Source organism: Taudactylus pleione, unplaced genomic scaffold, assembly GCF_031769625.1.
Source record: "Taudactylus pleione unplaced genomic scaffold, aTauple2 ptg000139l, whole genome shotgun sequence".
NCBI classification, from domain to species: domain Eukaryota; kingdom Metazoa; phylum Chordata; class Amphibia; order Anura; family Myobatrachidae; genus Taudactylus; species Taudactylus pleione.
Window position 1 is genome coordinate 3,688,817 of NW_028284541.1, and position 276,855 is coordinate 3,965,671.

Consider the following 276,855-nt stretch of genomic DNA (forward strand, 5'->3'; position numbering starts at 1 on the left):
TATTGGTAAGGTACCAGATGGATATTGTGCTAAGATAATACAACCAGAAACTTGCATGTACCAGATGGAAGAACCTGAGATAGGATTATTTGCAAGGGAAATGTGTTAAATGATAATGATGCATACTATTCCTTATGTTTTCCCCGATTATGTTTATTTTATATGTGGAAGAAAAGCGTATAAGTGGCTCTCCCCGAGTTCCGAAGGTTTGTGTTACCTGGGAAGAGTAGTCCCAGAGGTTATGACCCTCACACATGTTGAAATGCTTTGGAATTCATAAAAACACACCATCACCATATCTTCACACGCAGTATGAACACAGAGGCAAAAGAAATATGATACCTGGTGACGTGCATAAAGCCACTCAGTTAATTAGTGAGACAACTGGCTTTCAAGTTTTAGTAGCACTGGATCCCACCAGAATCGCTCAGGGTACATAAAATTTTAGATATATCCAGGATCTTGCTAAATTGATAGATAATATCACCGAGATGTATGATGACACCTTCAGGTATACAGGTAGGGAATTGTAAGCGTACAAGAAAGAACTGGTGCAACACAGGCTAGTGTTAAATTATTTAACCGCTGTCACTGGAGGGTACTGCGTAACTTTGGCCACCCAAATTGAAGTGAAGTGTTGCACCTATGTCACCAATGATACCAGCGACCCCAAGGAGGTAATAGACCGGAAGATGGATGAAATTCTGCAGCTAAAATGGGAATTTTGAAAGAACCATAATGCTTCAGTGGCTGAAGTAGATGAGAAGGTAGAGCAATGGGTTTCATGGTTGAACCCAGTGAAATGGTTCTCAGGCCTAGGGGAATGTGTCCAGGAAATGATCACAAGCATAGGTAAACTCATGATCCTTATACTGGTTGTCATCATAGTAATTGGCATATGTGTCCGGTGTGTTCCTACTGTGTTGAAGTGTGGAAAATGTAAAGATAAGGTAAACCGGAAGAACAAAATTATGATGGCTGTCAGTAATGGGAATATGAATACTGAGGTAAATGTAGAACTGCATTACAACCCTGAACTAGGAAATACCATCATATAATGTATTATATTTAGACATGCACAAAATGTATTATTAAAATGTTATTTTAAAAACACCTCACGTAATGTAAGTCCCTATTCCCCCTCAAGACTTCCTTTATGGGATTGATGCATCCCCACATCACTCCCATGATCTTCCAAGATCCACGGTATGCGTATAATGGTAGTTTTATGTCCCCTCCCAGAGACACATTATTGATGGATTAAGAACCACCTTGTGCCATCCCATAATAACATTAAATAATATATCAAAATGTAAGCCTAAATTAATTTTAAAACCAGAATGTGATAGCATGTGTTTGCTATCAAAGGGTGGACTGTCAAAGCTGGATAATTGGCTGAGACAAGATCAGTTTAAAATTAGATTGAAACGACGCCATCTTGCGGATGGCCACAAGACACCATCTGGAAAATGAGATCTGCACGTCGCCATTTTGCGAATGGCAACAAGACGCCATTTTGCGAATGGCCGCCCAGCACCATTTTAGCTAACCTCACACTTAAGTACATACGGCGATGCTATTATTAGCATTGTGCGATCGCATATCTCAAACACATTTCAGACGCACATTAGCGAATGCATAAAACCCCAGATACGAACGCTGTTTATTAGCATCATGCGTACATATCTGCCCCAAGTTAAAAGTCCCACTACATAAATCTAACTAGCATCTTTCCCCAAACCCCTCATACTTACACACTGCACTTACATAAAAGGTTCCCTAGTTCCAAAGTGTAATATTCAAGGTTGTGAACTAAAGACTATTTGGTATCTAAGGTTTAGTACATGATAAGCAAACCGTGTTTGGTGTTGTACTGATCTACTCTTTCTCAAAAGCTTTCCGGTATCATCGGTGAGAAGATCGCAACATGCATTCTCAACTTATGGACTGTAGAGAGTTAAAACACTAAGATGTACTTTGTAAAGTTAACAACTTAGATTTGCATGCGGCGGGAAAAAGGAGACAAGAGGCTATCGGAGGCTGGTCTGTGTCCATTTGAATCGACGTGTTAAATGTCCTGTAACAGAAACACAGTGATGGAGAACCAATGGGATCACTACAAACCTCCCTATTGTATTGTTTATTTCTGTAAGGGTATATATATATGTGTGTTCTGACCCCAATCTGGAGTCTTCTTGCTGATGCTGTTGATGGAGGTTTCTTGTTGATGCCGGTAACTGGTCCCAGAGCGCGTGCGTATGTATAACTGTACCTTGGGTCTGTATAATTTCTTTGTGCTAAATTGTATTTAGATCACAGCGTGTAACTATCTGTACTTTTTCCTGAATAATAACCTTTGTGCGTTGGAAACACAGTTCAAAGTCTGAAGACATTTATTTACTGTATGACTGCATACGCAAATAGCGACAAGTCTAGAAGGTATAGGCAGGCTTTAGAAGGTATAGGCAGGTTTTAGAAGGTGTAGGCAGGAGCATATAGAGGTTTAAACTCAGTATCCTTAGTAGGCAAGAATAATACATGCATTTCACAAGGACACAAACAATGAAATCATTGTGTCTGTTGTCATCTTTATATGACACATTTACTTTGTTCTGAAATCTAACATTTGGAACTCCTCTCCCCCTCAAAATTCCACCATAGGTCAGTGCATCTGAACAGCAACCTTCCCCGACAGCTAGGAGGAGGTACACATTATTGTTTTTATTTTACAAAGGGCAAGTGTGTGAGGCACTGGGAAGAGGGTATTAAGGTGAGGAGGAGCGGAAAGGCTAAAGCTTTGTCTAGTGTGCCGAGACAATTGCACCTTTGCCTACTTGTCCATACTTGCCGAATTGTGTAATCTGTTTCACCGGGAGATGCTCAGAGTGCAGACACAGCTGGCCACTTTGTGGGACGGGTTCCTAGGTCATTAGGCCCCGTTTTTGCGTCATTTAGCCCCACCTACTGCATACGGTGCCACGATTCACAGCATTTATGCCAAGATTCCTGGCAATTATCTCCCCATCCTGCCCACTTTACTCGAAAATTCGGGAGACTCCCGCAGCTTTCGGGAGAGTTGGAAAGTATGTACTTAACTAACATCTTTGTGATACATGTATTGCAGCAATACCTTCTCTAGTATTACCATCCTAGGATGGTGACAACAGAAGTGAATGAATGAAAAAAATGCTATGGGACAGGTTTATCACAATCCTCATCTCAGAAGCGGATGGGATGTGATAATATTGCCCAAATTCGCAATGCGATATTTGAATACATCGCAAGGATGTCTGAAATATTGCATGCAGGGACAGAGCTTACAAGAAAGCTCTATCCCTACGAATCCTCTCCTTGCACTTCTCAGGGATTTTTTTTTACGTAGAAAACTTCAAAATCATCCATAGGAAGGGATGCAAGAATTGAGCAGGTTCCTCATGCATAAAATGTACACCTTAGCTATACAGCGTCAGGATCACCGGAGCTATTACTCATCACTATTCAGTGTCTGGATACCCAGTTACCTATCCTTAGCTATACAGCGTCAGGATCACTGGAGCTGTTACCCATCACTATTCAGAGTCTGGATACCCAGTTACCTATCCTTAGCTATACAGTGTCAGGATCACCGGAGTTGTTACCCATCACTATTCAGAGTCTGGATACCCAGTTACTTATCATTCGCTATACAGAGTCAGAATCACCGGAGCTGTTACCCATCACAATTGAGTGTCTGGATACCCAGTTACCTATCCTGTGCTATACAGCATCAGGATCACCGGAGCTGTTACCCATCACTATTCAGAGTCTGGATACCCAGTTACCTATCCTTCGCTATACAGCATCAGGGCCATCGCTATTCAGCGTTTGGATACCAAGTTACCTATCCTTAGCTATACAGTGTCAGGATCACCGGAGCTGATACCCATCGCTATTCAGCATCTGGAAACCAAGTTACCTATCATTAGCTATACAGCGTCAGGATCACCGGAGCTATTACCCATCACTATTCATGGTCTGGATACCAAGTTACCTATCCTTAGGTATACAGCATCAGGATCACCGGAGCTGTTACCCATCACTATTCAGAGTCTGGAGACCCAGTTACCTATCCTTAGCTATACAGCGTCAGGATCACCGGAGCTATTACCCATCACTATTCATAGTCTGGATACCAAGTTACCTATCCTTAGGTATACAGCATCAGGATCACCGGAGCTGTTACCCATCACTATTCAGAGTCTGGAGACCCAGTTACCTATCCTTAGCTATACAGCGTCAGGATCACCGGAGCTGTTACTAATCGCTATTCAGAGTCTGGATACCCAGTTACCTATCCGTAGCTATACAGCGTCAGGATCACCGGAGTTGTTACCCATCACTATTCAGAGTCTGGATACCCAGTTACCTATCCGTAGCTATACAGCGTCAGGATCACCGGAGCTGTTACCCATCGCTATTCAGTGTCTGGATTCCCAGTACAGCTACTAGTGACATAAACAGTATCTGGATCTTCGGAGTTGTCCGCATTGCTAATCAGCGTCTGCTTCTTTATTGCTGATACTCCTACTCTCAAGTTAGTCCTCCAGTACATTCCTAGTTCTGTTCCCTGTCTTCTTGCTTCTCTCAGATACCTACTCTTGGGGCCGTGACCTGTTCACTTGGTGCAGCAAAACCCATATCCCGCTTGGAGGGGTGACTGGTGAATAGCATCAAGTGGATTAGACTCCGCGCCTCAGAGTAGGTCTTGTCAACATCTGAGAGTAGCCTATGAGGAAGACCTATATATTGCTTCATCGTCTATTACCATCAGCTCACCCTAGTCCCCGGCCAACAAACCCACAGCCGAGGACAATCAACTCCAGGGCCTGACAGTACCACACAATGGTAAAAAATATACATCACATGTAACTTTGACAAGGGAGATGGGCCGTTACAGGGACGTACATAGTTGAGCCCCTGCGATTGCATACGCTGGCAGAGGTCTAGACCGGAAGTTTAGCAGTTTGTGCGGTAGGGTCAGGTCAGCCACAACTGTGCGAATGGTTCCAATGTTACTCGATGTTACCGATGTTTTTGCTGACTTGTAGATGTCATGGGAAGTGGGCGGCTTTGTACAGTGATGGGCGTCTTGGCATAGAGCTGCGGTTGCCTTGTGTTTGCATTCATTAGCATATTTTCGCAAGCGAGCGGGTGTGTGCGAATGCAGGCTGGCTTGCGTTCCATGCTGAATCAGACCCAAACCACCACTAAAACCTGTGAAACCCTGGCAGCTACAGCTGAGTCTGAAACACATGGTAGTCAGGGTGTTTATATAGATTGGGTAGAAGTGATACATGTGGATATTTTTCACCATTATTTGGAATCCTAAGTGTTTACATCATTATTACGTTTTGTTAAATGCTAATTACAGTTTTAAATATTACTTATAATACAGTTAATACGAGAAATAAATTTGTATTTATTGTAGCCCCAAAAAGGTATACATTACATATACATACATATTTATTTATTTTTTGGCAGGAACTTCTGTAAAACCCAGTTACAATTTTATGACTTTGTATCTTTTCAAAACATTATGTGACATCACCAGGAAGCTGCCTGGTTCTAACAGCTAGTAGTGTATAAATTCTGCCTACATAGACTTAACAATATGAGAGAGTTAACACAGAATGAATTTTGGAGAGTAAGGGGCAGGCAAGACGTTCCTAGTCTCTGTTACCCAGTATAAACAAACCTAAATGGGATTACAACGCTTTACCCCGTATTCAATTTGAAAGTACGTGAAAACGGGACCCGATGAAACTTGAACAGGCGGAAAGTCCTGTCAGAATTGGGGAAATCAGCCTGACACCCCCCAAAAGATGCTCTGACATGGGGGTTCACTATGGTACCCCCCGATTTGGCTTGCTGAAGGTATTTGGTGTTTTTAAACGGGCTCAATAGCTGCTAAATATCATTTTTCTATACGTGGTGCAGAATAGTATTCAGGAGTATTTTTTCCAGAAAATAACTTATCCTAGCAAATTTGGGTACTTGAAAATGGGGGTCAGCATATTTAAAAGTTGCTAAAGTGAAGTTTAAAAAATCGTGAAAAATCCAATCTGCGCAAGCACCTGCAGTGTAAAAATACACCTGGGGCATACTTGGGGATCCCCCCCAGAGTCAAGTTCGCTAGTTTTTAACTTTGTACCCCAATTTTATTTATTTTTTTCCCCCTTTTTCAAAGTCATTTTTTGGGGTGTCCTTAAGTGTTTTTTTAAAAATTTTTTTACACAATTTACCTCTGGGTGACTGCCTGAAGGCAGCAGGGGGGTTCCCGCAATGTTGCACCCCAAAACCCCAATTCTGCACTTTTTTTGCCTGCCATTCATAGGCGAAAATTTACCGCCTAGTACATTGCATTGACTTTCCGCCTAGGCGGAAAGTCTTTCAAATTGAATACGGGGTAAAAGCAAAACAGGCAAAATTTATGTCATTGGCGAAAAAGTATTGCGGATCCGGACTTTTCGCCTCAAATCGAACACGGGTCTTAGATGTGCTGCTCTAGAAGTCATAATAAAACCCCAAGAGAAGCCTGTTCAATTCATGTCTACTTCTTAGATATTGCCTCTGGGACGACAGAGAGGGGAGGTCCTAGTGGCAAGTGCGATGGATGCAATTTGCATCATGGAGGCCCCACTGCCCCCACTGCTGTTGGTGCCATCACACAGTGATGCCAAGGTCACAATGACACGATTCACTGCAAATGCATCATCGATCCCCATCCTACAATCTATACTGGGGAAGTGGCAGGATCCAGAAGGTTGGCTTACTTCCTTGGGACTACAAAAGAACTCCCTGGGAGTACAGGGGCGGAGTAACCACATAGCCACGCCCCTAGCACCCGAGCCCATGGAAGTTTCAGCGGCTCTGTCAGGGTAGCATCCTTACTCCCATCCCTGTAATACATTATCCTGAAGATGTTCTTAGAATCTTTTGTTATTGGTAGATAACCTGCAACAAAGCAACAAGTAAGGTCATATACATAGAAATGATCAGCAAGCAAATAAAACACACAAAACCTTGGCAAGAATCCAGTTTTATTCCCATTTGCACTGAAATATTGAGGTCAGGAAACCAGTAGATAGATACAAGTGAGTATGTTATCTGTGCCATAAATAGTTTTCACGGTCAAGAATATCACGTAGATGTTTCATGTTTTGGACACGGGGCCTGATTCACTACGGTACGCAATATAGCGTACGCACGCAGTTCAAATGCGATAGTATGCTAATCCATAGCGATCGCAATGAAAACTCAGCACTACATAAGGACGCCCACTTCACCTAAACGCACATCCGTAATGGTTAGCAAGACTGCGAAAACATTGTTACAATCAAGTACCATCGGGCCCATACTCAAAGTTAAGGCAGGTCAGACCTCGCTCAGGAATTGCTAACTTCAGCGCACGCTATGAGGCCTGTCTGCGTAGGGTACCGCAGTGGATAATTTATGCACGCCCATGCAACGGCGTTCAAACACCCTGGCACGCCTGCGTTTTGCCGACCACCCCCCCCATCACCACCCGCAAACGGCGCTTCCTGTCAATCACTCTGCGATGGGTCTGCGTCATCACTGCCATCGCAGTGGGCGGTTCGCGCACTGCGATGCATATGCATGTGCAGTGCGCAACAATCACCCGATTGCGTGCGTATTACCATCTGCGTTCCTTGCTGAATCAGACCCACTGTTGTGACGTGTTTTAGCAGAGTTTTACAAGCAAACAAAAAAACAGGACTTTATACATTTACTGACATTTTATTTATGCATTCAGTGTCAAGTACATAATAAGTGCAAATATTCAGTCCATAAGTTCGCTAGGAACTACATAGAATGGATTACAAACCGTAATAAACCGAGAGAGCTGGACCTGTCTACCGTACATGTAAATCTGTTTTCCCCGATCCCTTACAACAGGAGTACTGCAATTTTAAGTCATACAAAAATGGAGAGAAGTACTGCACACCGATTTCACCTGTGCTGGAAAACACAAAACATTAGTCTACAGTTCTACGTATATATATATATATATTTATATCATTGAAATAACTCCAACCAGCGGGCCCAGAGACATTGAAGCAAGTCTGTATTATTGCATCAGTGCCCTAAGCATAAAGCCCTAACCGCACGTCACATTAAGTTATAGAAGCGCTGTCAAGAATAGCAGAAATAAACACTAAAAAAATTCATAATAAATTAAGAAAATAAAAGAAAATAAAAGATATTTTACTTCGGCTTCCAACATCATGCACTTTTAAGCAACACAAAAAAGAAACACATCTAGTACACTTTTTGTATCTCTTCACTATACTTGAGTGCTTGACATGGCTGATTGCGAGTATTCTAATAGCATTGGAAGCTGCTTCAGAAGAGCGCTGCTCCTTATTTTTTTGTTAGATGTTTTGAGGAACACGGCATGTTGAAAAGAGAATGGTGCAATAAATCTGTAAGTAAAGTGTAGCAACACAGCTGTTTCCACGTTAGACTCCACAATTTACCAAGAACGGACTGGACTCGACGTTTTAATTATTCCTTCAGTTTTGCACCAGGGATTTTAGCTTGGATCCTAAAAAAAAAGTAAAAACAAAAAAAAATGATACAGTTTAGTAACACATTGCAAATCACCATTACACATAGCTGGAGTAACAGTAACGTGGTCTATTTTCCAAAATAAATAGGACGTAGGTTGTTTCAGTCATTTGGATCAGCATGCTTAAAATTTATTATGATATTTTAATTTTAACCCTTTCTCCCTGGGAAATCATACTGGACATGAGTTTAAAGGGATATGGCACCTCTAGTAGTATTGTGCTGGCATTTGGGGCACATTCACATGGTTTTACATTTGTCTGGTCAATGCGTTCACAGACTCATAATAGTAAGCAGTTGGCCACGGGCGTATCTATAATGGGTTCAGGGTGTGCGGTGCAAACGGGTCCCACACCACACACCCTAAACCCATACAGTCTTATAATTATCTGTCCGCAGTGTTGCTCTGGCAGTGGCGGATCCAGAGGTGGGGATGCAACACAGTCAAAAATTCAAATAGGGAAGCTACACCAACTGCCACCCAAATTGCTGCCAAACATCACCGGCCGGGACACATTGGCAGTTGGTGGGGCTCCCCTATTTGAATTATGGACTGCGCTGCAGCCTCACCTCTGGAGCCGCCACTGATATTAAGTGATCCCACAACATACCATTAATATAGCACGTTTTTACTGCATCCAACCAACACATCTCCTAAATCTATGACACAGGGATGGCCATTAACGGGTCTACCAGCGATGGTCTCCATCGATGGTGTCATCGGTGGTTTACATCGATGGCAGGAAAACAATAGTCAGAAAACCATTGATGGTTTACACCATCGATGGCCATCAGTGCAGCAATTCCAAATCTGTGTGGAGGTGGGACTCGGCAAGCTGCGGGCCAATCAGTGAAGGGGGCAGGGCTATATGGGTCACACTGAGGTCAGAGCTAAGCTCCGTGATCCTGGTGAAAAAACATCACAGCGTGCTCTGCAATCGATGGTAGAGAACCATTGGATCCTGGTGGCAAACCAATGATGGTTGTTAACCATTGACAGTTGATGGCCATCCCTACTATGTAATGGAGAACACAGCCTAAGGGCACTAGGTCACAGTTTAATATGCAGTGTACAGGTAAATGTAATGACTATTACATCGTAACAACTCACTTTGCCACAATTGTGTTCATGTTTGTCCGCACAAGTCCCAAATACTGGTCAATTTGTGCCTAGAAATGTAAAATTGTTCAGTAAATATTTATTCAGATACTTTAAGTTTAATACGATTAGACATTTTTGTACTCTCAATAATTCTTACCTGATACTTGTCATATACGGCTGGGAGAGAAAACATCGACACCACAGCTACAAACCAAAGAGAGAAAAAATTCTGATAAGAATACAATTAAATATAAATGTAGGAATAAAATCACTGTCCCAGATAAGCATGTTGCAAAAGGAACAAAGGCCGATGTCTATCTGAGGTTGAACACTATACACTGGGTTAGTATTGTGTGTGTTCAGGATCTTTGGCGTACTGTACACGTGGGTGTTGTATAATGGAAATATAGCTGTTTCAAATCTGTCAAAGATCAGATATATTGCCAGGGGTGTAACCCAAAGTCAATGGACACCACAGCAGGCAATACTCGGCTGTAAATGTCTATCCTGTCCAGAGAACCTGCAATACTCTTCTGTGGAAGTGCAAGGTCGATGCATGGACAGTGAGCCCTATCTGGGCTTTCAGTCATTGCTCCCCATAGTCACCGCTCCCTATAGTCATTGCTCCCCATAGTCAACGCTCCCTATAGTCATCCCATAGTCACCCGTCTGGGCTTTCATTTTGCATCCCATAGTCATCGCTTCCCATAGTCACCGCTACCCATGTTCACAGCTCCCTATGGTCACCACTCCCCATAGTCACCGCTCTCAATAGTCATCACTCCCCATCGTCATAGCTCCCCATAGTCATCGCTTCCAATGGTCATCGCTTCCAATAGTCACCACTTTCTACAGTCATCGCTCCCCATAGGCACCGCTCCCCATAGTCACCGCTCCCCATAGTCACCGCTTTCTTCAGTCACTGCTCCCCATAGTCATCGCTCCCCATAGGCACCGCTCCCCATAGGCACCGCTCCCAATAGTCACCGCTCCCCAAGTCACCGCTTTCTTCAGTCACTGCTCCCCACAGTCACCACTTTCTACAGTCATCGCTCCCCATAGTCACCGCTCCCCATAGGCACCGCTCTCCACGGTCACCGCTCCCCAATGACTGTAGTTGTGAATCACCAATTACCTAGGATCTTGGGGGAGGGGTAATCACACCTGCTGCAATACCTCTCGGGGCCAACAGACAAAGCAGAATCTTACTATTCTTCTTTGCAATTACAGGTGTGTTTGTGTGCATACAATATCATGCATGGTAAAACCTTGGGAACAACCCTGATAGACTCACTATTATTATAACTCAATATACTTGTGTATAAATTTAGTAGATACTATTTGATCAAATGAGAAAGGCAACAAGGCAATAGGGCATGCTGGGACATGTAGTTATACAACTGTTGGGTGGCTACAGTTTACATAAAATGGACTTACAGATGTGTCCTTATACATCTTTGCTGCAGTCACGCTAAAAACTCCCTCTCAGCGCGCCAGGTCCCGTGAAACTCTGCTAGCATTGGGCGTCTTTTTTGCTGAAAATGCTTTGCAATGCGATGTGCCTAGGACGCACCAGAAGACTGTGCTGGTTAATGTGTGTGACTGAGTTTCTGAATCTGTATACGAAGTGCTACAATGTAGTTACCACAGCTTTTTTCATTCTAAGGGGTCAATCCCATTCCATGCGAAGGTTACAAGTTGCCACTGCAACGGCGGTAAAATGCCGGCAATCGGCACCGTACCTCGCACTCTTTGCAGCCTGCTCCAAGCCCGAATTTGCTTAATTTTACTCCGAACCCTATGGGGCTGCGAGCTATTTTTTGGCGAATCCAGGCTGCCGCCAAGTGTGGCCGTTGTCGTGATGAGTACATCGTGTATATTTGGATTGACCCCATAGTTCCATTGTGGTTCATATACAGACTCAGCTGCACACAGATATACAAATGTCACATATCAAATTAATCAGCACAGTCTGCCGGTGCATCCTAGCTGCATTACATTGCGGCTATTCAGGAAAAAAAAGACGTCCAACGCTAGCAGAGTAGCACAGGACCAGGTGGCTCACTCACGCCAGACAAGTTGCGCTACGTGGCGTATTGAGGCTAGGTGTATGAGGACACATCTGTATGTAACTGGAACAAGTAATGAGAAAATTAGGCAAGCCTGATATAAAGGCAAAGTTTCCAGCTTTTATAGCTATTTGTTTTCTAAACACAATATTCCAAAATCATACATAGATTTTCTTGTAAATAATCCTTTGGCGACTAAACAATAATATATTATGTAGATACATGGATCCATAGTCTAGAGAAAGCAATATTTTATTGTAATGTAACATATGTATGTAGTATGCTAGTGCATTGTCCTTTCTTACCCATGATGAGAAGCGTTAGACCATTAAACAAAGCTCCGACATACGTCAGCAGCCACATTAGTACAGCAAACTACAAAGAGACAAGAAGCAAACAAATCACTTTGGTGGTTTCAGCAGCGTCAGATCTAGGTGTTGTTCTGTAGAAGAGATGGCGCTTGTTATGCCCTGCTACATATTCCTGTAAGCAGATTTAATCACAATGGCAATGAATCAGAGGTGGACGCTATTGCAGCTGTATCTTTTTACGCTGTTGCAATTGCATTTTTATTAGAGATGTGCAGGCTCGGATTAGTTCAGATTTTCCCGCCAAATTCAGATTTTCTTCCCGCAAAAAATCGGGTCTCAGACAGAGGCAAAATGTCATCTTTTGTCCAGGAAAGATGATGTTTGTCCATGAAAGATGACGTTTGCCTATTTCTGAGACCCGATTTTTGGCGGGAAAAATCTGAATGTGGAGGAAAAATCCGAACTAATCCGAGCCGGCACATCTCTAGTTTTTATGCTAATGGATTTCCTACTGAGATGCCCACCAGCTGTGACGGTAATCCGCCGCTGTGCGTATTAAAACGCACCATTGGAGATTGCACCAGTCCTATGGCAGGTGCAATTTCTCCATCTGAACGTGACTGCTATGGTCAGTGCAACTGCCTTTTTGGAAGCAATCGCTGGTCCCGACACACCCGAGTCCGGCTAGCCACTCCCGTTACCTCCAAGATATGCCAACTGAAATTGCATAGATCTGCGTACAGTTTCGGGCACATCTTTGTGCAATAACCATTGTCCTTGTCTGACCAGGGCCTTGGGCCAGTCAAGAAGGCACAACCAAGGCCTCAATATTGGGTGTCTATGTATCATGGCGACTTCTCCTTGAGAGCCCACCATGCATGCAGAGGAGTTGCAGCTGGCCACTGAGGGGGTAGGACTGGGAGATCCATGTTATTAAGCCTAATGCTGTAAGTCACGGGTCTATGATGAGGGCGCAGGGCCAAAATTTAATGATATTCATTTAATTGCGTCAAATTGGTTCCGTCCCCTCCCACAGATTTGCAATTTCTAGCATTACACACCCCATCCTGCCCACTTCACTAGGACGTGGGCGGGACGCAGATGGGCCACCCACTCTTTTGGGGGACTACCCTAAAAATCGCGAGTCTCCCGGACGTTGCGGGAGAGAAGGTAAGTAGCTTTTTGGCCTGTGGGAGAAAACCAGAACAGGAGCAATCTGTCATAGGCAGGGAGAGGACTCAAAGTCCACACAGATAGGACCTGTCCCCAGCAACCACTGTGCCACAATGCCAGCCTTGTGACAAAAACATTTACAGGTTCTTCATTTGCTAGGTTGTTTGTTTTTGTAATAATTTTTTTTTAAATTTACATTTTAATCCAATTTTATGCAATCTTTCTATTTGATATTGTTTGAATTTAAACCAGCACTAGTAAATTATATGCAATCTCCCTTAGATCCTAAAATGATAAAATACCTTGTTTCAAAGAAGAGAATCTCCTCTATCAAGTGCATGGCTGCCAGCTATCAGCAGGGGCGCCGAGAGGGAGGGCGGGTACGAAATACCCGGGCCCGGGCTTGCTGAAGGGGTCCGGCACCGCCATCCTCCCTCCCCCTCCCTCACAGTAGCCTAGCGCACGCTGCTGTGTGCTGGGCTGCAGTGGGAGACTGCTCGCGGCGGCTGAGCACAAGCTGCAGCAGTCTCCTGTGCCTGTGGGGGGGAGCGATCACACTGATCGCGCCCCTCCTGGCTTTGCGCTGGGCTGAGGGGCTCACAGCGCCCAGCATTTTTCCCTGTAAAGGGGCATGGCCACGCCTCCCGTGATTAGGCCACCTCCCCTTCCCCAGGCCTGGCAGGGCTCTCAGCACCCCTGGCTATCACATAGAGTCCCAGGGACACTCCCAGATATTATACATTTCTCCCAAGTCCCTGAAAATATTTTTTCAGTCTTGATCAACTAAACCAGAGGTTCCCAAACTCGGTCTTCAAGGCACCCTAACAGTCCAGGTTTTAAGAATATCCATGCTTGACCACAGGTGACTTATTTAGTACCTCAGTCAATTTGATTTAACCACATGTGCTCAACCATGGATGTCTCTAAAACCTGAACTGTTGGGGAGCCCTGAGGATCGTGTTTGGGAACCTCTGAACTAACCTATAAAATTCCTTTTTACTACATATTAGATGTAATGCCTAATTGTATTGGACTCTAGCTTTATAAGGTAATTTTTAATATTGAAGAGTATTTCAAATGCAAATAATTATGTTTTAATCAAATATAGAAAATTATGGGGACTGCAGTGCCCTGAGAGTCTGCAGAGATTGCATCTCGCATGACATGCTTAGATACACCAGTGTATGAGGAGGGTATGCCATAGTTTATACATACTTTTGAATCTGGAATACTGGAAGGGGCGTATTGCTATTTGCTAGTGATTAGCTGCAGAAACCCATACTCTATACTTGTTTCCAATTGTTATTTGGATCCTGCTTAACTGCATTGGAATTGTTTGCAATGGAGCGCGTGGAGGATGATTCCACAAGTGCTCTAACAGTTTCCAAAGAAGCATGAAACTTCATCAGTGCCCACTTCAACCAATATTAAAGATCAACTTAATTAGTGAGAGGTGTTTTGTTAACATTAACTATTTCATTTGTTCATTGAACCCAGATCATTGCATTAGGAAAAGTATGGAAAAATATTAGTGCACTTTGCACCGAGTGGATTGGCTCATGTTGGGGCTGAGAGATCTTTACTTGATTTTGTATTATACCAGATCTACATGAATCATCTGTACCTTCAGTGAGTCCACCAGGTCCTGTACTAGGAACAGCCTCCTCAGCTCCCGGACTATGCTGTTTGTGTACACCTGAAGGCAATCTGTGTACTTCTGGATTTGTTCTTGAGAAAGGGAGATTTCCATATCCAAATAGCTCCTGCAATGTAACAAGTACAGTTTATTATATGAACTTTTGCTAGAGATCATCTTTTCTGAACAAGTAACAATAGTTATCGGTCACTGAAATCCACTTACCTTATTCAGCTCCCCTTGCACGAAACACACCTAAACATACCAAGCCTAGACTTTGCATTACTACATTAGAGGTGGGGTCCCAACATTAACTTGATTTATTCTGCCATTTACAATTTGGAGCATAGATTTCTCCATTCATCTTCAGTGAGTTACTAGTGTGGCGGGAATGATCAGACCCATCACATCTTATACAACGGACACATAACGTATCAGTCATGGAAATAGATGCAGTATGGAACGTTGGTTTAGCCAGGCCATGGTGTACCGTAGTGGGAATATATTTTGGGTGACCTAAGGGATGACTACTTCCACAATTCTGCTGACACGTTCCTGCACCATTTTAAACTTTAGGAATTATCAATATGAACTTGGCTGAAATAAATATCCACGGTTAAGATTGATAGTTAGAAAAAAGCAGGAACATTCCTAAATTAGGCATCGGTTAGTGGTACCTACATTTATGTGTATATATATTCTAAACTTCAAAATAAAATGACATTTTGTTCCAGTAGTGCTATCAGGTTAGTTACGAATTGTCGGCGGTCAGCAGCCCGACTATAGCATCACGACAGGGTCACAATCCCAACAGAAGGATGTAACTATACTCTCCTTACCCTCCCTCCCCGCAGCCTAAACCTATCCCTCCCCCAAGTGCAGGGGCGTCTTTTGAGAGGAGGGGGCCCGTGTGCATCCCCCGTCACGGGCCCCCCCCCTCACTCCGGCGGCCGGCAGCCGACTGACGCAGCTGGCTGGCCACCGCAGAATCAATAGACTCTGGGCACTAGAGTGTGCCCGGTATCTATTGCGCATGCGCAGATCACCGGTAAATGGCGTGGCTCCATTTTCCTGGCGATATCCTCACAGCATATGTGCAAAACGCCGGAAAAAATGGCGGCGACGGCAATTTTCCGGCGTTTGAGCAGTGCTGGGAGACCCGATGCGGGACCTCAGAGAGGTAAGTTTTACATAACCCGGGTGCCCATATGCACCGCACACCCTGCACCCATAATAGATACGCCCCTGCCCAAATGCCTAACCCTCCCCCTAATCTCATTACTTAAGGTCGGGATTCTGATTGGTGTCGGGATTCCGGCACCGGCATTCTGAGTGCCCACATCCTGCCAGCTGGGATAATAACTACATCCCGTGCTGCCTCCTGCAATAGCAGTACAGTAGGTGGGGTATTTTCATGTTTAGACAGAAGACTAGTAAGTAGTTACCGACTAATGCTGGGTACACACTGACAGATACATTGGCCGATCAATTGATCAGCCAATATATCTGCTGCCCGTCGGCCAGTGTGTACCCGCGATATGTCGGTGAACGTCAGTGTTCGCTGACATATTGCATTGGCTGTGCTGCACAGCCAATGGACAGATATGACTGCAGACATATCTGTCCATCGGAAGGTGTGTATGGGTGGTCTGCAGACCCTCCCCCGCCCGCTGGGACACGCCCACGACATGCCCCCTGGCCGCCGGGACCCGCAGCCAGACACAGATGATGGCCGTTCAGTGTGTATGAACGGCCATCATCTGCAGAAATATCTTAAGTTAAAACAAATAAATAAAAAGCTGCTAAAACTACTTCCATCTACTAAATATATAGATTGGTTAAACTACACTGGATGCAAATGCAATTAAACTTCTGACTGATTTTAGAAATGGAATAAAAATAGAATATATCACAAGGCTTAGGGGTATATTTACTGAAGCATCTAAAACAGACAAGTGGTGATGAGCAACCAATCAGATTCTAGCTATCATTTCTCGATTGCATTCTAGAAGATGATACACATAATCTGATTGGTTGCTATGGCCAACATCACCACTTGTCTGTTTTAGAAGCTTCAGTAAATCTACCCCATAATATCTGACACTTTATAACACTGATGTCAAACATGATGTTAGAACTGTATGAGACAGGAAATATTGTAGTGCTACAAAGGTAACGATAGTATTAGTCACAGGGGATTAATACTAATGTATCATGTAACAATTCATTGCATTACATTGTTGCATCAGTTACAAAACAACACTAATAAAATAATGAATGTAGAAATATAACAATTGCGTCATAACAATATTTAAATTAATATAGGGACAATTTATTATAACAACAATTTTTTTTCCAAAATGTTAGGTTTCGCTTTGTAACTAATATAACAATTTCATTGACTGAGCCTAATGGAGCATACACACGGTCAGATTTGTCAGACTTGTCAGATTTGTCAGATGAACGATTAAACGATTTGAACGATTTTACCAAAGTTTTGAACGATTTGAATGATTGAACGATTTTTGACTGCATTAAAATGAATGGAATCGTCCAAGTCTGACTGCAAACACATCAGATGTCAGAAATCGTTATCTGACCATCGGGAACGCGCATCATTGATCGTCCATCGTTCAGGCATGTCAGATATGAACGATTTTCCTTCAGATATGAGGGCCATTGTCTGCATTTTCTGCCCCTCCTGATTGATATCATAATGGCCCTAATCAGATGTAGCTCTAAATAAAAAAATAGAATAAAACAAATGTAAATGATTTAAATAAAAAGTGCTGAAATTCCCTCAAGAAACACAGAATGTAGCCAGAATAGATCAAACAAAAAATGCAACTGTATATCCAATAATAAACTCTTAAAACATGTTACAATGATTAAGATTAGTAAAATAATAAAAAAAAAATTATGCCAACACTGATTAGAGTATTAGTAAAAAGAGATGAATGATTAAATAATTAAAAATGAGCATTAACTTTTACCATTCCCAATTTAGCCACACATATGGAGGCCGAATTGGATACTGGTTCAATTATGTTAAATCTGGCTATTCGCCATTCGACTTAGGAGAATGGATCACAAGGGGCATCTGATGGTGCCGTTGGCAGACACACACAGAAGACGCAGGGCTGGATGTAAGCATCCGCGATGTGGTACATACCGCCTCTCATTGGGTACATACTGCGGTATGTACTTAGAACATCGCAAAGGACAGCTCTCACAATAAGAGCTGTCCTTTGCGATGCCTTCAGATAAAGTGACTGTCGGGTTTAAAACCCAGGAGTCTCTCTGGCGTCCTTCTGTGCATGCAGGGGGAGTGTTCCGATTAGAAACATATAGGCTTCTATTGGGTAACGCCACCTGAAGATGGAGTTACCCACCGGGACGAAGCACCAGAATGCACCGCATTCCGATGCTTAGTACATATGGGGCCCAAACACAACAGACAATCAGATCAATCTGCTGATACAGATGTATCCTACTACATTTTTGCTGATCGCACTACAAACATGCGCACGCATCATGTCGCGCGATTACCAGCAGCAGCATACGCTATGCTACGGCGTGCACTGCAATCGCACCATGCATTCCTATGGTGGCGCGGGGGTGAATGCAGTGCGCATATCCACTCGTGGGCACACGCCTCACGCCATGCATGGCGCTATTTGCTGTGCACGCAGCAAAGATGTAGCAGGACACATCAGTATGTGAGTGGTCATTATGTATCGCGCAGAGCAAGTCCAGGAACACCCATAATTGTGTGTCCTAACTCCTCAAGGAAGGATAAAACAAGGTCTATGCTTGCCAGCCTGTCTGCTTGGGAGAAGAAAACCTACTATTGAAAGTCCGAAAAAACTTCAGCGTGATGTCGTGACATGAAAAATAATATATCAAAGGTTTTCTGCATCTGCCTGAACCAAAAGACAAAACAAAACAAATTCAGGTGTGGTCCCGCACTGATATATTTATGCTTATAGGTCAACCTCAAATCCAGAGAATATGCAGTATAATACCTGCTCTTTACCTCTTCACTCCATCAGGGTGTTCTAATATTTTAAATATATCTTCTTGCAGATTAATTTGGTGGAGGTGCTACCTAACAATCTTGTCATTATTTATTTTGCAGAAAAAGAGAAAAAGGACAAGATTTTACTGTGGTGCACTACAGGGTCAATTATTATTATTATCCTTTATTTATATGGCGCCACAAGGGTTCCGCAGCGCCTTACATAGTACATAAACATAGTGCACAAACATAGTACATAGACATAGTACATAGACAGTTGAGCAGAACAAGAAAACAGTGTCATACAGTTTAAGACAATGCAATACAAGTACATGGTATATAAACACTGCTGCAACAGAAGCAGGATGGCAAAAGTCACGGGTTAGGTGCTTTTGAGTATAGAGCAGATAATATAAGTAAAGAAAGGATAAGCACAAGAGGAAAGAGGACCCTGCTCGTGAGAGCTTCCATTCTAGAGGGGATGGGCAAACAGACAGGGGTGACACGGATGGGGTAGACAGTGAGCATGGGACAGAGGGTTAGGATGACAGATGGGTGGATTCCTATTTTACAGTATGTGTGGAAGTCATTTGAATTAAGATTTATGCCACTGACATTCTACTTTAAGAGGCAGTTTTTGTAGGCGTCTGTGGAAAGCCATGGCTGTTATCAGTTTACGTGAAGTCTGACGGGTAGCTGAAGCCACTTCATGAAGGGCTATTTAGAGAGTTTGGTTAACGTATAAACCAGCAGTCTCAGGTAAATGTAGAAATTGGTAAAAGTAGTTATTGTAAAGAGATGTTCAGATGTAAAATAATAAGTTGTGATCAAGTGTGAATTCTATAAGGCACATTTATAGATTTGGAGGGTGATGGGAGACATGTGAGGTTTGCAGGATATTTATTCCATAGTATTTCCGCTGTCCGTGTGTGGGGCCTGGATTTGGTGATATGTCACCAGATAATAAAAGCAGAAGAATGGAGAAGTAGATATAATTGTAGGTGTGTAAAAATTTTTTATAGTGACACAATGAGGCTGTAATAGTAAATTTTTGATGAAAAGAAATCTCATTAGTTTTTAGAGGAGGTGAGTGACTCAATAGGGCGGCAGTGTGCCCAGAGAGGGGAGATGCAGGGAGAGTTAGGGATGTTATATCCTTAGAGAAAATACAAAGGAGGGAGTTGAAAAAAAGAAATGTGTAGTACATGGTGAGTTTTAGGTTTGTTTTTTTAGACAAATTTTAAAGTAATCGGTATCCTAATCTGAAATTACCTTAGATGTTGGTCAATGTTTGTTCAACTGTTTGATTAACTGTTATGTAATCACACTTTGTGCATTTAACACTTGGTGTTTTTAACCCCAGCTGCCCCTAGACTGAATATAAGGAGTGGTATCCCTTGATTAAGACAGGCTACAACTGACTCAATTGGCTTGCTGATCAAAGGAGATAACTTGCTCTGAGTTGTAGCAAAAACCAGGCCAGATATATACCTTAAACTATGCTTCACTGACCAATACAGACTATACAAGAAGAGAAACTATGCAAGAGATACAGTCACATACATTTGAATCCACACACGATTGCAAGCATGAGGTTCTATGCAGAATATCGGCGCAATAAGCAAGATGAGACAGTCACATACAATCAATGTATAATATGTCATTCTCTGTAAAAGCAATAAAATCACTTCTTTATTATTATTATTTTTTTAAATATTTTGTCCAAAACGTAAGGCGAAATATTTGGATAATATCAAGATATAGTTAATATAGAAATAGATGTGTACAGATATATTGAAAATGTGATTAAAAATTCCTTCTGTTGTCGGTCATAACACGTGATTTATTTACGTGTATTTAAGTGATGATTTGATTAAAAGTATACTTGAACGGTTTTCACAGATATCCTCTGATTTATTTACAATTTCTTAATGAGATATTATTTTTTGTGACTGTTTCACTAAATCAGCTCTTTGGATATAGGAGAAATAGCCTCTTAAGGCACACATCCACTAGCAGACATGAAAACGACCGCACGATTACGACATTGTAACTGTGCAATCGTTTGTCAGTCTGTGATGAGCCTGCACTGACCGAGCAGTCATTCAGTGCAGGCACATCAATCGTCTGCAAACATGCTGAACCTGACGTTATCGTCAGGTTGTACAACATATTTGCACGATGATAGATGTCTAAAGGACCAGCGGCAGTGCGCATCGCTGGTCGTTTTAGACATTTTTTAAAACAATCTGCAAACGATTTTCAAACGATTATTGAGTATTGAACGATAACGATATCGTTCAATCTGTCAATTTATATATAGTCACAAAGTGGAAACATTGGGCCTGATTCAGAGCCGGACGCTCTGACCAGAGCGCACGCTCTGAATCAGGGCCCTCCTCCATTAAAATGGAGCGTCCTCCTGGACGCTCATATAGCTGTGGGTCACCACCCACAGCATATACGGGCATCCAAAAAGATGGTCGCGATAGTCTTGACCATCGCGACCATCGGACTTGCGAGGGAAACCCTGCGGTCGGGTTTCCCAGCCACAAGCCCTTATGTGATTTTGGCTCTATCAGAGCCAAAATCACTCCCACTGACATCACTAATGATGTCAGTGGGGCCGGCTTCAGATGGTAGGCGTTCCCATGGGAACGCCTCCGTCTGGCAGGCACGCCCACCAAAGGGGGCGTGCTGTCAATCAACATCAACAGCACGCCCCCTTTGGTGCGAGACCCCGAGCGATGGAAAGCCCGTCGCTCGCCGGGTCTCGCGCATGCACACGACGGAGCTCCCTGCCGCTCGCGAGTGGGTCTGAATGACCCCCATTGTTGCAGCTTAGAGTTTTAGCATCGGAGGCTATTTCTCCTATATCCGGAGAGCTGATTTAGTGAAACATAGTCACAAAACAAAATATCCCATTAAGAAATTGTAAATATATCAGAAGATATCTGTGAATATCATTCATGTATAATTTGAACCAAAGCATCACTGAAATACACATACAAATAGACATTGATACAAATGTAAATAAAAATATAGTCACAAGGTGGAAACATTGTTGCAGATAAGTTATAGTGTAAAGGCACACATCCACTAGACGATTAAATTGAGCGATTGAAATAATTGTTTGAAAATCGTTTGCCGATTGTTTAAAAAAAATGTCCAAAACGACCAGCGATGCGCGTTCCTGTTGGTCGCTTAGACATCTATCATCGGACAAATATGTTGTACAACCTGACGATAACGTCAGGTTGAGCATATTTGCAGACGATTGATGTGCCTGCACTGAATGACTGCTCGGTCAGTGCAGGCTCATCACAGACTGACAAACGACTGTCCGGTTACAATGTAGTAATCGCGCGGTCGTTTTCATGTCTGCTAGTGGATGTGTGCCATAAGAGGCTATTTCTCCTATATCAGAAGAGCTGATTTAGTGAAACATAGTCACAGAAAAATAATATCTCATTAAAAAATTGTAACTATATCAGAGGATATCTGTGAATACCGTTCATGCATAATTTTAATCAAATCATGACTCAAATACACATAAATAAATCACGTGTTATGACCGACAACAGAAGGAGTCTTTAATCACATTTTCAATATATCTGTACACATCTACTTCTATATTAACTATATCTTGAGTTTTACCTTACGTTTTGGACAATATATTTTAAATAATAATAATAAAGAAGTGATTTTATTGTTTTTCCAGAGAATGACATGTTATACATTGATGGACCCTGTAGTGCGCCACAGTAAAATCATATCCTTTTTCTCTTTTTCTGATCCAAAAGACGACTACATTTTATGGTTTTGTGAGCGCCTTTAGGCTGCTCAACTTCTATAGGGACTGACTTGCCCGTATAAAACAAATAATGAAGTAAATATTTCCAACAGTACTTTCCAAATCATGTAACCGGACACAAATCAGACCTGACATATAGTAGTGAGGAGCCGCTTACTTGAATGGATGTCCCTCATCGGTTTTCTGTACAGCCTGCAAAACTGACTTGTAGATTCTGAAGCTGATTGTGGCTGAGAGAGCAGCAAGTGCTAGGTAGGCGATAACACTGACCACGCTGAACTGCGTCAGAGAGAAGAGCATCAGCAGGACACTTCCAAACACAATCGCGGACTGCTTCACATCGCGCCAGTATAATAAGTCAACAGCTGTAAAGGAAACACAAGGAGTTAATACTGTATTGGTCATGAAAAAATGTCCAATATTAGAAGTTACACTGCGTGGCCAAAAGTATGTAGGCACCATTGTAATGTGGCCTCACCCATTGCTAACAAGTGCATACAATCAGGCATAGCTGCCATGCAATCTCCATAGTCAAACACTAGCCATAGAATGGGTTGTACTGATATGGCCTCAGGTCAGTTCAAATGCTTTCTGCCCTGCTAGAGTGTACCCGGTCAATTGAAAGTGATGTTAATCTAAAGCAGAGACATCTAGAATCAGAAGGCAAGACACATTCAGGACGGGACTACTGATTGCTGAAGCAAGTAGCGCATCAAATTAATTTGAAACACAACTGAGTTCCAAAGTGCTGTAGGAATGTTAGCACAAGAACTGTTTGTTGGGATCGGATTTCCATGGCCGAGCAGCCGTACACAAGCCTCAGATCACCATGTGCCATGCCATATGACTGAAGTGATGTAAAGCACACCACCATTGCACTCTGGAGCAGTGGAAACATCTAGTCTAGAGTGACGAACCACCCTTTACCATCTGGATGTCTGACAGACAAATCTGGATTTTGCAGATGCCAGAAGAACGCTCCTTATCCAAATGCATAAAGCTAACTGTAGAGTTTGGTGGAGGAGTAATAATGGTCTGGGACTGTTTTTCACAGTTTGACCTTGGCCCCTCAGATTCAGTGAAGGGAGATCTTAATGCTACAGCATACAATGGCATTCTGGAGAATGGTGTGCTCCCAACTTTGTGGCAACAGCTGTGGTGGCTCTTTCCTGTGTCAGCATGACAATGTCCATGTGTACAAAGCGTCATCCATAAAAAATGGCTGGTGTGGAAGAGCTGACTGGCCTGCACAGAGCCCTAACATCTCGCCCATCTAACACCTTTGGGATGAATTGGAAAGCTGACTGCGGGCCAGGCACTGTCGTAAACATCTGTGCCTGACCTCACCAATGCTCTTGTGGCTGGATGGATGCCGATCTCCGCAGCCAGGATCCAAAATGTAGTGGAAAGTCTTCCCAGGCTAGTGTAGGCTGTTATTGCAGCAACTAACTCATATTAACACCCATGTTCATGAAATGAGATGCTCAGCAACCATATACACTGTATACAGGTGTGATGTTTGGGTATCCACATACTGTGCTAATACATCCCCCTCAGGCTTTATACTAACAAATTGCAGCTATCATACTATATATATATATATATATATATATATATATATATATAGTATTTTGGGTGCAAATTTTCTGAAAAAGAAAATGTTTCAATTACCGTATCTCTATTTTAAATAATTCGTACAGTCCGGTGGAATCAGTATGAACTACCGCCGGACCTAAGCCCGGCGGATAAAATACTGAAGCTCGAAGGCCAGCAAATGAAGATCCCGACAGAGGTAAAACCCCTAACCCTCCCCTCTCCCCCCCCCCAACCCTCCCTTAGGGGTGCCTAACCTAACCTCCCCCCTAGTGCCTAATCCTAACCTCCCCCAGGGATGCCTACACCTAACCCCTCTCCCCGCATCCTAAACTCCCCCCTGGAGGTGCCTGACGCTAATCCCCCCTTCCCCTAGCCTGACTCTAATCCTCAGGGGGGATGCCTAACCCTAAGATCCCACGGGAGTCCCTAAACCTAACTCTCCCCCCATGCGGCTATCACCTCCGAACGCACGTCTTACCTATGTTCGGTATGCTGGGCGTCGGGATTTCGGCGTGGGGCTAATGATAGGTGTCGGTGTTTAGACGTCTATCATTAGTCCTATGCCAGGATTTCACTGTCGGGAAGCCGGCGGTCGGCATTTTGACCACCAGCTTCCTAACTACATCCCAGTCCAGTAATTTGTATATCATTTACTTGTACTACTGCACGATTCAACGCCAGTATAGGTACTGGCTGCATAACAAAGAGGAATTATTTTGTTTTTTTTTAAGATCACCTGTAGCCATACACTATGTAAGCGCTGTTGCTGGGTTACACCCTGAGTCTATTGTATTACAGACACAGAACATAATCTCCGGAGGCGTTTTTTGGAGCAATTCTACATTGGCACCAACTAGATGTCAATTCTATCTGACTGTAGTTATGCCACGTCCGGTGGCAGTATAAAATATGATTGCCAATTTACTATTATATGAAGTTGTTACTTCATAGTATGTAGTAAATTCACATATCCATATGTCAAACACTACAGAAATAAAGATTTTATTGTTCCTAAATTATTTACAAATCTAGAAACAAAAATAATCACATTGTATGTTTGAAGGTGGCAGAATTTAATGATATGTGTTGTTATACCAGTTTTTTTATACTTGTGAACAATGCATCTATCAGACATATGAGTGCTGTTGTTTTACTAAGAAAGATATCTGCTAGACATAAATGATTTAAATATCTTCTGTAGGATACATAATCATACTACCATATATTTTATGCCATCCCTCTTGGAGACCCCTAGAGAGGACGTCCAATTGAAGCTTTTCATCTCACATAGCACCTGCTTCATTGGATAAGTGGGAGGAAACCAAGAGGCTGGTCCACTCGCCGAAAATCATGAGGCTCCTGGACATACCAGAAGAGAAGGAAAGTGTGCACATAATACCTCTTTTTCATTAAAAACCCGGGTCCAACCTGAGTTTTCAGACATGGTTCCAACTCAGGTCAGACACAGGTTAGACACCGTTTACACAGCACCATCAATCTGGGTTATTCTCAGGTCAGCCCCGTTCACACCGAACCTGTGTCTGCCCTGCTAAACTTGTGAGGTCATAAAAAGTGGGAGGTGACTGCTCCACAGCCACCAATCAGCTCATTTTAGGCATGACCCAGGTTGGATAACCCGGGTTGCGCCGTTTACACTGCACCATTACCCAGGTCCATTCTGGGTCCGACCCTGGCAGTTATCTGGGTTGGACTGCCGGGTCACTTGACCCAGGTTATTTTTCAGGGATCTGTTTACACTGAGCTGCGACCCAGGCAGACCCAGCAATAACCTAGGTTTTTGCTCTGGGGTAAAAGGGGTATTATTCGCACTATATGACTGATTCAGATGTGAACGCTAAATCGATTCTCGAGCAATCCGCTGATGTTTGCAGATTTACGCATGCACTGCACTGTGAAAATCTGGACATCGCTCTCAGTGCCCCTAAAGCCACATCCGTTTTCTCCGCATGCAGAAGCAAATGGCTGCTTCCTTGGATGCAGAATCACTGGCCCTGGCAGCGTGATTTCAGCAGACATCCCAAGTAACCTGAGCGTTACTCAGATGTCTAATGTTCATACCCGACGCTGCATCCCAGGATGCAGCGGCGGCTCACAGAAGCTGGCAGCTTTTTACTTAAAGCGTCTTCTGTGGCTTTTGCGTAATTTCACACCGGCGCTACGTACAAATATACAGCAACTGTGCTTTTAGCGCCCACCACTGAATTAGGCCTTATACTGTCTAATTAGTTCTACTGTGTACATATGTTTATGTTGCTTTAGTACATTTCAATGCTCATTTACTACAATCTCATTTAAGTGCAACATTTGCTCTGAATCACAGCAACTATTCAGTAATTATCTTTTATATCTATATTATCTTTTATTTGTCTAATATAAGTTTGGCAATGGAAGATAATGTCTAACTTCTTGCTGTGGTTTAGGGAAAATGTAGCAGCTAGATTTGATGTTACCAAATAAGCCCCTCTGTGTTCCGGGACATTTGTTTTACTGGAAACCGAAGGTCTGACGGGTTCCTTTGGGTTACAGCACACTCACAATGTATTGGCAAAAAACAACCATTGTACTGGAGGTGACAAATAAATCTGACATGTGCTTCACGTGTTCCTTGTTCCCCCTACACGTGAGGCACTGTGATACATTTTTAATACAGGCAATTTACACTTGTCAGAGAGAGAACTGTTTTCCTGCAGGGAGGAAATATAATTTTTTTATACGTGGGTGTTAGTACCATAGATTAGGTCCTTACTCATGCAGAGATCATGCCCCTGGCATTTAGTTTTATTATATACTACTCTATATGTAATTTTAACCCATTATATAATGGGAATGATTTGAACTCATACTATAACTGTAGTCATTTATATCATTATTCTTAATAATTTTTGTCAATATAGTTTTTGGTAAATGCTCCCCCCTGTGCTTTGTTTTAACCACAAACAATTTATTTATCTATCAATGGGAATGTATATAGACTTATATTATATCTATCAATGGGAATGTATATAGACTTAGCGTTCCCGCTAGGCTGTTTTAGCGGGGCGCGGCGCCCTGCCCTCCTTCTGGAGGGCAAAAAGCACCCTGCCCTCCAGAAGGAGGGCAAAAAGCGCCCTGCCCTCACAGCCTGCGGGTGCCGTCTTCACCCGCGGGACGCAGTGTCCCGCGGGTGGAGAAATGTGCGGTGACACGGTCACCGCCGGAGAATAGACGCCGGGCGCATGCGCCCGGTATCTATTCTCACTTTCTGCAGCGCTTGGGGGCTGCCTGGCGTGTCCGTAAGTGCCGGGCACACTCCCATGTGTGACGAAAAGGGGACGCGTCTTATAGACATGCCCCCTTTTCATGGCCACGCTGCCTTTTCGGACAAAGTTGCGCCGGAGCTAGAGTGAACACTGTAGACTGTAATGCTGGGTACACACTGAACAGATAAATCTGTAGATGATGGTCGATCATATACACTGAACAACCATCATCTTCCAGGCAGTCGTGAGTCCCGCCCCCCCCTCCCTGCGGCTACTGCTGCATGCTTAGGGGTGGTCAGCTGATCGCCCGTACACACTTGCCGATGGACAGATATGTTTGCAGATATATCTGCCATCGGCTGTGCAGCACAGCCAAAGCGATATTCCCGTGAACGATATCGTTCACAGACATATCGCTGGTACACACTGGCCGACGGGCACCCGATATATTGGCCGATCAATTGCTCGGCCAATATATCTGCCAGTTTGTACCAAGCTTAAGCTTGCGAGCAGGACCCTCGTATCTCTCTGTCTATCTTATTACTGTGCTTGTCCACAACTGTAAACAGAATATGCTGAGGATATATAAATACGTGGTAATAGTAATATAATATAAACTAGACGTATTATATATTAATTCTCTGTGAGCTTATTTAGGGAGTTGTGTCTGTTTCCTCACTATTTTCGATTCTGTGAACTCTGGGCCTGATTCAGACCCGCTCGCGAGCGCTGACCGCTCACAAGCGGGTCGATGGTGCCCTAGTGCGCATGCGCATGACAATGTGAGCTCCGTCGTGCGCATGCACGAGACCTGCATAGCGACGGCCAAGCAGTCGTTATGGGTCTCGCACCAAAGCGGGCGTGCTGTCGATGGTGGGCGTGCCGGGGGCGTAGTGATGTCAGTGGGAGTCCTTTTGGCTCTGATAGAGCCAAAAGCACTCCTGGGCTTGCGGCAGCGAGACCCTACCGCAGGGTCTCGTCGCAAGCCCGATGGTCGCGATGGTCTTGACCATCGTGACCATCTTTTTGTCTGCTCGCATATGCTGTTGGTGGTCACCTACAGCTATGCGTGCGGCCAGGAGGCCGTTCCAATTTTAGGTAGGAGGGCCCTGATTCAGAGCGAGCGCTCTTGTCAGAGCGTCCAACACCGCATAGGGTCATACCCCACCTCCAATGAGGACGTATACGCTGTCTGTCACACGCTCATAGACATGAGCCACACTTGCCTACTCTCCCAGGGAATATCTGGAAGTTTTCCCAGAGTCCCGGGAGAGTCAACGAACCTTCCGGGTCCTGCTGAGACTCACCCACTGCTGCGTTCTTACCTGCGTGCGACGATGCATACCTGCGTAAATATCGGTACCGTCGATGCACATCGGCGGCCATCTTGCCTTTGCGGCAGGTCTGACCAGCCGCAGACTCGGGAGCTCTCCTCTCACACAGAGGGTTTTCATGCCGTGCATGCACTTGCAGTGGCTAATTTATGCACGCCCATGTAATGGTGTTTAAATGGACAGGCACGCCTGCGTTTTTTTGACCACTCCCTGTGACCACCCCCAAACGATGACAGCCTGTCACTCACTTTGCAATGGATTCCTCTGTACATCCGTAGAGTGGCTTATATGCATTTGCAATGGCAAACAATCGATAGATCTGCGTGAAAATAGCATCAACGTCGATCCTTGAACCAGGCCCTAAGGCCATACTATTGATTTTAAGTATTTGTACGAGTTTAATACATTTATGCAAGGTCTCGTTACCTAACTGGACCATGCTTGTACAAAAAAAACATAGTCCTATCTGAGAGATTGTAAAGATGCAGCCGCAAATAGAAATCTCTCCTTGTGTTGAATTTGCAAAACACATTTTTCACCCCTATTGAATGCAATATAGAATAGCATCCACTAATCACTATCTTTGTAAATGTAGGGGTTTTTTTTAGGCTACAAGTTTAGTACTATAAGCTATGACAAATGAAACACTAATTGTTTTTCACATAAAATTTCAGTAACCATTTTTGACCGCTCAGTAGGTTTAAGGAGGTACTGCTTGCGTCATGAGGGGTTACCTAAATGTAAAATGCACAATATATCATTAAGGTGTTAAAGACATTATTAATGTGTGAGCGTTTAAAATTGAGTGTTTTACAAGGTTTATACTAAATGATCAATTACTGTATATTGTCTTGCATATGCTTTCCATGTCCTGCTATCCCAGCATGCTGAGTGCACATATATCACATATACCAAGTCCGGCCAAGACGTCGATTGTGCTCTACCGGTAGCTTGCGGAGCTCCAGTCTGTAGATTGAGACCAACTTGTTGCAGCAACTGGGAACACTGGTCTCTGAAGTGATCAGAGACTAAAGAAGTCTCTGATCACTTCAGACGCCAGCGTTCCCAGAGATGCAGCGTGCGGATGATGTCATGTCACCCGCGTCATGAGGAGCCTGCGCGCCTGCTGGATCTAGTTAGATCCAGTCAGTGGCAGTCTAAGCGGGAGTGAAAGGGCGAGCGCTGACGGCCGCAGCGTGGAGCGGTGGCCAGCATGAAGAGAGGTAAGTACTGCACAGGGGAGTGGGGCCTGTTCTACACTGGCAGTGGGCACCAGTACTGGGGGCACTGCATAAGGGGAACTACTGGGGGCACTGCATTTGGGGCACTACTGTGGGTACTGCATAAGGGGCACTACAGGGGGTACTGCATAAGGGGCACTACTGGGGGCACTGCATAAGGGGCTCTAATACAGGGGGACACTGCATAATGGGCACAACTACAGGGGCATTGCATAAGGTGCTCTAATACAGGGGGCATTGCATAATGGGCACTAATACAGGGGACATTGCATAAGGGGCTCTAATACAGGGGGTATTGAATAATGGGCACAACTACAGGGGGCGTTACATCAGGGGCACAACTACAGGGGGAACTGCATAATGGGCAAAACTACAGGGGGCATTGCATAAGGGGCACAACTACAAAAGCATTGCATAAGGGGCTCTACTACTGGGGGCATTGCATAAGGGGCACTACTACTGCGGGCATTGAATAAGGGGCACTACTACAGGGGGCATTGCATAAGGGGCACTACTACTGGGGGCATTGCATAAGGGGCACTACTACTGCGGGCATTGAATAAGGGGCACTACTACAGTGGGCATTACATAAGTTTGCACTACTACAGTGGTCATTGTATAAGGGGCACTACTGTGCGCATTGTATATAAGGGGCACTACTGTGTCGTAACGTGAATAAGGGAGACTACTACGTGGTGTAATGTGAATAAGATTGTGCTGCTGTGTGGAGTAATTGGGAATACTATGTGTGATTTTGGCAGGACAGACCCCACGTCCCTTGCTGCGAGGTCACACCCCCATTTTTGCATACCACGCCCCCTATTTCGGGCTCAGTAGATCACAAAAGCTTTTAGTTTTAAAAATTGATCGAGTCCAAAAGTCTGGCCACCCCTGACATATGCAGTATTCAATAGCGTCAGGATTTATATCACCAACATTCTACAGAGAAACTCCACCCTCAAGGACCTATGCATGCCCTTATACTGATTTTGTACTTGCGCGTCTTCACACTTGAAGCAGCAAAACTTCGGGGGGGAAAGGTGAGCAATCACAGACAGACCAGTATTGTTTTGCAGTTACTATTATTGCCCTTTTAAATCCCAACATCAGAATCTCCGCTTAGTAAATATACACTCAAGGATTATTTCTAGACTGTTTCTGGCTACAGCATATCCGACAATTTTGAAAGTAATCAGGACATAGCTGGGGCATGGCCACATAATAATGATTGCAAAGCCAAATCACAATGGAAGACTGGCCACACCCAAGGGGGCCTGTCTAGCGCTTTTGAAGAATGGGCTCGATTTATGAAATATCACCATCCAGTACAAGGGAAGCCATTGTGATCATATCAAGCGCTTATTTTGGGTATGCCCATTATTATTTCATTACTTCCATTTAGGGGAGTAGTATTATTAGGATTTATTACCACTGGGGTCCATTGCCACTAGGGGCGGGGTGATAATTTTATAATGGGGACCTGTGGACCCGGGGGGATGGGGGAAGGTGCAAAACACATATCAGATATCTGGCCAGAGCCTGACCACATGTGCCGAAAATGGCCGCCGCGGCACTGAAGGGCTTAACCCTCGTGCCACGGTGCCATTTAAAGGGACAATGTAGGCGCTGGGCACCGTGTACTGTAGATTTATGGGTGATCTTGTATTTAAAGCGATGTGCGCAGCTTTAAAATTTGGGAGACATGTTTGAATGTACAGGCTATTCACTTATAGAAATGTAAAAGGTATTGATATTTGGAGACAAACTGCTCTTTAGACATAGGGATTGATATGGTAATTGCCCTAAGCCTGGTAGTTGAGGGTTGGTGTTGACTGAACAAGACTTTTCTTTGAAATGCAGGCTAGGGAGCCTCCTGTGTGCCTCTGTGTAAACTATTCAGCAGCTTTGGGGAAAAATAATTTGGTTGTTTTTAAGAGTTTCCTTATTGTAGAACTTCCTAAGAATTGAAGGTGTTAAGACTGGGAAATCCAAACTAATTTGATGCATAGATACTCGTATTTAGAAGGATGAATGTAATTTATCATTTCCTGTGAAATGTTATATCTACATTTTAAGAGACCGTTATACTGTATGCTAAATCAATTTGTGTTTTAGGAAGCAACTGGTTTTGGGTGGTAAATATTAGAATGGAGGAAATTGGTTCACTACTTTGAAATGAAGACATATTTATTTAGAATTTGTGAGATAGTTTTATTGGTTCAGTAACACAGGGCGGATTTACCACCTGTGGTATTGTAAGAATGGGACTTAAAAGAAGGCCTGCGAGCATGGTTTATATATATCTTTTTGAACATCAAGGACTGTACTGCTGTTTAACATCTGTATGCTGACCCCCTTAAAGTTGATGGGAAGAGTCTTTTTCAAGACTATTTGAGCAATAAACTTCTTGCCTTTACAATGTCTAAATCTGAATCCTGCGATAACAGAATTGCGCCAAACGCTATTCCGTTCTCCGGCTGTTCTGGATTGAGCCCAGTGTCTCCAAGCTCAAGCCCTCTGCCAGCTACCGTGCAGAGCCTGAACCATTGCGATGGATCAGTGGGTATCAGTCGACACCAACCAGGAGGTGTGGCCGCAACTGGTTGACTCATACAAGTAGGAGCGTGGGTGTACGTAAGCGTTTCCAAACGCAGATGGTAGAAATTTGGTGGTGACAGCAACGTTACACGCCCACTGCGCAGTGGGCAGAGTCAGTAACAGGCGATTACTGACGGTAAGCGGGAATCCCTGATACCCCAAGATCCAGTGGGGATCAAGCCTAAACAGTGATCGGGTGGAGAAATTAGGTAATCTGCTCACAAGATATATTTGTTTTTAAATACAATATTTAAATATATTATTAAAAATACTTTGTAAACTATATTAAATAATTAAAAAAAGAAAATTTCTAAGTGTTTTTTTTTTTTTTAAGAAAAAGCATCAATTAAGTGGTTAAAGCAGATAAATGTGTTCTGTTGACAACTGTCCAGGCTTTCAAGGCTTAGCCGGGGGTGTCAGAGAATGTGCTGTTGTGTTTTAGGGGTGCCATGCTGTTACACTAATGCTCCCGTGTTATTTTATCATGAATTATCGATGAAGAGTTGCAGGCAAAGAGCTCTGCTCACTAATGTCATGTACAAGCTGTGCGATATAGCCAGGTCCCAGCTATGATGTTCCTTATAATGGTGATTAAAAAAGTGATTACAAACAGTGGTTGGACAAGGTGTTTGGCAACAAAGGAGAATTTGCCCATCCATACTTGCCAGCGCTGCAGGAATGTCTGGGAGACTACCAAATTTCGGAGAGTCCTCCTGGATGAGAAGGTCACCCTCGCGGATCTCGGTTCTGCGGATGGGGCCTTAAAGTTGCATAATGCATCATCATGGCCCCAACCCTGCAGTGTGATGCTGAAAATTGCTGCGCTCGCCCCTTGGAGATCCCCTTTGGAGTTCCGTAACTTAGGCAGATATGATTTTGACCAAATGCTCCACAATAACTTGCTCATCCTCCCCTGAGACCAAAGGATCTTTTTAACAATATGCAGCGACTGTAAAGATTATTTGGCACTTATTGCAGCAATAGAAAATTTTGTTGGGGCACCTGAGCGCTGCTGGACCCTGGCGACACTTACTGACTAAATGTACTGCTTCGCCAGGAAAGTGTGAAGCCAATTGCACATGTGTTGTGGATTGGAAGCCAGGACTTAAGGTGCCTACACACTTAGCAATATTTTACACAATTTGACCGATTCCGACCCATCACGAGGACAAATCGTGTAAAATATGCCCAAATCATGAGTGCCCACTCACGATCACGATGCCAATGCGCGTCCCCTCAGGTCGTACATCGCATCTTCAGATCTGCCGTGCTGTAGGGCAGATCTGAAGGTACTGGAATAGTAGGAGGCACGATAGATCGTTTGTCACATTGGACAGTTTTTAACACCAAATCGTGCCCACGACTGCCGGGGAGCTGCTGGGGAGAGTTCAAGAGGAAATCAGACACAATGTCGGATCGTGAGCACATCGCCAAGTGTGTAGGTAACAATAGACTTCCAATGCCACATTTAAGTAAAAAAATAAAGATAAAGGGACTTTATAAAATTGGGAGAAGTTCTATCCGTGGCTTATTTCCCTATGAAAAATACAGTTATACCCCCAATAATGTTACCTGTAAAACAAGACTACACAGTACTCACAGAAGACCATCTCTATTTGTCCAGTCCAATTCAACACATGAGAGTAAAAGGACTCTATTTTGAGTTATTGAACTGATGTTGTATGAATTGAGCCGTACTGTGAAACACAGCGACTGGTTATTGATACACTAGCCCAGCGATGGCCAACCCGCGGCTCTTAAGCCACATGAGGCTCTTCTGAGCTTCTAATGCGGCTGGCGGCTCGGCACATACCCAAAGAAGCCTCTGATCGCTTCAGAGGCCAGCGTTCCCAGCAATGCAGTGCGCGGGTGATGTTATGACGACACCCGCGATGTGAGGAGCCCGCGCGTCTGCTGGATCCAGTTAGATTCAACCGGCGGCAGAAGAAGCAGCAGCGACGGTGCGGCGAGACTCGGGAGCCCTGACGTTGTGGAGCAGTGCCAGCACAAAGGTAAGTTTCTTCATAGAGGGGAGCTAGTGCTGGGGGCACGACTACAGGGGGCATTGCAGGAGGGGAACTGCTACAGGGGGCATTGCTTAATGGGCACAGCTACTGGGGACAGTGCAGAAGGGGCACAACTATTGGGGGTGATGCTTAATGGGCACAGCTACAGGGGGCATTGCAGAAGGGGCAACTATTGGGGGGCATTGCATAATGGGCATAGTACAGGGGACATTGCACAAGGGCTATAACTACTGGGGGCATTGATTAATGGGCACAACTACAGGGGGCATTGCAGAAGGGGCACAACTACAGAGGGCATTGCATAATGGGCACAGCTACAGGGGTCATTGCATAAGGGACACAACTACTGGGGGCATTGCATATGGGACACAACTACAGGGGACAGCATAATGGGCACTGGCATTCTCAAAGTATTTTATGTGGTTCTGGATTTCAATATGAATTTTATGTGAACGTGGCTATTTCAATGTTTTCTATATTGCTCTGGCTTTTTTTTTTCACTTCAACAGTAAAAAATGTATATTGGGAAGATTGTAAAATGTTTATTTTTAATGTCCTGGGCTCGTCCCCAGCGTGACTAAAAATGGGGGTGAGACACAAGGTCATGCTCCTGCAAATGTCATACCAAAGACGTGTGCACTGCATGCTATCGGCTCTTTTTGATTGACTATATATATTTTTGGCCTCTTTGCCTCCGACTGGTTGGCCACCCCTGCACTAGCCTGTCTGGCTCCTAGATCCTGGAAAACTAGTCATGTTGGTGGAAACGTGGTCACCGATTACATTTGTTATTGTGTTTGTAATTTATTAATTAGCAATTATTGTTATTATTGAATTAATTTTATTTTTGGAGAAATACACTTCTGACCAGGGGGTTCTACCACATGTAACAGGATGGCACAACCAGGATACAGATGTGTTTCCCCAAGTCATACACTGTGCTTCAAACATTCCGAACAGCCCCTCTCGCATACACTGTGCTTCAAACATTCCGAACAGCCCCTCTCGCATACACTGTGCTTCAAACATTCCGAACAGACCCTCTCGCATACACTGTGCTTCAAACATTCCGAACAGCCCCTCTCGCATAAACTGTGCTTCAGACGCTCCCAACAGTCCCTCTCGCATAAACTGTGCTTCAGACGCTCCCAACAGACCCTCTCGCATACACTGTGCTTCAAACACTCCGAACAGCCCCTCTCGCATACATTGTGCTTCAGACGCTCCCAACAGCCCCTCTCGCATACACTGTGCTTCAGACGCTCCCAACAGCCCCTCTCGCATACACTGTGCTTCAGACGCTCCCAACAGCCCCTCTCGCATACACTGTGCTTCAAACATTCCGAACAGCCCCTCTCGCATACACTGTGCTTCAGACGCTCCCAACAGCCCCTCTCGCATACACTGTGCTTCAAACACTCCGAACAGCCCCTCTCGCATACATTGTGCTTCAGACGCTCCCAACAGCCCCTCTCGCATACACTGTGCTTCAGACGCTCCCAACAGCCCCTCTCGCATACACTGTGCTTCAGACGCTCCCAACAGCCCCTCTCGCATACACTGTGCTTCAAACATTCCGAACAGCCCCTCTCGCATACACTGTGCTTCAGACGCTCCCAACAGCCCCTCTCGCATACACTGTGCTTCAGACGCTCCCAACAGCCCCTCTCGCATACACTGTGCTTCAGACGCTCCCAACAGCCCCTCTCGCATACACTGTGCTTCAAACATTCCGAACAGCCCCTCTCGCATACACTGTGCTTCAAACATTCCGAACAGACCCTCTCGCATAAACTGTGCTTCAGACGCTCCCAACAGTCCCTTTCGGCACAAGGTCCCGGGCAACTCGTCCGTGCCAAGCTTCTTTTTGCTCAAAATTATCATATAATTCACACAAATAAAACAACTGGAAGCGACAAAACGACTTTACTAGACTGCTCTAATCAATGTGATGTGCAACAATTGTACCTCTGTGTGCAAAGTGTTATGATGCAGCAGCCGTGGCTTTTTCTCACGCCAAGTTCCGTTAATCTACAACTTTATATGTGTTTAAAACGAATCCCTGTGCCATTAAAGTCGCAGCCCGGCAGCCGTAGTACACTGTGAGTGGTGATTTGCCGCCTATCTGGGCAGCTCAGTATGGCATTTTGAAACTGTATGAGGACAGACCTGTAGGGTGTTACATGGTAAAATGCTGATAAGTCTAATCAGTGGCCTAATTTGTAATCTGCGGTGGCTGTAATCCACTTTCCCTTGAATAAAAACCTTGTATAATTAATGTGCAAAGTCTACAAGAGAAATGTAATTACAGAATTAAATGAAGTATAATAATACAGTGGCTATAAAAAGAGCTCTCCCCTTTGGCACTTTTCGCAATTTACTGGTTTTGTTTGTTTGCTATGGATTAATTTTTCATGACCAATTATTTTGTGTTTATTAACGGTTAGAATTGTTGAATAAATCCATTTTGACTCCCTGATGTAAGAAAATAAAATGTAAAAAATACCAAAGGGAATGAAAACATTCTATCACCACTGTATGTAATAAATAAATCCCATTTTAATCCCCTCCAGTACAGTAAATTTAGCGTAAAATGGGCTCAATCCAATTAATTCACCCCTGGGTGCGAGGGGGGCGAGTTGCCAATGCAATGGTGTGTAAACGCCGGCATCGGTATTCGCCACCAGAATCGTGGATGTTTGTACACAGCCCTATGGGATGGCAAACAAAAATCCACAAATCTGGCGGTACCGTAAGTGTGGCATATACCCACACCCAAGAGTAAGCCGCGAGTAATTGGATTGAGCCCCTATATTAATTATTTAAAGCGTAGGTGCAATACAAATAAACAATATAATAATATTATCATCAACGCAGAATAGGGGATTGGAAACAGGAGGGCCGCTGACCCCTTTTATTTGCTTACCACTCCGTATTAGTGGTAAGGAATTATGCACCTGCAAACCCTCAGCATTTCCCACTGAGCATGTCTATGCATAGAGGGTCATACAGAAATAAGTAACTAATTACCTCATATACCAGAAATCCACTTTCATTGCAACAGTCATTTGTTTTCTTAATTAGGGGTAAATTTACTAAAATGAGAGTCTTTAGAAGTGGAGATGTTGCCCATAGCAATTAGCAACCAATCAGATTCCAGCTATTATCTTCTAGAAGGTGCTAGTTAGGTTGCTATGGGCAACATCTCTACTTCTAAAAACGGTCACCTTAGCAGTGGCATAACTAGAGTATTTGGAGCCCAGGGCAAGATGATAAATTAGCACGCCCCCCCTCCCCCATTTGTGCGGCGAAAGCACGTGCACCGAAAAGCGGGTGTGGTCACATGCCACAAGGGGCGCGGCCCGGGGGCTTGTAAACTGGACACTCCCTTCCCTTTTTCTCGTCACTCTGGGAACATTCCTTTCCATTCCATATGCACCTTAATGCCCCCAGTAGTAGTGCCCCTCTTGCAATGCCCACTGTAGTAGTGCCCCTTATGCAATGTCCCCAGTAGCAGTGCCCCATGTATTAGTGCCACCAGTAGTGCACCCTCATACAGTGTCCCCAGTAGTGCCCTTTATACAGTGCCACCAGTAGTGCCCTTATGCAGTGCTCCTTATACAGTCCCCCCTATGCAGTACCCCCAGTAGTGGTCCCCCTTATGCAGGCCCCAGTAGTGCCCCTTATACAGTACCCCCAGTAGTGGTCCCTCTTGAACAGGCCCACAGTAGTGCCCCTTATACAGTGCCCCCAGTAGTGCACACTTATACAGTATCCCCCCTATGCAGTGCCCCTTATACAGTCCCCCTATGCAGTGCCCCCAGTACTGGTTCCCCTTATGCAGGCCCCCAGTAGTGCCCCTTCTACAGTACCCCCCAGTATGCAGCACCCCCTGGAGTGATCCCTCTTATGCAGGCCCCCAGTAGTGATCCCCTTATACAGTGCCCCCAGTAGTGATACCATGCTCCGTATACACTGTCCCTGGCCAGTAGTGCCCTTTACATAACACACACATACAGACATACATATATACATACACAAACACCTGAATCCCCGCTCCTGCCGCACCTGCCGCTGTCCGCTCCTCCGCCCTCCCACTCAGTCCCACTCGATACTATGGGAGAGATGTAATGACGTCTCTCCTATCACCCACTGCAGGAGCCGGAAGGTGGAGTTCATAAGTGAGCTCTAGCCCGGCTCCGGCAGTGGGCACAGCAGCCAAAGAGAGTCTATCTGACTCTCATTGGCTGCTGAAACACACACACCGCCACCGGGTAGTACTACCCAGCACCGGCGGCAATGTGTGTGTTACTGTGTAGTGCAGACGGCAATCACTGCGATCCGCACTACATTGACTAACTTTACCGGACCTGGACCGTGGTCGGCAGGGCCTCCCACGGCGCCCAGGGCACGAGCCCCGGGCCACCTGCCCTGGATACGTCACTGCACCTTAGTAAATTTACCCCTTAGAGTTTCTAATAATCCATAAATCTAATGTCCTCTAACAACTAATGCATCTGCCTTGTACATAAACAGCTACTGAAAATCTATTATTACATGTCAGAAAAAATAAAGATCTGTTAAAAAAAAAAAAAAACTCCTACTTGTCCCAATTTAGGCTGAACAGTCCCACTCTCTTTTCCGCTGTAAGTATAACCTTCGCAATGGTTAAACTATTTAATGGTTGCGTAACGTTGCAATGGCTTTGCATCGCTGGATTTGATGTCATAAGCCCGGTAACCATTCGATGACGGGCTTCCGATGTCCATCCCCACCCTGTCATGAATCTCTGTGCCTATAGCACGCTTGCACAAAATGGACTCGCTGCTGGGGGCGTGGCCACGCCGTGCGTTCCCGTCTCTCAGTATCCCGGCCGAGGCGGATCTGTTCGGACAGGGTTTCAGTCCAGACCGGCCCATCAGCCCTACTGGCATGTGCCAGAAGTTCCAGATGGCCAGTCCAGCCCTGCCCAGCATCATGTTATCCACATTGGAGATGACAACCTCAAACGACGCCTTAAGCTGCACTTAGAAGGGACCAAGGCACAGGGATTCCACCACTCCAACAGCTCCTGGCTCAGAGACCTTGTGATATCTTTTTGGAACTGTGTCTAATATATGGAACACTGACCCTATTTCGCACTAATGTGAACCTCCAAGAGGCTCCGCAATACCTGTAAGATTCTATATTAGTGCAGTGATCCGCTTGCAAATGATTAATTATAGGTTTTAATAGATATAAAAAAAATCCCATATTTTTGTTTTTATTGCTTACTAGTTAGTAGCCTGTCAAAATGATGGGACATTGTTGCGCCCGCGAAAACTTCCATTTGAGTGTTGAAAGGTGTCACTTTTCGGTCATTTCTGCTCGGCAGCTCAGGGGACTGCGAGTCGAAATGTTAGCGCCGGAGGCTGTGCGCGCCCAAACAACAAATTGAATTGCTCCCTCGGGCGCCATCTCATGGCCGCCGGCACGCAACATACTTGAATAGCTCCAATAGAGGTGAGGATAAGAGTCAGCCTTATTTATAATTATAATAATAATAATTGGAGAATTATATATTAATAAAAGAGTGAAATCCGCCTTCAAATTACCGTAATTAAAGCTATAACTAAAATATTAGTACATTCGTAAACAAGAAATAATTATTGGTCACATTAATAATACATAATCAATCATGAGGGATAAGAATATCAGGGTGTAGTAGGTATTGTCCGGCGGTTCAAATCCCGACAGCGGCAGCCCGGCAAGGGTGAAAATCCCGATCGTCCCTAAGGTAAGTATCGCTAACCTAATTCCCCCCCTAACCCTCCCTTAGGGGTGCCTAACCCTAACCTCCCCACAAGTGTCTAACCCTAAAGCCCCCTCTAAGTGCCTAAACCTAACCCCACCTTCCCCGCAGCCTAAACCTAAGTCCCCCGGGGGGGGGTGCCTAACCCTAACCTCCCCCCGGGGGTGCCTAACCCTAACCCTCCCTTCCCCTAGCCTAACCCTAACCTCCCGGGGGGGTTTCCTGACCCTAAGTCCCCAACGGGAGCCCTAAACCTAACCCTCCCCCCCCCTCGCGGCTGTTGGCGCCCGCCATCACTTCGATCGGGATGCCGGGTGTCGGTCTTTTGGCGTCTGGTTAATGACAGGCCTCTAGATTTAGACACCTGTCATTAGTACCACGCCGGGATTAGAACGTCTGGCAGCCGGCGGTTGGGATTTAAGACCGTTGGCTTCCAAACTACATCCAGAATATCACAGTTTTACTATATAAAGTCTATGTAAAGGGCAACATGACTTTGCCAAATGAATCAATTGCCAGTACTGTGATCAGTGGTAGTAACCATACTTACCTACTTTTGAAAAAGTATTTCAGGGAGATTGTGAAAGCAACACTTATGAGTGCGATGGTAAAGTGGGCGTGTACGGCTACATCTGAGAGACATGTTATAAAACTGACTTACTTTCAAATATAAATGAGCCCCAAAGTGATCTACTTGTTGATAAAAAAACACACTGATACTTTTCAAAAATACATGTAGCCATAGGGATCATTGTGCCTTATTACCAATGCAGGGAAATTATACTAATGATCCCATTTGAATGTATATATCTCTTGTTTTTTTTTAATAACAGCTACATAATGGGGGTAAGGTGCAATCAGGAAGATTGCTGGACTCTTCAGGGAATCAGGGAGATTGATACTACTTCAGGGAGTCTCCCTGACAATCAGGGAGAGTTGGCAATTATGGTGGTAATCCCGGCTTGTGGTAAGATTTGGCAGGTATTGTCACAGTGCTTGTACCCCGATGGTGATAAGAGAGGAAAATTAATCAAAGATGCTTTATTATTGAAATTATTATTCTAATAAAATACAACAAAAATGCATATTTTCAATTGTAATCACCTTTAAAGATTTTCCTTGCTTTTAAAATATTTTACATTTATATTTAAATATATATATTTTTGTTTTCACATCAAGTGGAAATGAAAGACCAAATCTCTGAGCCAGTATAGCTGAGGACTGGTCATTGGGTGTGTGACTAATGATCACCACGGGGAAGGCATGGCCACTGTCCTGACATCACCCTTTTCCAGCTTGCAGGGTGCTTGGAAAGTCACCCTGCTACATAGAATAACACAGGGCGAGTCCTTAGGACATGCTCTGCACCCATGTTCCTGCTCCTGGTGCTTGTTCTGTGACGTCAGAACGTCAGGCGTGCCGGCCCAGTGTGCATTTCCGCCATGCTACTATGGCACTCATAATTGGGTAACGCCCAGCTCCCTCAGCAACAATGTATTGATAAATTACAGCAATATGTGTTTTTCTATCCATAAGCGTTGAAAGAGAGTCAACCTCTTCGTAGGACATATACTGTATTCTGAAGTTACTGTTAAGACACTATAACATTAATACACTCATATAGGGCTCCCATTTATTCCAGGTTTTTCAGGGCAGTCCTGATTTTTTGCCATGAGAATCTATACTATAAAAAATCATATACACCTGGGGAGTGATATCACAATTAGGAGTCAGCAACACCATAACCAGGAAGAACTTTTTCATCTGAATTATGAAGTCGTGTAGCTGGATTTATATTGTAGTAAAGGATTAGCTCTCTATCCGGGCCACGTGTCTCCACCTCTGTAATTCCTAGGTTCCTATTTTGCCACTAATTAATGATAAAACATACGCCTCTCACCCGCAAGTTTCCTATAATACTTATATGTTAGTTACACACACACAAAAAAAACCAAAACATTTATTTTCATGACAGTCTCCCTATATAAAGATTGAAGGAAGCTCACAGCTATAACCTGTTACTGAAACCTGAAGAGGCCATTTTGTCAATGGGTGTGGCTTGTCATTAATAGGGGGTCCGTTAGGATTAGGAAATAATATTCGCACACAGTCTCTAGCACAGGACCACATGTACACATTTACGGAAACAAACACCAACACAGTATTTCAAAAAAACTAAAAAAAAAACCCAAAACATAAAAAATTTCACTGTAGTGCTACAGAAAGCGTGATGAAAACTACCTGCAAAAATATATTATTATTGTATATATGATATCATATGATCTTTCTTTTTCCCAAGACGAAAGGCTGCAGAAACCATTGTCAGGCATAGAAAAATATGATTGGATCATAGGAAGCAACAAAAACCAAAAAATATATACATCTGAAAATTATGAAAATCTGCAAAATAATGAAAAAAATGATCCTCAAATTACCCTCAGACAGCCCCCACCCCTGGTCTAATGTAAAACACGTAGGGCCTGCAAGCCCTCTTCTTCCATGGGTTAGGCCTTAGCAGCAGGTAAAGGGTGAAATTGCTTTATCACTACAGGACTGGGAACAGATTGGGTTTAGTAACCATGGCTACCAGGACTTCATGTCACCATACTATACAGGGCAGGAATAAAAACATAGATGTATTTATTTCATTATGATAGAAACTGTTCTTCTCAACTACGCAAAAGGAGATTTATGTTTAAATATATAATTTACTGTGATTTTCATATATGGTATGAGTCAATTTTTCATTAGCTGATTTAGAGAGAGGAATATATATATATATATATATATATATATATATATAAATAATCGGCACATATATAATATTCAGTGTCGCATAATATACAATTTGCAGATTCTGGGAATGAATCAGACATTCATCTCCAAGCACAGCAGAGCCAGGCACTGATTTTCTAGTACAACAAAGGATGCAGGCAGGACATGATGCTGAAAAATATGGCTGAACAGCAGACAGAAGACAAGCTACACAAGCCACACCCAGACCTAATAATAAGAATCATTTCATTCAATTAAATCCTCAGTTTCTCCAAAAATGAACACAGACTCTCACCACACCACACCATACACAGACATTATAGAAAATGACTGTAAATCGGCGTGCTGACATATAACACTACTGAGTCCAAATGACACGGTCACTCTGCGTTACCCTCATTTTATCCAACATCATGGTTACTGGTCCAGTCTGAGATGGGTATTTTCTTTGTGCAGCTAGCAAATAGAGATATTAGAATGGGCGTGTCCCCCTAGAAGGGAGTCCCTTAAATATAAGCCCTGGGCATTTTGTCTACTAATAAATCCTGCCAGAGCATAGTGTAGTATTTACTAGTCTGCTGTTACAATAAATTCCTATACAATAATACGGATTACACAGAATATGAGACAGATGCATGTGCCAAATCTCTTTACAATCTAAGCGTACGGAGCAACAGTATTTGCTATAAAGGTGACATGGAAAAGGTATCAATACTATGCCAGAACACAGGAAATAATGTGTGCACATTATAAAATATAACTGATAACAAATAATAAATAAACAAATCAGGAATGAAACAGCTCACAGGTGAACAGAACAAAATGGTTGTATTTCTGGCTCTGTCATTCCCTGTACCATGCATGACTGACGGTTCTGTGAATGTTACCCTGGCATTTCCAGTTGCTCCAGAAACATTCCATCCTGGTGGAGTCGGCGCTGGCCTGCATCGTGGTGGGGCTGGGGAGTCACTCGTGCTGTCTTCGGAGGCACAGTATTGTCGCTACAGCATTCCAAAGCATGAATAGGTGAAGGTATCAGAGCTGCTTACATGCACTAGCTAGACTGATGCTCTAAGCAGAACCGAGAGTAGGGGGAGGGCAGACTGTAGACGCTGCAGTCCTCACTGCAGCAAATCAGCATGGTGATGTGATGATGTGCCTCGGGGATGGAGCATTAGAAAAGGGATGCACAGTTGCCTTTGAACTGAAAATCATTTGCTTGGGAGCTTTACGGTATATAACAGCCATGATAGAGAGAGAGCTTGTACAGCACAAATGTACCAGCGTTCCATAGGTTTATATGAATAATGCAGACATGATGTTTAGATGTACCAATTCCATGTCAGATGTTACAGCTCTATTTTATTTCATTTCCTGCCTTTTTCAGTATATTAGTGATGTGATAACGTCTCCTCCTCAGTATATAGTATATATCTCATACATCTCATCTTTGTCTTTTGTTTTATGTCTTTTTATGTAATTTGTGTTAGGATCCACTGCGTACTACGCCAGCACCTTATACAGAACATACAATAAACATAATAATAATAATAATAATAATAATAAAACATCTCTCTATCTAGAAGTACCATATAGTGTACAATGCTTGTAATTCAAGGGTCTATTTACTAAGCCTTGGAGGGAGATAAAGTACCAACCAACCAGCTCCTGTCATTTTTCAAACACAGCCTGTGACTTGTTAGGAGAGAATTGGCTGGTACTTTATCTCTGGGCCTGATTCAGAGCCGAACGCTCTGACCAGAGCGCTCGCTCTGAATCAGGGCCCTCCTACCTGTTCTTGGAGCGGCCTCTTGGACGCTCGCATAGCTGTGGGTTACCACCCACAGCTATAGCGAGCGTCCATGATGATGGTCGCGATGGTCAAGACCATCGCGACCATCGGGCTTGCGACGAGACCCTGCGGTAGGGTCTCGCTGCCGCAAGCCCTGGAGTGATTTTGGCTCTATCAGAGCCAAAATCACTCCCACTGACATCACTAGTGATGTCAGTGGGGCCTGACCCAGACGGTAGGCGCTCCCATGGGAACGCCTCCGTCTGGCAGCCACGTCCCCAGCACGCCCACCAAAGGGGGCGTGCTGTCACTCACCATCGACAGCACGCCCCCTTTGGTGCGAGACCCCGAGCGACGGATTCCCCGTCGCTCACCGGATCTCGCGCATGTGCACGATGGAGCTCCCTCCGTCGTGCTCATGCGCATTAGGGCACCATCGACCCACTTGCGAGCGTCCTGCGCTCGCGAGCGGGTCTGAATTAGGCCCTCTGTTCACTATATCTCAATTCAAGGCTTAGTAAATAGACCCCATAATTAATTAGTGGCTTTTTGGGTAATAACCATTAGACTACAGTTTTTAACTACAAAAGATTTTGCTGAGACACATAGGCTATTAGGAGAATAATATATACAGTATATATATATATATATATAAATCTGCACTGGGGCGTTTCAAGAGAGGAGGGGTCTCCGTCACAGGCCCCGTCACAGGCAGTCTCCGCCACAGGCCCCCTCCTCTCAGTCCGGCGGCTGGCAGCACACTGAGCGCAGCACCGCACTGATAGACTCTGGGCTCTAGAGTGTGCCCAGACTCTATAGCGCATGCGCAGGTCACCAAGAAAATGGCCACGGTGGTAATTTTCCCTGTACTGCGCATGCACAAACTGACGGGCACATTGCCGCAGCGGCCATTTTACAGGTGTTTTTACAGTGCTGACTCCGGCGCTGACATGGGACTTCGGAGAGGGAAGTATAATATGGGTGCGAGGTGTGCGGTGCTGGGCACCCATTATAAATATGCCCCTGTATATGCGCACACACACGTGTTTTAACAATACCTATTTTAAGTAAACTTAAATGTAGACATCTCAAACTGTAATTTAAGTTTATAATCTCTGCAATCAAAAGTGTTTGGAAATTGGGCTAATATATTGCTTAAAGTTGAAATTTATGCCCAGATAAATATATGAGTTTTAATTTACTGTATATGTCAATAGTAATTTACATAATTGTTATAACAGAATATCTAAAAACTGACAAATGCCACCGCAAGAAGAAAAAATGGTAAAGGTGAGCCCGAATCAGAAAACACACTTTAATCGTGTAGGTGGGGGGTGGGGGAGTTGTCCAAAACTATAACACTTGAATCAAAGTGAAACCGAGAAAGGAACAAAGCAAGAAATCAGAACAAAAGGTCTGAATGGCCATGTGAGGAACGATGGGTGGAGAAGGGTCTAGTGAAGGGCTCCAAACCTGAAGGAATCAGGAGACTTGGAGTTGAGGTGAGCCGTCAGCCTGTCCATAGCAGCCAAGTTTTTATATAAAACTGTGGAGAGAAAAGGGGGGTAAGCTGGATTCTTCTAGTGGAATGCAACAAGAGATCTTTTGGCATTAAGGATTTGAATCGCCAGTTTGTCCTCATACTTGTAGTCAAAGGGAGGACCCAAGAGGAAGGACCATGGGTTTGCGATTATGGGGGAATTCAAAACGGCATGCAACATGTCCACAATAAAATGCTAAAATGCTCAAATGCTGTATAAAGGCACCTCGATTCCTGCAGCCTCTCCAACAAAGGGAAGAGGTAGAACAATAGATTCTATGAAGTCTAGTGGGAACCGTATATCAACGGTAATACATTTTATTGGAATTCTCCTTGAATAACAGATATGGAAGACCGAGCAATAAGCTCCCAAATTGTGGCATCTTCCTCTGGAGTAGCACCCAAATCCTCTTCGCACTAGGGTATGGAGGGCTCTGTAGAGAAGGGAAGGGAGTTGTAAAGGTGGAAAATCATACCGGATTGTAAAGGTATACGGTAACAGAGGCACTCACCGGACAGAGAGAGGTAACAAAATGGTGCAATTGGAGATAATGAAATACATTAACTCCAGGAAAGGAGAATTTTACCTGCAGAACAACATATTATAAGTGAAACTGGAGATCCCTGAAGACCCAGAGAGTAGAGCAGGAAAAGGACTAGTCCAGAGGAAAATCAGGGTAACCGCAAAGCGGAGTAAGAGGAGAATGGTTACAGGTCAATTTGTAATGCCTGGTGTAGAGGTCCCAAATGTGACACGTAAAGCTAAAAACTGGGTGAGTAGACAGACAAGAGGCCAGAGACTAGGAGAGATACCTAGAAGGGAGGGCAAGGAAGCCACTGCACATGTCAACATTTCCAGATCTATCCAATGTGGGAGACTACCAGAAACTAACCATTTGACAGCCTGGCTAAGGTGGGATGCTAAATAATACAGCCTAACATCTGGGAAACCATGACCACTATTTGTCATGGCCCTAAGGGCAGACAGTGATCATGACAAACTGTTTTTATCTAAACTGTCCAAAGTCAGCAACATCAGCAGCAGCAAAGTGTAGGATCACATAGGCAGAATAGTAATCATGTCCAAAGCAGAGGTCAACGCAGAAGAAAGTCAGGAGTCACAGGAAATTGAGAACTGCCACAAAGTTGTGCACAAGATAACTTGACAGCGTAACTGGGCATTACAGTGCCCTGTGCCGGCCACGACCCCCGAGCGCATGATGTCATGCCAAGGCTGCCTGCGCCAGGAAGAACAGCAGTGCCCGAAACATCCTCAGGATGCTTCGGGGGTGCTGTATAGGCTGTGGGGTCCAGGGCATTGCAGCAGCGATTCTGGCACCAGGGTGCCGTTCCAGGCACCTTGCTAACCAGATGCAGAGGCCATGGTGCCGACTACATGGCCCTGCGGCATAGCTCGCACACACCTAGCTACGGCCATGTGACTACTGCTCTGGTGCCACTATGGGGTCTATTTGGTAAAAAGTTTGATAATACTTTGAAATATACTGCGGCATATCTTCAAACCTTTATCAAGCTATTTGAAATTATATTTCATTCCAGACAGACCTTGCGCTAAAAGTCTGTCCCGAAGAAGTGCCAGGAAATGCTTCTCACATTACCGAAGCAAGAGATATCTCCAGCGCATGTGCATCAGACAGCCAAGACAAGAGGGGACCCGATGCAGCTGCTGCAGCATTCCCACCTGGCGTAGCACAGGTAGGGAGAGGGCCGGACTGGCCATCGGGCACTTCTGGCATTTGCTAGAAGGGCCGATGGTCTCAGGGCTGGTTCGAGGAGGACGGAAGTACCCTCGCCCTCCACCCCACGCTGCCGGATACATGATATGCGGTCAGGGGAAGGGAAGGGGTGGTGGCAGTGGGCCGGGAAGAGAGGGTGCGTGCCAGGTCCCCGTGACTCACGGCACGCCCCCCTCGAAGCTAAACCACGCCGCCTTTGTGAGAAGATGATTTTCACCTCTCCATAAATAGCATAACTGATCTATGGGGGCTGCATCAGTAAGAAATAATTCTTCATTCCCATAAATAAGGAGAAGAGAAACATTTATTTTCTCCATTTAAATGCTGGAGAAAAGGCATTTTTAGGTTTACTAAATAGAGCGCTGAGTCTGGTCCGGGACATTTATCTTTATTTCTTATACCTAAAGTATCTTCTAGGGTCTCATGCCCTCCAAGCCACAGCTAGGGCACTTTGAGCATGGATGAGGCTCTTTAATCAATTAGGCCCCATGCGGGAAAATTACCCAGCAATGTTGCTCTCTGGTCCCCATGTGGTGAACCTGGGTGCAGTAGCTCACACTACCACCAGTCCCACCTCTAACATTGGTGCCTGCATAGAGCTGCGGCAGAGGATCCCAGAGCCACCTTCACTCAGCACTAGGCAGCCTCAAAGTCCAGTGCCGAGACCTGTCATATTCACACTGGACCACCAAAGATGTGGTATCCACCGGAACACCAGCGATCCAGACCTGGAATAGGAAGCAGGCGCAGTCTCCTAGATAGACGGTGGCACTCTGTTACGTAGCGGCCAGTAATTGACACAAAAGTCCAGCAGTCTGATGCAACTAACCCAGTTACTTTTAAAGGGCAATAAAAAAAATCACATCACAAAACCAACCAAATAAATCCTAGCCTGTCTGACTAACACACAGTCCCTCTATATTTGTGAAGGAATTAGTATAGAGTCTCTTGAATTGTATCATCACACCAAGCCCATCGCTGTACAATGCAGTGTTACCAAGCCTTTGGGACTTCACCGAGAAGCACTTGAGAGCTCCATCAAAATGTAGGATTGCTGACTTCTTCAACAAAAGGGCTTCTAGCCTCTTGCCCCTCTCTATAGTGACTGCACACATAACACAGTTCTTTCTTCAGTCACACACTGCAGTTACTCTCTCAGCTTCTTGCTGAGCCTCTTCTCAGGAGACTCCTACAGTATCACTTACAGGACACATACTCCACTCATTCTGGTCTGTTTAACTGCTCTTCCATTATGCCTAATGCTCCGATTAGGTGATGGTGAGTTGCAGAGAATACCAACAGCACGGTTGAGAGTTTGTTTGGAAGGGAGATGATGGAGGAAGTAGAAATTGTATCACGTGTCAGCAAATGGAGGAAATTAAAGGTGAGGTGCAGATAGGATGTAGGGACGAGGGGTCTAGGAACAATGAAAGGTTCTTGAAAGTGCTGGGCTTTGAGAAGGAGGGATAAGTTGTACATTCTTGTGACGTCATGATTAGGTGGTGCCTGCCACTTGCGCCACTGTCGGATTTTGCCGTAGTTCATTTCACAATAGTGTGTGTGCGCACATGGTGTACAGGATTGTTGTATTGGCATTTTGTATTTAATTTGTGGCTCAATATAAGAATTTAGCAAACAGAAATGTAAAAAAAACATTTTCAAGGAGACCCATTTTTAATTTGCGCTGGGCGCCATCAGCCTTAGCTGTGCTGCTGTATTCCGGACCGCATAGCATTACTCCCAATACTAAGGCCGGATTGCCGCTGCTTATAATCCCAGCCCTGTGCCCTCTATTTATTATTGGTTACACTGTACTATACTGTCTACTTTCATTGAAACATTTATATTCTGAAATCATTGTGTTATATCTCAATAGTGCTCTGTGTGATTAATCTTGTTTGCTGGTTTTAATTAGGGATGTGCGCCGTCCCCCACGTTTTGGATCTGTATCTCCTTGTGTTTTGGATCTGGATTTGGTTTTGCCAAAACCGCCCCTTGTGTGTTTTGAATCTGTATTGTTTTTAAAAAAAATATATAAAATCTGCTAAAATCACAATTTTTTTTTTGTTCCTACAGTATTATTAACCTCAATAACATTAATTTCCACTCGTTTCAAGTCCATTTTGACCACCTCACAGCTCACAATATTGTTTTAATCCGGTTTAGGCCCAAAATTTGCACCAAGCTAGCTGGCTGACTAAGCTATGTGGCAGTTCAACGTCCAACATGGCACATAAGGAAACATATGTTTTCATTAATGAAGAGGCCTGAGGGAGTTGGATTATGTATGTAGTTGAAGGCAGGGACAGGAAGGGTTGATTGGTAGTAAATTTAATTACATTTTTTGATTCTGAAGTAAATTTATGAGGAGGCGAGGCATTTACAAAAAATATATTACTCATTCACATCAGTCCTTGCCCCAGAAGAATCCTTGAGCGCTATGCCTGCTGCTGCTGCGAGTGTATTTTCATCCCATAAGGGGACCAGGAAGACTACCAAGTTAAAAAAATAATTGACTGTTGACCAATCCTTTGCAAAGATTCCACTTCACTAGAAAAGCAATTCCCAAACTGTACAGGGACATTAAAAAAAACTTAATTAGTGGCCTCCAAAATGCCATTGTACCCACTGTCCACTTAACCACAGATATGTGGACAAGCTGAACAGAGCAAATGCAAGATTTAAGGTCTAAGTCTTATGTTGTGTCTTTCTTGAGAATCCTTGAGTGCTATGCCTGTTGCTGCTGCTGGGAGTGGATTGTCATCCCACAAGGGAGGAAGACGTTGTGCCTTTTTTTCCCAATGGACACAGATCTGAAGAGATGCAGAGAGTTGTTGGCAAGCAAATTGTCGGCTCAAGTGGCACATGATGCAGCGGTGGCTTCTCCTTCAGTTTCTCCAGCAAGTGCATCTGCCGAGAAAAAACTAAACTTTCCCCAAAAATCCCACTGATGATGCAGATGAGTCAACACAATCAAGTTTTTTTGTCTTGTGCCCAGGCATGACAATGGGCTTTTCCTTATCATGGGCAACAACTGTTTCATACACTGGTGCCTACTTTACACAAACAACATCCTCATCATCAACATCCTCATCATCAACATCCTTATTAACGTCAGCTACACAATTATTCTGCTCATCCTGGTGCACTTCCACAGAAGAATCCTTGATTTCTATGTCAGCATGTTCACTTGTGCTTACATCATCATTAGAGGCAGAACCACCAGCCATAAATAAAGGCCAATGCCTTAGCCTTTCCTTGCCACTTCATATAGTGAAACTGGCATATTGACAATTTTATGTCTTTATGCAGCTAACTTTCCATTTGATGTTTTCTTCTTTACCACTGTAAAAGATTGGTTCTTGATTTTAGATGCCCTGACTTAAGCCCTGTATGCCTTTAGGCATTGGCTATAGTAGATAATGTAGATGGACTAGTACCGGCATGACTGGTGGCACTGGCAGCAGCTCCAGCACTAGTGTGGTTCCTGCTCCCCTCTCTAGTAACAACTAATCATTCTCCATATCAACAAACACGAATGAAATGGGGTACAGCACACGCGTAAATTTGTACAAATTTTTAATATTACACTGCGGTATCAATGACCTACAGTGTCACAAGATTTTTTATGAATTAGAGAAGAATAACACACTGCGCTGCCACTTACAGTGTCACAAGATTATTTCTGAATAAGAATAACACACTGAGCTACCACTTAGTGTAACAAGATTAATTATTTATGAATAAGAATAACACACAGTGCTACCACTTACAGTGATGTAAATTATGTTTTATATATAACACATGTTATTTAGCACTTTGTTGTGGTCTAAATGAGGAAAGTGAAAAATTTATTAGACTGCACTACCACTTACAGTGTCATAAGATTAATTATTTATGAATAAGAATAACACACTGCGCTACCACTTAGTGTCACAAGATTTTTTATGAATAAGAATAACACACTGCGCTACCACTAATAGTGTCACAATAAGTGGACGATAAACTGCGGCCTGGCTGGCAGTGTCACCAAACAATAATAGTGCAGCTAAGTTGCTAACGCACACACACACACACACACACAAAAAAAGCACTCTTATTTTTTTGGACAGCGGGAAAGAGCACCCCTGAATGAGACAGCAGCCCCTTGATGAACAACACAGACAGCACCCCTTTTTTATAGATAACAAAGCCCCCCTGCCGAGTGCACCTGCAGAGTCACAATTACGTGGATGATAAACTGCTGCAGTATCACCAAACAATAATAGCGCAGCTAAGTTGCTAACACACACACACAAAAAAGTAATTTTATTTATTTTTTACACTGGGGAAGAGCACCCCTAATTGATAGAGCACCCTCCCCTGGAAAACACAGCACCCCTTGATGGACAGGATGAAAACACAGCAGCAGCCACAGTTAATTGACAGGACAAGTGACACAGCAGCTGCAGCACCCACTGAAGGAAGCTCCCCTTTATATACTGCAGCCTAAGCCCCTTTATGGACAACACAGCAGCAGCCTTCAGGCAAAGACCCTGACTGGACACATACACTGAGTGACTGACTACACTTCTGCTAGCTTCTCACTCTACAGCCGGAGTGAAAATGGCGCCAATTGCGGGGACCTTTACATAATCCAAAACCCACGAGAATCCGACAGTGGGAGGATGCATTTTGCCTCATTTTCAGATCCGAGTCAGGCAGGGAAACCCGAGCCTAGCTCGGTTCTCGCCTCGGATCTGGAAGTTCTGGTGGGTCTGGCTCTCAGAGAACCGGACCCGCTCATCTCTAGTTTTAATGGAAGCCATGACAGTGTATTATATACATGTTATATAAGTAGTAATGGAGGTTGGTGTAGGTTCTATTACCTCCACTCCAGTGGCGTAACTAGTGGGAGTCGAGCAAGGCTCGTGCCCTGGGCGCCATCGGACCGGCGACGCAGGGGGTGCCGCTGGCCGTGGTCCTGGGCACTGTTCAGTGTAGTGTGGACCGTACTACATAGTAACAAACACCGCCGCCGGGTAGTACACTCGTACTACCCAGCAGCAGTGTGTTTGTTTTGGCAGCCAGAGTCAGACAGACTCTCATTGACTGCTGTGCCCACTGCCGGAGCCGAGCTGGAGCTCACTTATGAGCTCCATCTTCCAGCTCCCACACTGGGTGATGGGAGAGACGTCATGACATCTCTCGCATAGTGCAGAGCGGGACAGCCCGGGAGGACGGAAAGGTATATTTCCCCTTCTGTATTTGTACCTGGAAGTGACATGGAGTGAGGGCGGAAGTGCGGTTCCCTGCCCACACAGTTCACTAAAAAAAAGAAAATTGTCCCCTCGAAAGCTCGCTTCGCTCGCCACGCTTTGGGCTCGGTGGCTCGCTACAAGATTATATTCCCCCTCTATGCCCACTTGGATGGTAGGGAATGACGTTGGACACTAACTGATGACGTCAGGGTACAGAAACTGAACGGAATCAAGCTGTAACCCAAGGATGACGGAGTAGCGGACGGCGGCGGGCGCATGAGTGGGGATTAAGGTAAGTGTTGTTTGTTGCTTTTTTGAGTGTGTGTCTTTGGCACTGCTGGAGGGAGGAGGGGGGCACTGCATAGGGGGGAATACTACTAGTGGCACTATATAAAGGGCAATGCATAGGGGGGACTACTACTGGGGGCATTATATAAGGGGCACTGCATAGGAGACCACTACTGGGGGCATTATAAAAGGGGCACTGCATAGGGGGGACCACTACTGGAGGCACTGCATAGGGGGGACTAGTACCGGAGTTGGGGCACTATATAAGGGGCACTACATGGGGAACTGCATAGGGGGACCACTACTGGGGGTACTGCATAGTGGGCCTACTACTGGGGGCACTATATAAGGGACACTACTGGGGGGACTGCTACTGGGGGCACTATATAAGGGGCACTACTGGGGGGACTGCTACTGGGAGCACAATATAAGGGCACTACTGGGGGCACTGCATAGGGAGGGCTACTATTGGGGGCACTATATAAGGGGCACTGCACAGGGGTGACCACTACTGGGGGCACTGCATAGGGATGACTACTACTGGGGACCTGTATAAAGGGCACTGCATGGGGGGGGCACTACTGGGGCCACTGTATAAGGGGAACTGCTGGGAGCACTGCATAGGGGAACCACTACTGGGGGCCCCGCATAGGGGGGCCACTACTAGTGGCACTGTATAAGGGGCATTACTGGGTGCACTGCATAAGGGGCACTGTATAATTGTACGTTTCTGGGGGCACTGTATAAGGGGCACTACTGGGAGCACTGCATAAGTGGGACCACTACTGGGGGCACTGTATAGGGATGACTACTAATGGGGTACTGTATAAGGAGCACTGCATAAGGGGGCCCACTACTGGGGGCACTGTATAAGGGGCACTTCTGTGAGCACTGCATAGGGGGAACCATTACTGGGGGCACTGTATAACGGGCACTGCATAGGGAGCACCACTACTGGGGGCACTGTATAGGGAGACCACTAATAGCGGCACTGTATAAGGGGCACTACTGGGGGCACTGTATAAGTGGTACTACTGGGGGCACTGTATAAGGGGCACTACTGGGGAACTGTATATGTACACTACTGGGGGCACTATATAAGGGTGCATTACTGGGGCACTGTGGGAGTACTGCATAGGGGGGACCACTACTGGGGGCACTGCATAGGTAGACCACTACCAGCGGCACTGTATAAGGGACACTACTGGGGGCACTGTATAAGTGGTACTACTGGGTGCACTGTATAAGGGGCACTACTGGGGGACTGTATAAGTGGCACTACTGGGGGCACTATATAAGGGTGCATTACTGGGGCACTGTGGGAGTACTGCATAGGGGGGATCACTCCTGGGGATACAGCATAGGGAGACCACTACTAGCGGCACTGTATAAGGGACACTACTGGGGGCACTGTATAAGTGGTACTACTGGGGGCACTGTATAAGGGGTACTACTGGGGAACTATATAAGTGGCACTACAGGGGGCACTGTATAAGGGTGCATTACTGGGGACACTGTATAAGGGGCACTACTGAGGAACTATATAAGTGGCACTACAAGGGGCACTGTATAAGGGTGCATTACTGGGGGCACTGTATAAGGGTACACTACTGGGGCACTGTATAAGGGGCATTACTGGGGGCACTACTACAGGGGGCACTGCATAAGTGGCACTGCTACTGGGGACATTGCATAAGGGGCACTACAACAGTGGGCATTGCAAGAGGGGCACTACTACTTGGGACATTAAGGTGCATGTGGAATGGAAAGAAATGTTTCCAGAATGCCAAGAAGCAGTGGTGTCATGTTGCCACGCCCCCATTTTCTGGTGGCTACGCTCACTTTTTGGGGCGCGCACCTACTAGGGGGGGCTCAATTCTAACTTGCCCTGGCCTCCAAATACCCTAGTTACGCCACTGCTCCACTCATACTAGGGCCTGATTCAGAGATGGACGCTGTTAGCACTATCAGTCTTTGTACTGCATTGCATAGCTAGAAGGAAAGGGAGGGAATCGTTCAGGAAGCAGGAGTACAGACCAATTGTGTGTTAAGTGTTCAGGAGAGCGGCACAGTAGAGCTACAGGGTGGAACTGCAGAGTAATGAGCATCAGCACTGTCAGTTTGTCTTTCCCTCAGTACTGCTTGAGTTTCTGTCTGTCCTGTCTGTGTTACAGTCCTGTGTATGTGTCCTCCAATCCTGTCAGCGAAGTTGCTTTTATGATGCAGAGTGACAGCACACCACCAAGCATGGGTATGTGTGATTGTAAGTTTATAAGTTTACAGTATTTGTTTTAAGAGCTCAAAAACAGTAAGTAACTTTGAAAATATAAAACCATAGATCTTCACTGCAGTCCAGGTAGGTGCATTGAGCATATGATGGACACAGCAAGGACCTCCGGTGTTATGGTACATGTGTCTTCCTGCATACTTACTATAATGCTGAATTTGCATGAGTCTGATTCTGAGTTAAACACAAGCCCAATAGTGGTCATGTGTCAAGTTCCTTAGCTTACTGCACATGCACCATAGCTGGCATATGCAACTTAGCGCAGCTGCAAGCATTCTGAGTGGACACACCTCAGTCGCTTCTCACTGACGGCTTCATGGGCATTACTTGGTGGCAACTGGGCGACAACAGGGCAATTAAAAAATGCCCCATGTACATTTTGTGGCCATGTAGTTAGAGTTGCAACCTATGTAGAGTGTACGCCATTTGCAGTTGCATCTCCTGCACTAAACATGGGGGAGGTGTCTGGGGGCAGGGCTGTCGCATAGCTGCTTACGGCTCTGAATACGCGCACATATTCATAGAGGGCTTCTGATTGCTGGAGGCATCTGGAATTGTGGCCACATTATGTACGACTCAGAATCTGGGTCACTGTGTGGTGTGGGCAGCTAACTTCACTGCAAGTAAAATGTTATTTTACAGTGTGTGAAAAACATTTTTAAATATACTATTACTTTAAATCTTATTAGCTAAAACTATGCGAATAAGTAACACTTGCAATCAATTTATCTACAAAAACGTGTCTGTTTTAGGCTTATTGCAGCAGTTTTTCTTTGCTTTGTTCGTACAGTAAATGAAGCATTTGGACACCCCCCTCCTGTGAAAATCCTGTGTAAATCCTGCGTTTCCCCCTGAATTAGATCTAATGGAAGCTGTATAAGGATTTATCTTCTGCTAAGTTAAATCAGCTATTCTCAATGGACCACTGCTGCTTGTTCAGGATGAAAATCATCAGTATTCTTTATTGATCCACTACTGACCACTTTTCTTTTAAAATGGAAATGTTACTTTCTCTTTGTGTCTTTGAAAGAACAGCTCATCAGGAAATACATTTAAACATGATCTGTGTGCTTTCTCATTCTCACACTAAACAGAACCTTTCCTGAGTTGTAATCCCGGGTATTTTTATAACACACTTGGACTGTGTGTTAATGTTTTATCAGTTTCACCTGCAAGGATAAACAACAAAAGCCACCAGCAGGTGTATGCAATCTGGAGGACCTGCCTGCTACGCCAAATGTAAGCATGGACACGTATGTTCCATATCTTATTACTGTTCTCAATCCATGTGTTACAGTTCTGCTTGTCTTTGTCTCTAACTCTCTTCCTACTATAATCCATTACACAATGAGAAGAAGAAATAGATATACCACTCAAGTGTGAGGTTGCGCTCTGATATAGGCACGCCTTCCTGTCAGAGTGAGGCAGTGATGAGTATTCCTATCAGAATGAGGCAGTGATGTGTATTCCCATACCTCACAACTTTTCAGTATGAGAAGGAGGGACAGGACACGCCTCCGAAAAGGGGCGTGGCTTCTGAAAAGGGGGGCGGAGCCAATTACCAATCCCTGGTAAATTATGATTGGTGGAGGCTCCAGGGGTGGGGCTGCAGCACAGTCCAAAATTCAAATAGGGGAGTCACACCAACTGCCAGTGAGTCCCAGCCAGTGATGTTTGGCAGCGTGTGAAATGACAGTTGGTGTGGCTCCCCTATTTGAATTTTGAACTGCGCTGCAGCCCCACCTCTTACCAGAGAAGTTCAGGACCAGATCGTTGTGTCCCTCCTGGAGAGGGTCATGTTGGGAGGTATGCTGTATTCCTGTCAGAGTGAGGCAGTGATGTGTATCTGTATTCCTGTCAGAGTGAGGCAGTGATGTGTATTCCTGTCAGAGTGAGGCAGTGATGTGTATTCCTATCAGAGTGAGGCAGTGATGTGTATTCCTATTGTGTATTCCTATCAGAGTGAGGAAGTGATGTGTATTCCTGTCAGAGTGAGGCAGTAATGTGTATCTGTATTCCTGTCAGAGTGAGGCAGTGATGCGTGTTCCTGTCACAGTGAGGCAGTGATGCGTGTTCCTGTCAGAGTGAGGAAGTGATGTGTATTCCTGTCAGAGTGAGGCAGTGATGTGTATTCCTGTCAGAGTGAGGCAGTGATGTGTATCTGTATTCCTGTCAGAGTGAGGCAGTGATGTGTATTCCTATCAGAGTGAGGCACTGATGTGTATTTCTGTCAGAGTGAGGCACTGATGTGTATTCTGTCAGAGTGAGGAAGTGATGTGTATTCCTGTCAGTGAGGCAGTGATGTGTATTCCTGTCAGAGTGAGGCAGTGATGTGTATTCCTGTCAGAGTGAGGCAGTGATGTGTATTCCTGTCAGAGTGAGGCAGTGATGTGTATTCCTGTCAGAGTGAGGCAGTGATGTGTATTCCTGTCAGAGTGAGGCAGTGATGTGTATTCCTATCAGAGTGAGGCAGTGATGTGTATTCCTGTCAGAGTGAGGCAGTGATGTGTATCTGTATTCCTATCAGAGTGAGGCAGTGATGTGTATTCCTATCAGAGTGAGGAAGTGATGTGTATTCCTGTCAGAGTGAGGAAGTGATGTGTATTCCTATCAGAGTGAGGCAGTGATGTGTATTCCTGTCAGAGTGAGGAAGTGATGTGTATCTGTATTCCTATCAGAGTGAGGCAGTGATGTGTATTCCTATCAGAGTGAGGCAGTGATGTGTATTCCTGTCAGAGTGAGGCAGTGATGTGTATCTGTATTCCTGTCAGAGTGAGGCAGTGATGTGTATTCCTGTCAGAGTGAGGCAGTGATGTGTATTCCTATTGTGTATTCCTGTCAGAGTGAGGCAGTGATGTGTATCTGTATTCCTGTCAGAGTGAGGCAGTGATGTGTATTCCTATCAGAGTGGGGCAGTGATGTGTATTCCTGTCAGAGTGAGGCAGTGATGTGTATTCCTGTCAGAGTGAGGCAGTGATGTGTATTCCTATCAGAGTGAGGCAGTGATGTGTATTCCTGTCAGAGTGAGGCAGTGATGTGTATCTGTATTCCTGTCAGAGTGAGGCAGTGATGTGTATTCCTATCAGAGTGAGGAAGTGATGTGTATTCCTGTCAGAGTGAGGCAGTGATGTGTATTCCTGTCAGAGTGAGGCAGTGATGTGTATTCCTGTCAGAGTGAGGCAGTGATGTGTATCTGTATTCCTGTCAGAGTGAGGCAGTGATGTGTATTCCTATCAGAGTGAGGCAGTGATGTGTATTCCTGTCAGAGTGAGGCAGTGATGTGTATCTGTATTCCTGTCAGAGTGAGGCAGTGATGTGTATCTGTATTCCTGTCAGAGTGAGGCAGTGATGTGTATTTCTGTCAGAGTGAGGCACTGATGTGTATTCCTATCAGAGTGAGGCAGTGATGTGTATTCCTGTCAGAGTGAGGAAGTGATGTGTATTCCTGTCAGAGTGAGGCACTGATGTGTATTCTGTCAGAGTGAGGAAGTGATGTGTATTCCTGTCAGAGTGAGGCAGTGATGTGTATCTGTATTCCTATCAGAGTGAGGCAGTGATGTGTATTCCTGTCAGAGTGAGGCAGTGATGTGTATTCCTGTCAGAGTGAGGCAGTGATGTGTATCTGTATTCCTGTCAGAGTGAGGCAGTGATGTGTATCTGTATTCCTGTCAGAGTGAGGCAGTGATGTGTATTTCTGTCAGAGTGAGGCACTGATGTGTATTCCTATCAGAGTGAGGCAGTGATGTGTATTCCTGTCAGAGTGAGGAAGTGATGTGTATTCCTGTCAGAGTGAGGCAGTGATGTGTATTTCTGTCAGAGTGAGGCACTGATGTGTATTCCTATCAGAGTGAGGCAGTGATGTGTATTCCTGTCAGAGTGAGGAAGTGATGTGTATTCCTGTCAGAGTGAGGCACTGATGTGTATTCTGTCAGAGTGAGGAAGTGATGTGTATTCCTGTCAGAGTGAGGCAGTGATGTGTATCTGTATTCCTGTCAGAGTGAGGAAGTGATGTGTATTCCTGTCAGAGTGAGGCAGTGATGTGTATTCCTGTCAGAGTGAGGCAGTGATGTGTATTCCTATCAGAGTGAGGCAGTGATGTGTATTCCTGTCAGAGTGAGGAAGTGATGTGTATCTGTATTCCTATCAGAGTGAGGCAGTGATGTGTATTCCTGTCAGAGTGAGGAAGTGATGTGTATTAATGGAAGAGTGAGTCATCTCCTCTGTCCCTGAAAAAATGTATTGTTTACACTTGTGGAGAGATACAGCTGTCGCTTTGTGTTGAGGTTAAGATTACTAAAAGACCAGGCCTGAGGTGTGTGCGGTCGTTGGGAGATAATGCACGGTCATGTGATCTAGTGTGTTCAGTCATATTGGTGGGATCTGTCTAAATATACCACACTATTTTATAAATACACATAAATGATATAAACCCATACAGCTGATATATATTTATATGTGTTGACATTTTATTCATTTTTGGTTGTTTCATATTTTTTTATGTAGTTATTTACTGCATATTATCTATTATTTTCTTTATTTTTCTACTATATTATTTACCATTAAATATACATGTTTAGCATATTTTCATAAATATATTTTTGTTTTTATATTTTATTATTTATTGATACTTTTTTCTTTTACATTTGTTGTATGCACGCAGCACTGTTTTTTTCCTCCCTTCCACGGCCCCTGGATGTACCCAAGAAAAAGAGTGAGCATCAGGAAAGTTGTTCTGCAGCCTCAGGGGTTTCCTTCTTTAAGAAATTATGGCACTGGACAGCAACCAAACCTGGGACTTGAGCTGTATGTTACAGCAGTGCTGGAACTACACATGGAGCCACAGGTTACGTTTGCAATTTGCTGTGGCATGTTTTAAGTCATTATCGTTGTTCCGACTTGGATCTAGTAGTCTCTTAATGACCAGCTGCTGGCAATGATATGGAAACGGATGAGGTTGTTACCTCAGGCACATATAAGATAGCTTCCTATGAGCACATATTGCCAATTTATTATATAAGTTTCTCTAGACAAGCAGTCTTGTTCCAGTACTCTTCTGAATGATTCTAGTGTATGACATTTTTTGCTTTGGATGACTACCCCTGGCTCTTTTTGGCACTGGAAGGCAATAATTATGGATCTACACCCCTGGTTGTGCCATCTGAGTCTGCCAAATTGGTTTATCCAAGGTTTTACAAAAAGACAATGCCCAGATTAACGGTCTAATAACAAATGTTTTGATCTAATCATGGACTCCAATGTTGCCGAAAGAGGAACTTCAAAGCACTTAAAACAATGCACCTCTCAAACTATTAGCCATTCACTAGGGTACCATAATCTCCCGTCAGCTTCCAATTTATAAACAGCTCAGAAATTCTAAACTCCTCACCGTGACAGCATGAGAGACATCTGTAGCTCTGTGTATGCCTCTGCTAAATAGATAAATCAGCTCTCAATGGGCCGGTAATCCTGACAAAGCAAGTATCTGTTAGCCGGTGATAACCAGCGGCAGATAACGCTACCTATATGCATATCAATGCATGCAAAGAATAAAAGGCATAGCAAAGACTGTAAGTGCCCTTTCTAGCAAACAAGTGACACACTAAACAAATGTATATATGCAGGGTCACCAGATATGTATGGTATCTCCTCTGTCTCCCCACCAGCATAAAGGAGAGGTAGCTGGTAATATTTGATCTCACCTTGTAAGGACGATGTACCATCTTATATGCATTTTATATGCAGTTTCCTTAATTAAGGTGGAGATAAAATCCTTAGAAACTTTGGTCCTTAATTCACACGTGATCATCGGTGAGAGGTCCTACAGGAAATCCTTCTCCCACTCGTGCTCTTGTCCCAACAAAGATGTACAAAGCCAATTATAAAGGACAGAAATCATACATCTTCTACTAGGATTGAAATCACACATGAAATGGGATAACGTTCCAAAACATTTGTACTCTAGGAAAAGAACATATTTATGGATATTTATAGATATTAGACTGATGGATACCAAATCCTGTCTGACAGAAAGTCCAGGGATTTCCGGTTTGCTCCATCAAAAAAATGATAGATTCATTTAGGGTTTTTGATGATTTTCTTCCAAGGGCGACTACATAGAGGAGGGGAACCAGATGGAAAATCAGGAGTATCCCAGTTCAAAGTTAGAGAAGGTGTACTTTAGATAATTTAGATTTCTTAGAGTATTAGTACAAAAATCTAGAAAAATAATAACAATAGAAAAAATAGGATATTGAGTGCAATAACTGGAGAGTTTGGGAGTATGTATAAGATCTTCAGGGCAATAACTGCAGACTTGCCTACCTTTAGGCTGTCCCTTCCGGGAGGGGACAGCCAGGACGCTCTGTACACAGCAGGTGGGCGGAGCAGGGGGGGCGTGGCAGCTCAACACGTCATCGTGGCCCCACCCCCCGCTGTGCAGAGCCCGTAATACAGGCACTGTACTGCGGGGGGCGGGGCTTCGATGACGTGATTTAACGCGAATCGCGTCATCTGATCCCCCGGGCTGCATACTAAGTGGCCGGCAACGGGGAGTGCGGGATGGCTGCGGCTGGTTCCGGGAGACTTGCCTTGCCTTCCGGGTGGTCGGGAGCGGCACCCGATTTTCGGGAGGCTCCCGACCAAATCGGGAGGGTAGGCAAGTATGAATAACTGGAGAGTTTGGGAGTATGTATAAGATCTTCAGGGCAATAACTGAAGATCTTATGAAGAACTCTCCAGTTATTGATCTTCAGTGCAATAACTGGAGAGTTTGGGAGTATGTATAGGATCTTCAGTGCAATAACTGGAGAGTTTGGGAGTATGTATAGGATCTTCAGTGCAATAACTGGAGAGTTTGGGAGTATGTATAAGATCTTCAGGGCAATAACTAGAGAGTTTCAGAGAATGTACAAGCAGTGGCTTAACTAGGGCAGGGCGAGCGGGGTTCGTGCCCTGGGCGCCATTGGACCGGCGGCGCGGGGGGGCGCGGCCGGCCACGGTACCGGCCCGCCCTAGATAGCCAGTGTAGCGCCGACCGCAATGAGTGCGGTCAGCGCTACACATTTGCACAGGACCGGCGCTAGTCTTCCAGCACCGGTCCTATGCTGCACGCCTGAGCCCGTTCCCTCCCCCTGAGCGCTTGCCCAATAGCGCCAGGAGGCGGGCTCAGGCTGTGCATAACACACGCATCGCCGCCAGCGCTGGCGGCGATGCGTGTGTTAAACAGCAGCCAATGAGAGTCAGATAGACTCTCATTGACTGCTGCAGCACCCACTGCAAGAGCCGGACTTCCGTCCGGCGGCTCCTGCAGTGGGTAATGGGACTGACGTCAGTCCCATAATGCTGAGCGCGCCAGCCCGGGCGGATGGAGGGCGGGAGCGGCATCGCAGACAGGAGCAGGAGCAGCGTGGAATCAGGTAAGTATATTTTTATATATGTTTATTTATTTTTAAACCTATCTGCACAACGGGGGAGGGGTTGGCTACTACTGGGGGGACCTTTACTGGGGGAGGTGTGGCTACAACTGGGGGTGCCATTGGGAGGACCTCTACTGGGGTGGGCTACTCTACTGGGTACTACTACTTGGGGGGGGACTACCACTGGGGGCATTCTAAAAGGGGCCTATTACTAGAGGCACTGCACTCGGGGGACCACTACTGGGGGTAATAATAGGAAGGGCCACTACAGGGACCACTGGATAGGGGGGGGGGGTCACCACTGGGAGCCTGCATCAGGGGGACCACTACATGGGAGGGGGGGATACTACTGCTGGGGGCACTATATAAGGGGCTTACTGCTAGGGGCACTGCGGGGACCACTACAGGGGGCACTAGATAGGGGGGATCACTACAGGGTGCCTGCATAAGGGGACCACTACTGGGAAAACTGCATGGGGGGGGGGGGACTACTGCTGGGGGCACTATATAAAAGGGCACTGCATAAGGGGATACCGCTACTGGGCGCACTGCATTGTGGGGACTGCTACTGGGGGCACTGCATAAGGGGGAACACTACGTGGGGCACTGCATTTGGGGGGGCCACTACTGGGGGTACTGAGTAAGGGGAACTAATTGGGGGCTGTATAAGAGGGACCACTACTGGGGATACTGTATAAGGGGCACTACTATGGGCCTGCATGAGAGGGACCACAACTGCATACTGGGGGTACTGTATAAGGGGTACTACTGGGGTTAAGGTGCATATGGATAGGAATGTTCAGTTTGAAAATAAAGGGGTGTGTCATGATGACACGCCCCATTTTAAGTGACTACGCCCATTTTTTTGACGCGCGCACATGGGGGGGGGGCTCCCTTTTCAAATTTGCATCGGGCTCCAAATACCCTAGTTACACCTCTGTGTACAAGATACTCAGTGCAATAACTGGACTGTTTTGGAGTATAATGAGATCTCCAGTGCAATAACTGGACTGTTTTGGAGTATAATGAGATCTCCAGTGCAATAACTGGAGGGTTTGGGAGTATGTACAGAATATTTAGTGCAACAACTGGAGAGTTTGGCAGTATGTACAGGATATTTAGTGCAACAACTGGAGAGTTTGGGAGTATGTACAGGATATTTAGTGCAGTAACTGGAGAGTTTTGGAGAATGTACATGATTCTCAGTGCAATAACTGGAGAGTTTGGGAGTATGTACAGCAGGGCCGGACTGGGACTAAAAATAGGCCCTGGCATTTAAAGAGCACACAGGCCCACCTCGTATCAGCATCTGGCTCCTGGCATAGACACCTCCCCTTACTATTCCTGACCACTCACACTTATTAGTCTATGCTCTTACAAATATAATTAATATTAGAACAACATACAAGTACACATAATTCTCTGTATTAAGATACATACAACAGAGCACATCCTGCAGGGGATTCAAACATGTGCCATATCAAACATTTGGTATTGTGTTGGTTCTGTTATTAAGTTGTGTACACACCTATAGATATATCTGTCCAATCCGTGTAGTGGGACGGAAAAATCTGGTAATGTATGGGAGCAAATAACAATAGAAATTTGCTCCCAGATGCTGGAAAATGGACCAGATTGTCCTTCCCACCAGACAGATTGGACAGATATCTATAGGTGTGTACACAGCCTTAGGTTAAGTTGGCACTTCACTGGTGTAGGTCACACACAAAGAAAGGGGAAGGCATTTTCCCAATTCACCAAGCGCTAGTTTAGCAGTTGTAGAAGATTAGATAGTGTTCACTGTAGGATTTTTTTAGGGCAGGGGTTGCTGAATGCAGAGGACACATCTGTACACACCAAAGCAGAGCCCTAACCACACATTTTGACAAAAGAGCGTTTGAGCTGCCATCCACAGGTGAAGTAGGGAGATGTGTGCCGCTGGCTTGCGCAAAAAAATCTAGGTGTAGTCTCACCGGGAAGGGGCGTAACCACATAATAGTACCCCCAATTCAAATTATGCCACACAGTTCCGCAGCGCCTTTCAATGTACATAAACAAATACAGTAAGTGAACAAGAAACCAGTGACTTACAGTACAATACAGGACAAGAATATGCTGCATTAGCGATCATAACGCTCAAAATGAGCATCAGGGAGTCAGCAATCAAGTGTTACTGTAGATGTCCTTATAAGGAGTAAGGAGTAGAAGAAAAGTATTAGGAGAAGCATATGAGGAACGAGGGCCTTGCTAATGAGAGCTTACATCTAAAGAAATTACACCACATAGTAGTGTCCCTTCATCACATTACACCACACAGAAGTGTCCCTTATTCACATTACGTCACAAAGTAGTGCCCCTCTTTCATGTTACGTCACACAGTAGTGTCCCTTAGTCACATTACACCACACAGTAGTGTCCCTTCACCACGCTACACAGTGGCGTCCCTTATTCACGTTACGTCACACAGTAGTGTCCTTTAGTCACGTTACGTTACAGTAGTGTTCCTTTTTCACGTTACATCACACAGTAGTGTCCCTTTTTCACATTATGTCACACAGTAGTGTCCCTTATTCATATAACATCAGACAGTAGTGTTCCCTAGTCACTTTATACCACACGGTAGTGTCCCTTCATCACACTACACAGTAGTGTCCCTTTTTCACATTATGTCACACAGTAGAGCCCATTCACATTATGCCACCCAGAACCTATTCACGTTATGCCACATTAGTAGTGCCCCTTATACATTATGCTACACAGCAATGCCCCTTATACATTATGACACACAATATTGCCCCTTATAACACATTATGTCACACACACAGTAATACCCTGGCGTCTGCAGTTGGTGTCTGTCAGCAGATCATGAGGTTTCCGAAGATGGCGTCCAGTCAGCTTCCCACTCGCCCCTGCCATGCTTTTCATCCCTGGACCGGCAGCATAATGAAGTCAACGCGGCCGCATGTGACACTCCAGTGACTCCACCCTGTCCTCAGCACGGTGCCGCAGTCAGCTCACAGGAGCTGTCAAAATGCCGTCAGCCAATCCTCCAGGCCTACTCCCAGGCCCAGCCCCCGCCGTGCATCTCATACCCGACCGTGTCATGACCATAGGCAAAACTAGACATTTGGTAATGGATAGTCCCAGTTCCAACCCCTCGCCAGAACTTGTGTTTCTTTAGAAGACTGGCACTTTGTTTCATGGCTATTAGTTAGGCAAAGATTTCTAGCCTAATCACTATTACCAGGTCATACTAATTGACTTCTTGTTGTGGTGAATGGCCAAGGTCAATACAGCCTACTGTTCACTCCAGGGTGAACAGCAGACAGGGCAAAATCTGGGAGAAGGGGCTCTTCTGCTCGCTCCCGAAAGTGGGATGTGGACATTCAGGGAGGGGACGTGCCTTCATTGCACTTACTTGTGACAGCGAAAACATTGCAGCTAATAGGATTCAGCCCTGAGTGTGAGTTTTAGGGAGGGTAAAGGCAGAGAAATTTAGGAAGTACATGGAGGCTGAGGACAGGACACTGAGAGCTGGGATACTGAGGGGGAATTACAGGGAGGCTGAGGGCAGGGTAACTAAGGGGGAAATTACAGGGAGGCTAAGGGCAGGGACACTGAGGATGAGTTACAGGGACACTGAGGGGGAATTTATAGGGAGGCTGAGGGCAGGGACACAGAGTGAGTTACAGAAAGGCTGAGGGCAGGGACACTGAGGGTAAATTACAGGGAGGCTGAAGGCAGGTAGACTGAGGATGAGTTACAAGGATACTGAGGGTGAATTACACGGAGTCTGAGGGCTGGGACACTGAGGGGGAATTACAGGGAGGCTGAGGGCAGGGACACTGAGGGGGAATTATAGGTAGCTGAGGGCAGTGACACTAAGGGGGAATTACAGGGAGGCTGAGGGCAGTAACACTAAGGTTGAGTTACAGGGAGGCTGAGGGCAGGGATACTGAGGGGGAATTACAGAGGAGCTGAGGGCAGGGATATTGAGGGGGAATTATAGGGAAGCTGAGGGCAGTAACACAGTGGCGTCACAAGGGGGGTGCGGAGGGTTCAGGCCGCACTGGGTGACACCAAAGACCACACACTCCCCCGCCGTTACACTTACCGCAGAACCTCAGAGAGGGGGTGGAGCACACCAGTAGCTAGCCACTGCATGGTCCCGGGAAGGGGATCCGCCCGCTGCCCGCCCACTTCCCACCTTCTTCCACGGCTGCTGCACATCCCGGCCGCCGTGAAGGTGCGCGGCGCGTGACGTCATGGCGTCAACCTGCGCCTCCGCTGCTGGATGAGAGGAGCCCGCCTGCCTGCCGCTGCTGGAGAAGAGCCCGCCCGCCTGCCGCTGCTAGAGGAGTGGAGCCCGCTGCTCGCCCACCGCCGCTGCTGCTGCAAGAGAGGAGCCGTCAAGGTAAGGGAAGCCAGAGTGCTGCTGGGGACAGAAGTGAGGGTGGCTGGCTGGGGACAGAAAAGGAAGTGGCTGGCTGGAGACAACAGTGGGCAGTGGAGGTCGCTGGCTGGCGACAGAAGAGAGGGTGGCTGGCTGGGGACAACAGTGGGCAGTGGGGGTGGCTGGCTGGAGACAGAAGTGGGGGTGGCTGGCTGGAGACAGAAGTGGGCAGTGGGGGTGGCTGGCTGGGGACAGAAGTGGGGCTGACTGGCTGGGGACAGAAGTGGGGGTGGCTGGCTGGAGACAGAAGTGGGCAGTGGGGGTGGCTGGCTGGGGACAGAAGTGGGGGTGGTTGGCTGGGGACAATAGTGGGCAGTGGGGATGGCTGGCTGGGGACAGAAGTGGGGCTGACTGGCTGGGGACAGAAGAGGGGGTAGCTTGCTGGGGACAGAGATGGAGGGACAGGCTGTCTGGGATCACAAAAGGAGGTAGGCTGTCTGAAAAAACAGAAGGGGGGACAGTCTGTCTGGAAACACAAAAGGGGGCAGGCTGCCTGAGGTCACAGAAGGGGCTAGCTGGCTGTGGACACAGAAGGGGGGGGCTAGCTATCTGGGTGCACAGAAGGGGGCCTGGCTGTCTGGAGGCACAGAAGGGGGCCTGGCTGTCTGGGGACACAGAAGGAGGCTGGCTGGGGACAAATAAAGGGAAGAACACTGGCTGGGGACACAGAAGGGGGGAGCAGGCTGGCTGGGGACATAAAAGGGGTGGCTGGTTGGCCGGGACGTGTGCTATTTTCTGTGGGGGACTAATGTTATTTATCTCTATGGGAGCATTGTTATTTTTTCTATTGGGGAGCAAAGTGTTTTTTTCCCTATGGGGGGGAATGACTGATGGTGTACCATGGAAATTTTAACAGGTATTGCTGTCCCTAATCCTATGGTTATGTTAATGTCATTTATTCATAAGGTAGTCTTTAAACACGCCTCTTATTGTGAGACCACTTTTACTATATTAAGCTTTTTTGTGGGGGGGGGGCATATTTTATAGGTTCGCACTGGGAGCTCCAGCCCGTTGAAATGGCCCTGCTCTCCGGGCCAGCCTAATGTTCGGTCTGGTCTGGTACTGTTGTGTTATGTGTCTATCATTGTTAGTGCCCACTGTATCTCGCCGATGCGGAGCTTCAGGTCCCGTGAGATGATGTGTCATCATCTCGTGAGTCCCTCTCTCTCTCTGCTCATGCCTGCCGGCATTCTGGGTGGAGCACTGCAGTGTGAGTACTGGACTGCGTGACTGGTAAGGGGGCAGAGAGTGTGGAGCTGCGCACCTTTGTCCTGATTTTTTATTTTTTTTTGGTGGAGAGGGAGGGGGGGTGTCACCATGAGATATAGCACTGGGTGACATAGTGTTCCCCCAGTGCTATAGCCGGAGCTAGAGAGGGCATGCTCGTGCGTGCGCCCGAGAAGGGGGCGTGGTCATTGGAAAAGGGGGCGTGTCTATAAGACGCGTCTCCTTTTCGTCACTCTGGGGGGGCGTGCCCGGCACTTACGGACACGCCAGGCAGCCACCAAGCCCTGCAGACAGGGAGAATAGATGCCGGGCGCATGCGCCCGGCGTCTATTCTCCGGCGGTGACCGGGTCACCGCATGTTTCTCCACCCGCGGGACACTGCGTCCCGCGGGTGAGAACGGCTCCCGCAGGCTGTGAGGGCAGGGCGCTTTTTGCCCTCCTCCTGGAGGGCAGGGTGCTTTTTGTCCTCCAGAAGGAGGGCAGGGCGCCGCGCCCCGCTAAAACAGCCTAGTGGGAACGCTAGTGACACCAACCCTAGTGACGCCTCTGCAGTAACACTAAGGGGGAATTACAGGGAGGCTGAGGGCAGAGAGATTAAGGGGGGATTACAGGGAGGCTAAGGGCAAGGACACTAAGGATATGTTACAGGGATACTGAGGGGGAATTACAGGGAGGCTGAGGGCAGGGACACCGAGGGCTGGGACACAAAGGGGGGATTATAGGGAGGCTGGGGGCAGGAACATTGTGGGGAAATTACAGGGAGGTGAGGGCAGGGATACTGAATGCTGTGAATGCCTAGAGCCATGGCACCTATGAGGTCGGGGCACTGTACTGACAACACACTGGTACCTCCTAACTGTGTTTCAGGTGTGCTGTGATGAGCGCCCCCTCTCACTTACTGCAGAGTTCTAGGAAGTGGCAGCCGGTCCCCAAACTCCCCAAGTTGTGCCGTCGATGACTGTCAGCTGTGGGCTCCAGTACTCCTTGGACCTGATTCAGAGTGGACACACTGCACATACTGAGACTAAGCGCACAGCATGACTTCACTTTGCGCGCGTAACTGGAGGAAAAAAAAAGACAGCCGGCAGGGGACATGCAGCTCAGGACAGGAGGTGGAGCTACTAGTCTCAGTCCTCCCAGTCCTGACCAGAAGGGCCGCGGCGGAGACGAAGGTCTATTCAGTGGCCGCACTGTTACAACATAGAGTTGCCAGCTCACAGGCGCTGTCTGCATAGCGCCCGACCAGATTCACATTGCCGTGAGGCTTGGCCGCGTCATGTCGCTTTATGACGCTCACGTCATGATGTCATTGCGCAATGACGCGGCCGTGCATTAGTGAAACCTGAACATGGCGCCGCCCGGGAGGTTGTGCGCTCCAGTGTAAGCCTGAGCTCCGCCAAACCGGCCCATCCGGCCATCGGCCCTTCTGGCATTTGCCAGAAGTGCCCGATGGCCAGTCCGGCTCTGATGTACAGGATATTTAGTGCAATAACTGGAGAGTTTGGGAGTATGTACAGGATATTTAGTGCAATAACTGGAGAGTTTGGGAGCATGTACATGATCCTCAGTGCAATAACTGGAGAGTTTGGGAGTATATACAGGATATTTGTTGCAATAACTGGAGAGTTTTGGAGAATGTACATGATCTTCAGTGCAATAACTGGAGAGTTTGGGAGTATATACAGGATATGTGTTGCAATAACTGGAGAGTTTTGGAGAATGTACATGATCTTCAGTGCAATAACTGGAGAGTTTGGGACTATGTATAGGATCTTCAGTGCAATAACTGGAGAGTTTTGGAATATACATAAGATCTTCAATGCAATAACTGTATAGTTTGGGAATATATACAGGATAGTCAGTGTAAAAACTGGAGAGTATGGGAGTATATACAGAATCTTCAGGACAATAGCTGGAGAGTTTGGGAGTATGTACAGGATCTTCAGTGGAATAACGGGAGAGATTGGTAGTATATACATGATCTTCAGGACAATAATTGGAGAGTTTGGGAGAATGTACAAGATACTCAGTGCAATAACTGGATAGTTTGGGAGTATGTAGAGGATCTTCAGTGCAATAACTGGATAGTTTGGGAGTATGTAGAGGATTTTCAGTGCAATAACTGGAAAGTTTGAGAGTATGTATAGGGTCTTCAGTGCAATAACTGGATAGTTTGGGAATATATGAACAGGATCTTCACGGCAATAACTGGAGAGTTTTGGAGTATGTATAGGATCTTCATTGTGTTAGGTTGCGGACTAAAATCGTCCATTACTCACCTCAGTGCCGACTTCCCCTGACCTCCTGTGTGGTCAGGCGCCAGGTGCAGCGGCGAGTGATGCGCTGAGGTTTATTCCTGAGGTCTGCTAGGACATCCAAGTGTTGCTCCATGATTTGGTCCCTGCGGTTACCGTCATGGACACAGCCATGACAGTCTACAACACCTGATTAGCCCTTTACCCTATGGTAGCATTGATTGCTGACAGCTGACACCATCCTCCAATGGATCGCTACCTTAGGGTATTTAGCCGGGCTCCGGGCAACAGGAAGTTGCCTGAACAGCTTTGCTACTTCCAGTGATTACTTGCTGTTGCAGCGTTCCAGGGTCAACACTCCTTTCTTCCAGTGTATTATTCCAAGTGTTATTCTAAAGTGTATGTACTCAGTACATCACCTGAGTACTGACTCCTAGTGCCATTCTCCTGTACTAGTCCTGCGTCTAGATCAGCAGTGTGTGTACTCACTACATCACCCGAGGACTGACTCCTAGTGCCATTCTCCTGTACCAGTCCTGCATCTGGATCAGCAGTGTGTGCACTCAGTACGTAACCCGAGTACTGACTCCTTGTGCCATTCTCCTGTACCAGTCCTGCGTCTGGATCAGCAGTGTGTGTACTCAGTACGTCACCCGAGTACTGACTCCTAGTGCCATTCTCCTGTACCAGTCCTGCGCCTGGATCAGCAGTGTGTGTACTCAGTACGTCACCCGAGTACTGACTCCTAGTGCCATTCTCCTGTACCAGTCCTGCGTCTGGATCAGCAGTGGGTGTACTCAGTACATCACCCGAGTACTGACTCCTAGTGCCATTCTCCTGTACTAATCCTGTGTCTGGATCAGCAGTGGGTGAACTCAGTATGTCACCCGAGTACTGACTCCTAGTGCCATTCTCCTGTACTAATCCTGTGTCTGGATCAGCAGTGGGTGTACTCAGTATGTCACCCGAGTACTGACTCCTAGTGCCATTCTCCTGTACCAGTCCTGTGTCTGCATCAACAACGTGTGTACTCAGTATGTCACCCGAGTATTGACTTCTATTATCATTTTCCTGTGCTTTCCCTGGGTTTGTGTTCTGCGCCGTTTCTCACTTGTGCCGGATACCTGACCAAAGAGCCGGGACCTGCCTGCTAGGTGCAGCTTACACCCATATCCCCAATGGAGGGGTCACTGGTGAACACCTCTCAGTAGGTTAGACTCCGCGCCTTTGGTCAGGTCTAGCCAATATCCAATATTCATGGACGAGGAAGTCATATATTCAGGCCCCTTGGTTCCGGATCTTTCCCCAACCTAGCACCCCGACTTCTAAACCACCTGTGGAAGATCTCCTGAGCCTAAACTGGACAGTGCATAATTGGAGTTTGGGAATATATGTACATGATCTTCAGGGCAATAACTGGAGACTTTTGGAGTATATATAGGATCTTCAGTGCAATAACTGGATAATTTGGGAGAATATATAGTATCTTCAGTGCAACTCTTCTAGCGGTGGGCATAAATTTGTTACCAAAAATGAGTATAATACCACTTTCAGATTTAAATTCCAAGAAATTCCCAGGTTATTCCCGGGTCGTCACTCTTCACACTTCTGGCATTCAGTGGGCGCTTGGAGATGATCTCATCTCCAAGCGCCACTGTCCCCGGCCAATCAGTTTGTTTTAGGCATGACCCGGGTCATCAAGAGCCGGGTCGCAGCTTTCACACTGGAGCTGGGTCATCGAACCGAGTTGCAAGTCCCGGGAAAAACCCTGCTAGCTAGCAGACCCGGAACTGCCAACCCGAGTCACACCTTTCAGATTTACGCCAAACCTGGGTTGATCCGCGTTATCGCGCAAAAACTAAGCTTAAGTCTGAAAGGGACATTAGCCACAATGCGATGCGACTAGGATGCACAAGGAGACTTTACTGATTAATATGATATGTGACACTTGTGTATTGTATACGAAGCACAATGGAACTTGGCATGTAAAAAAGCTGCGGTCGCTGCATCGTAGCACTTTGTACATCGTATACAGATTCAGAGACTCAGGTGCACACAGATATACAAGTGCTGCATATCAAATTAATCAGCATAGTCATCTGGTGCAACATATTGTGACTAGAGGTGGGTACACATCTGACAGATACAGTATATCTGCAGATCGAGTGATCTGCAGATATACCTGCAGATGATGGTCGTTCATACACATTGAACGGCCATCATCTGCTTGTGCCCTCGGGTCCCGACGGATTGTGGGCGGGACCCGGCGGCCGATGGGCGTGCCCCGCCCCCCTCCTCGCGGGTGTTGCTGTGTGTGTACGGGCAGTCGGCACCTGCCGATGGACAGATATGTCTGCAGATATATCTATCCATCGGCTCTGCAGCACAGCCAATGCGATATGTTGGTGAACGCCGACATTCACCGACATATCGCGGGTACACACTGGCCGACGTGCAGCAAATACATTGGCCGATCAATTATCAGTGTGTACCCAGCATAAGACGCATTTTCGGGAAAAAAGACGTGATAAAAGATGCCCGGTTCTATTTTTTGTATCAATAGCAACTTCATTCTGCCTTCAGTCTCCCACTTGAAATTTTCACAGTAGCTTAGAATCGTATGGACCTTGACCCGAACCAAAAATTAAATATTTCCTATTTTGCCAACCCGAGATTTTTAGGTGTAAAATTTGTAAATTTTTTAAAAAACTTACAGTAGGACTGAAATCTCAGACTTCAGCATTTTGGTAACAAACTACTAGTACATATGTACCTCTTACAAAAAAAATGAAACCTGATATTTTTTTCCGAGCTGAAATAATGGCACCCTGAAAAGTCATATTTGTGCAAATATTTTTCACCATTAAAGTTAAATAAGGTAAACTATGCATCAAATTTTGCTGAGAACAATGGTTTTTGGCCCTGATTCAGAGCCGGACGCTCTGACCAGAGCGCTCGCTCTGAATCAGGGCCCACCTCCATAAATATGGAGCGTCCTCCTGGACGCTCGTATAGCTGTGGGTCACCACCCACAGCCTATACGAGCGTGCAGGATGATGGTCGCGATGGTCTTGACCATCGCGACCATCGCCAGTGCGACCAGAAGCCTGCGGTTGAGTTTCTCAACTGCAAGGCCAGGAGTGATTTTGGCTCTATCAGAGCCAAAATCACTCCCACTGACATCACTAGTGATGTCAGTGGGGCCGGCTTCCGACGGTAGGCGTTCCCTTGGGAACGCCTCCGTCTGGCTGGCACGCCCCCGGCACACCCACCCTCCATCGTGCGCATGCGCAGTGCCCACCATCGACCCACTTGCGAACGGGCAGCCGCTCGCGAGTGGGTCTGAATCAGGCCCTTTGTCCCAAGGCTCTACCACGTTCCAGTCCTGAGATATTTGCATTTGCGTAAATGCCTAGAAACACGAAAATAGCTGTCTGCCATGATATTAGTGGCTGTGAAATATTTCCATATAGGGGAGATAACTGACAACAAATTATTTTTTTTTAAAAATGGTCAAGCAGCCAAAAAATTCATAATTGGACCACTTCGTATGGATGGACCCTAGACTGTTAGTTCTACCCTACTGATGAGGTGTTGTCGCCATAATAATCTTGCACCACCCACTTCTGCCTCACCATGCTCCCACGCAGTGCGGACCCGGCTGCCCCCTCCCAGAGGGGGCAGCCCAAAGGTCGGCAGTTATGGCGTACATTCTAATTGCGTACATAGAGCACACTTGCTGATTTTATTAATCTTTCCTCCGGTAGAAGCCCAGGGAGCAGAAGGCCGGTGATGTGGACAGGGTTGGACTATTTGCGTCATGACCACCCGCCCCCACATGGCACAATGCAGAGAATAGCAACTCTATGAATGGAGAGGGCTAAAATTACCTGATTATCATAGAATCACATAATATTGGTCCTGCCCCTCCCCTCGGACCCGCAATTTACTGCATTATTCTCGCCATCCTGCCCACTTCGGGCATACAGGAAAACCACCCATTCTTCAGGAGCCCGAGGGACTCCCCAAAAATGTGGAAGTCTCCTAGAGGTTTCAGAGAGAGTAGGTAAGTATGACATAGAGGTTTTAGTTCAGTGTCATAAACGTCCCATAACTCCATTGCAACCTTGTGCTTTAATGATAATGAGCAGTACCACTTCTTTCATTTTTTGTTTTGGATGCAATTTTCCGTCTCTTTATAATTATGGTTACTGTGTAAGTTAGCAGTTATTGAAGAAGAGGGTTTTAAATATAATAAACATTGTGTGACAAAATATCCCTGAAGAATTGAAGCATTAACAGCTACTATACGTATCACCATCCCTGGTGCAATTTCACAAGTGAAAAAAATAAAAAGAGCATAATGGAGCATACACACGGTCAGATTTGTCAGACTTGTCAGATTTGTCAGATGAACGACTGAACGATTGGACGATTTGAACGATTTTACCAAAGTTTTGAACGATTTGAACGATTGAACGATTGAACGATTTTTGACTGCATTAAAATGAATGGAATCGTCCAAGTCTGACTGCAAACCCATCAGATGTCAGATATCGTTATCTGACAAACGGGAACGCGCATCGTTGATCGTCCATCGTTCAGGCATGTCAGATATGAACGATTATCCTTCAGATATGAACGACTGAACGATTTTTAAATCGTTATCGTTCATATCTGAAGGAAAAATCTGATCGTGTGTATGCACCATAATGGAGCGTACACACGGTCAGATTTGTCAGACTTGTCAGATTTGTCAGATGAACGACTGAACGATTAAACGATTTGAACGATTTGACCAAAGTTTTGAACGATTTGAACGATTTGAACGATTGAACGATTTTTGACTGCATTAAAATGAATGGAATCGTCCAAGTCTGACTGCAAACCCATCAGATGTCAGATATCGTTATCTGACAAACGGGAACGCGCATCGTTGATCGTCCATCGTTCAGGCATGTCAGATATGAACGATTTTCCTTCAGATATGAACGACTGAACGATTTTTAAATCGTTATCGTCCATATCTGAAGAAAAAATCTGATCGTGTGTATGCACCGTAAGATCTGGGTCTCCGGCTTCAATCTTCTGCTCCATTCATTGGTTATCATTTGTTTTCTTACAACCTCCATATATTTAGATGATTTCTATGAGGGTCAATTTCTCAATATTAATTACCCAATAACTGAGCAGTACACTCAGCACAGCTCTTAGATAATGTTATGGCAGCACAGACGGTGTAATGGTTAGCATTACTGCCTCACAGCACTGAGGTCGTGGGTTCAATTCCCACCACGGCCCTAACTGTGTGGAGTTTGTATATTCTCCCTGTGCTTGCGTGGGTTTCCTCCGGGTACTCCGGTTTCCTCCCACACTCCAAAAATATACTGGTAGGTTAATTGGCTCCCAACAAAAAAATGAACCCTAGTGTGTATGTGTGTGTGCATGTGATAGGGAATATAGATTGTAAGCTCCACTGGGGCAGGGACTGATGTGAATGGTCAACTATTCTCTGTAAAGCGCTGCGGAATATGTGTGCGCTATATAAATAACTGATAATAAATAAATAAATAAATAAATGTTCATGGAACAGAATGTTGCCAGCTGTATGCAGCATCCTTATGCTATACTGGAATACCAAGCGATACGTGAGCTTCAGTGGTTCGTTCGTAAAACACTTCCTGCTTTATGCTGCAGCCTGGTGGTAGCATCCTGAATCTCATTCTTCCTGCTAACTTGGAAAATAGTGAGCACGCAGATTATATGTATATATTTTTGTTAATTAGACAAAGCTGACTTTTAAATGTACAAACAGGGTAGCTACTGCCTTCTTCAGAGGTTGGGTACGCGATGACGGCACTGATAATTACGGCAGACTAATTCCGACGGTGGAAATCCCGACGCATGCAGGTAAGTATTCTCACCCTAGCCCTAACTCACCTTTCCTGCAGCCTAACCCTAACCTTCCCCTCCCTAAGTCTAATCCTAACTGCCCCCCCTTAGCAGCCTGACGCTAACCCTCCCCTCCTGCAGCCTATCCCTAACCTTCCCCTCCCTAAATCTAATCCTAACTGCCCCCCCCTTAGCAGCCTGACCCTAACCATCCCCTCCTGCAGACTATCCCTAACCGTCCCCTCCCTCAGTCTAATCCTAACTGCCCCTCCCCTCCTTAGCAGCCTGACCCTAACCCTCCCCTCCTGCAGCCTAACCCTTCCTTTAGTGCCTAACCCTAATACTCACCATCGGGATTGCAGCCGTCGGGGTTCTGGAGCCGGAATTCTGACCGCTGTCGGGGTTCTGGAGCCGGGATTCTGACCGCTGTCGGGGTTCTGGAGCCGGGATTCTGACCGCTGTCGGGGTTCTGGAGCCGGCATTGTGTGCCCTGGGTGCTGACTACATCCCCTTCAGAAACTAATTTGCTTCTTTTGCGCATAAATGTAGCTTTTTATCTAATGATACTGGGCCAGATTCAGAGGCGCACGCAGTACCGACGTCGGCGCAGTTGATCAACTTTTTGCTATTGCTTATGCACGTAAAGTCTACCAAACCTGTACTGCGCATGCACGGGGCCAATGTGTGCAATGGCGTACGCATTTGCGCACGGTATGACTTCAGACGGCATCTGCGATCCATGGGTGTTTGAGGGTGGAGGCTGGGAGGTATATGCGTGATATGGGAGTGGCATGGGCGTGTTTCGGCATGCGTCTGCGTTCTATTTCGCAGCACCGCCTCCATAGTGGCCATATTGGGAGAAAGTTACAAGGGAAGCTGTGCGCTATGTTGTGACCTCCTCGATGTGTCGGGGAGGGAGCAGTATGAGATATATAAACACACACACGCAGTTGTACACAGCTATGTAATTAGACTGCCGGGAACACTGCCGGGAACACTGGCAGTGTGATTACTGAGTCAGGGCCGGCGAGTGGGCGGAGTTTCAGCAGGCTGCAGGGGCTGATTGGACGAGAGCCATCTGTCCCTGCAGTTTTCGGCAGAAATAAGGATTTTCCTTGTCTAATGCCATTCTCCGATGGCGCTATATAAGACAAGCTTTTAAGGATTTTTTAAAAAAAAGGATTTTCTTCTACCTGAATAGCATAAAACGTTAATGGCTTTCTCTCTACAATGCGATGATGTAGGAGTCGGGCATTAATGGAAAAGATAATTGCGTCGTTTTCTCCATTAAGCCTTTCCTACATAGCTGGGATACTTAGATCATGCAGAAATGCTAGTTTCTGCATTAAGTAAAATGTTGCTGAATAGAGCCCTTGGCCATTAAATGGTCAGGGAAAATAATGCCATGGATTTAACCCCTGAGCTCCTGAGCCTACTATAGCACCTTTGAGACTGGTCACAACAACAAAGGGCCCAATTCAGGGATTAGCGCTAATGCGATGCGATAATGTTTTCAAAGATCACCCTGAGCATAAAGACGCTCACTGCTGCCTTCTTACCTGCGTGCGACGATGTATACCTGCGTAGATATCGGTAACATCGACCATCTTTCCCTCGCGGCAGGTCTGACCAGCCGTAGACTCGGGAGCTCTCCTCTCACGCAGAGGGCTCTCATGCTGCGTATGCACTTGCAGTGGCTAATTTATGCACGCCCCTGTAACAGCGTTTAAATGGACAGCCACGCCTGTGTTTCTGCAACCACTCCCCCGTCGCCACCCCCAAATGCTGACATCCCGTCACTCTCTGCAATGGCTTTGTATCTGCATACGTGATCGCAGTGCGATCGCTATACTGTCCTGCGTACGTGCAGTACACGCCATCGGCCGATCTGCGTACACTGTACACATCAGAGGCTAATTACTACATGTGACCTATCACATCACATTCCAAGCCTATATGAACCAGCCCAAAGGCCATTTCCCTTGTGTGTGGCTGTAGTCATCGCTGCTGTTTCGTTCAATCCTATGAGCTATTTTTCAGTGCTCTCCTCACTATTAGTAAGGAGCAGCATAAGAGGCTGTTGGACCATGAACACCAGAACCAGAGCCCACGTAGGCTACGTGCCAGACACACCTACAAACCAAGAGTGGCCCTGGACTCCTTCTCAGATCAGGAGGTGGTTCAGCTGTTTAGGTTGAATCGTACCAACCTCCTGAACCTCTATGTGCAGGTGAGAGATGAACTTGAGCCTTTGTCTGTATTTTTAATTTGTACTATCTTGAATGAAATGCATAATGTGTGCAACAATAATATAGCAGCCCAGCAAGGCATGCCATTTTGAAAACTAGATAACCTGCCGCATCAACGGGGGGACTATTGTTTTTGATCTACCCATAGACTTCTATAGAGTAAGGCAATGGTTCACAAATTGTGTGGTGTGGCACTCTGGGGTGCCGCGGGGCACTTGGAGAGGTTCCATAGATTGGTGGTCGAGGACCAAATTAAATTATTTATGGTCAATGTGATAGGTAAAACCAGTGCTGGTGGCTACCAATCATAAAATACATATGGACAAACAGAAGCAAAACCCTGCCCACCACCACCACCACCACAACCTGATGCTGGGTACACAATAGAGGATATGTTGTCCGATCCCGCTGATCAGAGCAACATATCGGGTACATCGTCTAGTGTGTACTCATGAAATCAGCACTCCCGCGGGTCGTTAGTGACATCTTTCAATGTGTACAAAGCTTAAGAAGGGCAGGTAAGTGCAATTTACTTAACTTAAGAATTTTTTTCACATTTTCTCAATAAGAAACTTTTGGTCTACAGGTGCCCTGAAAAAATGCTGATATTCTAGGGCGCCATGAGTCAAGAATGTTTGGGAACCATTGGTGTAGGGTGTTCACCAGAAGCCCAATACCAACAGTAGGCCTACATGAAATATATATGTTGTCCAAGGCTTGGTGACCTGTAATAAAGTCAATTTAAACCAGATGGACAGGATGTAGTTAGGATATGGTTGAGGCACGAGGCTAACATTTTTTTAAAACATTTTTAAATAAACACATTAAATATTATAATGGCTACATAAATTATAAAAAATTATAACGGCTACATAAATTTTAATCACGACTCTGTTATGGGATAAGTACTAGGTTGTCTTTTGTGGTGGCCTGGTCAAAGGCTGTCCCATCCAGAAAAGCTCTGATAGCCCTGGAGAGGTAAAGACAGAGAGCTTCTTGTTTGACTGGAGAGGAGGGCCATCTGCTCCTGGAGCTGAAGATCGCTTTAACTATTTGACCGGATGTGCAGTTTCCTACACATAAATCTCATAATTAAGTGATAAGATAAATGTTGGAGAGATTTTGCGTAGGAGATTTCAGGAAAGAAAAGCATCTAATGTACTATACCTGCCAATATTGGCATCAGGTGCGTTAGAAAGATTATTGGGCTGATTCTGAGTTGGGTAAATCTCTTTGCATGGATGCAAGTCAAACAGAGAGTATTAGCATACAGCGCATGCGCAGAACCCAATTTATGCATTTTTTTTTATAAATCTTCAGAGTCTGACAATCTTTGCCAGATCCTTGTTCCATCTTGTGGGAGTGTCATGGGTGTGTCATGGGCGTGTTATGGGAGTGTTATGGGGGTGTCACGGGAATGTTATGGGCATGTTACGGGGGTGTAATGGGCATGTTATGGGGGTGTCGTGGGCTTGTTATGGGAGTGTCCGGGGCGTGTTATGGGAGTGTCCAGGGCGTGTTGTGGGAGTGTCCTGGGCGTGTTGTGGGAGTGTCCTGGGCGTGTTATGGGAGTGTCCTGGGCGTGTTATGGGTGTGTTGTGGGAGTGTCCTGGGCGTGTTATGGGAGTGTCCTGGGCATGTTATGGGAGTGTCCTGGGCATGTTATGGGAGTGTCCTGGGCATGTTATGGGTGTGTAAACGAGAAATAGAACTATAAAAATATATAGTAAAGGGCGCTGTTAAGTGTTGTTTCTCCAAGCAGCTGCTAAGGGGAAGGAGGTAAGTCAGCCTCCAATAGAACAGAAGGAACAATAGAATAGCAGCGCTAAATAATAGCAATAGCAATAGGACCAATTCAATGAGCACCGTAGGATAATGTCATATATGGGTGGCAAAGTCCAGTGCTAGTATAGATATATTAACCGTCTCAGATCACAACTGTGAGGGTTACTTAATTAGCGATGGTCTTCATAGATGCTTTAGTCCAACGCAAACAGATGAAACCTCATTGAATTGGTCCTATTGCTATTGCTATTTTTAGTGCCTACAGGATTTTTCAAGCTTATGCCTACTTATGCCTTTTACATATTTTATATGTTCTATGTTGATTGTATTCATCCTTTATCTCAGTACTGAGTTTGTATCCTTGTCTAATATTTATTGTGCATTGTATTAAATTTATTTTATTACATTTATTTAGCGCTGCTATTCTATTGTTCCTTATGTTATGAGTGTGTCATTGCCATGTTATGGGAGTGTCCTGGGTGTGTTATTGGAGTGTCATGGGCGTGTCATGTGCGTGTCATGTGCGTGTCATGGGTGTGTAGCTAGAGTTCCGTGCTACAGTACTCTGAATTGTGTGTATGGAGAAGGGATTCCTGTATCAGACAGATGTCTTGCACCTAGCATGGCGCACGCGCTGATACTAATGAGGATGTTAAGGCTGTGGATGGTAGTAAATCAGGTTTCTGTGGCATCATTCCAACATAGCCACACTGCGTACGACTCAGAATGAGCCCCATATATTCCCTCAGCGTGATAATGGCCTATGAGTCAGCGTTGTACGCTATTGCCGTTGCAGCTAGGAATTTGTAAGCAGCTGCTATGTGAAAATATGCAAATGTCACAGCCGCCGGGAGATGTGCCGAGCCGCCCACCTGCAGCTTTGCAAAACCGAATGGCCGCGTCAAATTTGGCACCAATTGATGCAGTGTTGAGTAACCCTATGGTCACGAAGAATAGAATGGTCGTGGGAACTGAGACTCAGGAACCATATTCCTTGTGTAAGGGATCACAGTCGCAGGTAAGCTGCCCCCAAAATGGTCGTGATACGTCTGCGTTCCTTGTCGTCACTCCCTGGTACCTCCCCCAAATGCTCCCTGACTGCTAATCACACTGCGAATAAAGAGTCGCTGCGAGTGACTATGGTAATGGTCCTTGACGCATGCGCATTACGACTTAGACACATGGGTGGTTTAATGATAATCGCTCAACTCCGTAAACATCGGAATATCATACAACTCTGAATCAGGACCTATGGCCGTATTCAATTTGAAGCGAAAAGTCCTTTTCCGCGAAAAAGTATCGTGGGTGACGTCATTTCAACTTTTCGCTGTATTCAATTTCAAAGACTTTTCGCCTAGGCGGAAAATCAATGCAATGTACTAGGCGAAAAAGTTTTGCCTATGAACAGCAGGCGGAAAAAAGTGCAGAATTGGGGGTATGGGGTGCAACGTTGCGGGAACCCCTGTGCAGCCTTAAGACAGTCCCCCAAAGGTAAACTGCATCAAAAAAAGTTTAAAAAACACGTAACACCCCAAAAACGTACTTTCGTTTTGGGGAGAAAAGAAAACAAAGTTGGGGGACAAAGTTAAAAACTAGTGAAATACACTCCAGGGGGGTCCCCAAGTATGCCCCAGGTGTTTTTTTTATTGCAGGGGCTTGCGGCAGGTGGATTTTTTCAGTTTTTTAAAACTTCACTTTAGCAACTTTAAAATATACTAGAACCCATTTTCATGTACCCCAAATTTGCTGGGACTACTTATTTTCATTCTTCACCACTTATGCAAATACACTAAACAGCACCTACTGAGACCATTTAAGTACCCCAAATACCTTCAGCAGGGCAATTTGGGGGTATCCATAGTGATCCCCAATGTTAGTGCTTCTTTTGGGGGGTGTCAGGCTGAGTTTCCCATTTTTGTTTGCCAGGTGCCGTTTTCGTGTCCTTTCTAATTGAATGCGGCGAATAGCGGGAGTGCGCCAGATACTTTTCCGAATGCAAAACACACGATGTAAGTGAAAAGTCCGGCATGCGAAAAAGTATCACGGGTGCGAAACTAATTGAATACGGCCCTATGTGTCATCAATAGGCAAATAGAAAAACACCCGAATGAAGACAGAAGACTGGTAGTGATCAGCGGCGGTTGTGAAGCCGGGGCTACAGCGCAGTCCAAGACTAAAAACAGTGGAGCTACACAAACCACATCCCCAAACGCTGCCCGGCCACCCCAGTATCGCTGGTCGGGAGTCAACGGGAAGCCACCAGGGACTAGCCGGGTGCAGCAACAGATTTATTTATTTATTAACACTTTCTTATATAGGCAAATTCCTTGCCCGCCCCCAGACTGCAGTGCTAACCGGCTTCTATTGGCTACCTAATTATCTGCCCGGCCCCCCAGTGGTGCGGAGTCTGTGCAGTGTGTGGTAGTGACCTTTGGAAGAAGCTTAATTCAATCATCTGTAGTTAGAAAAATACAACTGAATATTTAATTATGCAGCTGTAGCTGGAAATAGATCATGTACTTTATGCATCCCATGTCTTCTCTATTCTAGGACCAAAATCCGATGTAGGTATAATTCTTATGGACTGATGTATATAAATAATCTGTTAAACCAAATTGCAAAGAATCAATAAACCAAAAATGAAATATATATTTTTTATATATAGGAACTACAGGTATCATTCACAGATGTCATCATTTCAGGAACTCAGAATGACATATAGCACTTCTAAACAGAAGAACGTGATTTACTGTCCCTTATGCAAAGCTTGGTACAGTTCTAGTCTGATCATTGAACTATAAAATACAGAATAGAACTATCACATCCTGGGTGGGATGTACTTACACCAAAATGTGGTCAAACCTCAGAAAACTACCCTTTTCGGAGGCCTGCCGCAATCTTCATATGTATCAAGCTCCTATAGGCGCAATGAGTCTGAAGGGATCCTTCTCCAGCCCCCCCCACCCGCGGCTTGCGCATTCGATGGCCAGCAAGTATCACGATATCAGCAGCTAGATGGGGGTTGGCTCTGGGAGACAAATCCAGTCTACCAGGCAGCCGGGAGTGACACCCGATTTTGGGGAGCCTCCCGGCCGTTCCGGGCTGTAGGCGTGTATGATCTGGGATGGTAATAGTAATGGCAGACTTATGAAGTATAATATATTACAGGATGGGAAAGGATGACACATACAAAAGAGGAAGATACAACATGGTACCAACATGGAGGAAGAGTGGATGGGAATAAAGAGACAGATGCAAGGTGATGCGTAGGCTCATTAATATGGTAATAAAGTACAGGGACATGATTCGGAGGTTACATTGGACTAACACTGGCAGCATATAGGAGGAGCCGTGTGATGAGATGTGCAGTAGCAAAGACAAGATATAAAATAGCTGCATTAACAACACATATATACTGCACATCTAGGACCCAAGCTAGTATTCTCAGTGTACAGAAACCCTACCCTGTGACGCCGATTTCTACACAATGATAGAACGCTGTAGGTAAATGAAAGACCGGATTCATTAAACATTGTTCTGCCTCTGCACCTCCTTATTAAATTTGCAGCAATTTAGACTTAATAGACGTAGTTAGCAGAAAACGGAGCTGCATTTATTAGGTAATGCCTTGTTTCAGTGTTTGGCTATCACACACATATCTCTGTGCAGAAACATTAAGACAGAGGGAAGGATTATTTTTAGCATCCATGAACCAGGACAAAGCAAAATTATTGATTTAGAGCAGGAGGAGCCTGCGTCGCCATGGAAACAGAGGAATTTATCCGGCCTGAGGGAGCGTTCCTACTAAGATGACTTTCTTATTAACACTTGCAGACCTCTGCTATACTGTGGCTTACACCGTGCAGCCTTCATCTCTTACATGGTAATACCAAAAGCTAGCTGGCACTAGAGCTCCATTTGCCTGGGTATTTCTCCATACAGTATATAACACAGTGGCATCCTACAATTTAGATTGTTTACAAAATACAGACTCTGATAGCCCTGAAATAAGAGTTGTTGCACGCTATGGCGATATAAGCGCATTAGCCCGATTTTTTTTAAGTACTGCGAATGTGTCAGAGCCGCACTATCCATGCATACCGTACCGAGGCGCAGAAAAAATGTGGATTCAGGGAGGGTGGTTTTTAGTAGCGTTCCTGAAAGGTAACTGGGAGGTGGCTAGGCAGGCGCATATTTTTGTGATTGCGTCATCCAGGCCCCGCCCCCTGCTATACAGCGCAGCGACTAACGGCATTGTGAAGCAGGGAGTGAGGTTATGATGATGCGATTCAGCGCAAATTGTGTCATAGACCGCCAGGACTGCCCACTTCCGCTTGGTAAGTAGGCGGCTGCGGGTGGATAGCGACCGGGCTCCGGGAGACTTGCCCACTCTTCCAGGCGGCTGGGAGCTCCTCATGATTTTTGGGAGCCTCCTGGCGGCTCCGGAAGGGTAGGAAAGTATGATTTGTATCTAAAAGGATGTAAAGAAAGGCTTTCAGAAACTAAGCAGTGGACTAGTCTGTGTTATCCCCCATTGCCATTATAAATATACCAGTATAATCATAAGTGATACAGTCATTTATGCATAATACAGCCTGGTACATGGAGTTTGTAACATGCAACATTGGTCTCACACGGCAGCTGAGATGTACATTGCTATTTATGGGCAGTAGTGACACTGCTTCCGTGATCATATTCATGCAGCACTGCCTAATTACCGAGGTGTGTGTGTGTGAGGGTGTGGAGGGGTACAGGCCATGTGTGCGGGTGGTGGCCCGACTGGGAGACTTACCCACTTTTCCAGGCAGCTAGGAGCACCACCTAATTTTTCGGAAGAGTAGGCAAGTATGGAAGTGGTAGTTATACACATTAAGCAGGATTAAAACATTCACTACACTACAGCAAAGCATTCTTCCTTCTTATAGGGCTAGGCACTAGGGGGAGGGTTAGGGATAAGGGGAAAAATACTCCCCGGAAATGCTGGAGCATCACAGGTCCGTGCCGGAAGTGGCTGTCACATGGCACCTGGAAGACGACGCTGGGGCCGCCGGAGAAGGTAAGTGACCACTGGGCCACCAGTGACTGTTTGTCGACAGTTCATCACGTCGACATATCATCCGTGTAGACATGATGAATGTCAACATGGTGACTGTCGACAGTTCAACTATGTCGTCACGCTGCGGATGCGAATGACTGTCGACATGATAACTGTTGACAAATCATATCACACCCCATATACTGTATACAGCCACATAATTACTGCTGGCAGATATTAAACAGCTTTAGATAAAATTATTGCTCAAAATTCATTCCAAAATATGTATATTTTTTTATTATTTAGGTTGTTGATCTCAATCGTCCCTTGGAATGTTATAAGCAAAACATCCTTACATATACCCAATATAATAAGGGAAAAGTGATATGATGTGTGAATAAAAATACCAGGTAAGCACGATAGCCCGGCAGACAGGGCTAGTCTCACACGCTATGCATGATGTGTTACCCACACAAATAATGACTTCATACCAATTCTGTTTCATGCATTATTGTAGCTAATACTTCGCTGTAATCCTCCCCACACTGCTCCCCATACAGTATGTCCTCTCACAGAGGAATCCCTGTCACAGTAGGGGGCAACCTATTTCATGCTCATTAAGGTAAATATCTCATATGTACATACAAAGCTGATGGTTTAAACATTGTTAACGAGCCCAACTAAGATTAGAAAGAGTGTGATATGTGCATACTTGCCGACATTTCATTTATCCTCCCCGGGAGAAGCAGGTAGGAGGTGTTGGGGGCAGGGCCAGACTGGTAGCATCATAGCCCAGCCCCCTCGCGAATGGCGCGTATTTAAATAAGGGGTGGAGTCAAATGACGCAATTCTAATATAATCACGTCATTAGGCCACACCCCGCAAGAAAATTCTCCTTATTCTGCCCACTTCACTAGGAAGGGGATAGAATGCGGGAGAAGTGCTTACACTTTCGTGGGTGCAGGGGGAAAAATCTGGAGCCTCACGCGAGTTCCGGGAGGGTAGGCATGTATGGATATGTGATATATAGAAAGTTTATCTCAAATTATTTGGAAACTAGTAGAAGGTAAAAGGGAAAATACCATATATAAGTGGGCTTTAAATTTATATGCAATCTATTTATCAGTATGGGGCGGAACTTGCCAACTCTCCCTTATTGTCAGGGAGACCTCCTGAAATAGCAGCAATCTCCCTGTCTCCCTGAAGAGTCCAGCAATTCCCCTGATTGCACCTTACCCCCATTATGTAGCTGTATTAAAAAAAAACAGATATATACATTCAAATGGGATCATTAGTATAATCTCACTGCACTGGGTATAAGGCACAGTGATCCCTATGGCTACATGTATTTTCTGGAAAGTATTAGTGAGTTTTTACAAACAACCAGCAAATCTTACTAACTGCTTTGGAGCTTTTGTACATTTGGATGTAAGTCCATTTTATGACACGCCCCTTATATGTAGCCGTACACGCCCACATTACCACCGCGTTCATAGGTGCTGCTTTCACTGTCTCCCTGAAATGCTTTTGAAAACAAATGAGCAGATTCTGAGCATACTTACCGACTTACAGGACATCCCCCCGCGATTCGGGAGTCCGTGCGAAAGAGGCGGGGTCTAAATTACGGGATTCGTGTCATTTAGCCCCGCCCCCTCCCTGCGGACCCACAAATTTTGCGGAAAACCTCCCCATCCTGCCCACTTCACTAGGAAGTGGGCGGGATGCGGAAGATCTGCTTACTATTCCGGGGGTTCGGGGGGTTATCCGAAAAATCGTGAGTCTCTCGCGAATCCCGGGAGAGTAGACAAGTATGATTCTGAGTTGGGAGCAAAGCAAAAAAAGTAAGTAACTTTGGGGTATATTTACTAAAGTGCAGGGTTTTAGAAGTGGAGATGTTGCTCATAGCAACCAATCAGATTCTACTTAACGTTTATCTAGCACCTTATAGAAGATAATAGCTAGAATCTAATTGGTTGCTATGGGCAACATCTCCACTTCTAAAAACCTGCAATTTAGTAAATATACTCCTATGTATCTGGAAGAAACCCTGCTGTATTGCAAGGGGTGCAAATACAGTTATTGTTTTTCTGCATGCAGGTTAAATACTGGCTGCTTTTACATGTAGCCCATGGATGTAGTCAGGATCCCGACAGTCAGAATGTCAACAGATCCGGACGGTAAGTATAAGGGTTAGGCTGTGGGAGGGGTGGGTTAGGCAGAGGGAGGGGTGGATTAGGGCAGTGTTTCCCAAACTCATTCCTAAGGGAGCACTAACAGTGAAATAATTAGCACCACCTGTGACTCTTTTAAAATGTGTCAGCCAGTAATGAGTAAAGAAGCCAAACCTGCCTCATATTTTCAATCCTGGGATTCAGGATTAAAAAAAATAAATCACTCACTGGCACAGCAGGCAGCAGCACAGGTAACTGGGAGGGGAGGTGTGCTGTGAGGTGAGTGTAGTGGGAGGGGAGGTGTACTGTGAGGTGTGCTGTGAGGTGAGTGTAGTGGTAGGGGAGGTGTGCTGTGAGGTGAGTGTAGTGGTAGGGGAGGTGTGCTGTGAGGTGAGTGTAGTGGTAGGGGAGGTGTGCTGTGAGGTGAGTGTAGTGGTAGGGGAGGTGTGCTGTGAGGTGAGTGTAGTGGTAGGGGAGGTGTGCTGTGAGGTGAGTGTAGTGGTAGGGGAGGTGTGCTGTGAGGTGAGTGTAGTGGGAGGGGAGGTGTGCTATGAGGTTTGGTGTGTTGGGAGGTGTGCAGAGCCGGCCCTAGCCAATTTGGTGCCCTAGGCAAAATTTTGACTGGTGCCCCCTAGCAGATAATCCCACCACCAATCTAAGGCCCCCATTTATCAACGAAGGTTAACCCCATGTTTTCTGGATATGATAAACAGTGGTAATCAAAGATTACCGCTGTTTGTCAAGCATCGTTCTCGCTATCTATTAGATAGCAGCTGGGGCAAGGTGGAGGATGGGAGCAGATAGTGTTGTGGGTAGATGGCAGCTGGTGGGGTAGGGAGGGGGTAAGGGTAGATAGCAGCTGGGCAGTACTGGAGGGGCAAAGAGGTGGTAAGTGGCATGCAGTGCTGAGGGTAGATAGGGTGTGAGGGTAGATAGAAGGGCAGCTTAAAGCAGTAGTAGCAGATGGACCATCCCACCCTCTACAAACACATTATCTACTTGCAGACCTTGCATCATTGAAACAGCGCGGTGGGTAGGCCCATAACCATGGCCATGATTATGCCAAAACCTCTTTTATTATTTGCAAAATTCTATTGCAAAATGTATTATTAATATATAATGAATAATGATGGAGTTGTGCATCTAATTCTTTTTTGTATGTTTGCAACAATAGTCTCCACAGGTAGCACCTCCCATTATATATATTTTCAGGGTGTGCGGTCTAGGGCCCCATTTCCACATATTCTATTTAGTGTGCTCCTATGCACACCTGAAGGTATGAGACGCCTTCAATCTAGGCTAGCACCCCTTCCCACCTGTCCCTTATTGGTTTTAAGCAGGGATCTGGAATTTTGACTGCACTTTAACAAGAGGCACAATCTAGCTAAGTCCTAAAAATTTTATACTGTAGTGCAGCTATGGGTTGATTTTTGGGGCGTGGGTCCCCTGGATTGCTTTGGTTGGGCTGCTTCAGGGCATCGCATTATATACACATTTTTCCTTTCTTGCACTTTAAGCACTTTCATTGTTTGTTTAATATATATGTATTATTTTCACATCTTTATTTTTCATCTCCCTACATGCAGCAGCAGCTGCTCTTATCTATCCTACACCTTTTTACACATCACCTTTCCTTATTGGAGTGATGCCCTGGGGTGGCTCAGCTGGGCTGGTTTGGAGGTGTCCTGCGCTCTGGATTTCAACCCCAGTATGTTAGGGACCTACCCTCAGAGGTTACCTGGGCGTTGTGGGTAGGCCCATAACCATGGCCATGATTATGCCAAAACCTCTTTTATTATTTGCAAAATTCTATTGCAAAATGTATTATTCATATATAATGAATAATGTTGGAGTTGTGCATCTGTAATTCTTTTTTGTATGTTTGCAACAATAGTCTCCACAGGTAGCACCTCCCATTATATATATTTTCAGGGTGTGCGGTCTAGGGCCCCATTTCCACATAATCATTGAAACAGCATAAGAGGAGGAGGAGTTTGCTAATGCTTTACTGCTGTTTTGAAAGTGCTGCCAGGGCTGTCCTCTTACCAGCCGGATCTGCCCTCCCACCGGGTCCCGGGGAAGTCCTCCTGCTGGGCGCCGTCCTCCTGCCGAGGGCCGGACCTGTCCTCCCACCGTGTGCCGGGGAAGTCCTCCTGCTGGGTACCGCCGGTCCTGCCCTTCAGCCGGGCGCCATCCTCCCGCCAAGTGCCAGACCTGCCCTCCCGCTGGGTGCTGGGGATATCCTCCTGCTGGGTGCCACCGGACCTGCCCTTCAGCCGGGCGCTGTCCTCCCGCCGAGTGCCAGACCTGCCCTCCCGCTGGGTGCCGAGGAAGTCCTCCTGCCTAGGTGCCGCCAGACCTGCGCTCCAGCGGGTGCTGGGGCTGTCCTACTGCCGGGTGCCAGAACCACCGTCCTGCTGTGTGCCGAACCTGCCCTCCCGCCGGGTGCTGGGGATGCCTTGCCTGTCCCTGTAGTGCTGGGCGCTGTTACATGATCCAAGACAGACAAGCAGGAGCCAGGGGATTGGCCGCGAACAGAGTGCATCTCCACGGACCCACCACCCATTCTGCAAAAGTGAGCTATTGCACATATTTGATTTGTGATCGCTGAACAGGTGGGGAGTTCAGCGTCATGAAGGGGGGAGCAGCGTCGCGGAGGGGCAACGTCAGATCCTTGGAATGCCCCAAGGCATTCCCAATCACCCTAGGCATTTGCTTAGAATGCCTATGCCTAGGGCCGGCTCTGGAGGTGTGCTGTGAGGTTTGGTGTGGTGGGAGGTGTGCTGTGAAGGGAGGATGTTGCAGGTGGCTCCTGATATTTCAGGTAGTCCCCCACACCTCCAGAAGAGTACGTGGATCTCCCACTTCCTAGTAAAGTGGGCAGGATGGGTAGATTATACTGGGAATTTGCAGGGCGGGGCCAAAATGAAGAGAACCGCCCCTCCTCGCGGACCCACAAATTGCTGCATTTACTGAGATGGAGACGGGGCTTAATGACGTGGATAGCACGATGCCGACCCCAGTAGCTGTCAACAGTAAAGCATCCTGAGACCATTCATGTGTGGGGTTGCGTCTCAGCCAAGGGAGTGGGATCACTCACAATTTTGCCTATGAACACAGCCATGAATAAAGAATGGTACCAAAACATCCTCCAAGAGCAACTTCTCCCAACCATCCAAGAACAGTTTGGTGATGAACAATGCCTTTTCCAGCATGATGGAGCACCTTGCCATAAGGCAAAAGTGATAACTAAGTGGCTCGGGGAACAAAACTCCTCAGACCTTAATCCCAGTGAGAACTTGTGGTCAATCCTCAAGAGGCGGGTGGACAAACAAAAACCCACAAATTCTGACAAACTCTAAGCATTGACTAGGCAAGAATGGGCGGCCATCAGTCAGTATGTGGCCCAGAAGTTGATTGACAGCATGCCAGGGCGAATTGCAGAGGTCTTGAAAAAGAAGGGTCAACACTGCAAATATTGACTTTACATAAACTTAATGTAATAGTCAATAAAAGCCTTTGACCCTTATGAAATGCTGTAATGTTACTTCAGTATACCATAGTAACATCTGACAAAAAGGTCTAAAAACACTGAAGCAGCAAACTTTGTGAAAATCAATACTTGTGTCATTCTCAAAACTTTTGGTCATGGCTGTACACATTTGCACCCTCCCTCCCCACTTTACAACACACAGTAGTGCACCTTATACACAATGCCCACAGTAGTAGTGCCCCTTACACATAATACCCACAGTAGTAGTGCCCCTTACACATAATACCCACAGTAGTAGTGCCCCTTATACATAATACCCACAGTAGTAGTGCCCCTTATACACATAATGCCCACAGTAGTAGTGCCCCATACACATAATACCCACAGTAGTAGTGCCCCTTACACATAATGCCCACAGTAGTAGTGCCCATAACATGTGATGCCCACAATAGTGCCCCTTTTACACATAATGCCCAAAGTAGTAGTGCCCATAACATGTGATGCCCACAATAGTGCCCCTTTTACACATAATGCCCACAGTAGTAGTGAGCCTTATACAATGCCTTTAGTAGTATTGAACCCTATACAATGCCCACAGTAGCAGTGCCCCTTATGCAATGCCCACAGTAGCAGTGCCCCTTATGCAATGCCCACAGTAGTAGTGCCCCTTATGCATTGCCTACAGTAGCAGTGCCCCTTATACAATGCCACAGTAGTAGCAGCCCTTATACAATACCCACAGTAGTAGTGCCCCTTATACATAATGACACATACACACAACATTGTACTTTTCTGATGCCCCGCTCCTGCACCCACCGCCGTCTGACAGCTCCTCGCGTTTGGCACTATTGGAGAGACGTCATGAGCTCCAGCCTCCAGTTGCAGGGAAGGAGCCGTTGGGTGCCCGCTGGTAACAAAATCTCAGCGGGCACCCAGCAAATGGAGAAGGTGGCGGTGGCGCCTATCCAACCTGGCACCTCCCTGATGTGCAGGGCCAGCTTACCGTATCGCGTCGGCCCTGTTACCCAAGTTTCTCCCGGAGAGGAGTTGTTTAAAGTTGGTAGGTATGTGGTAAATTACTATGACATGCATAAAGATGGGTTGAGAAAACCTTGCCTCTCCAAAAGGGATGTAGTCAGCATGTCGACAATCATGATGTCGACACAGATAAATATCAGCATGTTCAAAATGTTGATATTATGAATGTTTACAGTCAGAATATCGACACGTGAAGTTAGGGTTAGGTTTAGGCTCCCATTCAGATAAAATAAGAGTGTTGATATTCACAATGTCCACATATTGAACAGGTCGACATTTTGTCAGTGTCATCGGTGGATGTTGACATTCTAACCATGTCGATATTATGGTGTCCACAAACAAAATGAATGATTACCAAGCTCACTACTACGTATTCTGCATATACATAGTATATTATGCTGAACCATATCTGGCATACATACACAGCCATATATAGGGGCCTATTTAGCATTAAATATTTGTGGGATATTTCGGAGCTTGGTAAATCCGGCAGCACTGCAGCCCCCATAGAAACCTAAAATCAGAGATACCTACTGCAATCCCTCCATAGTGTATCTGGGGATCCTTAATATTTGTGGAACCACTCCCACACTCCCCTGAAAATGGCTGTTTTCAGGGGTATCTGCAAACACTAAGGATTCCCCCGATGTCCCCGGCAGTGCTGCCGGATTTATCCAATGGTTTACGTACAAATCCGATGTTTTGGGATCTGCGAGTGCGTATGACCCAGTCTCCTCATGTGCAGAACAGGTCCGTCTGCTGTCCCCCCCTTAGCTGCAGCATAATTGGCATGCTACGGCATACGGAGGGGCGGAGACCAGGACCATTGTACAAAACAGGAGGATGTCGCCCCCTTTTTGTCGTCGAACGCAGACTTCCTGGGCCCAAATGAACAGTTGCGACGGCCAGTCTGATTACGCTTCGGCTTACTCAGACTGACCGAGGGCTGCGACCAACATGAGTGCTGGTCATCATGGTTACGTTGGTGAACTATTGCTGCATCCTAGGACACAGCACTTGGATCGCAGATGCATGCAGGAGGCGTCTTTTCCCTACAGACATCTCCTGCTGTCTTTGCATTTTATTTCTCCAGTATTGCGCGACTGTACCATACCGTCCACATCAGAATCAGCCCCTGTATGACCTGGTGGCAATTATCTCATATAAAATATATGTAACATGAAAGAAGATCTCTATGAAGAGGACAATATAATGGCCTATATTATTTTATTTAAAAAAATATATACTTTTTTATGTTAATATTGGGACCAAATTAATTAATTATGGACTATGGAGGCATGTGCGTGCTGGGACTTGTAGTGCCAGAAGTGTGCAATATAATCGGTACTACCATCAATATTAATTTTGCAACTGATATCTCACAAAACTAAGTTTTTAGTTTTTATTAACATTTTCCTTTAATGACGAGGTGGAAAATGTGATCATTATAACAGTATTAATAAGTAACAAAAAAAAAAATAATAATTTATTATTTTAACATATTTGTATATAGTATTTTGAATTACCATTGCTATTTCTCGATAAGCAATATACTCAATAAATGTAATATTTATGATTAATGCATCAGCCCCACACCATAGGGTTGGCTGTATTTCCCCTTCGCGCTAGAGACCTGGAAGTGACGTGAGTGAGGGCGGAAGTGCAGTTCCTGCCCATGACAGACAGCTACAGAAGTACTTTGTCCCCACTTACACAAGTTTGTTGTCCCCTTGCGGGCTCGCTGTGCTCACCACGCTTCGGGCACGCTCGCCACATGGTTATATTCCCCCTCTATACCCACTTGGATGGCAGGGAATGACGCTGGACACTGGCTGATGGCGCTGGACACTGGACACTGGCTGGCTGGCCTCTCGGTGAAGGGGATTTAGACATTACCCACACCATACTTGCCTACTCTTACGGGATGGCCGAGAGCCTCCCGAAAATTGGGTGGTGCTCCCGGCACGCTGGAAGATTGGGCAAGTATTTGGTCCGGCCCGCATCCCCTCCCCCCCTCAGGTGTCCGCTCCTGTCACTTCCCCCCCATGTGGACCAGCGTCCGCTTCCCCCTTGTTAGCGGGTGGTCCGGGGGACCCGATGACGTGATTCGCTTCATCATAGCCCCGCCCCCGGGTCCACGATTGCGCAGTCACACCCCAATCCACCACAAAATTAGCGTCATGACCCCCCTGCTATGCTGATCTGGCATAGGATTGTCGGCAAGTATGCAACACAATGACCTTATTATTAATGAAGTGTCATTTAACTAACATATGAAATCTTTATTTTATTTTAAAGTACGTCAATCATCTTACCACTGTACTCCTGTTTTACAGAGATCCAACGCCCGAGTATATTAACCTTCCATGCAAGTCATAACGATTATATACAAGGGTGTTGGATCTCTGTACTTTTTCTGCTTATACCAGTGCATTCAAAGCATTCCTGCAATCTAGTGCACTATTCATGTACTTAATAAGTGCTCCCATACCCTTCCATTATATTGTACTAAGTGCTAATGCTCAAGAACTCTGCAGGCAATGTCGAAATTAAACTGAAGCAAAGCAAACTGAGCACAAAAAGGGTGTCTACAGGTCTATTTACTTGCAAAATGTAAAATAACATCCATATGTACAAAGCCTCAGGACGCCAGCTTTATACACCTGTGACATTTAGTGCAAGTCTAACTCTTGGATTTTTTCTATGCTGTACTTTGCCCTTTCTCACTGGGCGCCGCTGGGCACTTGAGCCACGGGTTGGTAATCCAGGATCAAATCAAATTATTTATGGTCAATGCTATAGGCAAAACTAGTGCTGGTGGGTGCCAATCATAAAATATGTGGACAAACAGAAGCACAGCCCCGTCCACTACCACATACCTGACCAAAGGATGACAGGTAAGTACAAGTTACTCAATTTAATAAATAGTGCTGAAATAAAATAATAACTTTTGGCCTGGGGGTCCTGTGAAAAACAATGCTGATACTCTAGGGTGCCATGATGAAGAGAGTTTGGGAACCGCTGATAAACTATTTGGTGTTTCCACACTGCTTCAGTTTTTATTTCAAGCAAATACAGATGCAGCTGACAGACTGAAGCCAAGTCCACCAGCATGACCCTATTGTACTCCATTTACAAATGACCACCCTGATCTGCCCTTGGAAGTACAAGGGGGTGGGGTGGGGGGCATGTATAGACACAAGTTCTGCGCATATGCAAAGTCTAAATCAGCTTTCACAAGTCATTTTATAACAAGAAGCTTAAGAATGTCTAGGCCCCATAGCAAAGCTGTGATGAGACCCTCTATGTAGCACAATAAAGTCACACCCACCTCAATGTCTGTTCCATCCCCACTCAGATCACATCAGAAGCTAGTATTAATCGCATTAGTGGCAATTGACACATTAGTCTAAAGCTGAGTACACACTTGCCGATGCCAGGTCCGTCGGGGGAGAGGGACGCGTCATGCTGTGGCATGGCATAGATAGTGGCCTCCAATCAGGGGATGTCGTTAGCGCCCCCCGGGACCACACACATCATGGGTACACACTAGACCAGTGTTTCTCAACCACGATCCTCAAGACACACTAACAGTCTAGGTTTTAGTGATATCCATGCTTGAGCACAGATGGTTAAATCAAAATAACTGAGGTACTAATTAAGACACCTGTGCTCAAGTACCTGGACCGTTAGTGTGTATTGAGCACCGTGGCTGGGAACCCCTTGGCTAGAGGATGTGCACAGGATCGGACGACATATCGTCTAGTGTGTACACAGCTTTAAGTTATATATACAGTCATTACATTACTCGAATCCAGAATGCAGCCATATTAGGTTTGTACTTATTCCCTCTAGAACAGGGCCCTCTGTGCTCCTGGACACCATAGCAGTTACAAAGTCAGCGATGGCTACAGTTAGACCCTTGAAAAACATTCATATTATCAGACTTGATTGAAAAAAATAAAGAAGCAGTACTACTGTTTACCACTAGAGGGTGACAGTAGACAAGTAATTATCTTCCTAAAATAATGAATGATCTATCAAATTGTCATAACCGCATTAACACATATTACAGCATTCTATATTAGAAATGAGTCTATTATTAGAGAGGCAAGATATTTCCTCAGTGCTCTTATTAAATATCGATAAATAGATTATTAATTTCATGCAGTGCAAAGTGATGGCTAAAAATAATTAACTTCCCTATACATCTTGTATCAAAATAATCAGAAATGTTTTTAAACATAACTGACCATTGAAGCATGGAACTGGCCCGGGCAGGGCTGACTGTTGGGGGTGCTGCCTCATAATATACTCAGCTAATCTTATTTAATTGAGATGTCACACAAGCACTTCTTCACTATAGCCATACTTTACCTACTGACTCCCAAATCTCGGGTGGTCCTCCCAGATGGCCGGATAAGTAGGCAAGTCTCCCAAAGACCACCATGCTGCCCATTGCCAAGTGAAGTGGGCAGTCCTGAGTGGCTTGATTACGAGATCTGCACTTAATCACATCATCACAGCCCCGCTTCCTGTATACATAGCTGGGAATAGCGGCTTTGTATAGCAGGGCCACAATGATGCACTACTGGAGTAGAATAACTCATGTTATGTTTAGAAGCTGCTCATTTTGAATGTGCCACAATTCATGACTCATCTTGGTGAGCCTGTAACGTACTTTTAATGACTCTATTCGTTTTTTTTCAGGGCAGACACGGGTGCAGTGTGAAAGGGGATGACCCAGGAATAACCCAGGTCCAAAATGCGTTGTGAAAAGGGTCTGAGTAGCTGTGACTCGACTTGAAACAGTGGGCCTGATTCAGACCTGGATGTTAAGCTGCGGACGCACGCTATGGGCGATTGTCGCCCGTTTGCGTATGCATCAAAATACGCAAGCGCGAACCAGTCATTGCCTCCGGGAATAGTGCGCTCGTAGTACACAGACTGGACACTTGAGTGACAGATTGCGCCGTTAGTGGGTGGTAACAGGGGAAGGTGCTTGTGAACGGGGGAGTGGTGCAGCGAACGCAGGCGTGTCTGGGCATCAAAACGGCGTCTTATGGGTGTGCATAATTAGCATGGGAGCGTCATTGTACACATCACTTGGTTGTATTTCAGCCTGCAGTGATCGCAGTGCTTGCGGAGGGGTAGTGCCTGCGTGCAGCTCCGATGGCCCTCGATGGTTCTGATTAATCATACACTTCCTGGAGATGACGTGTGCTAAGAAAAGTGGCGCATTAAGCTCAGCAGCAGTCAGTAGGCCCCCAATAAAGGTAGGTTGCTGGTAGTATTGTATTTGTGATTTGCATTGTATTTATATGTTAGCATAGGTTGCAAAGTAAAGTAAGTCCACTGTACTCAGCGACATCTTTGCTGTGACATCCGAATATGCACGTTCTCCAGCTTGTGTTTACAATGAACCCACAAGCTGCACCCCTAACTTACACATCATAACGCCAAGGCAGTCCTGCGCAGCCTACACAAGCATGCGAAGATCTGTTCACTGTCTTTCCTGCTTCCCCAAGATACCCAAACAGTTTACATGTGTAATTAGATGCCTCTGATTTGTTCCACACAGCTCCTGCTGAGCCTAGGACAAACAGTGCATTGCCTGATAGTTACGCAAACATAATATATCTCATCTAACAGGATCAACACTGTATAATGTGTCTCTAGTAATGAGTCAGGACTGAATTCCTAATTACAGCAGACTCATGCCTGGACCTCCCATCTGTTTGAATCATAGAACAGACATTTCCGTGTGTGGTGAATATTTCTCAGTCTGTAATTGGCGCCCCCTGGCTTTTCAGGTGACAAATGCAGGAACCCTACTCCATTCATCCTGTAAATCTACCCATTAAGATATTGCTGTAGCTGGCGGGACCCATAATGATGTAAACATTGCCGTCCAATCATTATTGTGGTTAGCTGCAGACATGAGATATACATTAAACTGAAAATATGCTTTAGTCAATGCCTGATTTAGAGATGCGCTAATGCAATCGCAACGGAATTCTCTCACGGATCACAGTTGCTAGGCTAATGCCATCCAAAGCACAGCTGCGCATAGGGTCGCCCATTGCTGCCTTCTCATATCTACCCGACGACATGCAACAGCGTAAACATCGGTAACATCGATGCAGGTCGGGCAGCCATGCAGCATACCTGGCAAGCCTGATCAGCTCTAAACTCGCAGAGAGCTCTCATGCTGCGTAGGAGATCGCAATAGCGAATTTATGCATGCCCATGTAACGACGTTTAAACAATCAGACAGACTTGCGTTTGCCTAGCCACCCCCACTACGCTATCTTCACCCAACGCTGACTACCTGTCATTCACTTTGCAAGTGAATCCTCTGTGGGGGCGTGATTGCAAAATATTCGCTGCTCGTGCGCAGTGGCAAACAATCGCTTGATCTGCGTAAAAATCGGCATTGCGTAAATCTCAGAATCAGTCCCTTTGTCACTAAGTTCTATCAAAGGTAACATGAGCTAACATCTCACACACTCAAGGTGTATAATGTATTATGCAGATAGTATTGGGCTTCCTGCTCTCCTGCAAGGACAGCACTTATAGATCTGTGGCATAGTCGCTTTCAGTGTGACAAGGGACACATCTTAGTGACAGTCTGGCACCACACTGAGGCTGGCTGGAGACAAAGAGATGGAAGGTTATGAATCCCCAAACTTGTAAAGAGGTCAGAGAACACAATTATCTGTCATGCTGAATTTGCATTAAATGGATTGTTATGCACATTTATACGGTTGAGTCTCCCATATCCAAAACGCTTGGGACCAGGGGTATTGTGGTTATCGGAATATTCCGTATTATGGAATAATTGCATACCATAATGAGATATATTGGGAATGGAACCCAAATCTACACACAGAATGCATTTATGTGTTATATACACCTTATACACACAGCCTGCAGGTCATTTTATACTATATTTTCAATCATTTTGTGGCTCAAACAAAGCTTGTGTACATACTGTACATGATATTCATTTATATTTCATATACACCTCATACACAGAAAAACACACAAAAACGATAAAGGAGATACACCAATAGGCGCAGAAATCAAGATCTGTACTGTACTTATAATAGAAAGCCAAGATACAAAACGTCTCTTAGATTGGGGGTATATCCTCATATGCGTCTTTCGTTCCTCCTTTGGAATTGTGGACGTCTCTCTCAGGAGCATATATACATTGGAAAAAGAGACATAGATAGCATCAATGTTATGTAATCTTTATGTAAAGTCTTCAGATGAGGTCAGTATCAAACTTAAAGTATTGAGTGCAGTAGGTGAAGCGTACCTTACTCACAAGAGGAACACCCAGGGGCAAACGCAAGATTTCTAGAGGGGTGATTCCAAATGCTTGATTTTAGAGTGAGTGTGGCCTGTCCAAGAAGAGGGCAGAATTAGTACTTATCCAGCTTTAATAAACGTCATACAAAGTGTATTGTGTGTAATAATTCCAGCATACACAGGACCAGTGATCATAGTAAGTCATTAGATGCGCCAGTAGGGCCATCCTGTCTGAGCTGAACTTATTTATTTTAGATGTGGGCACCATTCCAGACTATTGGAGCAAGTCCGGGAGCCTGGAGGAGCAGCAGAAGAACCTAGTACTGCCCTGGACATGCTGTATATGTACATATTGGGCTCTATAGCAGTGCACCTCTAACAGTGCATGTTTTCCAGATCTCCTAGTTGCTGCACAGGTTATTTATTACTGGCTGATACATGTTAAAAGATCCACAGTTGGTGCTAATTATTCCATTTGTGATACTGAGAAGAACATGCAGCACTTGTAACAATCTATTATATTACTATTTCTACTGTGGTCATAGTGTGGGCTGGGGAGGGGGGTTTCCAGGCAGCTGGAACCCCCCCCCCCTGCGTTTGCCTGTGACACCATAGTGAATCCTATAAAGGTTTCTTTTTAGACAGGCAAATCCTTCACCCCACGTGCATACCAAGGTAAATGATGGAAATCATACAAAGGTTTCTTTAAATGATTGCGTACCAAACTCACAATTTTCAATGATTAATCTTTCACATCAAGGTTTCTTTTAGTCCTTTTATTTCTTGTACACCATCACCACTGATATATATATATATAAAATCTCAGGGAAAAAAAGCTTTGATAGTCCACTTTGGATCCAAAAGAGATTTATTCATAGATAATAGAGGATCTCAAAAATATAAAGACTCCAAATATGGCATGACATATAAAAAAAAAAACCACGATTAAAAACAAACAAATGTAGATAAAAAAAATGTAGAGAAAAAATATAGGGTCTGATTCAGACCCGCTCGCAAGCGCATAGCGCTCACAAGCGGGTCGTTGGACGGGCAGTGCGCACGCAGCAAGCGAGAAATCACTCGCTCCGGGGCTCGCAACAAACCGGGGCGGCTGTCGATTTTTGATCGACAGCTCGCCCCTTTTTGTAGGCGGGGAGGGGGGGTGGCTGACCAAACTGAGGCGTTCTCGAAGGAACACCTGCCGTTTGTGGGCGGCCCTACTGACATCACCAGTAATGTCAGTAGTGAACTTCCTGCTCTATTAGAGCAGGAAGTTCACTGGGGCTTGCGGTGGACGAGAACCTACCACAAGGGTCTCGTCGCAAGCCCGATGGTCGCGATTATCGCGAACATCGCCAGGCCGCTCGCACAAGCTGTGGCACCCACAGCTGTGCGAGCGGCCTGGAGGCTGGACCCTCCAAAAAAAAAATGCCCATCAGAGCGAGCGGGTCTGAATCAGGGCCATAGTCGCAAGAGGCAGTAAAAAAATCATTAGCAAGACGTTCACTGAATAGAAATCCGGTTTTGCTAAATCAGAACAGCAAAGATGTCAATCTAAATTGACATACCTCTGGGTCAGAAATATAAATTGCACACTTCCTTGGGGCGACTCACCTCATCTGAAGACTTTACATAAAGATTACATAACATTGATGTTATCTATGTCTCTTTTTCCAATGTATATATACTTCTGAGAGAGACGTCTACAATTCCGAAGGAGGAACAAAAGATCCATATGAGGATATACCCCCAATCTAAGGGACGTTTTGTATCTTGGCTTTCTATTATAAGTACAGTACAGATCTTGATTTCTGCGCCTATTGGTATATCTCCTTTATTGTTTTTTTGTGTTTTCTATGTATATGGATTGGGTGATATCCATTTACATTCAGGAGGTCCCTGGGCTGCGGTGCGCATTCAATTTGAAAACAACCACACCTTTATCTTTATACCTTATACACAGAGCCTGAAGGTCATTTTATACTTTCTTTTTAATAATTTTGTGCCTTAAACAAAGTTTGTGTACGTTGGGCCTTATTCAGCTACTGATGTATTTGCGCAATTCCGTCTGTGCTGATTTGGTAATGACAAGAGATATCACGTCTCCTGCTGCATTACGTATCCCAGCTGCGTTGTCCAACGCAGCATCGGATACTTTGCAGTATATCGCCTGGCTAAGGTGACCCATGAGGTCACGCAGATGAGAGGAAGAAGCCAGGGAATCTCTGTCGGCCGACGGGAAACAGAGGCCATCGCCGCCCCCGCCCCCGCCCCGCCCACAAATGGCAACAGACTGTCAATCACTGACAGTCTGCTGCCAGTCTAGGTGTAGAATCACAGACCCTGCATGTGCAGAACTGGTCTTGCGCCTGCACAGATTCTTGATCATCGGGAATCTGCGTTCAGCGGTGCACTGCTGAATGAGACCCATTGAACCATTATAAAATAAAGAATTCGCTATCTCAGGCGAGCTAAATAAAAAATCCGTATTTCGGAATATTTTTAGATTAGGGAGACTCAACCTGTATATGGAATAATGGGCCCGATTCAGACCCGTTCGCTAAGCTGCGTATGCACGCTATGAGCGATTATCGCATGTTTGCGTATGCGTCAAAGTACGCATGCACGAGTCACTCACAGCGGTCTGGGATTGTGCGCTCGTACAACACAGACTGGACGCTAATTTGAGTGACAGCTCCGTTTGTGGGTGGTAACAGGGGAAGGTGCTTGTCAACGGGGGAGTGGATGTGGGAACGCAGGCGTGTCTGGGCGTCAAACGGTGTTTTAGGGGTGTGCATGATTAACAAAGAAGCGTCATTGTACACGTCACTTAGTTGTATGTTAGACAGCACTGATCGCAGTGCTTGCGGTGGGGTAGGGTCTAACTCAAGCACTGCGTGCAGCTCCGATGGCTCTCGATGTTACCGATTAATTACACACGTCTAGGAGATGACGTGTGCTAAGAAAGGAAGGTGGGCGGCTTTATACTCCAGCGTGCGTTCGCTCTGCTGTCACTCTCTAAGACATAGAGGGCGTCCTTCCACCAGACAGTGCGATCGCGGCATTTGCATAACCAGACACTTTTAGCTGCGTGAGAGCGCATCTTAACGTCCGGGTCTGAATGAGCTCCAATGCACCAACAAAAATTAATTTGAAGAATTTCAGAAGTAATTGAGGAGCTCTGTGACCACTCTCTCCCCCCTACAAGTGTGCCTCTGACCACTTTCTCCCCCTCTTCAAATGTGCCTCTGATCATTCTCTCCCCCCCTACAAGTGTGCCTCTGATCATTCTCTCCCCCCCTACAAGTGTGCCTCTGACCACTCTCTCCCCCTATACAATTGTGCCTCTGACCACTTTCTCCCCCTCTACAAGTGTGCCTCTGACCACGCTCTCCCCCTATACAAGTGTGCCTCTGACCACTCTCTCCCCCTATACAAGTATGCCTCTGACCACTCTCTCCCCCTATACAAGGCTGCCTCTAATCACTCTCCCCCTCTACAAGTGTGCCTCTGACCACTTTCTCCCCCTCTACAAGTGTGCCTCTGACCACGCTCTCCCCCTCTACAAGTGTGCCTCTGACCACTCTCTCCCCACTACAAGTGTTCCTCTTACCACTCTCTCCCCCCCTACAAGTGTGCCTCTGACCAATCTCTCCCCTACAAGTGTACCTCTGACCACTCTCTCCCCCTCTACAAGTGTGCCTCTGACCACTTTCTCCCCCTCTACAAGTGTGCCTCTGACCACGCTCTCCCCCTCTACAAGTGTGCCTCTGACCACTCTCTCCCCCCCTACAAGTGTTCCTCTTACCACTCTCTCCCCCCCTACAAGTGTGCCTCTGACCAATCTCTCCCCTACAAGTGTACCTCTGACCACTCTCTCCCCCTCTACAAGTGTGCCTCTGACCACTTTCTCCCCCTCTACAAGTGTGCCTCTGACCACGCTCTCCCCCTCTACAAGTGTGCCTCTGACCACTCTCTCCCCCCCTACAAGTGTGCCTCTGACCACTCTCTCCCCCCCTACAAGTGTGCCTCTGACCACTCTCTCCCCCTCTACAAGTGTGCTTCTGACCACGCTCTCCCCTCCTATAAGTGTGCCTCTGACCACTCTTTCCCCGTGTGCTCCTCTAAGCCCCCTACCTTTCCCATCTCAGACCATCCCGCCGCTCCTATCATCAACTATGACTTTGACTCCCCACCCCAGGGCTGCAGGCTGCCAATTACAATTAGCGTGGACAAACAGAAGCAGGGCTGTGTTCAGCACCACAAAACTTAACATATGTACTAATTCTTTCTTTAATTTATTTGGACTCTTTCTAATTTATTTTGTAACTAATTTTTTTTCTGTTTTCTGATTGTGTGTATATGTGTCTGATGGAACGTGGAGGTCTGTGGGGATTGAGGCACATGCGTTAGTGTTGTGGTGGGAGCATCACAGCATCTTACTCTGGGTGCCTTGGCTCCATGCTGCAGGTGTGTCTGGTGCCTGTGTCATTTGAACAGTGATTTAATGGAAGGGAAGGGTGTTGAGGGAGAATTAGCATTTTAAAGTGCTATGCATGTCCCATGGGGTATGGCCACACCTTTTGCAATGTTACAGAGAACTCCAAATTACCACAGTCATATCCCCCACCGGAGATGTGTCACAAGTTGATATGTCCAATGTTGAAAACAGGGGCGGAGAGGTAAGGCTGCCCATAGACACAGCATTAATGGACGACAATTTTATTATTTATTATTAGATTATGAGCCTTAATTTGTACATTGCCAGTATTTAAAGGGGCAGGGTGGACCTTTGATGCTTATTTTATTACTGTCCCTGGCAGTAATAAAACAAGGTAATACCTGGAAACAGTCTGTGGGCCAAATGTAATAGGGTGAGAGTTTAGAAATTGTGAGAGTTTAGCAGTAATCTCTCACACTGTGTACTCTCTCACACTGTGTACTCTCTCACACTGTGTACTCTCTCACACTGTGTACTCTCTCACACTGTGTACTCTCTCACACTGTGTAATCTTGGACAATGTAATAGAGTCAGAGAACATACAAACTCACATGTTTTTAGACTCAAAAAACTCTCACAATTTAAACTCTCATCCAGATGTTTCCCATTTTGAAGATAAAACTCGACCAACGTGAGAATTTACTGCTAAACTCTCATATTTCCTATAAGCCGCTTTGGTATGAGGGATTCCCTTGTGCCTACTTCCTGCTAGCATCTTTTATGTACAGTACTCTTATGTGGCCATCTTTGACCCCATTCCCATTGAATAAAGACACAACACACTATAGCTGGCAGCAGAAGATCCAATTTATTTAACACTTCCATAAAGTTGGTGGCCAGGAAAAGCAATTGCCAACATACTATTCAATTTGGTAATTGGGGTGGGTACTCCTACCCACCCCTTCAAAAGTGGGCCCATCCGAGCCCACCCAGTTCCAACGGACTGGGTTCTCCAATCCTATTGACTCGTGAAGCCAAGATTTCCTCAATCGCCACTCCTCCCTCACTAGCGGGGAGAGAGAGCATCTTCCTCTGTCATTTGCTTTTGTTGATCTTGACTCCTCCCACTTCTCCTCCTCCCATACTGGACCTCCTCTTTCTTGTGAGTTATTCCAACCTTGTATGGTCGGGGCCATGTCCCAGCCCCCCCTCTGCTCTAGCATCTGGCACATTTGCCTGCAACAAAGGCTATTCATCTAACTAGCCCCAATTTATATCCCCTATACCACATCGCTTATCTACATCGCGTCCAGAATGCGGACGCTGCTTCCGTAATCTCTCACCCTATTACATTTGGCACCTGTGAGTCTCCCAGTAACTACAAAATACTGACACTGTACCATATCATACGCCATCTGGAGTGGATTATGCACAGTTCGCATATCCCAGTCAGAGAGTTGCCTCTGATAGCTGGGCGGGCACCTGCCAGGCCCACCTGCTGTTTGGCCAGTCCCCAGACTGTGTGTGTCCTACCCGTCCATTCTCTACTCAAGATGTGGTAGCTAGTGGGAAATGTCAGACTGCCAATAGTAAAACAAAGCGTTTGCGTACCTCCCCCTGCCAGTGGCGCTCTTGGGTAGGTGCCTCACATGCCTAATGGGAAATTCACCACTGGTTTGGAGGCATACTTAAGCCCATTTGTTCCTTGCTGTTCTTTACGAATGATATGTCGACAGTCATAATGTCGACATTGACCATGTCAACATCAGATAGACAGTGATTAAATGTCGACATGACTGCTGCTTTGGCTCCAGCGGGGCATCTAGGTCCCAGCGGTCATTTGACTGTGACTTCCAATTCAGACCGCTGATTCTCTGGTAAGGAATTCTCCCCTATTCCTAACCCTAATCCCTAACCCTAAATCTCCCTCTAGTGCCTGATCTCAACCCCCCTGCAGCCTAACCCTAACCCTACTGCAGCCTAACCTCTCCTCACAGCCTAACCCTACCGCATGCAGCCTAATCCTAACCCTACTGCAGCCTAACCTCTCCTCACAGCCTAACCCTACCGCATGCAGCCTAACCCTAACCCTACTGCAGCCTAACCTCTCCTCACAGCCTAACCCTACCGCATGCAGCCTAACCCTAACCCTACTGCAGCCTAACCTCTCCTCACAGCCTAACCCTACCGCATGCAGCCTAACCCTAACCCTACTGCAGCCTAACCTCTCCTCACAGCCTAACCCTATCACATGCAGCCTAACCCTACCGCACACAGCCTAACCCTAACCCTCCACCTGCAGCCTAACTATAAAACTAACCCTCCTGCCCGTAGCCTAACCCTAACCCCCTCAAAGCTTAACCCTCCTGCCCACAGCCTACCCTAACCCATCAGCACGCAGCCTAATGCTAACCTCCCTTCGCATCCTAACCCTAACCTCCCCCCACAGCCTAACCCTCCTGCCCACAGCTTAACCATAACCCTCCTGCCCACAGCCTAACCCTAACCCCCTCAAAGCTTAACCCTCCTGCCCACAGCCTACCCTAACCCACCAGCATGCAGCCTAACCCTACTGCCTGCAGCTAACTCTACTCTCCTGTCCGCAGTCTGAACCTAACACTCTCCCCGCAGCCTAACCCTCCCACCCGCAGTCTAACCTTAACCTCCCCCCGCAGTCTAACCCTAACCCTCCCACCCACAGTCTAAGCCTAACTCTCCCACCCGCAGTCTAACCTTAACCCCCCAGGCGCAGTCTAACCCTAACCATAACCCGCAGTCTAACCCTACCACCCACAGTGTAAAACTAACCTTCCCACCCGCAGTCTAACCCTAACCCTCCCACCCGAAGTCTAACCCTAACCTCCCCCCGCAGTGTAACACTAACCATTCCCGCTGCAGTCTAACCCGAACCTCCCCCGCAGTCTAACCCTAACCTCCCCCCACAGCCTAACCCTAACCTCCCCCACAGCCTAACCCTAACCTCCCCCCACAGCCTAACCCTAACCTCCTCCCACAGCCTAACCCTAACCTCCCCCCACAGCCTAACCCTAACCTACCCCCACAGCCTAACCCTCCCACCCGCAGTCTAACCCTAACCTCCCCCCGCAGTCTAACCCTAACCCTTCCACCTGCAGTCTAACTGACATTCTGACAATGATGACATTTCACATGTCGATATTCTAATGCCATGTATGCACTAGACGATATAATGAACGATTGAACGTTCACGACATAGGCCCTCATTCAGAGCCGTACGCTCTGAGCAGAGCGCACGCTCTGCATGAGGGCCGGGCTCCTTTTTCATGGAGCGTCCTCCTGGACGCTCATATAGCTGTGGGTCACCACCCACAGGCTATACGAGCGTGCATTTTGATGGCCGCGATGGTCGTGACCATCGCGACCATCGGAATTGCGAGCCGGAGCCTGCGGTTGAGGTTTTCAACCGCAAGCTCCGGAGTGATTTTGGCTCTATCAGAGCCAAAATCACTCCCACTGACATCACTAGTGATGTCAGTGGGCCGGCTTCTGACGGGAGGCGTTCCCGTGGGAACGCCCCCGTCAGGGAGGCACGCCCCCGGCACGCCCACCAAAGGGGGCGTGCTGTCAATCAACATTGACAGCACGCCCCCTTTGATCGGACACAACGAGCGAAGGAAAGTCCTTCGCTCGTCGTGTCTGGCGCATGCGCACGACGGAGCTCCCTCCGTCGTGCGCATGCTCAGTGCAGACCATCGACCCACTTGCGAGCGTACAGCCGCTCGCGAGTGGGTCTGAATCAGGCCCATAGTTCATTATATCAACAACCAGCTATGCGCGCTCCCGCTGGTCGTTTGCGACATCGCTCATCGCCCGAACCTGCTGTCCAACCTGACGATATCGTCAGGTTGTGCAGGTTCGGGGATGAGGGAGGGTGCCGGCACTGAACAATATATCGTTCAGTGTGGACTCAATGGGCCTGATTCAGCACGGAACGCACAGATGCAGACGCACGTAATCAGTCGATGGTTTTGCTCTGCGCATGTCTCGCAGTGCGCGTGTGTGAACTGGCCAGTGTGATGGAGTATTCGTACGCATGGAGTCCGCAGCCCCGGGGACAAGTGAGTGACAGGAAGTGCCGTTTGTGGGTGGTGACGGGGGAGTGGTCGGGCAAACACAGGCGTGTCTGTGCGTTTGGGCTGCGTTTCAGGGGCGTACATAATTAAGCCCTTGCGGCGGCAGACGCAGCCTCAGGTCTAGTTGCACACAGGAAGTCTCGCTATGTCTGCGGGAGGGTCAGGTCAACGACTATTGTGCGTATGGGTCCGATGGTTCTCGATGTTACCGATGTTTCTGCTGTCTTGCCAGGTATAGAGGACGCTAGTAAATGGAAGTGGGTGGTATTATGTAGTGCTGGGCATCTGCTTATTCTGCTGCGATTGCCGTGCATATGCACTCATTAGCATATTCTCGTAGCGGCTGGGTGCGTGCGTCTGCATCCGTGCGTTCCTTGCTGAATCAGGCCCAATGTCCACTGCACAATATAATGAACGATTGAACGATATTGTTATCGTTCAATCGTTCATTATATCGTCTAATGGATACGCGGCATTAGAATTTCGACATGTTGCCTGTCAACATTTTAACAATGTGGAAATCATAACTGTCAACATTATGGTGTCGATATTATGACGGTCGACCTTTTGACTCTAGCCTTTCTTTATACACACGCTGTCCTTAGTAAGGGGTATATTTACTAAAGTGAGAGTTTTAGAAGTGGAAATGTTGCCCATAGCAACCAATCAGATTCTACTTAACATTTAACTAGCACCATCTGATTGGTTGCTATGGGCAACATCTCTTCTAATTCAGCTTAAATTTATTCCTGTTAAGTAAAAGACAAGGCACAACATAAATTGCTAAATCGAATGACACATCTAATAATAGTAAACAATATAAAAGCAATCAATATGTGAGGAAAAAAAAAACACTGTTTAATAATTGAAGATGCACAATATAAATCACCAGCTATAAATATCTCCATAGTGGTTTATATGCTTTTCCCTTCAAAGATGAATGAAATGTATGACACAGAAAAACACGCATTGCAGCAAAATATATTAATGATTGTGACATAGAAAACAGTGGAACAATGCACTTTAATGGTTTGGGTCAGCATAAGATGATGCCATAAAGATTTATTAGTCAATTAGCAATACTCAAAAATGCAGCTCATACACACTGCACTGAGAGCAACGGGAAGAGTTACCTTAGAAAGATCAGGCTTTGTAGGAAACTTCCTGCTCCCTAAAACAACCGCAACCTATCAGCCACGCCGCGGTATAAGCGACAGACGCAGCTGCTTTGAGGGGATCGGTGTGATTTACCGCCAGCAGAGGTGAATATCCTGACAGCAGCTAAGGTGAGTACAACTAACCTAACCCCCCCAACCCTCCCTTAGGGGTGCCTAGGCAATGGGGTGAAAGTTAGGGTTAGACATCACTAAGGGAGGGTTAGGGGAGGGAATTAGGTTAGTCTATACTTACCTTAGGGACGATCAGGATTTTCACCCATGTCGGGCAGCCGCTGTCGGGATTCTAACCGCCGGACTCATACCGATTCCGCCTAACCCTAACCCTCCCTTCCCCTAGACTAACCCTAACCCTCCCTTCCCCTAGCCTAACCCTAACCCTCCCGGGGTGGGCTGCCTAACCCTAAGTCTACCCCGGGAGCCCCTAACCTAACCCACCCCCCCACAGCTGTCCGCTCCTGGTGTACCTTCGATCGGGATGCCGGGCGCCGTGCTACCGGCGTAGGTAAAATGACAGGTGTCTCGATTTCAACGCCTGTCATTAGACCCTTGGCGGGATTAGACAGTCGGCATCCTGACTACATACCTCTTTGAGTGCAACTAAGTTTGTGGAGACATGCGCAGTAATGAATACAAAAATATAACTTCTTGCTTTGGAATATCAGCAGCAGAACAGTCTGTAACGCAGTGGAGTAACTACAATGGGCGCAGGGTGTTTAAAACTCCCCTCTCCGGAGACCAGCGTCGGCGGCGCTGCACAAATCACAGAGAAAATGGCGTGGTGGCCACTTCCTTGGCAATCTGCTTATAAGCAGTAGAAAAATCACTGGGAACGGAGACCTGAGCGGTAACCCCTGGCACACAGCCAGAATCTGCTCTCCTGCGCCGGCCGCTGGGGAGGAGGAGGAGGCCCACCCGAAGCCTGAGCACCGGATCCCTCCTCTCCTAATATACCTCTGCTCTGCTGTAACGTGAAGTCCGCGTATGATCAGAAAGGCTTATGAACACACGGAGGGGGTGGAACGTACGCTCGCTTGCCCAGCTTATCTTGTTAGTTCTCACAAAGAGTGAAGCATGCGGGTGTTGCAGTGTCATATGTATTTCAGTAACATCTCCATTTGCTGAATGGGCATAAACTGGGCTGTATCAAAGTGTTCTCACTAAGGCACAATTCAGAGCTAGCCTGTTGCTGGACCTGTGGGATATGCAGGTTTGGATAGAAGCATATTTATGCTGGTTATAGTATAGGGGTGCAAGTGAACCCTGATAATCATGGGGGCCATGAAACCAAGACTATGACACTGCAGAGATGGGCGAGTTATACCCGTACTTTTTTCCATACACGCATAGTAGAAGCATCTGTGGCATAGTTGCGTTCAACTCTGTTGCTGTCCCAAGGAAGCATAAAAATAAGCAGCGTGTGCTATTGCTACACTGAGACTATGCTATGCGTATGTGCTACCTTGCTTACTTCCTGCAGTCAGGTCCCCCTCTACACACTCATGCCTCATGTCATCTGTCCGTCTCCCCTCTCCCCTAGATTGTAAGCTCCTAGGAGCAAGGTCCTCTTCCCCACTGTCTCACAGCCTTCTTCTCTAGCACTTCTATGACAGCCTTCACCTTCAGAGCTGTACTGTGTATGGAGAATTGTGTTGCTAATTGTTACTTGTGCTCTGTTTATATTTAGGTTACTGTATTGTAATGTAATGTTCTGTGTACCCTTTACTGTATGTACAGCGCTGCGGACCACTTGTGGTGCCCTATAAATAAAATGTAATAATAATAATGTGTGGTAGGCTTTAAAGAGGTCGGCTCGGTATGTTGAGAGAACACGGCTCGCAGATTTATCAACAAGTGATATTCTTGTTATCACTCATCATTAATCTTAAATGGTGATCCAGCCAATCAGCTACTAACGGTCATGTGTTTAAAAAATGACAGTTAGGAGCTGATTGGTTGGAGCACCATTTAAGATTAGTAACGAGTGACAACAAGAATATCACTCGTTGATAAATCTGGGCCTTAATATACATATTTCAGTAGAAGACAGCAACATATATTTTTTTTTAGGCATTTTAAGTCCCTAAAGACCCTTCATCTCCCCAAAAAATGGGCCTGATTGCCTCAAAGGTTGGTAATTATATCCTGTATGGCAGATGTGTAATTGATATTTTTTTTCTCAGCTCAAAAAGTTAGTACCCTTTCATTTAAGTATTTTAATTAATAAAAAGGAAGATTAGACTGGCTTCAAATGGAGACTACATCAGGGTAGATTTCCTAAAACTGCCATGACATACTATGAAATGCATAATGATTTAACCCACTTGTGTACAGTAAGAGCCTCATCCAGACCCGCTCGTAAGCGCTGAGCGCTCGCAAGCGGGTCGATTCTGAGGCCCTGCGCATGCGCAGCGGCCACACTGCACGTGCGCAAGCCCCAGAGCGAGAGAGAATTTATCTCGCTCCGGGGCTCACTACAAAAGGGGTGGCTGTTGATGGTGATCGACAGCTCGCACCATTTTGTAGGCGGGGTGGGGGGGTGGCTGGCCAAACAGAGGAGTTCCCGAAGGAACGCCTGCCGTTTGGGGGCGGCCCCACTGACATCACTCGTGATGTCAGTGGTGAGCTTCCGGCTCTATTAGAGCCGAAAGCTCACTGGGGCTTGCGGCAGATGAGACCCTACCAAAAGGGTCTCGTCGCAAGCTCCAATGGTCGCGATGGTCTTGACCATCGCGACCATCAACCTGGCCGCTCGCTAAAGCTGTGGGTGGTCACCCTCATTCAGGGTGACCACCACCGCAGGAAGCGGCCGCCCTCATTCAGAGCGAGCGCTCGCATTTTGCGAGCGGCTCTGAATGAGGTCCTAAGTCTTTACTGGAGTCACATGGTATATTAGAACATGAATTTTTCCATATTATAAAATAAAAAAAAAATAAAAAAAAATCACATAGTGACACCTAACTTTCAATATGAAACGCTGTTTTCTTGTCACGCTAGAAAGCTGCATCATATATCCAATGCTTTAATTTTATGGCAATCTGCACCACAATATATGACTTCCCACGTGCAACTCAAAGCCAGACAAGGATCTCATTTGGCTGACATCAATGTCCACACAGATGGGTAATACCCAAAGGCACCATGGTGGCAGCCGTCACATCAGTCCTAAATACAGATTTGTCCTCATACAATATTGCTGCAGTCACGTCAAACTGCTCTTCTCAGCGCACCAAGACCAGTGCAACTCGGCTTGTGCAGAGTGTCTTTCTCACCCGAAAATGCGTCACAGTCGCAATGTGAAAAAACCGCTTCAGGACACTGCACTGATTAATGTGATATGCGACAAGTGTATATCTGTGTGCCGCTGAGTCTGAGGGGTCAATTTACTAAGCAGTGTTAGGAGACAGAATGAAAAGTGATAAGGTGGCAGCCAATCAGCTCCCAACTGTCATCCCACAGGCTGTGTTTGAAAAATGACAGTTGGGAGCTGATTGGCTGGTACCTTATCACTTTTCACTCTGTCTCCTAACACTGCTTAGTAAATAGACCCTTCAATCTGTATACGAAGTGCTGCCATGCAGGGCCGTGGAATTTTTTCATGCCATGTTCTGTTGTACTTTGTATAATAATACAGATACAGACTCAGTCACACACAGATATACAAGTGAGTGATCAAATTAATCAGTGAAGTCTCCTGAAGCCATTTGCACATCAGATTGTGACCATGGGACCTATTTATCAAATAATATTGTGGGCTATTCAGATTTTCTCGGGGTCTATATGCAAATATTAAGTATCCCCCAGATGTACTATGGAGGGATCGTAGCAGATATCTCCGATACCTGCTGTGGTCCCTATATTTACGACAGGGCTGCTAAACTAACAGATTTACCAAGAATAAGTCCCTATATTTACGACAGGGCTAAGCTGACAGATTTACCAAGCTCCGGAATGCGAAGCATTCAGGAGCTCGGCCCAGACATGCCGACATTCTGGCTGCCCCTTCTGGGAGGGGGCAGCCAGATTGGCAAAATCGGGGGGTAGTGGCCGGCGCTTGTGGGCGGAACTGGGGGCGTGGCCACGCAATCGCGTCATTTTGGCTCTGCCCCCACTACACAATGCCGATAATCCCGGCATTGTGAAGCAGGGGGCTGGGCCAAAGTGATGCGATTTGCCGTGAATCGCGTCACAGGCCCCCCGCTGCCGAGGATGTTCTTGTAATTCCGGGGGGGGAGGAGGGGTCGGCAGCTGCTGGGAGACTTGCCTGCCTTCCCGGGAGGTCGGGAGCGGCACCCGATTTTCGGGAGGCTCCAGACCAAATCGGGATGGTAGGCAAGTATCGCTTGGCCCTGATAGGATAACACTATCTCCAGATGGCGTTACCCTATAGTAGTCTATGGGTTGCTAACTTGCTAAATTATTTCGGAGAGGAAGCCTCTGACTTTCTCTCTCTTTCCGTCACCCCCCTGGTGATGCATGTGAAGGACAGGCACGCGCAATGTGTGCCGGGATCCTAACCAGAAAGAAGTGTTACGCTATCACATTGCTTCCAACTCTTTGCCAGGACGGGCTTATCTCAGAGCCCATCTCCTGGCAAGAACATTTTAGTAAATTTGCGTGAAGATGTTTATCTTCACTTTGCGAATTTACACCAAAAATATGTATCACATCTGCATTAATAATACAGATTGCGATAAATATGCCCCATAGACGCATTGTCGGGCAAAAAAAATGCAACACTACTTTTGCGCCACATGGTGTATTGAGGCTAGGTGTATGAGGACACATCTGTACATATATTTAAAAAAATTATCTTAAAACAGTATAGCATTGTGGTAGAGAAACATAAAGGGCATTACCTTTCTTCTTACTTAGCCATGCCACTGACGCTGGTGCCCCCGTGCTTGGCTTCCCAGAAAGCCTACTTTGGTAAACTGCTGACTCTGTAGCTTTTCTCTGGTGTAGTGCTTCATCTTTCTTAATGAACTCTGCTCGTCCTTCAGCCAGGTAAGAGCTTTTTAAGTAGGCAGCTGACTCTGCCAGGTTCTCCATGTTTAGTTTCCTTTCTGTAGAGCTGCAAGAGTCGAAGTCTGAGGCATCAAAACTTTCCGTTCTGGAACCGTTTTCTTCTTCAATAATGTCCATCATTGGTTTCATCATAGGTGAGTCTTGGTCTCTCTTTGGACTTTCCTCGGAAGCTGAGGAGCCATCGCATGACTCAATTATGAGCTCACTGTCCAGTTCGGCTTCACGCTCCTCCCTCAGTATACTATATTGTATGGATGGGGAGGCGGGGGATGGTGGCGGGCCACTGATGTGACTGAATGTCATGTAAGCAGATTGCATGGCCTCTTCTCCTGCCAGATGGTCTTCTGAAACAAGCTCTATCTCAGAGTCACCAGATTCCGTGCTGGAAGCCTCGTTATCTAGGGAAGACGGGACAGCTGGTAGCACAGGCATGCTTTTATAATCCAGCTTTTCGGAGGAAACACTGTGAGGTTTCTGCTCTTCAGCTGCTTCATAAGGAAAGCCTTTCGTTGCTTCTTTTGCCTTCATGGCGTTGATAAGTTCATCCTCAGATATCAGGAATTTACTTTGTTTCTCTGAGCCAGATGGTTCGGTATATCCATCTGGATAAACAATAACAGAAATAACATGTTGAGAAAAACAACTTCAGAGAGACTCACACTACACAGCATAAAACACTTACATTTCATTACATTATTATTAAAAAAAAAAAAAACTATGTGACGTTCCCCTTGGTGCTCCACTTTTGATGGGAAAAAAATAATTTTTAGATTTTTAGACATTTATTGAAACTTTTTAATGAGAATCCAACAGCCCAAACAAAATCACAATGGTGGCTTAAAAAATCATATATACATTTGTTGAGGGACGTTCCTAATTACATATAACCCCCCAAAGCAGTGTGCACATATCTAAGGGGGTGCAGTCTTATTGTGAATTCAGAATAGCTATACTGTTATGTGGAAAGGTTCTGAATGTTGACATGTATGTTCAAAACGTCAACATTTTGCATGTCTACTTTATGAACATATCAACGTTAGGGTTGGGCTGCGGTTAGGGTTAGAATGTACAATGTCACTAATGGGCTCAGCATGCGGCGGCATTGAAACGAAGCGAATGATGGTGGAGGGTGGTGGTGAGCCATACAATGAGCTCAGTGAGGTTGAATAGTAATGCGTGGTGGTGGGAGGAGGTGGTGAAGGGACTTGGGTGGTCATACACAGAGAGGAAGGGATCGGGAAGTGCAGAGTACTGTGTTTTAAAACTATTGAACTTGACATGATCTCTCTTTATGAAAAACTTCCTGAGCGTCATACGGACGGCCCTGTAATGTGTACAATACAATGTCCACTGCATAGCGGTTTAGCGTAAAATGCAGCTGGGTAGTATACAGTAGCATAGAAATGCCAGGTGGTGGGAAGTTGAGAGCAATGTATTGAGTTCAGTAGACTACCTTTTGAGAAAATTGGTATGGATCTGATAGGGCCGGTGGAAAAATCTGCTTGTGTGCATCAATACATATTAGTGGCAGTAGATTATGCCACAAGGTACTGTACCTGGAGGCCATACAGCTACAAAATATGAAATCTAGCACTATTGCCCGGGAGTTATTGATGCTATATACCCGTCTGGGAATACCAAAAGTGGTCCTGACGGATCAAGGTACCCCTATTGTATCTAAATTAATGAAAGATTTGTGCCGTCTATTAAGGGTAGATAGGATTACCACCTCAGTTTTATCACCTGCAAACAGATGGCCTAGTGGAACGCTTTAACCAAACCCTTAAACAGGTGATAAAGTATCACAAGAAAAGCGAGATTGGGATTTACTCCTGCCCTATTTGATGTTTGCAGTTCGAGAGGTTCCCCAATCCTCCACGGGGTTCAGTCCCTTCGAACTCCTCTATGGGAGCTCTTAGATGGATTTTAGATGAGTTAAAGGAAGGTGGGAACAACAGTCATGCCAAGATCCTAATATCGTTCAGTTTGTGTCCGAATTCTATGGCCGGTGAAGGTAGATCGGGCCACTACTGAACGAACACATGGACAGAGCTCAACAGCGTCAGAAACGCAATCACGACGTTACCACAGTCGGCCTGTCTTTCAAACCAGGAGACAAGGTACTCGAGCTTGTGCCTACTACTGAAAGCAAATTGTATGCTCAATGGTGAGGCTCTTATGAGATCATAGAGGCGGTGGGACCTGTAAACTACAGGGTACGACAGGAGGGTAGAAGAAAGGAGACACAAATTTACCATGTAAATCTATTAAAACCTTGGAAAGAAAGTGCCAGTCAGCCCACTTTAGTGGCAAAGAAAACCCCAGACTGTCAGGTACCTATTGAGGTCTCCCTCAGTCTTAGCCAGAAACAGGAAGTGCTGAGCTTAGTAGCACGAAACCAAGATGTATTCTCTGCTATTCCGGGAAACACCCAAATCATACAGCATGATATTGTTACTCCTACCGGGGTGATAATGAAGCAGAGACCCGATCGCATACCTGAGGCAAATAGTGAACAGAATAACCATATTGTCTTAGTGCCTAAGCCTTCGGGGGCTTTAAGATTCTGTAATGACTTTCGCAAGTTAAAGATAATTTCTCAGTTTGATTCCTACCCTATGCCCCAGGTTGACGAGCTGGTGGAGAATCTAGCAAAAAGCCAGTATCTCACCACTCTTGATTTGACAAAAGGGTATTGGCAGATTCCTTTGACAGAAGCTGTTAAAGCAAAAACAACCTTCTCCTCCCCAGAGGGCTTGTTCCAGTACAGAATGCTGCCTTTTGGTTTGCATGGAGCCCCAGCAACTTTCCAGAGGGCTATGAATAAGTTGCTTCAGCCCTACAGGGAGTATGCAGCTGCATATTTAGACAACATTGTCATCTTTAGCTCTGACTGTGAGTCACATCTTCCAAGGGTAGAAGCAGTGTTACAGTCTTTAAGGGCACATGGGTTTACCGCTAACCCTGAGAAATGTGCCATTGGAATGGTGTAGGCGAAATACTTGGGATATGTAGTAGGCAGGGGCAGGTTAAACCTCAGCCCAGTAAAGTGGAAGCAGTCCTCACATGGCCTAAACCCAAATGTAAATCACAACTCAGAACATTCCTTGGTCTGGTCGGTTACTACCGCAGATTCATATGTGATTTTGCCACTAGGGCGGCTCCACTGACTGAGTGCCTTAAGAAAATACGCAGACCAGATAATATAGTCTAGGCCAACAGAGACTGCTTGGCAGGATTTAAGACGAGCCTTGTGTGTATAGCCTGTTTTGCAAGCTCCTGACTTTAAGAAGCAGTTTGTGTTGCAGACTGATGCCTCTGGGACAGGCTTAGGAGCAGTCCTTTCCAAGGAGATAGATGAGAAGGAGAAACCTATACTCTATCTTAGCCGGAGATTGCTGCCCAGAGAACGCAAGTACTCAACTGTGGAACAGGAGTGCTTGGCAATTAAGTGGGCAGTAGAGTCGCTAAAATATTATCTGTTGGGGCGAGAATTTCGGCTTGCTTACTCCCTTACAGTGGATGCACACAAACAAAGAGGTGAATGCCCGGTTGAGCCGCTGGTTTTTGGCTTTACAGCCATTTAAATTTGAGGTACAGCATCAACCAGGGAAACAGCACCTCAATGCTGATGCCCTTTCCAGAAGGTTTGTGGGTCCCGAACCTCCAAGCAATCGTATGGTAAAGGTAGGGGAGGAAGAGGGGGTGCAAGGCGAGCTCTGGAAAGTGGTAGAGAATTGTGTTTGCGGTTGGATGACGCAAATAGAAGTTGGCGAGGCAGAGAGCTCGTGTGAAAAAGTTTTAACTTCACCAGGGTGGTTGTAGCTAAGGGGGAAGGAGTGTGACAGGGACAGCATACTTTCACATGATGTTGATGTGAAGCAGCATGTTTGGCAAGAGATGGAGCAATAAACTGCATGGTAATGAGATCCAGTCCAGGTTTTCCTGGGACCAGTTGTAAGGTACAAGCAGGGCTAATTAGCAGGACCTGTTATCTGTCTTTAAAGTTGTGTCAGTGCAAATCCACAATGATCCTGATGGTGAATTAATCGCCCAGGTTATAGGCCGAGGGTGACTAGGGTTAGGGATCCTGGACCTGAGGGTCCACTAAAAGAACTGTGTTGCTGTATGGAAGATTCTGTGGGGTTGGGTATGAAATCCTGGCTGTCAGGATGCCGCAGGTCAGAATACCGACAGCGGCATCCTGACAGCCAGAATCCCGACACCCATAAGGAAGGATGGTAACTCTCACCCTAACCCCTACCCTAATCCTCCCTGGTGCCTAACCCTAACCTCCCCCTCTAGTGCCTAAGTCTAACCTCCCCCTCCCCCTAAACCTAACACTCCCTCCTCGGTGCCTAAACCTAACCTCCCCCCAGTGCCTAAACCAAACCTCCCCCTCCCCGCACCCTAATCCTCCCTCCCTGATGTCTAACCCTAACCCTCCTCCTAGTGCCTAACCCTAAACCCGCACCCTAACCTCCCCCTAACACCCCGATACTTACCTTTGGGATGCCGGCGGTCGGCATACTGGTGCCGAGACCCGACCGGCTTCCCGATTGTATACCGTGTACATATATGTGTGTGTGTATATATATATACATGCCAAATACAATATAGTCTTTCACATCAATACCTGGAGTGCCGCAGTCTTATTGGTTTCTGCATCATTATTTTTACTGAAGGCACCCACTGTACCAGTAACCTTATCGTATCTAGTAGCAACGAGTGCCGGTCTTCTTTGCTGTTCTATATATATATATATATATATATATATATATATATATATATATATATATACACTGTGTGTGTATAATATATATATGTGTGTGTGTGTGTGTGTATAATATATATATGTGTGTGTGTTCTATCGATCTTTACATCTCTCTATGGGCCTGATACAGAGATGGACAGTATTGCAGTAGTGTGAATTTATGCTATTGCTGCAACCAATGGGCTTCCTACTTAGACGCCCACTGGCTGCGGCTCTAATCTGCTGATCGGACATCGGCCGCACCTTTGCACATTAGAGCAACCGTATGGCTGCTCAGAATGTCTGACGTTATATGGCCACCGATGTCAGTGGAACTGTGTCTTTCGACGCAGTCTCTGACACCGACTCGCCCACTGATGACAGTCACTGCCTCAGTCACCGCCCAGGAATGCCTATCAGAGTTGCATGGATCGTCATGTAATTCCAATCGGCGTCCACCGGTGGTAACCTTTTTAAATGCATCCACCTCTGAATCAGGCCCTGTCTATTTATCCATCCTACCTGTGTCCCCTTGTGACACCCATGAAACGGACACCCCTAGGACTGTGAGGGGTTAATACCACTTTGGGCAAGGAAGGAGTTAATACATGTCTCCCCAGCACGTGTGAAGCAAGGGGACAGCTGGTGCTGATTGGATGAGCCTGTCCTGTCTCTCAAGCGGTGGGTGTGGTCAGGTGCCCGCGAAGAAGAGGGTGAAATATAGAGGGCGTGCCAGGAGTTGAGGAGAGGTGTGGCGTGCAGCACGAGGACAGCGGGCAGAGACCGCCAAGCTGCAAAGCTCTAGTGGAGTGTGGAGCAGCCGAGCCGGGAGCGTGGACGCCGGGGACACGCGGAAGATAGACCGGGTCAGGTGAGCCACAGCAACGAAGAGCAGCACACCATTAAGGCGTCCAGCGCAGCAGCAAGAGCCGCTCGTGGAGGTACACAGCCACAGTGGCAACACGCAGTACAGGGTAATCATCCCCCCTGCCCCATACCACAGCAGCAGCCATCATAGGGTAACTTCAAAGCACCCTCATTTCAGTTATACTACTTATAAGAGAAGTCGCTGTCCTATTGTGATTTATAACTTTTTCTGCCAACCACAAGATGGCCGCAGGCCAACAGCAACAATTGCTTTGAGTTGCCATGCTGCCAACCACAAGATGGCCACCGATTAACTGCAGTATAGACATACAGCTCCAGCAGTGGAAAAGTTACATAGCCTTGCACCAGAGGTAGCTACAGAAGTGGTGAGTGGAAGATTGATTGCACCACAGGCAGAGCTGCACTGACACTCAGTAGTACTGGACTTTCTCATACCTTGTTGCAAATAGCAGAACCTCAGTGTTACTTTCACTTTCAGTATATAGGAGTTATCTGCTTCACTGACCAAGCTCACCAATATTTACCCTGCATGTTTTCCGGATCACACCAAGACTGTCCTATTTCACAGCACAGTGATTCTTTGATACTTGAAAGCTGGAATACACTACTGAAAGGAGATAATATAGCCCTTCAACCTGGGATAGAACTGCGGGACACTTTACAGTAACAGTTGTTTAGGAATATTGAATAACCTGATTGCCTGAGAATTGAATGTGCTTATAGAGAGAAAAGTGGAATTAACATTCAGTGACTGAATTGCTGTACTGTGTACAGGACTTCCATATACACATTGGCGATTCTTCCCTCCCAGATTTAATATTAACAAATGCTACACTAAGTGGGACTAGTACCATGGTCAACTTAAACTGATCTATAAGAGCTCCACCAGCTGCAGCAGCGAAGACGGGTAGGAATACAGTGTTTTGTGTTTAAGGTCATCTGGACATTGAAACTGTTAGTTTAGTACTGATATCATTGCTGAATTGTTTTCTTGTAGTGTGCAACCGTTTGAGATAAGAATGTATGCTCAATACTGAATTCAACTGTGAATAGTAACGTAAAAGTTGCCTTACATTGTATGGTCATACTGCCGAAGTATTATTACACCAATCCGTATGGTGCCGTGCAAATGCCATTGTTTTTATGTGTAATCTCATTATTGATGTTTTTCCCACTGATGCAATACAAAGGCTGCCTCATTGAATGCGGAGTGTTATTTATGCAAGTGCCCTGCCGACTCTCTAATAAACCTGTGTTCACAAAATAAAAACCACAAGCTGCCTCGTCACCCCTTCATGTGCTTCCATTACTCTCACCTCTCCGTAAGTCGAGTGAAGATTGAACCACAACACACAAGGTAAACTCTTTACTTACCACATAAAGGCAAGGTTACCACAACTGGCGTCACGAACAGGATTAACGGAGTCCAAAGTGAGAAGGTTGGAAGTATAGAAGAGCCATGTCGACCGATCCACCAGCCCAGGCAGTACCGCCTGCTGGCGCAGGAGCACCGATCAACCCCCCTGTGGCACAGATCAATCCTATCACGCTCCCCTATTACTTCGGAGCCCCGTGGCTCCCCACGTATTCTGGTGAGGACCATGGCACAGAAGGAAGCACTCTCACCGAGTTTAAAAGGAAGATGACCTCTTTGTTCCGTTTGTACCCGCTAAGTGATCAGCAGCAGGTCGAGATCCTCATTGGGCAATTGAAGAATTTGGCACTCAGGGAAGTGACGTCCTGGCCCGCCAGAGAAAAACAGAACGTAGAACAAGTCCTTAAACGACTGGCGACCACTTTTGATGCCCGTACCTTATCCACCTTGAAAATAAGGTTATATGCATGTAAACAAAAACCTGGGGAGAGTCTGCGTGACTACGCCCTCACTCTGCAGGAGGCCTTGAGGGCAATCCAGGCTGTCGATCAGGAAGAAGTCAGGAACCCGGATGAGACCTTGGTCACCCAATTGATAGAGGGAGCTAACAGAGAAGGAACACGAGTTCAACTGCGACTACTGCGACTACAACTTCCGACGCATACTTTCTTAGACTTTAAAGAAGCGGCTATCAAAATGTTGGGCACGGTCGAAGAGCATAATACGGAATTCCCAGAATTACCAAGTCAGTCCTACTCGGCAGAAGCTGGCTTACGGAATGCATGTCAGGCACCCAAAGAAACCAACCCCGCCTCCCATGGGCTGCAGCTGCCATCCCCTGACCCAATACAACTGTTGAGGAAACAGATGGAAGAAATGACATTGGGAATGGCAGAGATACGTAGGGAGGTGCATAGCCTAGCTCAATCCCAACCGGCGGATTATGAAGAGCCGCGGTGGCGGCCGAGAAGACAAAGGGCTGATGACTGGTGGGAACCACCTCGGGGACAAGGGAGAAGATCAACAGATCGGTTTGATGCTCAAGGCCGTCCCATCTGCAGGCGGTGCCAGAAGGCAGGTCATGTGGAGAGACACTGCAGGCAAGAGGAGACGTTAAACTGCAACACCCCGAGGGTGGGGGTCAAGCCTCGGGGAGAACAGGAAGAGTAGACCCGAATCCTGAAGAGTGGTGGCCCCGGTATGTCGGGACGTGTCCGACAATCCCAATTGTCATAAATGGCGTGGAAGTTTTGGCCATGTTAGACACAGGATCCCAAATCACCACCATACAGCTACCTGCTTTTCAACGCTATTGGAAGGAGGGGCAGTTGCTGATGCCACCTCCCTCATGGCTGCAACTAATTGCTAGTAACGGACTGGGGATCTCCTGCGTGCGGTACTGGGAGGCTAATATGCAGATCGGAGAAACCCTCCTTCCACTACAGGGATGTCTGATCACTGAGAGCAGTGAAGCTAAAGTAGCACCGGTGATTCTAGGAATGAACGTCTTACAGCAATGTCCGGAGGAGCTATTGGCCACACTAAGGAGTGAATTGTCTCAGTTGGTCACCGGGGAGCGAAGAATCATACAGAAGACTATCAGGGTGCTTCAAGGTCACCAGAGGTTCGCCCATAATGAGGGAGAGATTGGAAAGGTTAGACTAATGGATAGTACGCCCATCAAATTGCAACCCAATTCAGAGACCATCCTCTGGGGCAAGGCACGATGCGGACCAGCTGGCAGAAGCTATGAGGCCTTAATTGAACCCTGTTTAACGTCCGCTCACCAGGAGGCGGTAGTAGCCAGTACCCTAGTCACTGTGAAGAACGGACGAGTCCCAGTGCGGATCTTAAATCCCCATAATTACGCAATCAAGTTGTATCGATGCCAGCCACTGGCCCGATTATTGTGGACCTCATTTCAAGATGTCGTATATCCATCCTTACAAGCTAATCAGTGTCAAGTAACCACGGAGAGTAGTACAGCTGATGAGCAGGAAGATGAATGGTGGGCAGAGATTCAGGTAGGGGATGGCAGTACACCGAGAGACCATAAGGCCGGAATCCTCCAGGTTGTGAAGAATAATGCTGAGACTTTCAGCCATAGCCCTACAGATCTGGGTATCGTGAAGGAGATACACCATCGTATCCTGACAGGGGATGCCCCACCCATAAAGGAGCGGCATCGCCCATTGGCACCAGCGCTATATCAGCCCGTACGGCAACTGTTGGAGGACATGAAGAGCAATGGCATCATCAGAGAGAGTCACAGCCCATGGGCAGCCCCATTGGTGTTAGTTCGCAAAAAGGATGGCCAGCTAAGATTCTGTGTAGACTACAGGAAGCTGAATGCTATCACACATAAGGATGCCTATCCTCTACCCCGAATTGAGGAGTCTCTGACGGCGCTCAAATCTGCCAAATATTTCTCAACCCTACATTTGACCAGCGGCTACTGGCAGGTTCAGATGAAGGAAGAGGACAAGGAGAAGACTGCCTTCGTCACACCAATGGGGCTCTATGAATTCAACCGTATGCCATTTGGCTTATGCAATGCTCCCGCCACCTTCCAACGCGTGATGGAGCATTGTCTAGGCCATAGGAATTTCGATGTGGTTCTCCTATAATTGGATGACATTATCATCTTTTCAAAAACCTACTCTGACCATCTGCAACACTTACGGGAGGTTTTCCAACAGCTGACTAGATTCGGTCTGAAGCTGAAGCCATCCAAGTGCCACCTGCTCAAGCCCCGAGTTCAGTACTTAGGTCACATTGTAAGCCCTGAGGGTGTGACCCCGGACCCCGAAAAGGTGAAAGCGGTATTGGAATGGCCCATCCCGCTGACAGTCAAAGATGTCCGACGGTTCCTTGGATTTGTAGGATATTATCGACGGTTTGTGAAGAACTTTGCCAAAGTCGCCGCCCCTCTATTAGAAGTTCTACGAGGGATCCCTAAGGATAAGTATAACAAACGAATTCCCATAGAGTGGACGACTGAACGACAGACAGCCTTCGACCTGCTGAAGAAAGTCTTGACAGAGGCCCCTGTGCTGGCCTACCCAGATTACAACCACCCGTTCCGGCTGTACACGGATGCCAGCAAGCAAGGGTTGGGAGCTGTACTTGCCCAAGTTCAGGAAAATCAAGAGCGTGTGATCGCTTACGCTAGTCGCAGTCTACGTCCCACCGAACGGAACGACGCCAATTACAGCGCCTACAAACTCGAGTTTCTTGCCTTGGTGTGGGCAGTGACAGAAAAATTCAGAGACTATCGAGCGGCAACACCGTTTGTAGCTTATACGGACTGTAACCCACTGGCTCATCAAGCCACCACCCCTCTAGGAGCTTTGGAACAAAGGGGGTCCTCCAGACTGGCCAACTACCAGTTCAAAGTAGTATACAGAAGTGGGCAAAGTAACGCGAATGCTGATGCACTCTCCCGGCTACAGACGGGCGAAAGTGAATTGGAAGGAATAGACAGGTGGGAGCAGATTGAAACTCCCAACTTCAGTTTGAAAAGAAGAGCACCGGAACAGAATGCTATGGTTCCCATCCCTGCGAGAGTGCAGGAAATTCAGGGCGTGGAGATGGAAGGAGATCGGACTGTCTGGCAGGACGCAAGCCCAACCTTAAAAAGGGTGAAACAGTTGCTGGCCTCTCGTCAGGGGTTGGCCCGAATTCAGAGACAAGCTGCAACCCCGGACCTAATCCAATTGTGGCGGCAAAAGGACCGTTTGATGTTGCGAAGAGGCCTATTGCTACGACAGAGCACAGATCCAAAGACACATCTGTTGATTGAGCAGTTGGTGGTGCCCCCTGTGAAAATCGATCTTATCCTACGGGCCTATCGTGATCACTCTGGCCATTTCGGCTGTCAAAAGACCGAGATGACCCTACGTCGAAGATTTTACTGGGGGAATATGCGTCAGGATGTGGAAGACTGGTGCAAATCTTGCGAAATATGCACAGCACGTAGACCGGCTCCATCAGAAGAGAAAGCACCGCTGCACCCCATTGTTACCCGACAACCACTAGAACTCGTAACTATCGACCATGTGAAGCTAGAACCAAGTAGCAATGGATATCAATATGCTGTAACCATAATTGACCATTACACCAAGTTTGCCGTTGTACTGCCAGTTCGGGATCTCACGGCAAAGACGACAGCAGAAATAGTCTGGCGAGCATTTGTACGGCCCTACGGGTACCCTGCTAGTATTCTGACGGATCAGGGGCCTGCGTTTGAAGCCCTACTCTTCCAAGAACTATGCCAGTTGTACGGGTGTGTGAAATTACGCACTACAGCATACCATCCTCAGTGCAACGGGGCCTGCGAAAGGATGAACCAAACTGTGATAAATTTACTCCGAGCTGTACCCCTTCCACAAAGACGTGAGTGGCCCACTCTGCTAGCAGAACTGATCTTTGTCTACAACAACACTGTGCACAGCTCCACAGGATACACGCCATATTATCTGCTTTTTGGACGATCTGGGAAACTACCCGCTGACGTTCACTTAGGCCTGGCTTCGGATGATGCCACAGATTCTTGCTTCCAAGGGGATTGGGTCGTAGAACACCAGCGTAGATTACAGACTGCTCGAGCTCTTGTGGACCAACGTATGGATGCTATCCGTGATCGACAAAAGGATCGATACGATGCGACCGCACATGCCAGACCATTAACCGTAGGAGATGTCGTGCTAAGGCGAAATAATCGGCGGCACAGCAAATTGGATTCGCAATGGGAGCCTGATCCATATGTAGTTACCGGCATTCCCAACGCTGAAATAGCCGTGTACCAGATTGATAAGGTAGAAGGTGGTCAACCGAAAGTTGTACATCGGGATCAACTCAAATTGTGCCCTAACCCTCACAGAGCTCCAGAATTACTACCTGATTCTCCACCATCACACCCAGCCCGAGATCAGTTGTCGATGCTAAATGACCCATTGAGTCTTGTCCTGAGTATGTATTGGCCTGTCGTGGCCGGTTCCCCGACCCCAGAAATGAGGCAATCGCCTGTGGTTGAGGAAGTCATTGCAGACGTCCCTGAAATTGGTGAAGTGAGACGCTCGACCAGGAGCACCCAAGGAATACTGCCCACGCGTTACAGACAATAGAGAGGTCGGTAGAGGCACCTTTAGTACTGTTTATATTTTCCTGATTGCACTAATCTGTTTGACATTGATATGTTGTATTTATGTGTACATTTGTGCTAGTGTGATAGTTAATGGTTAGGCGTAGTCAGGATCATGATCTATTCATCCTATGTTCATTGATGCCGAGGATTTGTGACTTACAGATGCCAATACTCTGTTATTTGGGAATTATCCTTTGTTCTGTTTCCCTTTATTATTGGACCAAGCGTGAGGACACGCATCATTTCAGTATGGAGGGATGTGACACCCATGAAACGGACACCCCTAGGACTGTGAGGGGTTAATACCACTTTGGGCAAGGAAGGAGTTAATACATGTCTCCCCAGCACGTGTGAAGCAAGGGGACAGCTGGTGCTGATTGGATGAGCCTGTCCTGTCTCTCAAGCGGTGGGTGTGGTCAGGTGCCCGCGAAGAAGAGGGTGAAATATAGAGGGCGTGCCAGGAGCTGAGGAGAGGTGTGGCGTGCAGCACGAGGACAGCGGGCAGAGACCGCCAAGCTGCAAAGCTCTAGTGGAGTGTGGAGCAGCCGAGCCGGGAGCGTGGACGCCGGGGACCCGCGGAAGATAGACCGGGTCAGGTGAGCCACAGCAACGAAGAGCAGCACACCATTAAGGCGTCCAGCGCAGCAGCAAGAGCCGCTCGTGGAGGTACACAGCCACAGTGGCAACACGCAGTACAGGGTAATCATCCCCCCTGCCCCATACCACAGCAGCAGCCATCATAGGGTAACTTCAAAGCACCCTCATTTCAGTTATACTACTTATAAGAGAAGTCGCTGTCCTATTGTGATTTATAACTTTTTCTGCCAACCACAAGATGGCCGCAGGCCAACAGCAACAATTGCTTTGAGTTGCCATGCTGCCAACCACAAGATGGCCACCGATTAACTGCAGTATAGACATACAGCTCCAGCAGTGGAAAAGTTACATAGCCTTGCACCAGAGGTAGCTACAGAAGTGGTGAGTGGAAGATTGATTGCACCACAGGCAGAGCTGCACTGACACTCAGTAGTACTGGACTTTCTCATACCTTGTTGCAAATAGCAGAACCTCAGTGTTACTTTCACTTTCAGTATATAGGAGTTATCTGCTTCACTGACCAAGCTCACCAATATTTACCCTGCATGTTTTCCGGATCACACCAAGACTGTCCTATTTCACAGCACAGTGATTCTTTGATACTTGAAAGCTGGAATACACTACTGAAAGGAGATAATATAGCCCTTCAACCTGGGATAGAACTGCGGGACACTTTACAGTAACAGTTGTTTAGGAATATTGAATAACCTGATTGCCTGAGAATTGAATGTGCTTATAGAGAGAAAAGTGGAATTAACATTCAGTGACTGAATTGCTGTACTGTGTACAGGACTTCCATATACACATTGGCGATTCTTCCCTCCCAGATTTAATACTAACAAATGCTACACTAAGTGGGACTAGTACCATGGTCAACTTAAACTGATCTATAAGAGCTCCACCAGCTGCAGCAGCGAAGACGGGTAGGAATACAGTGTTTTGTGTTTAAGGTCATCTGGACATTGAAACTGTTAGTTTAGTACTGACATCATTGCTGAATTGTTTTCTTGTAGTGTGCAACCGTTTGAGATAAGAATGTATGCTCAATACTGAATTCAACTGTGAATAGTAACGTAAAAGTTGCCTTACATTGTATGGTCATACTGCCGAAGTATTATTACACCAATCCGTATGGTGCCGTGCAAATGCCATTGTTTTTATGTGTAATCTCATTATTGATGTTTTTCCCACTGATGCAATACAAAGGCTGCCTCATTGAATGCGGAGTGTTATTTATGCAAGTGCCCTGCCGACTCTCTAATAAACCTGTGTTCACAAAATAAAAACCACAAGCTGCCTCGTCACCCCTTCATGTGCTTCCATTACTCTCACCTTTCCGTAAGTCGAGTGAAGATTGAACCACAACACACAAGGTAAACTCTTTACTTACCACATAAAGTCAAGGTTACCACACCCTGACAACACTACAGCCTGTCTGCGTGTACCCGCAAATATCGCAGAAAGTGTTTTTTTACATATTCTTTTGGAGGGGGTGTTTTATTATTTGACAATGGTGGAAGTGATTCTAAGACACTTAACTTTTTTTGTTATAATTTTTTCCACTTGGTTTATCTAAAGGTTTGTGATTTCTTATTAATCTCATTATTTTTTTCTGTTTAGCCCTTCTACTCCACAGTAAAGTGTCAGCCCTGCCTGAGCTCACCTTCCAACACCTGCATTACGGCCTTAAGGCACACATTCACTCAAAGACATGACAACGACGCACGATTACAACAGTGTAACCGTGCAGTCGTTTGTCAGTCTGTGCTGTGCCTACACTGACCGAGCAGTCATTAACTCGTTAAAAACATTTTAGTGAGCCATTTGCAAACGATTAATGAACGACTGAATGATAACGATATCGTTATCGTTCAATCACTCAATTTAATCATCTAGTGGATGTGTGCCTTTACAGGTGCGCCACACCAGTCAAACTCCCCAACTGCCACTGTCCCAGGAGCAGGTCAAACGCACGGCCGTGGGTGAAGGGCTGGGCACGTGGAGCCAGAAATTTAAAGCTACAGTAGATCACACATGCATAGTGTGACTGAAAAACGAAACTAGTATTAATTTATTAAAAAAATGTAAAAATAAAAAGATATATTACTATTCTCCATGTGAATTTTTTGTATATTTTTTTTTTAATTCAGAACTGTTTTTTGGAACAATGATTGCTTGGCATGGGGAAGTTTTTCTCATACCATGCGACATACTTGCTGACTTTTGGGCTGCCCCCACCGGGTCAGCACTGTGTGCGGCATGACACGACAGAAGGTGTCCGGTGCTGGAGGTATGGTGATGCGTTCCCATCACGATGATGGCCCTGCCCTCAGCTAAACACTGCTGTGATTACCAAATTGCATCATCGACTGCCTGTACCACCCACTTCAGCCGAGAAGTGGGCGCACGCAGCTGAGGTGGCGGACGGCTCCGGGAAACTTGCCCACTCATCTGGGCGGCCGGGAGCACTACTTCGGTTTTGGGAAACCTCCCGTGAGTAAGCAAGTATGCCATATGCAGCCAGGCAAATATTTTTTCTGGGTGGGGCTACCTTTATAGGAAAGATTCCTGGACTGCACACCCTGAATATATATAATGGGAGGTGCTACCTGTTGAGACTTCTTGCAGGCACAGGAACAGACAAATCACAGGTGCACAACTCCAAATTATTAATTATATATATATATATATAAAAATACATTATGCAATAAAATGTTGCAATCAATAGAGGTTTTTAGCATAATCATGGCCAAGGTTATGGGTCTACCCACCATATCCAGGTAACCTCTATAGGGTAGGTCCCTAACATACTAGGGTTCAAATCCAGAGCGCAGGACTTTTTAGGGGTGTCCTGTGCTCTGGATTTGAACCCTAGTATGTTAGGGACCTACCCTAAAGAGGTTACCTGGATATGGTGGGTAGGCCCATAACCTTGGCCATGATTATGCTAAAGACCTCTATTGATTGCAAAATGTTATTTCATAATGTATTTATATATAATCAGTAATTTGGAGTTGTGCACCTGTGGTTTGTCTGTTCCTGGGGCTACCTTTAGTAAATTTACTCCTAGGGATGATTTGAAGATATCAACATCGTAAAAATTCTTTGTAGTTACAATAACTGCAGGTACTGTTGTAGAGGGTGGTATTTTAAAGGAATAGAAGTATCATGTTTTATTAGGGAGCCAGAAAAAAAACACCAATGTTTTCCCAGAAGTAAATAATTGTCTAGCCATTGTGGAATGGTGGGAAACTTAATTATAATATTAAAGCAAAGCTGTATTATAGATAGAGGATGTCACGCTTACGTTCCCGGGATCCTCAGCCGGAGGGCTCGAAGCCGGGGCCCTGGGGGATGGAGATAGCAGAAGACGGGGGGCCTGTATATATGTCTTCCTCATCCACTAGCACTGGAGGTTGACGAGACCTGACCAAAAGTGCGGAGTCTAACTTATCGGGAGGTGTTTGGTTTTGGGCTTAGCTGCACCCTGCAAGCAGGTTGCGGCCCTTTGGTCAGGTATCCGGTACTAGCGGACACAGGAAGACCTAGAAGAGGTGATGGGAGAGTATATAATAGCTCTGACACTCAGGGAGAGTCACAGTCGCAGGTAGCGAACAAGTGCACTGGGGATGCAGACGCAAATAGAGGTTACAAGTGCACAGAGGATCGGGACGCGGGTAAATGTAGTAAGTGCACTAGGGATCCAGACACAGGGTAAATGTAGTAAATGCACTGGGGATCCAGACACGGGTAAATGTAGTAAATGCACTGGGGATCCAGACACGGGTAAATGTAGTAAGTGCACTGGGGATCCAGACACGGGTAAATGTAATAAGTGTACAGGGGATCCAGACACGGGTAAATGTAGTAAGTGCACTGGGGATCCAAACACGGGTAAATGTAGTAAGTGTACAGGGGATCCAGACACGGCTAAATGTAGTAAGTGTACAGGGGATCCAGACACGGGTAAATGTAATAAGTGTACAGGGGATCCAGACACAGGTAAATGTAATAAGTGTACAGGGGATCCAGACACGGGTAAATGTAGTAAGTGCACTGGGGATCCAGACACAGGTAAATGTAATAAGTGCAATGGGGATCCAGACACGGGTAAATGTAGTAAGTGCACTGGGGATCCAGACACGGGTAAATGTAGTAAGTGCACTAGGGATCTAGACATGGGTAAATGTAGTAAATGCACTGGGGATCCAGACACGGGTAAATGTAGTAAATGCACTGGGGATCCAGACACGGCTAAATGTAGTAAATGCACTGGGGATCCAGACACGGGTAAATGTAGTAAGTGTACAGGGGATCCAGACACGGGTAAATGTAGTAAGTGTACAGGGGAACCAGACACGGGTAAATGTAGTAAGTGCACTGGGGATCCAGACACGGGTAAATGTAGTAAGTGCACTAGGGATCCAGACACGGGTAAATGTAGTAAATGCACTGGGGATCCAGACACGGGTAAATGTAGTAAGTGTACAGGGGATCCAGACACAGGTAAATGTAATAAGTGCAATGGGGATCCAGACACGGGTAAATGTAATAAGTGTACAGGGGATCCAGACACGGGTAAATGTAGTAAGTGCACAGAGGATCTAGACACGGGTAAATGTAGTAAGTGCACTGGGGATCCAGACACGGGTAAATGTAGTAAGTGCACTGGGGATCCAGACACGGGTAAATGTAATAAGTGCACTGGGGATCCAGACACGGGTAAATGTAGTAAGTGCACTCGGGATCCAGACACGGGTAAATGTAGTAAGTGCACTAGGGATCCAGACACGGGTAAATGTAGTAAATGCACTGGGGATCCAGACACGGATAAATGTAGTAAGTGCACTGGGGATCCAGACACGGATAAATGTAATAAGTGTACAGGGGATACAGACACGGGTAAATGTAGTAAGTGCACTGGGGATCCAGACACGGGTAAATGTAGTAAGTGCACTGGGGATCCAGACACGGGTAAATGTAGTAAATGCACTGGGGATCCAGACACGGGTAAATGTAGTAAGTGCACTGGGGATCCAGACACGAGTAAATGGAGTAAATGTACTGGGGATCCAGACACGGGTAAATGTAGTAAGTGCACTAGGGATCCAGACATGGGTAAATGTAGTAAATGCACTGGGGATCCAGACACGGGTAAATGTAGTAAATGCACTGGGGATCCAGACACGGGTAAATGTAGTAAGTGCACTGGGGATCCAGACACGGGTAAATGTAATAAGTGTACAGGGGATCCAGACACGGGTAAATGTAGTAAGTGCACTGGGGATCCAAACACGGGTAAATGTAGTAAGTGTACAGGGGATCCAGACACGGGTAAATGTAATAAGTGTACAGGGGATCCAGACACAGGTAAATGTAATAAGTGCAATGGGGATCCAGACACGGGTAAATGTAGTAAGTGCACTAGGGATCCAGACACGGGTAAATGTAGTAAATGCACTGGGGATCCAGACACGGCTAAATGTAGTAAATGCACTGGGGATCCAGACACGGGTAAATGTAGTAAGTGTACAGGGGATCCAGACACGGGTAAATGTAGTAAGTGTACAGGGGAACCAGACACGGGTAAATGTAGTAAGTGCACTGGGGATCCAGACACGGGTAAATGTAGTAAGTGCACTAGGGATCCAGACACGGGTAAATGTAGTAAATGCACTGGGGATCCAGACACGGGTAAATGTAGTAAGTGTACAGGGGATCCAGACACAGGTAAATGTAATAAGTGCAATGGGGATCCAGAACTCTGGGAAGATCCAAAGGGATTCTGGAAATTAGAGAGCAAGTCTTGGAAGTGGTGACTTCACTAGAACCATCACAGAGACAAGGTGAAGTAATAAAACAAAACAAGAGTATTTGCATACAGCCATCCTGTAATATTAAAATTTGTAAAAAAATATAAAGAGAAAATAAAAATGTCAGTGTAAGAGATATAACACTGCTCACCTGCATCTGTTGAGGGTGGAGTGAGAGACTCAGGACTGTCATCTTCTGGTTCTGAAACCATTACTGTTGGAACCATGTCAGAGCCTGGCTTTAAGCCTACGTCAGATAGATCCTGGCTAGTATCAATAAAGTCACTTTCAAAGGACGATTCTGTCCCAGTAAGGGTAATTTTTACTGGAGATGCTTTAGCATTTCTGGTTCCTGTGTTACTATACAATCCCATGTTGTCACCTGGTTCCTCCATGTATGGTGCGAATGAGAGGTCTTCATATACTTGGTCATTATATGGGTCCTTTTGCCAAGTGTTTGTGGAACCATCAGGCATACGTCCTTTGGGAGAAAACTCGTATGCAAATGGGCCTGCCTTTCCCTCATCGACTTCTTGTTCTGGTGACCGTTGTGGTTTAATATCTGGAGACCTGCGGATGTCAATATACTTGTAGGCTTCCAGTTTATCATCTTCCATGGGGTCTGACAATGTTTTGATCACATCCTTACTTTCTGCAGGTGTCATCTCAATCCCCGAATCAGAGCTAAACAAGCCACGAGACTCAAATATTGGCATGTCTTGTGAATGGTAACCAAAGCACAGTTCCTCATTGTCTAAGCGAGTGCCACCATCCTCCTTCTTCAGAATCCCTGTGAAGTAAGTGGAGTCAGGCTGTGCCATATAGCGCTCATCTGATGTCAGAGAAGTGTAAAAGGCTCCGTCTCCACCGGCTGGTACCTTCTTGGAGTTTGCGTAATCTAAAATCACAACATAAAAAGAAAATAACCTGGTTATTAAAATAACTGCCAGTTGTTCTAAAGTTAACATATACAATATAAAATACAGACTGGCAATAAATACATTGTCTACTGAATTTGGTAATATGGATAAAACAGTCTCCTCTCTTGTAAATTACACTACTCTCAATAAGAGTTTTAGGGGCCTATTTATTAACATTATTTTTACTAAAATAATGTGAAAAAGGGTGTTTTCACACCCTTTTCACATTATTTTAGCATCACCTACAGTTACTAAAGAACAATTGGAGTAGAATTCGTAAAATTCTACTCCAACCCCTAATTATCACTTATTTTTAGTAAGCAGACAGCATTACCCATAATTCTAATGGGAAATGTGATCCGACCAAAGTTACTAAAAATAAATTGTGAAAAAATACAGGGGAAAGCCCTGTGATAATAATGCCACTTGGAGGTGGCGTTATCCAGGGTTTCCCTCGGTTACCGGACTCCTGCTCCGCTCTAAAGTGCAGAGCAAAGCCAGGAGCCGGCCCCAGTGATCAGCTGTGTGGTCTAAACAGACCACACGCTGATTCACTGTAAAAAAAAGTAGAAAAAAAAAAACAAACTTACCTGAGTCCAGGGACCGGAGTTCAGGGCTCTGATGATGTCCTCCTTCCGGTAAGCTGGTCTCCCATGTTGCACTAGGGCCCGGTCGTCACCTGACAGGGCCGCAGTGTAGTACGGGATGTCAGCTGACCGGAGCTACAGAGGACATCACCGGAGGCCCGATAACTGCAGGTAAGTGTAATTAAGGGAGAGGTGGTTGCGGGGGGGTGTCTGCGATCGTGGCGGCGGGGCTTAGCACCAGGGGGCGTAGCAGCGGCGGCTGGTCAGCGCATGCGCGGAGCACTTGTCACGGTATTTTTTTTCGAAAATACCGTGATAAGGTTCCAGAGGGGATTCGCAGGGACAGAACTTTATTGCAAGCTCTGTCCCTGCAAGGGATTTGTAGTAAATCCCTGTGATATTGCTTGAATTCGCATTGCGAATTCAGTCGGTAATATCACACTACAATCTGCATTACAAATGCGGATTGTAGTAAATAGAGCCCTTAATAACAATTATTTCATTTAATCCAAGTTAGTAATATTTAATGTTAGGTAACCATATCAGAGTAGTTGCAAGTTCCAAGCATTTACGTTTATTTTGGCTTAACCACCAAACTCTGCAGTTTGTTTCAGTATAGTCTCCATTTTCATGATTAATACAATAAGCCCTACAAGCTGTATCATCTGCCGAGCCTCAGAACTGACGACCTACACACAGTGGGACTGAGTCTGAGTTGGGCGGTTCTCTGTGCACGGGAACCTGGCCTGTTTCTGCTGGGTCTCTTGTACCTAGCATGGGACTGGTGTACGTGCTAATACTAATAACGATGGTTGAGGCAACTGGTGTGAAATGAATGGGTGGCACGGGTTTTCCGTCTACAGATGCATAAACCCCAGCATTAACCCTAAAGGAATCTCGCATTAGTATTAGGTAGTAAATAAGGCTTCCGTGGTTGCCTGCAGCTACAGCCACTTGCGCGCGTCTCAGAATCAGCCCCAGCATGTCTGCAGCCCTGGACCGCTGAGATGTGCTCATTTATTGTTATGATCAATCCACCATTTTTCTTATAGAAAAATCAAACAAAGAGTGGACACCACTGCACTCTGCATAAAAAGTCTACAACAGAGTGGGCCACAGAGGAACATACATGGTCTACAGTGAGGGAAAGGGTTCCAAAATCCTCTCTCATTCATTGTCTCTAAGTATGCCTATAGGGTACATATTCAGGTTGGATCGCACAGCTACGTTCGCACGCAACCGGTTGATGTTTGTGCCATGCGCATGCATCGCAATGCGAGTGCGCGAACGGGCCGCTGCAATCGGGAAGCGTTCGCAGTGAGCACGCAGTCCAATAGCATAGTGATTGACATGAAGTGACCGTTTAGGGCTGGAGAGGGGGGATGGTCAGAGAAATGCAGGCGTGCCTGTGCGTTTGAACGCTGTTACAGGGGCGTGCATAATTAAGCCACTGCGATTGCATACGCTGGCAGAGGTCTAGATGGCGACAGGAAGTTTAGCAGTTTGTGAGGTAGGGTCAAGTCAAGCACAACTGTGCGAACGGTTCCGATGTTACCGATGTTTTCGCTGACTTGTGGATGCACGTCATGGGAAGAGGGCGGCTTTATACAGTGATGGGCGTCTTGGTATAGTGCTGTGGTTGCCTTGCGATTGCATTCATTAGCATATTTTCGCAGCTGGCGGGTGCGTACAGCCCATAGACCACACCACACTACAGAAGATCTCTGATACTGCTTCCGACCAATGATAGAGAACTCATGGGGAAAATTTACTTTAATCCACATTTGGTAGTCCTGCCATAAAATAGCTCTACAGTATTATGGTGAAGTGTAGCCAACCTTATTAGTGATATCACCTAAGTTCCTTTCTCTAAACTCCCTAGTTCCCTTCTTCTAGGTATGCCACTAGGTGGTTTGGATAAACACTCTGATAAATTATCCATGAAAATTCCCAACATGGAAAGATGCTTGATCGCCAATCACTGTAAGCACCCGGACACTCCCATCCAGCACAAGATTTTCAACAAGATATGGAATTTGTTTAAAACAAAAGACCGTCCTCTCAAAGGGATCTTTCTCAGGGACTTAAACTTACTTTCCTCATTATTTGTAGTGATGTGTACATGCTACACCCTACCAGCTCACTGTACCTGAAATTCGGTGTCTGATACCGCTGAGTATTCTAGCTTTTGAGAATCAGATCTCATTCTACCAGGGGTCCTGGATTTGGCTTTAGTCTTCTAGCGCTCGCCCCTGCACCACCAGTCCAATCCCTATCAACAACATATCTCTACATCCTATATTATCCTTTAGTGCCAGTCTCAACCATAAGTCACTGGAATAAGCTGGGTACATACCTAAAAGATATATCTGCAGATCGATTGATCTGCAGATATATCTGATAATGATGGTTGTTCATACACACTGAACTACCATCATCTATAATCTAGCCGAGGGTCCTGCTGGACGGGGGTCACGGTGCGGCTCCCTCCCCGGTGGTCTCTGCAGCAAGTGTATGAGCGGTCAGCTGACCGCCCGTACACACAGCATGATGAGCAGATATAATTGCCATTGGCTGCTTTGCACAGCTAACGGGATATGTCTCTGAACGACATTGTTCAAAGACATATTGTCTGTACACACTGGTCGACGTGCACAGGACATATTGAACGGCCGATATGTCTGCCAGTGTGTACCCAGCATAACTCATATAAATACATACAAAGCTGTCTTGCTTGTTATTGTATGGTTACTGATTAATAAACTCCCCATCACCAGATGTATGTCCTCCCACTCCCAGTGTAGTGCAAATCAGTAATCATAACAATATTGAAATAACAACACTGAGACTTGCTCAAGGGGAAAGAAAGGTCAGCTTTTAATTATTTTCCTATTTAAAACTATAAATGGCTATTTAAACTAGCAGATACTAAAAAATGCTAACAATGCTAAGTGACTAAGAAGAGGAAAAGACAGATAAAGAATGGTGGCACCGAAAGAACGGCCCCATAATGCAAGATCCACCAACTGCCACTCCATACTTGACCCGTACCAAAATGGGAGGCGGCCAGCCAGCCCATTACCGCGCCCAAGGTATCCACCTCCCGCCCCAATGACACAACATGAGCTCACCTGGAGCGAGGGTACCGCTGACCCCAGTAGGGAAGAATCAGCCTAAGCCATGTATTAGGGGAGGGAGAGCACCTGAAGCTCCATAGACAGATGGCGACTGCAACTGTTCTTTCCCGCCAAACGCCAAAGCTGACACCACTCATAAATCGAAAACACAGGAATGGTGGGCGGGGAACAAACCAAAGGTCTGCTAGAACAATCTCCCTGAAACCCCACCCCCCAGCATCCTTCCTATAGGCTGACCCAACTCACCCTATCCCCTATCACTGCCTAGTAACAAAAACTTAACCCTCTATAGCCCGTAGTCAGACATACTGGCTTGGGTGTTTAATTTCACTTCTTGCATATTCCGTCTTAATGACTTGTGTACCAGCATATACAACTGATATTTTCTCTTTCCCTGCCTACCGCTATTTGACTACATTTGAAAATACAAATAAAGTTTTTATTTTTTTTATTTAAAAACAAGTTTACAGTATTCTCATATTAATCTGGTCAGATACATAAAAAAAATCAGTTATTACATAACAGACCTCAACTGAGATTGTGGGACAGATTCAATTAGCTGTGAGCTCCAGGTGATGCCTAGGGCACATCCAGGTATTATGGTAGGTAAATAAATGCTTATTTTTGCTTGTACCTCTATGGGATGTGAGCAAAAACCTAGCATCACGTGGTATCTCATCACCTACAGACTCCCACAGCTAATTGGATCAGCCCGTGTGTTATAAAGACTACATTTACGTGATAATACCACTTGCCATGTGCTTTCTTACAATTATTGCATGCCCCTTTTCTGGCTCGTGCATATATCCTGATCTACAGTGCCAAAAAGTTGGGAGGTTAGGCTACGATTAGAGCTAGGCTACAGTTAGGGTAGGCCGCAGGTAGGGTTAGCTACTATTGCTACATTTGAACCATTGACATGCATAATATCGACATGTTGAACGTAGTCGACATAGTGAATATTCACATTACAACTGTCTGTCAACATTCAGACCATGTCAACATTCTCGTGTCAACATGGTGAATACGGACATTATGAATGTCAATCTCATATACCACATCCATTAAAAGTTTATTATAAAAGTTTATTATATTTTATAATGTTTGTTATTTTAACTGTTTTTATCATCATCCTTTTTTAGCCTATTCTAAAAAAAAGTTCCTATGGCCACACTGAATAAAATTTCATGTGCTAACTACTGCAAAAATAAAATTTCAACAACTGAGCAGCTGTAAGCACCATCTCCACCTAACTTATCAGTGTCCACTGCAGGACACGGGGTACCACACATTCCCTGCTTAACACTAAATTCGTCTGCACATGCTAAATCTCCTACCACCTGCAATGCAACAAGCAAAAGGACCACTATATTTATAGACAAAAATCAGGGTCTGATTCTGAATCAGAAGCAGCGGCGTATATGTGTGTGCGTATTTTGCAGCAGTCAGCCTGTGACTTTATGCTAATACTAGTATAAGCCTTTCCCTTGGTGTATATCCTTGCTTCTGAAGGTGCAAGAATTGAAACCCCCACTTTGTGTGCACCATTGAAACTTGCACCAGCCCCATGTTAGACATAGTTGCCGACTTTCTGGCTGCTCCTTCCGGGAGGGAGCAGCCAGATCGGCAGGGCAGCGGGGGGCGTGTCTGGATGGGTGCCTGATGTTCGTAGGCATGATGGGGGCGGGGTCACGAGATTGCATCATTTTGGCCCCGCCCCCGCTACACAATGCCGATAATACATGCCAATACGTCACTGGCCGCCCTCGCAGCTGGGGTTAACAGTAAATTGCGGCGGGTGTTGGGGGGGATCGGAGGGAGGCTTGCCTGCCTTTCCGGGGGGCTGGGACCTGCACCCGATTATCGGGAGGCTCCCGGCCAAATCGGGATGGTAGGCAACCCTGATGTTAGGTGCAGAATCTCCACCACAGTATGGCCTCCAGTGTAAGCTATTTAGCGTCTGAGGTCACAACCAGTTGTGCGACCCGCCTCGACACTCCCATCTGTGCGTCTGAATGGCCACCTCCCAGTCACAGGAATGCCCTGTACATTTCCAATACATTTCTGAGACATCTCAATTGCTACTGCAAATCTGCCTACTCTCACCGTGGGATGCATGCGATGTGCGACTTTTTATCTACTTAGATATACAGTGTATGCGCAGTTGAAAAACATTGACCATTTGGGCCAATATCGCCACTGTGTCCTCAGCAAGTAAAGGCTCTGTTTAACTCTGTACCTTAAGATCTTTTTACCAAATGAAGACATCATAGATTGAGTTAAACGTGTTCACACAACATGCTGTAACCAACAGCTTAATCCGTGATTGCTTGGTCTCAAGGAGAAAAGCAATCACTGCCTAATCAGCCAGGATACTGATTAGGGGAGTTAGTGGCCTCTCCTGCTGTTATTGCCCAGCGGGTTTAGTGCATGGCAGTTGTCTATGACGCTGCTTTTCCATGGTCAACCAGAGACTTTGATCCTACCCTGCTTTGTCTTGCAGGTCTGCAGTTTTATCTGTTCCCATTTCCTTATTATATGGCGCTGATTCTGAGCCGTGTTAGGAATGCGGATGGATTGCAAACGGAATGCTGATGTGAATATACTGTACGTACGTCTTAATGAGTAAGCATCGCACTGCTCCATTGTTTTTCTACGTGAAAGCAGCGGTCATCATTATGATTAGCACTTACACTTACCCCATGCTGGGTACAAGGGATACGACTTAAATAAGCTTCCCCTCGGCCTATCCATGACTCAGAAAAGGTGCCCAGTTGACACCCACAAACGCCACTTTCACTGACAGAGAAATGTCAGTGATCCATTCGCTCAAAATCACCTGGAGATACGTAAGGAATCGGATGCATGTGGCCCCTACGGGGGATGTGCAGTTTGCGAAGAAAGAAAAATGAGCAAGCTGTGGCCGTGTTCGGTGTGTGACTCAGATCGAGGCCCTTATATCTCTGTATAGTGAGGTCATATCAATATAAAGATCACCAGATTTTCCATTGTTTTTTTTTATTATTCCTTTACAAACAAAGTGTTCCTCTATGCTCCCTAATCACATGGAAGAGAGCACATACCACGTACATACTATAGCAATGTGCAAGCTGATACCTCAACGTGGCCTCCAAGTCAATTTCAAACTGTGCTATGGTCTTTCCAGGGCCAGCCCACGTTGTACCTCACAGCTCTATCACCATGAGGTATTAGGGAAGCCCTCTGGGAGAAAGCATAGTGCACATATATGCTCATATTTATTACTGGCATACACTTACATCTGAAAAGTTGTGTCGGGGCAATGGCGGCTCCTTTCTGTCTGGCCGGGGGGGTCTGTTATAGTGCGCATGTCCAATCCCTTTCATGCGCACAACTTAGTAAACTGGCTGGCTTCTAGGGACTGCATCGGCTGAAGCCCCTATCAGATTTGTCATGCCCCTTACCCATAAGGCCAAGACACTTTTTCAGACACTTCCCTCTATTTTATCTGCAGTTTTTAATTTAGAAACAGTGGATAAAGCTAATTATTTATCTGATATGTAGCTGCATGACATAAGATAGGTACATACTTGTCCAAACCTCCGGGGATCCAACTCCAGACCAGACTGTTGACACAATCCTACTGGAAACCTGAATGCAGATTCAACACCCAAGATACACCTGTCCAATTTTCAGATGATCTTAGATCTGCATTTACTAGAACTATCTACTAAAAGGATTGTGTCACTGTACATACCCTTCCAATCTTTGGCACACTAGTTGACACTCACAGGCAAAGGCTTAGCTATAGTAGGTGCAGAGAATTGGGCTACTACTGGCTCAGGCCACCTCTAGGGCCCGGCCCTTTCCCTGCACCGAGTTACACTGCCATCTCCTGAGGCCCGGCTTCTCTATTCTCACCAGAGTGCTGCTGAATGGGATCTGGGCCCAGAGCTGATCTAAGCTACAGCCGTCTCTAGCTGCTGCCTGCATGCATTGTGATGTCACAGTGCAGGTCACAGCCCTATATAAAGGATGACCAGCTACTGGCAGCCATTTTGTGGTGACATTTAGTCCCTACATTGATACTCTCTGAGTAGTTCCTGCTTTATATAAGCGACTTTGGATCATGACGACTGATATGGACTTTGGATTACATCTTCCAATAAGGTCCAGAACTGCAACATCTTCAGAAAAAGGATCTGAATAACATCTTCGGGTAAGGACTATTTAACAAATTTTAGCCTGTCACCCTTACCCCTTCAGACACCTCCCTCTATTTTATCTGCAGTTTTTCATTTTGAAACAACGGATAAAGCAAATTATTAATCTGATATGTAGCTGCATGACTTAAGATGAGTACACACTTTCCAATCCTCTGAGGATCCAACTCCATTCCAGACTGCTGACACAATCCTACTGGAGACCTGGACACAGATTCAACACCCAGTATATGCCTAACAGACCTGTCCAATATTTCAACTGATCTAAAGGGGCATACACACTAGACGACAAAAGTGAATGATATTGACGATAACGATATTGTTCATATTGTCCAGTGGGTATGCTCAAAACGATGGACGATGCGCGCTCCCGCGGGTCGTCCACAATGTCTGTTGTCGCCCGAACATGCAAGTCAATCTAACAATAACGTCAGGGACTGCATGTTTGAGGAAGTTCAGGGTGACATCACTGAACGATATCGTTAACGATATCGTTCAGTGTGTATTCTCAATGTCGTTTGCCCAGGAGATAAAGGCCAAACACCAACGATATCGCTCATGGAGCATGTCGTCTAGTGTGTATGCCCCTTTAGAAGGCTAAAAGGATTGTGTCACAGCACACACTCTTCCAATCTGTGGCACACCATCTCCCACGCAGAGACAAAAGCGTAGCTACAGTAGGTGCAGAAAATGGGATTGCTACGGAGACTTGGACACAAATTCAACACCCAATATATGCCTCCACACCTGTCCAACTTGCAGCAGATCTCAAATCTGCATCTGCTAGAACAATCTACTGAAAGTATTATTTTACCGTACACACTCTTCCAATCTTAGGCAGACCAGCTGCCACTCACAGGCAAAGGCTTAGCTATAGTTGTAGAAAAAGGGGCTGCTACGGAGCTCAGGCCGTCTCTGGGGCCCGGCCATCTCCATGCACTGAGTTACACAGCCATCTCCTGAGCCCCAGCTATTCTATTCTCACCAGGGTGCTGCTCCAGGGCTTCTGTAGAGCTAAGCTACAGCCATCTCTAGCTACTGTCTGCATGCCTTGTGATATATATAAATGATGCCCAGCTACTGGCAGCCGTTTTGTGGTTACATTTTATACTCTATGACAGGGCCGTAACTAGGGTGATGCGACATGTGCCACGGCACAGTGTACAAGAGGTGCTGTTCGGCGATGCCTGTCAATTTTCTGTTTATAATCATTCTCACTTGTAGCTTCCTCTCCTTTGATCCTCGGCATCTCCTGCCCACCCCTACCTCCTCTGTGGCTGACTCCCCCTCCATGTGGCCACCTCCCCAAGCACCTTAAGTCACATCCTCCTTTTTGTAACGCATACATTTAAAAATATTGTCATACCCGGGACTCGAACCCGCTGCTGATATTTGCTACATATACACAACAAGCAACATTCTTTCTACACCTTCAGCCGGTGTTCTACAGTGCCGGCTCCGGGCTTGTGCACAGCTGTTCTGATGGACAAATATGGAAAGGACAGAAATTCATTGCAAATTATAATATACAAACAATGAATACTGACATTGTTTTTCGGCAAACGAAGATAAATGTTTAATAGACTTTCTATCTCCAAGTCACCTAAAATATTTAACAAATACCTTCTGCCTCTGACAAAAGAAATCTGTGTCTTATAGGCTGAAGAGTGCGCTCTGCGCTATCTCCTTATTGCTGTAGGGTCTCTGGGCCTCTGTCTCCATAGCAACGGAGGTGCGATGACTTCACACAGCGCTCTCTGACCTAATGAGCTACTACATGTCCTCGCGTCTTCCTCCTATGTCCCCCAATAGGGAAGGATGTGCCCAAGTGTCTCCTTGTGCAGACACAGAAAAGAGGGCCTGATTCAGCAAGGAACGAAAGTGAGAGAACGCACGCACTCGGACGATGTTTTCGCACTGCGCATGCACGACCTAGCCAGTGTGATCGAGTAAGCGTACGCAGACCCTTCCGATATTGATTGACAGGAAGTGATGTTTGTGGGTGGTGACGGGGGGTGGTCGGGCGAACCAATGGCGTGCCTGTGCACTGGGACGCCGTTATAGGGGAGTGAATAATTAAGGCAGTGCGGCGGCATACACAGCCAGACGACTTGATGCACGCAGTAAGTGGCCACAATCCTGCACGACATCAGGTCAACCTCTATTGTGCGTATGCTTCCGATGGTTCTCGATGTTTCCGCTGTCTTGCGGACTACTCAGGCTCTGAGTAAAGGGAAGTGGGCGGCATTGTGTAATGCTGGGCATCTGCATCTTATGCTGCTGTTGCCGTGCGTATGCCTTAATTAGCATATATTTGCAGCGGCCGAGTGCGTTCCATACTGAATCAGGCCCATGGTCTGCTATTAACACTGTGTCCCACCTGCTGGGCACTGCACCCATTCCTCTGTTACCGCTGAGTGTATGTACAGGTGTGTGCTCCAACATCGCAAACTACCTGTGTTATCCCACTCCTGGCTGGACCTGTTACACCCTATGTACCTGCATTGTATACCTGCTGCATAAACCCTGCACTGACTTACATGCTGTGTTCTACCTGGTTAATAAACCAACATCCTGATTAAGCTATTCATCGTGTGGACTGTCCTCCCTCACACACCACTGACACCTATCAACACCACGGGTTCTGCCAATACATTTATCATACAGATCTCAATACAAAACCCTCCTGCAAATAAATAATGCAAATAAAAATCACACACTTCTCAATATCAACCATGCCTATCTATCAGTATTGCAATGACTCCACTTGTTAGCAGAGTTGCCAAGTTGGTTAATTTTCAGTTAAATGAGGCAAGATACTGCTGGGGAGTATTTCAATATGAAACTATGGAGCTCATTCAGAGCCGCTCGCTAGATGCGATCGCTCGCCCCCACCGTATGCAAATTCGGCTAAGTGACGGCATGGCAGGCGCTCGCTCAGAAAGGCATAAGCATGCCCACTTTGTGTTGGCGAGCAATCACTTTGTGTCTATAGACGCCTATTAGTGTATGTAGAGACGCCCACTAACGCACGTCATCTCCAGGAAGTGTATTAAAACACTGGTACATCGAGGACCATCGGAAGGGATCGCAGCGCTTGTGGTTGCCTTACCTTACCGCAAGCACCGCGAGAACTTCTGTGATAAAAATAGGCATGTGACGTGTACTATGACGCTGGCTGTTAATTATGCACGCCTCTGAACCGACGTTGAAACACTCAGGCACGCCTGCGTTCATTCCTCCACTCCCCGATTACTACTGCCCTGCCCCTGTTACCACCCACAAACAGCCTCTCCTGTCACGCATTACACTGGGCTGTCTTTGCTGGGTGAGCGAGCGGATTGCGATCACTCCGTGTAGTTCGTGCATACGAGCGAGCGGCCTCTTGCGAGTGGGTCTGAATTAGGGATGTGCAGGCTCGGTTCTACTCGGTTCCGTTCGTTTTTTTTTACCGAATCTTATTGGCTATCCAAAACTCGTGACAGCTGATACCCAATAAGATTCGGTAAAAAAAACCGAACGGAACCGAGTAGAACCGAGCCTGCACATCCCTAGTCTGAATGAGCTCCTATTCTCGATGAAGCCAAGAGCACGCAAAATAAGGCAGCTTCCCCTATGCTAGTGTTCCAATGGCTATTGCCCTTCCTTGTACAAACTCTACAAAGGAATAACCATAGATACATATCAGATTGTTTGTATTTTGGGCCTTTTAAATATGGTTTAACATTTTAACCTTTATGGGTAGTTTTGAGATATGGGTGCAAAGATCAACAAGATGGCTTTGAGATTCCTGTAGTAATTGTAATAAATTCAACTATTTTATAAAATGAAATGAAGTCTTTTGTATTTAGCATAATTTTACAAAGAATTAGCACAGCATAAACAAATATAGACATTGCTACACATTTGTTTGTTTGTGTCGGTGTGTTTTGTTTTTTTAGGGGGGGGGAGAGAGTTGCTTCTAAATGGTAACTGAAATAGTAAATTAATACCAGCTACTATTTAGAGTCACTCTCAATGGGCCCTTACTATAATAAAAAATAATTATTATTTTCTAGCGGGTATTAGAACTATACATATAAAATTAAGATTGTCGTGAAGTTTGTGCAGACAAAGTCAACACTGGCATTAAAGAGTATGTTTTAACTAGCATGTAACACCAATAAAAGCAAGCAACAAAGAGCACGGAAATAAATCTCTTTATTCCAATGACCCAACATCTACTTCTGCTTGCATCCTCTATTTACCCACCAACCCGGAGGTAGAAGCGTTGGTAAAGCAATGCATGCTAACTCATTGTGGTTGATACACTGTACAGAGGGGGTGATTCAAAATCAGACTTGTATGTGTTCAAGCATGCCAGGCAGTGGTACTGTAATAATGCTCGGTAGGTGCCATGCCACCGCGTTGATATTATAAACCCTGTGAGTCGAAAATGGAACATGATCAGTGGATAGAAGAGCAGGAGCAGCAACCAAGTACTATCGTTGCAGCTGCTGCCAGTCATGATGATACTAGTCCTTCAACATCTACTAAAGCCGGTGCACAAGGGCATAGAGGGTCTAAGGAAGGGCACCTTGTAACAACTCGCTATGCTTTACTTTTAACTGCCCACCCTCCAGTGTGTACAAGAAAAGAGTGTTTAGTACAGCTGGGTACCTTGTGAGCGATTGGCGTAGGAGGAACTACAAATTCCATGAGGAAGACCTTTCCTGCCAATTACGTCAAAGTACAGAGACTTCTGTAATAGTGGATTCCAGCGGGGATGAGTTAATATTGTGTGATGATGATTATGTTAATACTGATGAGGTTGAGGATGATAATGACGTCATCTACCCACTGTAGAGAAGAGATCATTAACAAAACAGCACTGTTAGCTGCCTTAAGCCCATTGGTAGCTTGTTTTGGGGGGGGCCCAAACAAACCAAGCACTTCAGCAACAAAAGTGACATTCCTTATCGCTGAAATGCTTGGTTTGTTAAACTGTGCATGTCCTTTTTAATATACATCATAAGGGAGGGTGGGAAGGCCCAAGGACAATTTGTTGCACCACTTTTCTTTTCTGAAACTGCTGTTAGGCACTGTTTCATAGATGTGATATATTCTTTTTAACTACTGTCTGTTTGTGCCGCTGCTCTGTCGCTCAGTAGACAGTTAGCCCGCTGCAGCCTTTGGACAATATTGGTGAACAATATTGTGAACTGTGAGGTGGTCAAAATTGACTGGAAATGAATGTTATTGAGGTTAATAATACTGTAGGAACAAAAACAGGCCCAAATTACATGATTTTAGCTATTTTTAGCATTTTTTTTAAAACCAATACAGATCCAAAACCAAAACATGTGACGGTGGTTTTGCAAAAACAAAACTAAAACATAGATATTATTACAGATCCAAAACCAAAACACAAGGGTCAATGCACGTCTCTAATGCGCATATTAATAGAGGATTTTGCTACTCCTTCAAAGGGATGTAGTCAAAAGGTTGACAATAACAATGTTGATACCACAATGTAGACAGTTATGATGGCATTGTTTAAATGTAAACAGGCAATGTGTCGGCATTCCCAAAATGTGGACAGGTGAAATATCGACACTGTCAGAATGTTGACATTAGGGTTAGGCTGTGGGTGGGAAGGTTAGGCACTTGGGAGAGGTTAGGGTTAGGCTACAGAGGGGGGGGGGATTAGTAAGCACTAGAGGGAGATTTAGGGTTAGAATTAGGGATAGTGAAGAAATACTTACCGGAACGCCGGAGTACAGGAGGTCTGACCCAGAAGTCAGTTACATAATCCCTGGTTCCTGGATGCTGCCATGGAGCCGCTGATATTTCATCACTGTCTACATGAATTTTGACATGGTCGATATCAACAGTATGGTTATATCAACATTCTCCTGTCGACGTGATGAATATTGACATTATGACTGTCGGCATATCATACCTAAACCCATTTGAATATGTAGGAGTCTATGTACTAGTCCTTGGAGAGAGATAAAGTGGACGGAGTTAAAGTACCAACCAATCAGCTCCTAACTAATTTTTCACACAGCCTGTAAAGAGACAGTTAGGAGATGATAGGTTGGTACTTGATCTCTGTATACTTTATATATACCACCATTACAGTTAAGTTGCCCTAGTGATGGCAATAGGCAGGGCTGGTACTATGGAGCTGTTGTTAGTGCTGGATGGGAAGTAACGGAAAAGTGATGCTGTGTGTAATGTCCTCAAAGCATATGTGTAGCAAGACATATGGGGGCTCCAGAGCAAAAAAAAAATCACAGGCCCACCCCCTATGCCCTAACTGTGCAGAGCAGGGTGGCACATTTGCTGACACAGACCCCGCTGGGTCCACCTCTTCTCACTGATCTGGGAGGCATGACCAGAGGTGCAGCCATGGCACCAGTTAAACATTAGGAGCAGCATTGGATAACGGCCACCCGCACTGCCAACCTGACCCTAAACAAGATGAGTTAAGAAAATCATGATCATAACTAGGTGGGCGCGACTGGTGCTGCTGCACTGACCACAGGGCTTTGTGGAGGGCACCGCCGCTGCTCCACAGCCCCTGCATACGCTCAGGGGGCGGAGACAGCACAGGGCGCTCAGAAGCCCTGTTACGCACTGGTGAAGATTACAGTGTATTTGGGGAGGGACTCAAGAGACATGCTTCTGACTGGCATCCTGGCGGCCAATCAAATTAGTTGCCATGCATCTGTCTTTGCAACATACTTGCCTAGTGTTCCCGCTAGGCTGTTTTAATAGGGCAAAATGTGCCCTGCCCTTTTAGCGGTGCAACCCTAAAACAGCCAGCCCTGAGCCTTTTTCACCCACGGGCTGCAGTGTTACGGTGACCAATCATTGCCGGGTGAATAGAGAGCTTGGGGGAAGCCAAGCACCTCCGTAAGTGCTGGGTACACCCTCAAGTGTGACAAATTGGAGGAGTGTCACAATGACAAGCCCCCTCCCTGGCCAGCCACGCCCCTTCCCCCCTCCCCCCCCCCGCAGTCTATCGGGAACACTACTTGCCAGGAGGCTCCAGAAATTGCTCCCGACCACCCAGTAAAGTAGGCAAGTCTCCCACACCTCCCTCCACCGCCCACACCCGGAGGTGGCACATCCTGCTTTGCAGCATTGCTCACACTTCTATCTCAATAGGGGCCCTTCCAATGAGTGCAATCTCCCAATGCAGACCTCGGACTACAAATGGTGCACCACTGCCCTAGCTGTATAAATATGCTATATTTAAGGCTGCATGCATAATAACAGCTGTGACTCAATGCAGAGAAATGTGCCGACACATATAGGCGCACATGCAAATGGACATCTTTTACATTCAACTCTAAGGGGTACATTTATCAAGCTTGGAGAGAGATAAAGTGTAAAGAGAAAGTGTCAACCAATCAACTCCTAACTGTCATTTTTCAAACACAGCCTGTAAAGTGCCAGTTAGAAGCTGATTGGTTAGTACTTTGGGATCCATTTATTAATTAACGCATATGCAATGCAGATGCTCAATGCATCTGAGCATGACATTACCCATTGCAAGATGTGATCATCCTAGTGCAATGTATCAACCGACACATGCAGGGACACGGGCTCTGAAAGGAGCTCACCCCTCCAATGTTCCCAGAGTGCTGCCGGGGCTACTGCCCCACCCACCATTGCCGAGGTGGGTTACGGGGGAACCCTCTCCCGGCTAATTATGCGAGATGTAGCTCATAGGCTGCAGCGGCTAACGCCATCTTCAGATGGCATTAGCTGCGGGGTCCAACATCCGGGAATCGCTAGGGGGGATGCATCTGCCAGCAGGAATGGAGGGATTGCAGCAGATATTGGAGATAACTGATGTGGTCCCTCTGTCATACATCTGGGGAAAATGTAGTATATGCGGTTAACTCCCAGGTGTTTTCAGGGATTAAGCCGCAAATAAACAATGATAAATGGACCCAAATATCTTTCTCCACTTTATCTCTCTTCACGCTTTGATAAATCTCCTCCTAAATCACCCCCACATTTCTGGTACAAGTTGGACAACCCACACTAATTGGTAGTGCCATCAAGGCAGCTTCTTGGGGCGTTCCACCAGTGCGGTTGAAAAGAAGCGCCACCCCATAGAGGGTGCAGTCCTCCCAACTGTCCCAATTCCACCAGCGGGCCGAAGTCTCAGGAGGTTTGGGACACGCACCAACACAGCTCTGCTTTACTAAGCAGAGAGCTGTGGTGTCGGTGAAGCTGAATGGATGCTACGTGCATGCGCGCGGCGTCCATTCATTGCAGGGAAACTGCTGTGAGCAGCCCAGCTGCTGACTGAGTGCTGGGCTCGCCCCCAGCATTGCGTGAAATGGGAGGCATGCATACGGGCATGCCCCCAAATTACGTACTGTAGGGGACGTGATCTATGGAAATTAGGTCACACCCCTTTTTGAAAACGCTCATCGCTGCGCGCAGGGTGGAGGACGGGCGCTAACCATTACTGGCACAGGGTGCAGCTTCACTACTGTTAATGGTACGTACACACGGTACGATTAAATTGCACGATATGAACGATAACAATATTGATCATAACGTTATTGTTCATATTGTGCATTTTTCGGTGCCTCCAACCCACCAATGACCTGTGATGCGCGGGCACGTATGGACAATAAAGATGTCGCCCATCGACCGTGAATGCAGGCCAACCTGGTCAATATCTACCAGGTTACTATTGGGACCTATCATCGATCATACACCACACCCAGGAGATCGTCCAGCGATATCGTTATCGCTGACTGTCGTCCCGTGTGTATGCACCATAACAACTCTAATAAGAAATAGATTCTGTATTTTAACTACAAATATTCCATAGAAGTTACAGCACGTTCTCAGTTCCTTTTTGTTTGCAATCATAGCGCAGTGAACAGTCAATCATAGCAAAGACTCTTAAAATCAACTGGGTTATCTTGCAGAGATAAATCTTGCACAACTCTGTCCTGACCTGATTACAAGTAAGGAATAATTCATAAGTCAGCTGAGCTTTCAAGTTCCCCACACTTATCTCTACTGTCCAAAATTATTCCCGTCACATCTGTGCAGTAAACTCACTAGCGGTGTATTTAGTTTTGTGTTGCACTCGAAATGAAACCTATAAATCATATTCAAACATACCTCTACGAATATTGACACGGACACAGTACTGGCGGTTTCATTATTTTGTCAAATGTTATTGACAAAACTGGAACAAAGAGATAGTTACTATAGACCTAAAAATCCACCCCTACCAGACTATCATTAGCTGCAACAAGTGAACTACACTAAAAGGCGAAATGAGCGGTACCAATTTAAAGTGCCACCACACTCGTGGTTTAATTGCCCTCAGGATTAAATTCACAGCCTTCAGTCGAACAAAGGCTCCTCTTGTCCTCTGTACTCAAAAATCCCAACACAATGAGACTTGCCAGGAACAACAGTGATAAGTGGCTAGACTCGAGGAATGGAGACAGAACTGCTGGAAATGAATAAAGGGAACTTTAAAAGCGAAATACGTTGAGAAAGCCGTTTTTAATAAAGTTGCTTCTGTCAACAGATGCTACTAGGGAAACTATCATTTTTTAGTAGATGACAGTGTTCAGTTGTTCTTTTCATGGTAACTACAGATATTGGTACTACATAAAGCTGCTATGTTTACAAGTTAGATTTGAATGATGCCAAAAAATAACCAGCCGTTCATATAACTCCATCTTTGTAACCTGACCTGCTATTCTGGAAAGGATAATGTTATATACCAAGCTTTATAATTCAGTTCTATAGGTCATCCCGAATATAGAGGACTATACAATATGCTGTGTTTCTCAAACTTGATCCTCATGGAACTCTAACAGTGATGTTTTTCAAGGTATCCTCTGGAATAACTAGTACCACCTGTAGATCTATTGTGTTATGCTGGAAGACATATTGCTCTATCGATGAGCGATCTATCGCGAGTGCATCTGTGAGTGTGTATACCTGATATGTCTCAGGTCGGACCTGCAGCACAGCCGATCAGATATATCGGTGCTTATGCATGTGTGTACCCACCAACCGCCTGTACACTTGCTGCAGGGAACGCCAACAGTGACATCACAAATGGGCGGGCAAATTTAAATGGCTGCCTCACATATAAGACTATCTACAACTCTTATCGTACTGCTCTGGACACTGCCAAACAAACATATTTCCAATCTCTTATCTCTGCTCAAGCTTCTAATCCAAAGCGACTTTTTAATACATTTAAACTGCTTCTTACCCCTCCATCATCCAAACCACCTGCTACTATCTGTGCACAAGATCTTGCTTCCTATTTTAGGGACAAGATTGATAAGATCCAAAATGAAATAGTAGGCTCTTCCTCAGCTAGTGACCTGCTCAATTCCCTACCTGAACCCTCTGGCACATTCTCCTCATTTGATCTCACAAACGAAGATGAAGTATCTACACTCTTCTCATCCTCCTACTCTATTACCTCTCCTCTAGATCCTATATCCTCACAAATCAGTAAAGCTTTGTCTCCTGTGCTTATGCCAACCCTAACTAAAATCTGTAATCTCTCTCTCTCTACTGGCAACTTTCCATCACTGTTCAAGCACGCAGTGATTACTCCCATTCTGAAAAAACTAAATTCTGACCCTAGTACTCTCAAATTACCGTCCTATCTCCCAGCTCCCATGCCCCTCCAAGCTACTTGAGAGACTTGTCTACACCCGCCTCACACACTTTCTTAACTCACACAACTTATTGGACCCACTTCAATCCGGCTTTCGTTCCCAACACTCCACAGAGACAGCACTGACTAAGGTAGTAAATGATCTTGTCACTGCCAAGGCTAAAGGCCATTACTCACTCCTAATTCTTCTAGATCTCTCTGCTGCTTTTGACACTGTTGACCACTCTCTTCTCATACAAACACTACAATCCATAGGTCTTAAGGGCACAGCTCTTTCTTGGTTTTCTTCCTACCTATCTGATCGCTCTTTTACTGTTCATTTTTCTGATTCTGCCTCCTCTTCGCTACCTCTATCAGTTGGAGTACCGCAAGGCTCTTTATTAGGTCCTCTGCTATTCTCAATCTATACCACCTCTCTTGGCAAACTAATCCGCTCTTTTGGATTTCAGTACCATCTGTATGCGGATGATACTCAAATCTACCTATCCTCTCCAGATTTATCTCCATCTGTATTGGTCCGTGTCACTGAATGTCTTTCTGCCATTTCATCTTGGATGTCATCTCGCCACCTGAAACTTAATATTTCTAAAACAGAATTAATTATATTTCCACCGGCCAATAACAGTTACCAGTACTGATCTCTCTATCACTGTTGATACCTAGACCATCCACCCCGCCCCACAAGCTCGCTGCCTTGGTGTCATCCTTGACTCTGAACTGTCCTTTGTTCCCCACATTCAATCTGTCTCAAAATCATGTTACATACACTTAAAAAACATATTCAAAATTCGACCATATCTCACACAAGACACTGCAAAAACTCTAATCCATGCACTTATTATTTCCCGCATTGACTATTGCAATTGCCTCCTTACTGGTCTTCCCAAAAACAGGCTATCACCATTACAATCCATTATGAATGCAGCTGCAAGGCTTATCTTCCTTGCAAAACGTTCTTCTTCTGCTTCCTCTGTCAGTCCCTCCATTGGTTGCCGGTTTTCTACCGTATTCAATACAAAATACTTTCACTTACACATAAGGCTATTAACCAAACCACACCAACATACATCTCTTCACTCATCTCAAAATATCTCCCAACCCGACCTCTCCGCTCAGCACAAGATCTGTGTCTCTCATCCCCATGCATTACTTGCTCCCATTCACGGTTACAGGACTTTCTTCGCGCTGCACCCACTCTATGGAATGAACTACCTCGCACAATAAGACTTTCATCTAGTCTCCAATCCTTCAAGCGATCCCTGAAAACTCACCTCTTCAGGCAAGCTTATCAAATTCCAGAACCTCCCACATAACCTTCATAGCTTCCATATCTAATTACATCCCCTTTTTACAGTCCACACACAATCTCACACATTGTCTTTCTCTCACATCCTCATGACATTTGGTCGACATTCCTGTGTGACTGGACATGCAGCCAACCAAGAAACTGTGCATTCTGGCTGGACCAAATGCAATATATAGCACCTATCCTTGTGTATCAATGCCTATTTCCCTATAGATTGTAAGCTTGCGAGCAGGGCCTTCCTACCTATATATCTGTCTGTTATGACCCAGTTTTGTTCTATTAATGTTTACAATTGTAAAGCGCAACGGAATATGCTGCGCTATATAAGAAACTGTTAATAAATAATAAATAAGTGTGATGTCAGCCTAGACACATCAAGCAGCCGATTGGTCTAATGACTGACCTGTCAACCTAGTGCATACCCAGCCTTAGTCAATTAACACACCTGCGCTCCAGCTAGATGATCTGGAAAACATGGACTGTTAGGGTTCCATGAGGTCCAGTTTTGAGAAACACTGTTCTAGATTATTTGTGTACATTTATTACAGTATGCTGGACTGTGACATACTGTAAGGCATACTTACCTACTTTATAGATATCCTTTCCGGGAGGAGCCTTGAGAGCTGCCGCTAGAGGGCGGTTCAGGGGGCAGGGCTGGACTGGTGATGCAATTAGGCCCCACCCCTTCCCCGATAAAGTCCGCTTGCCCATAAGTAGGGGGCGGAGCTAAATGACGCAAATCGCGTCATTTAACCGCGTCCACCCCTTGTGGACCCGAAAATTACCCATTAAATCTTCTTATCCTGCCCGCTTCACTAGGACATGGGCAGCATGCGGGAGATCTGCCTACACTTCCGCGGGTGCCCGGGGCTACCAGAAAAATCGGATGCATCCCGCGACTTCCGGGAGTGTAGGCAAGTATGATGTAAGGAGGTATATAACATGCTGGACATTTGGTGCTATATAGTATAATCATGAAACGATTAGCATACCTCATAACTGTCCTTCGTTTCAGACACTGTCCCGTCATTCCACCCGCAGGCCACAGTTTCCTGCAGTGGGAGAAGTTGGGGGGAGCACGGTCATCGCTGCTCAGTGGATTAATAGATGCCGAGCACATATGCACGGCATCTATTCAGTGCCCCGTGGGAAGCCCAGCATCTCTGGGAGTGGTGGGCACATGTCAAGGCCAGGGTTTCTCGGCATGGTGGTCACCGGGTATTACCTGTGAGGTTATTTTGACGAGGGGTCTCTGGCAGCGGTGCTAGTGTTTGGCGAGGGCCACTGGCTGCGCGTGGTTCTGTGCGGGCACATCGGACCTTATTCAGAGTCGGTCGCGAGTGCCGATGCGCTCGTAACCGACTCGATGGTTAGGCCTGCGCACGTGCAGCGGCCGCACTGCGTGTGCGCAAGCCCCGGAGCGACAGAGAAACTCTGACGCTCCAGAGCTCGCTACCAAAGGGCCGGCTGTCAATGTTGATCGACAGCTCGCCCCGTTTGGTAGGTGGGCCGGAGGGGTGGTTTCCAAAACGGAGGCATTCCTTTACGAACGCCTACCGTTTTGTGGGCGGCCGCACTGACATCATCAGTGATGTCAGTGGGGAGCTTCCTGCTCCATCAGAGCAGAAAGCTCCCTGGGGCTTACGAGTGCCCAGACCCAACCTTAGGGTCTGGTCGTAAGCCCCGATGGTCGCGATGGTGATCACCATCGCGACCATCAACCTGGTCGGCCGTTAAGCTGTGGGTTGTAACCCACAGCTTAGTGATCGACAAGGACGCGGCCGTTCAGGATGCAAGCGGCCGCCCTGATTCAGTGCGACCGCTTGCATCTAACGACCGCCTCTGAATGAGGGCCATTGTCACTGAGGCCTGGTGAGGCCTGGTGGTGTTTCCGTTCGGCATGGGCACCGCCATCTTGCCTCAGGTCATGTGATTCAAGCTGTCTAATCCTGGTGGGTCATGTGCTCTTTCCAGCCAGCCACAGTGCGGCACCTGGTATTTAGGAAGGTCCAGAGCCTTCATTCATTGCCAGTGCAATGTGTTTCTCAGCTGCGGCTGAGAGATAGTACCTGTGCCTTACCTGCCTGCTTGGAAGCGCTAATAGCCTGTTACCTTGCCTGCTCCAAACCTGCTGGACTCACCCTGCACCCTCCATTTACCTTTCCCCTGCCTGAGTACCTGAACCTGCTGTTTCCCTGCACCTTGCCTCACACTCTAACTCCCAGCTGGACTTCATTACCTCTGCCTGCACTTCGTTACATCTCACCAAACCTGCATACTGGACATTTCCTGCCTGTCACTATCTGGACATTCTCCCATTTGCTTCACCACAGTTATCAAGTGCACTTTAGTGCTAAACCTGGACTTTTTCTTTTGCCATTCCCATGTCTGCTAAATCACTTATTAAAAACTCTACCTTTTTATATAAATCTGCTTCTGTGTCTGCTCCTGTCACCACCCCGAGTCCACAACAAACCCAGACCTTCACAGTTTGCACTGGCCCCATGGATCCAGCCACAGAACAGGAGTCTGGAGTGGATTTATTTTGCTGTATTGCTGGTCGTTTAGAAAACCTGGAAACTATGCAGCATCAAATGGCTTAGTTTTTACAAGAGAAGTCTAAGCGACAGATTAATCTGAAAACCTCATTAACCACCCCTCGGGTATCAGCAACTACACCTCCTTCTGTGCCTGGTAATACAGGGACCAGGGTATCCCCTCGTTTACACCTACCTATGCCAAGCAAATCTGACAGCAATCCTAAGCTCTGTCGTGGTTTCTTAAATCAGTGTGACATACACTTTACCTTACAGCCTGATAACTTTCCCACTGCTAGAACTAAAGTGGCATACATTGTGTCCTTGCTGACCGGCTCAGCTTTGGATTGGGCCTCCCCACTCTGGGAGCGTTCAGACTCGCTGCTGGACAACTATACAGACTTTGTGTCATCATTCAGGAGGATTTTCAACGAACCTGGACACACTGTGTCAGCATCGTCCAGTATCATGAACCTGAGACAAGGAACCCGTCCTGTCAGCCAATATGCCGTACAGTTTCAAATCTTGGCATCAGAGCTTAAGTGGAATGAGGAGGCCCTCACCTCAGCCTTTTGGCATGGCCTTTCGGACCGGCTAAGAGATTATCTGATCACCCTTGAGCTTCCCACTAATTTAAATGAGTTGATCTCACTCTGCAATAAAATTGACTTACGCTTCAGAGAACGTCAGGCTGAAAAGCACAGAACTGACCGGCAAAAGTCATTCACTCCTCCCTTGCCTAACCGTCCACCCCATCCTCCTATAGATGAGGAGCCTATGCAGGTGAACCAAACCCATCTCTCCAAAGAGGAACGTCAGAGAGAATGCTAAAGAACCTCTGTCTATACTGTGGAGATTCGGGTCACCTGGTGGCGTCCTGCTCCCGTAAATCGGGAAACGCCCGTTCCTTACTGACCCTGGGGACATCAAGTTAGGAGTTATGAGCCCGTCCCCTAATACTAAAGATTTAAAAATTTCCCTAGCTTTGGATCTTAAGCCTAAGCCTGTTTTCGTTTCTGCTCTATTGGATTCTGGAGCAGCCGGAAACTTAATGACTTCTTGTCTAGTTGATAAAACTACAGATTCCTTGTTCATCTCTCCATCACGCAATCTCCATGAACCTCTGTAGATGGACGGCCTCTAGCTAAAGGAGTGGTCACCAAGGAGACTCAACCAGTATTAGTCCGTGTCGGGGCACTCCACTCAGAGTCTTTGAAGTTCTTAGTGATACCTGAGGCCTCCCAAGAAATCATTTTAGGACTACCCTGGTTACGCCAGCATAATCCCAGGATAGACTGGTGTTATATGCAGATTCTTTCATGGGGAACTGACTGTCAGAAATCCTGTCTTCCCAAGATACGACCTGTAAGAAAGACAGTTTAATCAATATCTCCAGCTATTCCCAAGGAGTACCAGATATTCTCTGGCGTTTTTTCCGAACAACAGGCGAATGTCTTACCTCCCCAGAGAGAATGGGATTGTCCAATCGACCTGATGCCTGACAAGATGCCACCTCGTGGTCGCACCTATCCTCTATCCTTGCCTGAGACTCAACCCATGTCTGAATACATCCAGGACAACCTAACGAAAGGATTTATTCGTCCTTCCACCTCTCCTGCTGGAGCTGGCTTCTTTTTCGTTGGCAAAAAGGACGGTGGCCTGAGGCCTTGTATAGACTACAGGGACTTAATGATATAACAGTCAAGAATAGATATCCTCTTCCACTGATCACAGAATTGTTCGACAAAGTTAATGGGTCCATCATATTCTCAAAATTGGATCTGAGAGGGGCTTATAATCTCAACCGTATTCGTGCTGGTGATGAATGGAAGACCGCCTTTAATACTAGAGATGGACATTTTGAGTACCTTGTGATGCCCTTTGGGTTGTGCAATGCACGTGCCGTGTTTCAGGGATTTGTTAATGAAATTTTCCAGGACTTGTTGTATGTCTCGGTTGTAGTTTACCTGGATGATATACTGATTTTTTTCGTCTTCTATAGAGAAACATCATGAACATGTGAAGGAAGTATTATTCCGTCTAAGAAAGAACCACCTTTACTGCAAATTGGAGAAATGTGTCTTTGGAGTACCCAGTGTACCATTCCTTGGTTACGTCATCTCCGGCTCCAGTCTTGAAATGGATCCCAAGAAGGTGCAGGCAATTTTGGATTGGTCCCGACCTCAAACCTTGAAAGCCATCCAGAGATTGCTTGGGTTCGCCAACTACTATAAACGTTTTATGAAAGGATTCTCCTCATTATTGGCTCCCATCACCGCTCTGACCCATAAAGACGCTAATCCTGCACCTATGGTCACCTGAGGCAGAGACTGCCTTCCAGCTTTTAAAACAAACTTTTATTTCTGCTCCAGTCTTACGTCAAGCAGATTTGGACAGCCCTTTTCTATTGGAAGTGGATGCGTCTTCAGAGGCCGTGGGTTCAGTTCTTTCCCAGCATTATGAGGATAATCGAGTTCATCCCTGTGGGTTTTTCTCCAAGAAATTCTCACCTGCCGAAAGAAATTATGCCATAGGTGAACAAGAACTCCTGTCAGTGAAATTGGCATTAAAAGAATGGAGATACCTGCTGGAAGGGGCTAAGTTCCCCTTCACTGTTTCCACAGATCATAGAAACCTCCTATTCCTCAAGAATCTCCAGTGCGTGAGTCCTCGTCTGGCCCGATGGGCAATATTTTTTGCTCGGTTCCAGTTCACCCTGACCTTCCGGTCTGGAGCCCTTAATCAAAAATCTCTGTCCAGATCTCTCCTCTGTGATGACAAAGCGGAGAATCAACAAAATACCCGTCTTGGAGTCAAGAGTATTTACCACCCTACAAGTACAGCCTTCCACTGGGAAGTCCTTTGTGGCCCCAGAGTTAAGGAAGCAGCTCCTCACCTGGGCTCATTCCTCTCACTTTGCAGGTCACTCAGGTACCCGGAAGACCCTGAAATTTCTGAAGAGAGGCTATTGGTGGCCATCCATGAAAGCGGACGTGTCGGAGTTTATTTCTTCATTCTCCTTGTGTGCTCAGCATAAGTCTTCACGTCAGGCTCCGGCTGGTGAGTTGTTGCCGCTACCTATTCCATCACGTCTATGGACGCATCTCTCCATGGACTTCGTCATGGATCTGCCGAATTCTCAAGGGTTCACTACCATCTGGGTCGTAGTAGACCGATTCTCAAAAATGGTCCATTACATACCACTAAAGAAATTACCTTCTGCTCCTGACCTAGCTCATTTGTTTGTACAACATATATTTCGTCTCCATGGTCTTCCTGCCGAGATAGTCTCTGACTGTGGTGTTCAGTTTACAGCAAAATTTTGGAGAGCCTTATGTTCAGTATTGGAAGTAAAGCAAAATTTTTCTACGGCTTATCACCCACAAAGCAGTGGTTTCACGGAGAGGGTTAATCAAAACCTTGAGACCTTCCTGAGGATTTTCATGACATCTTCCCAAGACAATTGGTCTGTATTGCTGCCATGGGCTGAATTTGCGCATAATGCCTCCTACCACTCTTCCACGAACCCAACCCCATTCCAAGTGGTCTACTGTCTTCATCCTCGGGTTCTTCAATTTCAAAACCTGCCAGTCTTTGATGTACCAGCTGTGGAAGACACTGTAAAGAGATTTGCATCAATTTGGACTCAAATTCGTGCTGACCTGGAGAAGGCGTCCTCCCGTTACAAATTTCAAGCTGACAAGAAGCGTAGGATAGTACCACGTATGCAAGTTGGAGACCAAGTCTGGTTGTCCACCCGGAAACCTACGGCTCAGAGACCCACCTATGAAATTTGCTCCACGCTTCATCGGGCCCTTCTCCATTATAGAAATTATTAACCCTGTGGCTTATCGCCTTCAGTTGCCCCCTTACCTGAAAATTCCCAACTCCTTTCATATCTCCCTGCTTAAACCCCTAGTGTTGAACAGGTTCCACAGTGTCCTGCCTGCTTCTCCCCCTGTCCAGACTGAAAGAGGCGTGGAGTTTGAGGTTTCCCAAGTCTTGGACTCTCGTATCCGCAGAGGACATCTGCAGTACCTCTTGGATTGGAGGGGTTACGGTCCAGAGGAGCGTTGTTGGACTGATGCCCGTGATATCCATGCTCCTACACTCATCAAAAGGTTCCACGCTGCTCATCCAGAGAAAACTGGTGAGTGTCCTGAGGCCACCCATAAGGGGGGGGGTACTGTCAAGGCCAGGGTTTCTCGGTATGGTGGTCACTGGGTATTACCTTTTGAGGTCATTGTGGCGAGGGGTCTCTGGCAGCGGTGCTGGTGTTTGGCGAGGGGCATTGGATGCGCGTGGTTCTGGACGGTCACTGAGGCCTGGTGAGGCCTGGTGGTGTTTCCGTTCCGTTTGGCATGGGCGCCGCCATCTTGCCTCAGGTCATGTGATTCAAGCTGTCTAATCCTGGTGGGTCATGTGCTCTTTCCAGCCAGTCACCGCGCAGCACTTGGTATTTAGGAAGTTCCAGAGCCTTCATTCATTGCCAGTGCAACGTGTTTCTCAGTTGCGGCTGAGAGAGAGTACCTGTGCCTTACCTGCCTGCTTGGAAGCGCTACTAGCCTGTTACCTTGCCTGCTCCAAACCTGCTGGACTCACCCTGCACCCTCCATTTACCTTTCCCCTGCCTGACTACCTGAACCTGCTGTTTCCCTGCACCTTGCCTCACACTCTAACTCCCAGCTGGACTTCATTACCTCTGCCTGCACTTCGTTACAGCTCACCAAACCTACATACTGGACATTTCCTGCCTGTCACTATCTGGACATTCTCCCATTTGCTTCACCACAGTTATCAAGTGCACTTTAGTGCTAAACCTGGACTTTTTCTTTTGCCATTCCCATGTCTGCTAAATCACTTATTAAAAACTCCACCTTTTTATATAAATCTGCTTCTGTGTCTGCTCCTGTCACCACCCCGGGTCCACAACAAACCCAGACCTTCACAGCACATGTCCCCAGAGTGATTAAAATGGGGACCACATCCCCTTCCCATGAGACCACACCCTCTTTTTGAGCGCGCACAGAATCTCGATTTACAGATTCAGAATGTATGCTACTAGGGACATCTTGACCCCCAGCATATAACCTGAACGTGCATTCTTTCAGTCATTGCAATGGAAAGTATATGTTCTAATATACTGTAAGAGAGCCAGACTGTGACTCAGCAGCCAGTGCCTGAGCATTCAAACAATCTCAAAATACCCCTTTGCAGTGCAGCAGTGCATGGGACATACCTTACTACAGTACATGTTCTGCAGGACAAAATTGTTCCAGATAACAGGACAATCCTATCAAATCGGGACAATCCTATCAAAAGACAGTCACACCTACAGTAAATCGGGACAGGTGGGAAGACATAGTTGCAAACATTTTTTAATATTTTTTAGGGGCACTCTGCAGCATGTTCACATATTGCATGCGGAACTAGGAGCACTACTGTGGCGGGTCACAGTCCCGCAGCCACCTCCACCGGTCCTCCACGTGGCCAATATGGCGGCTGCAGCACTGAACAAGTTAACCCTTGTGCCACTGTGCCATTTTTTTAATGCATGTGGTTCCGGGTTGTATACCGACCTCTGGGGCAGAAAGCATAACGCCCGGCTCTCCTGCAATCCAAGGCGGCATTGAGCGGCTGCAGCACGGACAATTGTCCTGGACTGCAGGGCTGAGTGGCCACACAGTGGGAGAGTGGCTCCAAGTGCAGCGGGGCAGAAGGTTAACCCCCTTTACACCGAGGGGAGGGGGGGGGCTGTGTTGATCACTTTGCTCCAAACATTCCATCTCTACTATGCTGAAGATCTTGGAGCAGCAAAACGTTGGGGGGCCGGGAGCTTAGCACCCAGCAACACAGAGCAAATTGGCTGCATGCTGGGGGGACAGAGTGAGTCAACTCCCCGTACCCACAGCGCTGAGAGAGAGCAGTAAGGACCGCCCGCAGCTCGGTATGTGCAATGGCTGCAGCGCTCAGGCGGAATGCAGTTAACCCGCAGGGGAGTGTATTTAGAAAGCTGCTGCAGCCAGACATAGCCCCAGGCTGCAGGGCTGAGTACCACATCTGAGCCGAAGACTACAGGTCTCCTCATGTCACTGGAAGTGGCATGAGAAGGAGCAGAGAGAAATGGCCAACACTTGGCCATGGTCAGACAGAGAAACTGCACCTGCCCTAGGACTGGTACAAGTTTCGATGGTGTGACAGATGATGATGTACGAGGACGCACCAATTGGTACTACATCATGCACGGGTGCTAATAGTGGTCGTCTCAGTCATTCAGACATTCGGCCACACAGATGTACACAAGGGAAGGAGTTTGTAGGCAATTTGCCTAAACCTGCAGGACGCTAATAGACACTGCTGCGTGCGCTTTTGCATGTGTCTCAGAATCAGCCCCAGAATGTGTTAGCGCTAGTAATCAACAATGTGCGAGCCAGTGAGGCTGCACACAACAACCTTCGGTCAATCGGACTGCGCCCACACAAGCCACTTTGCACCAGAAGCAACTGAAGGTGTGATTGGACGCCAGTAGTAGTCTGAAAGGCAATCATAACGCCACCCTGAGCTTTATAAATCAATTTAATTCACTTTTCCCATAGTCAACTATGTATGGGGACAGTGTTACGCACTAAAACCTAACAGTAGAGGCAGGAAAAAGGTGTTATCACTGCTTCATACATAGAGCCCTTAGTGGTACATGGACTAAGCTGCCGCTTCCCGGTCTGTTTTGAACTTAGCGCCACTTTCAATTTTGAGGTCAAACCCACTGAGAATCGTCAGCTTGCAAAAGCCAGGCCAGGGATTGAAGATGTATCGCAGAGGATGTGGCTACACATGTCTGCGTTGTCTATATAAAGCTTTGTACACTTTTATCCTATGTTTTGGGAAGTGGAGTACTGTACGAGTCCAGGGGTAACTTCTGGCACTGTGCTGGTAGAAATCCTAAATATTCATACTCATCAAGCTTTAATTTATTCAATATAGCAGCATACTCAGAGTATACATCCATATAATATATAAAATAGTAAGGTCTGTCCCATCTCCAATGTCCATGCGCAGTAGGAGTCAGGGCGCCCCCCAATGGCTCCCACTGCTAGGGAGACGGGAGAGACCCAGCCAGGAAGGAGGATTGGCCACTGGTAACGGGGTGAGTATGGGAGCTAGGGAAAGGGGACTGTGGTATTGAGAGGCGGGAGCAGTGGCGTCACTGGGGTTGGTCTACCCTGAGGACTTCTTGAGCGCATGGCCTCCTGTCATATGACGTTTCGGGGACATCAAGCTGGGGGCTTGCCCAGCGCTCCTGGAGCAGTTCTGCTATTATGGTGTCACCCCCTTAGATGGTGTCACCTGATGCAGTGCGCAACCCCCTACTGGGCGGGAGGCAGGGGGCGGGGCAGAGCAGCATAGAGGGAGGCCGAGTAGCGGTTACAAAGGAGGACATGGTGGGGACGGGGCAGAGCTGGGGGCAGATTGAGGTGACCCGGCATATGCTGGGTCCCTTTATAAGTTTATTATTATTTGGCACTACACCACAGTTGATATTTATTTTATGAAATTGGTACATTGTACTTTTAAAATAAAGAAATTCCTTCTGACCACACCATTATACACCAGGAGTGGGTGGGGAATTTTTCTTTGTTTTAGAACCCTCATTCATTTTTGAACCTCTAGGTCATAATTGATAAACCTTATAATTTGTTAAGAATTATTTAGATTGTGCATTAAACAGCTTATTTTGTCTAATTCTAAGCTTGCTTGTAGCCTTCACAATTATACAGATGTCTAAAGTAAATAGGCTTGGATCGAACAAACATCAGTTACAATAATTTATAGGTGATTGCACTTATTGCGCTATAATTCTTTCCTTATTAAACTTCGCATCAGATATATAAATTCTATCTCATCTTTTTGAACATTAATCTAATAATGACTTTTACACATTAGACCTGTACGCCCCCAAGTGGTAGTTTGATACAACTACACTATGATACACACTGCATACTCTGCAGGTAAATAACCTTCTTAGCAACCTGTATCTTCGATAAGTAATAACAAACGGACAAATGGGGCCTATTTATCAAGCCCCTTTAACCTGGATGGCATTGGCATTTTTGTTCCTATAGAGGCATTCATTGAGGAGAGGGCTCCACCAACCCATCTCCAGTAGCAACTGTCCATTATTGTGACCATTTTATCAAAATGGTGCCAAGCATGTGCCACCTTATGGCCATGAAAGCGCAGTGTCAGAAACTGCAGTGAGGTGATGGCGACGGCACTGTTTGAGCTCATTGATAAATAACAAAGAGAAATCCTTCTTTATTGCAGCAATATGTTGCGATAAGGAATGATAAATAACGGGGCCCCATTGCATGTTTTAACCGCAAAGCTGACAATTTTTTTTCCCCTCAAAACTGCTCAGAAATTGTCATTTTTGTATTTTTTTAATGAAGTTTAAAAATATTTTTTATTATATATTTAAATATTTTATTTTTCTAGAATAACTTCCCACCCCATACTGTGATCCCATTGTTTGCATCTTCTACCTTGTAACCAATGTAATTTAAAACATTTTTGTAATTTCTTTATATTACACCTCCCCACCTCCACTAATGCTAGATTCCTCCCCCTCCAGGGACATATACCCCCTCTCCCCCATATTCAGAGCACAGCGGAGCATGTGTAAGGGGGGAATGATGATTGGTCCCCCCCTGCTGCAGCTGATCTCTGCTGATGCCGCGTCACTTCTGGGGTTGTCCGGGGAGTCAGAGGTGCAGAACCGATCTCCACTGCTAAAGCCGGGGGACAAAGCGGGGAGGTGCGCTAGTATGTGATGCGGCTATGCCAGCTGAAGCTGCGGTCGCCAGGTGAGTGGTTAATAAATAGGCCCCGTGGGAACCTAAAGTGAACTAAATGGGTTTTCTGAAATGTTCTGACATTAACAGGATATACAGTAGTATGTTCCAAGAAAATGAATAAGGCCATTGGTTGCTTTTGTTGGAAATATGTGTGTACATGTTTGCAGGTGTAGCAGATTGCCAATTGCTTAACCAGTGGAGTGATTTTATTGGTATTATATGAGATATAGGGGTCTATTTAGTAAGCATTGTTAGGAGACAGAGTGAAAAGTGATAAGAAAGTGATAAGGTGCCAGCCAATCAGCGCCCAACTGTCAATTTTCAAACACAGCCTGTGAGATGACAGTTGGGAGCTGATTGGCTGGCACCTTATCACTTTCTTATCACTTTTCACTCTGTCTCCTAACAATGCTTAGTAAATAGACCCCTAAGTCATCATTATTGTTATACACTGGCTTGATGGAGTGGAGCTTGAGCGGAGCAGGGTGATATACAACTCGCTAGCCGGTGAGTATCTGTTGTAGTGGTACAGGGATGTTGGAAGGCGTTCTCTGGAGCTAAGTGGGAGACTACCACAGCGACACTCAACACAGTAACAAGATGAAGCCGCGCATGCGTAATAGCTAAGTCTGTCGGCCATCTTGGAACAGGGATTGAAACCTCCCTAGAGGAAGAAAATGGAGTGCTTTTAACTGGGTGTGGTATAAGAGATAGACAGTAAGAAGTTAGACAATGTCTAGATAGACACCAGATGTTAGACAGTCAATAGTTAGACAGGGAAAAAAGTTCGGACAGACAAAAGTCAGACACACTAAAGTTAGACATGTAAAAAGTTTGACAGGAACAAAAGGTCGACAGGGTCAAAAGTTCGACATTAAAAAGATCAAAACAAAAATGGTCCACACTTTTTTTTTAGGCCTAATTTTCACCCTAACCCTCCCCTTGGTGCCTAACCCTAACCGTGGGGGTAAGTGCCTAACCCTAACCGTGGGGGTAAATGCCTAACCCTAACCCTCCAGTAAGTGCCTAACCTTAAACCTAACCCTAATCCTAAAAAATAAAAAAATGTGTCAACCATTTTTGTGTCGATCATTTTCATGTTGAACATTTGACCCTGTCGACCTTTTATACCTGTCGAACGTTTTACATGTCTAACTTTAGTGTGTTTGACTTTTTTCCGTGTCAAACTTTTGTCCTTGTCTAACTATTGACTGTTTAACATCTGGTGTCTCTCTAGACCAGGGGTCTTCAAACTTGGCCCTCCAGCTGCTGTGGAACTACACATCCCAACATGCACTGCCACCTTTTTGATATAACAGCATGCTAAAACTATGTGCAGTGCATGCTGGGATGTGTAGTTCCACAGCATCTGGAGGGCCAAGTTTGAAGACCCCTGCTCTAGACATTGTCTAACTAATTACTGTCTATATTATATTATATTATACTGTCTAATTATCTATAGTTGGGAACCCCCTTTAACTTTGGAGGATAACTTGAAAACGCCCCATGTTGGTTTCCTGGAAATATGGGTTTACTCTTTGACAGTACTCCTTGTGACCTATCTACGGGGCAATGTCAATCCCTTTGAGGCTAGAATTTTACCTATAATGCAACAGCGCTACAATTTTACCTCTGTTATGCCCAGTAAAGATCTTTATGAATGCAAAGAAAATGATTGCAACACAAAACCCCGGGGACTTAAAAGTATATGTAGTCACTCGGAACATATAACAATGCGGTATTCCTCCTGCAAGCCTGCTGCCCTTGACTCCTTTTGACGCTGATAATCATTAATCTCCCTGTCATTCTATTCATCTGCATAGCAATGAAGTCTTCACCCACAGACAAGGGATTAATTTTATCCTTGCTGTTATTCCCAGACTCTTCCCTACAAACTCATTAATCTGTAATATGTATCATAGCCTGCAAGTAGAAGTAGGTCAGTTAGTGCTCTTATATTCTTCCTTTTCAGATAAATATTGTACAGTATCTGCATGGCTCAGGGCTTTTGGAAAGTCCATTTTCAAAGGGTGCATTGCTCTTACTATGGAAATATAGGTGTATTCCCATTTCATGATTGTGACTCCTAATGATCACTGGTTCAGCCCAATTACTTTAGCTCTATTCTCATTCAGCACTGCAGCAAAATAGTATTTCAATATTAGAGATTTTCCTAAATTACCCCCAGGGGCTAAACTAATTGCATAGTTGCCAAAATGTTAAAATATTTCCCAAAGAGATATTGCTACTCTGATGGTGCGTCCACGCAGGTTTCACATGATACTGTCTAGGCAGACATTGGCGCACTACCGATTCTCATTCAATAATGAATGAATTTAGGGACTGATTCAGCCTGAATCGCACGGCTGTGGTCACACGCACCCGCTATCTGCAAAAATATGCTAATGACTGCAATCGCACGGCAACCGCAGCTCTATACCAAGACGCCCATCACTGTATAAAGCCGCCCACTTCCCATGACATACATCCGCAAGCCAGCGAAAACATCGGTAACATCGGAACCATCCGCACAGTTGTGGTTGACCTGACCCTACCTCACAAACTTCTAAACTTCCTGTCGCCATCTAGACCTCTGCCAGCGTGTGCAATCGCAGGGGCTTAATTATGCACGCCCCTGTAATGGCGTTCAAACGCACAGGTACGCCTGCGTTCCGCCGACCGCCCCCCCTCTCCACCCCCAAACGGTCACTTCCTGTCAATCACCATGAAATGGGATTGCGTGCTCGCTGTCTTCCCGATCACAGTATCCTGTTCACGCACTGCGATGCATACGCATGCTCAGAGCACAAACATCGACCGGCTGCGTGCAAACGCAGCCTTGCGAACCAACCTGAATCAGGCCATTAGTTCTAGTGCACCATTTTGCATTATAAATACACCTTTTTAATAAATCACAACTTCTGGAGGCTAGGGCTTAGGTATAGGTAAGAAATGCATCAAACATACAGAACGGGGAGAATTTTATTGTGAACTTGATAAAGACTGAAAAAATATAGGGCCTGATTCAGAGCCACTCGTAAGCGGCAGCTCGTTCGCTCCGAGCGATGTTTGCCCAACTGCGCATGCGTACGGATCGTTATACGCATGCACGAACCAGTCAGTGCGTCCGAAATTCATGTGCTCGCAAAATAGCGAATGCCTGCTAATTTGAGTGACAGGATGAGGCGTATGTGGGTGGTAACAGGGGAAGGTGCTTGAAAACGGGGAGTGGAGATCCGATCGCAGGCATGCTTAAAGGTCAAAACGGGCGTTTTATGGGTGTGCATAATTAAAACAGCAGCGTCATTGACCACGTCACTGGGTTATTTTTTAGCCAGAACTGCTCGCAAAATTGTGGTAGCAAAAACCAACCACAAGAATAGCGAGTAGCTCATACCCTGTTCGATGTACTCGATTAATCTAATAAATAGCGGACATGACATAGGATGCGAGCGGCCAGGGGGCGTAGTTTCCCAAAAAACGACCGCAAGTTTTGTTCGCTCGTTCAGACCTAGAGGCGTGAACAGACCGCAAACAGCGAACAGTTCATTTGAATAGCCACCCCTATTTTCTGGACAAGCGAGCGCAAATAGCGACCGGCTCTGAATCAGGCCAATAGACAAATATTTCAAGGGACACGTCTTGAAAACTGCCAATAGGGTGGGTCAATGTATTCAGAGATAGAAGAGGACTGCAATATATTAGCTGTATACTGATGTAGTAGTGGTTGCAGATTAAACATGTGTGTGAGCATTTAAGTATTAAACATGGATATATCAAAGTAAAGTTTTTGGTTTTTTTTTAAGGGTTAGCATAAAGGTCATAGACAAAATGAGAAGCAGTTCTAATCATGATCACAATGGAAGTAGTATTTAATACAATTTCACTAGAGCTGCGGCCACAACACGCAGTATAAGGGGCGGAGATTCTGCATATGCCCAGTGGCAGCGGTTTTTCCTGGCTAGTCTGCTCAATCAGAGCACCGGACCAGAGAGCAGCTGCCAGCTAGAAGAGACAGGTGTTTTACCAGGAGATCGGAGAATGTGTGCTTAAAGAACTCAGCTCTGTTACCTTCTGGTTTTACTATGTATGTATATTTATTGTGGGATATTTAAGCTTTTCCTAACCACTTAATTTATAGGAATAAAATGCTTGATATAGAAAGTTTGTGTTTTAGACTCTCTCCTTCAGCCTATACTAAGTACTAGAGATGTGCGCAGACCTCCGTGTTTTGGTTTTGGTTCTAATTGATCGTCGTGTTATGGTTTTGTTTTTGCCAACACCACCCTGAAGAGTTCTGGTTTCGGATCTAGATGTTTTTTAAAAGTTGATAAAAACAGCTAAAATCATATAATTTGGGCCCGTTTTTGTTCCTACGGTATTATAACCTCTATAACACTGCCAGTCAATTTTGACCACCTCACAGTTCACAATATTGGTTTCACCCATATTGGTCAAAGGCTGCAGCAAAATGGCTGGCTAAACTAATTGACAGAGCAGTGGCACAAACACATGGCAGTTTAAAAAAGAATATATCACAATGAGAAAAAAGAATGGCACAGCAGTGGCAGACAGGATGGAAGTATTATATAAACTATACAATGTTTAAAGTGTTTCAAAATGATGTGGGGTTCCCCCTCCCGAACATAAACAGCCCCAGGCTCTTTGAGCCAGCCCTGGTCCTAAAAATATGGGAAAAAATTTGCAAAGGGGTCCTCCGTATTTTTAGAACCAGCACCGGGCTTTACTAGCGGGGTGTAATGCCACAGCCAGGGGGGCACATTTGATGGGATACCCCGGCCAAAACATTCAACTAATCAGCTCAGGCCAGGGATTTCTGGGGAGGTAGGGACCCCCACAATAAAGCGTCCCCCCTCTCCGGTGTACCCCAGCTCGTGGCTGAAGCCCGGGGCTATCCCCCGCATCTGTGGTTGGTGGGTGCGAGTTTGATAGGTGTAAAGAATAGATTGAAAGTAATATTATTGTCCTTTACATTAGGACTACAGTTCTCAGCAAGCCTCCCCCGCATGCCAGTCCCCTGGCTGTGGCATTTTTGGACCAGGGCCAGATCCATGAGCCTGGCATGGTCGCTTTCAGATGCGACCACACCAGGCTGGGCTTTCCCTGACATGGTCGCATCTGTAGGCGGCTGCTGGAAGATGATCTTCTAGCAGCCACCAATCTCAGAGGGACCTCCTGGTCCCTCTGCACTCTTCATTCAACCCTGTGTGCCCGATCACTGCTAGAAGCAGTAATCGGACAGCCTGGCACAGGCGGCACCCACACCCGGCGGCTGCAGAGAGGACAGAGTAGTCGCCGGTAATAAACATATCAGCAGTACACTAGCCGTGCTGTCCTTTTCTCCCTTCCCCCACCATGCAAGCGGCAGTCCGGCGCCGGCCCATCAGCGGCTGCAAAGTGGACGGAGCAGGAGCCAGGCAAGCAAACAAGGCGGTCATCCTCTCCCTCCCCCAACCCTGCTAGAGTCAACCTGGGGAAATGGGAGCAAGCTTCATGTATGTATCGATATATGTATATATGTCTGTATAGATATTATTTTTTTTTACATTTACAGTTTAAAGGCTTTAAAAAACCTCTAAGAAGCACGCACAGATCATAGTGATACGTACAATGTACTAGTGAATAAGGCTTTGTAGCATTGTTAAAAGAAGTGTGTAATGCCACAGAGCAGGATACACCACTGGGGGTGCGGACGTCCCATGTAGCAACACCTTTGCCTTTACTCATGTAGCAACACAATTCCTCAAGTCTGCAGCAACACCATCACACCCATAGCAATATATCCCCCTGCACTGCCACTTCTGCCACTACATTCAGCGCCCGCTACTGTAGGGGTTGTAGTCGCCATCAAACAAATTCAGTAGTGAGATTTTTGCAGAATAATTACACTCCCTGTGACATTAGATTTAGCTTTTTTTTTAGCTGCAGACATGTAAATCATACTTGCCTACCCTCCCGATTCAGCTGGGAGCCTCCAACGCCCCCCCCCCCCTCGTGGTTACAAGGGAAAAACGCGATGATGCGAATCACGCTGAATCACAGCATAATGGCCTGCTTCACAATGCCGGGTAAGCTGTCCGGCCACACCCCCTATGCCGGCCAAGCCCCCCTGCTATGCCCATCTGGCTGCCCCCTCCAGGAAGGGGCATCCAGAATGTCGGCAAGCATGATGTAATAAATGTGGGCTTGTGTGCTTTGCATACAAAAGTTTGCTTTAAAGTCCCTCTTCCTGTGCTGACCACACTTGCTCTAAAATCAAGTACTTGGAAACCTCCCCTCTAGAAATCCTGTATTTGCCCCTGGAGGTATGATAGAAGGTCAAGGCATGAGCACCAATACAGTAATAGATTTAGAATTGAACGGTTTGTCTAAAACAAACTTCTCTGCCATACTGCAAATTGTGCAGTAAAATGTGGCCGAATCTTTGGTTTTCAGGACTTTGTACCTGAAGATCCTCACTTCTACACAGATGGATAGCGGGAGGGCATGTACAGCAGGAGAATGCACAAATGGGTGTAGCCGTCTGGAAGTGTCGCCTACTTATGCTGGCCATACACTAGCGAGATTTCGGGCCGATTGTCCGATTTTAGACGTGTCATACGATGAATTGTGTCCAAATCGTGTAGTATTTAGGTAGGATATGATCTAATGCGCATTCCCGCCGCTGTTGTATCGAATCGTATGATCAGATGTGCATTCCATATTATCTAGTATAAAAATGTTGGTTCAGCGCGCTCTTTAACAGGAAGCTATTTCAAAATGTAAAAGTAATATTAATAAAATTTTAAAACAAAATAAACTTCCTAATGCCGCCTCAAATGCCAGTGGCTTCCCTTTGCCACTAAAGACTTGACTGATAAATATAATGCGTGTGAGGCGCAAATAGTAATATATGTTTTAGTAATAAAATAAAAGTAAAAATAGTAAAGGTAATATATGTCCAGCAATGAATTTGTACAATATGAATAAACCCATTAAAATGAAATAGACTGGTGTCATAAACAGGTGCCTTCATGCATCACAATCATACATCAATTTCATAAATGCTTGAAATGATATGGACAAATCTTAGAAAACAAATCTTATGCAGAATGTACACTTATGTGGTTAAAATGACAGTAAAGCAGTTGCTGAAATCCTTCAGCAAAAACCGGTGGTGAAGTCTTGAATAAATGAAAGTTTAGATGATAAGTTGTTGATAAAGGAAAGATAGGTGGCTTGAGTCTTTAACCCGTTTTCCCTCTGAATGGATGCAATGTGAACTTGCAGAAAAAGTCTGTACAAAACGTGAGTTGGTGCGCGCACCTTCTACCTCCGTGTTCAGTGTTGCCGTCTGCTGGGTATGTTACTGCCTCCGTCACGCTGCTTCCCAGGTCTTGATGGTGAAAAGGGAGACCAGTCTTTAATGGGTCCCGTGGTGTCAGCCGGATCGTCACTCTCCTCGGCTGTTAGGAGTGAGGGGTAGCCGGCGGTGAGCGTGCACGGCTGTGTCACCGCCGGATCCCTTCTTCCGGGTAGCGTTCCATGAGTGAGCATGGCCAACGCGTTTCGCCCGTCCAATCAAATGCTTGCTTCGTCAGGGCTGTGTAGTAATGTCCTTCCCTAGGATTTCCTTATGAAGGTCTTTGCTCTAGCCACTCCTTTACTTGTTAACTCATTGATTGCCTGCTATACAGAGAAATAATAATCTTTGGGTAACTACACGGCACCCTTGCACTGCTGAATAGTGATTACCTGCATATTATCTATCGTATTGTATGATCTGATGTGCAGTCCATATTATCTATCGTATCGTATGATCAGATGTGCAATCCATATTATCTATCGTATCGTATGATCAGATGTGCAGTCCATATTATCTATCGTAATCGTATGCAGAACATGTGTGAAAAAAGCACCATATCATGCGGCCAGGACTGCTAGGGAGCTGCCGGGGAGTTCCAGGGAAAACGTACAATGAATCGCATCGTACTGCGTCTGACTAGTGTATGGCCAGGATTAGACTTGGCCGCATCTCCATAAATTACTTTAGGAGGAGTATTCTTTGTGTATTCTATGTGGGTAATAATCATGATATCTTTAACATTAAAAAAAAAAAACAACATCTCCAACAAATCTGGATTCTGCCTAAAAAAGTGGCAACCAACACCAGTCTATGCCACGGTAGCACTATTACCAGTAGACCCTAAAAGCAGTCCAGCACAAACAGCATGGAGGCGAAGTCTTTGATGAAATCAGGACTGCTAAATTAACACAGGCGCTCCTCTGTAGTTGTGAGTGCCAGGGAAATTTAAAAAGATGAAGTTCTTTTGTAGAACTACAAGTCCCAGCAAGGAAAGGCAGCCATGGAATGTGTGGACACGCTGTCACTTGCAGAACTACAGATGCCAGCATAACAGGGGCTGCCAGGTCCCACTGGAACATATACCACAGTATTACCTAAAGCAGGGCTTGACAAATCCCAGGGGCCAGGTCGCCATGGCTACCAGATTTTGCTGCCTGGCTACCAGATTTTGCAGTGAGGGAGGAAGCAGATCCTCATCCAGCTCCCGCAGCGATTTGTGCCTATAGTATTTCATGCACAGGAGTGCATGTGCCAAGTGTCATCTGCGGTTACTTCTGTGCCTCTGTCCGTCCCTGCCTATGCTGAATCCTCCTCTCCATCCCAGTCTACGCTGACTCCTCCTGTCCGTCCCATCCTGCGCTGACTCCTACTCTCCATCCCGGCCTGCACCGACGACTCCTCTCCATCCTGGCCTGCTCTGACCCATGCTGTCTGTCTCAGTCTACGCTGATTCTCCTGTATGTCCTGGCTGTCTACTGTCTCCTATCTCTGGGTGTATAGAGCTCCCCAGTAATAGGGTCTGTGCATGGGCAGGCATTGCGGAGCAGCTTCAGAGGGATAGCGTGTGACCACAAGGGGAGGGGGGTACTATTGTATTTTCTGGCACCGTTGTTTTATATGAAATGTGGTCCGCTATTACTGGAGGGTGGGGGGTGGAGCAGGGGAGCTGTGCAGAGCAGTGAGGGGGCCTCCATGTTACTATATCCATTCAACTGCGACTATTTTGTGGACTAGAATAGTGTGTATAACAGTTGCATAACACACAGAGCTGTGCTCCTCAATCACTCCTGTACTTTTTTTGGGGGGGGGGAAGGTTGTCTGGCTCCTACACTTTCATCCTGGTTTCTAGATTTTAGAAAAATTTGACAAGCTCTGACCTAAGGGCTGTACAAAATGCATCAAATATGAAAGTATTTAAATTAAATTAAAAACTCATCAAAAGCCCTTGTTCACCTTTTTATCACCTCCTAAATCCAGAATGGACCTTTGGTCTCCTTTCTCCAAGTAATCTATAGGGATTAAATAAAGCATATGAGGCTACTTGCTGCTAGAGAAGCCACAAGGATAGTGAATGAAGGTTTCGATACACAATCAGCCAATCAGAGCAGCTTGAGTCTGATTAGCTGGAGTGCATGTAGCGATTTATATATTTTGTGTTGTGCACTGGGAACCTATGGTACGAAAGTCCTGCAATGGCCACCACCTGCAACACCTGGCCATAACAGGCTGCAGGGATTGATAAATTGGGGGCTCTTTGCCCTTTGATAAATAGACCATTTGGTCCTCACTGTCAGGAGTAAAGTAGTGGGGATCTGGGGATTGAGGTAGGAAGATGCAGGTTGGATGTATTGACTAGTAGTCATTCAGTACCTGACTGAAGTGATCAGTATATAGTGTAGGGAGGTCAGTGAGCCTAAGCTGCAAATTCTCATTCTCTCTCTGTATGCCTTTTGGTGGTGCCCCGCTGAAACAGCCGTCCCCATCCGCGAGCCGCAGTGTCTGCTGGGAGGAGAACGCCCCGGTGAAACAATCACAGGCGACTCGGGCAAGTGAATAGTGCCCGACTTTGATAAGCGCACTGTCTTTTCCACATCATAGAAGAACACTATAACTATATATATATATATATATATATATATATATATATATATATTCATACATACTGTATGTATATATTTGTACATATAGCCACATATATAGTGACAAAACCAATGTAAAGATTGTCAAGTGGAGATATACATGCCCCAGGTTTTTAGCTTCTGTCTGGTAGCCTTGCTTGACACACCACCTGTGAGGCTGATAAAGGGTGTGTTAGTCTCTGTAGTCAGTCTCTCACTGCCTGAAGAACAGGTCTGAGGCCTGTTGATAGGCACTGTGATTACTAAATGCAAGTGCTGTCTAAAGACTTCTGTATTGAGAGAGAAATGTTAGGTCCTTTCACTCTGAGAAAGGGAATCATTTTGCTTAGTTAGAGCTGGACAGGTCAGGGTTTTCATGTGTATATATATATATATATATATATATCACACTACGGAAACTAAGTGATATTAATCAATAACTTTCTGACAAAATTGCTGTTATGAGGCCTAAAATGGATTGTATTACTTAGAAAATCAATTGTTCCAGGATCTAGGTCTGTGTTGTCAGTGGCAGCATTACAGATTTTAAGAGCATTTGTTTAAGTAATAGCCTGTGAAAAGAATGTGCAATATATAAGCAATCTATCTATTATAGTAATAAAGAATGTCCCCGACCTCCACTGGGCACAAAGAGACATCACCGGGAGACAAAGGGCCTCAATGAGGTTACTTGTTCCTTGTGAACTGATAGTGCAGGAGAAAGCGAACTAGCTCACACCCAGGGGTGCACATTGCTTATGTAGTATCTGACAAATTGGAAACATTAGCATTATGAGTTAAGGTGCGTACACACTGGGCGATAAAGTGGACAACTGAACGATAACGATATCGTTATCGTTCAGTCGTCCACTTTATCGTCCATTTTTTACCCCAAAAAGATTAACGATAACGACGACGCGCGTTCCCGCGGGTCGTTCGTCATTATCGGTCATCGGGCTGACATGCAGGCCAACCTGACGATCTCGTCAGGTTGCTGCATGTCAGGGAATGGGGGAGAGAGCCCGGCGCTGAACGATATCGTTAATGATATCGTTCAGCGGCTGTGCTCAATGTCATGAACGACATTGAGCACAGCCTGCCGGGGACACACTACACGATATTGCTCAGGGAGCATATCGTGTAGTGTGTACACACAATTAATGTAGCCCAAACGGAAGACTAACCTATGATTTGTCAGTCCAGCATGCATTTGCTAAAATTCAGCTTTTTCCCCACAGAGAGATGTCAGAAGTCAGATCAAGGTGGGAGATGTGGGGAAACGCTTAATCGCGGCCCTGACGCCACTACTCTGCCATTATGCAGCAGGAGACGGGGCTAGCATTGATTGCAATTATCATCAATTCCAAAACTGCACCCATCTTTTGCAGGTACAGAATTTGCACTTTTTACGGAACATATCTGAAAGACACGTGTAACATTAAATTAGAAGCATCTGAAAGGGGTGCGCTTAGCTTGCATCTGGACACTCTAAAGCTGGCCACACATCTAAAGATTATCTGTCCAACCAGCCAACTTGTTGATTGGTTGGATGAAAATCTGGTAACGTATGGGAGTAAATGATGATCAGCAATTTGCTCCTAAATGCCAGAAAACAGATGAAAATGGTCGTCAGACAAGTTTGTTAAATGTTTGATCTAAACAATTTGTTCAAACAACAGTTTTTGTCAATTTTCCGGCATTTGGGAGCAAATTGCTGATTGTCATTTGCTTTCATACCTTACCAGGTTTTCATTCCAACCAATCAACTAGTTGGCTGGTTGGACAGATAATCTTTAGATGTGTGGCCAGCTTTACTGTACTGCACGGATGTGGATTGAAAGATCTACAATAATGTAGATGTTAGACAGTCAATAGGTTGACAGGGACAAAAGGTCAACAAACTAAAGGTCGACATGTAAGAAGGTCGACATGTGCAAATGGTCGACAGGGTCAAAAGGTCGACATGTAAATGGTCAACACATGTTTTTTTTTATTTCTAACCCTAATCTTCTCCCTATCCCTAACCCTCCCTCCTGGTGCGTAACCCTAACCGTCCCCTCTAGTGCCTAACCCAAACTCTCCGGTGCATAACCCTAGCCCTAAACCTCACCCTAAACAAAAATAATGATAATGTGTCGACCATTTTTTTGTGTCGATCATTTTCATGTTGACATTTTGACCCTGTCGGTCATCAGTAACTGTCGACCTTCTTACATGTCGACCTTTAGTGTGTCGACCGTTTGTCCCTGTCGATCCATTGACTGTCTAACATCTGGTGTCTATCTAGACATTGTCTACCTTTTTACTGTAGATCTTTAGACCGGATCCCGTACTGCACTTACATGTGAACGCCATTGATCTGTCATCTCCAAGTGCAAGTGGCCACAAGTGTTAGAAAGTATCCTAAAAAAAAACCTCATGTACTAATTTTGTGGCATCCAATGGCAGGGGTGGTGACATGACGATATGCGTCATCAAGCTCCTGCACTGTCTAAGATGTCTCTTAGGAGTCTGGGACAAATCCCCAAAATGTGGGAGTATCCCAAACTTTCTGGTAGGCAAGTATGATCTAGCACCAAATACAGTTTCTGATAACTGAGTTGTATAAATCACATAAACTAGCACACAATGATAACTCATTAGTGAAAGCTTTAGGGCGGGATGCACTAACATAATGCAGTACATACCGCCAGACATCGCATTCGTACTGATCGCATATGCACTAACATATGCGATTAGTACAGCCAAGGACAGCTCTACCGATAAGAACTGTCCTTTACGATCAGCGCTGCGCCCTGGACTTCTGGGTTTATGACCCTGGAGTCCATCTGCGCACGCGTAGAGTGACGCGGCAGCCGCGTGGCATGCTGGGAGGAAACAGGGTTTTTAGCAAATTTTCCATTTAGTGCATCTCGCCCTTAGACAGTTAGCAAACATAGGGCCTGATACAGCAGTGCACACTAGTGCACTGCTGAACACAGATTCCTGATGTTTGGGAATCTACGCAGTGCATGACCCGTTCTGCGTATATGCAGAACGGGTATACGATCCCGCTCGCAGACTGGCAGCAGACTGACAGTGAATGACAGTCTGCTGCCGTATGTGGACGGGGAGGGGGCGGCGATGGCCTCAGTCTCCTGAAACTGAGGCGTGTCGCCGCCGTTGGGTGGGAGGGAAGAGGCCAGGATCTCCATCAGCTGACTGAGATTTCCTGTCCTCTTCCTCTCAACTGCAGCGGCCGGCTGTGGGACCTCATGGGTCACCTTAGCCGGCTGATATTACCCAGATTATCCGATGCTGCGTTATCTATAGCCTGCGTGAATACATCATATCTATAGCCTGCGTGCATACATCATATCTATAGCCTGTGTGTATACATCATATCTATAGCCTGCGTGCAAAATACATATCTATAGCTTGCGTGCATACATCATATCTATAGCCTGCATGCATACATCATATCTATAGCCTGCGTGTATACATCATATCTATAGCCTGCGTGCATACATCATATCTATAGCCTGCGTGCATACATCATATATCTATAGCCTGCGTGCATACATCATATATCTATAGCCTGCGTGCATACATCATATCTATAGCCTGCGGGCATACATCATATCTATAGCCTGGGTGCATACATCATATATATAGCCTGCGTGCATACATCATATCTATAGCCTGCATGCATACATCATATCTATAGCCTGCGTGCATACATCATATCTATAGCCTGCGTGCATACATCATATCTATAGCCTGCGTGCAGCTTTGCAATTGCAATCCTTGCTGAATCAGACCCTGAGCCTAAATGCCTCTGAGAAAATAACTTGCATCAATGACATGGTGAAATTAAACATTTGCTCAATAACTTACTTAGCTACCAAGGCAACATAAAAAAAATCTTTTAGCACTTAACCTTGCAAGGAAAATACTTTGAAAGAAAGCAAGTACACTTGTTTCAAATTAAATATTTGAACCTCTCTGCTGCTGTAATGCGAGTTTCGGAAATAAAAAGTATTATTTTTAGTGAGCATAACAATGACTAAAATTCACTACAAAGAAATACAAAAAAAACTTGTCAAATGCTCTAAACACCGTAATGACTTTGAAGTGCCACTTAACATAGAGAATCCGTTATGAATTGTACCTTGTATTTTTCTGAAATGGAATCTTTTGAATTTATGTTGCAGTGGAATGATGAAATTATTTGTATGAAATTGTTAATACTCCCATAAACTAGCTGAATACAAACAAAAATTGTTTGCTTTAATTTTAGTTTTGATTGTGTGCATGCTGGGTTCATCAAAGAGCTTCATAAATCTTATTTTCATAAAAGAAATACACAAAATAAATCTATTGTAAAATGACGACTAATCCTTCCTGTCACAGCACCAGAGCCCGGCTCCTTCTTACCAGGTCTGGCAGCGCTGGTTCCCCGGAGCAGCGATAGCGTTGCCAGTGGGGGCTTGGTTGAAACCCCCCCCATTCCCAGGTAAATTCTCTGCTCGCTGCTTGTGCTCTCTCTGGCATCTGCCAGTGTCTCCTCTCCTCCTCGGCTGCTATGAGTGGCTCAGCTACAGGTGGCTGCGGCGCCCAGAGAGATGCGTTCACCGCTCTTTTTAAAATTTAAAAGGTCGGGCGCACCAAAAATGTGACGCCACATTGGTGCCAAATTTGAATCCCTCCATATATAAGGAAGTCGCTGGACACTATTCAGTGCCAGAGTATTAGGCTTACTACCTGATCCCCAGCATCTGTTCTGCCTGTACTGCCTGAGTACTTACCTGAGTACTGATCCGGATCCGCTACGTCTGACGATTTTCCTCACCTGATTCGTTGGTACTACTCAGCGACTTCCAGGTTCCGACTTTGGCTTTCTTCTGACATGATTCTGCCCATCCCCTGGTACTGCATTGCCCGTCTGGTTCTTACCCATTTCCAATGAACACTCTTCAGCATGCCTCTCGGGAACCCAGTTTACTGCCTGTCTTCAGTTCCTCCAGAATTCACCAGCCCGGAACATTAGGAACCAAAGACAGCCGTGATCTGCGTATAGGGCACAGTGAAGCCCAAACCTCTTTGCTCTAACAGATTTGTTAGAGCCCGCGCCTCTGCCCTGGGTAAACACAAATCCTACAAGTATGGCCAACACCCATATTATCCCAAGTGCATGTGAGTTAAACTTTCATTACAAGGTGTGAGTTACACAGAAGCATGCACAGGTCAGTTAAAAAAAAAAAGCTATAAAAGTGTAAATGAAAAAAAAAAAAATACATGGGGTCCCCCCTAAAATCACAACTAGCATCGGGCTTTTCTGAGCCAGTCCTGGTTGTGAAAATACAGTGGGGGAAAAAAAGACATAGGGGTCACCCATATATTCATTAACCTGCACCAGGCTCAGTGAGCCAGTCCTGGTTATGGAAATTCCAGGAGACAAAATGACAAAATCTAGCGGGGGTGGAACATCACAGCCATGGGACCCGCTTGACGGGGCCGCCAGGCCAAAGCATTAACACCCCACGCTAGTCAGCTCAGGGTGGGGATCCCTGGGCCCCCCCCAATAAAGGGGTTTCCCCTCTCCAGGGCAGTAGGTACCAGGTTGATTGCATGGAATACTAGAGGTCCCAGCAAGCCTCCCCCGCATGGGGAAGTTTGAAATACAATAAATCATATATTAAGAAATTATGCAAAAAAAAATCTATCTGGGAAAAGATAAATTATAAGCATTTGCACTAACAGAACTCAAACTTGTATATAATCTACATCAATAAAGAACAGTTTTAGGAGCTCATTCAGAGCCGCTCGCAAGCAGCCGATCGCTCGTTCACGGCCGATGGTAAGCGACCGCGCATACTTTGTTCTGCGCATGTGCGAACTACTCGGAGCGATTGGAATCCGCTCGCTCGCCCAGCAAAGACAGCCCAGTGTAATGAGTGACAGGAGAGGCCGTTTGTGGGTGGTAACAGGGGCAGGACACTAATAACGGGGGAGTGGAGTTGCGAACGCAGGCGTGCCTGAGTGTAGCAACGCTGTTTCAGAGGCGTGCATAATTATCAGCCAATGTCATAGTACACGTCACCTGCCTATTATTTACACTGAATTCCTCGCGGTGCTTGCGGTAAGGTAAGGCAACCACAAACGCTGCAAGCCCTTCCGATGGTCCTCGATGTACCAATGTTTTAATACACTTCCTGGAGATGACGTGCGCTAGTGGGCGTCTCTACATACCCTAATGGGAGTCTATAGACACAAAGTGATCGCTCGCCAACACAAAGTGGGCGTGCTTATGCCTTTCCGAGCGAGCGCCTGCCATGCCGTCACTTAGGTGAATTTGCATACGCTGGGTGCGAGCGATCGCATCTAGCGAGCAGCTCTGAATGAGCTCCTTAGTTCCTTGTTCGACAACAGGGCCGATTAGCTGGACCACAAGGCTCCTGGGGAAGTGAGTAGGCACATGAAAGGATACACATGAAAAACTCAGAATATAAGAGAAAAGTCAGTCCAGCATTTTCATCGGAAACAGGTGAATGTTTCAATACAAAAAAAATATCAGAAATATAAATGCAATGGGAGTACAGGTACTAACTTCACAGTTGTTTAGAAGTCATTAATTAGCCATATGCAAGGGCATGTACAAAGCCCACAAAACACACAATTTACAGGGCAAAAATGTACCCACAAATGTAGTGCCAACGGCTTTCTAAAGCAGATAAAGACCTTAATTCGTTCTACCACATATTTAATAAAAAGAGCAACAAGGCTTCCAGGCTGAGAGCCAAAGTGTGTGTAATATCCTGGCCATGAATATGCATCAGTCAAACTTATACACAGCAGCACAAACTCCCAAAAAATCACTGGGGTATTGCTTAATTTTTACCTCTTGGAGGTAATATAGAACTTTTACACATTTTCATACAGAAGCATGCATGGCTCTCACTGATCTGTGCAAGCTTCTGTGTAACTTGCACCTGCTCAGGTTCCGGAGGTTCCGTACCGGAGAGCCCGTTCTCCAGTCCCCCAGCGTGACCAAGGCAGCAAGGACATTACAATGCAGGGCGATAATGCAGTGATATCGGCACTATAATCAGCACGCCAATTAAGTTGATTAGTGGCACGCCACTCATGTTACAAAGAGTCCTGTGTATTTCAAAATTTCATACCCGCACCTCTTAATTCCCACTTCGAGCACTAGATGAGACCCTTTGAATATTCCCAGGTCAGGCACTTTATCAGCTTCCACCCAAATTCAGATATCACCGCGCCCTGTATCAGTCTGAGATGATCTGTTATCGTAAGCAATTATCAAAAGTGATTATACCAAACCTTTACAGAAGATAGCGCAGAAGGTATATAAAAGCCAGCACATCACTGAGTAGGATAAGTACGAAATGTATTTATATCATCCAGTCAAATATAAAACATCGATGGTATGACACATAAATAAAAATATCAAATAGGCAGGTATGACATGATGTACAGTATACATCAAGAAAATGCACTTATCCAAATGTAGGTGTCAGGGGAATCTCATCAAAAAGTATATAACCAGTCATCATGCAGAGCCTGTGATAGAGATATGCGGGAGGCTCCAGATTATTCGGGTAGTCTTCCACACCCCCGGAAGAGTAGGTACTCCTCCTACATCTGGGCCCCTTCCTAGTGATGTGGGCAGATCAGAAAAAATAATACCGGAAATCTGCGGTCCATTGGGAGGTGACGGGGCCTAGTGACGCGATTTTATGATGCAAATAGTCCGTCCCTGTCCCCATCACGGCCCACCTGTATCTCCTCTCCAGGTTTCTCCCAGAGATGAAACTACAAAGTATGTGCCAACATGCATGATTGGCCTGTCACAACCACCTCATTTTTGGGGGAGCAGTTTTTCTGCAGTTTTCAAATACAATGCTTGATAAATCTGGTGGTTTGTACTGTGTACCCTATGGGACAGTAATGTTTTTAGTAGTATCCTCTAAACTGATTGTTCTTTTTTTTTCTGAAGTTTGGACATTTGTAAATAGGGTGGATGCAAAACGGCCATGAAAAAGCCCCCCCAAAACATAAAAACAGTGGTTTTCACAAACGGTTTAGTAAATTTACCCCCTGGTCTGTCTAAAATCCCCAAAATTATACATCCCGCTCTCTATTGAAATCAAAGTTCTGTCACCATTATGATTTCACTGTTAAGAAGTCTTCTGTTACTCCCTGTATGATCCCCAATCTGGAATCACAAGTGATTTAATCAGAGTTACTGTTTAGCAAAACATTTCCTAAAGTAGGAGGATATCAGGTGCAAATCATAGAAAAAGTTAAGTTAACTGCAGACAATAATAAGACCTGCCTATAGAAAACCCACTGTATAAATGAATGTGCCTCCTAGAAAATATGGAAAATTGTGGAGTGCTGATCATGTACATAATGCAATAAAATAAAATATATACATCTACTTATTAATAGGCATTAAAAACGGGATGTAGTCGGCATCCCGGTGTGCCGGATGCCGACCGTCTGAATACCAGCACCGAAATACCGACAGGTCAGGAACCTGGCACCAGTATCCTGACCGCCGGCACCCCGAAGGTAAATATCAGGGTGCTCGGGAGAGGTTAGGGTTAGGTAGAGGGGTTAGGCATTAGGGGGAGAGTTAGGGTTAGGCACCAGGTACAGAGTGTTAGGATTAGGGTGCAGGGAGGGGGAGGTTAGGCTTAGGTACTAGGGGGGGGGTTAGGGTTAGGCACTGGGGAGGGAGGGTTAGGGTATGAGTTAGGAAATCACTCATCATGTGATCCTATGGGTGCGGGATTCTGGCTGTCGGTATTCTGACCAGCAGCATCCCGACAGCCGGGATTTCATACCCAACCCATTAAAAACATATTAATGCAACTTCAGTACATCGATATTACATTGAATGCTCATTAGATAGAATCTTGCAACCCAGATGTTGTATCAGCATTTCCAAGAATCAAAAGGATGTTCCACATGAGCCGATGATGTTCCAGCTTCAAATAGTCACAAGATAATCAAATGAACCAAGTGGAACCATGACAGTATAAGGTGACCGCAGTGCAGTTTCTGCTTAGTAAACTACATCCAGTGAGGAATAATAATAATAATAATAAGTTGCATTTACACATTTTTTATACCAATTCATACGTAAATGTATAGATTTTATTGCATTGTGTATGTGTCGATTCATTACTGCGTCCAAAATATTCCATGGGCAAAATTTACTAAGCGGCGGGTTCTAAACCCCGGCGGTTTGGTGGCGGTTTGACGGCGAGTTCTATTCTGTTCTAAACCCCGGGGGTTTGGTGGCGGTCTGACGGCGAGTTCTATTCTGTTCTAAACCCCGGGGGTTTGGTGTCAGTTTTGCAGCGGTTTCTAAATGACAGCCCTGTTCTATTCTATTCTAAAATGTGTTTTTACCCCATGTCTTAAGAGTAGCATTATGAAGAACCGGCACATTAATTCTTTAAGAACATAAAGAGTAGAGAGGATCCAAGACGGATGCCATTAGTTATGGGGGAATGTAATGGTCTGCAACTTGCTGCCAGTTTCCGGAGACTTTGCCCGATGTTTTAAACTGACATTCATTTAAAGGGCAAAACCAACTTGGTTTTGCCTTTAAAATAATTGCCACTTTAAAAAATCAGGCAGACTCCCCTGGATCTTGCTGATGCCTGTAAGTCACAGGCTGTTACATTTCCCCCATTGTGTTCTCAAATACAGTGTGAGCTTAATCCCAGAATACTCTTCTGTACTCCTCCAGGGGCAATGATTCCAGTAATGGAGTTTCTGAAGCAGCACGAGATCCATAAACACAGATTTTAGTTTGAATTATAGAAAATGTTTTGTGCGTATTTAGGGTAGTGTGTGTATTTAGGGTAGTGTGCGTATTTAGGGAAGTGTGTGTATTTAGGGAAGTGTGTGTATTTAGGGAAGTGTGCGTATTTAGGGAAGTGTGCGTATTTAGGGAAGTGTGTGTATTTAGGAAGTGTGTGTATTTAGGGAAGTGTGTGTATTTAGGGAAGTGTGTGTATTTAGGGTAGTGTGCATATTTAGGGAAGTGTGCGTATTTAGGGTAGTGTGTGTATTTAGGGTAGTGTGCGTATTTAGGGAAGTGTGTGTATTTAGGGAAGTGTGTGTATTTAGGGAAGTGTGCGTATTTAGGGTAGTGTGCGTATTTAGGGAAGTGTGCGTATTTAGGGAAGTGTGCGTATTTAGGAAGTGTGTGTATTTAAGAAGTGTGTGTATTTAGGGAAGTGTGTGTATTTAGGGAAGTGTGTGTATTTAGGGTAGTGTGCATATTTAGGGAAGTGTGCGTATTTAGGGAAGTGTGTGTATTTAGGAAGTGTGTGTATTTAAGAAGTGTGTGTATTTAGGGAAGTGTGTGTATTTAGGGTAGTGTGTGTATTTAGGGAAGTGTGTGTATTTAGGGAAGTGTGTGTCATACTTACCTACTTGGTCCTCCTCCTTTCCGGGAGACCAGAGAGGAGATGCAGGTAGTCACTCCAAGGGACAGGTTCATTTAATCGTGACATATTGCCCTCGCCCCCTCCCAAACGACCTGCAATTCCAGGTATTATCTCCCCGTCCTGTAAGCTTCTCCAAGAAGTGGGCTGGATGAAGAGACCCGCCCACTCTTCCGAGGTCCAGGGATAATTGGGAGACCCCGGTTTCCTTGTGGTAGATTTGGTTTTGGTGACAGAGCTTTTTTTTCCTGCATTTGTTTTTTTAGATCAGTGCATTTATATAAGAGGAGCACACCAATGGTACTTCTGGATCCTACTCACAGTGGTATTCCTTTTGTAACACTAAAGCTGCATACACACACACAACGATTTTTTTAACGATTATCGATAACGATATCATTTATCGTTCAATCATTGAAAAAATCGTTCACTTTCTGAGTTAAAACAATGAACGATTATCGTTCATGCGTGTTCACGTTTGTAGTTTAGTCAGACTGACCAACTCAACGATTTTCAGTGAGGGAATATGCAAAAATCGTTTGTAGTTCAAAAAAATCGTTCATTATGGAGCATACACATGGTCAGATTTGTCAGATGAACGATTTTACCAAAATTTTGAACGATTTGAACGTTTGAACGATTTTTGACTGCATTAAAATGAATGGAATCGTCCAAGTCTGACTGCAAACACATCAGATGTCAGATATCGTTATCTGACAAACAGGAACGCGCATCGTTCATCGTCCATCGTTCAGGCATGTCAGATATGTCAGATTTTCCTTCAGATATGAACGACTGAACGATTTTTAAATCGTTATCGTTCAGATCTGAAGGAAAAATCTGACCGTGTGTATGCACCATTACACTTTAAAAAATCTGACAGATAATCTGACAGAAAATCGTTCATAAAATCGTTGGTAACAAAATCGTTGTGTGTGTATGCAGCTTCAAGGTGCATACACACGGTCAGATTTGTCAAATGAACGATTTGAACGATCTGAACGATTTGATTAACGATTTGACCAACGATTTGAACTACGAACGATTTTTGACTGCATTAAAATGAATGGAATCGTCCAAATCTGACTGCAAACACATCAGATGTCAGATATCGTTATCTGACAAGCGGGAACGCGCATCGTTCATCGTTCATCTGACAAACACGTCAGATATGTCAGATTTTCCTTCAGGTATGAAAGATTCAATGATTTTTAAAATAGTTTTCGTTCAGATCTGAAAAAAAATCTGACCGTGTGTATGCACCATAAGTAAGATATAGTAATAATTATTTATATATTGCAAGCAGACTTTGTAGCGCTTTACAGTTGGGGACAAAACCATTAACAATTTAGTAAATTACAAAAATTGCATGGTGGCACCCCCCCAGGTAGGCTAGGTTTATGGAGTGGTAAGAGGGGGTTAGGGTTAGGCACTAGGGGGGAGGTTAGGGTTAGGCACCACTAAGGGAGGGTTATTGTAAGGGGGGAGGGGTAGGGATAGAGGTCCTCATTCAGACCCGGTCGCAAGCGCTGAGCATTCGAAACAGGGTTGATGTTAAGGACCTGCGCACACGCAGTGGCAGCACTGTGCGTGCGCAAGCCCCGGAGCGAGAGAGAAACTCTCTCGCTCCAGAGCTCACTACAAAAGGGGCGGCTGTCGATGTTGATCGACAGCTCGGTCCGTTTTGTAGGCGGGGCGGGGAGGTGGCTACACAAACGGAGGTGTTCCCAAGCGAACGCCTGCCGTTTTGTGGGCGGCCACATGGATATCAGCATTGATGTCAGTGGGGAGCTTCCTGCTCGATCACAGCAGGAAGCTCCCTGGGGCTTGCGGCTGCCGAGACCCAACCTTAGGGTCTCGTCGCAAGCCCCGATGGTCGCGATGGTCCTGACCATCGCGACCATCAACCTGGTCGGTCGCTAAGCTGTGGGTGGCCGCACTAAAAGATAGAAGCGGCCACCCTCATTCAGAACGAGCGCTCGCTTCTTGCGAGCGCCTCTGAATGAGGGCCAGAGTACTTACCTGCCCTGTCTGGGATCTTCTCCCTTCAGGCTACCAGCGTTGGGATATGAACCGGTGGCTATTTAGCCGCCGGGACTTCATACCCATTCCTTCCCTGAGCACCTGTTACCATTGACTACAAGAAGTCTGTCAGACCTGGTGTCTCAGAAGTAGTGCTAGCTGCTGAGAGTGGTGAATAGAAAACAGGCTGAGGTCCTAGCGAGCAATGCTGGCTTTCCAGACTCCCCGTATTCTAATACTGTCTGCACTTGCCAGTGACAACAAAAACATGGACATCATATTGCAGGAAAGCGCTGACTTTGACAGAAGTGGATGCCTCAGTGATCACAGATCCTGCCATGGTCACTGATGGAAAGCTTGCACTCCCTAGAAATGTGCTGCCAGGTGACACAAGGTTTCCAGCTGATGCGACTGTATATGTATCTCATTGTGTGCACCGTTTGGCATTCATTAAAGTGATTTTTACAGATAATCTATAGGAAGTTGTTTTTATTTATCATTTCTCTATCCAGAACCCTTTTAATTCTTATTGGTTATTATTCTGCACATCAAATGTCTGTCAATGTCAAATATATTCTAAATAAATTGAACGAGGATTCTGTACATCAATTGTACTTTTTCTTCCTTCACTACTAGAGACACAACTCCTATATTTGTACAATGTACTTAATGTAATAATCGGAGGGCATGACGTGCTAGCCATGACTGTTCATCCACATGCTCGTTTGCTACATATGCACGTCTCCGAGCAGCTGGACGGGTAGTGCAGTGCGATTATGTAATTGCAGTTTAGAAAACTATTACAAGTGGCATGGCTCGCTAGGAGCCTCCTAATTGGCTCCTAGCACTATAATGCAGGAAGCTCCATACTACTGTGCAGATGATAGGTGCAGTCACATTGTGTCTGTGAGATGCCTCCTGTTACTTGATTGCTCTTTTTCTGGTTTGATCCCTACATTGCTCTCTGACTTCTCTGTGGATCTCTGTGAATTGCTGTCCACTCTGACCTCAGCATTGCACTCTGACTAATCCGTGGGTTGCTGTCCACGCTGACATCTGCAGTACACTATGACTACTCTGTGAAATGCTGTCCACTCTGACCTCAGCATTGCACTCTGACTAATCCGTGGATCAATATCCGTCCTAACATCAGCATTGGACGCTGACTACTCCATGGATCGCTGTCTGCCCTTACCTAGGCATTGGATACTGACAACTCAATGGATCCCTCTCCGCCCTTACCTAGGCATTGGACGCTGACAACGCCATGGATCCCTCTCAACATTTTTAGTCCCAGGCCCATGTGGCCCTTAATCCAGACCTGAAAATGGTGACCTTTATACCAAAGCTGAGTGACATTACAATTGCTATTTATGATGTAACAAGTCACCTGGTCAGTATACGAAGGTAAAAAAAATCACCTCTTGCAAGCATTTTGCCATTGCTAGCTATCTATTTATAATCTATTCATAATCAATATATTTATCATTTAGGTTAAAATAAGCTTACATTACAAGGTCAGTAGACATATTCAGTTGGTAATGATCATGATCAACCTATTGAGATTATAAATCACATTCTACCTGTGGATTTCACATCTATCTATCTATCTATCCATCCAGTGGCGTAACTACAGTGGGTGCAGCTGCTATGGGGCCCGGGTCAACCCGGGGCCCGGCCCTCCCCCTGCACCTATGGTGCCAGGCCTCTGTCCGCGGCCCTTCCCTCCGCACTCTCCTCACTCCCCCATCACTCCCCTCTACTCCACTTACCTGCTCCATGGTCACGCCCCCCGCTCCGTGGTCGCGTCTTCCCAGTCAGCTCCGCCTCCGGCTCTCCCCATTGACTGATACTGGGAGAATGCGTGGTCGCCTCTTCCCAGCATCAGTCAGTGAGATGGAGCTGACCGGGAGAAAAGGTGCGCCTGCCCTGCACAGCGCGACCATGGATCAGGTAAGTTGGGGAGTGAGGAGGGTGCGGGGGGGCCTCAGGCCAAGGGAGGTCCACGGGACGAGAGCGGGGGCGGTAGGCTGAGGGGGGGCATGTTAAATTTTTTGCTATGGGGCCCCCATAGGTATAGTTACGCCCCTGTATCTATCTATAGGTTAATATAAACTTACAGTACAAGGTCAGTAGGAATATTAAAAGATACTTGGATAACTGACAGTTCTCAGATGATCAGCCTTTTAAGTTTATAAATCACATCCAACCTGAATTTCACCACTGCTGTCTAATCTAACTATGATTATTTTCATATATAACATTTAAGATATATTAAGCATACCTTACATTGTGACATGTCAATAATAGCAGATACAGTTGATAATTACAGTTTCTATCCAAGCTGAGTGACATCACAAAGGCTGTTTATGATGTCACAAGTCACATGGTCAGCATACTGAGATGAAAAATCACATTCTCCATGCATTTTACCATTGCTATCTATTTATAATCTATTCATAATCAATATATCATTAAGGTTGAAATAGGCTTACATTACAAGGTCAGTAGACATATTAACAGATACAGCTGATAACTGACAGGTTTATAGCAAGTCACATGATCAACCTATTGAGGTTATACATCATGTCCTACCTGCCTGTCATCATTGACATCTATCTATCATTATTTTCATATATAACATTTACTGTGGGTTAAAATAAGCATACCTTACATTGTGACATGTCATATCAGCAGTTACAGTTGGTAACTGACAGTTCTCTACAAAATGGTGACCGTTCTACAAAAGCTGAGTGACATCACAGGCTGTTTATGATGTAAGCAAGTCACATGATAAGTATACTGAGGTGAAAAATTACATTTTCCATTCATGGTGCCATTGCTATCTATTTATTTGTAATCTATCTATATTTAGGTTTAAATAAGCTTACACTACTAGGTCAGTCGACAATACATATTAGCAAGATATAGTTGATAACCTACAGCTCTTTAACAACTCACATGACCAGCCTATTAAATCACATCCTACCAGCATTTCACCATTGCTATCTATCTATCTATCTATCTATCTATCTATCTATCTATCTATCTATCTTTTCAGTTTTCTACCAAATGGACCAGGAACTGTAATGTCTGGGAGTAGGGTGGGGTATGCCACACAAACTCCAAAACCAAATCTTGTATAAATTGCACGGAGGCCAGTTGGAAAATGTTAAAATTAAGAATATGCTGAGAAACTAAGGGTCTGATTCAACACGGATCACAACAGCGTACGCAGATCGGCTGATAGTGCGTACTGCGCATGCACCGCAAAGTGCGTGCGTGTTAGCATTGCGATTATAAGTGCGATCACCTACGCAGGTACAAAGCCAATGCAGACCGAGGGACGGGATGTCAGTGTTTGGGGGTGGTGATGGGGGAGTGGTTGGAGAAGCGCAGGCGTGCCTGTCCGTGGGAACGCCGTTTCCTGGGCGTGCATAAATTAGCCACTGTGACGCCATATGCAGTTTGTGTACTCACTGCGTGTGACGAGGTTAGCAATTTCTGAGTAAGGTTAGACCTGCTGCAATTGTGTGTGAGGGGCCGATGTTACTCGATGTTCCCGATGTAGACGTAGGACTGCAAGGTATTACGGATGCAAGATAGAAGTAGTGGGCGTCTCTATGCTGGCTGTGCGACGGCTTTGTGATTGCATTCATTAGCATATTTTCGCAACAGACCTGCGTGCGTAATCGCAATAGCGGTCAGTAATGAATCAGGCCCTAAGTGTGTTGCCCAGGATTTGATAGTGAAATTGATAGTGTGACAAAGGAGTGTCCAGGCTGCATGAAGGTGCAAAATGCTGCGTCGGTGGCATCTGTACACCCGTGGGAATGGTATCCGGTCTTTAGGTCTACAGTAAAAAGGTGTAGACAATGTTTAGGTAGACAATACAAGTTAGACAGGCAATAGGTCGACAGGGTCTGAAGGTTAACACACTAAAGGTCAACTAGTAAGAAGGTCGACAGGGACAGAAGGTTGACAGTGTCATAGGTCGACATTCAAATGGTCGACATGTATTTTTTTTTTTTGTTAGGCCACTTTCTAAACTTTCACCCTATTACATTTGGCCCTATGTCAGGGAACATCGTCTGGCGTCACACATAGCAATGCATTGGACCAAGTTTTGGTTTATTGCTTGGTGGTAAATATTCATCCTCACCTGCCCATCGGTTGACATAGAATGTGTATTTGTCTTTGTTTGTCTCTGAAGGCAATGGCACTAATGATAAGTACTGAAATAAAAATAGTGGTTTGCCCCAATCAGTGTGCGGTAGAACAATAAGAATCAGTTGAGCACTGGATTGTCTGGATATTTCTACACCTCTACAAAGGCCCTCACATTATGGACAAGTGCTGCAAGGACATTGTCTTCTGTGCTAGTTAGTGCGTTTAAACAAATACACCACTTAATATCACAAGTATCAAATAATATTGGGCATTATTCAGACTTGCACATAAAACAGCCACTTACATGTGCAGAAATAAATGCCTTTCTCCGTATCTATGCAGAGCTGGCTACACATATGCGATCGCATCGCCCTATCCAACCGTTTGTGAAAGAAGCCATCATCATCATTATCGGCACTCACTGGCACCAGCCTTATCCTTGGGGCAAGGGATGGATCTCGGCATACGCTCACCTCGCAAGAGCCCGTAATTCCGTCTACACACCAACAAAACACCTATCCTACGTGCAAACATCCAGGTGCCGCCCAGTTACACCCACTCAGGCGCAAGATTCTGTGATAATGTTTATAATTACCGCGCTAATGGATGTTATAAAAGCTGCTTATTTGCAAAAAGTAGTAATAAGATATCTAAAATAAAGCGCTTGTAAGTGAGAGGTGTAAAAATTATATGTAGCACAATACCTGTAAAATAAAAGCAATTAAATCATGTTTGTAGCCACTTTTGCAAGTTTGAGGACAAACAGTACATTGGGGAAGCTGTTTACCAATTCTTGTCGTAAATTGTTTGCTTTTTTGTATATTATTCGAGGTTTATCTTTTATGAATTAAAACCATTCATTGGTAAACAGCTTCACCAAAACTACAAAATCTAAAAACAAAAGGGACCTAAAAGAAAAGGTTTCACTGTCTAAATTGTTTGCCATGCAGAACTACAAAACAGACATCAACAGAACCCACAACAATATTCACGTCTAATGTTACAAAACAAGAATATAGGATAAAAAAGAGGGTCTCATTCAGACCCGCTCGCAAGCGCCTATGCGGGTCGATGTCGAGGCCCTGCGCACGCACAGCGGCAGCACTACAAAAGGGGCGGCTGTCGGTGGTGATCGACAGCTCGCACCGTTTTGTAGGCAGGGTGGGGGGGTGGCTGGCCAAACGGAGGCGTTCCCGATGGAACGCCTGCCGTTTGGGGGTGGCCTGCACTGACATCACTCGGGATGTCAGTGGTGAGCTTCCGGCTCTAATAGAACCGAAAGCTCACTGGGGCTTGCAGTAGACGAGACCCAATCACAAGGGTCTCGTCGCAAGCCCCGATGGTCGCGATGGTCTTGACCATCGCGACCATCAACCTGGCTGCTCGCTGGCTGCTCGCTGGTCACCCACAGCCTAGCGAGCGGCCAGCTCTGACCATAGAAGCGGCCGCCCTCATTCAGAGCGAGCGCTCGCATTTTGCGAGCGGCTCTGAATGAGGTCCTAAATCATGTGAAACAGAGGGCCTCATTTACATGCTAGAATGCAAATGTGGCTACCAATACATAGGTCAAACCAAAAGAAAAATAGCAGAACACATCTTCAATATAAAAAAAGGACTACACACCCATAGTGTATCGAAACACTTTCTAGATTTCCACAATAAAGATCCTACCGAATTGAAATTCATTGGAATTCAAAAAATCTTCCAACATTAGAGAGGAGAAGATGTAACACAAACATTAAAGAAAAGAAACCGAATGGATTTACCATATGCAAACTTTACAACCGAATGGACTAAATATCGATATCAAATTCAAAACATTTCTTTTATAAAAAATATTTATACCTTTTTTTTATTGTCCTAATTATTAGTTTACATACTTGATTTTATTGGTTTAAAACACATAGAGCCAAATGTAATAGGGTGTCTGTTTTAGTAACAGTACAAACTCGCACCTTCTCGCATTTTTTAAAGGTGTGAGTTTGTGGTGTTACTCGCAAATTCAATAGCCTGCAAACTTTTCAGCTCGAGGCTACTCCATTTGCAGGTTTAGGAGAGTTGTTCCCTAGTTAAACTGACACCTTTTAATGCGACTAGCATTTAAAGGTGCGAGTTTTAGAGAAGCCATCACAGACCAGTGAGATCCGTGATGGCTTCTGTCTGTATATTTAAAAAAAAAAATGATGTGCACCCCCTCACCAAAAGCATAACCAGCCCCAGGCATTATAAAGCCTGTCCTGGTTCTAAAAATACAGGGGACAAAATGCGTAGAGGGGCCCTGTATATTAAGAACCAGCACAGGGCTTTGCAGAGACGGTCCTGGTTATGGAAAAACAGGGGACAAAACGAGTAGGGGTCCCCTGTTAATTCCATAACTAGCACCAGACTCTTTCTAGCAGGGGGGGGGGGTAATGCCACAGCCAGAGAAAACCTTTCACCGGTTACACAGGCCAAAGCATTACCCCTGACCGCTAGTCAGCCCAGGCCGGGGATCCCTGGGGAGTTGGGGACCCCCCCAATAAAGGGGTCTCCCTCTCCAGGGCAACCAGGCCTAGACTGATAGCCCGGGGCTATCCCCGGCACCCTAGGGCGGTGGGTGCCGGGTTGATAGTGTTAGTGTTTTGTGTAAAATAAAGGTTTAAATATTGTCTTTAGTTGTAGAACCACAAGTACTAGCAAGGCTCTCCACGCATGCTGGTATTTGGAGAACCACAAATACCAGCATGCGGGGCATTACGGGCCTGCTGGCACTTGTAGTTCCACAACTAAAGAAATACGTAAAAAAACAAACACACACCGTGAAAGTAAAAGTTTAATAAAACATACATGCAATCACACTCACACATACTCACCTAGTATCCGAAGTAATCCATAGGGGTACCTGAAATAAAAATCCATACTCACGTCTCCTATGCGTAGATAGCGTCCACTTGACCAAGTAGGCATTCCAGGGGTTAAAACAACAAAACGGGGGTACCCGATACCATGCCGGACTGAGCAAAGGTATGTGTTTCCACATACCTGTACTCCACGCAAATGACCGGGGCACGCGTGTGCCCCGTCATTGAAGGAGCCGCCAGCCAATCAGCGGGCATCTCCGTCGGAGCAGCTCGCTGATTGGCTGAATGCAGTCAGCCTGTGTTCCCCATAGACTTGAAGTCTATGATTGGAGCCGCTACATCGTATCCACAAGGTTAATTGAGTTTAATTTTCTGGTAACATCATTGATACAATGTCACGAAAAATGTTGGGAGTCATGATTAAACCGACCCTTCGGGTATGCATTTCAACAGCCCCAAGTACTTACGTGAGGCTCCTGTCATACTGGTGCAGGAAAAATGTGGTGTCAAATAACCACAGGGTGCACACATCCAATTAGTCCCATCACTAATGGTTAGGATACATACATAATGGAACGCAGAATGCAGTAACTTTCACAGTAATCCTCCAACGGCTTACTGCCTTCTCACTGCTGCTGTAACCATGGTGAGGGTGCAGACAAGCGCCTGTGATAAACAAAAATAAACTATGCCCCCAGCACAGGGCATGATGGGAAAGAGTGTTGCAGAATGGTGATGCAGCTATTTACAGATTGCTTTAATGCAGTGAAATGCAATTACATCACAAGGGTCACATTCTTTCTCCATTTAATTTTTGAATTTATGATGGAATCATTCTCCAGGAGTCCTCATTAGAAATAAAAGTTACTTATACACCAGATAATACATTGTGACAGTAATGCATCAGTGTGCAGCAAGCCAGCCATTTAATGTGACAGAATGCATTACGGAAATTAAATATCTAGGGATTAAATAGATCTATATATAGTAAGATTGCAAGAAGATGAATAGAGCAAAAACTGGATTAAATTGAGCATCAGAAAAAAGCATACTTGTCTACTTATCCTGAACGGCTGGGGGGCTACCAAAAATCTGATGGCGCTCCCAGCGCAAGGAAAATAAACCTCGTGTCCCGGTCCTGGCTGCTACCTTGGCCAATGATGCGATTTGCGATGAATAGCGTCATCTTGGCCCTGCTCCCATTAACGATGCCGGTAATCTCTGCATTGTCTAGAGGGGGTGGAGCCCAGATGACAATTGCATTGCCACAAATCTTGGCACCACCCACTTCAGCTGTTCCACTCCGCCCACAGTGCCGACCTGGCTGCCCACTCCCGGAGGGGGCAGCCCAAAGGTCGGTAAGTATGTCTTAAATGTTGGGCGACCAAACTATGTAACCAGCTTTGTAACAGAGAAATGAAATATAAGGCGGGTTACAGCTCTCCAGCTACTGTGGAACTACAAATTCTAGAATGTCTTAGTAACTTCTGGCTGGCAGGGCCCCTTATGACATATAGGGGTACATTTACCAACAACCTCATATAAAATACAGTTGTGGTAAAACATGTTATCCACGACTTGCAACGTGGTCATGAAAATGGGCGCTTACATTTTAAGTCGAGGTACTGGGACAGAGCTTCCAAAAAATCACTGTCCCTATAAATGCCTAGAAACAAATGTTACCGCTATCGCTTTGTATCCCGGATCGGCATTGGTACGTGCGGGCCGACTCTGAGGGATCCAGTAAAGTTTGCAAAAAAGCAGCCCATATCCTAACGCCATCTTTAGATGGCATTAGCCGCCGGGGCCAAGCTTGTTAAATCCGACTTGCATAGCAGCTCCCATAGAAATCTAGGGAGGGACCATGGCAGATATCAGAGACAATTACATTTAGGGGATACTTACATTTTGCAGGGATCCACCATAAACATATGTTTTCAAAGGATTTCCCGCAAAATACAGTAGCTTTAATAAATATGTCCCATTGGGTCTGATTCAGAGATGGACGCAGTAGTGCACACAGCAGCATGTATTGGCCGTCGCCCAGCTGCAACTTGTCCTTCCCTTGTGTACATCCCTGCATCCGAATGTGCAAGGACTGAGACAGCCACTGTAAGTGTAAGTACACGCAGCAATCTGTATGCAGTAATACAGATTGGTGCGTCCTTAAATGCCACCATCGGGCGCACCAACGACACTTGCACCAACCCTATGGCAGATGTCTCCGTCTGACTATGGCCTCCTATGTATTTCACAGACACGCCCGCGACACTCCCATAACACACCCATTAAACAAATCATAGTTCTAAACCACTGGAGAACCATAGGTTAAAGAAAATGTCAGGGAACATCTAAACTTGACATACAAACAGGCTTAGTAACCGCTTGGACTGACATGTGGCCCACCAGAAGTATCTGCTCATTGCTTTCAGTGTGATGCTGTAATAGCCACCTACGATGGATTATTACAGCATCCAATCACATCTTTCATCCGGAAATATTTATTTTTTAGTTCTACTGTAGGCGATTATTTTGGCTTATATTCATATAATGGGGATCATCATTCTAACGGAATAAGTGATTTGTTCCCAGTTTGTGCCTAAGGACCTCATTCGGAGGTGGACGCAGTGTCCAATGTTTGCGCAGTGGAGCGACTATTTGCCACTGCGCATGCGCAGAAGGTTCTGGAAACCCCTACGGCGCATGTGTACCTATGAGTGTACGCAGAGACCTCTTCTGCATATGGGATCGCTCCCAATTGAGCTGGTGGCGGACATTTCCCCATTCCTACCCTGTGAAGGAACCCGGGAAATGTTGTGCATACACTGCCAGATGTGGCTGACCAATGATCGGATCAGTTGGATAACCGTCGATCGGGACGATAATTGCATAAGTTATGCCTGGCTGATGAGCCGCCGGTTCAAAATCCCGACCTTGGAAGCCCGGCTAGGACAGAATCCCGACTGGCTGGTAAATATACTATTCCTCCCCTCTATACCCCCCCCCCCCCTAACCATCCCCACGGTGGTGCCTAACCCTAACCTCCCTTTCCCGCACGCTAAACCTAAGTATCCCGGGGGGGGTGCCTAACTAAACCCCCCTAAATGGTGCCTAACCCTAACCCCCCGTTCTCCCCAGCCTAACCTAACACTCCCGGGGGACTGCCTAACCCTAAGTTCCCCCCGCGGTGCCTAAGCCTAACCCCCCCACCCCACGGCTAATACTTACCTGCGTCCAGTGTCTTAAGGTGGGTACACACCTTGCGATATATCTGCAGATGATGGTCGTTCATACACACTGAACGGCCAGCATCTGCATGATGCAGCGGAACTCGTGGCGCTTCGGAAAAAAACATTCGGGTCGTGGCGCTGCGCGCTGGGGTGGGGTGCGCTGTGTGCCCCTCAGCCCGGCACACAACCAATGGGGGGCACGAACAGTGTGATCGCTCCTCCCCCTTTGGCTTAGGAGACTCTCCGGCTGCTGCTTTAGCAGCCTCAGACAGTCTCCAGTGCAGCCCAGCACACAGCAGCGTGTGTTGGTCTGCTGTGTACCTAAGAGGGATGGGGAGCAGTGCTGGACCCAGGTAATTAGTGCCCGCTCGCGGCTCCCCCCCCTCTCGGCGCCCCTGTGTACAGGCGATCGGCTGATCGCCCGTACACACTTGCCGATGGACAGATATGTCTGCAGACATATCTGTCCATCGGCTGTGCAGCACAGCCAATGCGATATGTCTGTGAACGACGGCGTTCACAGACATATCGCCTGTACACACTGGCCGACGGGGCACGATATATTGGCTGATCAATTGATTGGCCAATATATTGGCCAGTGTGTACCCACCATTACAATCGGGATGCTGGCTGTTGGGATTATGACGCCGGTATCCTGATGCGTGGCTTTATTCTGTACTTTGCAATTAATTCAATCACCCGACCTAACTCCTTCCTCTGCCATATGGAAAGGTCGCCATCCTGTTCCTTACCATCTATGCGCTGTGACGGAAAATAAACCTGTGCAGAACAAGACGCGTTGTATATGACCTCCACTACTTGCATGTGTGATGTTTAAGTGCATGCATATATGTTTCATGTGTATGTTGTGAAGAATGTAAAGTGCTAGTATTGTGTGTGAGAATTACAAAGGAGAGCAAAATATAAAGAGGGGGCAGTTGCCGCCCCCCCCCCCCAACTAACACACTTCTCTCATCAATAGTGAAGCAGAGCATCTGAAATTAAACCCCCTGCATAGGACTCTGTTTATAAATCACTTTACATCTCAATGTCTATCTTTGAATTATGCAGATTTTAAATAAACTTCTGAGCACATTTTCAGAACTAAAGTAATAATTGCTAATGGCAAATGTGCCAAAGTAACTTCTATCTAGCTGGATTTATTTATGCTAGGTCCCATGACAAGAGAAAGCTGTATCAGGGACAGTTATCCAATTACTGCACTCCCCTGAGTCATTTAGAAATCAGCTATTTAATGCAAAGTAAGAAGACACGGCAGCTTGATGCATCAGATCTGGAGAACTTTTTAACACACGAGCTAGTCAGGAGTAGAATAATGTGTGACTTGATAAGGCCACAGCCAGGGCCGGTTCTCCCGTTACGCATGGGACATAGGACCTCATTCAGAGCCGCTCGTAAGCGGCCGCTCGTTCGTTCCGAGCGATGTTCGCACATCTGCGCATGTGTACGGATTGTAATACGCATGCACGAACCAGTCCGTGCGGCCGAAAATCGTGTGCTCGCTAAATAGCGAATGCCTGCTAATTTGAGTGACAGGATGAGGCGTTTGTGGGTGGTAACAGGGTAAGGTGCTTGAAAACGGGGAGTGGAGATCAGAACGCAGGCGTGCCTAAAGGTCAAAACGGGCGTTTTAAGGGTGTGCATAATTAACAAAGCAGCATCATCGACCACGTCAGTTGGGTGTCTTTTAGCCAGAACTGCTCGCATGATTGCGGTAGGAAAAACCAACCACAAGAATAGCGAGCAGTTCATACGCCGTTCGATGTACTCGATTAATCTAATAAATAGCGGACATGACGTATGATGCGAGCGGCCAGGGGGCGTTTTTTTCAAAATAACGAGCACATGTTTTGTTCGCTCGTTCAGACATAGAGGAGTGAACAGACCGCAAAGAGCGAACGGTTCATTTAAATAGCCACCCCCTTTTTCTGAACGAGTGAGCGCAAACATCGTCCGGCTCTGAATCAGACCCATAGTGTTGGGCGCCTCAGCAGCGTACCATGCGGGCCGCGGGCAGTCTGTGGCTCTGTGACACAGCTGCACCGCATGTGTAGCGCTGACCGGACGGAGTTCGGTCAGCACTTCACAGTGCCAAACACACAGCTGCCGACACCGGCAGCTGTGTGTTAGTTTTAGCAGCTAATGAGAGTCAGACTCATTGGCTGCTGCTCCCACTGCTGGAGCCGGGCATCTTTTGGCTCCCGCAGTGTGTAATGGGAGAGACGTCATGACGTCTCTCCCATTATGCAAAGTGGCCCGGAGGACTGACGGAGGAGCTGATCTCGGCGGCGGGACCAGGAGCAGGCGCGGGGTTTCAGGTAAGTGTTTTTTTTTTTTTTTTTATTACGTCTCTACTGCGGGGAGGGGGGGGGGATTACTACTGGGGACACTACAAAGGGGGAGAACACTACTGGGGGCACTACAAAGGGGGAGAACACTACTGGGGGCACTACAAGGGGGATTACTACTGGGGGCACTACAAGGGGGGATTACTACTGGGAGCACTACAAGGGGGGATTACTACTGGGAGCACTACAAGGGGGGACTACTACTGGGAGCATTACAAGGGGGGACTACTACTGGGAGCACTACAAGGGGGTACTACTACTGGGAGCACTACAAGGGGGCTACTACTGGGAGCACTACAAGGGGGGCTACTACTGGGGGCACTACAAGAGGGGCTACTACTGGGGGCACTACAAGGGGGGATTACTACTGGGGGGACTACTACTGGGGCAGTACAAGGGGGGACTACTACAACTGGGGATTACTACTGGGGGCACTACAAGGGGGGATTACTACTGGGGGCACTACAACTGGGGATTACTACTGGGGGCACTACAAGGGGGCTACTACTGGGGGCACTACAAGGGGGGATTACTACTGGGGCACTACAAGGGGGATTACTACTGGGGCACTACAAGGGCGATTACTACAAGGGGGGACTACTACTGGGGGCACTACAAGGGGGGGCATTGCATAGAGGGGGAACCTCCACTGGGGGGACTACTACAAGAGGGGACTACTACTAGGGGCACTACAAGAGGAGGGACTACTACTTAGGGGAACTACAAGGGGGGACCATTACTGGGGGCACTATATAAAGGGCAATACTGGGGGTACTGCATTGGGGGGGGAACTACAACTAGGGCCACTGTTTAAAGGGCGCTGCATAAAGGGTACCACTATTGGGGGCACTGCATGGGGGGACTACTACTGGGAGCACTATATAAGGGCTTGCTACTGGGGGCACAAAGGGCACTGCACAGGGGGGGCCACTACTGGGGGCACTGCATAGAGGGTACCACTACTGGGGGCACTGCATAGAGGGTACCACTACTGGGGGCACTGCACTATATAAGGGGCTTACTACTGGGGACACTGCACAGGGGGGACCACTACCTGGGGCACTGTAAAAGGGGCACTGCATAGGGGGGGCGCCCAAAAATATACTCGCTTACCAAAAAATTTGGGCTAGGGCCAGCCCTCGTCACAGCATACATGCCTACTCTCCAGAAATATCTGAGAGACTGACGCATTTTCGTTGACCCCTGCCAGACTCCCAAGAGAGAAGATCCTGTGGGAAGTGGGTGGACCCCAGGGCTTCATGACATTATATTTTGAAGCTAGAGAGTGTTACTGCACCTGCTCCATATTGGTTCCTACAGGGAGGCTTCATGTCCCTAACCAAGATGGCCGCCGTCCTTCTGTGTATGCGTGGTGCCATCTTGTAACTGTCTCAGAGAGACCCGGTGTTACCGCTGACACACAAGACATAGAGATGCTGGTACCGCTTGCATCCTGCAATCGCTACCCACATACAGTCACCGGCTGTGCATGCATTACTGTGAGTACAACTGTGAGTGCTGCAGAATAAACCACCGCACTGTTTAAGTACTGGGCTGTTCATTGACTCAGAGCATAAGCTGGTGTGTACCTACACTCTGCTATACCACCGCCTGTTATACACACATATTCCAACATGATACACAATGAATTGCGTCATCGTAACCCAGCTGCTTGTTTCAGCACATTGCAGCATTGAGTAATAGGAGGATGACCATGAAAAAGCAATTACCAGAGTCACAATCCTCACTCCCACCTGGACGTCCCCTTCAGTGATCTCTCGGGTGGGCATCTTACTAAATCACCATGTATGCGTTACAGTTTTCAACAGGCACATATTACTAGTTCTCCAGCTAAAATGAACTATGTACTTCTTATGCCTCATGTACAATCGGACATTTTATTCCAAAAAAATATGCATGTTAGAGGCAGAACATGGGAGGAAACAGGATACAGAAGTGTATGATAAGTACATTAAGGGCACACGGACGTAACTGTTACTAAATCAGAGATGTACACATTTGCAGATATGCCTGCCAGCAAGCTACACTCTTACTGGTGCTCAACCACTGGTGCAAAAATATGTGCTGAGTCTGATGACCATCACCATGCACCTTTGTAGTGTAAAATAATACAAATAAAGAAAGACATTTTAAAAAAACATTGTTTCATTGCTTCCCTCCCTTACAAAGTAATCCAAGCCAATGCAAGGAGACAATCAGCATGTTCCCCCACAAAAGCCACAACATGCATCAGGCTGTGACAGACAGGACACTATGGGGTCTATTTACTAAGCAGTGTTAGGAGACAAAGTGAACGGTGATAAGGTACCAGCCAATCAGCTTCCAACTGTCATTTTTCAAACACAGCCTGTGATATGGCAGTTAGGAGCTGATTGGCTGGTACCTTATCTCATTTTACTCTGTCTCCTAACACTGCTTCGTAAATAGACCCCTATAAGAGAGGAGTACCCAGGACTCCCTGGAAAGTAGGCGTCGCTCTCACAATTCGCCCACTTTCTATTGAATCGTGGGCCTACGAGAAGGAGGTGGGGCTAATGACAGGAAACTTCCGGGCCCTGGGCCCATCAGTGATCAGCTGTATCGCACTTTGGGCTTTTAGAAAAGGGAAGAATTCAGATGTAGTATGGCCAAGCATTGTAAATAAAGGTAGCTTCCCTTATTTTCCATTTCCTTTCCATCTTTGACTACACACAGGGCATACTGTAGACATACAGGGCATACTGTACTTACCAATTATCAGGACATGCTGGGACAGGAAAGTATAAAAAATAAAAGTGATTACTAATTACTAAGTGACTCTTGCTGAGTCAGTGGACCTAAGAATCGATACGGAGGTGGGTAGGGCAGGTATGCTTCACATGCTGTAGCCTACAGTGGTACAGTACTCCGAGCCTGATTCAGCTTAGGACTGTACACAAGCAGCTTTGCAATTCCGTCCTTGCAATTACGGTGATGCAGCAGGAGGCATTACGCCCTCTGCATGCATTACTTCTCCAAGCTGCTTTGTACAACACAGTATCGGATAATATGCGGGAACATCGGCCAGCTAAGTGACCCATGAGGTCACGCAGGCCGGCCGCCGCAGATGAGAGAAATAGGCCAGGAAATCTCTGTCAACCAACCAGGGGCATTTCTAGAGAGGAGGGGGCCCGTGCAGTCTCCAACACGCCCCCCCCCTCTCTCTGTCCGGCGGTCGGCAGCGCACTGAGCTGTGCGCAGCCAGTGACGGAGTTATAGACTCTGGGCACTAGAGTGCGCTCAGAGTCTATACAGTATGCGTATAGAGTATAGAATTAAATAGTTAGATACATTGGTGGCCAAAATTGCGGACACATTTTGAAATTTTAATGTTTTTCAACTATGAATACTTATAATAACTGTTTCCATTCACGCAGTGCTATGATTCATATATTAAATTAAAGGAAATTTAATGCTGAATTCAACCCAATAAACAGAGGTCAAATATTTGCATTACAAGGGAAGTTATGCTACTTTCAGTCAGACAGAGAAGCACAGATGCATGAGATTCAAGAAGCGAATTGTAGTAACAGCTACTACCAGCCAATCGGAATCGTTGTTCTGAGGACCAATCAGCTGAGCAGGTGCGAGGTCATGTTCAAAGGTGGGAAAGGTCAGTTTGGCTGTTTCATTTTGCAGAATAAAGTTGGTTACTGAAGTGCAATTACGGTTGGATGTTTGTGTGTATTGTTTAGTGCTACTGACGGTGTAAAAAATAAATACAACAATGTCGTCCAGGTAAAGTGGTGACTGGTCACCCAGGAAGAGATCCAGGATTGTGGTGTTACGTGAAAATGGTCTTTCGTATGCAGCAATTGCGAGAGAAATTGGTGGGAATGTGACAACATCAGGAGTACGAAAGTTTTGTTTACGCTATCAGGAAACACAATCTATACAAAACAAAGAAGGAAAAGGCCGGAAAAAGTGCACAACAGCCGTTGATGATAGGAGAATAAAACTAATTTGCGTCAGGGACAGATGGATGTCATCTGCGGCCAGTAGCAGTAAACTGAGTGCAACTGGTGTTTTGTCAGAGCAAGAACGGTACCGAGAAGACTAACGGAGGTTGGACTAAAAGGTAGGATTCCCCGGAAAAAGCCATTGCTGAATAAAAAGCAGCGTCAGAAACGAATACAGTGGGCAAAAGAACACATTGCATGGATGGAAGGTCAGTGGAAACAAATGATATGGAGTGACAAAACTAAGATATCGATATTAGGCAGTGATGGGAGAAAATATGTGAGACGTCACATCGGGGAAGAGGTACATCCAGATTGCATTCAAGCGACAACAAAGAATCCTACAAGTGTTATGATCTGGGCATGTATGACAGCAGATGCTGTAGGCCGCCTTTATGTCATAGATGACACACTGAACAGCAGAAAGTACATTGACACCATCCTACAACCAAAACTTCTACCTTCTATCAGGGATCTTTTTCCAGATAATGCCCCATTTGTTTCCCAGCAGGATTCAGCTCCCTGCCACACTGCATGGAAATGCAAACAGTGGTTCACGGAGAATGACATATAAGTGCTGGGATGGCCAGGAAACAGCCCAGACCTGAACCCCATAGAACATTTGTGCTTCCGTTTGAAAAACTGGTACATCTGAGGCGTCCATCCAATAAAAGACAATTAAAAGGAAGAGCGCCAAACATTTGGTTGGCTCAATGCCATGTCGCTGTGCTGCTGTCTTGAAAAATAAAGGATACCCAACGAAATACTGATAGGACAATAACATCATAAGTACACAGGGATTTTCACCCTAAGTGTTGTTTTCACTGCATAACTTCCCTTGTAATGCTAATATTTGACCTCTGTTTATTGTGTTGAATTCAGAATTAAATTTCCTTTCATTTGATATATGAATCATTGCATTGCATGAAGAGTAACAGTTATAAGCATTGGAAGTTGAAAGACATTCAAATTTCAAAAAGTGTCCGCAATTTAGGCCACCACTGTATATTTCTGCAATACAAAACAGTTGGTCGTTAGAGAAGAACAATCGTGAGTGGGTTCTGAATAAGGTTATGGGGGGGGGGGGGTGAGAGGGGAGTGTGGGGGTGAAAAGGAAAAAAAAAATTAAAATAAAAAAAAAGGGGGGGGGAGATCTAGTCATAGAAAAACAGGCTATAAATTGGGAGGAGGCGATTCTGGGTGTTCATGAAAAAAAGAGAGATAAGGAAATGCAGAAGAGGAAGGAAAAGAAGAGAAAGGAAGAGAGATTTTAGGTGAAGCTAGCCAAGGCCTGGGAGGGGGGAGTATTGATAAGAATACCAGGGATGCCACCCAATTGAGCCATATTATCTCCTGGCATTCTTTCCCAGGCACAAAAAAATGGGTTGACATAGAAAATGCATCCTCGTCGGATTTAGGTGTAGCTTTTCTTCCCTGGCTCCCACGGGTTCACAGACCAGCCTCGGTTTATTCTCACCCCTCCATCCAATTCACTCTGTCAACATGGGACACAATTAACCGGCGCTTTTCACTCACATCATTCCCAACTCCTTTAACTCCTATCTGGAAACATCCTCTATTTCCCCCAGGTTTCTCGACAAGCTGGGCTGCACCCTGGCTCTCAGCAGGTATAACACGTTTCTCGCATCTTTATGGTGAGTTTGCTCCCCCTACATTTACAGACCTTCAGGAAAAATATCACCTCCCTCCCACCCTTCACTACCCTTACCTTCAGATTACCCATTTTATACGGACTCAATGTCAGTCTAGAACTCTTCGTCAACCCACTCAGTTTGAACGTCAATGTCTGAACTCGGTGGGGCTTAAAGGAGCGATCTCTCTGATATACCACTCAATTTTGGCCCCCGAACAACCCCCAAAAGAAAAATTTGAATTAAATTGGGAACGTGATCTTGGGCTACAACTAGATGATGAGGGATGGGCCCGAATACGATTACAAGTTTCAAAAGCCTCTATTAGTGTTAAAGTTTATACCCGCTGGTACTTAACACCCGACAAACTACATCACATGTACCCATGTAAGCTGGTAATGTATTCCATTTTTGCTATGAACCAAATTCTGTTGATAAGCTCCTGTCGGGTAGGGGTGTTAGGTTGTTTCCAGTTGCGGGCAATTTGATATTTTGCCGCACAAGTTATATGGAGTATCAATTTATTAGTGGCATTGGGGAGACCGTCAGTCGGGGCGCACAGCAAAAAATTTGCTGGGGTGCAAGAGATCGGGATAGAAATGATTTGGGTTAGTAGAGTACGGACTATGGGCCTGATTCATACCCGTTCGCTATCTGCGTACGCTCGCTGGATGCGTATGCAAATTTGTCAAAGTGACGCCACGGGAAGCGAACGCTCGCCAAGGCATAAGCACCATGTCTTAGCGAGCGGCCACTTTGTGTATGCGTACGCCCAATCTCACAGGCAGTGCCGCCCACCAACACCACGTCATCTACAGGAAGTGCATTAAAACATTGGTACATCGAGCACCATCGGATGCTAACGCAGTGCTTGAGGTAGCTTTACCCTACAGCAAGCATTGCGAGGAAATCGGTGTAAAAAAAAAAAGGCAAGTGACGTGTACTATGATGCTGCCTGTTAATTATGCACACCTCTAAAACGGCGTTGAAACACTCAGGGACGCCTGCGTTCGCATCTCCATCCCCCCGTTATTAGTGTCCTGCCCCTGTTACCACCCACAAACGGCCTCTCCTGTCACTCATTACCCTGGGCTGCCTTTGCTGGGCGAGCGAGAGGGGTGCGATCGCAGTGTGTAGTTCACGCACGCGCAGAACGAAGCGTGCGCATGCGCGTACGCAGAACATCGGGCCGCTTGCGAACGCACAGCACGAGCGAGCGGCTCTGAATTAGGCCCTATGTTCCAGAACGAGATTATTAAAGGGCATGTCCACCAAATGTGAAAGAAAGATCCCAGTTGGCCACAGCCTCCCCAGCAAAGAGCAGAAGAGCTAGGTGCTCTGGTACTAGATACCACCTGGTGTACACCTTGTAGGAATTTTCGCGGATGGCTACGCTAATAGAGCATTTAGAAATGGCCAGGCGTATGTCATCCCATGCGTCTTCTCCAAGAGATAGGCCTAGGTCTAGTTCCCACGCCTGTTCATGTGGTTCAAGCGGGGGAGACTCTGGTGTTAATATAGAATGGTAAATGTGTGAAATAGTTCCCCTGTCATTGGTTCTATGTATGCATAGTCTCTCTATGGGAGACTGTTTGCAATGAGAACCTCTGGAGAGGGACGAGGTAACAAAGTGGCGAATGTGCAGATACTGGTAGTGAAGTTTATGAGGGAGTCCATGTTTATCTTGGATATCTGCAAAAGACATTGGGGAGGAAGCCCCGGCTATATGGTGGAACCTGGTGATGCCTGCTGATATCCAGGTAGTGGCCATTGAGTGAGACAGACCTGGGGGAATGCGGGGTTGTTCCAGATGGGAGTAAGTGGGGAGGAATGTGATGAAAGAGCTAATTTTTTGTTTATTGAGTCCTAGTTATGAAGCGTCAGAGCGATGGTGGGGAATAGAGAGGAGGATTTCGGCTTATGTTTACGAGGTAACCAGGGCAGGTAAGAGGCCGAATGCATGTCTAGTAAATCGCTTTCTAAATCGACCCATCGTTTCACGTGTCGGGAGAGGTGCCAGGCAAGTCATCTGACTCAACCGTGTGGCGTCATAATAACGACGTAAAATAGGTAGCCCTAATCACCCATCCCAGGAGCGTTTGGTGAGGATTTCACGGCGTATCTGGGGTTTCCGGTTGTTCCAGATAAATTTACAGAGTGAGATTTGGAGGGTTTGTAGTGTATGAGGCGGGACAGGAATCGGTAATGTCTGGAATAGATATAGTAGTTTGGGGAGAATATTAATTTTTACAGCGTTAATGCGGCCTACCCAGGAGAGAAAGTATGTCTGACACTGTTGTAAGTCTCTATGGATTGAGTTGATGAGGGGAGGGTAGTTAGCTTTATATAGGGAATCATAAGATTTAGTAATTGATTCCCCTAAATATTTGAGGGAATCTCATTTCCAGATAAAGTAAAAATTTGATATTAATAGAGATTTCATATTCTTGGTAAGGTGGAGGGGGAGAGCTTCTGATTTGGTGAGGTTAACTTTATATCCGGAAAGCTCGCCATATGTAGAAAGCTCAGAAAATAGATTGGGAAGGGATGTGAGGGGTTTAGTCAGCGTGAAAAGTATAACTGCAATTTATTTTTAACATTATTATTAAAAGTTATGTCTTAAACATTATTATACAAAAAAATTCAATAATTAAAAAAAAAACTAAATAAGAGTGCCCTCACAAAGGAATCAGCTTCCTTTTCTCTACTCCCTTGTAGAGAACTCCACATCTGACCTAAATACATGTCTACATATTTGTGGGCGACCTAATGACCATATTGACTGTTTATATTCAGAATGTGTCGACCTCCTGAATTTCGAACTATTTTTTTTACTGGCGACCAGTCATCCGTGCCATCAGTTTATGGTCTCCTTACTGGACTGGAAGGCTGCAATCGTTCAGCTTTATAAAAGCAATGTTATATTACTCTCAAGTCCGAAATTCATAAACAACCTGTAAATATGATTCCATAACTAACTCCCAGCGGCCAATGACAGCCCAGTGGTCTAATTGGGTGACCAGAAATTGAAGAATTCTCTCTTTGACCCACCAATCACTGGAACACTGGTCAACATGAATAAAACTGGACCAGAGAAAAAGTTTATCTAGAAAAATAAACTACACTGTATCCATGGTTACCAACAAACTTCAAAGTCAGGTGCAACAACTGCAAAGGTACAGGTACGGTAATAATGTACCTATATTTGGCATCCCTATGAATAGGTTGAGTAACGGAGAATAGTATGTGAACTATTTCTGGGTTGTGCTAATTGTGCAAAAGTAAACATAGCTAAACCCATATGAAGGTGTTTTTTTTTTCCCCTGTTTTCACCATACTATGCTCATAGATTGAAACATTTATTTGATTTATACAATGTCAAAAGAATGACTGTACCAAAAAAAATAAAAAACTTAATAAAAATGAACATGTTCTGCCTCTGGGAGAGCACTAGGTGGCAGCATTCTTTGGAGATGGCACCTCTGCTGCTCCTCAGAGAGGGGATGGCTGCTCAATCTTAACCAAGCAATACACTCCCAGCCCATCAGAGACACGGAGGAGCAGCAGCAGCAGCTGGTTACTGCGTACTTTATAGCTCCATAGCAGAAGACTTATCCTGGCTTATATTTTGGCTCCATGTTCTTGCACCTGCTATGGTAAATGCAATCTACGTATCGGGGGGGGCCCGGGGGTTATTCAATTAGCCACAGGACTTACTGATTTCAGCTTCCGGTTAGGTGCCTGGAGCTATTCAATTATTCCCTACTGCAAAGCTGGGTACACACTAGGTCGACCCGCCGCATACACACTTATTAATTGTCTGCCCGATGTGTCGGGCCTGACATCACAACTGGACGGGCATTTAAATTTGTCCGCCAAGTTGAGCTGCCACTAATTGGCAGGTCCCTGCAGCATGTGTACGGGTGATCGACCGTACACACCAGCAGATGACCGATATAGCTGTCAGATATATCAGCCATATACTGTGCTGTAGGGCTGATCCAACATAGCAAGTGCACACACCTGTCAAAGTACTATAGAAACAGTATATTGGCCTTTCAGTGGAACGGCCGATATACTTATCAGTGGGTACCCAGCTTTAGACCACTTCTAGCCCCGACGGTGCACTTAATGCGGATATCTACTATTACCCTCCACAAGTGCGAATAGAAATCTGCTTTAACTAGTGGCTAGTCGCGGGCTTACCATGGGCGGTAATTGAATAGCTCTGGGCACTTAACCCAGGAGCTATGGGTTACCGCGGGAAATAATTGAATAGCTCCGGGTACGTAGCCCGGAAGTTAAAATCCCGTTGTAAGTCCTGTGGCTAATTGAATCCCCCCAAAGTGTGAAAACAAGTGATACTATTATATTATTACTTACACTGTATATTTTCAATGTGAATCGCCTTTATTAAAAATTGCTGCATTAAAACAAAAACCTTATATCTATTCTTAGTGCAACTGATGAATAAGTGACATTGATAGACGCTGACACTGGAAAGGCATTTAAAGAGTTAAGCGGCAATGTGATTGATGAGTGCTGTGGTGTACTGTGTTACAGGGTCAGGTAAGATTTCCTCTAATAGCAGGCAGGCAGTGTAAGATTTAAAAAAAGACTGTAACTAGTACAGGCTTCTTCCAACTCAAGGGGTCCATTGGGAGTGCGTCAGCAAATGGAAAACAAAGTAAAGATAATATGAAATGCGCAGTGATTGCTGGGAGACGCTGAACATTATGTATGCATAAATACAATGCTGTCGTTTTCGCTGATTAAATCGAAGTACAAATTAAAAAAGAAAACGCAGCCTAGATGTAGTGAATAGGAGATTTAAAAAAATAAAAACACAGTATTAAATGCTATAGGGTCAAGTAAAATGCAATAGGTGTCATTTATGACTGGACGGTACAGCACAGTTTTCTCAATGTTGTGATGGCACGCACTGCGGCATAACATAATATTTGTAACCATAGTACAATGCCCAGGGAGCCCAGACCATCCACATTCAATTCATAGTTGTGCAGCACAGATGGTGTAATGGTTAGCATTACTGCCTCACAGTACTGAGGTCATGGGTTCGATTCCCACCATGGCCCTAACTGTGGGTTTCCTCCGGGTGCTCCGGTTTCCTCCCACACTCCAAAAATAGACTGGTAGGTTAATTGGATCCCAATACAAATTAACCCTAGTGTGTATGTGTGTGCGCATGTGATGGCCCTTCCCCAATGAGGATATGGCCCTTTTTCAGGTGCACTATCCTATGTCCCTATTTATCCCCAGCATCTCCTGGTCTCCACTATCTCTTCCCTGGCCCTTCCCCATGAGGATATGGCCCTTTTTCAGGTGCACTATCCTATGTCCCTATTTAAAATAATGGGGGGGGGGGCACGCCAATGCTCTCTCTGGCACAGGGCACCAAAAAGTCTAGTTTCGGCTCTGTGTCTCAGTATTTATTTGCGTTCTTCCGACTACTACATGAGATATAATATAATTTGCACTGAAGGCAATGAAAACCTACATATGGAACATTATACATTACCAAAACAAGACAATTGTCAAATTCTACGCAACTGAACACTCACTACAACGTCACCCTCCCAGGCTCCTCGGTACTTGGTCAGTCTATTTTGGGTCTCCCCCTCCACCACCTAAGTAATGCTTTTTTGCTTGCTTGTTTATTGTTCTGAGTGACACCCTTCTGCTGAGTTACACTCATGCACATGGATAGAGTATGTCCGTCCTAGGTAGTACTCCAGAATGTGGAGAACAGCCGACAGTGTAAAATATACAGCAGTATAACAATACACTGCAGTATTAAATCTAGGAGATCTGTCAAGCTTTAAATGACCAATTAGCACTAGAATAAAGCTAATCATCATTAACATAAAAGAAAACAGTACAAGCTGACCTGGCATCGTAGCAAGATGTAATAAATGTACACAATCACTGGATTCCAAAGACAGAAAGTGGCACTTAATATAATATGTTTCAAATGAATTAATTTGCAATAATGGTGCTCGGTAACACGCTGTAGCTTTGAATCGGTAGGAAACAACAAGGTATACACTGACACTGATAAATGAGGCGTTACATTTATTGGAAATAAATAGCGCATCCAGGAGCGTAGAAAGAGAGGAGGGGGCCCGTGTACAGTCTCTGTCTCCTCCTCTGTAACCGGTAGCGCAAGTGAGTAGATCATGGCGCTGTGCCAGAGTCTACTGCGCAAGCACAGGTCTCAGGGAAAATGGCACGGTGGCCATTTTCCCAATGGTTCTTCTACTGTGCATGCAAATTGTTGAGAAAATGGCCGCCACACCATATTCCCGGTGATCTGTGCAACAGATACCTTGACGTTCTCATTTACTATCCATGTGGATATCTATTGGGAATAGTAACCTGTGACGTGTGAAGTGAGCCAGCGAGGGTTTAAGTTTCTACTGTTGGTGGCCAGATACTACATTTGGGAGAAAATAGCAGCACTTTAAGGGCATGGAACCGCACTTCCGCCCCCTCAGTCGATGTTACGTCCAGGTGCATTAACTGAAGGGGATCTTTACACAACCCTCTGACTTTCTGCCTATAGCGCTTTCTCCTCCCTTTACACCAGCTTCTATATTTTACTTCCGCCCTCTTTACCTACATTCCCCATCCAGTCCCTCTTTACCTGGCGACTTTCCCCCTCATTCCTCTCACCATTCATTCCCTTCACCTGCCTAATTCCATTTTCTCACCCTCTTTACCAGCATCAGTAGTTTTAGTTTCCCCCTATGTACTTGCCTCATTTCCCTCAATCCTCCCCCATTCCTTTCACCTCCATCATCCATGTTACACCCTGGCCCCTCCAACTTTACCCCATCCTCTTCCACCTGCTGTCTTTTATCGTACACAACCTTCTCCAGCGCCGGTGTAATAATAGCGATACAGACACACACACACACACACTTTCTCCACTCCAGCCCCATGAAGGATACCCCAGTGTGCACCCCTGAAATCCCTCAGCTCACAGGCGTGCATGCTCCGCCCCCTCACCGTCTGAACCAAGTGGGACCGGGGAGAGGTGAGACTCAGAAATGGGCTGCAGAACGGGCAGAGCAGCAGGGAGTGGAGGGTATGATGTCGGGTGGGAGAAGCAAGTGAGGCAGCAGCTTTGTCCTCCCACCAGCTCTCTACTGACCACTGAGACTGCTGTATCGATCAGGGAGGGTCTTCTGCCTGTATCCGGCTGTCGCACACACGCTGATGCCACATGACATGACACCTGGCTCAGCTCACCCGTCCTGTTTCTGGGCGCCAGTTATACGCTCCATTCCTCCTGTGGACCCTTTAATATGAACAAAAATGTAATGTAATGCCAGTGGCGGTTTTAGACGGCCCCCTAGGAGCCCCCGGACCCTAGGTGGCCGCCTGTACAGCCTTGTGGATAATCCGCCTCAGGCTGTACACTAGTATACATGCCAACACCCTGCTCTGTCCCAGGTGCTCATATCTGTTCTCCTCTGCAGGTGCTTTGCTCTCTAGGAGCCATGGCACAGATCTCTTCTGGACTCATGTGACCACTGACGCAATACTTGGCGCCAAATTCAAATCCAGCTTCCTATATTACCCCCTCTCTGGCATTAGAGCCAGAGAATAATTTATTCCGGTTACCAGCCTGTCACATCAGGTACCCACCGAGAGGCCCACAGGCCTGCATGATGGGAGCAGCGAAGCCCAAATCCCCTTGCAGGAATCCCTGGAGTAGACAACGATAACGATGTCAGGTAGCAAATCAACCGTGCAAATGGTAGAGGTCTGGCCACAGAGCTGCATAAAAATCTTCTTACTGGCAAATATACGCATTTAGCTCCATGCATGCCATGCGGGTGCAGCCATGACTAACTCGTTGGTCACACATGTTGTGATCCTGCTGTTTGAGCTAAGAGCTTAGAGCAGGGATCCTAATGCACTTTGACCAAACGTGCATACAGTACCTGCAATGTCCCTTTTTTTCTAGGACAGTCAAGATGCTAATTGTCAAAAGAGGATTGGTCTCCCGGGAGAGGCTGTTATTGGAAATGGCTGGGTTGAAACTGACTGTGGTTTGTTAGACGAGGGGTCAATTTTGTTGGCAAGTATCAGTGTGATTGGCCATACTAGGCGAGATCGCTGCTTATGGGGCCTATAAGCGCAGTCAGGTGTTGGCACAATCTGGCCAATAGTGAGACATTTCCAATGGAAAATACGACATTTTCTCAGGTGTTGCAGGGGATTCAGTATGTTTTATCAGCTTTCATAACCTGGTCCTAATGTCTATACTGACCATGGGTACATTCAACATGTCGACACTGATGGCATATCAACATGCTCAGAATGTCGACAAAACAGTTGGTCCCAGCGGTGGGGTGATCACTTACCTCTGTTCAGCTCTGGCTATGCAGCAGTGTCGTCCGAGTCCTGAGGAGTCAGGTGATGCAGTGCTCCAGTACTCTAACCTTAACCCTAACTCTCCCCATGCAGTCTAACCCTAACCCTTCCCCCTCACGCAGTCTAACCCTAACCTTCCCCCTCAGGCAGTCTAACCCTACCCTTCCCCCTCAGGCAGTCTAACCCTAACCCTTCCCCCTCAGGCAGTCTAACCCTAACCCTTCCCCCTCAGGCAGTCTAACCCTAACCTTCCCCCTCAGGCAGTCTAACCCTAACCTTCCCCCTCACGCAGTCTAACCCTAACCCTTCCCCCTCAGGCAACCTAACCCTAACCTTCCCCCTCAGGCAGTCTAACCCGAACCCTTACCCCTCAGGCAGTCTAACCCTAACCTTCCCCCTCAGGCAGTCTAACCCTAACCTTCCCCCTCAGATGGATAACCCTAACCTTCCCCCTCAGGCAGTCTAACCCTAACCTTCCCCCGCAGGCAGTCTAACCCTAACCTTCCCCCGCAGGCAGTCTAACCCTAACCTTCCCCCGCAGGCAGTCTAACCCTAACCTTCCCCCTCAGATGGCTAACCCTAACCTTCCCCCTCAGGCAGTCTAACCCTAACCTTCCCCCCCGCAGTCTAACGCTAATCTCGGCATTCTGCAGAATGTCAGCATTTTGCATATCTCCATTTCCACAATGTCAACATCGTAACTGTTGACATTTTGTCGACATGGTGACTGCATCCCATGGCAGGACACATAGGGGTCAATCCAATTAGGTGCGAGTTGCGAAGTGCAAGTTGCGTTTTTCTCTGCAAATAAATTCATTTTGCAATCCATTTAGTAGAGTGATTCCCAACCTCGATCCTCAAGGCACACTAACAGTCCTGGTTTTAATGATATCCATGCTTAAGCACAGATGGTTAAATCAAAGTACATAAGTTACTAATTAAGTCACCTGTGCTCATCTATGGCTATCCTTAAAGCCTGGACTGTTTGTGTGCCTTGAGGACCGTGGTTGGGAACCCCTGATTCAGTAACTTGTACTGAACCAGTCAGAGTGAACTTGCCTTTCTCCAATTGAATCTCCCTGAGTGTAAGAGATGGAAGGAAAACCTTTATCTTAAGGTTAAAATGTAGGGACACCGTGCAGAACACCATGCCCCCCCCCCCCCAAATGACTAATTGGGCAATTGGAAGTTTCCAGTTAGCTTAATTAGTCCAATAGACACAGGTCTTTTTTTTTAGGTTTAAAAAATGGCCTCAAATTACCCCAACATAAACTTTGATAGTTTAGGCACCCCAAATTTATTTACAGTAAAAAAAAAATTATTATTAAAAATTATTTTTATCATTTTTTTTTTACAAGTGCCCTCAAAATCACCTTTTTTTTCCTTTTGCTTTTTTCCCAGTTTGCTTTTTATAATTTTTATGCATTTTGTTATTAAAAAAGCACAAATCAGCCATTTGACACCATTTAAAAACCTACAGTACTTTCCTTATGCCGACAAATAGCCTTCTATACGGTCCTGCTAACAAAAGTATACATTTTGAGGGGTCCAGGATGATCTCCCCACTTTTTCATGCACTTCTCTCACATCAAATTTGGCAGTCAATTCGCAAACCCCCGCTGCGAGTACTGCGAATAGGAATTTTCAATTGGATTGGAGAATTCTCGGGTATGCGCATTCGTGCAAAGTCTGCGTTTTTCATAAAACAAACTCGCAACTTGCAATTCACACCTAATTGGATTGACCCATAGTCTTTCACAATGTATATATTCTCCAATGCAACGTACTGGGCCAAGGTCATTAATTAGGCCCAGGTGCTGGGGAGGGGGGCATGGCCAAATCTGGCAGGCCTGGCCACGGCACTTCCAAAAATGTGAGAAAATAGTATACAAAGTGGTGCCGCAAGCTCAACACGGGTGTGCGCTCCAGGCAGGGAGGGGGCTGTTGCCGCGTTAGGGTGGGGGTGCCACAGTCTGGCTGCAGAAAGTCCATTGAGATTGCTGTAGTGGGCAGAAAATAAGTGGGCAGAAAATAAGTTATACAGGTGGGGGCGATTGCATATCACCCCTCTCCTGGATCTGCCTCAGCAGCAGTTCCCCTGGATCCACCCCTGTCTCAGCAGCACTCCCCTGGATACACCCCTGCCTCAGCAGCACTCCCCCGGATCCGCCCCTGCCTCATTAGCACTCCCCTGGATACACCCCTGCCTCATTAGCACTCCCCTGGATACACCCCTGCCTCAGCAGCACTCCCCTGGATACACCCCTGCCTCATTAGCACTCCCCCGGATACACCCCTGCCTCATTAGCACTCCCCCGGATACACCCCTGCCTCATTAGCACTCCCCCGGATACACCCCTGCCTCATTAGCACTCCCCCGGATACACCCCTGCCTCAGCAGCACTCCCCCGGATACACCCCTGCCTCAGCAGCACTCCCCCGGATACACCCCTGCCTCAGCAGCACTCCCCTGGATACACCCCTGCCTCAGCAGCACTCCCCTGGATACACCCCTGCCTCAGCAGCACTCCCCTGGATACACCCCTGCCTCAGCAGCACTCCCCTGGATACACCCCTGCCTCAGCAGCACTCCCCTGGATACACCCCTGCCTCAGCAGCACTCCCCTGGATACACCCCTGCCTCAGCAGCACTCCCCTGGATACACCCCTGCCTCAGCAGCACTCCCCTGGATACACCCCTGCCTCAGCAGCACTCCCTCGGATCTGCCCCTGCCTCAGTAACCCTCCCCTGGATACGCCCCTGCCTCAGTAACCCTCCCCTGGATACGCCCCTGCCTCAGCAGCACTCCTCCGGATCCACCCCTGCCTCAGCAGCACTAGCCCGGATCCTCCCCTGCCTCGCCAGCACTGCAAAGGGGGACAATGTCCCTCTCAGCAGCTGACCCGGACACTCCAACAGGCCCGGGCATGATCCCCCTTCCTCCACCTCTCGCCATCCCTGCACTCGGCAGCATCCAAACCCTTGCAAAAATGGTGATGGTTATGAGGTTGTTAAAAAGAATGTTTATTATTTTAAACATATTTGTTTGTGTAGTTCAACATAACTGTATAAATTTTTTTTTTCCTTCCGGTTTAGTATCCTTTTCCTGGTTCCCCTGACACCTATAACTCATTATATTTGCTATGCTATAATAGCTTATTACACTATGATCTATACTATGTTGTTGCATTTACAGCAAGTTATAATCATTCAGATGAACATGGTAAAGTGGACTTCAGAAATTCCATCTAACGCAGTAAGTATAACAGACAGGTCTCCAGAGTAATATAATGTCTGCAATAGTAGCAGTTATAAGTAACATATAGCTAGTGTCTAAAATAAAGGCACTCTAGAAAGGAGGATACTTGTTTTTCCAAATCACAAGACATCTGCATAAAATAACTTCTCCAGAATAGTATCTGTAGTATTCTTACTAGTATTATTGGCCCCTATTTAACAACGAAGCTAAATACCGGCAGAATATTTCATTTAGTATCACTGCGATACTAGTGAAAATCCACTGGTATTTACCAATACTTACCCCTCCGGCGAGGTCCCACGAAATCCTCCTCCTCGGCAAGGTCCTCCGCTCACCTGCTGGCAGCCTAGCGCTGGCAGCACTGGACGCCGGTGTTATGCACATGCGCGATGGTCAGTCTGCGAATGTGCATGATAGGGGGACCCGGCAGTACCTGGAAGGCTTCGCTGAAGCTGGAAAGACACTGCCAGGTCTCCATTGCCAGCAATGGGGCCCGCGTCACGCTCGCCATCTAAAAGAGCGATGCTTAACAAACGGCGATAATCTTAGATTACCGCTGTTTGTTAAATCCAGAAAGGGAGGCATAACCCCTTTAGCGCGCGCTAAATGGGTTATGCTTCATTGATAAATAGGAGCCATTATCTTTTATTTTTTTACATAAGTACAGACTAATAGAAACAAGTTAACAATTTCACATACATCATTACAATGTGCAATTAGTATAATTATTAAGGGAAGAGAGAGGGGGAAGGGCCCTGCTCGGACGACATACAGTATATGGGTGGCCTCATTCAGAAATGGATGCTAATGCATTCTGCATACTGTGCAGAAATGTGTTATTACTATTGCTGGCTGGAAATGTATGGAGACACCAACCAGCAGCTTCGCAGATCCAAGCAAGTGCGTAGAAAAAATATACGCAGCCACCGTCGCAGACCATTCCCTATCCGGCCACCCGTGTAGCCCTATGATCACGCAGAATGGCTGCCTGCACTGAAACGTCGGAACCACCTTATCTGTGTACGGGATCGCAGACGCAGGCTACGACACCCTGAAAACGGCCGCGATATGCCTGTGTTTTTTTATGCCACTCCCCTTTACCTCCCCCAAATGGTCCCTGACTGTCAATCACTTTGCGACGTAATCCTCATTGCGAGCGGCATAGCTAATGTGCCTTGGCGCACGTGCAGTGTGACCGTGACGCATGCACAGTCAACCGATAATCGCTCCCATAAAAGTGTAAAAAACAGTAATGACGACACATTATATATATATATATATATATATATATATATATATATATATACACACACACACACACACACACACACATATATGTAAAAATCGAAATCACAGGGGCTCTGCACTCACCATAATAACTAACAATATTGATAATACACATAGTAAACAGAGGGGTTTTTGTTCATGAATTGATCACTGCATTTAAGCTTGCAGCCCCCGTCATGGGATCCCACTTTACTGCAAGTCCCTACTCTATTGCTCAGAATTATAACATGGAACAGTCACCAAGCCCCTATGTCACATACCATGTTGCACCCCAAATGTAGGAATGGTGAGTGTTTGTTTATTATTTTTTTGAATAAAGTATTCTTTATTAAAAAATATTTACATTTTTAAACATATACAAAATAAAACATACACACAATAAACAAAAAAATACATTCTACATTCAGTATTCCTGAGCAACAACTAAAATAGGGAAATCATGTTATATACCAAATTAAAGACAACCATATAAATTGTAGCCATAGCTAAGTCTGAGGGGGTGCATATCTTGACTCTATCCATACTGTCAAATTTAGGCTCTGTTTTTCAGGCAAAAACTAAATGTCGCTCATGTGACCACAGTAGTATTAACCAAAGAAACCCACTCCTGACATTCAGGCCCACTAGGAGCCGCCAACCATGATTGAGCCAAACAGACTTTTGCCAGTGCACATAAATGAATCGCATATTGAGTGCTAGAATGGTCCACCTCATCATCCTCTCTATCCCCCAGACTACAGAATTTCGGCGTAAGTACTGTAATGGGAATACTGGTGTGAGACATAGCAGCCTTTACCTTAGTCTAAAAAACCTGAACCACCGAATATTCCCACAATAAATGCCAAAGTGTGCCCTGAATAATACCACATTTAGGACAAAGATCTACCTCCAAAACGTACCAATCTCACAGGAGTTAAATATGCTCTATGTAAAATAAATAATTGTATCTGCTGAAAACGTATAGACGCAGTAGCCTTGCATGGAAACCCTAAAGCTGACTCCCACTCCTCATCACTGAGAACACAGACTACAGATTCCCAACCACTACGCAGTTTGTATCCCCATGATGCGATGACTTAATATAAGAGTATACAATTGACAATGACTTCCGAGGACCTAAAGATAACACAAAGTCTTTTACAGGAGAATTGGAAATAGAAGGAGGAACATCCTGAAATTGGGCAGTTAGGTCATGTCTGAGTTGCAAAAACCTATAGAAATATGTAGCCGGAAGATTAAATTCTTCCTTCAGTTGAGTAAAAGATTTCAAAAACCCATTTAAATGTAACTGCCCCACTGTACCCATACCTCTGTTATCCCAAACCTGTCTAACGGAAAGAGTGTCCAATTCAGAGAAACGACACGAACACCACAAGGGGGTATCCGGATCAACCCCATCAAACTGGATTAATGTATGTACCTCTCGCCATATTTTAATTGCTTGAACAAGTAGGGGAGGACTACTCCTGGAAATCTTGCCACTTAGCAAGGCCTACAGTGGAGTATGTCCCGGCGTTGCCCGCAACACCAAGAGTAAGTAAGAAGTCAGCATGGCTGTCCTGCAACCAAGACCGAACATGAGCCAACTGTGCAGCATAGTAGTAGAATCGAAAATGCGGAAGGGCCATACCACAATTTACCCTGGATCTAGTGAGAACATCAATTTTAATCGAGGCCTCTTAACTGCCCAAATAAGAGAATAAAGCATACTATTTAATTTCTGAAATATAGATGCAGGAATATATATTGGGGACTGTTGCAATATATAGAGAAATTTTGGTTGCAACACCATTTTTATCAGGTTTACTCTGCCCATAATTGTAAGAGGAAGCTTAGTCCAAGACCCAATCTTCTACCTCAAATAAGTAAACCGCGGCATTAAATTCAAATCTATAAAGTCTCCTGTTCGATTAGATATCCAGACCCCCAAATATTTAAATCTAGAAACCCAACAAAGAGGCAAATGTATCACAGGAGCACCAGGAGGAGCAGCCCTCAATGGTAATATAAAAGATTTACCCCAATTAGTAACAAGGCCTGAATAGTCGCTAAACTCTATAAATACTTTGAGAACCACGGGCATGGCTTTCCTATAATCTTTAAGGAACAAAAGTAAATCATCTGCGTACAAAGCTATTGTATCAACTCTAGTCCCCAGCTGTAATCCCACAACATCAGAGTGAGCCCGCAGAATACATGCCAGTGGTTCTATTGCTAGGGCTAAAAAGGCAGGGGATAATGGACAACCCTGTCTCGTACCACGAAATAATGAAAATGGAGAGGAAATAAAACCGATAACAGATATTCTAGCCTTGGTTCTATCATATAAAAGCTGTACCCATTTAAGGCAGGCCCAACCCCTATACACAGCATAACCTCCCACAAATAGGGCCATTCAAGCGAGTCAAAAGCCTTTGCCGCATCTAATGATGCAACGACTGAAGCTGCTTCCTGCTCATGAGATGCCTGCAAATGAGTGTAAAGACGTCTAATGTTTATTGAGGCAGATTTACCCGGCATGAAACCGGTCTGATCCGGATGCACTGTAAAGGCAATAACCTGATTAAGTCTCAGGGACAATATTTTTGCAAGAATTTTGGCATCGGTGGGGATCAGTGATATTGGTCTATAGGCATCAGGGAATCTAGGATCCTTCCCAGGCTTTGGCAAGACAATAATAACAGCCTCCGACATAGAGGACGGAAATACACCCTCCTCATACAAATCATTAAATAACTGAAATAATCTAGGAATAAATATCCTAGCATGTTTTTTATATAATTAAATCGGTATTCCGTCATTACCCGGGGCTTTGCCACCAGGGAAGGACTTGATAGCAACCTCTATCTCCTCCAGGGTGAATGGGGCATCAAGAAAGGCTTGTGCCTCAGGCGACAATGAAGGTAACCTTATATTAGCCACATAAGACAACCTAGTACTATAGATATCCTTATAGAAAGTGAGGAAAAGGTCAGCTATATCCGGAGTAGTTGTAACAACCGTACTATCAGGACTCACAAGCTCAGCAACGATAGGAGATGGACGAACAATGTGTACTAGGTGTGCTAGAGAACTCCCTGTCCTATCCACATTCACATAGTATGTATGCGATTTAAATAATATAATAGACTACACATATTCCTATCAAAGATATGAGCTGTCCATACAGACTGAGCTGCCAACCAATGGATCCTAGACGTATCGGATTTTTCCCGTAAATAGATCAGTTCCAATCGACGTGACTGATTCAAGTTCAGCTTCTCTTTCTATAAAACAGCTTCAGTTCAGCAACACGCTTAATCAAAGTACCTCGCATATATGCCTTATAGGAGTCCCACACAACTGCCGCTGAGGCAGAGCTAATATTATCCGCAAAATACCCATACCACAAAGCCTCTAACTCAGAACCAGCTTTCATTTGAATAAGCCAGAAGGGATGTAACTTCCAAAATACTTGACCTCTATGACTATATACCTCCAAGAACATCATGAGGGGAGAATGATCAGACACCCCTCTGGCTTTATAATTAACGTGATATATTTTAGGGAGCAGACTGGGGTTAACCAAAGCCAAATCAATTCTAGAAAAAGAATGATAAGTCGCGGAGAAACATGAGAACTGTTGTAAACCGGGATGTTTAACCCTCCAGGCATCTACCCATCCCAGACTCTCTATAAAGCTAGCAAAACCTGATTTCCCTCTAACCAACTGTACATGAGATGTAGCACGCCATTTGTCCACAGAGGGGTCTAGGAGATTGTTAAAGTCCCCTAAACAAATTATCAGAGTACTTGGAGATAGAGCCACAAACTCAGCTGCACATTTCAGCACCTCATACGAAAAAGGAGGGGGTATATAAACATCTAATATATATATATATATATATAGGCACGGAATGTATCTTACAGTCAAGAAATACATATCTACCATAGGAATCCGACTTAACTGAATTTAACACAAAGGAGACAGATTTTTTAATTAAATTCGAGACCCCCTGGATGATGACGTATGGCTGGCGTGGTATGCCCAGCCCACCCAGTGCCATCTAAGAGAAAGGAGTCTACTACCAACTAAATGGGTCTCTGTTAAACAAATATCAGCGTTATATTGTTTAAGCATCTTCTGTACCAGAGAGCGTTTAACTTTATCATTGATACCGCGGACATTCCATGTAAGAAAATTGACCTTAGCCATAGCACAATGGAGAGCACATAACTGCAAATTTCACAACATTTCCCCCTAGAACCCAGCACATAAAAACACTGAAAAATAAACACCTAATATAACACCAGATATATAATAATAAAAAAAGAGAGAAAAAAAAAACTCCCAATCCTCTCCTACCCCCCTCCCCGTATACCACCCCCAACATCGGCATACCTATCCCAAACACACACAAATTATAAAATTAAACTGATATCAAACTCACAAAGGAGCAATAGAGTGTAGCAGCTACCATTGCAAGGGAGCCCCCCGGCAATAAAAAATAAATTAATAAAATAAAAAAACAAACGTGCAATAGACATATATAATTAAATCTAAACCTCACACATCAAAATTAGAAAAACAAAATATTGAATTTTGGTAAATGACTTACATAGAACCTACATCTTCAAAGAAACACAGAGCAATTATATAACAGCAATAAACAAGTAGAAGTTCAGGTTGGAGCCAATTGACGGTTCCCCGAAGCAAAACGATCCAGCCATGCAGCCGCCTCCCTTGGAGTTGAGAAAAATTTAGATTCCCCATCCGCCACAACACGGAGTTTGGATGGGAATAGCATAGCATATGATAGATTAAGGTCTCTGAGTCTACGCTTAATAGGAAGGATTTGGGCATGATCCTTTTGTACCTCCATTGCAAAATCGGGGAAAGTAGAGATCTACACGCCATTCCTAGACAGAGGACCTTTAATGCGTCCCAGCCGTAACACTGTATCCTGGTCTTTATAATTGAGTAATTTCGCAATAAAAGGTACGAGGTGGAGTTCCAGGCGGAGGGCGGCGAGCAGGAACTCAGTGTGCCCTTTCCATAGCAAATTGTAAGGTAAAAGAGTCCCTGCCATTGGAATCAACAAGCCATGGTTCCAGAAATGATTCAGGAGAGGAGCCCTCCTCACCCTCCGGCAGCCCAACAAATCAGACATTATCCCGGCGTAGGCGAATTTGTTTTGAATAGTGGCCATTTGTTGACTCATAGAAGACACCTTATCTTTTAGGGGACCATGCGAATCCTCTAGGGTAGATATGCGAGTTTCCACCTCACCCACCCGTTATCTGACTTGCTGCACATCCTGCCGCAAGAGAGAGGTCACATTGCACCTTTTCAATTTTATCCAAAAGACGTTTCTCACTACCGGCAATGGCCTCCAGTACCTGCTGCAGAGTAACCAGAGGTGGGGCCCCAGTACTCGATCCCTGCGAGTCACCCGCAGTGTCACGGCCAGGGTTTCTCGGCATAGTAGTCACCGGGTATTACCTGTGAGGTTGTTATGGTGGAGGGTCTCTGGCAGCGGTGCTGGTGTTTGGCGAGGGGCATTGGTTCTGTGCGGGCACATTGTCACTAGGCCTGGTGAGGTCTGGCGGTGTTTCCGTTCCGTTGGCATCCTGGTAGGTCATGTGCTCATTCCAGCCAGTCACAGCACGGCACTGAGTATTTAGGAAGGTCCAGAGCCTTCCTTCCTTTACCAGTGCAACGAGTTTCTCAGCTTTCTCTGAGAGAGTACCTGTGCCTTACCTGCCTGCCTGTCTGTTACGCTACTAGCCTGAACCTTGCCTGCTCCAACCTGCTGGATTTACCCTGCACCCTCCACATACCTTTTCACCTGCCTTAGTACTTGAACCTGCTGTTCCCTGCACCTTGCCTCCCTTCACTCCCAGCTGGACTTCATTACCTCAGCCTGCATTTGTTACAGCTCACCATACCTGCATTCAGATAGAGCTCATCATATCTGCATTCTGTTAAAGCTCACCAAATTTGTTTACTGGACTGTTCCTGCCTGTCACTATCTGGACATTTCCCATTAACCCCCACAACTTATTAAGTGTACTTTAGTGCTATACCTGGACTTTGTATTTGCCATTCCCATGTCTTCTAAGTCACTTATTAAAAATTATTTAAGTCTGCTTCAGTGTCTGCTCCTATCACCACCCCGGGTCCACAACAAATTCAGAACCTCACACGCAGCTTCTGGATTAGAAGATTCGCTTTGTACCGGAGGATGCGGAGCCTGAGAGGAAGGCTGGCGAGCAAACTTTACCAGCTTAGCTGCTGCAGCAGCAGCCTGCCCAGACTTTCCCATAATAGCAGCACTCAGTCCCGCTGTGAGAAGATATAATATGCAGCTACTGTAGGGAAGGGTGGAGATGGAGTCAGTCGCGAACTGTGTTATTATATAATATATCAACAGTACTCAGGCAGGAGCTGTTAGTAGAATATGCAGGCAGGAATGGCTGGAGGAGGATGGAGACACTCAGAGACTGTGACGTTATATAATATATTAGCAGCACTCAGGGCCTAATTCAGACCCGCTCTTGAGTGCCGAGTGCTCGCAAGCGGGTCGATGGTGCCCTAGTGCGCATGCGCAAGACGAGAATAGCGACGGCCAAGCCGTCGCTATGGGTCTCGCACCAAAGGGGGCGTGCTGTCGATGGTGAGTGATGCCGGGGGCGTGAGTGATGCCGGGGGCATGGATGCCCAGACGGAGGCGTCTGGAGCCGGCCCCACTGACATCACTAGTGATGTCAGTGGGAGTGCTTCTGATAGAGCCAAAAGCACTCCTGGGCTTGCGGCAGCGAGACCCTACCGCAGGGTCTTGTCGCAAGACCGATGGTCTTGACGATCGCAACCATCTTTTTGGCCGCTCGCATAAGCTGTGGGTGGTCACCCACAGCTATGCGAGCTGCCAGGAGGCCGCTCCAAGTTTAGGTAGTAGGGCCCTGATTCAGAGCGAGTGCTCTTGTCAGAGCGTCCAGCTCTGAATCAGGCCCTCAGTCCCACAAAGAGCCAGGCAGGAGCTGTGTTAATATAATTTGCAGGCAGGAAGGGCTGGAGGAGGGCGGAGTCACTCAGAGACTGTGGAGTTATATAATATATTAGCAGCACTCAGTCCCACAAAGAACCAGACAGGAGCTGCAGAAATATAATATGTAGGCAAGAAGGGCTGTCAGGGAGTGTAATACTATATAATATGGCAGCAACACGCAAACCCCCCCATCAGGAACACTCTGTCCCACGCAGTGAAAGGCAGAAGCTGTGGCACTGACATGCAGGGTAAACTGTAGGAGGAAGGGAAGATGGCCGCCGAACCCTTGAAGCCACGCCCACCTGTGTCCAGTGATTAGCAAACGGGCAGCAGAGGGAAGGCAGACTTGCTGAAATTACTGCAGGGCACCTTACTGGGGAAGCAGACCGGGGTCTCACCGTCCTTTCCACCACCAATCAGCTCCCAGCGTTCAGAAGCAGAGGCTCCAGCCGCGCCCAGGACAGCACACAGTCACAGGAGCTCAGCGCAGAGGAGGAGCAGGATCTCAGCAGAGCAGTGGCTCACAGGGGTAGCGGCAGCGATGACCAGGGACCGGAACATACTCTCAGGTACCCCGAACACTTAGAGGTCCAATGTGACCTAAATATAGCCAGTCTACTAGATCAGGGTTGCCAGGAACGGATCTTGCGCCGGGGAGCTCTCCGGACTCACGTCTCACTTCCTTGCCGCCGTAGCCACGCCCCTCTCAGTGCTTTTGTTTATTTGATTAACTTTTATAATGAATCATTTTGTGATCACATTTTCTCATGCACCCCTTTTAACCTGTTTAATCAAACTTTTATCAGCTGTTTTCCTATGTGCTTTGCAACAGGTGTGCTTGGTGACTCACGTTTAAAAGCAAAGTTGCTGTGAGCTTTAAACTTTGATAGCACACCCTGAGTGTAACACTAATGTGATGGCTATGTCCATGTTATAATTCTGAGCAATAGAGTAGGGACTTGCAGTAAAGTGGGGTCCCGTGACGATGGGCTGCAAGCTTAAATGCATTGATCAATTCAGAACCAAGACCCCCCCTGTTTATTATGTTATTATTATTATTGTTAGTTATTATGGTGAGTGCAGAGCCCCTGTGATTTCTATTTCAACAATGTGGTCACATACCATGTTGCACCCCAAATCTAGGAATGGGGAGTGCCGTGGATTAGTGTATATATATATATATATATATATATATATATATATATATAGACACACACAGTATATATATATATATATATATATATATACTTACAATTTTTTTTTTTATAAAAAGAGAATATAAACATTTATTCACACATTTCATCTTAAGACACATAGGGGTAAATGTGATAGGGTACAGGGTTCTGACATCGCCGAGTCCCGTGCAAGACTGCCCAGTGTTTTTAAGTAGCAGTTATTTAACAGGCAAAACCAACCTGGTTTTGCCTGTTAAATAACTGCTACTTTAAAACATCGGGTAGTCTCACATGGGATTCGCCGATGTCAGAACCCTGCACCCTATTACATTTACCCACTTAGGCCCGTATTCAATTTGGAGCGAAAAGCCGGAATCTGCGAAAAAGTTTTGGCGAATCGTCATTTCGCCAGGCGGAAAAGTATCGCCGTGTTCAATTTGGAAGACTTTCCGCCTAGGCCTAGGCGGAAAGTTAATGCAATGTAATAGGCGAAACTTTTTCGCCTATGAATAGCAGGTGGAAAATAGTTCAGAATTGGGGTTTTGGGGTCAGCATTGCGGGAACCCCCGTTCTGCTGCGCGAGCAGGTAAGTCGGGGACGGGGGGGGGGAGATGAGCGGAGGGGGGAGGGGGGGGGCAGGTGAGCATGGGGAGACAAAATTACCGCAGCTGTAGGTAGTGATGCACATGCGCTGGGTTAACGAATGTAATGGCGCATGTGCAGTACGGATTCCAAAATTACACCTGCAGCTCTGTGCAGTCCCTCTGAGGGCAGTTCCTGTGTTCCGCCTTGGAGAGTAAGTAGAACTTCAGTGAGACAGGAGAATGGATTAATCCAAAACCACTGAGATTGTGTCCATAGCCGGTAACATGGTAACGAATCGATAAATCGTGCAGCTCAGTGTAGGGTCCTCCTGTGGGATCCGACTAACGCGTTTCTCTGTATGCTAATCAGAGGCATAACAGTTAGTAGGAAGGATGATAAGATTTCTTTATAAAAATGAATTTTAATGGCAATCTGCAATTAAATGAAAGTGTTTATAAAAGCACATAAGATCTAATCACAGGACACATAGAAATTATGCACTCAGTCTAACAATTATTATCAGTGTTCAAAGGCAACTAATTAATATATAATTATGGAAACTTACAATACTTTTTTTTGGTGAATTAGTAAGCACTATGAGAATAAAATTACCCTCTGGGTGCTATCAGTATGACTACTGCTATGATAAAGGTTACCAAATGATTTAATTCTCTATCCAGTTAAGTCATGAACAGATGTATAATATTGGGTTGGGTACGGGATCCCGGCGGTCAGAACCCCGACACTGGCATCCTGACCAGGTTAGAATGCCAACGTCCATAGGTAAGTAAGCCTAACCTAACACCTAACCCTACCCCTCCCTCCCCGATGCCTAAACCTAACCTCCCCCCCTAGGGTCTAAACCTAACCCTCCCTCCCGCTGCCAAAACCTAACCTCCCCCTAGTGCCTAAACCTAACCCTCCCTCCCAGCTGCCTAAATCTAACCTCCCCCCTAGTGCCTAAACCTAACCCTCCCTCCCGCTGCCTAAATCTAACCTCCCCCCCTAGTGCCTAAACCTAACCCTCCCTCCCACTGCCTAAACCTAACCTCCTCCCATAGTGCCTAAACCTAACCCTCCCTCCCGCTGCCTAAACCTAACCTCCCCCCTAGTGCCTAAACCTAACCCTCCCTCCCGCTGTCTAAACCTAACCTCCCCCCTAGTGCCTAAACCTAACCCTCCCTCCCCGCTGCCTAAATCTAACCTCCCCCCTAGTGCCTAAACCTAACCCTCCCTCCCCGCTGCCTAAATCTAACCTCCCCCCTAGTGCCTAAACCTAACCCTCCCTCCCGCTGCCTAAACCTAACCTCCCCCCTAGTGCCTAAACCTAACCCTCTCTCCCCGATGCCTAAACCTAACCTCCCCCCTAGTGCCTAAACCTAACCCTCCCTCCCCGCTGCCTAAACCCAAACTCCCCCCTAGGGCTTAAACCTAATCCTCCATCCCCGCTGCCTAAACCTAACCTCCCCCCCTAGTGTCTAAATCTAACCCTCCCTCCCGCTGCCTAAATGCCTAAACCTAACCACCCACCCCCCCAGTCTATCCCTAACCCTCCCCCTAGTGTCTAGCCCTAACCCGTTACCTTAACCCTTCCTCTAAACTCAGTACTTATTTTGGGATTCCAGCGGTCAATCCCAGTGGTTGGCATTCTGACCGCATCCCATAATATACAAATACTCGTATTATTACATTAAAAATATATTCAGGCAGTTTGCCCCTCTTTCCTAATTCTCCTTATCTTTGATAAGGACCCACCCTCACCAAGTATGTTTGATGATAGTTCAACCTTAAGGAAATCTAATCCTATTAAATGAGATGCTCTTTTATTTCGGAGCATTAGCAATGTAATATGTCAAAGTTTTTATCACAAGCAGCAATTTTTACGAGATAATTGCAGAATTTGATCTTTAAATTTTGTAGCCTCATTTTTTTTTTTACTTTAGACTCCAGATTTCCTGGTTTATCAGGACCAGTGTCAAACTGTCCACTAGGATCCCTAACTGGCTTCACTGCCTAGCACCACGCCCCCTACTCACAGCATACAGAGGTGTAATAGAGGGGGAGGAAAATTGTCCGAGGGACGATCAGTTGCCCTCTGCAAGCTCACCAGGCCGTCTACGTTGACCCTTATGGGATCCTAAAAACAGAAAATAATCCAAAAACTCAGGCGCTTATCAGTTTGAATTAAATGAGTTACTATCAAATATAATTGACATATAATTCCAGCTGCAAAGACTTAAATGAGCCTGTGAAAACTCATTCTAAAATCAAAGACTAAGAAAAAAGACAATATATCTCTGCGCTAATGAAAAGTAAACAAACACAGAAAGTGAGATGGCAGACAAAAACACAGAAAAACTTATATAGAAATTGTCAGGACTCGATCAAAAAATGCATAAATACAAATTTTAATTAAATAATAATAAATGAATAATAACTTTTAAAAATACCACATTTTAGGACTTAAGACGTCATATTGCCTCTAATTATCATTCATCAATCAGCTGAAAATAGGTGAAACAATATAAGACACAATGTCAAAGCTGCATTTATGCACCTGCCGCGGCTATTTAAAAACCCGATTTCCTTCAGCAGGCAAAAATGGGGGTACCCATAGTGATCCCCCATGTCTGGACATCTTTAGGGGGGTCCAAGGATGATTTCCCGAAAATTCCCGTTTTTTTTCGGCGCTCGAAGTTTCACCGGGTCCCGTTTTCGCGTTCTTTGAAAGTGAATACGGGGAATATCGGGCACACGCGTGATACTTTTCCGCCTGGGAAACAGGCGAAGGAGGCCCTATATCGTCCACTTGGTCGGTGTGACGGCTGGTCGGCCATTTTGTCTGGTGTGTACCCAGCTTTACACTGATCAGGACTTATTGGGGATAAGTGTCTAAGACAATATTCATTTTAAATGATTAATAAAATTAATTTGTGGTGGCTTCTATAGGCAAACTAATGATCAAGGGGTGTCCCAGTTTTCGGTTTCAGAATCATAAGACCCCTAAATAATCTGAAATTGTACAGGTCGTGGTGAAAGTTGTTTTTCTATGCTCTCTACAGCCTGACCATTGTGTAAACAGGAGTTTTAGGGGTATATTTATTAAAGGGAAATTAGCACAAAAACTGGGTGTTTAGGCATCTCCCCATTTAATTTGCCCACCAGCTATTGCCAGTGATGACTGTCTCTGGTTATAGCTGCCCCACCTATTTAACAAGGAACAGTCAGCTGATCTCCTACGCTGTCACCATCTGCAGTGGACTCTGAACATGAAAAAAAAATTCCTAGAAATATATATTAAAATACATACAGATTTGTATTTATTTCATATTTAATTAAACTGCAACTTGAGGCCCAAGTCCCGGCTTCTGGTGTTTTGCATTTATCATGTGACTATTTTTCGTTATGGACACACGCCGGATGATTGTATGAACAGACACTTTGCATGACAATTGTGCGTTTCTCATCCATGAAATAAGCAAAAACGTCACGCCATTACTGCACCACTTTAACGTTTGGATTACAACTGAGTCATCTATAAAATATTTTCTTTCCAGTATACATCTAGAGCGATTACTATATAAAGGAATTATAAGATATGGTGCCAGTTTTAAGAATCAATTAAATTCAGTTTCTTATCCGGTTGTCCTATAGGTGAAGGATCCTTCTATTGGTCGGATTTTATTCTCCTTGCACCAGGGATAAGGCTGGTACTAGTGCGCATTGATCATGAAGAAATCTATGAAACCAAGCGTAATGGATAGAAGCAGTGGGACCAAATAGATGCGCTCAATGTGGCATGAGGTCGAATATCCGCAGTTTTCTTCTTGCATGCAATGCCAGTGTAATTAAAGCCGACCAGTGTGCAAATCTGAAATGGCCCCTTAGTGCCCGATTTAGAGGAGCACGAAGTCACCGCAGTGATGGGCATCTATTTACAGGGCCACGGTGGCGATATTGTGCAATTGCTAGTTTCAGCTTTGTCCTTGTGTACTAGTGCCAGAATGTGCAAGACATGAGACGTCCATTTTCATAGCCCGTGCACGCTGTCGATGGTTCTGAACAATCCACAATTGGCGCACCACCGCGCACACCATTAGCACTTGCACCAGACCTATGCAGGTGCAGCGTCTCCATCTGAACTCCGTCAAAGCATGGCCTCTGTGGCTGCGGCTTTGCGCCTGAGAAAGCAGCCGCCATCACACACCTGCGACACTCCCATAACACACCTAGGCAACAGATTCTTGTGGCCACCTTCCAGCGACCACCCAGCAACGTCCATGGTTCTCCCATACCAGCCTTATTGCACGCACCAGCGCATTTGTGTGTACACTCAGGGTAATGCTTGCGCTGCTGGGGTTCTCAGAATAATGTGCGCATGCGCAGTAGCAAATAATCGCCCAGCTACATGAATATCAGCATTCTGTGCACTTAGCGTGCATCCGATCCACAGACGGGCAAATTTTAGATGGAAATCTAAAGCCAGGTACACACTGGAGCGATATGGGCCCGATTTAGCCAAATCATAATGACAAATCAGGCATATCAAATGCGTGCTCCCGAGGTCGCATGTAATGTAAAGCGCCCTACATAATGAAGGACGGAACGAGTGATCATTCGGTCATTCATTAAATCGGGTAATGTGTACCGGCAATCATGCAATGTCCAGGGTGAAGGCAAATCGCCCTGAACATCAGACCGATTGGCGGTCGGTCCAGCGTGTACCCGGCTTAAAACCGTAAGAAATACAGTTTGCACTAGGGATGTGCAGGCTCGGATAGGTTCGAGTTTGCATGCCGAGTTTGGATTTTTGCCTCTAAAAATCGGGTCTCAGAAAGAGGCAAAACGTCATCTTCATGGACAAACATCTTCCATGGAAGATGACGTTAAGCCTCTTTCTGAGACCCGATTTTTGGAGGGAAAAATCTGAACTCGGCATGGAAACTCGAACCTATCCGAGTCTGCATATCCCTAGTTTGCACTACACCTGTGAATTGTGTGATCTATGAAATATATGGAACACATTTTCTACAATTACAAGACAAAACAATGAAGGCCAACTACTGTACAGTTCCAGCTACACTAATGCACTGTAATCAGTTACATTCTACAACATTCCTGGCTGTATTGCAATAGAGTATGTCAGCAAAGTAAGCTTGCATTGAAATCAATTAAAATTAATTTAGAAGAAATAAATTCTATACAATGATTAATTAGAACCAACCATATGATCAGATGTGCATTGAACACATAAAGTAATAATAATAAATCTGCAACAGTGTGTGATAAGTTCTTGACCATCTATCTTTTGGTACCATTCCATAATTAACTCAAGTGCAAGAAACACCTCTTGTCTCTCAGTAATAAAGTGTTTTACAGCTTAATCTATAATACCACAGCTTTATAAGTCCAAGCTATTTTATTTTTGCTGCACCCTCATTTCTAAACTCTCTTTAATAACTAATTACTAAAATTATCTGCCATACAGAGCGACAGATCAGAGACAATGAACGTGACAGTGTGACAGGCAGTGTTTTGCAGCGGCTGAGGGGCACTTGCTGTGATTTTTTTTGGCACCGAACGCTTTGCACTAAATAGTCGGTTTAAGAAACAGCTTTACAAAAGAGAGAGAGAGAGAGAGATTCAGGATGTAGGTCTTGCTTGTTTAATAGGCATCCTAGTATGTGCATGTACAGAGTGGCTGAATGTTTTCCTTGTTGTCTGTCTGCAAATCCCTCCAGAAAGCACCATAATGTAATATATTGATAAAATACACATTTTCATTGAGTCGCCTACTAGTTGCATTCTACATTTAACACAATATCACATTCGAAGAGATAAAGTTTAACCATTTCTGGAGTGTGGCTATGCAGGATAGGGCTAAATAAATAGATGTATTCCCATCACCTGACAATGAAAGGGATGAATGTGATCATGTCTTGGGGGGGGGGGGAATAAAACAATTTGCAAGTATTTCAATTACACATTGGTTGTATGCACAAGACTTAAAGAAGTGTTGTAAGGATAGCAGCAGGGATATGGTGATTTTATACTGATTTATGTACACTTATTACTTGTTTGAGCACATACAGATGAGGCGTGAGTGGGCACTGCGTGGGTACCCTGCTTACCTGTGGATGTGGTCTCCATGGTAACGGGTGGATGCCCTGCCTGCTGCTGATCCCTGATGGTCCCTCTCTGGTGCACAGCGCTCCGGGCGCCTCCTGCTGATTCCACCACCTCCTGTGCCCACACTGGGCGCTTCTCACCAGCTTGCAGATCCCCGGGATTAGCAGCAGCAGCCATTGGGCTCTGTCTGTAGCAGGAGCTGGGAGCAGGGAGGGGATACTGCTGCAGTGTCTTCTGGAGGAAGATGCCACAGCCACTGGAGTGTTACGCAGGTGGAAATGGCTTGTGTGTGTAGTTTCCACTCCTTCCACCTCCCCGTCACTGACCAATCCCACGGATGTACTTAGCATAGAGAGCTGCCGCCCTGCTGGAACCCTTCCGGCGCTGGAACAGTGAGCAAGAAGCTCATGGGGCACACTAGGCTGACGATGGATGATAAATGCTTCTAGGGGTAAACTGTGGCTCATCAGCTGGGAATGCATTGGGGGTTTGCTGCATTGCTGTTTGGGAAACAAGTGCACCATCCGTTTGCTTTTAGCACAGCACAATAAGGGTTCAGTATATTATGTCCACAGTCACCATTCATAATGTCGACATGAGAATGTCAACATGGCAAAAAAATATTGACAAACAACACGTTGACATTCAGCATGTTGACAGGGTCGCAGTGTCGACAGTCCGTTTTTAAAGTATCCGTAACCCCTTAACCTTACCCTAGTGTCGACATTTTCACCATGTAAACATTTTTTTGTCCATGTTGAAATAAACCAGATGTCGACATGTTAGATGTTGACATTTTAACCATGGTGACATCATAGCTCTGGAGGGGGCGGCCAGGTCGGCACACCAGTGGGCGTGGTGGCAATGGTGGGTGGTGACGGCGTGATTGCTTTATCTCAGCCCCAACCCGTGCTATAGAGTGCAGGGGTTACCACCATATGGGGCTACGATGGCGCGATTCAGTGCAAATTGCGTCATCAGTCCTAAACCCCACACGCCTCTGAACCACCCACTTTCACTCGGGAAGTGGGCAGGTGGTGGCCAGTCTGTGAGACTTGCCCTCTCTTGCAGGTGGCCATGAGTGCCTACCGATTTTCAGGAGCCTCCCAGCCGTACCCGGAGAGTAGACAAGTATGTACCATCCATAGCTTGCAAGGTTACAATGGACTTAAGTTTAAACTATGAACAAAGAGTCTGTTTTCAAAGCAGTAAACTTGAGTTTCTCAAGGTCAGAACATCCATTAGCAGGAAAAAAAGAGGCAATAATCCTGGTTATAAATGTGTCTGTGACACAGGGCACTGGCTGGATGGGAATCCCTCTTCTCTCCTTAGGCTGCAGGAATAAGGGTATCCTCTTGGGCATCCCTTATTTCCTACAGATCATCCATTAGGCAAGCTAGGAGGGTGCTTAGGGCTTGGTCCGCACTGAAGACTTACTGTAAAGCATTTTTATGTTGCACATGGAGGAGGGTATAGGGGCCCAAACCAGTAGAATGCCTAGGGCCCCATAGGGTCAGGCTCCATGATTCTCCCAGCTGTCCTGATGTTGGTGGGATAGTGCTGGTTTAAGGGAACTGTCCAGCGATTGTCCCTATTTGTGTGTAGGGAGCTGGGGGTGGAGTATTGCCCTGGCTACTACCAATAAAAATTTCGGTTTTGGGTAAAAAAGTATTCGGGGTCCTCATCCCGATTCCAAATTCTCAAATATTGGGAGATGTGAGACTCTGTTTCTCATTGTTATGCTTATAACTGCGGCTCTACAACTGAGAACGCAGCGGCCATCACTGACACGCCTGCGACACTCCCATAACACACCTAGGCAACAGATTTTTTTTGCCACCTTCCAGTCACCACCCAGGTACGTCCATTGTTTTCCCTTACATTTCTGATACCAGCACCAGCGCATTTCTGTGTACACTCAGGGTACTGCTTGCGCTGCTGGGGATCTCAGAATAATGTGCGCAGTAGCAAATAATCGCTCAATTACACGAATATCAGCATTCTGTGCACTTAGGGCCTGATTCAGAGCTGCTCGCAAAAAGCGAGCGCTCGCTCTGAATCAGGGCGGCAGCTTTGTTTTCAAAAACCCGGCCTCCTGGCCGCTCGCTAAGCTGTGGGTGACCATCCACAGCTTTAGCGAGCTGCCAGGTGATGGTCGCGACCATCGGGCTTGCGACGAGTCCCTTGTGGTAGGGTCTCATCTGCCGCAAGCCCCAGTGAGCTTCTGGCTCTAATAGAGCCGGAAGCTCACTACTGACATCACTCGTGACATCAGTAGTGCTGCCCACAAACGGCAGGCATTCCTTCAGGAACGCCTCCATTTGTCCAGCCACCCCCCCCACCCTGCCTACAAAACGTGGCGAGCTGTCGATCAACATCAACAGCCGCCCTGTTTGTAGCGAGCCCCGGAGTGAGAGAATTTCTCGCTCCGGGGCTTGCGCACACCGCGCGTGCGCAATGCCCCACCATCGACCTGCTTGCGAGCGCATAGCGTGAGCGGGTCTGAATCAGGTCCTTAGTGTGACCTCGGAGTCAGGCCCTTAGTGTGAGCTCGGAGTCAGGCCCTTAGTGTTGCCTCGGAGTCAGGCACTTAGTGTGACCTCTGAGTCAGGGCCTTAGTGTGACCTCTGAGTCAGGCCCTTAGTGTGACCTCGGAGTCAGGCCCTTAGTGTGACCTCGGAGTCAGGCCCTTAGTGTGACCTCGGAGTCAGGCCCTTAGTGTGACTTCGGAGTCAGGCCCTTAGTGTGACCTCGGAGTCATGCCCTTAGTGTGGCCTCGGAGTCAGGCGCTTAGTGTGACCTCGGAGTCAGGCCCTTAGTGTGACCTCGGAGTCAGGCCCTTAGTGTAACCTCTGAGTCAGGCCCTTAGTGTAACCTCGGAGTCAGGCTAGTGTGACCTCGGAGTCAGGCTAGTGTGACCTCGGAGTCAGGCCCTTAGTGTGACTTCGGAGTCAGGCCCTTAGTGTGACCTCGGAGTCAGGCCCTTAGTGTAACCTCGGAGTCAGGCGCTTAGTGTGACCTCGGAGTCAGGCGCTTAGTGTGACCTCTGAGTCAGGCGCTTAGTGTGACCTCGGAGTCAGGCCCTTAGTGTGCATCCGATCCACAGGTGTGCAAATTTTAGCTGGAAATCTAAAGCTGAGTACACACTGGAGCGATATTGCCCAGATTTGGCCAAATTGTAAATATATCCCCCATCCACCATGTGTTTAATTTTTCCTAAGTAGCCCCTTATGTCTAGACATATTTCATATCTGCTTTTTTTTCTTCATACAGAACTTTGCGCAATAGAGACGTCTCAGCAAACATAGTGCAGCGCCCTGTTCCCATATACCTGCGCATGCGTAGTAGACTCTGTAGGGCCGCCATCGGGGGGAACTGCTGAGACCGGAGTCCCACTCCCAGAGAGAGAGGTGGGGGGGGGCCCGGGTGGCAGCTGTGTTGGTTGCACCGGCTGCCAGGGAGAAAAAGCGGCAACAGCATTTCATATATGGCACCGAGCGCAAACCAATCATAGCTCGTGGTACGGCAGCCAATCAGGAATGGCCGCAGTGGCACATAGCCAGAGTCTACTGTGCAGCTGGAGAGGAGGGGGTCTGTACGGAGGCCGCACATGGGCACCCTCTTCCAAAGTGGCATAACGTGAACTAAAGGGACTACAAACTCGCATAATGTAAACTAGGGGCACTGTAGAGATAAAATATCTCCTTAGGAAAAAAAAAACTTATGATGTGCCCTGACCGTTTGATAGATAGATAGATAGATAGATAGATAGATAGATAGATAGATAGATAGATAGATACCAATAACTATGCTACTTGGCACTGAGTACCAGTTCTCTGTTATTGGATGACAGTGCTAAGCTAATAGCAACAGGATGACATACGAAAGCTTTGGCTAGACAGCCAGTCTGCAGTATTATTGTGTGTGGGCCACTGTGCATCAACAGCCAGAAAGAAGGAAGTGGAGTACAATTAGCTAACATGCAAATGTACACAAAGCCAGCCAATGTGTGCGCATTATCTTTTATAGGTATAATGTCCTGGCTGCAACACCTATTAATATTGGAATTTATACACGTACTACTATCTTTATGTTATTTGCATGAGTTGCAGAGGGCAATGTGATGTCTGTGATTCCTTCTGTGCCATTGCAGTACATGTTTAAAACCCACCACACAAGCAGTTCATTGTGATTTCTGGTACCATAGTTTGTACTAATACCCTCTCATTCCAAGTATTCTCCCAGAATCATTGCTGGCTATTTGGTGACTAAACAAGTCATATTTAGGGTTATTGTGGCACAACATAATTACTAATGGAAATGAACATAATCAAGTTATCCTGTCTGAACTTGGCATGGCCATAAACACTCTGTCATTTTGTGTATTCCTGTATAGTGCTGCTTAATGGATGAAGTCGTGGCCGTCCTTGCATCTTTTCCCACACCCACCTGCGACTTTATGCTAATGCCGCTACAAAGCCCTCCCCTGGTATACATTCGTGCACCTGACTGTGCAAGGACTGAGACGCCCACTGTCAGCGCCCATAGACGCTGAAATACTGCTTGGGGCATTTTTGGACGCACTCCCTATGGGAGGTGCAGATTCTCAGTCTGAGTATAGCAGCCTATGTGAGCTACTGAGCATTCTCTGTATGCAACCGATTTCAGAAGGGCCGTACCTAGGGGTCCCTGTGCCCCTGGCAAAGTGAAGGAATTGATGCCCCCCACAATCATTCATATAATAATCTTTGCTTATAGCTTGGCTATCCGTGCTGTATAGGACATATGACGACCCTGCCTGCAAAAACTTAAAATGTAGAAGGAGGTAAAAGATACATTATGGGGAGGTGGGACAATGGACATAGTGGCATACATGTAGAACATGTATTTTTTTCACATATTTTATTTTCTCTATGGTAACCTTCAAAGTAATAGACTTGTGTCATTAAGTGGGTCATTTACTAAGATAGCTGCAAAATTGCAAATGTGCAGTAATACTTTTCTACAAAAGCATTTCAGGGAGAACAAAGCAACACAGTGTTAAAATGGACGTGTACTGCTTGAGAAGCGTGTCATAAAGGTGACTTACATTCAAATGTAAACGAGCCCCAAAGCAGTTGTTGCTCAGTAAGATCTACTTGTTGATGAAAACACACTGATACGTTATTCCACAGGGAGTCAGGGAGATTGCTACTATTTCAGGGAGTCTTCCTGACATTCAGGGAGAGTTGGCAACTATGAGTAACCCACCGCAACCAATCAACACTTAGCTTTGATTAGTCGAGGCATGTCCGACCGATGAGAGCAAATATTTCATTGGTTGCTGCATATTTCCACCTATTTTATTAAAATGACTCCATTAAAAACTGTGGATAGTTGTTTTTGTTTTTTTTTAGTTTACAAAACATAAGTGAGAACTATATACAGCAGTGGTTCCCAAACTATCTTGAACCACAGCGCCACAGAGTATCAGACATTTTTTTACAGCACCCCTAGGACAAACGTTTTTTTTTTCTATTGAGAAATGGAGCAAAAACTAATGTAGCAAAAATGAATAATTTAAGTAAATTGTGTTTACCCGCCATCCTTTGTTTCAGTTATGTGGTGGTGGGCATGGTTGCTCTTCTGTGTGTCCCCATATTTTATGATTGGCAGCCATCAGCAATGGTTGAACATAAATAGATTTATGTGGTACAGGACCACCAACCCGTGGCACCCCTGCAAGTGCCCTGTGGCACTCCAGGGAGCCGCGGCACCCAGTTTGGGAACCACTGATATACAGTATGAAAGGGTAAAAATGTATGTTTTCAGCAGCATTAAAGCGCGTTATTAAACCGCCATGTGATAATCACTTAGATGCCTCTACAAATATTTTAATGATGAATGCAGGAGAAAAGAGATTTTTTTCTAACCCCTCAACAAGCAGCTATAAGAATATTACACTTATTGCTGCAATTAAGGGAGGGTGTGAGGGGTGTTGGGGGTATATTTACTAAAGGTCTATTCAAATCAATTTACAAACGATCAACATCGATGTTGTGTTTCTGGGGCTAAATCAACCTTTAGTAAATATACCCCACAATGTTAATACATAGGCTCCCTAAAAGCCTGACAAGACAACTGTGTTTTAGAATCATAATGTCTGTTGCCTAGAGATTACCTACAAAAGCAGTGAACATTTTAGAGAATAAGATGGTTATAGTTTTGAACAGGTCGTCATTGGGGAACCCAGTACAGCTATTTAAAAGATCCTCAGGACAAGGGGACCTGACACTGGCTGACTCAGTGAGTGATTCAACCAAAAAAAGCCATCTGTTAGAGCAGTTTTTAAATCTGCACTGTTTGGGCTATATAAGGACAATAGTAAAAAAAAATAACCCTAATCTAAAAACTTAATGTCGGCTCCTCTGTTCCTGCTGTCAGAAAAAATAAGGTTATTATCTAAATGGCATTAAAAATTCAGCTTTTAAAATTACTACAGTATACGACTCCTACAATGGCATTTTGGAGGGCCTAAGTTATTATATTTACTTTTTAGGGAATTACATCTCTTAGTAACACTGCTCCTTTGTATTATGTTTATTTTGCATGTTTATTATTTAAAAAAAAAGCAATTTCTTTTTATGTGTCCTTAAGGAGCAATACAAAAGATTACTTGTTTGATAAGAATCTTCAGTAATAGGTGTCATAATCTTATTTGTAATAAACTAATAACCACCTTGAGTTGTAACACTAAAAAAATATAAAAAAAAAATAATAATCTCCCTGTTTTGCATAGATTTTAGATTTTTTTTTAATGTGTTGGAGACCTGCGTTATCATTTATGGTCAATAATTAAATCAAAGGATGGAGTATCTACTTGGTTATGAGACACATGGTGAAGACTTGAAGACTCAGAGGAAAAACAAGGGCCCTAAGGTCTGGCTGCCTATTGATTTACTCAAAGATTAACCAGATTTGGCAGCTGCTAATGATCGAAGCTCTTTTTTTATCTGCTACAATGTATTATTTATTCAGATATTATTTGAATATACATACTGTATATATATATATGGGGTGTGCACCGGCCACTTTTCGTGTTTTGTGTTTTGGTTTTGGATCTGGATCTTTCTTCGTGTTTTGGATCTGGATTGGTTTTGCCAAAACCACCCTTCCGTGTTTTGGGTTCTGGGTTTTGTGTTTTGGATCTGTATTTTTTTGAAAAAAAGCATAAAAACAGCTAAAATCACAGAATTTGTAGGTTTTTCTGCTCCTATGCTATTATTAACCTCAATAACCTTAATTTCCACTCATTTCCAGTCTATTCTGAATACCTCACACCTCACAATAGTGTTTTTATGTCCAAAAGGTTGCACCGAGGTAGCTGGATGACTATGCTAAGCGACACGAGTGGGCGGCACAAACACGTGACCCATCTAGGCGTGAAACTGCAGTGGCAGACAGGATGGCATTGAAAAACTAGGCCCCAAACTGTACATAATGCAAAGAAAAAAAAGAGGTGCAAAATGGAATTGTCCTTGGGCCCTCCCACCCACCCTTATGTTGTATAAACAGGACATGCACACTTTAACAAACCAATCATTTCAGCGCCAGGGTCTGCCACACAACTGTGGCTGAAATGATTGGTTCGTTTGGGCCCCCACAAAACAAGCTGGCAATTAATCTGTCCCTGCACAAACTGGCTCTACGGAGGCAAGAAGTCGTCCTCATCCTCCTCATCCACAGATTCCTCACCCTCTTCAGTGTTATGTACATCCTCATCCTCACAGAGTATTAATTCGTCCCTGCTGGAACCACAGGTCCCTCTGTACGTTCTGGAGGCTGGTCTCCCTGGAAGAGTTGATCATTCATTTTATGAACATCATCTTCTCCACATTTTGTGGAAGCAACCTCCTACGCCTTTCGCTAACAAGGTTCCCGGCTGCACTAAACACTCTTTCGGAGTACACACTGGAGGGGGGGCAACTCAGGTAAAATAGAGCCAGTTTGTACAGGGACCTCCAAATTGCTTCTTTTTCCTGCCAGTACAGGTACGGACTGTCTGACATGCCTACTTGGATGCTGTCACCGATGTAATCCTTTAACAGACAGACGTACGCTTGTCGCTGCTGCTTTGAGGATTCAAGTGCGGCTACAGCCCACACAATTCACAAAGACAGAAAAAAAAAAAGAATATTTTTATTGTTTGTGGAGCACACTTTGAGGGTTACACCACCCTCTAACAGACAGACGCACGCTTGTCGCTGCTGCTTTGAGGATGCAAGTGCGGCTACAGCCCACACAATTCACAAAGACAGAAAAAAGAAGAAGAATATTTTTATTCTTTGTGTAGCACACTTTGAGGGTGTCACCACCCTTTAACAGACAGACGCACGCTTGTCGCTGCTGCTTTAAGGATGCAGGTGCGGCTACAGCCCACACATTTCACAAAGACCGAAATAAAAAGAACAATATTTTAATTGTTTGTGTAGCACACTTTGAGGGTGTCACCACCCTTTAACAGACAGACGCACGCTTGTCGCTGCTGCTTTAAGGATGCAGGTGCGGCTACAGCCCACACAATTCACAAAGACAGAAAAAAGAAGAATATTTTTATTGTTTGTGTAGCACACTTTGAGGGTGTCACCACCCTTTAACAGACAGACGCACGCTTGTCGCTGCTGCTTTGAGGATGCAAGTGCGGCTACATCGCACACAAGTCACAAACACATAAAAAAAATAGTTTTTTATTTTTTGGAGCACTTTGAGAGTTACACCACCCTTTAACAGACAGACGCACGCTTGTCGCTGCTGCTTTAAGGATGCAGGTGCGGCTACAGCCCACACATTTCACAAAGACCGAAAAAAAAGAACAATATTTTAATTGTTTGTGTAGAACACTTTGAGGGTGTCACCACCCTTTAACAGACAGACGCATGCTTGTCGCTGCTGCTTTAAGGATGCAGGTGCGGCTACAGCCCACACAATTCACATAGACAGATAAAAGAAGAAGAATATTTTTATTGTTTGTGTAGCACACTTTGAGGGTGTCACCACCCTTTAACAGACAGACGCACGCTTGTCGCTGCTGCTTTAAGGATGCAGGTGCGGCTACAGCCCACACATTTCACAAAGACCGAAAAAAAAGAACAATATTTTAATTGTTTGTGTAGCACACTTTGAGGGTGTCACCACCCTTTAACAGACAGACGCACGCTTGTCGCAGCTGCTTTAAGGATGCAGGTGCGGCTACAGCCCACACAATTCACAAAGACAGAAAAAAGAACAATATTTTAATTGTTTGTGTAGCACACTTTGAGGGTGTCATCACCCTTTAACAGACAGACGCACGCTTGTCGCTGCTGCTTTAAGGATGCAGGTGCGGCTACAGCCCACACAATTCACAAAGACAGAAAAAAGAAGAATATTTTTATTGTTTGTGTAGCACACTTTGAGGGTGTCACCACCCTTTAACAGACAGACGCACGCTTGTCGCTGCTGCTTTAAGGATGCAGGTGCGGCTACAGCCCACACAATTCACATAGACAGATAAAAGAAGAAGAATATTTTTATTGTTTGTGTAGCACACTTTGAGGGTGTCACCACCCTTTAACAGACAGACGCACGCTTGTCGCTGCTGCTTTAAGGATGCAGGTGCGGCTACAGCCCACACATTTCACAAAGACCGAAAAAAAAAGAACAATATTTTAATTGTTTGTGTAGCACACTTTGAGGGTGTCACCACCCTTTAACAGACAGACGCACGCTTGTCGCAGCTGCTTTAAGGATGCAGGTGCGGCTACAGCCCACACAATTCACAAAGACAGAAAAAAGAACAATATTTTAATTGTTTGTGTAGCACACTTTGAGGGTGTCACCACCCTTTAACAGACAGACGCACGCTTGTCGCTGCTGCTTTAAGGATGCAGGTGCGGCTACAGCCCACACAATTCACAAAGACAGAAAAAAGAAGAATATTTTTATTGTTTGTGTAGCACACTTTGAGGGTGTCACCACCCTTTAACAGACAGACGCACGCTTGTCGCTGCTGCTTTGAGGATGCAAGTGCGGCTACATCGCACACAAGTCACAAACACATTAAAAAAATAGTTTTTTTTTTTTTGGAGCACTTCGTGAGTTACACCACCCTTTAACAGACAGACGCACGCTTGTCGCTGCTGCTTTAAGGATGCAGGTGCGGCTACAGCCCACACAATTCACAAAGACAGAAAAAAGAAGAATATTTTTATTGTTTGTGTAGCACACTTTGAGGGTGTCACCACCCTTTAACAGACAGACGCACGCTTGTCGCTGCTGCTTTGAGGATGCAAGTGTGGCTACATCGCACACAAGTCACAAACACATTAAAAAAAATTTTTTGATTTTTTGGAGCACTTTGAGAGTTACAACACCCTTTAACAGACAGACGCACGCTTGTCGCTGCTGCTTTGAGGATGCAAGTGCGGCTACAGCCCACACAATTCACAAAGACAGAAAAAAAAAGAACAATATTTTAATTGTTTGTGTAGCACACTTTGAGGGTGTCACCACCCTTTAACAGACAGACGCACGCTTGTCGCTGCTGCTTTAAGGATGCAGGTGCGGCTACAGCCCACACATTTCACAAAGACAGAAAAAAAAAGAACAATATTTTAATTGTTTGTGTAGCACACTTTGAGGGTGTCACCACCCTTTAACAGACAGACGCACGCTTGTCGCTGCTGCTTTGAGGATGCAGGTGGAATCTAGACGGGATTTGGAACCGAGGACACACTACCTCCATCAATTGTCTAAATCCCACTGCACTAATGTCGGATACCGGACGCACGTCTAACACCAACATAGCAGTCAAGGCCTCAGTTATACGTTTTGCTTCAGGATGACTGCTGTCGTACTTCATCCTCATCGCTAGGGACTGTTGGAGGGTCAATTGTTTAGTAAAAGTAGTGATGTTCCTACTTCCTCTCTGGGATGATGAACAACTCCCAGCAGCAGCAACAGCACTAGTAGGAAGTGGTTCTTGATCTTTCCCTATTTTATTTTTATCAGAGAAAGTTTGGTCCTCCATTTATGTTATATTGATATATATACGTGCGGCTAAAGCGCACACAAACACAGAAAATATTTTTTTATTTTTGCTGGAGAGTAGTGCACTTTGTGGGTTACACCACCCTTTAAGAAATGAGCCAGCCGGCTCTTTACTTATGGGACACAGGTGCACGCTTGGCGCTGCTCCTTTGTTGATGCACGTGCAGCCACAGTGCACACAAGTCACAAACACAGAAAATATATATTTTTTTGGTTGGGAGTGTACTTTGGGGGTTACAGAACCCTTTAACGGTCAAGCCAGCCGGCCCTTTACTTATGACACAGGCGCACGCTTGGCACTACTTTGTTGATGCACATGCGGCTACTGCGCACACAATTCACAAACACAGAAAATAATTTTTTTTTTGGTTTGGACTGGAGTGTACTTTGGGGGTTACAGCACCCTTTAACGGTCAAGCCAGCCGGCCCTTTACTTATGACACAGGCGCACACTTGGCACTACTTTGTTGATGCACGTGCGGCTACTGCGCACACAATTCACAAACACAGAAAATAATTTTTTTTCGGTTTGGACTGGAGTGTACTTTGGGGGTTACAGCACCCTTTAACGGTCAAGCCAGCCGGCCCTTTACTTATGACACAGGCGCACGCTTGGCACTACTTTGTTGATGCACGTGCGGCTACTGCGCACAGAATTCACAAACACAGAAAATAATTTTTTTTTTGGTTTGGACTGGAGTGTACTTTCGGGGGTTACAGCACCCTTTAACGGTCAAGCCAGCCGGCCCTTTACTTATGACACAGGCGCACGCTTGGCACTACTTTGTTGATGCACGTGCGGCTACTGCGCACACAATTCACAAACACAGAAAATAAATTTTTTTTTGGTTTGGACTGGAGTGTACTTTGGGGGTTACAGCACCGTTTAACGGTCAAGCCAGCTGGCCCTTTACTTATGACACAGGCGCACGCTTGGCACTACTTTGTTGATGCACATGCGGCTACTGCGCACACAATTCACAAACACAGAAAATAATTTTTTTTTTGGTTTGGACTGGAGTGTACTTTGGGGGTTACAGCACCCTTTAACGGTCAAGCCAGCCGGCCCTTTACTTATGACACAGGCGCACGCTTGGCACTACTTTGTTGATGCACGTGCGGCTACTGCGCACACAATTCACAAACACAGAAAATAATTTTTTTTTTGGTTTGGACTGGAGTGTACTTTCGGGGGTTACAGCACCCTTAACGGTCAAGCCAGCCGGCCCTTTACTTATGACACAGGCGCACGCTTGGCACTACTTTGTTGATGCACGTGCGGCTACTGCGCACACAATTCACAAACACAGAAAATAATTTTTTTTTGGTTTGGACTGGAGTGTACTTTCGGGGGTTACAGCACCCTTTAACGGTCAAGCCAGCCGGCCCTTTACTTATGACACAGGCGCACGCTTGGCACTACTTTGTTGATGTACGTGCGGCTACTGCGCACACAATTCACAAACACAGAAAATATATTATTTTTTTAGCACTTGGGGGGAGCACCCCTGATGGACAGAGCACCCCCTGGACAACACTACATAGCACCTCTTTAGGACTGGGACACTGCACAGGACTTTGGAGTGGACACAGCCCCTATGGAGAACTGACTGCACAACACAGTCCAGCCAGCCCCTATGGACTTTGAAGTAGTGGACACAGCCCCTATTAACAACAGCAGCACAGCACAACACAGCCAGCCCCTATGGACTTTGAAGTAGTGGACAACAGCAGCACTACACTACACTACACTACACAGCCCTAACTCCCACCCTCCCTCTTCACTGTCCACAGCCGAGTGAGAAAATGGCGCCGACGTGGGTACCTTATATAGGATCCAAAACCCGCGAGACTCGGAAGGCGGGATGATGACGTTTTGCCTCGATTTCAGATCCGAGTCAGGCGGGAAAAGTCGAGCCTGATTCGGATCGGACTCGGCTCGGGGGGGTTCGGATTTCAGAAATCCGAACCCGCTCACCCCTAATATATATATATATATTATATATATACATATATGTATACATGTATAAATATATATATATAAATAAAGCCAGCACTCCACGAGTTAAACAAAATACACATACATGGGTGTCCTCTGATGGTCTGAACAGGCCAAAATGTACATATGGAAAAAACAGCGGCACTCAAGATAAAAGTCGTGAGACTGAATCGTTGAACTTGACCTTGGGAGTCCTGAGTCTTGTTGCAAGTCCTGTGAGTGCCGCTGTTTTATATATATATATATATATATATACACAAAAAAAGGACTCAATCTATATATAGGGCACTCACCAATCCACATGACATTAAATATATTCACTTTAATATTTTTTCTTTATTCTTTAATATTTTTTCTTTAATATTTCACACCTTTAAAAATGTCTCAATAAGTCATAAAAAGTAGTGGCCTTTTGTTATTCATACCACCATGTACATCATCACCACCACCACCACCACAGTCTTTTATGTTTCAGACCACTCTCAGTCCATTTTCAAGACCACCAGCTTCACAGCAGCCGTCTATCACACGCAGCATCACCTATGTTGACTTTTTGAGAATTTGAAAATTATATAAAAAAAAAAACATTAAAGTGATTATATTTCATGTGGATTGGTGAGTGCCCTGTTTTTGAATCGGACCAAAGTGAATTTAGTCAGTTTTTCTGGGACAGTACAATGCATCCCTATTGATATGTGTGTATATATATATATATATATATATAATATATATATATATATATATATATATATATATATATATATATATATATATATATATATATATTAGGGGTGAGCGGGTTCGGATTTCTGAAATCCGAACCCCCCCAAGCCCCCCCGATCCGAGTCCGATCCGAGTCAGGCTCGACTTTTCCCGCCTGACTCGGATCTGAAATCGAGGCAAAATGTCATCATCCCGCCTTCCGAGTCTCGCCGGTTTTGGATCCTATATAAGGTACCCGCGTCGGCGCCATTTTCTCACTCGGCTGTGGACAGTGAAGAGGGAGGGTGGGAGTTAGGGCTGGCTGGGCTGTGTAGTGTAGTGTAGTGTAGTGCTGCTGTTGTCCACTAATTCAAAGTCCATAGGGGCTGGCTGTGTTGTGCTGTGCTGCTGTTGTTAATAGGGGCTGTGTCCACTACTTCAAAGTCCATAGGGGCTGGCTGGACTGTGTTGTGCAGTCAGTTCTCCATAGGGGCTGTGTCCACTCCAAAGTCCTGTGCAGTGTCCCAGTCCTAAAGGGGTGCAGTAGTGTTGTCCAGGGTGTGCTCTGTCCATCAGGGGTGCTCCCCCGAAGTGCTAAAAAAATAATATATTTTCTGTGTTTGTGAATTGTGTGCGCAGTAGCCGCACGTGCATCAACAAAGCAGTGCCAAGCGTGCGCCTGTGTCATAAGTAAAGGGCTGGCTGGCTTGACCGTTAAAGGGTGCTGTAACCCCCAAAGTACACTCCAGTCCAAACCCCCCCAAAAATAATTTTCTGTGTTTGTGAATTGTGTGCGCAGTAGCCGCACGTGCATCAACAAAGTAGTGCCAAGCGTGCGCCTGTGTCATAAGTAAAGGGCCGGCTGGCTTGACCGTTAAAGGGTGCTGTAACCCCCAAAGTACACTCCAGTCCAAACCAAAAAAAAAATATTTTTCTGTGTTTGTGAATTGTGTGCGCAGTAGCCGCACGTGCATCAACAAAGTAGTGCCAAGCGTGCGCCTGTGTCATAAGTAAAGGGCCGGCTGGCTTGACCGTTAAAGGGTGCTGTAACCCCCAAAGTACACTCCAGTCCAAACCAAAAAAAAAATTATTTTCTGTGTTTGTGAATTGTGTGCGCAGTAGCCGCACGTGCATCAACAAAGTAGTGCCAAGCGTGCGCCTGTGTCATAAGTAAAGGGCCGGCTGGCTTGACCATTAAAGGGTGCTGTAACCCCCGAAAGTACACTCCAGTCCAAACCAAAAAAAATAAAATTTCTGTGTTTGTGAATTGTGTGCGCAGTAGCCGCACGTGCATCAACAAAGTAGTGCCAAGCGTGCGCCTGTGTCATAAGTAAAGGGCCGGCTGGCTTGACCGTTAAAGGGTGCTGTAACCCCCGAAAGTACACTCCAGTCCAAACCAAAAAAAAAAATATTTTCTGTGTTTGTGAATTGTGTGCGCAGTAGCCGCACGTGCATCAACAAAGTAGTGCCAAGCGTGCGCCTGTGTCATAAGTAAAGGGCCGGCTGGCTTGACCGTTAAAGGGTGCTGTAACCCCCGAAAGTACACTCCAGTCCAAACCAAAAAAAAAATTATTTTCTGTGTTTGTGAATTGTGTGCGCAGTAGCCGCACGTGCATCAACAAAGTAGTGCCAAGCGTGCGCCTGTGTCATAAGTAAAGGGCCGGCTGGCTTGACCGTTAAAGGGTGCTGTAACCCCCAAAGTACACTCCAGTCCAAACCAAAAAAAAATATATTTTCTGTGTTTGTGAATTGTGTGCGCAGTAGCCGCACGTGCATCAACAAAGTAGTGCCAAGCGTGCGCCTGTGTCATAAGTAAAGGGCCGGCTGGCTTGACCATTAAAGGGTGCTGTAACCCCCAAAGTACATTCCAAACCAAAAAAAAAATTTTTTCAGTGTTTGTGAATTGTGTGCGCAGTAGCCGCACGTGCATCAACAAAGTAGTGCCAAGCGTGCGCCTGTGTCATAAGTAAAGGGCCGGCTGGCTTGACCGTTAAAGGGTGCTGTAACCCCCGAAAGTACACTCCAGTCCAAACCAAAAAAAAAATTATTTTCTGTGTTTGTGAATTGTGTGCGCAGTAGCCGCACGTGCATCAACAAAGTAGTGCCAAGCGTGCGCCTGTGTCATAAGTAAAGGGCCGGCTGGCTTGACCGTTAAAGGGTGCTGTAACCCCCAAAGTACACTCCAAACCAAAAAAAAAAATTTTTTCAGTGTTTGTGAATTGTGTGCGCAGTAGCCGCACGTGCATCAACAAAGGAGCATCACCAAGCGTGCGCCTGTGTCCCATAAGTAAAGAGCTGGCTGGCTCATTTCTTAAAGGCTGGTGTAACCCACAAAGTGCACTACTCTCCAGCAAAAATAAAAAAATATTTTCTGTGTTTAGCCGCACGTATATATCAAATCGATATAACATAAATGGAGGACCAAACTTTCTCCGATAAAAATAAAATAGAGAAAGATCAAGAACCACTTCCTCCTAGTGCTGAAGCTGCTGCCACTAGTCATGACATAGACGATAACATGCCATCAACGTCGTCTGCCAAGGCCGATGCCCAATGTCATAGTAGAGGGCACATACAATCCCAAATGACAAAGTTCAGGAAAATGACCTTGAAAAAAACATTTAAATCATCTGAAGAGAAACGTAAACTTGCCAATATGCCATTTACGACATGGAGTGGCAAGGAACAGCTAAGGTCGATCTCTAGTATGTTCATGACTAGTGGTTCAGCTTCACATGACGATGGAAGCCCTCCTCCCACTAAAAAAATCAAAAGAGTTAAGCTGGCAAAAGCACAGCGAAGAACTGTGCTTTCTAAGAAGATATCACAAATCCCCAAGGAGAGTCCAAGTGTGGTGGTGGTTGCGATGCCTGACCTTCCCAGCACTGGACGGGAAGAGGTGGCTCTTTCCACCATTTGCACGCCCCCTGCAAGTGCTGAAAGGAGCACCCACAGTCCACTTGCTGATATGCAAATTGAAGATGTCACTGTTGAAGTACAACAGGATGAGGATACTGGTGTAGCTGGCGCTGAGGAGGAAGTTGGCGAGGAGGATTCTGATGGTGATGTGGTTTGTTTAAATCAGGCTCCGGGGGAGACAGTTGTTGTCCGTGGGATGAAAAAGCCCATCATGGTCATGCCTGGGCAGAAGACCAAACATTCCACCTCTTTGGTCTGGCAATATTTCTATCCAAATCCGGACAACAACTGTCTTGCCATATGTACCATATGTAAAGGTGAAATAAGTAGGGGTAGGGACGTCAACCACCTAGGAACATCCTCCCTTATACGGCACCTGCAGCGCGTTCATAAAAAGTTACTGTCAAGTTCAGAAACTTTGGCTAAGACCGTAAGCAGTCCAGGGACACCTAAATCCCGTTGTCCTGTTGTATCCAAGCGCCTGCAAACCACACCGTCAACTCCCTCCTCGTCAATTTCCTCCTTAGTCAGGATCGGAAGTAGTCCTGCAGGCCATGTCACTGGCATGACTGACTCTCCTATCCGGGATTCCTCTGGAGGATCCTGCATTGCTACGCCTCCTGCTGCCGCTGCTGCTGTTGCTGCTGCTGGGAGTCGTTCATCATCCCAGAGAGGAAGTAGGAACACCACTACTTTTACTAAACAATTGATGCTCCAACAGTCCTTAGCGAGGAGGATGAAGTACGACAGCAGTCATCCTGAAGCAAAACGTATAACTGAGGCCTTGACTGCTATGTTGGTGTTAGACGTGCGTCCGGTATCCGCCATTAGTGCAGTGGGATTTAGACAATTGATGGAGGTAATATGTCCCCGGTTCCAAATCCCGTCTAGATTCCACTTCACTAGGCAGGCGATACCGAGACTGTACAGAAACGTCAGAAAAAGTGTCCTCAGTGTCCTGAAAAATGCCGTTGTACACAATGTCCACTTAACCACGGACATGTGGACAAGTGGAACAGGGCAGACTAAGGACTATATGACTGTGACAGCCCACTGGGCAGATGTATCACCTTACGCAGCAACAGCAGCAGCGTCACCAGTAGCAGCATCTCAGAAACGCCAGCTCGTTACAAGGCAGGCTACGCTGTGTATCACCGGTTTCAGTAAGAGGCACACCGCCGACAACCTCTTAGAGAAACTGAGGGAAATCATCGCCCAGTGGCTTACCCCACTTAGACTCTCCTGGGGATTTGTGATATCTGACAACGCCACCAATATTGTGCGGGCATTACATCTGGGCAAATTCCAGCACGTCCCATGTTTTGCTCACACAATAAACTTGGTGGTGCAGAATTTTCTGAAAAGCAACAGGGGCATGCAGGAGACGCTTTGGGTGGCCCGAAAAATTTCTGGCCACTTTCGCCATTCAACGACTGCGTGCCGAAGACTGGAGCACCAGCAAACACTCTTGAACCTGCCCCGCCATCACCTGAAGCAAGAGGTTGTGACGCGGTGGAACTCAACCCTCTATATGCTTCAGAGGATGGAGGAGCAGCAAAAGGCCATACAAGCCTATACATCCACCTATGACATAGGCAAAGGAGGGGGTATGCACCTGACTCAAGCGCAGTGGAGAATGATTTCCGTGTTGTGCAAGGTTCTCCAGCCCTTCGAACTTGCCACACGTGAAGTCAGTTCAGACACTGCCAGCTTGAGTCAGGTCATTCCCCTCATCAGGCTTTTGCAGAAGCAGCTGGAGAAAGTGAAGGAGGAGCTAAGACGGAGCGATTCCGCTCGGCATGTGGGACTTGTGGATGAAGCCCTTCATTCGCTTTGCCAGGATTCCAGGGTGGTCAATCTGTTGAAATCAGACCACTACATTTTGGCCACCGTGCTCGATCCTAGGTTTAAAGCCTATGTGGTGTCTCTCTTTCCGGCCGACACAAGCCTGCAGAGGTGCAAAGACCTGCTGGTGAACACACTCAGCTGAAGTGGAACGTGACACGTCAACAGCTCCTTCTTCATATTCTCCCGCAACTGGGGCTGCCAGGAAAAAACTTAGGTATCCTAAGCAACCCGCCGGTGGTGATGCAGGGCAGGCAGGACCAAGTTTGGACATCTGGTCCGGACTGAAGGACCTGGCAACAATTTCTGACCTGTCTACTGTCACTGCATATGATACTGTCACCATTGACAGAATGGTGGAGGATTACATCGGTGACAGCATCCAAGTAGGCATGTCAGACAGTCCATACCTGTACTGGCAGGAAAAAGAGGCAATTTGGAGGCCCCTGTACAAACTGGCTCTATTTTACCTGAGTTGCCCCCCCTCCAGTGTGTACTCCGAAAGAGTGTTTAGTGCAGCCGGGAACCTTGTCAGCGAAAGGCGTAGGAGGTTGCTTCCACAGAATGTGGAGAAGATGATGTTCATCAAAATGAATTATCAGCTCTTCCAGGGAGACCAGCCTCCAGAAGGTACAGAGGGACCTGTGGTGGTGGATTCAAGTGGGGACGAGTTAATACTTTGTGAGGATGAGGATGTACACACTGAAGAGGGTGAGGAATCGGTGGATGAGGAGGATGAGGATGACATCTTGCCTCCGTAGAGCCAGTTTGTGCAGGGACACATTAATTGCCAGCTTGTTTTGTGGGGGCCCAAACGAACCAATCATTTCAGCCACAGTTGTGTGGCAGACCCTGGCGCTGAAATGATTGGTTTGTTAAAGTGTGCATGTCCTGTTTATACAACATAAGGGTGGGTGGGAGGGCTCATGGACAATTCCATCTTGCACCTCTTTTTTTTCTTTGCATTATGTACAGTTTAGGGCCTAGTTTTTCAAACTGCCATCCTGTCTGCCACTGCAGTTTCACGCCTAGATGGGTCACGTGTTTGTGCCGCCCACTCGTGTCGCTTAGCATAGTCATCCAGCTACCTCGGTGCAACCTTTTGGACATAAAAACACTATTGTGAGGTGTGAGGTGTTCAGAATAGACTGGAAATGAGTGGAAATTAAGGTTATTGAGGTTAATAATAGCATAGGAGCAGATAAACCTACAAATTCTGTGATTTTAGCTGTTTTTATGCTTTTAAAAAAAAAAATACAGATCCAAAACCCAGAACCCAAAACACGGAAGGGTGGTTTTGGCAAAACCAATCCAGATCCAAAACACGAAGAAAGATCCAGATCCAAAACCAAAACACGAAAAGTGGCCGGTGCACACCCCTAATATATATATTAGGGGTGTGCACCGGCCACTTTTCGTGTTTTGGTTTTGGATCTGGATCTTTGTTCGTGTTTTGGATCTGGATTGGTTTTGCCAAAACCACCCTTCCGTGTTTTGGGTTCTGGGTTTTGTGTTTTGGATCTGTATTTTTTTTTAAAAAAGCATAAAAACAGCTAAAATCACAGAATTTGTAGGTTTTTCTGCTCCTATGCTATTATTAACCTCAATAACCTTAATTTCCACTCATTTCCAGTCTATTCTGAACACCTCACACCTCACAATAGTGTTTTTATGTCCAAAAGGTTGCACCGAGGTAGCTGGATGACTATGCTAAGCGACACGAGTGGGCGGCACAAACACGTGACCCATCTAGGCGTGATACTGCAGTGGCAGACAGGATGGCAGTTTGAAAAATTAGGCCCCAAACTGTACATAATGCAAAGAAAAAAAAGAGGTGCAAGATGGAATTGTCCTTGGGCCCTCCCACCCTTATGTTGTATAAACAGGACATGCACACTTTAACAAACCAATCATTTCAGCGCCAGGGTCTGCCACACAACTGTGGCTGAAATGATTGGTTCGTTTGGGCCCCCACAAAACAAGCTGGCAATTAATGTGTCCCTGTACAAACTGGCTCTACGGAGGCAAGATGTCATCCTCATCCTCCTCATCCACCGATTCCTCACCCTCTTCAGTGTGTACATCCTCATCCTCACAAAGTATTAACTCGTCCCCACTTGAATCCACCACCACAGGTCCCTCTGTACGTTCTGGAGGCTGGTCTCCCTGGAAGAGCTGATAATTCATTTTGATGAACATCATCTTCTCCACATTCTGTGGAAGCAACCTCCTACGCCTTTCGCTGACAAGGTTCCCGGCTGCACTAAACACTCTTTCGGAGTACACACTGGAGGGGGGGCAACTTAGGTAAAATAGAGCCAGTTTGTACAGGGGCCTCCAAATTGCCTCTTTTTCCTGCCAGTACAGGTATGGACTGTCTGACATGCCTACTTGGATGCTGTCACCGATGCAATCCTCCACCATTCTGTCAATGGTGACAGTATCATATGCAATGACAGTAGACATGTCAGAAATTGTTGCCAGGTCCTTCAGTCCGGACCAGATGTCCAAACTTGGTCCTGCCTGCCCTGCATCACCGCCAGCGGGTTGCTTAGGATACCTAAGTTTTTTCCTGGCAGCCCCAGTTGCGGGAGAAAATGAAGAAGGAGCTGTTGACGTGTCACGTTCCGCTTCAGCTGACAGTGTGTTCACCAGCAGGTATTTGCACCTCTGCAGGCTTGTGTCGGCCGGAAAGAGAGACACCACATAGGCTTTAAACCCAGGATCGAGCACGGTGGCCAAAATGTAGTGGTCTAATTTCAACAGATTGACCACCCTGGAATCCTGGCAAAGCGAATGAAGGGCTTCATCCACAAGTCCCACATGCCGAGCGGAATCGCTCCGTCTTAGCTCCTCCTTCACTTTCTCCAGCTGCTTCTGCAAAAGCCTGATGAGGGGAATGACCTGACTCAAGCTGGCAGTGTCTGAACTGACTTCACGTGTGGCAAGTTCGAAGGGCTGGAGAACCTTGCACAACACGGAAATCATTCTCCACTGCGCTTGAGTCAGGTGCATACCCCCTCCTTTGCCTATGTCATAGGTGGATGTATAGGCTTGAATGGCCTTTTGCTGCTCCTCCATCCTCTGAAGCATATAGAGGGTTGAGTTCCACCGCGTCACAACCTCTTGCTTCAGGTGATGGCGGGGCAGGTTCAAGAGTGTTTGCTGGCGCTCCAGTCTTCGGCACGCAGTCGCTGAATGGCGAAAGTGGCCTGAAATTTTTCGGGCCACCCAAAGCGTCTCCTGCACGCCCCTGTCGCTTTTCAGAAAATTCTGCACCACCAAGTTTATTGTGTGAGCAAAACATGGGACGTGCTGGAATTTGCCCAGATGTAATGCCCGCACAATATTGGTGGCGTTGTCAGATATCACAAATCCCCAGGAGAGTCTAAGTGGGGTAAGCCACTGGGCGATGATTTCCCTCAGTTTCTCTAAGAGGTTGTCGGCGGTGTGCCTCTTACTGAAACCGGTGATACACAGCGTAGCCTGCCTTGGAACGAGCTGGCGTTTCTGAGATGCTGCGACTGGTGACGCTGCTGCTGTTGCTGCGTAAGGTGATACATCTACCCAGTGGGCTGTCACAGTCATATAGTCCTTAGTCTGCCCTGTTCCACTTGTCCACATGTCCGTGGTTAAGTGGACATTGGGTACAACGGCATTTTTCAGGACACTGAGGACACTTTTTCTGACGTTTCTGTACAGTCTCGGTATCGCCTGCCTAGTGAAGTGGAATCTAGACGGGATTTGGAACCGGGGACATACTACCTCCATCAATTGTCTAAATCCCACTGCACTAATGGCGGATACCGGACGCACGTCTAACACCAACATAGCAGTCAAGGCCTCAGTTATACGTTTTGCTTCAGGATGACTGCTGTCGTACTTCATCCTCCTCGCTAAGGACTGTTGGAGGGTCAATTGTTTAGTAAAAGTAGTGGTGTTCCTACTTCCTCTCTGGGATGATGAACGACTCCCAGCAGCAACAGCAGCAGCGGCAGCAGGAGGCGTAGCAATGCAGGATCCTCCGGAGGAATAGGGGATAGGAGAGTCAGTCATGCCAGTGACATGGCCTGCAGGACTACTTCCGATCCTGACTAAGGAGGAAATTGACGAGGAGGGAGTTGACGGTGTGGTTTGCAGGCGCTTGGATACAACAGGACAACGGGATTTAGGTGTCCCTGGACTGCTTACGGTCTTAGCCAAAGTTTCTGAACTTGACAGTAACTTATTATGAACGCGCTGCAGGTGCCGTATAAGGGAGGATGTTCCTAGGTGGTTAACGTCCCTACCCCTACTTATAACACCTTTTACATAAGGTACATATGGCAAGACAGTTGTTGTCCGGATTTGGATAGAAATATTGCCAGACCAAAGAGGTGGAATGTTTGGTCTTCTGCCCAGGCATGACCGTGATGGGCTTTTTCATCCCACGGACAACAACTGTCTCCCCCGGAGCCTGATTTAAACAAACCACATCACCATCAGAATCCTCCTCGCCAACTTCCTCCTCAGCGCCAGCTACACCAGTATCCTCATCCTGTTGTACTTCAACAGTGACATCTTCAATTTGCATATCAGCAAGTGGACTGTGGGTGCTCCTTTCAGCACTTGCAGGGGGTGTGCAAATGGTGGAAAGAGCCACCTCTTCCCGTCCAGTGCTGGGAAGGTCAGGCATCGCAACCACCACCACACTTGGACTCTCCTTGGGGATTTGTGATATCTTCTTAGAAAGCACAGTTCTTCGCTGTGCTTTTGCCAGCTTAACTCTTTTGATTTTTTTAGTGGGAGGAGGGCTTCCATCGTCATGTGAAGCTGAACCACTAGTCATGAACATACTAGGGATCGACCTTAGCCGTTCCTTGCCACTCCGTGTCGTAAATGGCATATTGGCAAGTTTACGTTTATCTTCAGCTGATTTAAATGTTTTTTTCAAGGTCATTTTCCTGAACTTTGTCATTTGGGATTGTATGTGCCCTCTATTATGACATTGGGCATCGGCCTTGGCAGACGACATTGATGGCATGTTATCGTCTATGTCATGACTAGTGGCAGCAGCTTCAGCACTAGGAGGAAGTGGTTCTTGATCTTTCTCTATTTTATTTTTATCTGAGAAAGTTTGGTCCTCCATTTATGTTATATCGATTTGATATATACGTGCGGCTAAACACAGAAAATATTTTTTTATTTTTGCTGGAGAGTAGTGCACTTTGTGGGTTACACCAGCCTTTAAGAAATGAGCCAGCCGGCTCTTTACTTATGGGACACAGGCGCACGCTTGGCACTACTTTGTTGATGCACGTGCGGCTACTGCGCACACAATTCACAAACACAGAAAATATATATTTTTTTGGTTTGGACTGGAGTGTACTTTGGGGGTTACAGCACCCTTTAACGGTCAAGCCAGCCGGCCCTTTACTTATGACACAGGCGCATGCTTGGCACTACTTTGTTGATGCACGTGCGGCTACTGCGCACACAATTCACAAACACATAAAATATATATTTTTTTGGTTTGGACTGGAGTGTACTTTCGGGGGTTACAGCACCCTTTAAAGGTCAAGCCAGCCGGCCCTTTACTTATGACACAGGCGCACGCTTGGCACTACTTTGTTGATGCACGTGCGGCTACTGCGCACACAATTCACAAACACAGAAAACATATATTTTTTTGGTTTGGACTGGAGTGTACTTTGGGGGTTACAGCACCCTTTAACGGTCAAGCCAGCCGGCCCTTTACTTATGACACAGGCGCACGCTTGGCACTACTTTGTTGATGCACGTGCGGCTACTGCGCACACAATTCACAAACACATAAAATATATATTTTTTTGGTTTGGACTGGAGTGTACTTTGGGGGTTACAGCACCCTTTAACAGTCAAGCCACCCGGCCCTTTACTTATGACACAGGCACACGCTTGGCACTACTTTGTTGATGCACGTGCGGCTACTGCGCACACAATTCACAAACACAGAAAATATATATTTTTTTGGTTTGGACTGGAGTGTACTTTGGGGGTTACAGCACCCTTTAACGGTCAAGCCAGCCGGCCCTTTACTTATGACACAGGCGCACGCTTGGCACTACTTTGTTGATGCACGTGCGGCTACTGCACACACAATTCGCAAACACAGAAAATATATATTTTTTTGGTTTGGACTGGAGTGTACTTTGGGGGTTACAGCACCCTTTAACGGTCAAGCCAGCCGGCCCTTCACTTATGACACAGGTGCACGCTTGGCACTACTTTGTTGATGCACGTGCGGCTACTGCGCACACAATTCACAAACACAGAAAATATATATTTTTTTGGTTTGGACTGGAGTGTACTTTGGGGGTTACAGCACCCTTTAACGGTCAAGCCAGCCGGCCCTTTACTTATGACACAGGCGCCCGCTTGGCACTAGTTTGTTGATGCACGTGCGGCTACTGCGCACACAATTCACAAACACAGAAAATAATTTTTTTTTTGGTTTGGACTGGAGTGTACTTTGGGGGTTACAGCACCCTTTAACGGTCAAGCCAGCCGGCCCTTTACTTATGACACAGGCGCACGCTTGGCACTACTTTGTTGATGCACGTGCGGCTACTGCGCACACAATTCACAAACACAGAAAATATTTTTTTTTTTGGTTTGGACTGGAGTGTACTTTCGGGGGTTACAGCACCCTTTAACGGTCAAGCCAGCCGGCCCTTTACTTATGACACAGGCGCACGCTTGGCACTACTTTGTTGATGCACGTGCAGCTACTGCGCACACAATTCACAAACAAAGAAAATTATTTTTTTTTTGGTTTGGACTGGAGTGTACTTTGGGGGTCACAGCACCCTTTAACGGTCAAGCCAGCCGGCCCTTTACTTATGACACAGGCGCACACTTGGCACTACTTTGTTGATGCACGTGCGGCTACTGCGCACACAATTCACAAACACAGAAAATTATTTTTTGGGGGGTTTGGACTGGAGTGTACTTTGGGGGTTACAGCACCCTTTAACGGTCAAGCCAGCCGGCCCTTTACTTATGACACAGGCGCACGCTTGGCACTACTTTGTTGATGCACGTGCGGCTACTGCGCACACAATTCACAAACAGAAAATATATTATTTTTTTAGCACTTCGGGGGAGCACCCCTGATGGACAGAGCACCCCCTGGACAACACTACAGCACCCCTTTAGGACTGGGACACTGCACAGGACTTTGGAGTGGACACAGCCCCTATGGAGAACTGACTGCACAACACACTCCAGCCAGCCCCTATGGACTTTGAAGTAGTGGACACAGCCCCTATTAACAACAGCAGCACAGCACAACACAGCCAGCCCCTATGGACTTTGAAGTAGTGGACAACAGCAGCACTACACTACACTACACTACACAGCCCAGCCAGCCCTAACTCCCACCCTCCCTCTTCACTGTCCACAGCCGAGTGAGAAAATGGCGCCGACGCGGGTACCTTATATAGGATGCAAAACCCGCGAGACTCGGAAGGCGGGATGATGACGTTTTGCCTTGATTTCAGATCCGAGTCAGGCGGGAAAAGTCGAGCCTGACTCAGATCGGGGGGGCTCGGGGGGGTTCGGATTTCAGAAATCCGAACCCGCTCACCCCTAATATATATATATATATATATATAAATATCATACAAACTCGGCACTCACATGCTTTTCAAACTGCAACTCCTTTGAACATAGGGAATGTTGGTTCCAAAATATTGCAATAATTTGTTAAGCTGGCCACCGCTTCACGGTCATTCCCATCTAGCCAGTCCCTACACTGATTCTCAGATAAATGAACTTGATGGTCGAGTGCAAGCTTGAGGCCAAGATGGCAGATCAAGTTCATTTATCTGAGAATCAGTGTAGGGACTGGCTAGATGGGAATGACCGTGAAGCGGTGGCCAGCTTAACAAATTATTGCAATATTTTGGAACCAACATTCCCTATGTTCAAAGGAGTTGCAGTTTGAAAAGCATGTGAGTGCCGAGTTTGTATGATATTTTTTATGTAGATGGTGTGGTCACATACCAAGGGCACCCCAGATGGTCGAGTGCCGTGGATTGAGCCTGTCATTTATTTAAATTTTGTGGTCACACTTGCTAGGGCACCCTGTTTTTCAAATGTAAGACAAACTTTTTTCTTTTTCCAGGTGCTTATTAACTGATAGCCCTGGGTGTGGTCCTGTCTCTTTAAGGCAGGACCCAGTTTTCTGTTTAAAATGTATGCAAGCTTGAGGCCAAGATGGCAGATCAAGTTCATTTATCTGAGAATCAGTGTAGGGACTGGCTAGATGGGAATGACCGTGAAGCGGTGGCCAGCTTAACAAATTATTGCAATATTTTGGAACCAACATTCCCTATGTTCAAAGGAGTTGCAGTATGAAAAGCATGTGAGTGCCGAGTTTGTATGATATTTTTTATGTAGATGGTGTGGTCACATACCAAGGGCACCCCAGATGGTCGAGTGCCGTGGATTGAGCCTGTCGTGTGTGTGTATATATATATATATATATACAGTATATAAAGGTAGAGGTGTACACTCCAGGCATTCAGATATTCTTTCAGGTGCCAGAGCAAACAGATAATATATATTTACAGAAAGGACGGGACTCTGGACCTCTGGAAACAGTTTGGATGCATAAACTAATGAGTTTATTTGGTGTAAGAAACAGCAACCTTGGGTCTGCTCAGAACCCTTTATCAAAGTCTGATAAAGGGTCCCAGGCAGACCTGAAATGTTGCTGTTTCTTTCTAGCACCTAATAAACTCAAGCAGTTTCTGCATTCAAACTATATATATATATATAATATATATATATATCTATCACAAGTAGTGTCCGCCACTGACTGTGTCATAAGTCCATGGATGCTGCCCCCCATTGCCTTCCTTCACAGCAAGAAGAACTTGGCTTGTTGCAGATACTTCAGGCAAAATTGAGTCTGCACTCAAGGATTAAATAAACAATGCAGAGTATGTCAATATGGATACCGACGTTTCAATACCTTTAATGTATTTTCCTCAGGTGTTAAATATACAGTATATATATATTTAAAAAGATATAGGGGACACCCCATAGTGCTTCACATAATAACATTTATTAAGTAAAAAACCAGGTCATAAATACCGCAGTTTGCACAAAAAGAATTAGCCTGTACGGCAAGTACAGCACAGGATCTTTCCACGTCAAGTTCTACGGTGCCAGGCCACGTCCAGATGCATTTCATCACTCAGACAAAGTCTCTCCCCCCCCCCCCCCCCCTCGATTCCACCACTGCTGCCAGGGATATTCAGTGAAAATCCACCGCCAGCGGTAGCCTTTGATAACTATGAAAAAACCCTAACTCTGATGAAAACAGCCATTTTTGCTGGAAGAACCACTTTGTGGAGCTTCATAAAAGTTAGTCTAGTTAATTATAATATACTAGAGATGCTTACAGAAATAGTAATTCTAGTTCCAAATGATGGGCCAGTCTTCACAGCAAGTGTTTATAATTTGCATTGTTTTGTACAGACTTCAGCTGGCCAAACACTTAAAGAATAAGGACCTTATTCAGAGTCGGTCGCAAGCGCTGATGCGCTCGTAACCGACTCGATGGTTAGTCCTGCGCACGTGCAGTGGCCGCACTGCGCGTGCGCAAGCCCCGGAGCGACAGATAAACTCTGTCCCTTCGGAGCTCGCTACCAAAGGGGTGGCTGTCGATGTTGATCGACAGCTTACCCCGTTTGGTAGGCAGGCCAGGGGGGTGGTTTCCAAAACGGAGGCGTTCCTTTACGAACGCCTACCGTTTTGTGGGCGGCCGCACTGACATCATCAGTGATGTCAGTGGGGATCTTCCTGCTCCATCAGAGCAGAAAGCTCCCTGGGGCTTACGAGGGCACAGACCCAACCTTAGGGTCTGGTCGTAAGCCCTGATGGTCGCGATGGTGATCACCATCAACCTGGTTGGTCGTTAAGCTGTGGGTGGTAACCCACAGCTTAACGATCGACAACGAGGCGGCTGTTCAGGATGCAAACGGCCGCCCTGATTCAGTGTGACCGCTTGCATCTAACGACCGCCTCTGAATGATGTCCTAAGTCTCTCCAACAGGCTGGCTGGAAGGAAAATTTAATCATATGTAATCAAATGACCATTCGTTCCCAAACACAGACAAAATGGTCGTTCAGCCAAATTGGTTATATCCGTTGGATTCAACCAATTTGTGTCTGTTTTCAGGCGTTTGGGAGCAAATTGCTGATTGTTGTGTGCTCCAATACATTACCAGATATTCGTTCCGACCAGTCAACTATCTTTAGGTGTATGGCCAGATTTAATTCAGTTTGCAATCTGCTGATTTGTATCATAATTATTATCTACTGTAGTCTGTAACCCTTAACAATAGCTCAATACTCCTGGGAAACAAGAAGACCTGCTCACTAAAGCTTACAATTTTACAAGTCAATCATTGAAGATAAAGTTGTTTAAAAAGCAGAAGCTGCTAGCAGGGCCGCTCTCTATGTCAGCATGCATTCAGAGATTCAGACAGGGGGCTTAGACTGGCTGACATCTGGGTCCTCAGCAGGTGGCTGGGCAGTCTTATTGACTGGTGTTAGTCCCCGTAATGTAATGTTGGGAAAAAAATAAAATCCTCAATCCACAGTTTACTGGAGATTAATAATAGTCCTAGGGCCTACAAAAACATGCTAGTACTAATGAGCTGCAAAACCAAAATCTATACGTAAGTAGAGATGCATCAGTTTATTGTTGTCTGTAATAGGTAGGTAGCAGTGAAAATGTCAAAACATCATAGTCATTATTATTATTATTATTATTATTAATAATGTATTTAGTGTTTTTTCCTCTAAGTGGATTCAGAGATCTTAAAATCAAACTAAACCCATTTTTAAAGATTCCCCGCACTATTTATCTAGTCGAGTTATAGTATAACGAAATAATACATTATATACAGTACATTAAATTTGTCTAGAAATGCGTTCACTTATAGCAACTCACAAACAAACTTACCAGTGAGAAGCATCACAATAATTCTTGTTGGCTTTCCAAGTGAACCTTACACTTATATATGTGTATATTAAATACCCCTCATGTCTATCTGCACCACACTCCTATGACTAGGGGGCGCCAAGACGGGTACAAAGTACCAAGGCCCTGGGACACTACGGGGGCAGAGGAGTGCAGGTGATGTGTCAGTAGTGCAGCTAGGTTGGGCAGGCAGGGGACGTGCCCCAGGTAACAGAGGTGAGGGGGGCGCCAGTGAGGGTGCCGCAGCAGGATTATTCAGTGGGGCAGAGAATAAAATGATGGTGATGAACAATCATAATAACCCTTCAGATCAGCGGTGCTGCGGTAAATGCAAAGGCTCAGTGTGACACACAGGCCGCACATAAAGCACAGAATGCAGAGAGGAAGGAAGTGCGGCTAGGCACAGCAAGTCATTCAGCTGGTAAGTGGTGTCACCATGGGTTGTGACACCCAGTGCGGCACTTAATTAAACCTTTGTGCATGCCTACGACACGTGTGTGCAAAGTAGGTGTAGCCTCACACGCACAAGACCACTCCCTCTGGTGTGGGGCATTTTGGGGACGTGATCGTGGGTCAAACCCTCATTCTTGTCATGGTGAGGGCTTTCCAAGGACTCTAGAAAGCTGATGCTCAGCCCTCAGCCACTCTGGATATAGGGGTGTGTGGATGACACGTGCATGTCATCCATCATCACTGCTGCAGCGCTGCTCAGTGACACCATATGAGAGGGTGAAAACAAAATAGCTGCTCTTCAATTTTGGTGTCAGCCCCTAGGATGGTGTCAACCAGTGCAACCTGCAACCCCCGCACCTCCCTAGTGATGACACTGCAGTTGAGGGAATTGCTTGACCGGAGTATTGTCAGAGACACCCTCAGCCTGCATCCCTGCTCCCATGGTTAGAGACATGTTGTTGTTTTTTTATAAACTGGTGATGCCTACCCACTGAGTCTGATGGCATATAAGGGTCATGTCCTGTAGATAAGTCTGATGGCAAAAAATTGATATGTGGAGCAGATGGCAAATAAGGGGCATGTGGAAGAGTCTGATGGCATATAGTGGGCATGTGGAGGAGTCTGATGTCACAAAAGTGGCATGTGTATAAGTCTGATTTCATATAATGAGCATGTGGATGGATCTGTTGCCTCAAAAGGGGCATGTGTAGAAGTCTGATGGCATATAAGGGGCACCTGGAGAGGTCTTATGGCATGTAAGCGGCATGTGGAGGGATTTAATGGCATTTAAGAGGCATGTGGAGGGATCTGATGGCATATAAGAGACATATGAGGGTCTGATGACATATAAGAGGCATGTGGAGGGATTTGATGGCATTTAAGAGACATGTGGAGGGATCTGATGGCATATAAGGGATGTATGATGGTCCGATGACATATAAGAGGCATGTGGAGGGATCTGATGTCATAAAAAGGATATATGGGGATCTGATGACATATAAGAGGCATGTGGTAGGATCTGATGGCATATAAGGGCTATATGGGGATATGATGACATAAGAGACATGTGGAGGGATCTGATGGCATATAAGGGATATATGAGGGTCTGATGACATATAAGAGGCATGTGGAGGGATCCAATGGCATATAAGGGATATATGAGGGTCTGATGACATATAAGAGACATGTGGAGGGATCTGATGGCATATAAGGGATATACAGTAAGAGGGTCTGATTACATATAAGAGGCATGAAGAGGGATCTTATGGCATATGAGGGATATATGGGGATCTGATGACATATAAGAGACATGTGGAGGGATTTGATGGCATATAAGGGATATATAGGGATATGATGACATAAGAGACGTGGAGGGTTCTGATGGCACATAAGGGATATATGAGGGTCTGATGACATATAAGAGCCATGTGGAGAGATCTGATGGCATATGAGGGATATCTGGGGATCTGATGACATAAGAGACATGTGGGGGGATCTGATGGCATATAAGGGATATACAGTAAGAGGGTCTGATTACATATAAGAGGCATGTGGAGAGATCTGATGGCATATAAGGGATATATGGAGATCTGATGACATATAAGAGACATGTGGAGGGATTTGATGGCATATAAGGGATATATAGGGATATGATGACATACGAGACATGTGGAGGGTTCTGATGGCACATAAGGGATATATGAGGGTCTGATGACATATAAGAGGCATGTGGAGAGATCTGATGGCATATAAGGGATATATGGGGATCTGATGATATATAATAGGCATGAAGAAGGATCTGATTACATAAAAGGAGCATTTATATGGTTTCAAGGCAAATAAGGGGAATGTGGAGGAGTCTGATGACATATAAGTGGCATTTGATGATTTTATTTTTTTCTTAATGTATGGTGATAAAGTGATTGTTTCTCTTTCTAATAACATATTTTCTTCTGCTTCACCTAACCTGGCCACCCTCATTATTTAACCAATGCATAGCACACCCCCTTTAACAGCAATCATATTAAGAAGAGAGTGGGGTATCACCGAACTGAGGGCCCGATTCAGACCCGCTCGCTAGATCCGTTTGCACGCTAGATGCGTATGCAAATTTCGGCAATTCAAGCGATCGCACGGCAAGGCATTAGCACGCCCACTATGTCTTAGCGTGCGATCGTATTGCGTATGCAGACGTCCACCAGTCTGTCTTAAGACGCCCACTTGCGCACGTCATCTCCAGGAAGTGTATGCAACAATCGGGTAATATCGGAAGGGAGCGCAGCGCTTGCGGCTGACCATACCCTACCGCAAGCACTGCGAGTGCTTCAGTGTAAAATCTAGCCAGGTGACGTGTACTATGACGCTGCCTCTTAATTATGCTTCCCGTTCGCTTGCACTGGTTCGCACACGTGCATTGAGATGCGTACGCATGCGCAGAATGCAAACAATCGGCTGGCTGTATATGAACGCAGCCTAGCGAGCGGGTCTGAATCGGGCCGAGTCTTTGCAGCGGGTGACAGAAAGCATAGCGTCATCCCTGGGAGGCGTAACCACGCCCCCCAGATGACATAACCATGCACACCTTCAATTGAGAGCCCCCGAGTGTGCATAGCCATGCCCCCACCTTTAAATGGAGTATGGACAGCCTGTTACGGCCCTGCATATGACAGAGGAAATCTTGTCTATTTTGAATTTAGCCCTGCATACAGTGATTTTTTGCTATGGTTTACTTCACTGCTCTCCAAATATATACATTAAGAGAGCGCACTATTTATTTACGAGTTGATGGAAGGAGCTTGGTGGAGTGAGCACATTTCTTGTACATAGTAAGTATGCACACCAGATAGCCTAGCATTGTCAGTCAGTGCAAAACCAAACTTTCATTTTACTCCAATGAGATAAAGAGGTGAAAATATAACATTTTTAGGGAGTATCATTATTGTGAACAGAAGGACTTATTCACATGCCCACAAATGGCAGGAATTGGGTCTCGTCCAGTATTTTTGATGGGGCTCACCCTGCAGACCAGTCCACAGCTTTTTATATTGTTTACAGATGCTGCTCTTATCAAGATACATTAAAATAAACTTTGCATTAGGATTGGGCTTAATAATAAATGACACATGGGGGCTTATGTAATAGGTCCCGATTTCACAGAAGTGGTAGGATTTCAGTGAGACTGCAGCTAAATTTAAATTGGCAATCAGTTATAAGGCTGGTTCAGTCTTTTAACTGATTGCCGCTTTAAATTTAGCAACAATCTAGCTGAAATCCTGTTGGTTCCCAGAAATCGGAAGTTATTGCATAACCCAGGGGTTCCCAACCACGGTCCTCAAGGCACACTAACAGTCCAGGTTTTAGGGATAGCCATACTTGAGCACAAGTGGCTTAATTAGTGCTTCAGTTATTTTGATTAAACCGTCTGTGCACAATCATGGATATCACTAAAACCAGGACTGTTAGTGTGCCTTGAGGACCGAGGTTGGGAATCACTGGCATAACCCCTATGGACTTGCAAACTCCAACTATATGGCTTAGTTTATTGGGAGCCCACGAGATTATATTTTTATTTATTTTTTATTATTGTTATTATTATTATTCTATATTATTTAAACAAAGTTTATTTATTTACTTGTTTTTTTTGGGAAACATGGAAAATATTGGAGAAAGGAGGTTCATGCATGTCCTGATGGGCAACCTACTGGCCTGGCAAGCACTAAGGTTGGGCCGCTGGGAAGCAGTGAACTGCTCCAATGCCACAGTGACTTTTTTTTAATAATTGTCAGAAAAACTTCTTTACGGGTGGCTCTTAATGTATAGACCCCATAGTCCGGTGTCACACAGGTATTGTAGACTATCATATATTTTCCAGATGACACTTATTCTCTGTCACATGACAGGTGCTGCAGCTGTTAGAACGCTCACATACGAAGCACTCTGATGTACCTTCCATGCAATAGGGAAACAGTGTTTCCTGTTCACTACTGCGTGTCACTCTTGGGGGTATATTTACTAAAGTGGAGATGTTGCCCTTAGCAACCAATCAGACTCTACTTAACATTTATCTAGCACCTTATAGAAGATAATAGCTAGAATCTGATTGGTTGCTACTGGCAACATCTCTACTTCTCTAAACCCGCACTTTAGTAAATATACCCCTTGGATCTTCAGAACAATGGACCTGATTATGAGGTGGAGGCAGGAGTGATCGGTGCTGCGCCTTTGGTAGCAGCGGATATGACAAAGTATGTAAATGATGCAGTTGTCGTCTTTTGAATTGAGACGCCCATCGGTGCTTTCTCAGATCCACTGCAAGCGTCCAGGGACGCAACATTGGATCGCCATCTGGAATATCGCGTTGCTATCGAGCCTGTGAGTTGCTCAGAATGCACAAAGCTGCCAAGGCCAGTGATTCTGCATCCTACGACGCAGCCACTGACTTCAGAAAGCCACAAAACGGGGTCGACACGCCCCCATTTACTGAAATGCTCCCCATCCCCAAACAACAGCTACAGTGTGTCAATCACAGTGCGAGTCAGTCCACTGTGTAACCAGAGCTGCAACAGCATAGCTGCACATGTGCAATAGGGCTCCCGCGCATGTGCAAAAACATTGGTCAATCGCGACCGTAACCAAATAGCATCCACCTGTGAATCTGCCCCAATGTGCTATACTGGCTGGAGAACAAGAGTGCTCTAATATGTGTAACATCAGCCTTAGACAACTGGAAGAAGAAAGGGAACAAGAAAGATGAAGATACCTCAAAGGAAGGAGATAGTGATATTAATGTTAACTGTCAGCCAGCAGTGTTTACTACTGGAGAGAACTATGGGCCTGATTTATTACGGATCGCTATTGCAATCGCAGCTGTGGTTACGCACGCAGTGCTGCTGCGAAAATATGCTAATGCCTGCAACCGCTCAGCCAGCATAGAGATGCCCACTACCGCTTTCTCACATCCGTAAGACCCCACAATCCTACATCGGTAACATCGGCCCGTTACGCAGAATGACAGCAGCTCTGACCTGTCTCACAAATTGCCACTCTCGTCACACGCAGTGAGTACTCAAGCTGCGAATGCCGTCGCAGTGGTTAATTTATGCACGCCCAGGAAACGGCGTTCAAACGGACAGACACACCTGCATTTTGTCCAACCACTCTCCTGTCATCCCCCCAAAACGCTGACGTCCCGTCACTCACTCTGCAATGACTTTGTATCTGCATATGTGACCGCAATCCTATCATGCGCTGGCGCAGTGCGGTGCAGTGCGCACCATCGACCAGTTGCGATAGCGATCTGTAATGAATCAGGCCCTATATGCAGCTGAAGCCCTTCTAAAGTTGTAGTGTCATTGAGCAAGGCCAGTGTCAAATGAGCTACAAAATGCTAGCATGGTAATCCGTACAATGCAGCTCTCAGTGTGGGTGTTTTCATGCCAATTAGTTTATGATGATTCTTTGTTCCTCTCACAAGCTGCATTTCTCTGAAGCTACACAGTTCTGTCCTGGGGGTGGCACCTTGCAGCAAGAAATTAGACCTGCACTTTCCCAGCATTCATCATCATGAAACCTCTCCGTACATTAAAGTGAAGGGGAAACTCTCCTTAAACTAGAGTGCTTCAGCATTAAAGTGACTCTTATGAACACTGCAGTTTTGTACAGTGTTCAGTCCACATTGTGTAATACCACCATGAGGCTATTCCCACATGGGTACCATTGGCGTATCTATATAATGGGTGCAGGGTCTGCTTTAGCGCAGCTGCAGAAATCACTGGGAACATGGTGCATAGATGTAACAGGGAGCACTGGCACAATGCCTGAGCCGCAGAGAGGAGGGGACCCCGCACGGAGCCTGCATACTGGCCCCATCCTCTCTTAAACCGCTTCTGATGGGTACTTTGTGTACGGGTATATTTAATCCCCTGTTATACAGTATTTATGTCAGTGATGGGCAGCCAGACTTCAAGGGTCACATGTGTGGTCCTCAAACATTCCAAAGGAACAAAGGTTCCCGTTAATCCCAGTAATAAATTACAACTTAATTTAATCAGAGAAACAGCTGCCTGTATCAGCATATTAGCAGGCATTGTCTTATGCTTTGATTTATGACTCTTGAGTTTTACGAGCATCCCCAGCTCTCATTCAATAATGAAGGGCACAGGGAATCCACCGCGAGAAGCCCGGCAGGGGTGAAGATCCCGATAGAGGATTTCGGTAAGTAACCCTAACCCTACTCCCCCCCCCCCCTAAGCCTAACCATCCCTTAGGGGTGCCTAACCCTAACCTCCCCCCCCCCAGTGCCAAACCCTAACTGCCCTATAAGTGCCTAAACCTAACCCCCCCCTCTCCCGTCCCCGCAGCCTAAACCTAAGTCTCCCAGGGGGGTGCTTAAACCTATCCACCCCCCAGGGGTGCCTAACCCTAACCCCCCCTTTCCCTAGCCTAACCCTCCCGGGGGGGTGCCTAACCCTAAGTCCCCCGGGAGCCCTGAAACCTAACCCTCCCCCCCCCAGGCGCAGCTGTCCGCGCCCGGCTTACCTTCGTTCGGTATGCCGGGTGTCGAGCTCCCGGCGTAGGTCTAAAGACAGGCTTCGGGAGTTTGACGCCTGTCATTAGTACTGCCGGGATTTGACAGTCGGGAAGCCGGCGGTCGGCATTTCGACCGTCTGCTTCCTGCCTGCATCCCGGGCATAGAGAGAGGGAGAAAGTTCTAATTACCTAGGCTTGTCTGAGGGGCCCGCGGTGGAGGAGCAGGTGTGGCCACGCCTCCCTGGTTTGGCCAATCCACCTGTATCAGCTGGCTCACCATATGTCTCAGGGGCCAAAGGTGAGGCTTGGCATAGCATAAAGCACAGAATAAGAGCTGCCCAAGATGAAGGTGGCCCTAGGGCTGCCCGTTGGCCACTGCTTTATGTTATATTTCTGCTTGCACATTATAGGTCATTTAAATATAGATAGATGTTCCATTATTGCCTGGGATAAAATGGAAATCCCCATTAAGCAAGTCTGGATCGCACAAAGTGTCAGACATTGGTTGATCAATCTGAGAAATAGAGTTTTATATCCCTCAAAATACGATAAACTGCGCTGAGTTATTGTGATCTGGTAAACAAGACAAATTATTCACTGATGCTAACAAGCAAGTCCTCATTTCATGACATATGCCAGGATAGTGGTTCTCTATTCCATTAGTTTGCTTCCTGCTGATATTGCTAATGGTTCTAGTATATATTGTATGCATTATTCAGTTACAGGGGTCCGATGCAGAAATGGAAGTAAATTGGGCATATATTGCTCCAAAGACACGTGCACAGAAAAAAAAGAGTACATTCCCCCATATGCACAGCTGTACGCATCTTTTAGTGCGCCCACCCCCTATCTGTATGTTTGGTTAGCTGCTTGTCAATATCATCACCTACCCTATACTGGGTGCAAAAGACACAATTGGAAACAGGTATACATCCAGCCCTGTATGGCTTGCAGTTCCATCAACACTCACTCACTGAATTAAGCCAGAACATTCTGTTACAGGCCAGTTCTACCTTTTCAGTCTTCAGTCTTGTTTGCAAATCCCCATGTAAATATTTAAAATACTCATTGCTCAGCATACAATGCACTGGAACTCTCAACCTCATACACCAAAGTCAGACACCTAAAAGAAAATAAATTGATTGTATCACTTCCACCAATTGCAAACTTCTGAAAGAACTCACTTTGCTGTGATCATTTGCTTTCAAAGGGATTACTTTTCCAGCACGTACACTGGGCCTAATTCAGTAAGGATTGCTATTGCATTCACAGCTACGAATTTGCATGGAACGCAGCTGAGAAAGTAAGCTAATGCCTGCCATAGCTCATTCGGCATAGAGACGCCCACTGCTGCTTTCGAACATTCGTACTACCTCGCACTCCTGCGTATACATCTGTACCATCAACGCAAGTCTCCTCGCACGCAGTAAGTACTCAAGCTGTGTATACAATCGCAGTGGCTAATTTATGCACGCCCAGGAAACGGCGTTCAAATGGACAGACACACCTGCGTTTTTTCGACCACTCCCCCGTCACCATCCTCAAACGCTCACAGCCTGTCACTCACTCTGCGATGGATTCCTCAGTGCGTTCATAATTGCAGTGCGATCGCAGCATGCGCAGTATTTGACAATCGATTGATCTGCGAGTGTAATTGTAATTGTATGCGCTGTTGAATCAGGGCCACAGTTTGAGTCTCATTCCACACTACCACTCCAAACTCTAACACAGGACTGCGCACCTCTGCAGCAAGAAACCAGCACATACTGAATGGAGTGACTTTGGTCACAGACCCTCAAATACCCCTGGACTGCTTTAGGTATTCTTTCTCTTTTTTTTTTATAAACTCTTTTTATTAAGCGAAACACAATATAAAGATACAGACAAATTTCCGAAGCATTAACTGCTTAAAATATACTTATGATGAAAAAAACTGTATCAAGTCACACAACAATGTACAGTGATTACATTTTAAATATAAAAAAGAAATTACAGAAAACTAGAAAATATCTAGCAGCAACGGTGTGGCCAACTGTCAAGGAATAGGAGAAATAGTAAAAAAATTAGTAGACAAAAAAAAGGGGGGGGGGACGGGTCGTGGGGTGGACTCTAGTTAAAAAAGGAATCCCTCAAACTAAACATAATAAAGAAAGAAAACTTTTAAATGTTGAATGGAGATGGAATGTTTTGGTACGTCAACCATGGGGAAAGACTTTGAGGTATTATTATTATGCAATATAGCGGTCATGTATTCCATCTAGTAAATATTCCAAACATGTGAGATTATAGCCTGCATAGGGGAAGGGGCGGGAGTTTTCCCATTGCTTTAGGCATTCTTTCACCGTGATACTGGTAACCCTAAAGACTTAGGACCTCATTCAGAGTCGGTCGTAGCGGCCAAACGGTCGTATGCCACCGATGTTTGCTATACTGCGCATGCCTAAAGTTCGCAATGCGCGTGCGCAAACTATCTGCTACGATCAGAAATTTCTCTCTCCTTGAACACAGCCAGGTCGGTAGTTTGAGTGACAGGATGAGGCGTTTGTGGATGGTAACAGGGGAAGGTGCTTGAAAACAGGGGAGTGGAGATCCGAATGCAGGCGTGCCTAATTATGCGAACGGCGTTTTATAAGAGTGCATAATTAACAAAGTAGTGTCATGGCACATGTGACATGGGAGGTTTTTACACTGACATGATCGTAGAGCTTAAGAGAGGGTATGGTCAACCTTAAGCTCTACGACCAGTTCCGATGATTCTCGATGGTCTCGATTAATCCTTATATGCCCGGAGATGACGTGTAATGCGTACGAGAAGAGGGCGTATTTTTTGTCTTCCGGCTGCTTCCTCCCCTTGGTCGGCCAGCTACCGATCCGATCTTAGGGACGCAACTTTCGAGTGCATCATTTGCATACTGGGGCACAACTACATGGGGCACTGTTACTGGGGATGTTTCCTAAGGGGCACTACTACAGTGGGCATTGCAAGAGGGGCACTACTACTGGGGGCATTAAGGTGCATAAGGAATGGAAAGAAATGTTCCCAGAGTGATGAGAAATGGGGGTCATGATGACACGTCCCAATTTTTCAGCGGCCACGGCCCGTGTGGCATGTGGCCATGCCCAGTTTTCCAGGTCTCGCTGCCCACCCCTTTTTGGGCTTTACAAGAAGCCCCACCCCCTTTTAATCTGCACACCTTTGGCGCGCAAAATGTCCCTCCTTAGGGAGCTTCAAAGTTGGGAGATATGTGTGTGGAGCACCAAAGGAGGCTCCAGGTGGCGCTGCAGCAGCAATTCTGGCTGCAGGGTGCCCTTGCAGACACCATGCTAGCCAGATGCAGGAGCTGTGGGGCAGCGACGGTGCTGCCCACATAACTCTGTGTGGCAGCACTGCTCACATACACCTAGTTATGGCTCTGTCCTCCATTCTATGATCTTTGAACACTATACTGAGCGCCACAAGGATGCATCTTCATTAATAGCATAGTTACCAGCAGTGGCGGCTCCAGAGGTGGGGCTGCAATGCAATCCAAAATTCAAATAGGGGAGTCACACCAACTGCCACTTCAAACACTGCTGATTGGGACTCACTGGCAGTTGGTGTGACTCTCATATTTGAATTTTGAACCATGCAGCAGCCCCACCTCTTGACCCGCCACTACTGGTTACCAGTATTCGAAAATCATTTCCAGGACACTTTGCTCAATACTGAGCAAACAGTTACTATTAAATAAGCTATTTTTGCAACAGCGATAATAAACAATTTTAAACATATTTTAAAACTAATGTGTTAAACTTTTTTTTTTTGGAAAGTATGTAAGAAATACTATATACTTACATCACATTTAAATGCTATCAACTAGTTTGTCTACTAATGTCACTGTTTAGCTTTGAAAATTCATATGTACAAATGAATGATAACACGATTCTGCCATCTAAACAGATACCGGATTTGCAGAACACACCTCGTACACCATGGGTCTTCAACCCGTGGCCCCCGGAGACGTTCCCTGTGGCCGTCCGATGGTTAGTGTAGTGCGGACTGCAGTGAGTGCGGTCCGCACTACACAGAAACAAACACACCGCCGCCTGCAGTGTGTTTGTTTTGGCCGCCAATGAGAGCCAGACAGACTTTTGCGCCTACTGCAGGAGCCAGACTGGAGCTCACTCATGAGCTCCGCCTTCCGGCTCCCGCAGTGGGTGATGGGAGAGACGTCATGACGTCTCTCCCATAGTGCAGGACGGGCCGGGAGGACACCAGACGGAGGAGCGGACGGTGGCAGGCGTGTGGATTCAGGTAAGTGTTTTTTTTTTTTGTGTGTGACTTTGTTCAATATATGTAAGGGGCAATGCATAGGGGTAGGGGCACTGCATAGGGGGGACTACTACTGGGGGAGGGGCACTGCATAGGGGGTACCACTACTGGGGATGTAATATAAGGGGCACTACTGGGGGAACTGCATAGGGGTGACTACTACTGGGGGCACTGCATAGGGGAACTACTGCTGGGGGCACTGCATAGGGGGGCTACTACTGGGGGCACTGCATAGGGGAGACCACTACAGAGGATGCATTATAAGGGGCACTACTGGGGGAACTGCATATGGGGGACTACTACTGGGGGCACTGCATGGTGGGACTACTACTGGGGGCTCTGTATAAGGGGCATTGCATAGGAGGGTCTACTAGGGGCACTACATAGAGGGGACTACTAGGGGTATTGCATAGAGGGGACCACTACTGGGGGCACTGCATACAGGGGACTACTAATGGGTGCACTGTATAAGGGACACTGCATAGGGGGGACTACTACTGGGGGCACTGCATAGGGGGGGACCACTGGTGGGGGTCACTGCATAGGGAGGAATACTATTGGTGGCACTATATAGGGGTCAGTACTGGGGGCACTGCATAATGGGGACCACTACTGGGGCAACTGCATAGGGGGGACCACTACTGGGGGCACTATATAAGGGGCACTACTGGGGGCACTGTATAAGTGGCACTGCAGAGGGGGGCAGTTATGGGACATAATTGTGTGAGGATGAGGTTCCCCATCGCTGGTCTAGACACTGTAGATCTTCCATCCCTGTACCTGTGAAAGGAGAGGGAGCACAGTTGCAAAGTTGCGTATACAACCAGCTCTGAATAGGTTGCAAAAAAAGTGACCTTTTTTGTGAAAGCAATTTGCAATTCTGTTTACTCACAGTTAGGGCTGTTGGGAAATTCTGCAGACCCCAGTGATACAAGTGGGCGTGACCAAATCTGCCCCCCTTAGAAACGCCCCAAATAACGCCATTTAGGAGGCGTGGTATATGGTAATTAGGCCATGCCCCCATTTTCAGTCGCGCCCAGCGCATGAGTCCCGTCCCCAGGGCCGTAGAGAGCCTGGCCGGGCCTGGGTAAATGAGGGGGCGTGGCCTCATAGACTTTTCCAGCGCCGCGCGTGCCGGGGAGGTGGGCGCTGTAAGCCCCCCAGCCCGGCACTAAGCAGGCAGAGGGGCACGATCAGTGTGATCGCTCCCCCCACACAGCCATAGGAGACTGCCCCGGCTGCTGCAGCAGCCGCG

General features: G+C 45.9%; 1 protein-coding gene across 1 annotated transcript; it reads right to left on the reverse strand.

The window, feature by feature from the left end:
- Positions 1 to 6,934: 6,934 nt before the first annotated feature.
- Positions 6,935 to 235,091, reverse strand: RTN1 (reticulon 1). Its single transcript, XM_088473717.1, has 9 exons — positions 234,761 to 235,091; positions 134,087 to 134,833; positions 115,195 to 115,965; positions 22,909 to 23,116; positions 14,908 to 15,046; positions 12,105 to 12,174; positions 9,888 to 9,934; positions 9,740 to 9,798; positions 6,935 to 8,605 (listed from the first exon to the last, which is right to left on the reverse strand). Exons 1-9 carry the CDS (start codon positions 234,933 to 234,935, stop codon positions 8,566 to 8,568), a joined length of 2,256 nt encoding a protein of 751 aa, XP_088329843.1. The 5' UTR covers positions 234,936 to 235,091; the 3' UTR covers positions 6,935 to 8,565.
- Positions 235,092 to 276,855: the final 41,764 nt, after the last annotated feature.

Bases quoted from the DNA above. Each gene is read 5' to 3' on its own strand.
- RTN1 (XM_088473717.1), bottom strand. From the start codon at position 234,935: ATGGCTGCTGCTGCTAATCCCGGGGATCTGCAAGCTGGTGAGAAGCGC. The intron at 23,117-115,194 runs GTAATGCCCTTT...TTTCCTTTACAG, and splicing joins ATGGCTAAGTAAGAAGAAAG to CTGTTGACTTATTATACTGG. The intron at 9,935-12,104 runs GTAAGAAAGGAC...TTTGGTTTGTAG, and splicing joins TCTAACGCTTCTCATCATGG to CTGTGGTGTCGATGTTTTCT.